Genomic DNA, 288,358 nt, shown 5'->3' with positions numbered 1-288,358 from the left:
GGGCCTCGTCCGGTCTTCATGTCCCCAGTTCTAGAGACATGTTGGAAAATGGGAGAGGGTGCAGTGGAGGCCTACCACAGTGTTTAGCAAGTTGGAAAATCCAATCTAAGGCCCTACTTTGGAGCAAAGATCATATCAGGAAATCTCCAGAAGCTCCTTCCAACCTGGCTCTTCTAGGATGATATAATTTTTAACCCTTTGTTCTTCCTCAGAACACACCTGAGCTCCCTGCAGAGCTGGAGGGAGAGGCGATGCGCTGAGTTTTCAGCTCCTCAGTGCAGCTCTTTCTGCAGCAGTGAACTGGAATTGTACCTGTGAGTCTGTCCATATCATAGAATCATGGAATAGTTTGGTTTGGAAGGGACCTTTAAAGGTCACCTAGTCCAACTCCCCTGCTAGAATCAGGGACATCTCCAACCCGATCAAGTTGCTCAGAGCCCTGTCCAACCTGGCCTTGGATGTTTCCAGGGATGGGACATCCACCACCTCTCTGGGCAACCTGCTCCAGTGTTCCACCACCCTCACTGTAAAAAAAAATTTCCTTATTTGTAGTCTGAATCTACCTCCCTCTGTTTTAAAACCATTACCCCTTGTCCTGTCACAACAGGCCCTGCTAAAGGGTTTGTCCCTGTCTTTCCTGTAGGCCCCCTTGAGGTACTGGGAGTCCAATATAAGGTCTCCCGGAGCCTTCTCGTCTCCAGGCTGAACAGCCCCAACTCCCTCAGTCTGTCCTCATAGGAGAGGTGCTCCAGCACCATTTGGTGTTGTACCATTAAAAACATTGTTGTAAGCACCTTAGCAGATAAAAATCCCTCCTTGCCTCAGAACAACTGGAGTGTAAAGGACCTAGAGAGGGAATCATGGAAAGAGTCCTTCAGAAAGAGTGGAACAAAAACAAAAGAAAGGAAAAGGAAATGAAATCCCATTTTAGATGCAAAATGGTTTCTGGCCTACAGCCATCCAGATATTTTTAACATGTCCATCAATACAGTCTCTATGCACAGCAACTGGCTGATCTGTGACTCTATATTCATATTTCCGTCTCTCCCCCAATGATCAGAGGGTGTGTTTGAAATAATAATTTGGTCAGAGCTAGTTCTATTTTCCTTTATCGTCAGAGGATACTTATTATGTGAAAGCTGAGCTGTGGAGAGGTAGGACTTCTTGGGAGGTGGTTATTTCTGTGATCCTTTTGACCCCACCTTGGGAGGGGGTTTCCACGGCCACAGCAGAGTTGTGCACAGTGGCCAACCTCCTGCACAGGCACCCTCAGCTTCGGCACAGCGAGCTCCAGGGATGCTGGTGATGCTGCCCAACCCTTGCCACCAAGATGGGAGTCAATGATAAGCTATCTGATCTCATCCAGCTGAGCTACATGCCTAGAAGCCAGTGCAGCTGCTCTCCTGCCAGCAGTATAACTACCTATTCCCTCATTCACACAGCGCCTGGCGCAGGGCTAACGAAACCTTTGCAATCCCACAAGGATCTCAAAACCTTCAGGCAGCCAAGAGACACCAAAGATGTCAGGAGACTTCTGTGTACATGTGTGTGTGTGTGTGCGCACAAGTGTGATGGAGGATCCCTGAGCATGGGTGTCAGGAGCTCCCCCAGCTCCCTTGGGTCAGGCTGGACCTCCCTGAACTGGCATCTTGCTGGAAACAAGGTCTCTACTGTAGGAATTGGTCCTTTCTGTGATTATCTGAACAAACAAAGGGATAAGACAGCAGAAGGGACAGTTATTCCCAATTCAAAGGCAAGGTCCTGAGAAGGTTAATGGTAGGACTCATCCTAGCCATCTCAAATTCAGGCACCTAAGCCAAGGCGAGAATGTCTCTTTTAAAATTTTATTTTTACTAAGTTCTTCCAGAGAGCACTTCATCCCATCCCAAAATAGGTGGGACAATTCACCCTCCATCAGCTGTCAGGAAGACCTACACAACCACTTTCAGGGAAGCCCGTGGTATTTGTAGGGCCTGGCCCCAGAGTTCAGGGGATTACTCTGACTCAGGGTTTTCCCCTCTTTCAGGGTTTGCTGTCACTGGGAGTTGGACTTTAACTTGTAAAAGCCTAGAAGGAGAAGTGATGGATACTCCCTTCTTGCTTTCCTCTCCAAGTGACCTGTTCAAGGTCACACAGAGTTGGCAACCAGACCAGGAAATTATGTGCCCCAACCACAAGCCTCTTTTTTTTTTTTTTCTGTTATGCTTTTCTAACCATTTTCAAACCTACCAGGAACAGATCAGCAAAAAAACCCAAATGCCTGAGATTCCAAATGCCTTCTAATCTTCTGCACCATCAATGCTGTAGTCATAAATACCCACTGGAGCCAACCCAAGGCTGGTTTTCCATTTCATCTTTCAAGGTTGGTTTTTTTTTTTTTTTAAAGCCCAGAGAAAAACTAGTTCCTCTACAGACAACAGTTAATCATTAATGGTATGTGCAAAACATTACATACTTGACCCTTTGACGTGGTGGAAGAAGCGTATAAGTGGAGATGACAGGATATATTGGCTTATGCTTCTCCCAGACAAATCTACCTTGCTGTGGGAAAGGAGGAATTGAAATCTTTTTCACCTGGGCTTAGTAAGGATGTTGTATTTGAAAGAGGGTAATTGGGTACTTTAAGGCTGCTAGCTTGTCGCCGGTTCAGTAATTCTGCCTAATAAATGCAAAGTCATTGATGCTTTGTTATTGATGTCCAGCATCTAACGGGGATGTGCTTAGTCAGCCTCATTTTGCTGACTCACTGACTTTTCTTTTGGAGGCACAGCCCGTCTTCCCCGGGCAGCGCTGTGCTCAGGCAGGGCTTGTGCAGCGCAGGGTGAAATGTAGGAGCTGGCAGACAAGAAGGCTGCGATCAGCATCTGGCAGTGTGGTCCTCCGTTACCTCACAGGCACTTGGAGATGCCACGGGAGGGATGTGTTGCTGGGTCCCCTTGAGGCCTGATCCACGGCACCCAGTACCCTCAGCTCCTTGGGTTAGGGGGACGTAAGGATGCTTGGCACGTTGCATGCCCAGCCCTTTATTGTCCAGGAATAAATGGGGCAGCATTCCTTTCTTAGGTCTTGCATTAATAGACCTCTCAGAGAAAATCACATTTTATGAGTTTATTTGGTAAATTTAGCCATGAAACGCTTTGCAGCTCTGGGCTTGAAAGAAAAAAAAAAAAAAAAAAAAAAAGAAAAGGAAAGAAAAAAAATAGAAAAGGAAGGGATTTTGCTTTCCCTGGGCAGGGCCGTGAGAGAGGCGATGCCACCTGCTGGCGACTGAAAGCCCGATCGGGGAGGCCATAATGTGTGTCTGGGTTTGGGGTGGAAAAGGGGGAATACTGGACTGGAAATTCGTGATCCCGGGTCTCCTGCTCGCTCAGCAGCACAGTCAGGCTCCTCTTCTCCCTCCTGTGTCTGGCTGTCTTAGCAGAGGGGAGCGACTTCAATAGCCACACAGTCTCTTTCAGGCTCACTCGCACCTTACAGGACATGTCCAAGCAGATGGAGAATGTGTTTGAGATGCCTCCAAGAGCTGTAAACCCTCTTATTCCTGTGCAGCTGCACCAGCCATGCTGGGAAGGGAAGGTGGGCAGCACATCTGTACAGGGGCCCCTCCTGTCCCATGGGCACAATAGACACATCTTCTCCTCCAGACCCTCAGAGACCACAGGAACCACAAAATGTACCCTCTGGCCACCGGATCATTTTGGTCAGAGGCAGCCTAGGACTTCATGTGCACCCACCTGTGCATGACTTGCCCAAACCCATACGTGGAGTGAGGGTCAGAGCTGGGACTGAACGTACGCTTTGCCTGTTCTCTCATCTTGCCCTCGAAGGGCTTGTTTGCATCTCTCTCCCAAATGCTTTGGACAGATTATGTTGCTAAAAACAGAGAGGAGATGGAAGAGGTGGGCTTGGGGAGTCAAATACAGAATTCTAAAGTTAGGGAAGGTTTTACCCTATTCAGTTTGCAACGCATCTTAGCACCTACAGTCTTCCCAAAAACTATGCGATGCACTGTGAGCTGTAGCTGGTGGGTGAGGCAACCCCTGGCACAGTAAACCTGTTACAGGTTCTTATTCAGAGCAAACAGTTCTGAAAGAAATATGAGATGATAAAGTGCGTCCAGAAAACCTCCTGTAGCCAAACTGATGGCCCTCTGGCAAGACTAGGAACTCTCGAGAAAGTTATACTGAAGCTCTCATCTATGGGGGATTCTAAAAAAGTTCTGGGTCATTCTTCCAGACTTCTTGGAAGCGATCTTCACTGTGAAGGAATGCTTTGGGCTGAACCCCACAGAGCTGAATGAGAAGGAGGGAGATGAATGGGCAGCAGAGCCAGGGGAGGAGATGGCTCCATGCAGCCAGTGGTCGTGGTGCCACCATTCTCTCCCACCGGGTCATAAACCACCCACACGTAATGGCAGGGGTCTGGACCACGAGGCATCACCATGGGACTGCTGCATGGGATGGATGGCAGGCGCCCACCCAGTAACTCCCATGTGCTGTGCTGGGTGCCTGGACACTCATGGCAGGGTAGTGGGTGCCCTTGCCCACCACCTCGCTACTTTTCACAAGGGTGTTGGGAGAGCTGAGTATCCTGAGCTCCTGCAGCCTTGGGAGCTTACCAGCACCCTTCTGGGACCAGGGTGGCACAGGGGAAAGGGAAGAGAAAAGAGGTGCTTTGTGCCTGGGCAGAGACTGACTGATCTCAAGAGGAAGAATAAAAAATAGTCTCTGGTTTAAAATATCCTGAAACAATTTCTTACTGCACTTTCTCATGAGCACAGCTTTGATTAATGACAACAGGCTCCTGCCTGGCAGCTGGAATAGCTGCTCAAAACAGCGAGACAGCTTCCTCCAGGGCAGCTGGGCCATGGCCTGGGCTCTCAGTGAAGGCAACCACTGCAGTTTTCCATGAAACATCAGCATCTTGGCTGTGACTTCTGCGAAGAGCTGTGTTGAGGACTGGAAGGTGGTGACAGCCAGGCTGCCCCAGCACAGTATATGCAGTGTTGGAGCTAGGAGGGCAGGTCAGCAGCTCCGGAGACCACTATCAATATAGCTGGCTGCTAATTCTCATGGAAAGATACCATGCGTGAAGTCACAAGATAGGAAATGGGGGCAGGAGGGGAGCCATAAATTGTCTAATTGCTTGCATAACTCAGCCGAGGAAGCTGCAAAGAAGAACTTGACATCTTGGCCGTTTGCCCCAGGGCTGTGTGTGCAGCTGGGGAAAGAAGAAGTGAAAGGAAGAACCTCCCGCTTGGGTACCAGAGGGAAGCATGGCATTGCTAGAAGAAGTCAAAGCTTAAGTCTGCAGTAACCAGGCCAAAAAGGTACACAGAATGTAAAAGCCCTAAAACAGCCCTAACTAACTACATGCAACAAGAACATGCAGTGCCGAGGAGATCTGAGCTAATTGCCCATGTTCCCCTCTAACCTGGGCTCTGACCCTGGGCAAGTCCCTTCACCTCTGTCTGCCTGTGCTCTGTGTCAGTCTGCTCAGATTTCAAAACCTCCAGGCTCTCCCCATGCATTTGACACGGTGCCTAGGACTGCTGTAGACCCACTACAGTCTTTTGCAATGTTTGTCAGCCCTGACTGAGCAAGACAAACCCCTTACAAGCTCACTCTCCTTGAAATGCTTTGTTTTGTACAGCTCTTTCTGTCAAGTAACTCCTTGTCGTGGCATCAGAGACCTGGAAAATCTGACTCTGGATTCAGGAGCTCTAGAAACATAATCCCTCAAATCCTTGTGACCTACTTCATCGTGTCTTGGAGGCCAGGCCATGTTTCTTTGCTACAGGAAAGCTGGCTATTGAAAAAAAAAAAAAATCAGATCTTGGTTATTATTTAGTTCCCACTAATTTAATTCCTCAGTGTTTTATCAGTTACTCTCTCCGTCATCCTCCCCTTAGTTTGTCTAAACGAATGTCTGAAAGGACTCTTACTTCCTTTTGATTAATGTTAGTTCTCTCTGCTTATTAGCTGCCCTCATCTCTCCCATTTTCTGAACAGCTCTGAGTTCATTTAAAAGAAAAAACAGTATTTTGCTCAGTTTCTAAGTATACTAGTGGTACTCTATATAATCACTCTGGATGCAAATAATGACTTTTACCTCACTTTTTTTAACATGTGCTCAATCCCCATTCAGAACTCTGACTGTGATTGAAGAAGTGATCCTATCTCTGTCACTCTTGGGCTGTACAATACTTATGTGAGTGTACATGGACAAAAAATGCATTGGACACTTTGTGGACTGGGGAAGCATCTCTACTGGTGCCCTGTAGAGGATATTACTCAGCCTAACCCACTCCCTGGTGTACAGCACACTGTGCATGGAGGAGGCACTGGCTGTCCTGGGACGTGGAGGCTCCTTCCACCTGGGCAGAGCCTGGTGGGCTCCAGCAGATTAGCTCCCGCAGCTCTGGTGGGGTCTTTCCCAGCATAGCCCTGCCTATCTCCCCACAGGTGCTGCCATGCTCCCTGCAGAAAAGAGCAGCCATCAAAGGCCCAAGCAAACCCCAGCACTGCCATACAGTCAAAAAAAAACCCCAAATCCTCTCATACAAACCGGGTGGAGGATGTCAAAAACCCTCATGTGGCCAGCCTCCCTGGGACTCTTTTCTTTCTAACCCAGCAATCACTCCATGGATGTCAGTGAGACTATCCCAGCTCTGAGCAACCCTTCAGGAGTGGGAAGGGAAAACGAATGTTCAGATTCCCCCAGAGAGAAAAATAATCAGTGGGGATGGATATAGCTGTATTGACATGGACATACCATTCTTGCTACTGCTGACCAGGGAACAAATGGGGTCACTGCAATCTCCTCCGACAGCTGTATCTAGGGCACCAGAAATCCTAGGGCCAGGATTTGACTGCAGGCTACCAGACCTCTTTATACCAGTTGTCAGGACAAAACTAGATTTGAACTGAGGAGAATTAGTGGAAAGATCCTGTGGGTAGTGGTGTAGTTTAGCCCTGCTCAGGACCAAGCTCTCTCTCACTCTCCCTACCCTCCGAGGGAACAGGGAGAGATTATATAACAAAAAGGCTCAAGGTCTGAGATAAGCACAAGTTCCCATTGAAGTTACCATTACAGGCAAAACAGACTCAACTTGGGGTTAACTATTTGTTTATTATTAAAACCAAAGGAGGATAATGTGGAAGAGAACAAAACAACTTCACGCCACCCCTCCCTCTTCCTGGGCTTAACTTAATTTCAATTATCTCTATCTCCTTCCCCCTCCACGAGCAGCACAGGGGAGAAGAGGGAATGGGAGTTATGGTCAGTTGATTATATGTCGCTTTATGTTGCTCCTTCCTCCTGAGAGGAAGAACTCCTCATATTCCTCCCCTGCTCCAGCGTGGGGTCCCTCCCACGGGCCACAGTCCTTCATGAAACTGCTCCGACGTGGGTCATCTCATCCATGGGTTGCAGTCCCTCCAGAACAGCTGTCCCAGCAGGCCCTCCACAGGCCACAGCCTCCTTCAGGCATCCACCTGCTCCGGCATGGGGTCCTCCACAGGCTGCAGTTGAATTTCTGCTCCTCCGTGGACTTCCATGGGCTGCAGGGCGACAACCTGCTCCACCATGGTCATCACCACAGGCTGCAGAGGAATCTCTGTGGGGAGCTGCATTACTCCTCCCCCTCCTTCTTCACTGACCTTGCAGTGAAGAACGGTCTGCAGCCGTTCCTCTCACAAGACATTCTTCACAACCAGCAGGCAGACGCCTCTCAGGTTCTCTTCACATCTCATTCACATCTCATCTCCTTTGCACTTCTTGCAGCCGGGCCGGGCCGAGTTGGGCCCAGTTGGCTGCCCGGCGGGAGGCCAGAGGGTGAGGGCTGCAAGGCCCACAAGGTTCATGCCTCCCCCTCTCTGCCCCTGCTTCAGCTTCTACACATTTTCTTCTTCTTTTTTTTTTTTTTTACTTTTTTTTTTTCCCCTTCTTAAATACGTTATCGCAGAGGCATTATCACAGAACATTCTGCTACCAGTTGGCTTGGCCTTGGCCAGCAGCAAGTCCACCCTAGGCCCGGCCGAGTCTACTGGACAAAGGAGAAACTTCTAGCAGCTTCTTCCAGAAGCTGCCACCATAGCCCCCCCCCCACTAAACAAAACCAACACAGATGGGCAGGAGGCTCCTCTCCCTGGGAGGCTGCTGGCTAGGAGGTGGCCACCAGCCCCAGCTGGGGCTCCAGGCTGCCCCAGGGTGTGGGGTGGGCTCTGGGGGTAACCCTTGCTGCATCACCTGCTGTGTCTCTACCCACCCCCTCAACACCTTCAGGGGCTGCGCAACTCACTGGGGTTTGCCAGGTGCAATGTCTCTGGTCACTGCTTCTTCTGGGCTTTGTCCTCACTTTGCTCCTCCCCATTAATGAGACCAGTATGGCTTCCAGTGTCACAGACTGACCAGCTCTGGCTGTGCTACATTATTTTCACCCACAAGACTAACATCTGTCTTGAAGTAGAAATGTTACTGGAGTGCAATTCCCAGGCCTTATCCTTCTGGGTTTTTTCCCCTGCATGATAAGTAGATCAATTGATTTTATTGTCTGATGGAGGTTGGAGGCATCATCAGTGTCCAGGATCTGGTTTCAGCCAGCAGCTTATCTCAGGGATCCCTGTGGGCTGCCAGCCCCATGACAATGACTGGTTGTTTCATGCCGTAAGCAGACGTCGGTCTGCTCCACAATTCCCTCATTGGAGGGAGTAATGTGATAATTCACTAACCCCTGCCCGGCAACAACTGTCACATACTGGCAGCTCCAGGCTGAAGCTCACCGATGGATTCCCAGCCTCCACAACTGCCCTGGGGAGCTCAGGGTCTTCACAGGACATCACACTGTGATGGTGAGAGATCTTCCATCTGCAGCCGGAGTTGTTGTGGAGACAGGTTATAATTTTTTTTTCTGATGCCAACGTTTATCTTAAATAGCTTTTCTTCCTCTCAGGCATTTGCAGAGGGCAGTGACAGCTCCTCTTGGCTTTCCTTTGGGTACACCACAAACTTCAAGTTTCTCCTTACAACACTCTTCATTTTCTTGGTCAGCTGGTTCACCCAGTACTGATTCTTTGTGGGGCATTTAGCTTTTATAACTAACAACAATGTTGTGCAGTACTAGAGCACTGTCTGGATCTGCACAGGCATTCAGTAAGATGCTGTACAGTATTGCCTTCCTTGCTTGGTTTTCTCATGGGCAGGGACTCCTAATCCCACAACTTGATCATTATTATTATCAAATGTGCCCCTGTGCAGTCTTTCAGGTGAGGTGCTGACAACCAGAGCCACTAACCCTAAAATATTTCTCTTTCTAGGACAAGCAATTAAGTCCTTTCCTCATTTCAAAAGTCTTTCCCTACACGTCTCCTAAAAATATGTAAAAATATATTTTATTGGCCTGCTTTGTCTCCTCTTGGAAATATACCCAGCAAATTGTTTTACATCTTCTCCAGGATAAGCTCTGTTCATTATTCCAAATATTTATTTTGGTATAAATGTGGGCATGCTTGTCTCCAGAGCTGGTGCCCTTTTCTCCCCCTAGTTCAGTTCAATCTGCTTTGTATGTTGTGATCATTTGGAGAAAGTGTTGAGGCACAACTTAGGTTTCTGGTGAGTCTCTTAAATTGCTGCATCCCTGGTGTCCCATGAGGAACCAGATCAGCCTTGGACCGACATAAGAGGTCTCTGGCTCCTGCAACCCAGCCTGCTGGGAAGAAGCTACAGGACCAACACAAGCTGTTGTTGACTTTAGCTCTGACTATGGTATGAAGGAGAATGCATCTAATGGAGACACACTTCAACAACCTTATCTACTGGGAAGGAGGCAAAATAACCTCCCTTCTGTACTACAGGGATTTTTTTTTCTTTTTTTTTGATTAATAGAAAAAAACATGATTGCAGGTGAGAAGTGTCTCAGGTTGAGTGGAAAAGCATCAGATGGGGATGGGAAATCCTGATTTTTTGAGACAATTATCCCAGTACAGGCTCATGAGAAGAGAGGAAAGGGAGGTTTGAAAGAATCAGTGGCTCTGTTTTCTTTTCTTCTTTTTATTTCTTTTTTTTTTTTTTTTTTTTTTTTTTACAGGTAAGATCTGCATCTCATCCCAGTAGCTAAATTCAGAGGGCACTGTGAGAGATGCTCTGCAGTTTCTGCTTCTCACACCTTTCATGATGGGAGCCTTCGGGAGGGTTTCACTTAGTGCCAGGTGAGTCGAGGACCATCAGTGATCACTGAGACGAGGGCAGGGGGTTTTCTCGGGTTGAAGATGGAACAGACAGAAACCTTTTGCCCAGGACATGCCCAGCAGGCCAAAGAAAGCAACTCCAGAGTAATTTTGCAGACCAAGATGTTTGTGGGACTGTGGATCGTATATTTAGGCACTCAAATTTAGTAAGATAAGGAGACAGTCTCTTATATTCAGCCAAAGTACCTCTTTCAGGACACAATGGAAGAATATGGTTTTGTTTTGGGGGTAATAGTCAAGAACTGGTTTTGTTGTGATTCTTCTGGAATAGCTGCATGCGTAAATTTTCACATGTGGGCAAGCCCTGCACTGCTCTAAATCTGTATCACCCCCTTGAGCAGAGGAGAATAAAACTAAATTTCCACTATAAATTTAATCAGGATGAGGGCCTGGCCTGATCATGAGTGTCCTTGCTCAACTCAACACACGTTAAGGGCATCAGTTTTGGTGCTTAGCTCTCCTGCAAAGGCCAAGCACCTTGATCCCTCTCAACTTGAGCAACTGAAAACTGAGCAACCTCAGCTGGGAGTCACCTCATGCAGCATAATCCCTCCTCCATAAACCATGCATCTGTCCACAGTCAGCACACAAAAATGGGCATGGGGAGTGCTGACCAGGCACTGATCCTGGCTGCATGAGAAACCCTGATGTTCGGCTGAGGTTGAAGTCAGCTATCACATGATGCAAGCTAAAGGAACCCAATCCCAACCTTTGAAAATCGTGACTGTGGATTTTAACCCAGGTGCCATCTCTGTTGCCTCTGGTGGCTCTTTGGGACACATATGGACTATTGGACAACGGACGTGAAACCTAAGGAAAAGTAAATGTGAAGAAAAACTGAACTCAACTGGCCTTTTCTTAGTTAGGTGGTCACCCCGATTACTGCAGCATGGCGCTGTTGGCCTTCCAGTATTTTAATCAGAGGGTCCCACGAGCACGCTGCACTTAATGTATATTAAACACCCCAGCCAGGAATGCGGGCAGCGTAGACAGGAACACTCAAGGACAAAGTGCCTCTCAATGTGTTTTCCTGTTTAAACAAAACCATATACTCGCTAAACACAGCTAAGGAAAGAGGCAACAGACCTTGGCAAGCAAGCCTATCTGCAGCGCGCTCTCGGCACATGTTTACTCAGTGGGTTTGAAAAGTGTGCTGAGTATATTGACATTGCAATGCTGTGTTCATCGTGTGTTGTGTGAAGCAAGATGGAGGGCTGGCGATCTGATCGCTGGCCCAGAGTTACTCTAACCCAAGACATCATTATTTCTTTGCAAATAGCTGGTGCCCAGACGAACTGGATTGATTTCCAGACAAATTTAGAATGAAATTAAGTTCTGCCACAAATCAAAGATCCAATCACAAAGCAAACCCAGGCAAAAGTACTTAGGAGGGAGAGGAAGGACCTTGTGTGACAGCTCACAAGCCCTGCCTGTGTGCGGAGAGACATCACAGGCACTACACTGGAGAGGCACTGTCATTGATACGCAGCCCCCAAAACAGCATCTGGATGCCAGTGCAAACACAAAGATCTGCCCGAGGCAGGACAGACACCCTACTCCTTCCCTTCTCTCACAGAGGCAAAACGTTGTCCCCAGGCTTAAGAGTCCTCTCCAGCACATGCATGTCATTCTACTTTTGCGACACACCTAGGTAAAGGCAGGGTTGCCAACTGCCAGCATTCGGCCATCTCCTTCCCATCATGAAGTTGACTTAAAATCCTACTATTTGAAAAAAAACATATACATGGCACTTTCTTTATTTTGCTTTTTGGTTACAGTGCATGATCTCACCCTTTTCCTGAAACTATGAGAGCCACAAGTTGGAGTGAAACAGAGGTGCTCAGTTGGCCTCCGGGCAAGGGATCTGTGTCGGAGCACAGCAAAACTCAGAGCCGGAGCAGGCTCACCAAGAGGCACAGCCTGAGCTCCTGCTCCTTGTGTGGCCACCCTGTGCCTCCTCCATGCTAAGGGGGAATGAAGATGCTTCACCTCTCCCAGATGCTGCTTCGTTTCTCATACTGACCAGCCTCAGGTGCTTGCTTGGTCCTCCCCAAAATCTTCATCCTGCTTGTAAACACTGAGGCTTTAAAACCGCAGCAGTTGAACACCTTTCACAAACTCTTTGGAGTCTGATCTTCAGGACTTGGGGATTCAAGTTTTCTTCCCCTACATCTAGGAAAGAAAGAAGCTGGAACTAAAAGTTGCAGTGCTGCTAAAGCTGCATCTCAGTCCCTAACAAAAGCTCCAGATGCTGAGATTCAAGATGAAATAATCCAGATTGACAACATTGTATTAAAAGCACTAAATACCTTTTCACTCTTATTATTCTATTATTCTCTGTGTGACCATACTTACGATGACCAATCCTGCTGCTTAGATAAGGAACCAGGCTTTGAAGCTGCGACTTGAATTAGGTTTTGGTGGTTTTTCCTTTGGAGGTAACTCCGCTTGTTTGGTTTGCCTCTTCCTACATTAAAAAGAAATATTCTCAAACCAGGAAAGCTACGCTTTTCCCTCAGTTCTCTTTCAATTCCAGCTTGTTTTGGCTCAGTTCCTCTTTATGCCATCCAAAGTATCGCCTGCAATTCAAAGAACAGAAAAAGAGAAATCCATTCAATTAAAAAATGTCATAAAATAAAAAGCGCTTTGGAGGGCAGATGTCAGAACTGGGCAACGTTCTCACCCTCTGGCTCTTAGAAGTTTGTTAACCTTAAGGATTATTAACAGAAAATTCATTTCCTGTTCTTACATGATTTCATCTGCTATTTGTTGAGGATTTTTTTTTCTGTTCTGTTTTCTCTTGTCTGTGTGCGCTGAGAAAATTCCCATTATATCTCTCGAGAAAAAGTAATATCTCTATTAAAAGATAAGCCATGGTGCTTGTGGAGTCCCCACCATGCACCAGGGCTGAGGGACCCCTCCTCTGGATGCTGCTCTCTATCCAGCACAAGGACTCCCTGGTTGCTCTGGAGTACATAATTTTTGCTAAACCTAGTAAAACATCTATTTGAGGGATCAGTATGCATATGGGCATTTCTCCAAAGCTGCCTCCTTTGGCACAGAGCAAATTAAATTCAGTGTCAGCCCCGGGTCTCCTTCCCTTAGGGCCCTTTGAAAACCCCAGCTTTTATGTCATGCCTGAGACTTGCAGTGGTTTACTGTAAAACTTAACAAGCTTAATTTGGTTGATTTTCTTTCTTTTTTTTTTTCCCCAGACTTAATTTATCTCAGAGCACATAGTCTTCGCCATATCCCAGAAGAATCTGTTTTGAGCAAAAATGTGGCAATATAATATATATACACAAACAAACGCCTCAAGTTTCTTTTGAATAAATTCTCCAAAAATCATGCATGTTCAGCAAAGGAAGGTAGGGAAAGTTTCATCATGAGTTGGCCTGGTAAAGATCTCTGTGAGATTTAAGCAGGGGTGGTGGATAATAAAAGTTTAGGTGTGGGGTCATGTTTTTGGTGGTGTTAGGGCAACCATTAAGAGGTGGGAGAAGAGGAATCTGCATATCTCCAGCCAGAAAGGTGAGCATCATTTGGTGAGCAAAGGGAGGATGAATAGGTGTAAACCCTAGGCGCTGACGTGGCCACCGCAGCAGAAGTGGGAACTAGCAGGGACTTGGGGATGAGCATCACCTCACACTGAGCTTGTGGCTTGATTTGTAATGCAACGCATGAGGAGTTTATAGTTTATGAATATAATTCCAGGGAGGATCCGTCTGAAGTGTCATCGCAGGCAATTTCTCTAATTAGGGGAAGTTCATTTAAGTATGGAGATGTGCCAGATCTAACCTCTGCATCCGGTTACTGCTCTGCCTAGGAAATGCCAGTGTCTCTGGGCTTGAGTGCTGTTGCAAACTGAGCAGACATCTGTCATGGACCCACACTGGCCAGACACAAAGGATCGGAGAGGAGGGGAGGGGTAACACTTTCCCCTCCTTTGGCTCTGAGCACACAGATAGTGATACAGAAACACCCACCCACTTCCTCAGAAAAATAAAAATATAAGGGGAAGATCAACTGTTTTCCTGGTTCTAAAGCACCATTGAAATGAGAGAAATACAGAGCTGCAGCATCGCTCCAGCTCCTCGAGCTGGAGGAGCACAAGGAGGAATTGAAGCAGCCTCCCATGTGCTGGGTGAGGGGGAGGAGGGCTGGGGCTGAGGGGAGAGGTGGATGGCCTCATCACTGAAGACTTTTTCCAGCTGAAAATCTTGACCTCTGATGGAAATACTGAATTGTTTTGGGATGATGAAAAAATGCTGGTTAGTAAAGGAAGAAAGGAACTCAGGTGAGGGGCTGATGAAGAAGAATCTTTCATGTTGGATGGCTGAAAGGCCTCCTGGAGAAAGCCCAAGATGCAGTACAGAGGAAACTAGAAACAATTACTGAGACAAGGGCTGCAGATAAAGGGATGAGATACCACCAGCTCTCAGATGTGGCAGCCACAGAACTCTCTCCTCTTGTAGATCAATAAAAAAGATGTAGAGAAGAAGAAAAGAAGAGAGGAGAAAATCCATATTCCCTGGTGAATACTCCCTGAGCTACCAGCTCGTAGGTGCATTACCAGATACCAGCTCTCTGAACATGCTCCCCTTCCATTCGGTTCCAATCAGTAGCTATTGACCCAAGCTTCATTTTCTGTTGTTTCATGTTATTTTTATTACAATAGTGTGAAGTGACAGGATTGCCGCTGTGCTGTGTACAGGCAGCCTGTGAGCCACGAAGATGATCAGAGGGCTGGAGCACCTTTCCTGTGAGGACAGGCTGAGAGAGCTGGGGCTGTTCAGCCTGGAGAAGAGGAGGCTCCGGGGAGACCTTATAGCGGTCTTCCAGTAACTAAAGGGGGCCTACAGGGAAGATGGGGAGAGATGGTTCAGTAGGGCCTGTTGTGACAGGATGAGGGGTAATGGTTTCAAAACAGAGGGAGATAGATTTAGATAAGATATTAGGAAGAAATTTTTTTACACCGAGGGTGGTAGAACACAGGAACAGGTTGCCCAGAGAGGTGGTGGATGCCCCATCCCTGCATTCAAGGCCAGGTTGGATGAGGCTCTGAGCAACCTGATCTAGTCGAAGATGTCCTTGATTCTAGCAGGGAGGTTGGACTAGGTTACCCTTGAGGGTCCCTTCCAACCCTAACCATCCTATGATTCTATGACATTCAGGACCACAGCAATGAAGATGCTGAGTGCTCCCATTTCACAGACACTGACTCTGATTTGTGTGCAGACAAAAAGTCTGGGAAAGGGCAAGAAGTTGACACCAGGCCTCCCCACAACGGCCCTTTTGCATTTTTGCTTTCCCAGCCAGGGCAAACCTTTATTTTCTCTCTTCTTTCACATCAGCATCATTGCTAGTAGGGGTCTTTAAATCCTTTAAGGCTTTTAAAAGGTTTTGCACTTCAACTTTGGATTTGAGATCTCTATATTATACGTATATATATAAGTATGTGTGGGTGTAGGCACGTACCTTAAGGAACTCCTTAACTAAAAGGTCCACCAAGATTACATCCCTTGCCAGGGGGTGATCCTGCACCTGGCATAGTGATGCACAGAGCCTTGTGCAGGCTGCTGACCCCTGCAGCGCAGCCCAGGACTGATCACACATTTCTACTGTGCACATCTTGCAGCTAGGACTCAGTTATTTCAGAGATATTGGTGTCCTAATGATGCTCGGGGGAAAAAAAACAGCAGCCACAGGCTCACAGATCTGCATGGATAAAGGAAGCCCCAACTCTGGGCCGGAGAAGCCATGGGGGACCTCTGTGTGACCTGGAGCAGCCAGTTGCAGCAGGAAGCTGCAATGTCCACTCCCTCACTGATCCACCAGCTCTGAGACTCTTCACTCTTCAACACCTCACCCTAGGCATCATGCATCCTGCCCTGCTGCAGCTAGTCTAAGGGAAACCCTCACCCGAAAAGTCCTGGCCGTACACCTGGCCGTACACCTCTGTGGCTTCACCAAGGGCAAATCGTACCTGCCTAATTTAGTGGCCTTCTGTGATGGAGTGACTGCATCAGTGGTCAAGGGAAGAGCTACTGATCCCATCTACCTGTAAGGTCTTTGACACAGTCCCCCACAACATTCTTGCTACTAAATTGGAGAGATATGGGTTTGATGGATGGACTGATAGATGGATAATAAATTGGATGGATGGCCACATCCAAAGAGTTATAGTCAGTGGTTGAATGTCCAAATGGTAACCAGTAACAAGTGGTGTCCCTCAAGGATCTGTGCTGGGACCAATACTATTTGATATCTTCATCAATGAGATTAAGTGCACACTCGGCAAGTTTGCAGATAACACCAAGCTACCTGGTGTGGTCGATACACTGGAGGGAAGGGATGCCATTTGAACCTTGTCAAGTTCAACATGACCAAGTGCAAGGTTCTGCACCTAGGCTGGGGCAATCCTCAGTATCAATACAGACTAGGGGTTTAAGAGATTGAAAGCAGCCCTGCAGAGAAGGACTTGGGGGTACTGGTGGAAGAAAAATTGAATATGAGTCAGCAGATTACTCTCGTAGCCCAGAAAGCCAACTGCATCCTGGGCTGCATCAAAAGGAGCATGTCCAGCAGGTCAAGGGAGGGGATTCTGCCCCTCTACTCCACTCTTGTGAAACCCTACCTGGAGTACTGTGTCCATCTGTGGAGCCCCAAACTTAAGAAGGACGTGGACCTGTTGGAGAGGGTCCAGAGGAGGCCAGGAAGATGATGAGAGGGCTGGAGCACCTCTCCTATGAGGACAGGCTGAGAGAGTTGGGGCTGTTCAGCTGGGAGAAGCAAAGGCTCCAGGGACACCTTGTAACTGCCTTCCAATACCTACAGGGGGCTTATAGGAAAGATGGGGAGAAACTTTTAACAGAGCCTGTAGTGACAGGACAAGGGGCAATGGTTTTAAACTGAAAGAGTGTAGATTTATATTGGACATAAAGAAGAAATTCTTTACAATGAGGGTGGTGAGACAGTGGCACAACCTGCCCAGAGAAGCTGTAGACGCACACACCTGGTAAGGGCAAGGGCTGTGGCACAAGGACCTTGAGAAGCTTGCCCTTAGCACAAAGAGCCGTTCCTACAGCACTGTGGAGCCTGAGCTGTGTCACACAAACAAGGCTGCTCTCACCCCTACAGCTTCAGAAAGTGGCTCCTGCTTTGAGCTTTATTAGGGGTATTTTGCTAATTTTATGGGCTGTAAAGATTGACGTTTCTCTGACCATTTGTCAGAAGTGCCACAGCAAAAATAGTACCATTAAAAATGGATCATACTTGTGACTTGAATCTTCAATGTCTCTGAAATTTGTACCTTAATATTGTGAGATGGGTTTCTAAAGGAGCTCCTTTTTAGATTCCCATTTTAATCTCTTCATGCAGCCAAGCTGAATGATTACAAGCGCTTTTCTGACAAGGCTCTTTGTTTACACCCTCTCTCCTCTCACTCATCCCTAAAAATCACCAAGTGAGTTTTACAAAATCCCATTAGTCACCTAAGGAGAAAATTCACGCTGAAATTCATTATTTTCAGTTTAAGGAAGATCTGTGGTGCATGGTAATTATAGCTTGATTAAAAATCCTTTATTTCCCAAGAAACATTTAATCCTCCTAATAATATTTATTAACAATCCTTAAACCTCACCCAAAAAATTATTTTCATCAGCTGAGCACGCTCAGCATACTCAGGGTCAGGTCACACACGCGCACAACGTGCATGGCAGCAGCTGTACTTTCCAAAGGCTCTGCATACATACCCAGCAAAAATCAGAGGCTTTTATTCCCAAAGACGTGCTCATCGGTATGCATCATGCTTCCAGGCCCTGCAGAGAGGGAGAACTGTCCGTCAGCTCTGTTGGCAGGGAAAGCCAGGCAGGGAGAGCCCTTTGCCCTCCCCATGTGCCCCTCTCCTGCCTTGGGCTGTGCTCACCTCAAAAGCCCCGTGACTGCTTCAGCGCCTGCATTTGACTATTCTTACATTTGACTGTTTCTAAATTATTAACGTGCCTAGCACCCGGTGCTGTGGCTTTGTCTGAAGCCTTTTTCCTTTGATCTCCATTGCCTTTGAAATTCTGCCCAGATGCACAAGCAATCCACGCTGCTTTTCCTGCAAACCGCCACCCCACTGAAACCAGTGCAAAAGGTCCCGTGTATTCCATGAAACTCAGGCCACAGACTGATGCTTTTTTTTTAATGCTTGAGTTGGTCTTTTTTAAGATCCTGGCCAGCTGCCTATGTCTCACAAGGTGTGGAGCATCTCCTGAAGTCACCAGCAGCAGGTGAGGGCATCAGCACGTCCTCAGAGGCCCACAGCATCTCACAGGATCAGATCCATCTGTTACTGCCATAGGTTTATATCCTTCAAGTACCGTGCAAGAAACCTCGAGCATGCAGACATTTCGGTGTATTGCAAAAATCACCACACTGTGCCAGATCAGCAGCTGGGTTGCCCAGAAAGCTGTCAGGAAAGCAATGTCTCCTACCAGAGGAGTGTCAGAAAAAGAACGTGCCAGAGCAATCTCACCCATGAGAACCCTCCAACCCAAAGTCATTTCAAGATATTATGAGGCTGGAGTTTGAAGCCAGGCTTTGGCATGCAGGATGGACTGCTCATTGCTCCTCACCTTGACCTTAAATTTTGGAACATGTCAAAGCACAAAACACAGGCACAGGAAAGCATCAGCTATGACTCTTAGCAAATGATGTGGACCAGCTGATTACCTGTTGATGAGCAATTTAATTTGAGCTCAATTATACACTCTGGAAGCCTGGCTCTCTGGGAGGTAATTACCCGAATTTCCGCCCTCTAATGAGGCCCTACCTCCCCAGCACGCTGGGGATACATGAGATGGGTAGAAGCTCTGGTGGCCCACAAGCATCCCACCAGCCAGCAGACAGACCACTACACAGGGAGGAAGACAGCGCTGCCTGCGATACACAAGGAGGAGCCACGCTGCTCATCATCTTACGCCATGGCAGTTTTGAAAGACCAATTAATAGGGGCTATCTTAAGAATGCTTTTAATTAAAAAAAAAACCCTCAGTTTTCAGCCATGACCTGAATTTCAAGGATGATGCTGTTTCATTTGAGGGGAAGCCAGGAGATGGCCGGGGAACCAACACCCCCTGACATTAACACAAGCTGGCTGAGCCCCTGAGCTATTGCAATTATATTTACTGGAGACTTTATCTTTCATGGCCGGTTTATATTTAGGCCTGGTTGTGCAAGGCTTTCCCATGCTGCTGGGCATGTACTCATTTCCTCTGACATTAATGGCAGCATTCACATGAGGGAGGACTCGCTAAGGTGAGAAGAGGGCAGCTTCTGGGCTTGTGTGAGAAAAAGCAAAGTTTTCAGAAAGGCAAAGGTCTTCCTTGTCTGCGATGCTTCAGCTGCAGCTCACATCGCAGCAAACACCAGTTTTGGTCAGGGCTCCATTTTGGGAGGACATAATGCAAGCAAAGGAGAAGATAATAACATTTCAACACTTTCTTAAACACTTCTGTTATGGTCTTTGGTAAAGTGTTTGAACAGTTATTTCTTTGCTGTATATTTATTTGTGCCCTAATTTCACTGTTTCATAGCAAAAGTAGCAGGCATGTTATAAACACAACTGCAGTGCGAGTAATACTAGCATGATTGCTTAAAAATCTGTAGCACTTGGGCATGTACCATGAGCCAAGCAGCTGGTATTTCTGAAGGTGAATGAGGCTTTATATTGCTTTTATCCAGGATCTACAGGAGGAAATCAAATTTATATAGTTAAAGATCTTATCATGCATATCATAGCATGCTGTAAAGTGCAAACAGTATTTATTGTGAAATATCTGGCAGAAGTTTGTGGACACAAAGATGGATCATTAATTAGGAAAGAATATTTCTGCTGTTACAAGACCAGGTATTTTGGGTGTGGAGAGATGGCACATAGCAAAACCAGGGTCTGATCTCTCTTTCGCCTTGTGTCGCCAGCAACAGTGTAAAGTGGAAGCCTTTTCCAGCTTCTGCCCATCACCCATTCTGTTCCCTGAGCGTTACTCTGGTCTATCAGCCCACACATGGCTACTTGCGGCATCAACATCTGAAACCACCACTTGATAGCCGAGATTTCCCACTGCAGCTCCTCAGAAAAGCAGGACTATCTCTGCAGTTACCTTTACTTAATGCAAAAAGAAAGGAAGGCTGGGAAAAAGGTGATTATCAGTCAGATTTACGTGTCCTGGATTTCTGTGGCAACTATATGCAGCTCAGCAATGACACCGGTACACCCAGGCATCCTCTTAACAGCATCCACCTCAAACCAGCAGCCTGCAAACTGGGTTGGAAATCTGCCCGGCTGCTCCAAGAGCCAGGCACGGGAATTAGGCGGCTAGCACAGAACCCCCGCCCGGGGCACTCTGATGCCTGTACTAGAGGGCAGTCAGGCATGAGTCACAATGTGCAGTGCACAGCACATGACAGCCAGGCAGCCACATCCCCCATTAGGTGAACGAACACATGTTGTCAGAAGGCTTTCAAGTGACTTAGCGGGCAGCGCTGGGGCACATGCACCAGCTTTGGGGTGATGTGAGGGATGCAGCAAGTAATGGTGATATGAGGTGCAGGCTTTGCTGTACTCCTGCTTTCATGTACGAGGCACCTTCTCTGCCTCCCTCTCCACAGTTTTGGTCCAATCTGTGATGGGAGAGGAGTGTGCATGGGGGATCAGCCATTAGCAAGAAGCCATGTCAGCCGGCATGGGCTTGTTGTAGCTTGAGGAAGAAGCCAAGGACAGAAAGGATGTATATTTGTGAACTGGCTGGTCAGGATAGCCACTAACTGCTTGTAAAGGCTATGTCTCCTCGACCAGCACAAGCCATGGCTACTCTAGCCCAGCTAGGTTTCTAGCAGTGTCAGAGCAGTGAAGGTGGTGGCAATGGAGTAGTCTGAAGCAAGAGGAGGGACTCCTTCAAAGACGCTCTGCACAACAGGGCTTTTAGCTCCCAGAATGAGTGGTTAAGCATGGGGGAACTCTCCAAGAAACTACTGTTCCCAGCAACACCATGTCCTCCTGGGCAGAGAGTGCCCTCCATCTCCTCCCATGTCTGTCCCTCTCAGGATGCTGGAGGTCATACATGGGCTGACAGCCTAGCTGGTTTGGAGCATAGATTAAAACTGAGAGACAGCACAAGGAAGAGAGCTGTTTTTGCAGGGAGAAGTTGTTGGGAAGATGGATTCAGCCCAAGATTTTGTGCCACAAGCACTGGTAGGCAGTGATGGGAATGCAAAAGCGTGGGAGTCAGGTGGAGGTTTCCTGCATGTGCTGAGATGTTTGGGGGTTTGGTGAGCCTGCAGAAAGGGAGGATGACCCTGCTTTCTGTGGCAGGGTCACAGAATGGGAATGCTCTGAGGGGCAGGAGGGGAAGGGAAGGCACGTGAGCTTCACCATTTCCCAGACTGGCTCCTCTGGTGCTTCAGGAGGCAGCAGCCTGGACTTTGGGGCAAAAGCATACAAGTCTAACACTGCCCATCTTGATGGCTGGATGAGATTTTTCCACTTAAGCCTTAGGAGATCCTTGACTTGAATGGGTACTAAACTTGTTTAATACCTCCAATCAATATTTGTCCATACCTTTCACTGAGGCTGAATATCTTTACTAGATTATGTCTCCTTCCTTCTTTCTCATTTCTCAAGTCATCCTCTTAGTCTTATTCTAAGCAAATACAGATTTTAGGCTTCTTGAGAAGTCAAATATTTAAGGAACTTTATCAGTGATGGCATTTTCCCTCCAAATTCTCTGACTAACACATCATTGTTTGTTTAGAGCTCTGCTAAGGAGGGGGTGAGGGCTGGCCACTCGTGGGGCCACGTCAGTAAGAACATACCCAGCACGTAGAGGGAAATGATAATTCCCCGCTACTCAGTACCCATGAGGCTGCATCTGGGGTGCTGTGTCCAGTCTTGGGCTCCCCAGTACGAGAGAGATGTGGACATACTGGGAGGATGGAGGAGGTCTGAGGGAGGGCTCCTAATGCTGTTTATGGAGGGATCTAGTGCTGTCTTCCATTGCCTAGAGGGGATTACAGGATGGATGGAGGCAGGCTCTTCCCAGAGATGCACACTGAAATGACACAGGCCATGGTCACAAGTTGTAACGAGGGAAATTCTGGTTCAATATAAAGAAAATATTTCATGATGAGGGTGGTCAAACACTGGCACAGGTTGGCCAGATAGGAGGTGGGATCTCTATCCCTGGAGAAACTCAGAAATGAAGACCTGAGCAACCTGGTCTAGCTTTGGAGCCAGCCCTGCCTTGAGTTCCTTCTCATTGAAACTATTCTGTGACTCTGCAATTCTATTATTCATATTACAAAATATGAGAAAAGTAAAAAGAAGAGTAAATGTGTTGTTTCTGTTTAAATTCTAATGGCAATAAAAAATAAAGCAGTAGTCTTCAACACAGCTCTGAAATGATTCAGTCTGATGAGTCTGCTGCTGGTTGTGACTGAGAATAACACAAACTGCAAAATATAGCTAAACATTGTTTATTCTAAACCTAACACAAGATTTTCCCTTTTTTTTTTTCCCTCATGAGTTTTCAAGTTCACACAAGAAACTTCTGGCTCCCTAGACACACACATAGCAAGCAGGGGTTTTGCTTTGCTGTGTGACAGCGGAGAGCCAGAGCTGCCTGGTTTAAGGCTGATAATCCTCGCTCATTATGGCAGGATGGCCATTTTATTTTCTTCTGCCCTGGAACTGAAATAAACCTTTCTTTTGATTTTCACACTTGATCTTGGGTATTCTCAAGAGCCATAGCCTTATCACTACAAAGGTACGTGCAGATAAAAGCCCCAGCACCCAGTCTCCGTGAGGTCTTTTTGCTAAGTGAGCGGAGGGCACCTGCAAAGAAGCTGTTTTATGCCCACTGCTCTCCTACAAACTCCCCTGGTGCTTTTGCGTGCCTCAGGCCCTCAGGCTGCCTTTGCAGGGTGGAAACTCCACTCACAGAAGCCTTTATACTTTTTTTTTCTTGAAATTTCCCAGGGATGCATTTCAGATTCAAGTATCCCTCTCTCCCAAAAGGTTATTGACTCCTAAGTTCTCCAGGAGGTGGTGTTTCTGGCTGCTCTCATCTCTTTGGAAACCCAAGGCTTTCTCTTCTCGAGCAGAGCATATGTATCTTGCAGGGATAAGATGCTCTCCCTCCAGGTGGGCAATACCAGCCTGCTGCTCTGTCATCACTAAATTCAGCAAAATCTGACCCAGGTTAGACACGGGCACACACCTGGGTGCATTTCTGCCAAAGTAGCCAAGGAGGTGTAACAGGTGTAACACCAGCTGCAGGGAGACAGACCGTCCCCGGTGTGACACAGAGTTAACCCATGAGATTTTGAAAACCAGGTTCCCACTGGCAGAGTATGTTTATTCTAGATAAGATTTTTGCATCAGGGGTCTATGACATTTCTGGTGTGTTGGAAGAAGTCCCAGTGTCCCACTCAGCCTCCTGCCAAGCACAAACCCTGGGAGTTCTTTCTGTCCCACTGATCAGTGGTCCTCCTAACACCGCACGCCCCAGCAGCCCCACCGAAGATGTAGGCCTAGGCATGGCACGATGGCCCGCGGCTCCTTGCTGCCTTACTGTGAATGAGGATCGGCTGTCTAACATGGTGAGGAGCCTGGGGGACTGAACCCTAGCGCTGTCCCCCAACAGATTCCACAACATGGACCTCTACAAATATTGCAGACGATGAGATGGCATGGTGACCTTGGCTGCGCTGTTCCACAGGCACTTCACACAAAGCCTCTGGGTTGGCAATCATGGCCAGACAGCCCAGAGGCCACCTGAGGTAGCATCTGAAGCCATCGACGCTCAGATACACTCTTCTTGGCTCCTACAGCTGCGATGAAAGCCTTAACAGTGCTCGTGGTGGTTCCCGCTGCCAGGAACTTTCCCCCCTTCTCCAAAGCAGTGCTCAGCTTCTGCAAACTCCAGTGTGATTTAGGGCACCAAACCTCCTGAAAAGTACCAGAGAAAGCTAAAGAAGAGCCTGGAAGTCTCTTCTGAGTGACACTGGAGCACTGAAACAGCAGGTTTAAGGGCCGGAGTGTAACAGGGAGCAACTCACAGCTACCAGGATGCATCTCCCATGGCTTGCCTGAAACTAATCCTGTAGGTATGTCATTTCTTGGTGACAGGAAAGGAGTCACTCTCTTGTGTGTGACCATTAATGGTGACAAGAGATTAGGAAGGAAGAGAGCTATCACGGTGACAAACTGTGTTAATATGATGTACTGCAGCACAGATCCAGTTGAGGCAAAAATAGTATCGTGATTGTCTGGACAGGTCAGAGGATGATAATGAATTTGGAGGGGTAGTTTCCAGGGCAATTAGAGAGGTATCTCTGCAACACCCGTGCCCTGTTTCTGTGCCGTACAGGTGGTGCCTGCTCCCATAGCTGGTCACAGAGCATCCCCATGGAGCTCGGGGACAAGGGCTGGCACAGGGCATGAGGAGGAGGAACCGCTGTTCCACATGGGGCAAGGCACTCTGCAAGGGACGCTAAAGCACCAGGGACCTGCTGAGGGGACACCCGCCCGAGGAACGGGTTGGACAACAGTGTGTGTTGAAACGGTTGTAGCAGCTCAGGCAGAGCAGGTGCCCCATGAGTCACGGTGGGGCGGGGAGCGAAGGGTTTCTGCTCCTCACCTGACAGCCCTGGCTGGGTACAGGTGGACAGGAGGCATGCAGGGCACTGCTGCCTCCAGCTCTGAGGCCCTGGCAGCTCCTCCATGCCGGCATCCCATTGCAAAGGAGTCACCTCAGAGGTGACCCCTGGTCCTGGGCTCTTCAGACTGGTGGGGGTTTGCCTCCAGCCTCTGTGCTGAGAGGGATGCGCCATGAAAAGGAAACCATTCCCACACACTCCCTTTCTTTCTCTTTTACTATTTTTACCCCTGTCAAATTGAGAACAAAGTCAGCACCAAGGGAACACAACCCACATCTCTCTGAAATGATGCGCTGGGGAGAAACCTGAGAGGGATCCACGCATCGCATGGGATATATATATATACATAGAGAGAGAGAGACCCAACCCTGGGAGGTTTCTCTACTGGCAGCTGGCAGCCCTCAGGACTAGGTGACCATCTCAGATGGTTCTTCTCTCACCAGCTGCAGCCTGGGCTGCTGGCATGGCTCATGGCCAGGCTGCTGGGGCAGGGCCAGGAGAGTTGGTTTCACAAGGCCTTGGCTCCATGCTCAGCCCTGCCATCATCAGGCCTTCACCCAAATCCTCTGGGAGGCTGCGTCCTTTATAATCAAGAGGTCGGAGCAAGCCCCCGCCCCTGGGTCTCACCTGCATGTTACAGGAGGGTTATTGAGCCCAGATGGCCGGCTGCTCTCCAAAATCCTATTGCACAGAAAAGCCACTCAGCCCATCTGCTTGGGACTTTTGAGCATTGCCTCAGCATCTTAGGAGATTTTATTGATCATTAGGCGGGTAATGAGGAGTGAATCTGCCCACCTCTGCCCCCTGCCTGCACCTGACTTGCACACAATATGCTCAGGGAACCAATGTTATATTTCCATTTTTTACCTGCTTGTCTTGGATGCGTACACCTCGCAATTACAGCACATGGGAAAACAGCACTCAGAAGTATATATAGCAAACCTGCCATCTACTTTTTTTTAACTGCAGAGTTGTCTTTTAAGCTGGCTATTACAAGGCTTACTCACCACTTTATTTTGAAAAGGTAAAGAGAGTGGAAGAGCCCAAATGACTCATCTCACCGGCCAGCAGAAAGCTGTGCCACCGCTCCTCCCTCCTTGGCTCCAGCTGCTGGCTCTGGGTCCCTTCGGGCAGGATGCCGCTGGCAAGGCCATTTGAGCTCAGCGAAATACCGGCATTTAAGGAAAAATCCAAAGTGCCAGCAGAGAAGGACTGCATGCAAGAGGTGTGTTTCTGCGCACACAGTCACATGTGTGCAACAATCAGGGACCTGGTTCTGTGGCAAAACAGGGAATGACCTGGGTATCCAGCTCCGCTCCAGAGATCAGCTTGCTGAGCACACACAGCTTTCACAGAATCGCTCTCTCCCCACTCAGCAAAAGGCAGAGACTGGGAAAATGGCAAACCCCTATTTGCAAGGCCACACCTGCCCTTGTCCCCGAATCACAAGGTGGTGCTGGGCCAAGGGGCTTGCCTGGGTTCACACCAGAGCCGGCGGCAGGAATGGTTCAGATTCACAGAGCCCAGCTTTGTGCTTTGTGCTAAGAGGGTTTAAAGCTGAAATCTTCCTTTGCCAGCTCTCATACATAGATCAAAGGGCAGGATACCATGCAAGCTTTTTTGGATCAAAGATGCTTTAAAAAGGCAAGAAGCTTCTATTTCTGACCCCTTCCCTCCCCACTTCAAGATGAAGGATCATGCCGGGCTCACTGTTAGCCAGCCTGGGAAGGAGGCTTCCGCCGGAGGGATGTTTTACCACATGACGTGTCTGCGGGCATGGGAGGAACAAGTGATAGCATCAGCTGAGATAGGAGGAGAGAAGCCGTTATCCTGGCAGCCTGGAGGTCAGGAGAAGAGGCAGCTGAGCAAACCTCAGCTCCAAGGGCCTAAAGCAACACAACTGGCATGTCGTGGATTATTTTGGAATAAACATGCACATGCCGCTCCCAGCGCCGAATTGCTTTCCAACATCCTTTCCAGAGCAATGCCAGGGTGGCTCCGATCCTCCATGGCAGTGGGGCTGTGCCGGGGCTGCTCCATGTGCATCCGTGGGTCAAACACATGCCACAAATCCCTCGTGGAGACGGGCACAGCCCAGTCTCTGTGGTATGCAGAATGATCTCCTCCAACAAATAAACCCGCACAGCCTCCTGCAGGAAGAGTCGCTCTATCTCTGCCTTGTCCCAAACGAGCAGGAATAAAGGTGACCCAAGGTAGCTGGATTTTAGAGGCCTGAAAAGGCTCTGTGCTCGGGTAAGCAGGCTGGGAGCAGTGCTACGAGCTGCTGCTGCGCAGCTGAGAGGGTTGCGGAAAGGAAGGTAAATTTAGGTCCATGTCAAGTACCTCCGTCTGAAAGATTTATTGCTCTGCCTGGCAGCTGTGCCCACAGAGAGAAATGAGACACTATCACCGGAGAGATGACTGCCCACTTGAAGCACAAACTGCGCCCAGCTCATATTTTCTGGGTTTTTCCAGATTTGCCTGAGGAACCTGTCAGAGAAAAAAAAAACATATTTTGCTGTCAAATGCACCTGCTGAGGCAATTTTTTCCCACCTGATTTGGCTGCGCAATCCTGGATGCAAAACCAGGTGGGAAGAGCTCTCTGCCTGTGACCTTGGTGGCTGCTGCTGCCAGATCCCCCTGGCCTGGTGCCCCCCTGCACCAGCAGATGCACCCCAGCACCCTGGCACCCCGGCACCCCTGCACCCTGGCACTCCAGCACCCCAGCACTGCACTCTGTGCTTCCAGCCTGCTTTTGTGTGAGTATGCACACACATGAGCATCTGTTGCTGCCTCTCTGCTCCTCTCCAGAGGAATTTTTTACCTTACTGACCAATTTCAACTCATTGTGGCAGCAGGGCAAAGGCCACCCAGGTAACCAGGTTTGTAAATTCAGTAAAAGCAGCCCCCCAGGTAAGACGAAATGCCCTCTGCGCTGGGCAAAGCTACACAAAAAGCTGGTGTCAATGGGACATTGGGAAACCCAAGTGAGTGTTATCCCTAATGCGGGCATAATATGGTGGGGGAGGCTGTGTGGTGACCCAAACATTCATGGAAAAGGCCTCATTTTCCGTGATAAATGTGCTGAGAACTGCAAGTCCCTGTGCATGCCATGCTCCCAGCCTGTTTCAAGGCCAGAAATTAAGCCAGCTTTGCAGGCAAAGCCACGAGGACACCGGAGAGCTGTCAGCCCAGCCAATGATTTAAGAAACCAGTAACACCACAAGAAAGGCCACGGCCAGGCTGGGGCAGTCTGGCCACTCTCGCGAAAGCACAGCATGCCCCCAGCTTTGCACTAACCCCGGACCACCATGGCCCATATGCAGCCATATGCCTGAACCGCAGCGGCAGACGGAGCATCTGCCACCACGCTGGCCGGCTTGCCAGGGGCCAGGGGGCACGAGTCCAACAGGAGCAGTTTTATTTCCCAGTCTGGAGAGGTTTTTCTCCATTTGGAAGAGGACTATCAGCCTTTTCTGACCTTCTTCCAAGGGACAGATGTTTTTGCTCTATCGCTCATTCACTGCTAAGGCTTCGGGCAATAGCTACCACTACTTCTTTTAGGTTTTGGATTCAATTCCACAGCAGCGGTCCCTGGCTGAATTAGCCTGTTTAATTAGTTATTAAAATGGAAGTACTTTTTTTTTTCATCACATCTCCTACCACTCTGGAACAGGTCCACTAATAGTAGACACAACTCAGACAAGCATCTATTACGCTGCCTTGAATAGACTAAATAATTTTGGCAACTCAACCTTTCTCCTTTGGATTTGCCAGCCGTCTGACTCCCGCTCGTGTTCACTTTCGGGAGGGTACAGCTGCCAAAGGCAGAGCAGCTGGGCCAGGCACAGTCCTCCATTACCCCGGCGGCAGTGTTCACGCCCAGCATTACAAGCGGATATAGGGCTGCTCCGTCTTTTTGGGATGATGGGCTCTGAAAGCCTGATTAAGTGCCGGAGGTATCTCATCAGGATTTCCTGTTTACGTTGCCCTGTGCCTTGTTATTAGCATCACACCTCTGCTCAACGTACATCCTCGCACTGCAGCTCTGCAGGAGGTGGTGGGAGGGGGTGGTTTGGGCAGGTGAGTCAGGAAAGCGCTGGGGGCGATGGCTCCAGGCTGGATGGGGAAAGAGGAGGAATTGAGTGGGAGCAGACACACCATGCTGTATGGGGACAGCCCTCAGCATGCCTCCTCTCCCCCAGTAAACCCACTATTTGCTTCCCAGAAACATCCCAGGTGGAGGCAAGAGCCCACCATGCATTAACACAGGGTTTGTTTTGGCACAGGGTGCCCGGGAGCCAGGCATCAGCCAGGCAGGACAGGGGAGACCACATCTGAGCTCCAGCTCTGCTGTCAGCTCTATCAGCTTGCTCTGCTTGGTAAGAATAATTTTAACTCTTGCTATCTTAACAGAGTGATGCCAGGGGCACAGACAGAAACCGAAGGGTCTCAGGTGGCTTTCCTCATCTGCTTTTTGTCCTTTCGTGTATTTTACCCTTCCAACGTGCTCTTCTCCCCAGGAGGAAGGTGCTGCAGGCTCTGCCCCATGTACACAGCCTCAGCAGGGCCGGGTCGCCCTGGTCCCAACTTGCACTACTCCACTGTGTCACACACCAAATGAAACAGTGACTTGTGAGTCAGCTTGGCACGGAGGAACAAGGTCCAGGTGCCTGACAGAAAGAAATCAGCATTTCAGTGGGGGATGCAAGTGTTGCAGATGCTCCAAGGCAGCATGAGGGAAGCCACAACAGATAACAGGGTGAATATTTTGGTTTCTTGGCTTTGTGGCAGGCTGGTAATTAGCCCGGCTTTTGCATTGGACTAGTGAAATGTCTCTGCATGAAGTGACCCACAGTCCTGTGTCCCCCTCTCAGGATGCATGGGGCAGCGCATCACCCAGGCACAGCTTTAAGCCCCGCTCCTTTAGAGGAAGACTGATGATCTCTGAGTCCTCAGCACCTATGTAACACTGTTCCTTTCCCTGGAAAGAGGTGTTTCCCAGGCCTGGGCTTTTCTCCTGACAGATAAAAAGTGGAAGGACAAGGGTATGTGCCACCCCCAACTATGCAGCATCCCCACCACTGACACACTTGGTGGGTGGCAATTGAAACCGGGGATGTTAGGATTAGCTTTTCTGAGGCCCTTGGAAAAGTTGAAAGTTTGCTGCTAAAAAAGGGAAAACTATCAAAAGAGAGATTTTCTTGTCAGACATGAGCATTCGCTACTGCAAAGCAAATAAAAAATGCCTCGGGGCTACACCGAGCACTCATAATCACCCAGTTTTAAATATTCGCATGTGCAGCCAAGGGGAGGGATGATCACATCAGCTCTGCCACTGTGCTACCTGCCACACCTCCCTGGAAGCCAAATTTGCCGCTTATCTGATCTGAAGTAAGACTGTGTCCCCGCTAAATGGCTTAACTAACGCCTCTGTGAGAGGGGCAGAAGGCAGGGCATGTCGCCCCACCATTGCCACAACCATTACCCATTGGAAGTGGCATCATTTCATCAGGTGTGGACTATGTTAAGGAGATGGCGGGGCTCAGTACCAACAGAAATTAAAATTTTGGGTATGACTGTCATGCACACACCCAAAGCTGCAAAGGCAGCTTGGGAAAAGGGGGCATCAGCCCCTCACTCCTTAAAATGCCCATGGCCACGGTGCTGGTGGGTGCACACCTCTGGGTGCTGCGACGAATCCCCCTGCCCGGCATGGAGCCAGGACATGGCTGGGGCAGGCAGCTGGTCCTGGAAGGTGGGAAGTTTTACTGGGCCCAGCACCAGCCCACACTGACACCAGCACCGCCGCCACCGTCCGCACTGGCTCTGGCCTGGCTGAGGTTGAAGGTGTCTAACCCTGATGGGTTTGAAGGATGCCCCTCCCTTGAGGTCTGCTTTTGGTCCTTGGGTCCCCTTCTCAGGCTATGTCAGCAAAAACCACCCCCAGCCCAAACTCTGGGGCTGGAGCTGCTATCATGGGTGGGCAGGATGTGCAGGGGACACCCTAATGAGCCTTGGGGTGGCTGCAGCAAGGCAGGCAGGGACTCTCCACCCCCAGACCTGAGCAAGGCACCCAGATTTACTACAGCACGTGGGGCACGTGCTTGCTCAGCCGCTTTGGCATCATGCAGGGATGGGGTCCGGGCCCTGTGCCGGGTTGCACACCCTGGCACGTGGCACGGCAAGTCCCACAAGCCGAGACAGGAGGCTGATTCCTCACCCACCATGAGCTTCCAGCTCAGACAAGGCCTCCAGTCCTTCCCATGACCTGGGAGCTCGGCTGGAGCCAGTGCCAGAGGCCTCCCATGCTGGAGGCGGCTGCAGGCAGCTCCACGGATGGACAGACGGATGGCTGCTGAGCCGCAGACCCAACCCCAAGGTGCTCCCAGTCCAGCAGCCCTGCAGCCCTGAGTAACACCCATTTTGTTTGCACTGCACATAGTGCAGGGCAGTCACGCCCTGCAAAACCATAGAAATAAAAGAAGGAAAAAAATGATCCTGCTGTTTTACCATTTACCCTCTAGTTGTGCTGTCAGAAACGGGGTGTTTAGGGTAACAGTGAGGTCCCTGGGCAGCTCAGCGCTGTGGCAGCAGGAAGAGAGACAGCAGAGACCCATGGCTGTGCCGTATGGGGCACCAGGCTCTGGTCTCCCTGCCCTCTGCAAGCCCAGAGCTGCCCCACAGCTGCCTGCTAAGGAGAGCTCTGCTGAACCTGCAACCAGCCATGGTGCCTCTGGTTCCTGCGCCAGACGGGCAGCCTCAGCTCATCCGCAGTGCTGATCCCTGTCGCAGGAAGCCGCAAGGAAAGCTGCTTAGTGGAGGTGATGCTTGGGTGTCTCTGAAGCTGGGCCCCAGCACTGGTCCTGGCCAACCTCACGTGACGGGACAACAGCAAAGGCTCTCTGTTGCTCTGCTTCTGGGCTTGCCACCACACTGTGTTTAAGGGATTAGGTCCATCTCCTTACACCGAAGCCCTGGCAGGATGAAGTGGGCTCCTATTGGCATCCTTCACCACTGAGGAAGAGGAGCTGTATCCACCACGAGTGGTGGACCACCAAGTCACTGCGCTCCAGGCATGGCAGTGCATCTGTGGGTTTCCACCACAGCAGAAAAAGCTATTTTAAAGCTTTTAATTTCAAGAAAGACAATGTGTATGTGGATGATACTGTCTCCCTGTTACATCCTTGCCATGGCTTTTGCTGCATGGCAAGGAGATGCCACGGCTGGGAACCACAGCCTTACACCTCTGCCCTCACTAACCTCTCCAGGGAAAGGTTTCCCACTGCCAGGAGGACGGTCGGGCTGCAACTGCTTTTGGGGATGGGTTTCAGGGGTGCTTTGTGTGGGGATCGCTCACGCTGCTCCCAGGAGAGCGGTGGCAGCAGCAGCAGCAGCAGCAGCGAGCCTCAGCTGCTTCCACTTTCAGCCACTGCTCGGATCCAGGGCAGGAAAATCCCCCCAGATTTCATTTCTCTTGTTGATGCTCATTTTCTTCATATTGAAATGTTTAAGATGTACCTGCTCAGAGCAACAACAAATACAAATCAACCCAGGCCAAGGCTGCAGCTGTAGAACGTGCAGGTACAAGGCACCCTGCCGCCATGGCTGTGGGTGTGCAGCCAGCTGGGCCACTTTGCACATGCATTGCACACTTGCGTGCCCAAGGCAGGACTTGCAGTGACCTGGGATCGCCTCCCACCGTCACCGGTCCAATGTCGCTCTGCCATGTGGCCTCACAGATTAGCTGAAGCAAAGATCATGGGAGATAAATTTATAAAACACTACAGGTGCCGATGTGTCCAGCATTCAGAGCACCCACAAACTGCTCATAACACCTGAATGTGTCTTTCGTACATCTCAGGCTAGATGAGGTGGATTCCCATAGCTCCCACTTCCCCGTCAGGTGCGTTGGCATCCCTTGGACCCCGGGGTTGGAGGTCAGTCATGCTGATACCTCTCTCATCCTAACTTGGGCAATTACTGTCATGATTGGGCTCAGTCCAGACCCAGCGATGTCTCAATGTTTGCAAATAAAGAAAGGCTGCCAGTTCACTCGTTCATCCAAAAGCTGAATTTACAGAGAGGCTCCACAGTCCACTGCTGTTAATGCCAGGTCAGCACAGTGCAGGGTCACTCAAAGGGACTGGAGCAGGCGAGAATGCCCGCAAAAATTAATATTTTGCATCAGAGTGACTCATCATGAGGATCCCTCACACTGGATTAAGGTACTGTTGCACTGAAGCTTTGAATATTGATATGTTAAGAGGACAGAGTAATTTGCAGGAGATGTTTATGCCTTAGTTAAGCACTGAAGAAGTTGCTAAGGGTACTGCTTACTGTCAGGTCAGGGAATAACTGAGTGCACTCTCCCTCCCTGAGGGATATCAATGTTGCCAAAAAGATGTTGCAGGAATATAAAAAACTGCTCCCTGCATAAGCTGAGAATCAATAACACTTAGAGAAGGGAAGGAGAGGGGATTTTCTCCTAAAAAAAAAGGGGGTTGTTTTTTTTTTTTTTCTAGGGGGAATGTGAAGCTCCAAGCCACCTTTCATTCGTGACTGCAGAGCCAGGTCTGCAGGAGAGGTTGGCTGGACCACCAGAAGATGGTCAGCTGGAGCACTCTGAGTGACAGGGGCTCCCTGGGTCTGATCCAAGGATAGGCAGATGTCAACATGATTCTCCTTTAAATTTTACTCGCCTGTATCCACTACAAAGCAATTTCGTATTTATCCTGTATATATTTGTACTCACAGTGTCCGTCTCCACTCAAGCGCATACCAGGGTCCCCATCCAGGCATCCACTAATAGAGTGGCCTAAGGCTCTGGTGAACAAGGTCTGCTGTCTTTCAGCAGGAGTTTACCCATTAGCTTTCAAAAAACTACATCCTGATGACCTGTCTGTGGCTTTTATACCACTATAGGAAAGCGCAGAAGGGCTCCTGTCACCAGACTGGAAGGTGTCATTACACAGCCGATAGTTCTCCTGATAAATTGATGGTTTGCCGAGGTGTACCAAGAAATCACCACCATGGAAGAGCTGGAGATAAGGAAGATGCCACAGTGTTTCTCCTTGCTTTGGGAGGACTGAAGAAGGTCAGCGTCATTGCTTGGACAGTGAGACCTCCAGTCTTTCCTCCACAGCAGCCATACTTTTGAAGAAAATTTTGAAGGGCTGAGTGGGGCTCGTTTGCAGTTTTTGCAGTTTAGGACCTCAGGGAAAGCTAGATGTAGATGGTGTTGTGCAAACAGAAAATAAAAAGTAATCAAGGTGCCCAAAAAAAAAAATAAGTCAGCATTCTAAACCACTAGTTTCATCCTTCAGAACATGTTTCTACCTTCATGGTATGCGATATAACAAATACCTGGTCTGAGGTCCACAAATGCAATGTAATATAGCTCGTGCTTAGCTGTACTTCAGCAGCATCCGGGTAAAGCTGCTTGTGCAGCTTTCACTTAACCTGTGCATTAGGAAAATTAATTACATGGTCACATACTGGAGATCAGCTGTGACCCTTGCTCCCGTCCGTAACAGGAGAGATGATGCTCTGGGAATGTGTCTGGGCTGTGCACAGGAAAGGCTCCTGCCTGCAGGGTCCCTGCCTGCGTGATGCAGTTGGGAAGGAAACAAGGGGACTGAAAGGGGAAGAAAGACAGTCACTTGCTAAAGTAACCGGTTAAAGAAGCTGATGGCCCTGCCAAAGAACGAGGCTCTGCCCTTACGGAATTTGTGATGTTTCTAAGACATGCCACCAGCCCAACAACCCAAAGGTGACCTGACCTCCCCATTTCCTGGACACCCAGCAAGCAGCAAGAGAGATGCATGATTCTGAGGAGAGCTAGGCACACAGAGCTCCACTGGAACATGCTCTGCACATTGAAAATATCCTGTCCTGAGTGTCCCAGGTGAGATGGGCAGGCTGACCCCATCTCCCCCACTGCAAAACCGAGAGGGAGGCTTGCCTGCCTCTGCGGGGGGACAAAGGAGACAGCATCATTAGTGGCTGCAGATTGCTGCCACGATGACAGCATCGCAGAGGCACCTGTGAGGAAATTAATCATTCTAAAGCCTCTGCAGGGATTACCTGGGTGCACACAACCAAGCCACACACTGGAGGTGGATGGTAAAGGCAGAAAGGGGGTAAGCAAAGGAGGTGAAGGTCCCAGACACAGACCTGTGTCTTCTGGTGTAGGAGAAGATGCCAGGCTGGAGCTGGGACAGGGGGTGACTGTCACCGCCGGCCGTGCTCGGCAGTGCCACACCAGGAAGCTTGCTTCTCCTTTCCTGCCCCCTCCCTCCTCCTGAAAACCCTCACCCCAGTCCTGCAAAGAAACTGGCGTGTCACAGTGCAATTACAGACTGTCAACCCATGTCAACTTGAGGTGGGTGGGAATTAAGGCTTCACTGACATCTAGCATTTTTCTCATTTTTGACAGTCTGACTAATTTCAGGCTAATTTGGTGTCTTCTTGTGTTCTGTCATTTGGGTTTGATTTTTATCATTATTACTATAATTACATTTATGCATGTTTCTGTTTGATTAAACATCAAATAGTAAATACCCACATGCAGTAGTCACAGCAAGAAGAAATCCAGGGATTTTCTCTCCTGTCTCTAGCTAGCCCCGGAGCAAACAGGACCCAACTCAGGACCTTCACCTCAGAGGAACGCATGAAACCTGGAAATGAAAATCAGAGTATTGCCTCTGGGCAAAGGCAGAAAAAACAGTTTACTCCTCAAATCCACTGTCCTTTAGGTCCCTACAGCAATCAAGCATCTTCCTCTCTTTACTCACCTGTTGTATATTGCTTAATAGTTGTGTTAACATATAAGGCATGAATATTGTCTAGACTATTTATTTATGCAACCTCTCAGGCATTTTAGGATGCTTAAAATTATCTTCAGATGCAGTAAGATATGTGAGCACCACCATCAGCAATGTTAACTAAGGCACCTACAGCATCACTTGACCATGGCCAAGATTTCTCTTTTGGGGCAAGATGTAATTCTTCATCCTGGGTAACAGATCCAGCACGTTTCAGATGGTGGCACCTCAATTGAGGAAATTATTTATACCTGTGAGCAGTGCTGCAACAACTCACCATGGTCATGTTAGCCAGTTCAGTTTAAATGGAAATATTTTCTGGTGCAAGCAGGCAAGCCAAGGGCACACGTGTAGATTAGTGCCACCGCATTTAAGATCGTGGCGATGGCACGGCTTTTAGTGGTGAGTGCCCACATCTGAGTTATCAACTGGCAGCAGGGAGAGGAGGAGGAAGGGCACAAGAGTGGAAACGCTGAAGCCCCCTCCATGCTGCAAATGAGCAAAAGCCCCTGGCCTGGGGGAGCGCATCCACACACCCCTGCAGCCACCTCCGTGTTGGTGGATGTTGTGAGTGGGGTAACGAGGGAGGGCACGATGTAAGGAAGTAATTAAAGATGGAGGAAGTGCCTCATCATGATTGCTGCAGGGGCAGAAGACATTCTGAGAAATGGTGCAAGCCCATGAGCTGTCCCGGTCTCAGCAGCTGGGGCTCTTACCACCGCTTCATTTTTTGGTTGGTTCACGTTTCTTCAAACCATTGGGATGTCAGAACCAGACCTGAAGACCTCAGTTCACCTCTTTAAGCACCCACAAGTAGGGTCTCCCATGTGGGGCACCCCCCAGACCAGGGCAGGGAGTGGCTGTCACCATCAGTAGGCACCGCAAGAGCAGGAGGGTTTGGGCAGACCTGTTTGCTTGTGAAAGCATGGGGCAGGTCTGAGGTCTGGCTGATGAGAGCAAACTGGCTTTGCCAGGAGGGGACAGCTCTGGCTTGGCACAATTTCATCTATTCCAGAACCACTCCCCAGAGGAAAGATGTCTTGCTCTGCTCCGTGACTGGAGACGTGACTTCCCACCTCTCTAAGAGCAGAGGCTTCGCAAGGGAAGGGTCTCCAGACCTGCGATACAAGGGAGCTGTTTTGGTCAGTTAAACAGGGGCCGCAGTACGCCCTCATCCTGGAGCAGATTTCTCCCTTGGTTGCTGCCCCAGCACATCCCACAGCTGTCTCCCAGGACCTCAGGGTTTGACCCCACCAAGCACTTAACACACGTGCTAAATCTGAAGCACATCAACGGGCTTACTCAAATCCCGAAATGCCTGGATTGGGGCCTGTTTGCATACAACAAGTGCAGCCTTCTTCCGTGGCTGTCACAGGAAGGGTATAATTTCTCATCACTTCTTATTCGAACGTCAATTTGTACGCTAGCAGGAAGAGCCAAAGAGGGACATCTCATGCCAGCTGCTCCCAGGGGGAATTTGAACCCAACGTGCCCATTTGGGACTGATGTGATGGCTCAGGGGCGATGTGAAGCTTCTTCGCTCTGTCTTGCAGTGTGCAGCTGCCGTTTGCGGGGCTCGGAGAGGACCACGCATGACCATCTGGGCACACGCACAGGCGGCAAACACAGGAACTTGCCTATGAGAAAATATGCAGAGACATTAAACCCGGGAGCTTTTCATCACCCTGGTCGGACCAGTCACAGCCTGACTAACAGGAGGCCAAGCCTATATTTACTGCAATTTATATAAATCAAGAGAGATCCCATGAAAGACAACCAACCAACCTAATTGCTCTAGGGACAAATTCCTTCTGACACATACATCTGATAACATCAATTACCTCCCAAACACACTGATTCAAATGCTGTGGGTGTTTTCAGAGGTGATAAACGTTATGGGAGGAGGCTGGGGCTAAGGCTGAAAACACACTGGCAAAGACATGGACCTGTAAGGGACAACATCTGTCACAGACCGTTCACTCATGGGCAACAGAGGCCTCAGGATGGCCCATTCACATCTCCCTGCACACCACAGACCAAAAAAAAGCTTCCAGTATCTTGTAAGAAACTTCAGACCTCTAGTAAGAAAAAAGTGCAAAGCTAGACTGTCCTAAGCTCACCGCCATGTCAAAACCTCCTGCAACAGCAAGGAATATGTTGAATAAAAAATGCTTAATGCTATGTGGAGCCCTCTCCTTGACAGCCCTCTTCAACAGATCCATCTCGCTCTCTGGCCAGGTGCTCAACACTCTGGTGACGGCAGGCTCCCTTTGGTGAGCAAGTCGGCAGAAGGCCACGCGTGGATGACACTACAGCCATTACGATTCATCACCATTTACAGAGCAAACGTCCATGCTTGCTACGTCATCCAACCGGCCCCCTCTGCACCCCCACATGCCCCTGAGAAGCGGTGGCTACCTGTGGGGAGCTCTGCAAACTTCAGGAGAAGCTGGTCCAGGTGAGCTCAGCCAACTAGAGCAGCAGGTCTTAGCACCCTCTTGTCTCAGGAGACTTTGTGCTCCTGCTGCTCCAGCCCGCACACCTGGTGTTGCTGAGGAGGACGGAGCTCTCATGACTGTGTGATGCAGTCACCTCTCCATCTCATGGCAGCCGCTTAATCTCCTCCCTGTGTCAGGGAGAGCATCCCCATCCCCACGGGCACGCGGTGGCTTGTGCCCAGCCCGTGGGGAGGTGGCCTGGCCTCTCAGAGCTGGCCCAGGCTTGGGGCCCGGCACTGGAATAATTGTTGTTTTTCTGTGGTTTTCCAGTTCAAAGGGTCTGAAATAATAAGACGGCTGCATTGCAGCCTTCCAGAGTGGTGCCTTCTCACACCAACGGGTGCTCAGGGTGTGTTCTGCGGGGGCTGGGGGGGGGTGCGCATTTGAGGGTGGAAGGGCTGCGGGAATACAGCACTGGAGAACCATCAGGCTTGACATGGTACAGCTACGTGTGGGCTGTTTGGAGCAGGCTCAGGAGGCAGATTTCCCATCAGCTGGATGAAACTGGGGCCACAATGATGTTAGCCCTCATTTAAGGTTGCATTTTAAGGCTCAGAGCAACTTCCAGTCTCTGTGGACCTTTGCAGCAGCTGGCCTACCCCAGTAAGTGTCTCACTCCTGGGAGGAAAAAGGTGCAAAAGGAGAAGAGGAGGAGCCAAGCAAGAGTTCAGAGAAATTACCTGCAAAATAAGAAAGAATGAGGCAGGACAAAAGTGAAAAGTAAATAAAGTCACTGGAAAGCAGTAACTGCGGGAGTCTTAAAGGAATCTTGTAAATCTTGGAGAGAAAGAGGACAGAGTTGCTTTTATAACAGAAAGGAAGCCCGAGTCCTACAAAAGCTCTTCTGCATCTGTGAGAAGTCGATGCCAAAGCGAATACATCACCGCCTCTACTCCTACACTCGGAAACACTGCAGAAAAACCACCTCACCGTGAGGAAAAACTGTGACTGAGGACAAACAGACTTGAGCTGGGAAGGACCTACGGTCTCCAGCTGAAGATCCTACGACCAGCCGCTGCTGAAACACGGGAACAGAGGGAGAGGCATATGGAGCTAATTGGTCCTGATTCAAAAGAACTAAAAATAAATCCTGGGGGAAGACCTCAGCAAGCGGCACATCTCCAGGGGACGCTGACTCAGGCAGAAGCGGCATGATGCAGACGAACAGGGAGGCAAGACCATCCTCAGCAGAAATCTCATTACAGCTACTTAGCTATTCCTGCTAACCTGCCTATTTACTGCCCCGAGGGATTAAGCAAAGAACATTAAGAATGAAATTAAGAAAGTGGAAATGTAGGCTGAATGTCTGAAAAAATCTCCCTGACACAGCAGGATGAACCAAGCGTGTCCGCAGAGATCTTTGCCTGCACCATCAGCCAGCTGAGACGGAGCCGGAGCAGTCCTGCAGCAGCGGCTCCTCCAGCTCCAAACGAAACGCCCCGGGGATGCTTCCCTCCCTGCCAGGGACCTCCGGGCTCCTGGAGCCCAGCGGATGGAAGAGCGGGGATGCACAGCCCCCCCAGAGCATCCTATGGGCAAGGATGCTCCACCAGCTGGGTTATCCCCCAGGCTAGGCCAGTTCACAGCTTGATGCTCGCCCCTGCCATGGGTGAGGAGCAGCCCGCACATCTCAGGGCTGGAGGTGGGATTTCCACGGGAAGGAGGGAACACCCCTCTGCCCTGTGTCCTGCTGCCTGGCAGAGGATGCTGGATGGCTTCACCCCTGAGCAAAGAGGTGAACCTGGGGACCAAAGCCTTCCTCGCTCTCCTGTCCCCACTGCTGTCCTGTCCAGCAGCAAGACCTGCACCGAGGGCAGGAAACCCTCCGTGCTGGTGCCCAGGCTGGGAGTGCAATTAGAGGCTGTCATTTGCTATCTGTCTTGTAATTTGCTACATTGGCACAGGCATCTGTGTCGGTAATTATGCACGTGGTGGGATCCACAGCGCTACATATAGCCGCTAGCACCAGCACAGAGCCAAAAGAGCGAGGCTTTGCAGGCGCGCAGCTGAGTGAGGAATTTGGCACGCGTAGAAAACGTCACACAATGCGTATCGGTGCCTCCCTATGGAGGGCTGGTGGGAAACGACTACAAATATCCACTTTTATAAACAGGAGTTGGATAACAAAGGCATAAATAATAGCATCTTTGTTCAGTTTTCCCATCACTTCCGCTATTGCAGTGCTGCCGTCCGGGCAGAAATGGTGTCAGAGAGTTACGGTCATCTCTGGGATGGGAAGTGCAGCTAGGAGGAGGGCTCTTCTCTGAAGTCCATGCTCACAGAGCAGCAGCCACTGCCAGGTTTAGATCGATATACAGTCCCATGCAGTGTTAATTTCTGGATAACTCTTGGCCAGAGAAGGCTGAGTCTCTGTGAGGTCTAAAATGGGGAGCAAATCTCCAGCTCTCATGCAAATAGCCTTGTGTTCAAGCTTTTAAGAAGATGCTCAATTTCAGTCATGGGCTCAGGTTCCAGCAACAGCAAAAACACGGGACCTGTGGTTTACAATCACGGCAAGGCCCGGTGCAGGCTGCCACCAGCCAGTAACCCTATCAGGAGTTAATGGAGGTTCACCAGGCAGGAGACAGCAGTAATTTTTTCTTCTCAAAAGGATCTTGTCCCGAAGACCTGTTTTCAGCAGTGAAGGATGCTGATACAGACCGGCCTTGGGGGCCAGGTCTCCCCTGCCAGGGGTCTCCTGTAGCTGCTCCTTCTAACACACAAGGGCAAAATGATTGCAAAGTGCCAAGGCCGTGGAGATCCTGGTTCTGACACATCTCACAGAATTGCCAGGCTGGGACACCCTGGCCTCCAAGCCTAGGAGCTGGAGGTGGGACATTCTTCTCGTCCAGGCTCTGTGCTCACTTTCTCCCTGCTCTTGGGCAAAACAATAATCCCATATATGGCTTTTTGCCATTGTAGACCCAGGACAGTACTTAAATTCTTCAGACAAAAGACCATCCCTTAACAACATCCTGCTAACACAATGTAACACAGTGATTTACAAAAGGATGAGAACCTCATTTTTATATCCTGCTTGAATTGTTAAAATAATTAATTACTTCTGGGCACTTCTAATTAAAACACTGCTGTATTGCTAGTTGTGTTCAAAACACTTAACATTTAATCCCTCCATCTACAATTTCCTAAAAGCAGCAACCTCTTTCACCTTTAATATTCCAATCCCAAACTGTCCTGGAAGTGTTATTTTTATTTGTACACTTCAGTGGCCACTGGTAGTTCTGCAGCTCAAATCAACATAATGCTTTTTCCGTTTCCTAAAATGACACCAAGGTGTTTGTGAGAATTGCAGCTGTCCGACCAAATTATCATCAATCACATGAAATTAGAAAGCATGAGGGGGATGGTTCAGTTTTAAATAATGATCTTTGTTCCAAGTTGAGCAAGAGTAATAAAGTTTCTATTTTTCCCTGCTAGCACCCACAGACTGCACCCCCAGTTCCCTCCATTCCTACTGTTGATGTTCTGTAGGTGCCTCCAGGTTTGGAGACTTTCCTTTGAGGATGACAAAAGTTTGGAGGAAAAGTCATAGTGTTGCCTACCCAGCACCCAGTGGGGCAGACTGGGGCACCTGGGAAGCATCAGTGGAAGCTGAGCCCGCTGGGGACTGCCATGGAGAGAAAACAGAGGGAAAGCGAAGCTCAGCAGAAGAAAGTTGCCCATACAGAGACACTATCGCATGCCATCGTGTACCCGAGATCTCCATGGGACGCTGTGGTTGAACACCTCACCCAGGCAGCCCCACACTCCCTGGCTCAGCCATGCTCCTGCCCCTCCGCTCCTCCACAGCCCACAGGCACTGATGGCAGGGGCTGCCTTTTTCTGTGCCTGGCCTTCCTGGCTTGACTCGTAATTTTATGATAAGTGAAAAACCACATTTGTAGAGCTCTCCCTGCATAGCTATCTCCTGGCATTGTGCATAGCTGGAGATCATACCCACCTGGACATTAAAAAGTCAGGTATTTTCTCACCTGGCATCTCATTTCAGCCTCTCTCTGACGTTTGTATGGAAAGAGGCTTCACGGAAAACCTGGGGTAGCACTTGTGTCAGGTGAAGCTAAAAAGCAATGCAACTTCAAAACTCAGCTTATAATCACAGCTGTCCCCTCTGTTCCCCATCTGTGTTCATGCCTTGGCATGGATAGATTGAGCATCTCTCACAGCATCTTTGAGAAATCCTTTGAGAAGACCTAGTAGTCTCAGGAAGCCAGGAAAAAAACAGATGGAGCTTGGACTTGGTCCTACTGCTTATTGGTCATAGGGAAGAAGTAAACCCAAGTTCTGGAGACCCACTGCCACCACCCAAGCAGGACCAGCTCTGCCAACTCAGCCAACTGTTTTGAATGCAGACCACAGGAGCCAACAGCATTGTCATCTGTGTGGTGACACCGGGGCTGGACGCTTTGCTGGCCACATGCCCATAGTTGATGTTGTTCTGCTGCACTGAGCCTCCAGACTCCAAAATGCTAACAGTGAGGCAGGGTAAGTGTAAGGGAATTAATCCCTTCTGCTTTCTGCGGTGTTCACCTGCAACGAAACAGACTGCCGAATGCACCAGCACGACACCACCAGTTCTCCTCTGTGACAAAAGAGATTTGCTTTAAAAAGTAGCGTTTAAATGTGCTTTTTAAATTCTATTCAAGGGACTTGGGATTTATATCCAGCTAAACCAGTTCTCCAACTGATCTCCTCTGCTGGGAGCAGAAATGGTTGGGGATGACATAGGAACATCAGAAAACCCAGAAGCGTAAGTAGCAACCAGGGACACTGAAGTATCTGAGAAACAGCACTAAGCACCTCCATCCTCTCACCTTCTCCATGCAACACAGGTGCCCCAGCTTTTGCGACTCCGATTTCACTTTGTCTTTCACTTTCTCTTTCATCGTACAATGGATGACTGAGCCTAGGGAAGTTGCCAGGGGGCAGAAATACCATTTCCAAACACTGCCAGGAGCAGATGTGGCATCGCAGGGAAGCCTGGATCCCCCTCAAGGAGCCCGGTTCGCTGCAGAGCAGCATATCCAGGCTGGCCCTTATATTTCTAACTAATAACCGAGTGGGCAGTTATATGGAAGGAAGACAGTAGAGGGCAGCTCCACCCTGCTTAACGCAGGAAATATTGTTTGCAAGTAGCGAGCATTTACCCGCTGCATGAAAAGGTGAGGCAGACAGTCTTGCACACCAGCATCATGAAAGGAACATTTCTGTTCAGCCTGGAGAAGAGAAGGCTCCAGGGAGACCTTACAGCGGCCTTCCAGTACCTAAAGCGGCCCTACAGGAAAGATGGGGAGAAACTCTTTAGCAGGGCCTGTTGTGATAGCACAAGGGGTAAGGGTTCTAAAATAGAGGAAGGTAGATTCAGACTAGATATAAGGAATTTTTTTTTTTTTTTAAATTAGGGTGGTGGAACCCGGGAACAGGTTGCCCAGAGAGGTGGTGGATGCCCCACCCCTGGAAACATTCAAGGCCAGGTTGGATGGGGCTCTGAGCAACCTGATCTGGTTGGAGATGTCCCTGCTCCTTGCAGGGGGATTGGACTGGATGACCTTTAAAAGTCCCTTCTAACTCAAACCATTCTAGGATTCTATGAGCAGGGAAGATGGTGGCAGACACTGTCTTCTGCTCTTGCCCTTCACCCTCAGTGCTGCTGTGCAGCGCAGAGCCTGCTTGCCCTCTCTGCAGGGTAACTTGTGATCTGAGTGACAGAAATGCTGGGGTCCTCTATGTCTTCTGGGGTTGCTGGAGACTCAACACAGTCCAGCTACCTGGTGAGAGCTCGATTTGGCCCTTGGGATGCCCCTGCTGAAGTTACTGCCTTTCTGCAGGGAAGGATGGGGTGGGCAGAGGTCACCCCTCATGCCCATGTGAGGTCCCAGACCCAAGGGTGGGTGACAGAGCAGCAGGGATGCTGGCCTTGTCCTGGCCCTGATGGGGATGGTTTGAACTCTTATTGGAAAAAGTCCATGCAAACCATGCTAAAAATCAGGTTAACACCTTTCACCTTACTTCGTGTGGTGGGTCCAACCCCCTGGGCAGGGGAGGCTCTCTGTCCACCCCGTGACCCCCTGCCCAAACACCCGCTGCCAAGTTGAAGTGAAGTGGTGAGCTGGGGCAGGAGCATCACAGAGCCACAAGAAAGGGCACAACCTTGTTAGAGATATATTTTCTGCAAATCATTTTTCAGCAAATAGATCAGAGGAGCCCTGGCTCTTACAGAAGCATCAGTGGAGAGGGTCAGTGGCAGAAATTTTAGCCCAGAAATTATTTACAGCCTTTCTTTCCCAATACCCAGGACTTGGACAATTTGGTAGGTGATCAGCAGCTGTGTGTGGCAAACAAACTCCAACTGGAAGCTCCTGCTGGCTTCAGCAGTAATTTTGTTATCTTCCCACAGGCAAAGGTGGGCACATACCATCGGGATGCATCTTCTGCTGCAGGTGTTTTCTTTCTCCTCTCTCCTGAGGTCCACTTTATCTGTGACCACAACCACCATGTTTCCATTTGCACAGACAGTCCACATTTCCAGTCTGAAAAGTCAGCAGGGAAAAGGTCCCTTGAAGCATGAATAAACTGAGAAAAAATAATTAACTATGACCATTAATTTGCCAATCTCTGTTGCTATTTTGCACCTCCAGGATAGAAAAACACCTGCAGCTAATTCCATTGGTTCTCCACTGTGTTTGTAAGAAAACATGGGGTAAGGAGACATTGCTCGTCCCACAGGTGTCACGCACACCAGTGAGACCAGAGGCACGTTGCGCACATGCTCCTGGTCCGGGTTGCGGCAGAGCAGCGTGGCCACGAGCAAACCCAGGTGCAGCACGGCACAAGGAACTCACTCATCTGCAGCACCGCTGGGTCCCCTGAGGTGACACAGGCACCCGGCAGATGCAACACGGCTTTTCCTAACAGAGACCGGCACGATGTTTAAAATCCAGGACATGTATTTCTGCAGCAATACACATCCAACAATATTTGGGAAATGCTGAAAACTGAGGCCCTTCATTTTGCTGTTGCAGGAGATCTCTGCAGACCTCCAGCGCACGGTGTTGCCCAGCCTGCTGGAGGGGATCGCCGACCTTCTGCACCCTGCTGCTGTCTGCCTGGTGCTGACAGATCACCTAAAAATGTGAAGGCTTCTGCTTCAGGGCTGCATCTGTTAGCATAAGGTAATGACGGGCTCCTACCTGGTTCACAGCAAGGTGGGACAAGGGTGCTGTGGCAGCACAACGGTAGGCAGCCCTTCCATGGTGACGGTAGAGCTGAGGATGGGCAATGCCAGCCCAGTGTTCCCCTGGGGCACCCCAGTTTCCAATAAACTCAAGGCAGTATATCTCAAAGGCACAGAGGGGTTGAGGTGGGAAGGGACCTCTGGAGGTCACCTGGTCCAACCCTCTTGCTCAAGCAGGGTCACCCACAGCCGGTTGCCCAGGACCGTGTCCAGACAGCTTGTGAGTATCTCCAAGGTTGGAAACTCTACAGCCTCTCAGGACAATCTACGCCAGTGCCCAGTCACCTTCATAGTGCAAAAGTGTTTCCTGACATTCAGATGGAGCCTCCTGTCTCCATTTGTGTCCATCATCTCCTGTTCTGGGGATGGTAACATGGACCAATTTCTGCTGAGCAGTGCTGTCAGGATGTCTGACGTTATCGTGCATATTGTAGTTACTCAGAAGGTAAAGCAGAGAGGGAACTGGCAGCCCTCCTTGGCAGATGGGCCCACCGAAGATGTCCTTTCCTCTTGGCTAGTGAGAAGACATGCCCCGTCCCTAAGGGGTTGCTGTGCCAGTCTCCATTTCCAACAGTTGCGTCCCCAAGTCCATTAATAGAGGTTTGTGCAGCTCAGGTTTACCCAAGGGGACACACTCAACCCAGGTCACCCCCAGCCCAGGGAGTCTGCTCATGAATGCTGCAGGGCAGGCCCTGCCCCACTGGAGTGACGGCCATGGGGCAGCTGGGGCAATCAGATATCCCAAACGTCGGCATATTTTTGAAGAAGGACCAAAAACCATCACCAAGCCCTGGGAGGGGGGAGATGTGGAGGTCAGCTCAAACATTATAATCCCATTCCTGAGATCGGGGGAGGTCTGGAGCCTCTCGGAGGCTCCTTACACATCCTTGAACACAAATCAATGTTCCCACTGATGCCCCCTGGCCACGGCGCACCCACCAACTGCCTCGTCCACGTGCTCGCCCACTGCTGCTGTCTGACACACTTCTTTAGTTCACTGTCCTTGAGCTTTCTGCTCATGCAAATGCCATAAGGCCCAGAGTCAGAGACCTTTGCGGTTTCAGGGGGGGCTTTACTCCTCAAGAACCAAGCTGCTTCTGCATAGACGTCACAGCCCACAGGCTGAGTGGAGCAAATCTCCATGAGTCATTAAGCTCCTCTCCCCGGAGAAGCAGCTCGCTCTCGGTTACACACTGGAGGTGTTTGTGTCTCCAACAGAAGGTGGGAAAATGAAGTTTTTAGCTCTCGAGTATAAAAACCATGTTCAATAAATAGAATTGTTTGTCAGCCATGAAGAAGCCGTGTTCAAGTCACCAGCGCCCCGGAGTTATTTACTGGGCTACACAACTGGTGGCATGTGGAACACAGCAACTCTTGAGCTTTGTCATGCACGCTGCGGGTTTTTGCTTAAGCACTGCTGCTGCCTGTCTGGTTTGCTTTTAAATAAGCACGAGGCGCAGGCCGATGCTGCGGGGACACCTCAAACGGGGCAGCCCGAGCTCAGCCCTTCCCAGGCACTCAGAGAAGATCAGCTGGGGAGGTAGGGTGGAGTGATGAGTAAAGTTTGTTGGCACTGTCGCTTGCCCCTTGCAGTCTCTCTCTTTTCACTAATTAATTTACTATAAATTAATTGACCCGCTTGAAGACTCAGCCCTTGCCAGTGCCCTTCCCCTGCCATCCTCCGAATCAGCGTCTTCCTGGGGAGGCAGCAGTGAGAAGTGCTTTCCAAGAAAAAAATTGCATGTGGAATGAAGGTCCCAGGCCAGTAGGTGCGATGTCTTTGGATTCAGGCACCATTTCCTTGATGGCATGGGCTGACTTGGCTGCCTTCAAGGTTACAGTCAGGCTGACGTGCTGCACAGGACAATGGGTGGTTGTCCTGGTTTCAGCAGGGATGGAGTTAATTTTCCTCTCAGTAGTTGATGGGTTTTGGATTTTGTATGTGAAGAATGTTGATAAACACTCTGATGATACGAGTTCTTGCTAATGAGACCAAGGACACTACCCGGCTTTCCAGGTCTCACTAACGTGCAGGTGCAGGAAGCTAGGAGGGATATAACCAAAAGAGTTGACCCAAACTGGCCAAAGAGAGTATTCCATGCCATAAATGTCATGCTCAGTATATAAGGAGCGGTTGCCCGGGGAGGGGCACCCTGCTTTCTCTCTCTTTCGCTCCTTTGCTTACTGCTCAGTTTCGTTTCCATGATCGCTGCTTGAGATAGGCCGTATCGCTCATTGGGACATCAAGTGGTAAGAAATCGTGCACTGTTCATCTTGTATATTTTAATATCTTTATATTCTGTTATTATTGTAATTTTCCTCTGCTATTCTAGTAAACTGTCTTCATCTCAACCCATGAGTTTTCCTTTCTTCCCAATACTCTCCCCCATCCTGATGGGAAGAGGGAGGCGGATGGTGAGTGAGAAATTGTGTGGTGACCAGGGCTAAACCACAACAGTGATTTGCTCAGATGGCCAGTTTCCTGTCATGTAATGATGACAGTCTGATTCTGCCCAGTTTAAGGCAAAGCGGAGCTTCTCATGTAGCATATGGCCAGAGCTCTGCTCCTTCTAGGAGCCTCTCTCATCATCTGTGGTGCCAGGGGAAATCCAGCAACCAGCTCTCTCCTTTGCACCTCATCTGCACATACACATCAGTGTTCATCATGGTTTTCACAAAAACAACTAAAAGTCCACCTACATTGGACAGAAATTTGGAATACTCCTTCAAATATCCTGTCAACCGGGTACTTGTTAGCTTCATCTGGAGCGTTCCTCAGGCAGCAGCCGTGACATAGCAAGCATCCAATGCACAGCCAGCTGCGAGTTTCGGCTCCGTGCCCCAGCACTTCCCCTCTGTGGTTGATGTCAGCTCCCGGCCCAGAGAAGCACAGATGTGTGTTTGGGTGGCATTTTCCCACAGGTGACCTCCCGTCCCCTCCTAGGGAGTTCCCCACTTACTTTCAGGTCGCCCTAGGGTCTCTGACCCAAGACAGTGGGGCATCCACAAACTTTCCCGTGCAATCAAGCCAGCGCAGGAGCTTTGGGGTGAACACCATGTGGGGGACTTGGACTTTATTTAATGTGTAACTGTGGTGTGTTTGTGCAGCTGTTTTGTACGCACCCCTCTCCACCACTGAGCATGGCCAATGGGTCACACTTTCTTCTTCCTCCCGTTCGCTCCATGCCATGACAGCTATTTCTATTTTGAAACCTTGTTCGCTTCATTTAAGAGGTCATTTTGTGAGGAAGACTCACCCATGCCAAAGCTAACACAGGAAAAGAACTGTCATCTGTTTCCTTTCTATGAAGTGCTGTTGCTATGCCGAAAACATGCCCCAAACCCCTAAAGTTTGATCCAACACAAAGACACCGTCCAGCAACAATAAAACCACTTACGGTTATGCTCCTAGCCCAGTCCAGCCAGAAGACAGGGTCTCCCAAGCATCTAATATTTGTGAGGCACTGTCTTGGGAGACCCTTCTTGGGAGACCCCATGTATGTGAAAAAATTGTCGTGCAAAAATGAACTTTCCAGAGGAGACCATTCCGTAGTGCCAGCATCATTACTCAGTAGAATGCAAGTGTATCCAGTATCTTCATGGAAAACTAGACCAAAATAACCAACACCAGAGAAACCATTCCAGGGCAGCTGGCTGAAGAGGTAGAATAAAAACAATTTTAGTCCAAAACACTTTATCCAGAATGAAATCCTTTTGCTTCGGAATAGAGAGTCTGCATGGGATTTGCTCTGGAGCAGGTTTTTCTGTTACAAGTATGCCCAACCTTCTGTGGACAAGTGCCAACAAGTTCAACATGAGATTAAAATGCACATTAAGATGAAGGAAGACGAAAAAAAAAAGAAAAAAAAATAAAGTAAAAAATACCCCAAACCCAAAAACTCCAGGAGCAGGGCCAGGAGCTGTGATACCAAACCAGGGTATCACGGCTGAGCCCCCCAGCAACTGCTGCAGCAGGGATGCTGCCCAAATTGCTGTGACAACCCAGGGAGGGAAGGGGGCGAGGATGATGGCTACGTGCAGAGGCACTCGTGGGGTTTGCTGCTTCTGCCCAGTTCTTGCAAGGAGGCAAGGAGAGACTTGCAAGGGGGAAGGGTGACACGTACAGTAAATAGTGACTCCGTCGAAGGGGCCCTGTGCGCGCAGATAATCCTCACCCGCCTGGGCTGTGGCACCCAAAACAGCCCCGCTCTGGTTTACAGCCTTTCGCCTTTGGCAAAAAGACAGGACTTGCACACAGTGATGCCACTGTGTTGGCAGGATGCAGCCAGCCGAGCAAGTAGGACAACTTCTTCAGCCACATAAGTGATGCTGAATAGCCTCTGGGTCTGGCCCCTTCCCTCCTGGCTGGGCTCACTCGGGGCATGGGTGGGTGAATCCAGCTGGGGCTAACAGGAAAACTAAAAGGGACAAATGGGGATGCCCAGAGCTCTGCCCGTATTGAGCAGAGCTGTGGCCTCCAGATTGCTCTGCAGGCTGTCATCAGTGTGCTGAGCTGTCACAGTGCTCAGCGATGCTGCCCACTGGAGGGATTGTGCATCCCACTGGCGTCAGCAGGGCACAGCGGGAAGGTTTGTTCCTGGAGGCTTTGCTCAGGAGGCACCGGAGCACCATCCCTGGCTACCAGAAAAATATGTCGGGAGGAAAGAGATTGGCTCTGACCAGCCTGTGCCATGCGGTTGCAAAATATTGCGAAGATGTCAGGGCTTGCGAATAATATCTGGCTTTTTGAGCCTTACAATTCAATGCTGAGCTCCTCATCTAATTTACTACCACTTTAAACATATAAACCAACAACTTGCTGCTTTATAATCTCTCCCAGGGGAAGTTAAACTTGCAGCATCCTGCAAGAGCTGCAGTGAATGCTGGAGCTTAGTCCAGCACTGCCAGCCATCACACTGTGAGAGCTCTTCCAGCCAAAAAAACAGTGGCACCCACAATCCACAAACATCAGGCTTGTGCCAGCACCATGGCAGCCGCATCTGCCCTTCTCCAAGCCATCCAGTGTGACAGGGACTCGCTCAGACCATGCTGGCAGGCAGCCTCCCCCCAGCACGCGGTCCCTGCTGAGCCCCGGGACCCCCAGCAGCACGCTGAGGCAACCACCGGTGCTGTGCAGTGTTGACTCCAAGTGCCTTGAGACTTTCTTCCGAAAAGCTTGGGGATCCCCAAGGCCCTGAGCCACCCCTGCTGATCCCTGCTCCTCAAAGCATCCAGTGCAAAGGCTGGAAGGAGGGGGATGTGATTACACCAACCTCACTGGTAGGCAACGGTGGCTTGCGGGTGCGTGGCATGTCACTGGTAAACCAGGACGTGTCCCTGCTTCCTGTTGTCCATCACAGAGCTCAGCCCCTAGCAGTGTGTTGGCTGGATCACAGGAGCTCCTGCCAGGAAGCTGCAGATTCCACCACCGCAGCAAGGAACTGTCACCGCCCCTGGTACGGCTTGCTCGAGAAGTTGCCGGTGGCTCTCTGTCCATGCACGAGATCTCCTCACTGATAAAACCCAAATGCCTGTGACTTGCCATATGGGAGGCGTCTGATATCCAGGAGGGATGCTCCTCGCTTGTGCTCCGTGCCCTTGAAGCTAGCAAGGCCAACACTAGCAGAATTTGGCTGGAAAAGTTTTGATGCTAAAAAAGTCACCTGGTTTCTCTGAAGTGAAGGAAATGCCATATTTTCCAGGATGGTTGACAATAAGGGCATTGAAGTGCTGTCCTTCCTTCTGGCATTGGAGACTTCACCTCCTCACCTCTCCTCGACTCCCTGACTTCTTCAGCTTTTCACTGGGAAGCTGGATCGTGAAACCACCATGGCAGCAGCTTTCGCCATGGCTGTGAGAGCATGGCACAAAGGATGCCTGCGTTCACAGGTTTTCAGGACAAGTTCAGCAACCCCCGACACGCCAGCCCCTAAGTGACAGTCACCTATGCATCTGTTTGATGGGAGAAGGAAATGCTTCGGACACGAGCTTCATCTGACATTGCTTGCGATTGGCTTGTGCTGCGTGGTACAACTCCGGCGTTGCCATGGTTTTCTAGGTTTCAAGGAGTGCTTTTACGCCGTACTGCTAGTTTTTCACAATCTGCTTGTTTTTACTCTTTACACAGGTTGATCAAAGCTCGTTAAAATGGGGGACATGTTTGTAAAAATGCTCTAAAACTATTTCCTGTGATAGACAGAGTGGTAGATGCTCTCAGGGAGATGCCAGGAGCAGCAAAAAGCATCTGAACAGCATCGATAGGGCTGTGTCTTTATGTCACACGGGGTTGTTCTGCACAATGGCTGTATCTTCAAGAATTAAATTGCTGCGAGGCTGCTCTCCCTGCCTGCGGAGCGAGGAGCCTGGCAGAGCCTGTTCCTGCTGTCTGCGTCTCGGTGAATTTATAAAACTTGCTCTAGTCCCTGGCCACTCTGAGACTCTGCAGATCCTTTGTAGGTCTCAGAACTTTAAAAGAAACAGCAGACAGGTTTTTGTTGTATTGGGCGCTTTGCTAATAGGCAAAAATCATTAAAACTCAAAATTAATACATAGATTTTTATTTTTTTTTTTCTGAAAGCATAAGCAGCAGAGGGTTGAGCTGAATAACAAAGGACATTTCAGCTCACAAAGCCCCTGACTCGCTGCAAAAGCTCTCCCTCACTGTGGCTGGCCTAATCTTTTCACAGGTGATGGGAATGGTGCGGCTGGCTGGGGCGAGGCGGACCAAGGACCTCAGCTCCCATAGGCTCTTCATGAGATGGGATTCCAGCAACAACCAGTGCTCCCCAGGGAATGCAGCTTCACACTGGTGTGACTATCAGAAAGAAATGGAGTACTGGATGGACAATGCTGTCCAGGAGCAACGTACCCATGAAGCCTACAGCTCTGGTGACAGCAAAGCACAGAACCATGCTGCTGGGTTTCTTCCATGTCCATAGTGAACTCCCCTTGGCTGGCAATCTCTTCTTGGCCTCTCTGTTCCCTTGCTTCTTACCCCAGAGAAATGCCTCCACTTTCAGCAGCCTCTCCTTTGCCCAGCAGCTTTCACAAGAGCTTTGGAGGTTTCCTTTTCTTTTTTTTTTTTTTCCTTCAATCTCATTTCGCCAGCTATCAGGTGCTACTTAATGCAAATATCTTCACAGGTCAAGTCACTTCAGATGCTGAGCTGTTGGAGATGAGAGGAGTCACAAGTCGTCGTTAAGTCTGTTCAGTTTCTATGGCAGCAAGAAGAGAGGTTTTTCATTAGGCTCCACTTTCGAGATGCCGCTTCCAGAGCAGTTTCCAGGCTTTGTCAATCAATGGTCCCCAAGCGACCTGTGGCTTCAGGACCTGCCAGACCCATAGACATACGGCTGACGGAGCTGGCTGGCAGTTTCCTGTCTGGAGCATGATACGTGCAGTTCTCCAGTCTTGCATCTCCGTTAGGAGATCGATATGGAGCAGAAACCCTAGGGCTGAAGTGCTATTGAGCAGCAATTTGGGGGGGCATGGGGGAAGAACAGGAAATCTTGGTGAAGACAGGCTAGTAGCTAAACCAAAGGAGCTAACATCTATCCTCCTGCAAGCAATCTCATGGACAGAGGGCACTGGCTCCATCCCTATGACCTAAAAACAAAGAACTGCCTTTTTACAAAGATGAGAGAAACTGATCAAGAGATGAAATGCTGTCATTTTTCAGACATTACGCAGGATTGAAAGTGCATGATCATAAATTTAAAAACCAGGAAGAGCTATGCAATGGTGGAACAATTTCTGTTGTAACATTTCATTTCATGTACCCTGCAAACAAGCTCATGTCTGCTTTTCCATCAATGCCATTTTAAAACAAATTAAAGCATGTTGGAGCATCAGTGTCCAGGTGTGACTACAGGGCCTTGCTGCAGCTGCTGCCTCTACAAGAGCTCCCAGCAGTGCTTGTAGGGCATCTGGGGCATCTCTGGGTGAAGAGTCATCAACAGCACAGCTCCCCCTTCAGCTTCTTTGTGCATTGACCTTCTCCAACGTGAAATACTGTTTGATGGGCTCAGCTCACACTGCTTTCTTTAAAAAAAAAAAAGTGGTGCTGCAGGAGAATGGGATTTTATCCTATTTCCATGCCAATAAGCCGTCTTCATAGCCTGGATTTCAAGAGATCATGGCTGTTGCCACGCCCTACAGGTTACTTCAAATGTGTCAGAGAATGACAGAATAACTGAGGTTGGAAGGGAACTTCTGGAGGTCATCTGGTACCACCCCTAAGTAGGTCCAGTTACAGCAAGCTGATCAGGGCCATGATGAGTTTGAATGCCTCCAGGACAAACACTACCACCTCTCTGGGCAACCTATGCCATTGTTTGACCACTCTCATGGTGTCAACAGAGTTTCCTGCACTGTCTCTCACCTTTTCACCTCTGCATCTCCCAGAAAGAGATCTGGCTTCGTATTCCCTATTACCTCCCATAGGGCAGCTGTAGGCAAAAATTAAATCTCTCCTTTGCCTTCTCCTCCTATGACTCTCACCATCTCCTGGTACTTCACGTGCTCCAGCCATCTTGGTGATCCTCCACCAGACCTCTCCAGTCCATCAGCCCCCCAACACTTGTCTCTCTATACCAGTGCTCCTCTCCCTGGCTTTCATTCTTCCTCTGAGGGAAGGACACCCTTCCACACGGGTCCAGCAAGAAGCACAGGCAGCAAGCACAGGGCTGAGAGTGCCCTGGGTATTCAGGTTCCTGGAGCGCCCAAGCACCAGGGGTCAAAAGCCAGGGTTGCACCAGCAGTTTAGCAGGGAGGGAGGAGACACCTCGTCACCTTGTTGTGAGAGCAGAAGCAGTGCAACAGGGTTTGCAACAGCATAAACTGCCGTCTAGACAAGAAAACTCAGGATGGGGTCTGAGCAGCAGATCCCCAAACTGTTAAGCCTATTTTACAGATACAGAAATGAGGAAGAGGGAGACTAAGGAATTATCTCACAGAAAGCCTTCAAAGACCAGGAGACTTGACCGCTGGGCACAGGGCATGATACCCTTAAGCTGCCTCAGGGAATCCCTCAGGGATTTTAGAGCAATCAGGGTCAGGTCATTGTCTCTAATATAGGAAGATGAGGGTTATGCTGAGGACGTGTACTGAAAATGTATCTGCAAATGACACAGTGACTGCGTTCAGCAAGCATGACCAGGCATGGGAATTGGGGAATTTAAGAGAAACCCTCTTGCCTATGAAAGATTTTGCAAGCAGAAATTTTTTACAGTGAGCGTGGTGGAACACTGGCACAGGTTGCCCAGAGAGGTTGTGGACGCCCCATCCCTGGAAACATTCAAGGCCAGGTTGGACAGGGCTCTGAGTTGGAGATGTCCCTGCTTCTTGCAGGGGGGTTGGACTAGATGACCTTTAAAGGTCCATTCCAACCCAAATCATTCTATGATTCTAAAACAGAGACCATAAAGGACTGGGGCTGCCTTCATGTGTGCAGAGCCCTGATGGCACCACACAGTTTGCAGGGCTGACCCATCAGCACCCAGCTGTGGGCTGACGCCGGGAAAGACCAGAGGTTGCCTCACGCCTCCGCAGAGCCTGGTGGCACCATTTAGCAAGGGTCTCCCAAGCACAGCCGTGCAATACAGGAGTAACTCACTCTCCTCACCATGCTCCCCTTGGCCACCCCAGCACATTGACAGCCTGCCCGCCACAGAGGAGCCATCACCCCGAAACCTCTGAAGGCTCCGAAGTGGAAGAAACTGTTTTCTCAGCATTTTATTTCAACTAATGTGTTCAGGCTAGTATCACACTGTGCTATTAATGCTGCCCTGGTTTGTAATTCTGCTTTCATGTTGGCTCCATTTTTCTCTTTTTAATACCACCATCCAGCTTTCTGGTTCTTAAATGTGGGACCTATTTTTCTGTCCGCTGTAGCAGAAAGAGCTAATTTGGTCCTTCTGTGTATAAGCAACAGAACTGTGAAGTGGAATAGAAGGCGATTTTATCTCTGTCTATGTCCTTGGTCAGATTGACACTAGAATACTGCATCCTGCTGAGGTGCCATATTTTAAAGAGGACATCAAAAAATTGGAGCGGGTAAAGAAAAGAGCCATAAAAAATGGTTTGAGAGCTGAAGAAAACCACTTACAGGGAGAGACTTCTAGAGGTCAGCTTCTGTAACTTGTCAGAAAGAAAACTGAGAAGTGATTTGATGATGTGGATAAGTACACGTGTGGAGAGAAAATATGGGATGCTAAGGGGGTACTAAAAACTTAGTTGGAGAGAGGCACACAGATAGGCAGTGATGGGCACCGGAGAACACACTGAGCTGAATTAGATAACAGGCATACTTTTTAACCATAAGGATCTTAACCCTCAGAAGAAAACTGCAAAGTAAGTGCTATGTAAATCTTTTGTGGCCAGTGCCAGATTAGCGCTTCAGGATCTCTCACGAGAGAGGCATTGCTGCCCGAGGAGCTTAGTCTACACAAGAAAGATCTGGAAGGGAATAGACAAGAATGCCAGTAACTTACCCTGTTCAGCTGCCCAGGAGCAGTGCTGGGATTCAGCAGCTGCTGCTTAGAAAGGTCTAAGTACCAGTTTTCTCAGTTTCATATTGCAAGCAGCAATCGGTGTCAGGATAGAGGCAGGTTTTCCTGGGGGATGGAAATCAAGGAGAGTTTGCCTGAATAGAACGTAGAGGGTGACAGAATCCAGCTTCACAGAAACAAAATTCCACATTTCATTTCATATGTCCTTTTTTTTCTGGTTGCCCAACAGGTCTTGGACAAAATCCCTGGGGAAACAACTCAGTCTCCTATTGTATTAATTGTATTAATAAACTAAGCTAAGTGGTCATGTTTATGGCTGGAGAGGGAGAACTTGGGCTTTCAGACATACAGGGGTATGAGGATGGATGCTGTGAGGCTGCTCCCATGTGAACACCTTCAAGACTCTGAAGCCAGGGAGTGAATGCCAGCGCCCTGGCCAGACGCAGCACCTCCACCCAGCAATGCTCTGGTCGGCATGGTTGTACCCAGAAATGCTCATCTCACCTGGTGAGAAAAATGTCATCGGGCTCCTGAAACTGAACTTTTGCCACTGCTTCTGCTCCATAAAACAGCTCATAAACTCACATCTTCAGTGCACAGGAGAAGGGGTTAAAGGTCGTAAAGCCCAAATAGTGGCAGAACTCATCAGGACCAGGTCTGGAAGATCACTTAGTCCACTCCTCTGCTCACAGGCAGAACGGATCCTCCAGTGCCGTTCACGGCGGACAGTTTGTAGCTCAGACACACCTCGCTGGGATGGGGCCTCCACAACACTTAGAGTTTTTCCTGTGGGGATGTTTGTATTCTGTCCCTTAACAAATATATTTCCCATGTTAATTGGAGCCTGTTTCCCTCTGCCTTACCCACAGGGGACACCAAGAAGAGTATACTCTCTCCCTCTTTACAAATTTTTAGTGTATTTTCCTTTTCAGATTTTTGAAATTTTTAAAGAAAGATTTTAAAAAAGAGATGTAAAAAAAAAAACCCTACCCTCTTAAAGTTTTCTTCTTTAAAATGTAGCGACCCTCATTCTGAGCACCTGGCCCTCACTCTGAGCATCTTCCTCCACGGATCACATTTCTCTGCACCTCTTTGACTCCTTACTGCCTTTCTGTGAGGGCCCTCAGATCTCCGTGTTCTCTTAACGACAGTGCCAGAACTGGGGACAGATGCCCAAGGGATGAGGACAAGAGGCCTTTTCTTCCACCAGGAGAGCAGGAGTCCGGTCCCCCATGCCCAGCTGGTGATGCCCTGAGATACCCGGACCCTTTCCTACACTGCGGCTGCTGCTCCAGTCACTTCCCTGCCCTGCACACGTACACCTAATAAATATATACCAAATTATGCAACTCCTCATTTGTAAACACGGACCTTTTAAACGGCTCCTACACATCTGCATCAGAAAAATAACATGTCAGAAAGCTGCAAAAAGAAACTTCCAATTAAGCTCCCTTTGTAAATCATCCTCTTGGTTTTTCTCCTGGTGGGTGTTTGCAGTCAGCACTTTGCACACAAACTTTTTCCAGCTGCTTTAAAGCTGAAGCTGCTCAGAGTGAGAGCCGCGTGCCCTGAGCCCTGCCCCAAGGCCAGGAACTGCATCCAGCCCCCAGCTACAGCTGTTCAACGCACAAACTGAAAGCTGCTGGGCACGTAACCCAACTCTTAAGCTACTTCTAGCTCTTAAAACTTCCTCAAGTGCTTATGACTCTCGAAAGCAGTTCAAACCCTTTCTTTGCCTCATCATTTCTTGCTCTCTTAAGGACATATTTCTGCAGATGGTTGCATTTGGCAGGTTCCTGTTGGCTCTAGGAGTCAAGTGGTCTTCAAGAATTCAGAGCTCAGCAGGACTTTGAATCCCTTCCAGCATCTAAATTCCCAGGATCTAGAGAGGGAGGCTGAACCGCCAGAACCACGTGTGTGCTGCTGGCAGCCCCGCCAGTGCAGCAGCCGGCTGCCTGCCCCACTCTCCCCAAGCTGAGGTGTGCGGATCCATCACGCAGCGGAGGAGCGCGTGAACCACGCTGTTCAGCATCTTGGCCAGAGGGAAGGAGCCCAGTCCCCCAGCATCATGGTAGAGATGTCTAATGAGATACAACAGAGGGAGAGATATGCATACTCAGGGACCTTTCTACACAGGCATAAATTAAGGAAAGCCAAATATTTATTTTACATGGCTGTGCCATATGCTGATGAAATGCTAATCTGCGCAGAAAAAAACACACTGTAAATACACTCCCCAGAAGCACCTCACATTCACTGAGCTTCATCTTTCTGAGCAAACTAACAAGAAGAAAATAAAATCAACAGCATCTATTATAGACTCTCTTCCATAAGAAATTCAGGGAAGCTTAGGATGACATGGGCTAGTGCCTTCCAGACTATCATCTGCAGCCCCCAGGAGCACCGCAGGCTATTTGTTAAGGGCCTGCAGAAGGCATTAAAGAAAAACAAACTTGCTGTGTTTAATTCACAATACAGAGATCTTTGGCCTCAGTAGAAAAAATGCTAGAGGGCTGCAAATCAAAAACAACTGAAAAACACTACTGTATGCTTTAGGATCAGGAATTGTGAGTCAGAGGGACAGTTTTGTCTCCTCCACTGATCCCAGGACCTTGGGTGAGTGACTTCACTTCTACCTCTCTCCTCATCCTTCCACCACCTCAACTCCCCATAAGCATTTGCAGCCCCTCTTCTTGTGCACCCAAACGGGACCCAGCAGAACCAAGCCCCAGGACCCTACAGAAACCCAGCGCTATTAACAACCCCTTCTTCTTCCAGCCCTCCATAACCACTTTGGCCCTAGCAGAACCCAAAGTTTGAAGACATTTCAAGATCGGAAGCAAGCTATTAGGAAGTAAAATTTGATTCCCTAAAAGCAGGTTTTGTAGTGGCCGTAACAAACAGGCCCTGGAGACTGGCATGTTTTTAAGCAGCAAGGCTGGGCGATGAAACCTGTTGGCAGTGCCTGCCATTGGCTTCTTTTGTTCACTGAGCCACTTCCACCCTCCTACACACGCTCTCCTCACTGGCAAAGATGCAGAGACCACCATTCTTATCAACATGCATATTGCAGTGTTGTCAGCTCCTTAAGGTTATTCCCTTTTTCTCCTCCGTTATATTTATAAACCCTGTGCAGAGTTGCTATGGTTTCTGTTACTGCCAGTCCAATTGGTATTCCGTGCAGTTCCTCTCACCTTCACCATTTGGGTGACCTTTACTTCACAAGGAAGATCTCATGCCATCAGCCCGCTCAATTAGATGTCACACAACACGCTGTGGAAGAATACCAACCGCTAAGCAAAAGAGGGCTCTGTGGAACCAATTCATCTGCAAAGGCTGTCTGAGAGATGGATAAACAATGGTAATTATTTCAAAACAAATTGGAACCAGAAAGCGCAACCCAGCAGTGTAACTGCTAGACAAAAAGAAAAGCCACAAAAAGAAGAAATTTCATCTCTCAGCATCTTGGGTACTCCAGTATCTTCCTCTAGGCAAATATTTTTCTACCTTTCTTGCTCTCCAAAGTCAAGTTCAAAAAACTCTTACTTCCAAGACAGTTTCTTTTCCATCAGTTGAACAACTTATGCAAGGGACTGGTCATGAATGGGAGCAACACAGCTGTAAACTGGCAGTATGAATTTCTCTCTTTGCCAAACCAGTATTCTAAATATTGTATTTAAGCAACTTTGCACAAAGCTACACTGCCTACTGCACAGCCAGACAGCCAAGCGGGACGCATGATGCTTTCCTCCAAAAGTAAGCATTGTGGGAATGGGCTCAGCAGCTCCATGTACTGACCAGATCACGGGATCCCCAAAACCCTAGCCCAGACGCTGAACAAAAAACCCATGGCTTCCCCATAACTCCAGGAAAAATCTTGCTACTACAACAAAGAAGTCACAAATACACAAAAGCCAGAAAACAGAGCTTGGACACAATACCACTCTAACTCTGCCTGCCCAGTAGGAACGGGAATATTCCGCACGCTTTGCTTCTTCATAACAAAGCCAGAACTTTCCTTGTGGCACCTCCTTGACTGTTGAGGTAAAAGTACCTGCTTTGGGCAACCAGGCTAGCCAAGACATCTCATCCCTTATGCTTTTAATGCTAGCTGGGGCCTGCTAAAGAAGAGGAAAATTGCCTGGATCTTTCCAAGACACCTAGGTGCAGGTATGCACAGGAACATGGCACTTTAGCTGATCAAAAGACAGCTCTGTACTGCACAAAAGGAGCTCCTCTATTAGAGGTACTGAACAACTGTGCCTGCAGTAAGTGGGTCAGAAGAACAGGTCACAACCAGCACACAAAACCAGGCTGGCTTAGAAAACGGAGACGGTCAAATGCCCCCACGCTGTGGGAGGTGGGAACATCACTTGCTGCTGCAGCTCTGTTAGCTAAGGTGTGTGTGGACGTTGGGCTGTGACACCCGGGTGAGTGAAGCACCCGCAGCCACGGCCAAGCTTTCGCACAGCGCTCTCATGAAACACTTCACGTGAGCAGGGAAACAGACGGTGTGCCACATTCTCTGAACTGCAGCACCTCTCTGCCTTTGCTATCACCAACATGGGTGGCTTTATGCAGTCTGCTTTATCCTATCAAAGGGCTACTGAGACTACTCCTGCCTGGCTTGGTGCCGACACCATTCTTGGGTGGGTGGCTCACACAGAGTCATGGTGCTGACATCCACTTTACACCAGCACGTTGCTCTGGCACTCCCAGGCTCCCCGCTCACTGGCAGCACGGTGTCACCTACACATTCATCGTGTACTTATCTGTCACTGCAGATCCGAAAAAAAATCTCAATCCACAATCTGATTCAGGGTGGCTTATTCCAAAAACAGACAAAAAATTTTTCATTATTTCCTCTGCTGCTTTCCACCTCCTCGTGATACAGGGAATTAACAGTCTGCTTGGATTGTACAGGTAAGCCTTTGCTCGCTTGATGGAGGATTTCCTTTACAGCACACAAGTTCTTTCATCTTTAGCATGATCAGAAGAAGCCAGTGCACCTTTGCTGTTTCACAGTCTCTTTTAAACTGGGGTGAGCTGAACTTTCTATGCAAAGATTTGACCTCTCCTGAAATCCCTTGATCAGCAATTTCCCTTGCTCACTTATCCATGTTTGAGGCATTATGAAACACTGGAAACTACACATTCTTTCATAAGGAGCTAGTGAGCAAAATCAAGTAATCAACTCAGGACAAAGAGACTTAGGGTCTCTTTCCAAGTTTGAAAGCTCTTTCCTAACAGAAGTTTTGCTCTTGAAAGTCTTCTGGTTAGCAGGCAGCTGATGATATAGCTTCTCTGGAGCCTGATTACACTTCCAGCCCAGGGGCAAGTAATAAAAAAGCCTGCCCGGCTCTGTGAGGTCCGAATCAGGTGCTAACACTGAACATCTGCTGGGGCCCCCTCTCTCCTCTTCCCCACCCTCCCTCCATGCGCTGGGCATTGGAGCGTTCCTCATTTTACAGCCTGTGGCAACAAAAGGCCAATTTAAGAGGGAAAGCATTGCTGACAGCGTTATCCAAAAAACCCCAGACTCTGCTTTAACTGCTCTCCGTCCACGATTTTGGTGAGTCCATCACCACTGTGACACGCTGAAAAGATCTGCATTGTATGACAGCCTTTGGAAACGGTTACCAGCAAAGCATTCACAGCCCAACTCAGGTGAGACAAACAGACTCTACACGCGTGTTTATTACTTCATGCAACCAGATAGCTTATTGTACAAAAATGAACAGTGCCACCCAAGAGGGCCTTCACAGATGCTTAGGGAGAGACATGTAAACACAGCTTTAAAACATGTTTTTTATGTAATTTAGGTACGAACTACCGAAGCACCACATATTGTGTGTGTATATATACACATACACACATGTGCGCATGTATCTTCACACACATACAGACACAAACGTAACAAATTGTCGCAGCAGGCTGTGATATGCTCGTACATGGCGCTCTAAGGAATCCAGCGTGCCCAACACAAGGGTTTCCATCAGCAGGACACGAACTGGACTTATGCTGAGCTGTAAGCTCATCCTTAGGGCCTTGAGTTGCTGCCACTGTTGGCTTGGCCTTCCTTCCCTGGTTGCTCCTTGCTGCTCCCCGCTGCTGGCTCCCCTCTCAAGTTAATAACTCAGTCTCCAAGCCCACCACGGGTGTAATGCTTGGACACAACCATTGTGCATATAAACATCTATGGCCTGGAAACTTTCACTTTTCTGTTCTGCAGCAGTTAAGGATGAAAGGACCTGTACAGGCAAACCATATTTGGGGTAGAAATCATGACCTTTAGAGAAAAAGACCACAGCACCTGCATAATTCCTACTAGAAGGAATGCCCAGTACAGTGAATTTTAGTTAACATCCAAGAGGGAAGCTTAACGCCTTAAGGCAGAAGGTTCATCAAAGAGCCAAGGAACGACATTTTTGCTAAACATTGTGCTTTCATCAGCAGGAACAGCACTGCTGCTTGCAATATGAAACTGAGAAAACTGGTACTTAGACCTCTCTAAGCAGCAACTGCTGAATCCCAGCACTGCTGAACAGGGTAAGTTACTGGCATTCATGTTTATTCCCTTCCAGACCTTTCTTGTGTAGACTAAGCTCCTCAGGCAGCAATGCCTCTCTCGTGAGAGATCCTGAAGCGCTAATCTGGCACTGGCCACAAAAGATTTGCATAGCTTTATTAATTTCTACTGCAGTAAAACAAACAAACAAACAAAAGAGTAACAGCTGCAGCATACAGCTTTCATAAGGAAGAAATTACAGACTGCAGCAATGTTTTCAAAGCTTTCCCTCTATAAAGGTCCAGTTATTCCCTGGGAGAAGCAGACTAGCCTTGGTAGGAATTTATCCAAAAATTATAAAGAGTCAACGTGACTTCTGCTTGCTCATCTTCCAGTGCAGAGAGAACTGTTCCTTTTAGTCTGATAGCCGCAGGTACGGTGAATCCCAAGGGCTCTACTGTGTAGTTAGTGCAAACTGGTCAGGAAAGAAACAACTGGACCTTTTTTTTTCCTCGCTGTAGGTAAAGAGAGTAAAAGCTGATGTTCTTGCTGTACTAACCTCCCTGTCCAGAAGCATAACTTGGAAAGATATGAACAGCAGCTGTGTCTCAACCAGTCTGGGGGCCCCAGAAGGTATTTTTCTGGAGTCCCACAGGGAAACACACTTCTAAAGCCCCGACTGAGTTGTAAGATTGACAGAATCTCCATGAGGTTTCTCCACGCAAATTGGGGCAGCCCTTTAAAATGACAGAATCAATCTGAGACATGGTCTTCACATAACAAAGAAAGAAAAAGGAATACTGATAGACAACGTAGCAATGTTAAAATAACTTCAGAAGTTGCTCGTGTAATCAGATAGATGCTGCAGAGCTGTCATGGATGTATCCTGACAGTCCTTGCTATTGAACAGCAGACACATCTGAGCAGTATTTGCCTTAGTGGTTCACATGCCATGGCCCAAGAGACCAGTGTGCTGAATTACTGACATTATTTGGAATTTCCAAGAACTAGCAAAAAGGAGCAAGTAAGGATATACTCCCATTCAAGAGGAGGTGTTATCTGTTTCTTAGTCTAGTTTACCACATCTGGCTATGCCCCTAGGAGTCTCAGCAGAGTTGAAGCACAGAATACCTACTGAACCGCATAGCAACTCGCATCCACCAAGATACTTCAGGTCTAGCTGACAAAATCACAAAAAATGTGAAAGCTTGCATATTCCTCTGTAAATTCGACCTCTCCTTCTCACTCCTATCAAGGGAAACCTTCCTATGTCAGACTTGCAGCCCAAGTCTGTGAAAAGCTCATACAGTCACCGTGACAGTTAGAGAAAGGATTTCTCATGCTAGAGTTTATAAACCAACCCTTCTCATCCCTGTACTTGTGCGCAGGAAGGGAAGAAACAGATAATAACATAAATGAGATAGATTGTACAGATTACTTTCCCCTAAATCAATAACATTTATGCATTTTTAAGAAATTGTCATTAAAAAAAATTAGGAAGCATGTACAGTTCTACAACACAAACAGGTGCAAATTAATTGCCTAGTAAAGCTAGGAAAGAGTTCATGTCTCATCAGAAGTGGACATCCACAGCCATGTGTTTTAAGGACAGCGTTGTGTTTTAAAGACAACTTTAATATTAGTGTCTTTATTGTATTAAACTCTTTGTACTTAAATAACAATAATAACATTAATATCTAGACAGCACGGACAAAGTATAGGATGATACATAAGCATAAAAGTGCAAGACATAACGTAAGTCAAAGTGCCTACTGGTCAAACTATGTTCCGAGATCAAGCATAAACTGGACTGAAAGCAATCAAGGTCTTTTTCTTTTCCTTTCATTTCCATCAGAAGTCGTCACAGGTACCACAATTCCAGTCTGAAGTGACATCAACTGCAAATGGGTGTACACAAGAGGAGAGTTGAGCCCGTGTCTTGATGGAAAACTGATCCTCATTTCCTTTGTGTAACGCCAATTAATCCACAGGCTTTCCTCTGAATTTCCAAGCAGGGAGAGAGAGAACAGTAACTTTGATGCCACATTCAAGGGAGGCAGAGTCAGCAGCTCAGCAAAAATGTAGCACTTAAGAGCAGGGGGTACAGCAAGCCCTTGTTAGCTCCTCTGGAGTCACATCCCCCAGCTGATTTATTGATTCCAGCCATGAGAGATGACTACGAGGAGGTTAAGTAACACTGCTCTTCATTGAAAAAATAAAAATATCATCCTCACAAGTATAATTTTTCCCTTCCTGTTTGTCTTATTTCACTATTTCAGAGATGAAATATCTTTTACAATATCAGCTCATTATTGTGTTCATTCCCTTTAAAGGCAAATGGAGTTTAAAAGATCTTGTCATCAGAAGGGGGTGGGTCGGGGGCAGAGGCAGACCTTTTATTAAACCTTTAAAAAGATTTCTAACTCATTTTGCAAGTGAAAACAACAAAAGCCATAAAACTCTAGCAAAGGAGAGCTGTCACTGAGATTAAGCAGATCCAAACTCCGCCATCCATTTTTCATACTTCTCCAGGTCTGCAGTGGAAACAGATTTGGAGATTTTCTTCAGAGCCAGCTCAAAGTCCCCCTTGGTAACCGGCATCTGTAGCTCCTCTTTAGAAAGTGCACGAATCTCTTCTGGAGTTAAGCCGTTAATACGCCGTCTCATTGCCATTAAAGAGGCATCCCTGGAAATACAGGACAATATATGGGAGCTAATTGCTAGCAGCATGTGCTGTAAGCCTATGAATTTTGATTGAATTCTCCTGCTAGAAACCACTGGCAGGAACACTTAAGAGAGCATTTATTTACCATAGAAGATGCGGTTCACATCTTTCTTAGCTTCCATGTTCCCAGATCACTACATTAATTCAACATAAAGAATACATTGGCACCAAAATCCATTTAAGCATATGGTAAATGTGCAGAGATAATTAAAACTATAAAACTGAAAACCTTTTACAATGATTCATAGACATGAAATTTTACAACTTCAGTGCAGAAAAGGGCAGGGTGGGAAAGGAACTGCACTCAAAGACTTTTTTTTTTTAAAGTAGCCTGGATTTTGCATTCCCATCCCCTTAGATTTCAACCCTCTCCCCACCATATAGCCAAAAGGACAGCCAGCAAGTGTTCAGAGTGCAGCCCAGCTGTGTTGCCTGCTCACACATAGCACCTGAATCTGTAAAGGGCAGAGCAGGAGACACCAGTGCAGGGCTGAGGACATCGGTGCCTGTGGCTCCTCATGCTCTACCTGCTCTGTGACTCCTTCCAGGCTCGCGTTCTGTCAGTATGGCCCACTGGCACGCAGAACACTGCTCATTTCTCACACCACGGCCCACATGCAGTCTGAAATTACATTTTCTCTTTCCCCAGGTTTTTCCCAGCATGGGATAACATAGGCCTTAGGGAGAACAGGTAATTTAACTATTGCACTGCGTGACACACATCAAGTTTTCAAAACCATGGAGTCATTTCACAATTTCAGCAAAGCAGCAGGGGAAGAAAAAAAACTCCCAAGCCATGTTCTTGAAAGGATCAGTTTCTCTTGGCAAGGATCCTAACATTATAAGGGGCATAGACTTCCTTCCAGCAAGTTTTTTTCAAATACTCATCTTCCACCAGAAAAGACTCATTTGTCAAAACATGAAACAAATTGTGGGAATAGGATGGAAATAAATTCAATACTAATGCTATAAACTATCTGTATCACCTTTGCACCTAGAAGATTCAGGCAGAATCCAAGATTGTGCTGCACTGAAGGCTGACCTAACGTGTGATTCTAGTAAACGGATTTGAGCCTCAAACATAGTCACAGTTAGCATGGCTTCCGCTGTAGTAGGTACTGCCTTTTATCACATAATACAAACGATGACTTTTCATGCAGTTTTATTTGCAAATTAAGGGGGATGAGATACCTGCAAACATTAGTGATGTCAGCCCCAGAATAACCTTCAATCTTCTCAGCAATTTCTTCAAGGCTGATATCAGGATCCAGTTCTACTTCCCGAAGATTAATCTTAAGTAGTTCTGCTCTGCCTTTTGCTACAACACAAAAATACTTGTTTGAAGGCTCACAAGAGTAACATTAAAAAAAAAAAAGATATAAACACAGCTTAGATTTTTCAGTGAAAAGTACAAACAAATGGTTTAGTATAAGAAAAGAAAAGAGACAGAGCAAATCATAGTAAAGTGTGCAATCAAATACAGTAAAATAAATGGTTAAAAGCAGCATATTAAAACAGCATGCTCTAGAGACATTTTCCAAAGTCGTACGTCATTAAAAATGTCTGTTATGTCTCAGGTGACAAAGCATTTGGTCACATACTACCCAAGGGCACAAAAGTACAATCCTACAAATGTCTGCTTCTTCTCACATCCCTTTGGATTCATTCGCTGTTCAAGTGTTTGATTGCATATTATTCACACAGTTTCGTTAGAACCACAATGAGGATTCTATTAACAGCGCTTCAGACAGCAGAAACCCCTTAACAATAGGCTGAACTTTAAGCATACGTTTAAGCACTTTACTCAGTTGTGACCCAAGAAAGCTACTGAAGCCTGGTAGAAAACAGATACATTAATACAGTAAACATATATTAACATATTTACAATACAAAGGCCCTGGTATCCCACTTTCAGACCTAGATGCAGTGTGCACCATGATAACCAGCTGGGCAAATGATTATCTATGCAGCCAATTAACCATTTTTCTTGTAGAGAGCATGTGCACGTGTGCATTTGGGTACATATGTTAAGCAGCCTAGGCTTATAAGAAGGAATCCACATTTGACAGCTTAGGCCTCAGAGTTACTCTGCTCAAGGGTGGTAAAGAAGAGGACGAATGCTTTCCTGGCTTCTATACTGCACAGAAAAACACACCAGCTCAGCATCTTTATTTCCACAGTGACCAGTTTTTATGACCTAGAAAAGAGGATAAGCACAGCAGAAGAAATAGCAGTAGGAAAGGCTAAAAGTCTTAAGGAAATGTCCACACTTATATTTTATTTATTTATGTCTCTAATAATATTTTTTTTTAATTTTGAGGGGAGGGGAAATATAAAAGAAATTAGAAAGCTCAGCTAAAGGTTTTGTGTGCTTTGCGGAAGTGTCAAGAACATGGTTATCAATCACAGACAACTGGCACTAGCTATAAAATGGGGATTTATTATTTGCAGAGCACAATGTACATATGGCATACCTGCAGAGAGTGTCCTGTATCAGAGAATATTCTTCTAATCTTTGCTAGGGGGCTAAGCAAGTCCTTGCAGTGTTTTGAAAATTAAACACAGTAGAATATATACTTACATCAAACTCCACACAGGTCTATATATGACATATCACATCATTTTTTCAATTAAAATGCCTGACCACATAAAATCATACAGTACAGTTACAAATGCATGGTTTAGACTCATCCAGAATAGCTCAACATTCTCATTTACAGAATAGATGCAAGAGAACAGAAGACTGGAAATAAAACTGGAGCACATCTCGTATGTTGTCCAGGGTGTAATACAGTGTGTCAAAAAACAATCTGGTTTAATTAGAAACAAGAGAAAGAGCTGATAGAATTTTAAACTAATTGGTCATAAAGACAGGCATCCTGTTCGGAGCTGTTACTGCCTGTAAGCTGCAGAGACAAGCTGTAAAACTATCAAGTGTCCTTATACCTGCTAAACTCAATCACAACTGCTGTCACCATGAACACACATCTTGTTACCGTGAGTGCTCATGCAGGGAGATGAGGCATCCACTGTACCAAGAAGAAACGAAGCTATGCAAACTTCAAGTGATAGGAATCTCAGAATTAATAGGACAGGTGAATGACAGCTAGGAAAGACAATACAAGCCGAGACGTCTTAGGGCAGGAAAGCAATCAGCCTGCTGCATTCTGAGTGACTCGAAGCACAGTCATAAAGGCAAGCAAGCAGTGACTTACAATGAACTAAGCCTGTAAATGAAAATTCATGGATCCACTTCTTTGCATTTGTCTGCAAGGGCACGGAGTGCATTTGCAATATTTCTAAACATGTCCAAAGGCTGCCTTTGATGATCACTCAAGGACTGACTGTTAAACATTTAAAATAATTCCAGTCTCATTAAAACTAACTCTCTTTCAGAATGTAAGAACCCATCAATGGGCTTGCAATGAAATGCCACAGCTCTTTGTTTTTAAGCCCCCAAGCAAGTAGTTTTTTTTTTTATTTTCTCTCACTCTCTTTAAAAACGAAGCAAACCAGTCAAACGATTAACCCCCGAATTTCACTGCTCATCACAAAAACATCAAGATTCCTCCCAAAACCCAACAGTCCTGCAGTAATCCTAAACTTATCTTGCAAAGACCATTTTAAAGGAAAACGCTCATAGGAAACATACCCGTGGGCAAAGGTATATAAATCCTCTTCTCCAGTCTCCGTCGGAGAGCTTCATCGATATCCCAGGGAAAATTTGTAGCTGCTAATACCATAACCATCTTGGAAGGGTCATCATTTTCCAGAGCACCACCTACCCCTGCAAGCACAACAGTTTAGAGCAATTTCACTCCACATCTCTTATTGATCGAGATGCTTACTAAGAAACACTGCACTGACAAACACTGCAAAAGCCTGGACAAAGCTAAGCAACAGCTCCATATAGTCCTCGTGCCCCTTTCCAAAAGTCCTAGAGCTTAGGTGTGACAAGACCATCATTGTCACAGAGAGGGGGACACTTCATTCTTTTGCTGAGTCAAGAAAGGGCTTTCTTTGACAGGGCTAATAACACAGTCATAGGTGAGTGCAGCCCCACTAGTCCCACTAGTGCTCTCTCTGTCCAATCTGGCCATAGAAGAAACAGGAATCACTCCTTGGCCTCCCAAATGAGGACTGCAAAGAAATTACCATTTGGGGGCAAAAACCTGCCTACCCTGAGATCATCACAATGAACCTGCGCATTTGAGGACACTATAAATAGTAGTCAAACAACTGCGATACAGAGGTGGTTATCAAACCACTGCACTATACAATATTCCTCACATGGTCATCCTCGTTATGTACACATAATAGGTACTGAATCTGACTAAAAGGGTAATATTCGCCGCCACCACAGAATACAGCGAAATCAGATCTCACAATGGGGTCTCTGAGCTGGAGACTCTAGCAAAGGGGGGAAATTTGTTTAAAATGCATCAAAATTAAAGACCTGTATTAAACTGCACAAATTTCCATTATCTGCTTCTCCTAGAATCTGTGTCTCTTAAATATGAGTTTTCAATTTACCATCAAAATGGTCATTTTATAAAAAATAAAGCAGTACACCCTACTCAGTTATCTGCCTTCAAACACTCCAAAAATACACTACTTTCAAGTTCTGCCTTATTTCTCCCCTATCCATAAAGCCAGGTTTCCCAGACTGCTCAAGTTCTTATGTTCCCACCTGTAAAGAAACAGCACCCCAGCCCCAAACTTGTATCTAAACGCTTGTTACCGTCCATTTGCACAAGCAGCTCTGACTTGACTCTGCGACTCGCCTCGTGTTCATCAGACGTGCCTCTGCGGCTGCAGATTGAATCTATCTCATCAATGAAGATTGTTGCTGGAGCGTAAAATCTCGCCTTTATTCAAATGAAAATGTCACTATTAAGGCTGCAGCAGCAAGCACAGGCCCTGATCAAACCACGACCCAGTACCCACTAGACGACCTACATACATCCCATTCCCTGCCCATCACAAGAAAATAATTCAAGATCTTGATTCACAAACTGCTGGCACATGCTGAATTTTATACACTTTAAATTGTACTCCTTGAATCAGAAGTCTTTCAGTGTCGGTTGCAAAGGGGAAAAGGAACACAATCAAAATACAGGAAGTTTTCATATTCAGGTTTTTGCGCTGGTGAGGGGTAAGCATAGGGGACAGAAGGAAGCTCAGTCTGTCTCAACAGAGACAGGTTTTAACTGAGCGTATGGCAGAAGTGCAATGAGAATCCTAAAGAGGTGAATGAGTCTTCAGTATAGGCCCAGATGGGCACGTCCTTCAGATACACCGTATGATGGACCACACCCGCAACTCCACTGAGAGGCTTGTGTCCATCATTCAGAACAGAAACAGAACTAAAACATGTATTGCTACTAGAATAGCCAAATCCCTTCCAATTTCAAATCTACTTCCTCTGGGCTTGTTATCCCGTAACGGAATAAGAACTGAATCTCTGTCAAGGTCACAACTCTACGTTTAGTCTGGAAAATGCTATCCTAAACATGGGTGATGAACCATTTCCTTCTTAATCCTCAACAACACACCAGAAAAGGATGGAAACACAGAAATTGTGTTTTTCTAACTGGTTGAGGGGGTGTCAGTTCAATGAACTCCATGCTTGCAACATGCAACTGGAGGGGCAGGAAGCCAAGACAGAGGTCCTTTCTCCCCAGATCACATAATTGAGGACATACCATTTCAAACAAGAGGCGGACCAGCTTCTCGGACTCGCCCCTGTATTTAGATGTCAGAGTGGAGGAAGACACATTGAAGAATGTCGTTCCACATTCCGTAGCAACAGCTTTGGCTAGCATTGTTTTGCCAGTGCCAGGAGGGCCAACCATCAGCACGCCCTGAAAGGTGAAAACAAAGGTAATGAACAACAAATAAAGAAACTTTGCAATTGGTACTGCACACTACATCTCAATATGATTCAAGATCTGTACTTAAATTGTTCAATAACTAATGGGCATCAATGGAAAACAAAAGATGAGAATACTGCTTTCGAGAACAGCATGGAAGTGTTTTGTGATTTCTTCTTTACCACTCCACTGGAGTCTGAATCACAAAAGCTAGTAACTGTTGCTGCACCTACCACCTGGGACACGAACAAGATTTACAGCCTTGCTCTGAATCAGACAAAGCCTGTCTGAATAAGGCCTTTTCTCAAGTCAGGAGGGGCTGCAAAGGCAGATGAAGACAGTGAATTCTTCTTTTTGGCACAAAGGCCCCTTCGTGAAGAAAGCTTCACAGAAACCAAAATACTTTTGCAGAAAGTTGCGTTCCCCCAGTAGCAAATTTTTCTTTAGAAAAACATTTTGCCAAAAAATCCTGACAATGTGTATGTATGAATCTGGTTGATTTTTACGTTTCAGTATGCATAACTCATGCATTCATTCATTCAATGAATACAACGGTTTGTCACACTGTTTAATCTCTCCATCTTAGTACTCCTATGGCCATACTACTGCATCTTAGCAGTTCCTAGATGAAACATCATCCTTACCAACACTGTTGGATGGCAGAAGAGCATGGCTATTTCTGTTTTACAGATAAGCAACTCTGGCTCATGTGGACTACCCCACAAAAGCCCCACATGAACCTCAGTGATTATTCAAAATGCTTTAAAACAAAAAATTCAACCACAATTTTTAAGTTCCAGGTTGGCATCCACATCATCAGACTGTCTTTGCATCCGTGGTCTATCAGAAAGAGAGAGTAAGGAGCATACATCTCAGCAGCTCAGCACCATTACCCATCATTACACAAGCAGGTTTGTAGGCAGGCACACAGTGCTCTCAGAACCCATGTTAAGATTGTAGCACTGAGACTGGTTAATCACTCTTGATCACATTTCTGAATACAGTTATCCTTACGGATAGTCTTTCCAACACTTTCAGCAGCAGTGCTGGAGAGGGACAACACAGTGTTCCACCCCTGTACAGCACTAGAATAAGGCACGGTGATCTTGAGCATGGCGCTATGAAAATGTGCAAGGAGCTTGCAATTTTTTTCCCTCTCAATGGCAAGATCTTATTACATACTAACAAGAGTTTCCTGAAGTCAAGTTGTACTGTGTTGCAAGGGTAATCAAATTAGCTAGAATTAGAATTGCACATCATAATGTGCTTTGCAATTAATAACTTACATAAAATGCCACAGCAATAAAATATCTGGTAAATGCAAGCCACATAGCAAATTAGATTTCATCTGTTCCTCACAAAAATTTACTTCAAAAAGCATGAAGGATGACATGGAAAAGATCTATAAAAACAAATCAACCAGGAACGCAATTATTCAAAAATGTACTATTCAAAAGCAATAGCCTCTCTGTACTCCATTTTCCATTAACTCTTAATACCTTTATTGCCATTTAACACTTAGCTAATGCAAGCTCAACATACACTCATTGGTAAATTAATTTAGAAACATTCATATGCCATCCATACCGCTAACAGCCCAATGTCACTCCTTAGGCTGCCCAAGGTTTCCTAAGCTCCAGAGCAGCAAGCATAAAAAGTAAATGGACTCTTTTTCTCCCCATGAACATTCAGATGTATACAGTGATTTGGGTTGCTTCATAATCATACTGATATGATAATAATATACAAGTACAACCCTGGAGTAACTGGGTGAAAATTACTCAGCCTGTGATACGCAGGTCAGAGATACTCTCTCCAAGTTTCAAATGTGCTTATTTAATATTTTAAAAGAAGCTTCACCTCAATTCAAACCACACTCGACCCCTGTGTTTGACGAGCTGTTTTTACTGCAGGACGTGGTGATACAAGGGACTAACGTCATTTTTTGGATATTGCTTTGGTCCTCCACTATTATGGAAGGTCAAATTCTGGCTTCAGCTGCACATCCCACTCACTGCCAAAATTGAAGTCCATCGTTTTGCACCTCCTGGGTAACTATTAGGGCGAGCGTTACCTAGCACATCATACTGGTGGCATTATATATGTGCATAACACAGGTGCAAAGCAGCCACACCAGGTGTAAAGCCAGGGGAAAACCAAGCTCTCTGAGGATAAAGACGATAGACGTATCAGATAAATAAAAAGAAAAAAAAAAAAGAACTTGAGTTCTCAGCAAAACAAAATGTGCATGGTTTCAAACAGAAACACATAGGATCAAATTGCTCTTTCTCTCTGCAAACTAGGAGGCTGCCACTTACTCACTAGTTAAAACCGTTGACAAACACAGAGACTTCTTTATTCTTCTTCTAAGGCTCTGTTAATCCAAAGTATTCCAATAAGAAGCTGAAATGCACTGCAGGGAGTGAGTGTTTTGATGAAATCACTGCAGGGTCACTTCTTGTTGTTGTAACAATCACTAGCAGAGCAGTGGGAAGCACAGCGAGCAACGAGGCCTTCTCGGCACAAAACAGTTCGGAGAAAAAGAAAGAGCAAGCCCGTGAACACTCAGAAACCCGTGGCTGCAACTACACAGCACCTGTGTTGAAGCAGGGAAGACAGCTGGCTCCTTCATAAGAGGCACCATCCTCTGAATACAGGCACAAACTGTGAGGGCTGTCTTGGGAATTGTTCTCGGGAGAGTCTGAAAATCCAAAAACAGATTGGGCTGCCTTTTCCCTGAATTATTGTCCTGAATGCCTAGGCTCAACAAATGCCTGCTGCTACACTGATTACTGCAAGAAACAGTCTTCCCTTCAAAACTTCTCATCCTTGTAGCACAGTCAGAGGTCAACAGTAGGGAAAATACATGCTGTTCTGTGTGAAAAATAAATTCAGGAGAGTTACAGCTTCACAAGTCACCAGGGAAAAGGCTAACAATGACGACTCTTCATGGACTCATCAGAAATCAATTTGCATTTCAGACTGACGAGAGGAAATAATCTTAAAATTTTTTCCATGTCTACAACCACCTAGTTTTCAGAGGCAACACTGCTCAGGAGGAGGAGATAATCTCATGCAAAGGGATGCAGATTGAAACTCTTTAAAAGATCACAGAATCATAGAATGGTTAGGGTTGGAAGGGACCTTCAAAAGTCATCTAGTCCAACCCCCCTGCAAGGAGCAGGGACATCCCCGACTAGATCAGGTTGCTCAGAGCCTCATCCAGCCTGGCCTTGAATGCTTTCAGGGAGATCAGGCTGTTGTTTCTTTATCCACTGACACAATACTGGGAGACAGGGCCAGGGGCACTCTTCACTCTTTGCTGCAGTCTGCTGCGATATCTGCCTTAAAGACAGATGGCTACTACATCCTCTAGGCATAGGTGAAAAAAAAAAACAAACCATGGCAGCTCTTCACTGCCTTAAAAGTTCTTGAAGATAGAGCCCTCATAGTGTATAAGGGTATGGATTAACTTCCTCTATACTAAGAGGAGAAGAGAGAGATTCAGCTGTTTAAAAGACACTAAAATCTCACCCTACAATTATAACCCACAATATCTAGGCTCTGTCCAAGCTGACAGATCTGTTGACCTTAAGGTTAACCTGTAGCCTGCTGGTACTGACCACAAGCCCTCTAGGGGCTGGGGCTAGGTTTGGGTTGACTCTAGGTTTGGGCTGCCCCTCTGCAACTCACTAAAATAAAACCTTCACAAACAGTCCTCAAGCAGCAATTTCCCAGCTCCCGCCATCAGCTCACACTCTTCCTGACTTCCCCTCTTTACTGTCTGTAGATAAAATCCCCAAGAATGACACGTCATCCACTCATCAGTTCCCGAACGGCTTTGTTTTGTTAACAAGCAGAATAACAGGGATCTAGGACTGGTTCAGGCTGGAAGAGGAGAGCTTTGAGGGTCAGACCAAAGTATAAGCCAGAGAAGTACAAGGAGCAAGCAGGAAGAGACAGTGTTAGTAACACAAGATCTGAAATATGCTGCTGAATCAGCATACTAAACCACAGAAACTACTCATGTGCACAGCATTCCCCACACATGCAATTGCCATTGCCATTGCCTTGCAGTCAGAATAAAAGACAATACGCAACAGATTCTTTTCCCCAGTAAGCCTTCTCAGTAACTAGAAAGCCCTTGTGTTGCAGCTTGTTGTTCCCAGAACAAGGGTCAATCCACAACAAAAGCAGGATCACGTTATTTTCTGTTTACAGAAATACTCAGCAACCTCCTCCCTCCTTTTTCCTTTGGAGCTCCAAGCAAGGCTCATCTTGGGCTCATCTCTAGTCCATCAGCCAGGCTAGCTCCGTCTTGCATCCTTCCTGTTGCCCCACTGCCAGCTCATCCTCCCACTCTGAATTTCTCCCACTGCAGCAGTAACTGTGCCCCAGTGAAAGTGTGGCTGCAAAGCAAAATCATCACTCAGATCAGCCCCCTCTCTCCTTGCTTCCTTGTACCATCCAGCCTTGCAGTCTGAATGAGAGACAGTTGGCACATGTAGAATAAAACAGCCTAAGGACGACTTTCCTCGGTGAAGTGTTGAAGAGTAGCCACCATAACCTTAAGCAGAGCCGTCTATTAAGCATTTCTGCTTCTGTCAATATATCTTATATGCTTGCTCACATGCACAGGCTGACATATTAGAAAGTATTACAACGTCAATAAGCAACGATTGAGTAAATACAAAAGAATTATTATTTACTGGAAAGCCCACATACACTTCCAGCTGTTTCTTTCAGTGCATTTTACATGAATCATTATGAGAAGACTTAATGAACAAATTCCTGATCTTTCCCATTTGCCTTTTTAGCCTTCTGCTACAGGCATCCACACACATTACAGCAGCAGACATACACAAATACAGCTTGCCATTTACTAAAGCACCAAATAAATCTCACCTTCCAAGGTCTTCTGATTCCTTTGAAAAAATCAGGCATCCACATTGGAAGAACAACCGCTTCTCTTAATAATTTCTTGGCTTCTTCCAAATCCGCTATGTCATCCCTGTGCAAGATAAGAAACTTGTATAAGATTCCCGTACAACTGTTAAAGCCTATGGCCTTTTTGTTGCTGCTCACTGAGTTTGGAACACTCAGGTTCTCAGCTATGTCCCCTGCATAGCCCTTCCCAAGGCGGTCACAAGACTGATCAAAGCTAATCAGTCGATGAATAGATAGACAATAGTTGATAAATTAACCTTTACAGGTGTGTTTGCAGTGTTAATGAACAGGAAATCAATCAACTGATTTTTGCTTGAGTAAGTGTATTATAGGCTTTCTAGACCACAAGCCTTCAAAGAGGAAGATCATGAAAAGTGACGACCTGAAGAGAACTTATTTGAAGCAGAGCAGGAGCAAGACAGAAGAAGTTGTGCTAAAGATGTGAAATTCTGTGGACATTAAGACTGATGAGTTCTAAGAACTGAAAAGGCCATGTGGAAACTTCTGTGAATTTTTAAACCTTATGTAATCATATAGAAATAGTATATAAGAAGATTGTGTATGTAGCAGAGTTTGCCACTCACCTTGGTGGTAGCCCAACTCTGAGCTGTGATTAAAGAGCACACCTAGTGTTACCCTGCGTGTGAGATTTCCTTCTACACAACCATATTTCTTCTATTTTTACACAAGAAAAAATAGTGAAGCTTTTCACTTAGTACCATCTATTTTAGCATATCAGTATATGCCTCATGAGAACACTCCTTTAATCCTGTGACCTAAAACTGAATCCACTCTTGGAAGGTAGGGAAAAAATTATTTTCAACTCAAGTTACCCAGAGCTGCTTAATTAAAAATTGTTTTGGACAATGTGAACACCAAAGTGGTATCTTTAAAGTTCTCTGGAGTATACTTTCATTTCAGCAGTACCTGTAACGGAGGTACTGCACATAGCAACAGAAGCCTAACTGCAATCAAATTAATAAACTGTTAAAACCAAAAGACCTTGTTTTTCTTATCTGGAGAAGATCACGATGGCTCCTTGTTCTAAGAGTTAGAAGAAGGATAATTTCTCTCCTTCTAGACAGTAGCAAAAACACTTGAATTGAGAAAATCCTCATACCAATGAATGCTTGGATTCCTTGATACAATGTCCCTTTCAAGAGCTTCGACCAAGTCTTTGTCGTAACCCACTCCATCAAATTTTGGTATTTCCGCATCACCAACTTCCTGGGGTATTTTCTTTCCCTAGAAGCGAAAGTCACAGACTCATCAGGACATCTTTCTTTTGGCATACCCTTCACTAGCAATATATTGCAATATTGTCTGGTTCATCTCTGTAGAAGCCACAAGAAGGCATCAAGCTTTAACACAGCTATCTCAGCACCACAATGGCCAGCAAAACTCATGTGTTCACACCCTGCACTCCACAAGGAATCTCCAAACACCTGTGGTTGCTTCCACCACAACAACACCATGCTTCCTTCATAGATGCAGCTCAGTAACAAAACCCCATCAGACTTCATCATGGTGGGTGAGCTGGTTGGTTTTGAAGCAGCAAACCAGACTCTCTTAACAGTGCTAAAACAGTCTTTAGACAACTGACACACTTCCTGGCCAGCCAAAGGCACAAACGCAGAAATAGCCTCACAAACCAGGCCATGTCACAACTTAATGCTACAGTAACTCCCAGCTGAAGACCAGAGCGTCCGAGGCATATTTTGAAGACGCTACACCTGCTGCATTACCTGCCAGACCTAAACAACTGCCACGCCAACTGGCACCCCATCATCACTAAAAAGGAACACAAAAGCTGTTGGTTTTGATAGAAGAAAACCAAGAAGATTCTCTCCCCTTGTTTAATTAAGGCCTTCCTGCCCAGAACTTTCCTCAACTGCAAACTATCTATTTCCCTCCCATTCACAGGCCAGCTCTATAAACAGTTAAATTGCTTTTAGAGGCTCACATTTATTTAAAGGTTGCACCGAAAGCCCTGAAGAAGCTCCCAAGTCACCAAGGCTTCTTTGAACTTCAATAATTTCTTGCAGCATGCCAATACTCATTCAGTGACTGAGCCACATGCTGCCTCTGCCCCAAACGGCCCGGAGTTTCCACTTAATACTTTCATGGTGCCCTGAAGCGTACAGGGCTGAAGTCAGATTTTCCCTTTGAAACATCAGGGTTCGCACTCCTCCTCTCCCGCTTCAGAAGGAAACGGCTTCTTTCCCCTCCCAGCTCGACGGCGGTTTTCAGCGGTACCCGCAAAGCAGCTGCGTGGTTTTACCGAAGGAGGCTGAGTAGGGAGCCGCTTTAGGACTCTTTAACTCAGCTTCTAAACACTGTCAGCAGCAAGTTAAAGAATCCCAGCTGGCTGGACAAAAGCCGCCCAGGCGAAGGCGGGCCGAGAGGCAGCTGGAGGCACACAAATAACCTCGCAGCGGAAAAAGAAAAAAGGTAGTGATTACACCCCTCCCCGTTGCCGCTCGCCCATGAGGCCTGCGAGGGAGCAGTTAATCTTCCCGCTATTTTTATTGCTCGCCTCCAAGTGAACTGCTGTTGTTTAGCACTCCCAGGTCAGTTGTTTTTTTTTTTTTGCAATGGAAATGGAGGTGAAAGTTGTGTTTAGAAACAAAAAAAAAGCTGGTGTCAAAAATGTAATGGCCTGGCATAAAAAGGAAACGGAAAGAAAAGCCCTGTAGAATTGGAAGATTTCAGGACAGAAAATGGAGTCCAAATGTAACCATAGAAAAAGAAGAAGGGCGGAAAAAAAAGGACAATTAAATGAAAGGTATTTGCTGTCTTTGTTACACGCCTCTCTCCTATCCTCTGCAATGGACTGGGTTTCTTAGTGGAAGAATTGTTCTGCACATCTCGAAACAAATCGGATGTTTTGGGGTTTTTTTTGGGTGGCTGAGAGCTGCGTTCGGCTTCACAGCGCGGGAGAGGGCAGGGCGGCTGCAGCGCAGCGGGGGAGGCCGGGCCGGCGGCGCGGCACACAGCCCGTCTGCTGCGCCAGAAAGGAGGCGGCTGCGCAAATCCGGCAACGCAGGCGACACAGGGCACGGCTGGGAGCCAGCTCAAAGAACCGAAAAAAAAAAAAACCAAACCAAACGTAATCCTGTGAAATGAAAGGGGAAAGAAAGAGCCGCGCGCTCCGGCGGGGCGGGACGCCCTCGGCTCCTCCGCCCCGGGGCGGTGGCGCCTCCCCGCGCCCGGCCGCCTCCCCGCTGAGCCCCGACGCCGCCATATTGGCTTCTCCTAGGAGGGCTGGTGATTTTTGTCGGAGAGCTGTTTCTCCTGCTCCCCGCGGCACGGCTCGCTAACAGAGGGAGAAGGGTGGCCAACTGGGAGAGGTGCTTTCAGCATCACATTAGTGACATTAAATATTTCCTTTTTTTTTTTTTTCAGTTCTGGAATTAAACCAATATTCAAAATATTTACCGTTTTCACAGGTAATAATATTATTAACGTTGGCCCCAAATTGGTCCAATATGCAGTCCTCAGTCAGCAGGTGAGACTAGAAAATATAATTTTAAAATTGTAACCTGATTCCAGGCAGCAGGCGTGAGCATAATTTGTTCAGTCCCATCCTCATCTCTTCTTGTGAAATTACATTCCCAAGACAGCTTTAAAGCTGCTGCAGTGGCTTCCCTCTAAGAACGTATGCCAGCATACAGGACTGCAAGATACTGCTCCCACCAAGTCCGCTTGGGAATCCCATCATGGAACCTTCACCTCAGCCAACCAAATTCTGACTTAGAAATTTTCAAACTTTTCTAGGCTTTCTATTAGGAAGAGCTGTCAGATCTGTACTAACCCGCTGGAACAAAAACCTTATTTCCAAAATGAATGTATTTCTACTCCTGTACTGTTTGTGCATTAGTTTCAGCAGTCACCTCACTGATGATGATGACGATGCCACCCCAACGTACTTGCAGCATGCATGTACTCTGCCTTCATTCACCAAGCAAGTAAGTCTCCTCTTGGAACACAAGCTGAACACAATTACCTGTTCACTGTGGCAACCCTTTTTTTTCTCCCTCCCTTCTTCTAATATTAACACATCTTTCTTGAGCACAGTTGTAGAAATGTATACAAAATACTCCAGCTACTGTCTCATCAGGGCCTCCTATAACGGCATGGGCATTTGTTCTCTCTGCTGGTAACAGCTCAACAAAGTGGGCCTAGGATTTCATTTACATTAATTTCCATGGCTATACCGTACTGCCACCTTACACTGAATCTCAAACAGATCAATCACGCAGGATAACTCTGGCAGCTGCAACGACCAGAGCTGGGTCCTGAAGACATCTTGCTTTCCTGCAGGCTCTTTTTTCCTGCAGGCTCTCCACTACACACAAACACCAAACACCAACTGCCAGATGCACTCTCCACCCCTTGCTGCCAAAGGTGACACTTGGCTGTGCCTCACTGTGGCAGCCAGCACTTCCCATCCATATGTCCAAATCTTTCTTCTCCTCTACTGCTGATCTCCCAGCTTCTAGCAGAAATTCTTCTTGTAGTCTCCTAGAACATAGCCTGCAGCTCTGCACTGCTGAACATTATCCCATTTCTGTGACTCCAGCAGAGTCATCCAGTTCCTCCTGTACAAAAGCCTCATTCGCCTCTTCTGGTGATGGTGCTTCCCAACTCTGTGTCATCAGCAAATTGAACTAGCAAATGCCTCTTTTTTTGTGCCAGGGTCATTAATTTGAGTGCAAAACAAAAGTCAACCTCTACTCTGGAGGAAATCCATAAATGATTTGCCAGTTGACTGATACTTTTTCTTTCTGTACCACTTGTTTACATTCCCCTTGCTGCCTAATTCCTCCCCTCCTTAAAATTCTTATACACCACATACTCACTAGATTAACTAATTACTTATCGTGTGGCATCCAGGGAGATAAATTTGTTTCTAAGAATTTAACTAGAACTCTAAAGAAAGCGCTGGCAAAGGCAACACCTTTGCTTAAGAAATTCTATTTCACTTAATTCCACTTTCCAGTTAGTCCCAAGGCTTTCACATTTTGTCCATTCTAAATTTGTTGAAAAAATTTGCACACCGTTTAGGTAAAATTAACAACTCCAATTACCTGGACCACTTTTCCTTTCCCCTTCTAAATACAGGCACGTCAACACAAGTCACCATTCATATGAGACAATAGTAGACCAAATAAATTTTACTGGAAATCTGCTTGCTCCCAATCCTGCAATTTCACCTATCGGTTCTTTCGGTGTTCTGGGATGGAGATTATGCAGCCTTCTAGTCCCAAAGCGTGGAGGTCTGTGCCTCCACCTAAATGTGACTACCTCATCTCACATCCATATTCCTGTAATCTACCTGGCTTTTGCTTTTGATGACACCTATCAGAATAATCAAGCAAAAAAAAAAGTCAACTTTAAGTCATATCTTCATAAATTTTAATTTTCACTTCACTGATACAGCAGCACAACCCTTGGCTGTTTCATATCCTTCGCAATATCTACCGTCCTTGTCCACTGGCAGTCTAAAATAATGTAAAGAATACCCTTAAAAGTACTCTAGTGCTTATAAACGGTATTGTGCAATTTCTAAAAGACAGACAGGTAGCGTTCATGCTGCCTCTTTAAGCTGAACTACTGAACAGGAGCTAAAATTCTTGGCAATGGTCCAGCAGAAGGTAACCTTGAGAATAAGGCTAATAATTTCCAGTGGAACTAAAAAGGAAGAAGCACTTGAAAGCAGTATTTGAGAAAAAGCAACATGTAAATATAAGGGTTTTGTGGATAAACACCATTGAGTGGGTTGCAGTTCAAAATTGTTTTATGTAGTGCTACAAAAGGTCATTTTGCAGGCACAGTAAGGTTAAAACTCCTTATCCCAAGATAATTACAGTCAGAATGAAAAGATTATATTGTCTGGGGAGGAGAAACAGTGAAAGAAGGCATCACAACTACCATGAGATAAAACATTTCTAAAACATACACATTATAGTTATACTCATCTTGAAAAATACTACAAGTAAATATGCATATTGCATTGTTGATACTATAGCCAGGACACTGCAACCAGCATCTTAGGAAATGGATATGGCATCCAAGTTCATTACATATTCTAAGTAGTTCTAGCTAAACGCCCAAACCCAAGAACTACAGAGCTGAAACATTTATTATGAGAAAAGAGGTATCTGGTTGCGTAGTTTGAAGCTTCAGTTTTGCCCTGTTATTTTTAACTGAACATGAAGAGTTACCAAACCTTTTTGATTCAACATCCTAGGCTACAGAGGCAAGCTCCACATAGCTTTAGTTCAGAAACAGAAGAACACAGACTCTTGCAAACTAAGAAATGGTAAAGTTGAAAGGGAAGTTAAACCTATTTTCATGCCTGTGTGTAAAATATGGAAAGTTGCATTAACTTCTCTCACTTCCCACACCTGGCTGCTTCCTCTTTCATTCAAAATTTTCTTCAAAAGAAAATCATGGATCCCATACAAAATCATCATACAATTTGTAACCTGGTGTGATTTCTGCATATATACCCCAGACAAAGAAAGTAAAATAAACACCAAGTAATTAGACAAAGAGGGAAACAAGAGCACATGTTGGTACTTTTTTGAAGGGTAGACACATTTTCCTTCTGCCATCTAGTGACCAATTTATTCAGATAAGAGTAGCATTTAAAATGTACCACATTAAATGGAACACCTTCATGCCTCTTCCTCTGCCTGACAGCAGCAGTGTTGCTCATCGCATTATTCCCAGAGACAAGTATTGTACAAGTCATGTTGTGTTGGTGGGAGCTCCTTACTGTAAAGCCCTGAAATGCTCATCACCGGGAAGCTCTGAGAGCAGAGTTCACCCTCATTAGAGCTGAGACTTTGAAGGCTGCCTTACACAAGCACATCTGGTGAACCTGTCACACACCACAACTCCAATTCCCCATATAGCTGGCAGAACTGTAAATAATTTCAGAGGTCTTCACAAGCTTTTTACAGCTTGCAGAATGCACACTTGTTATTTTAAATCTTACTCATCCAGGGTAGAGAGATTTCTAAAATTACTAAACTTGATCTGTGCAGTCACTCAGTGGTACTGCTGAAAATGTGCCTGGCCCTACCTACTGATGGTAATAAGGGCTGGGATTACTTAATACTTTTCCTTTGTATCAGAAGAGCAATTCATGATGGAAAAAGCGTATCTTTGCGTTCTTTCTGCGCTGTGAAGAAGCAACCTGTAATAGAAAGGTCACGAAGGGACTAACCGAATTCATCTGGAGGAAAACTGGCCTAAATACTTTCTTACTCATCTATCAAGATCTGTACAATACTGTGTGCCCCCATAGGAAGAGGCTTCTCCTATCTCTGTCTGTCAGGAAAGTAAAGCCACTTGAGTACACTTTCGACTTGTATCATTTAAACCACAGATTTCTTGGGTTCCTGGCACTGCCTCCACAGTTAAATTTAAAAATGCAAGTGTCTCAGAAACAGCAATTTGCACACAGGCATTTTTTTAAGCCACAAAACAGTCCTGCCTTTGACATCACTACTTGATAGTGAATCACCATTTCTCCTTTTCTTTCACTTCAGCACTGCTTCTTTTTTGTGTGTCTTCAGAGGAAAGAATCTCTGACTTACTTCAAATTATTTCATTGGTTTTATTTTTAAAACAATGCATTTCAAAGAAGCATCTTCCTATATACTATAACAAATACAAAACTAAAGAAAATGAAAGTTGATAAGAGTTTGCTTTTACTACATGTCCCTTACATAATTTTCAAATATATAACTTCAGATAATTTCACGCAGATTTACCTAGCATCAGTGAATTTACAGAACTGTCCTGGACTTCCAGGCACACCTAAATTTTACAATGGTATGGCAGAGGCAATCGTACTGTGGAACTCCATTCATAATGCTTAAAGTTTAGAGAAGGGCAGTGGTCCCACTTTTGCACCTTTTACATGGAAATCTTTACAAAATATTTGTATTCTTTTTTTTTTTTTTTAAAAGGGTGGGGGAGAAGGAGAAGTGACTTTATGCCTGACTGACATTGACAGATTACAGTCAAGCCTATGGTCTAACTGAGATGATAAGAAACCCCCAGCAACAGGCCACCACGCTTCCCCCCCATCAAAAAATCTTCTAAAATCAAGACAGAGCAAACATGACAGAACTTTCCTTAATTTGGTGTCGTTATTACTAAATATCTCCATGATACATGCTTCCGCCATGAGGCAAGAGGAAAGCACCAAGTTTTCTTGCACGGTATTCTTGTGGGTTTTCATTATTACCTGTATTAACTGAAACTAAGAATGCTTCCCTTTGCCACCTGCTGCATCATAACTCCTTCCCCCCACGTTCTTTCTCACTTCTTACCTTGTCGTCTCTTCCTCTAGCTCTAGACTCCCTTTCACGGCTGCCTGCAGACTTCTCACCCTTGGATACTGCATGTGCTCTGCCCACAGGCCCACGGGGCTGCAGTCCTGGTGATTCTTTCCTCAAAGGTTTTCCTTCTCGATTGGGACGTTTTATCTGAGGTGGAGCCCTATCAACAAGCAACCACAACAGAAACATGTTAAAAACAGTGAAAAAAGAGCAACATTAAGAAGGAAGGAGTCGAATATTTCATTAATTCTCTTAGTGCATTATTACTGAAGCTGACAAGCCCCTAGGTCTTATCTCCCTAAATCTGAAAATTCCGCAACATATTTCTGATTCTGTCTGACACTCAAAGTAAGGAAAAAATATGTTTTGAAAAATTCAATAATGGAAAAAAAGAAAATTATCAATTCTACTAGATCAGTACACCAGAAAATCTTAGAACAAATCAGCACACATATAACAAAAGATTAAATTATTTAGTAAAAGTCTTAAAATTGTTGTTTCCTCTGATTCCAAATTGGGAGACCATACTAGGCTACATTTGTCTGCACAATTTCTACACAACCAGAAGACATCCCTGGCAAAAAAAAAAACCAAAAAAAAAAAACTAGCTAATAGCTTTGACAGGCCCAAAAACAAAGGAGAGAGAGAGAATTTTGAAACAATTCTCCTACCTCTGACTTCATTCCCCTGTGTGAAAATGTCAAAATGTAAAAATTGCCTAGAAAGCAAAAGCAAACAGAGCAGAACTGCAACCACCTGTACTTGTGTGCATCGCTCACGAGGAGGCAGAATTTGTTTTTAAGATGAGGTGTCACAGTCATTCTGCTCTAGGGATCAGACTTGAAATATAGAACTAAAATACATGGCCAGGAATGTCACCCAACTTTAATCAGTGTCCCCTATTAATTCATAGAATCATAGAATCGTAGAATGGTTAGGGTTGGAAGGGACTTTCAAAGGTCATCTAGTCCAACCCCCCTGCAAGGAGCAGGGACATCCCCGACTAGATCAGGTTGCTCAGAGCCTCATCCAGCCTGGCCTTGAACATTTCCAGGGATGGGAGATTTAATTCTACAGATTCTTCTTCTGAGTAACTCAAAATTTGCTAACTTCAAAATCAGCTTCCTGGAACATCACTTTAAAAGAGTACATACTTCTGGATACAACTGCTACATTTTGCTTTTGTATACATTTTCATCAAACGTAACAGCATAAAAGAGTGGCTAATTTTTCTTACTTATTTGGCAAAGATTTAAATTTCCGCTTAAAAGTGTGGATGAACTATTGGGCCTTTACCTCTAAGAAAGATACACGAATAAATACATCTTGCACTTCACATAGCAGTACCATCAAAATTCTGATAATAATTTCTACCACTCACAAAGGTAATCAACATTAATACTATTTTACACCTATGTTCTTAGGGTTTTTTGAAAAATGAAGATCTGTTTGTTTGATAATCATAAAGCACACAAATTTTCAAATAAACTTGGCATTTCTTTGTGTTAACCAAGATCTCACATTTTACTTTCTTCCTTTGCTTATGTGGTATACACACATTAAAATTCTTTGCTATTATAATGTTAGAAAAATGTTGGTATGATAAATTTTATTCTTGTTTTTAAATTGGATTTTTTCCACAAAAATCTGTGTCAAGCTCTATTAGGGTTAAAATAGAGATTTCACAAAATGCACAAGCAATCTATTTAAAAAAACCTATTAGCTAACTAAAGTTAGTAAAGGCGGTTACAGAAGAGAGACACCGTGTATAACAGAACGTGTTTAGCAATAAAACTAACCAATGGATTAACCACATCGCATTATCTATGGCTAAGGAGCAGTTTCTAACCACCGTGTCCTTCAAGATCCTTCAGTTCCAGCTCCTTACCAAGTCCTCAGCCATCAATGAATTCAACTGCTTAAATAAACTGAAATGGAAAAGTTTTCTCCCTGTGCATGACAAAGGCAAGTGTCACCAAAACCTCATTTATCTCTCCAGCAGACTCTAGTTCCAGGCACTTAGTCACTCCTACCAGAATAAAGGACTTTCTTTAGAACTTTAGCAATAAATCCAACTGCAGTTTAATTAAATTTTTTTCCAATAAATTATATTTATGCTTTATTGCAAATGACCTAGGTGGAAATGAAATGTGATTTTCACATTACAAATGCATTCAAAAAAGAACATGAAATTATGGCAGCCCGGCTTTATTCCCCCCACCCTGCTTGAGCCTCTCATTACCTGTGTTCAGCTGGAACAGGAGGGGGCCAAACAGCAGGATCTGGAAAAGGCTCATCTTGACAGGATACAGGGATATCTGCAGGTCTGTCCATTTTAAAACTCTCTAAAGTGTTGACAATGCTCTTAACTTGCTCATATTCTTCAACTAATTCTTGGCGGACCTTGAGAAATACATACATTATTAAAAATTGTTATAATTCAAACTTTTTTTTAAACTGTAGAAAGTAGCTCAAAACATACGCTACCCTCGAAAGCAGGGACTCCCAAGCCTTTCCATTCACAAACCCCAGACCTATCAGGCTGACAACAGATCTTTAACAACAACATAAACAATTGAATCTCTGTTGAGTTCATCTTCCTGCTTCTCAGTGTCATGAGCAGACATTAGTGCTAATCCAGGGAACGCTGCTCCATAAGATGTGCTGGTGCTCAGATTTATGTGTGCATGTTGACAGGTGTGCACACATACGCACACTTTTGTTCTAGTAAAGGTGCTGATGGCAGATCTTGAACATATTTGCTACCATTCTAGCATAAAAGAACTTCCCTGATGAACTGTCTCCAAGGTCCTAGCTATAAAAATGGCTACATCTGTAAAATATAATATTATAAAATTAACTTTCTGAGGGGCACAACATCACCATACAGTCAAAGCACAAGACAATTTTTGGTGGATTGCAAAGATTAGAACAGAAAATGGGAATCTTCTAGCAGAAGTTCAAACGATAAATAAAGTAAATGAAATAACAATGAGAGGAAAGTATGTCTCAGAAATAAATCAGGTTGCAGAATTATGCAAATGAATTTTAGACTTGAGGTTTCCATTGCCACTAGTCCAGGAATTAGAACTACTGCAATAATTTCAAGATTATTTACTTGCTATTTGTTAATTTCAATTTTCTTCCATGAAGCCTAGGAAAAACAAAATCTGTGTAGAAATTTCTTAAGTTGTAAGTGATATGGCTTGTTACAAGCTCACGTTTTGTATATTAAGGTCACCAGTTCTTAGTACACAGCAGCAGCCAAAAACTGCATTGTACATTCTTGCTCAGAAGCGTAAGCTTCCAGTGCATTAGCTTCAGATGTGCTAGGATTCACCTGAGTGCACTTGTACTGCATCTTGCCAGTCTTCCACCTGTCACTCAGTGATGCTTTCCATCCTGTGGGATCAACCTCCATGCTTACTTTATTCTTTACCTGCTCGAGGGTCATAACACCCAGATGCCACCTCTTCACTGAAGTGCTGGTGCACAGCTAAAATGAATTCCTGCATTGCTGTGCATGCCTGGAAATCAGTACTGGAACTCTGCAGCTAGGATTGCCGTATGCCAGTGTGAATCTTCCCTGTTACAGGCTCGCAGCTGGAGCTACAGAGATGTCCTGAACCTTTCCATCCACTGGAAAGGCACGTGGGCTCTAAAAGCTCTCATGAAGAAACACTACGGTGAGGATATTTGCAGGCTACGGAGTGAGGCTACAACTACCTTACACTGCAAGGCTGAATCAAAAGCCAGGATCTGACATCAGCTTACAGGAAAGCCAAGGAAAGATACTAGGCACCCAGCTGTGCTCGTGTCATCCATCCACATAAAAAAGAGCTGGGAAAAATAGTGCCTGGGAATGCTGCGACCAGGCTTCACTTTGTGGCAAACAGAAGGCAGCAACTGAGGACAGTATCAGCAGATGTCCACAATGTTGCCTGAAATCCAGAATCGCTTTGCTGTGCAGATTCTGAGTAATTGGGAGGATCCAGAAAATGGAGGTCTGCAAATCCAGTCTGTCTGCTAAGGTTATACTTATAACAGCAGCTACTCAGGGAACTAGTACTAAACAGCATTGCATCTTATGACTGTTCTTCCTAATGGTGCTTACTGGTGAAAAGATGTGGCCACTAGCCTGAGATCATAGAATCACAGAATTGCAGCATATTTTGGGTTGGATGGGACCTTTGAAGGTCATCTAGTCCAAGCCCTGTGCAAGGACCAGGGACATCTTCAACCAGATCAGGTTGCTCAGAGCCCCATCCAACCTGACTTTGAATGTTTCCAGGGATGGGGCATCAACCACCTCTCTGGGCAACCTATTCCAGTGTTCTACAAGGCTGATTGTGAATTTTTTTTCCTTATATCTAGTCTGAATCTAATTCCTTCTAGTTTAAAACCAGTACCCCTTGTCCTATCACAACAGGCCCTGCTGAAGAGTTTCTCCCTGTCTTTCCTGTAGGCCCCCTTTAGGTACTGGAAGGCCGCTATAAGGTCTCCCTGGAGCCTTCTCTTCTCCAGGCTGAACAGCCCCAACTCTCTCAGCCTGTGCTCATAGGAGAGGTGCTCCAGCCCTCTGATCATCTTCGTGGCCCTTCTCTGGGCTCTCTCCCACAGGTCCATGTCCTTCTTATGTTGGGGGCTCCAGAGCTGGATGCAGTACTGCAGGTGGGGTCTTCACCAGAGTGGAGTACCTCAGCCTCCCTTGACCTGCTAGCCACGCTTCTTTTGATGCAGCCCAGGATGTGGTTGGCTTTCTGGGCTGCAAGCACACATTGCCAGCTCATGCTGAGCATCTCATCCTCTAGTATCCCCCAATTCCTTCTCCTCAGGGCTGCTCTCAATCCATCCTCCACTCAGCCTGTATTTGTGCTTGGGCTTGCTCCGACCCATGTGCAGGACCTTGCACTTGGCCTTTTTGAACTTGATGAGGTTTGCATGGGCCCACCTCTCCAGCCTGTCAAGATCCCTCTGGATGGCATCCCTTCCCTCCAGCATGCCAATACACCACACAGTTTGGTGTCGTCGGTGAACTTGCTAAGGGTGCACTCTATCCCACTGTCCATGTCACCGACAAAAATGTTAAACAGTGCCAATCCCAATACCGATCCCTGAGGAACATCACTCATCACCAGTCTGCACCTGGACATCAAGCCATTGACCACAATTGTTTGAGTGCGGCCATCCAGTCAATTCCTTATCCACTGAGTGGTCTATCCATCAAATCCATGTCTCTTCATTTTAGAGAGAAGGATTTCATGTGGGATGGTGTCAAATGCTTTGCACAAGTCCAGATAGATGGTGTCTGTTGCTCTTCCCTTATCCACCAGTGCTGTAACCTGGTTGTAGAAGGCCACCAAATTTGTCAAGCATGATTTGCCCTTAGTGAAGCTGTGTTGGCTGTCACCAATCACCTCCTTATTTTCCATGTGCCTTAGCATAGTTTCCAGGAGAATCTGCTCCATGATTTTGCCAGGCAGAGAGGTGAGACTGACTGGTCTGTAGCTCCCTGAGTCTTCCTTGTTTCCCTTTTTAAAAATGGGGGTTATGTTTACCCTTTTCCAGTCAGTGGGGACCTCACTAGACTGCCACGGCTTCTCAAATATGATGGACAGCAGCCTGACAACTTCACCTGCCAGTTCCCTCAGGACCGGTGGATGCATCTCATCAGGTCCTATGGACTTGTGCACCTTCAGGTTCCTTAGATGGCCTCAAACCTGCTCTTCTGCTAAAGTGGGTAGTTCTTCATTCTCCCTGTCCCTGCTTTTTTCTTCTGCAACTTGGGCAATGTGACTAGAGGCCTCGCTGGTGAAGACTGAGGCAAAAGAGTTGTTGAGTACCTCAGCCTTCTCCGTGTTCTGGGTAACCAAGTCTGCTGTTTCCTTTCAGAGAATATTAACCAACTTTCCTGGGCCCCTTTTCCTTCCAAAGCTTTATCCCATAGTACTCTGCAGAGCAGGTTGCTGAAGAGGCCAAATTCTGCTTTCCTGAAGTCCAGGGTAGAGAGCTTGCTGCGCATCTTCCTCATTGCCCTAAGGATCTTGAACTCCACTGTCTCATGGTCACTGCAGCCAAAGCTGCCCTTGAGCTCCACATTCCCCACCAGCCTCTCCTAGTTGGTGAGAACAAGATCCAGCATAGCACCTTTCCTCATTGGCTCCTCTGTCACTTGCAGAAGGAAGTTATCAGCATTGCATTCCAGGAACCTCCTAGATTCCTTGTGTTCTGCTGTGTTCTCTTGCAACAGATTTCAAGATTGTTTAAGTCCTCCATGAGGACCAGGGGTTGTGACTGTGAGGCTGCTCCTATCTGCTCTCCTATCTGGAGAGCCTAGTCCACTCGATCTTCCTGGTCAGGTGGCCTGTAGCAGACCCCCACTACAGTGTCACTTGTCCCTGCCTTCCCTTTAATCCTGAACCATAAGCTCTCTGTCAGCTCCTCCTCCATCCCCAGGCGGAGCTCCACGCACTCCAGCTGGTTGTTGACATAAAGGGTGACACCCTTGCCTTCTCTCCCCTGCCTGTCCTTCCTAAAGAGCCTGTATTCCTCCATTCCAGCTCCCCAGTCACAGGCGCCATCCCACCACATGTCCATGATGCCAATAAGGTCATAGCCCTGCAGCCGTGCACACATCTTTAACTCTTATTGTTTATTCCCCATGCTACGTGTGTTAGCATAGAGGCACTTAAGCTGGGACTCTGATGAAACCAACTTGCTGCCTGGAGCAGCTGGAATTCCTTTGAGCTGCACTTCAGGTGCTCTCCTACTTACCTGCCATCCTTCCCCGGCTTCTGGGCACCTGTTGGTGGCACTGGCACCATACTGACCGTAGTGGGATGGATTGTGGTTCTTCCTGTCTCCCTGTGTGCTTGGGAAGGAATCACGCTGGGCACATGCAGGTGCTGTGTCTTGTCAGCAGACCTTTAGAAGCATGCCTCTTCCAGCCTCATTTTCACCTGCTCATCCCATTTCTCCCTCACGCTCTCATTTCCCCTCTCTGAATGGCGTCTTTTGTCACTCGCCCCACTCTACGTATTCAAAACAGCAGCAGCAGCCTCCCATTTATGGTGGGGCAACTTCAAGACAGAAAGCGCTATCTGACATAACTGTTTGGTGGGTAAGGTGTATAAAAGAATGGATGATTAAATCAACAGCACTCAGTTACAAACACACATCACCTCTTTCTGGAGGCTGCAGTTCTCCTGAAATACTACAAGGTACATCCCACAGCAATGTATCGTTCTGTTCTGTAATATTTTCCAGGAATTTTCCCACAAGGACAAATTAGGAGATTTCAGCAGCACAAAGAAATTCTTCTCTTGTTTAAAACACTGTTTAAGAAGAAGAACATATGTGACTGTCGTCAGCAAGATACAAGCAAGGACAGAGACAAAGTGAAGGGTAAATCCCCAAGGCCCTACACAGTTCTTGTAACACTGCAGTTACTTCCCCAGAAGCTCTACGTGCATCTGTACAAAAGGAGCCTTAGGTATGGGAAGAACTTGATCATTTCATGGGGCAAAGCAGCCTTCTTGCACGTTCCAGATGGGGTAGCTCTGTCTTTCCAAAGACACAAGACATCCAGCTCAGGCAGGATCGTTCCTGCCCTGCTTTGCTCTCTTTGCTTTCTCATCAATCAGCAGACACATCCGTCAGTGCAAGAACTTCCAGCTGAGTTACAAATGTGATTGATTACTAACTCGGTTCCTTCATACTGTCTAACATGCATCCCCCCTGTCCAAAAATAAATCCAGCCAAACAGCTGCTGTGACGTACAAAGGAAGGATACAGCGTAAATCCCAGGGGCACTGCTCCACGAGAGACAGCTGCTTCCCACTCCAGTGCTCCAGAATACAGACAGGATTCAGCCTACCTATCAGCCTTCCAGCACATGCGGAAAAGTTGGTGGAAACCAACTTGCTAGCACTGGAGGGCTGGAGTGCTGTCATTCGCCTCTCTGGTTGAGCAAGGAGGATGGTATGTGAAAATCGAGAGAAAGTGAGCCCTTGATGCATTTGAAGCTGAAAACAGTCTAACAACTGCTGGACATCTCTTAGCCAGACCTGAGCAGAGCAAACTCTGACATACACACCCTTACCGCCCAGTCAGTACCGGGCAAACCAACCAAGAAAAAACTCTCAATGTACTTAAACAACGGGACCACAAAGCAAAACCAGCTGATAAATTCCCAGAGGCCTTAAAGAAACCAAGTCAGATGAAACAGGTGCAGGAGGAGTTTCTTGCAGTTGAGAAACAACCCAGATGTGAGCCAAGAAGGGCTGTGCCGTAATTACGGAGGTTTTTGAGTGATCAGTGCTACTCTGAAGCAACCTCGGAAGGCTGCAAATAGGAAAATCACTGGTCTAGACTCACCCAGTCTCTTTTCCTCCCATCACACCCTTCCCTCGGGTGCCAGAACCCTCAGGGGTCTCCCTTGCAGGTTGTAGAAAGCCTGAAAAAAGCTTTTAGGTTATTCATGTTTACGCGTTTTCAGGAGATAGTGTGGGCCAAGTTAGCAGCTCACCGCTGCCAAATGGGAAGATCTCGCTTCTCCTCATTTTTTCTTCCCAACCACATTCTGCCATTGCTCTTCTGGATTCAATTCTGGCATCTCAATACCGTAACTCACTGTCGTGGTTTTGTTAGTGAGGGGGGGCCTAAGGTGGTAGCTTCTGTAGGAAACTGCTAGAAGTTGCTCCCCTTTGTTCAGTGGACTCGGCCGGGCCTAGGGCAGACCCGCGGCTGGCCAAGGCCGAGCCGATTGGTAGCACAATGTCCCGTGATAACGCCTCTGCGATAATGTATTTAAGAAAGGGAAAACAGAAAAAAAAAAGAGAGAAGAGAAGATGTGAAGAAGCTGAGCGGGGGCAGAGGCACAGAGGGGGAGGCGCAGGCCTCATGGGCCTTGCAGGCCTCACCCTCTGGCCTCTCGCCAGTAGCCGACTGGGCCCGACTCGGTCCAGCCTGGCTACAAGAAGTGGAAAGGAGATGAGAAGTGAATAAGATGTAAAAAAAGATCCTGAGAGACATCTACCAGCCTGTTGTGAGGAACGGCTGCAGACGCCAAGGTCAGTTCAGAAGGAGGGGGAGGAGTAATGCGGCTCCTGGCCAAGATTCCCCTGCAGCCTGTGGTGACGACCATGGTGGAGCAGGTTGACCCCCTGCAGCCCATGGAGGTCCACGGAGGAGCAGAGATCCACTTGGAGCCCGTGAAGGACCCCGTACCGGGGGAGGTGGATGCCTGAAGGCAGCTGTGGCCCGTGGAGGGCCCGCTGGGACAGCTGTTCTAGAGGGACTGCACCCATGGAAGAGATGACCCACGCCGGAGCAGTTCCACGAAGGACTGTGGCCCGTGGGAGGGACCCCACGCTGGAGCAGGGGAGGAATGCGAGGAGTTCTTCCCCCGACCATGAAGCAGCGGCGTAAAACAACGTATGATGAACTGACTGCAACCCCCATTCCCTCTTGCCCCCTGTGCCGCTCGGGGGGGGAAGGTAGTAGAGATAATGTTAAGCTTGGGAAGAGGGAGGGGTGGATGGAGGTTATCTTGTTCTCTGTCTCATTATCCTGCTATTTGTAGTAATAAATGAATAGTTTTCCCCAAGTCGAGTCTGTTTTGCCCGTGACGGTAACTTTAAGGATTTCTCCCTGTCCTTATCTCAAACCTCGAGCCGTTTTTCTTATATTTTCTCTCCCTGTTCTCTCGGAGGGTGGGGGGAGTGAGAGAGAGACTGCGTAGTCTGGTCCTGATCGGGGCTGAACTACGACACTCACCTTGGTAAAATGGTGAAAAAAAATTAACCTAGAGGGTAAAAATTAGCCTAGGAGCATAAAAAGAAAATAAAGGACAATTTTACTTGAATTAGCAAGCTGCACTGGCTCGCTACTCTGTGATCAGGTAAATCCCAGGACAAAGAATGACAGGGTGCAGAGGAGGGAGAGAAGCTGGTGCAGCTGGAGGGAAGACTAGGTGGGGAAGAGCTTGGCCTCTCTGGACACAGCAGGATGTTAACTGGGTACAGCTACCACATGAAACTGCCCGCTCCCCAGAGCCACGTTCTCGTACACCAGTTGCCCCTCCAATCACATCACCTCCTCCACAGAAGCAGCATCGTGGGCATTGGGTGATGTTGGAAAGCCCAATAAAAAGCCTTTCAGCTCAGGGGGTGGCCCCACAGCTTTGTTTTGTCATTCTGGCCCTAAGGATTTACAGTAACCGAGCAGAAAACACATCCTAACATATGGGTATAAAACAAAATGACCAAGAGTTGAGTTCATTCTTTCTTAGTCATAGTTCCAAAAAACATTTCAGGGAGTTCCTCTGTATCTCACAATCTGGCAACTGTTGTACCTTTGGCACCATCAGTTTTTATTCGCTGTGCTAGAGCTTGTATTTCTACACAGCTTCCCATAGCAATAAGCATGGGTATTTGTATCTTAGTAAATACAAATAATGTGTGGGGTTGTTTTTTTTTCTTTTAATTATATCATGCTGGAACAAAACCAACCAAGTTTCTATAAAAGTGTTTTTCCAAACCTGAAATTACTGCCTACAACTAGTGTTATGCAAGCTCCATTTTAAAAAAGTGAAAATAACAATTCCATAGACTATACCCAAAATGGATGCGCTGTAACTCAGTCTGACCCCATGGAGTCAACGTACAGCTCCTGTGAGCACAGTTCTTCATGAGTTACTTGCAGAATATTCCTTAATTACTCAGGACGCAACCCATGAAATGTTAATAAAACAGGCATGAAGCAAAACCAACATAAGCACGGATTGACTGAGATGTGTTTAAAATTTAAAAAAAAGAAGTAAAAAATCATCCTTTATTCTTTAAGCAAGAATACAATGTACCTAATCACCTGCTCCAGAGATCATGGTCAGTAAGGGTGCCTTGCTGGCTGCTCCGAGCGCTCTGAGAATTGTTGAACTCCTGCCTGAGCTCCGGCTGAGGCTCCTGTGCTCTCAGATATTGTGCAACACAGAGCACACAGTTAGAACATGCAGCAGGTTTTGCTCGACAGCCGCTGGCCTTGTCATAAGGCAGTGCTATCTCCCGGGGGCACGCTCTGCTGTCATTCTGCAGCTGCTGAACTGTCACTGGAGCAGCTCTTTCCTACGAGCCAGCTGTCTAGTAAAACGACTGCAACAGCCAAGAAACTCTCTCAGAATAAACAGGGGGAATGTCAACACAAGTAAAGTTCACAGTAGCGGTCATGAGAGGAAACCTACCTTTTATTCTTGTTAAGTAGAAAAAGAGATGAATTGCTTCTGATTTTGAATCTTTCTAGTCCCAGCCTGCACTTACATGAATGAATATGCCTACATGTCAGCCAAACCTCAAAGCGCAACAAAGAAGTAACTTGTTCTTTTTCAAATGAGCTCGGAAGCCTAAGAGTGAGGATAAGAATGGAGCCACCCAAGAGCAAGCTGGGAACTCCCTGGATGCAAAACAAATAAGAGTCTCAAAAGGACATCACTCTTGATATCCCCAAGCTAAGCTAGTTATCAGACGATCAATGACAATGAATTTTCCAAAGGGTGGGAGGAATTCTTATATTGTCGCACCACTGCTTTGGTGGACCCTCCAGGATGCATCTTTTGCCCTTTTGAAGTTCTGCAGCTTGTGTCAGACTATTAGCAGAATCCTTCTCCCCTAGTCAGTGCTGAATTTGAAGTCCCAGAAGCAGTACTGGATCAAGTGAGGAAAACTCACCTGGTTAACATGTGGCTCAGGGGCTGGTGCTGTCAGTGGAATTTTGCTTTTTTTGTATCATGGGGAAGTTTACACAGCACCAGGCCTGCTGGTAACAGATGGAGTTCAGCTACCTCAAAGGGGGAAAAGGATTGTAGCTCATGAGTTGGCGGGGCTCATCGAGAGGGCTTTAAATGAGGTTTGAAGGGGAAAGGGGACATAACAGACTCACTAGAGATGAACCTAGGGGTGATATGCCAAGGTTGGGGGTGAAATCAGTAGCCCAGCTCAAGTGCATCTACACCAATGCACACAGCATGGGCAACAAACAGGAGGAGCTGGAAGCCACTGTGCAGCAGGATAGCTATGACTTAGTCACTATCACAGAAACGTGGTGGCATGACTCTCATGACTGGAGTGCTGCAGTGGATGGCTATAAGTTCTTCAGAAGGGATAGGCAAGGAAGGAGAGGCGGTGGGGTGAGTCTGTATGTGTTAGGGAGTGTTTCTATTGTACAGAGCTCAACAACTGTGATTATAAGGTCGAGTGCTTACGGGTAAGGATGAGTGGGAAAGCCAACAAAATATCCGGCTGGGAGTCTGTTACAGACCACCCAACCAGGATGAAGAGGTGGATGAAGTGTTCTACAAGTGGCTGGCAGAAGTCTCATAATCACTAGCCCTTGTTCTCATGGGGGAACTTACTTGACATCTGCTGAAAATACAACAGAGCAGAGAGGAAACAGTCTAGGAGGTTCGTGAAGTATGTGGAAGAGAACTTCCTGACACAGCTGGTGAGTAAGCCTACCAGGGGAGCCGCTTCACTTGACCTGCTGTTTACAGAGAAGGACTGGTGATAGATGTGGTGGTTGGAGGCCGTCTTGGGCATAGCGACCATAGCATAGAGTTCTTGATTCTTGGTAAAGTAAGGAGGGGGGTCAGCAAAACCACTAGCATGGACTTCCAGAGGGCAGACTTTGGCCTCTTCAGGACACTGGTTGAGAGAGTCCCTTTGGACACAATCCTGAAGGGCAAAGGGGTCAAGGAAGGCTGGACATTTCTCAAGAATGTTTAGTAGGCATGGTGGTATTAGGTTGATGGTTGGACTTGATGATCTTAAAAGTCTTTTCCAATTGTAATGATTCTATAATGCTATAAGTGGAACTGAGCCAGTCAGTTGTTCCCAGGGGAGCAGATCATACATGTTCACATTCCTCCTCCTCCTAACTATCAGCACCAAGCACAAGGAACCCTTGAAATCAGGGTGCCCAGTTGCAAAGCTGAAGCTGTCTGATTGTGTGACATGAAATACAAGAATCAAATACTTGCACTGAATATCATTCTGTCCAGACCAACCTGTAGAAATTTGAAAACAATGACACCTAAGCCAAGAGAGGTAGATCAAGTGTGTTTGGGAGTCCAATCCAAAATCCCAGGTACTTCTGGTTCACCTCTGCTCTACATTGCTCAATAAACTGCTGGAAAGATCCCATGTAGTACACAGCGCAACAAAACAGATCCACCTAGCATGAGGCACCTATTCAGGATGGCGCACCCACTGTAGAGAAGTGACTAGATGGGGAGAACAGTGGTTCTTATAACAAGTATGAGTTGGTCAGCTGCAGAGCCACAGCTGTAACTATTCTTTGAGATGTTACTCATATGAACATTCCTATTTTATGAGGGAACATGTACACAAAGACATGAAACCGAGTTCACTGCCTCAGAAGTACCAGTTGGACAAACACACTGTTTATGCGCTGCACACAAATGTACAGAAAGGACATACTTCATACTGCCAGATCCCCTCAGCGTCGGTGTCCCAGGAAGATTTCAGGAGGTTCAAGACTGTGAATGTGCATGCAGACAGTACATGTCAGAGAAGAACAGGTTTAAGTAACAATCTTCTCCTTCAAGCACTTACCTACATGGACATTCACACTGTGGACTGGTCCCAACAGTAAAAGCCCTGTCTACCCAGTGTCTGCTAGAGATTGCTAAACTCCACCTCCAGAAGGTACCAGTGGCATTATCCTCCTCAGATTCCTCAGTGGATGGAGAAACTGAAGAACCTAAAGAACAGCCTAGTTCCATATGCCAAAGCAGACAGAATTTCTGGTAAAAAATCAATTGCATTCATCCCCTTAACCATGACCTAATGGTTGCTTTGCTTCTCGTGCCACTTGCAAGAAGCATACCAGTATGGAAAGTTTTTGCTTCTGCACATTACTGGTACCAAGTGGGTTAGACCTGAATTTTGCTAAACTTAGGTAATGTGCATGGCATAACTCTTTCATGAGAACGATCTAAAAATAATATCTAAGTATTATTTGAATATTGTGCGTGAGTGTTTCTTGTGATTCAACTTTTGGTTTAATTTTTTTCAGAACAGGCTGTCTGTCAGACAGCTACTCAATGTGACAGTTTGGATGTAGCTGTTGTTGGAGCTGGAAAGCAGTGCTAACATCCAGATCATCAGACTCCCTCTTAGTCTGTCTCAAGGAGTGAGAAAGCACAACAATTATTTATCAAGAGCGAGTAAGAAAGCGGGTCTACTTCTGTAGGTCTCACCAAACCATTCAGAAACCATTCAGGTACAGGTGTGGAAAAGCTGGTGGCTCCAGGGCTGCATCATTTGCTCTCAGGGCTATATCATTTTGTTCCCAGGGCTGTGAGTAGTCCCATAAATGAATGAGAAGGCAAACAGCCTGGGGATGAAGCACTTCCTTTTTTTTTTTTTTTAAATCATGCTTTCATGCTTCTTACTTTTTGGTGTTTGTCTCTGAGCCAAGCCTGGCACCAGTAACGGCAAAGCAATATTCTGACAAAGTTCATCAGCCACCACTGTGTTGGGAAGTTTCAAAATTAACATGAGCAGACAGCATGACAGACACTACTCCACCTGCTGTTGATCTTTCTGGGGACAGTTCTCTAAAGCAGTTATGGGACACTTTCAAGGGCCGTTCTGTTTTTATCTAAAAGGGATAATTTCTGAGAAGGTGCCAACTTCAGATCCTCTGCTAAGGCGCCAGCTGCCTTCCCCAGGGAATAATCCTTGGAACTGTGTTAATGGTCCTTTTTTCACTTGAGGCTTGTCTCCAATGTACAGCATGCATTCCATGATGCACAAGCTTCTCTGAAGCAGTTCAAAGAACACATAACACCATGAGACTTGAAGTAACCTTCACAAGATAAGAGCTGTTGAAAGTTTAATGGAAGAATCAGTATCCTCACAGGGAAAACTAAACACTAGAAGTGAAGGTAATGCAGTGATGCAGCTGCAGAACAAGGAAAGCCTCATGCTCTACCTTCACGTCAGCTACAAGTTTGGCAGGAACTAAAGACATGCATGGGGCATGAACACCTTGTATCAGCATGCCTTGGGGTGGGGAAGAGCTTGAATACAAATATTTGAATGTGACTATCTCCTGTACGACATTCAGCTTATTACCCCACCAGGAAAGCTAGGCACTATCACTGTTGCTTGTACGCACACATGCTTTTCAGACAAGTTCTTAATAAGCAGACAGACTTTTACAGTTCTATGATAAACACCTATGAAGAGTACTGTCATTAAAAAATTACTCCTGACAGCATTGTAGCTATCAGTACACAAAATACTCTGTGTTAGTGTCAGATGTTTCAAGCGCAAAACCATAACCAAAGCACCTGCTGCAATAAAAAAGAAAAATTTGCTTCTGTTTTTATGTGACATCATTTAAATACATGATATTTAGAAAAAAGCTCTTATTGAAATACTTTCTTCAGCTACTTACTGCAAAACTGTATCCTTTATAGGAGCTACGTTCTTCTTTAAAAAAATAATATTTATGCAACATTAATTCTTTATTCTAGAGTACACCTTTATATGTTTATCTTCCGGGTTTGTTTTTTTTTTCCCGTGGAACACATTTTATACAATGAAAAATGGAACCACCAAATGTAAGGAAGACTTAAATACTCAGAGTGCTCAATGAGGGTTCTTACGTTATTTCCTTGACTTCAGCAGTTCTCTGCTTAGCACAGTGATGCACGTGTGCAAGAACCAGGCTAAGAGTATTAGTTGGAGTTTTAGAAACCTGATCCAAATTTGCACATTGTAGCATTATAGTGCTACTCAGACAATCATTCTAGTGATGCTAACTCATCCACTTACACTCAGTTTACTGGACTGGTCAAAAGATAAAACAGCAAAAGGAAGTCCTCAGCAAACCAGTTTTTCCAAAGTATGCAATCACACACAAACAGACAAGTGATTAACCAGACATCCTAAGTGAAAACAACAAAGTATTGATTCAATTAGAAGAAAATAATTCATTTTAAATATGCCACAACAATTATTTCCCTATAAATATCAACAAATTAATGTGAAAGAAATGTGGATTTAGCTGCAATATACATCCTCTGTATCTTAAAAGGTTTGGGAAGTATAGTATAGTGTATTTTTCAAATATCAAGTAATAGAATAAAGGTAACCTTCTTTCACTCTACCTGTTGCCATTTGCCCTTAATTGCTGGATCTCTGATCGACTGGCAATGTCTCTGGATTTGTTGGATGACACCCTGGTAATACACCATAGAAGAGTCGTAATTCCCAAGGAGGGCATATTCTCTTCCTTTTTTGGCATTATCACAAATCTCTGCTAAATTCATCTTCACTCAGAAATCTAAAAGAGAACATATTCATCAGAAAAACAAATTCTGTAGAATAATGCTGTAGAATAATTCAGACTGTGACACTCCAGTTTTGTTTTTTCTCTCATAGCTGAATTGCGTCTTTCCACCTCCCATCTCCCCCACTTTTTCAACCATTTAGCTCTGGAGCATCTCTTTACTAGGCTAAGGTTTGAGATCATGAATCATAACTCTCTCATAGTGATAAAAAATGCCACTTCTTTGCTGCCTTTGGCTCCAATCCTGTGAAATTAACGCAGGAAAATTAAATGCCCTGCCCACACTGAGCCTAACAAGCCAAACTTTAATTTGTAGATCACCACAATATATTAGCAGCCATCAACCCGTGAATCACAAATCACATGAGGCATTAAATTGCTTTTTATACTGTTGTATTACATACGTGCCTAAATGTGCCAGCCAGCATCACGGAAGTCTGCACTTAGCACTTTCAAGAGCCCTCACCCTAATGAGATTACGATACGGTTGAATGACAGCTCTACTATAGACAAAGTTGAGAGCCTCATTCTGTTTAAATATTCTCTCAAAGTACTCCAACATCCACGTGCTGACTTGGATTTTTTCATTAAATTTAACATGTCACTTTGGGATTTATGGTAGAGTTAACAATCCAAATTTAAGATTTCTTAAAACAGTGATTCCCAAAGTACAACATTCCCCCAGTCCCCAAAAGAATTTACAATTTACAGATTTTACTTTTTTATACAGGTAGTAAATTGCAGCAGGACTTTAAGGCAAACCAAATTTTTCCCAGTAACCATTCAAGAAAGCAATATTAAACCACACATTCAAAAGTAAGCTATGTTGTACACCTAGATTTTTATTTAAGGTTCAAGATCGAAGCAGTGCCTGCCGCTTTATCTGAATCCCACATGACCCAAAGTCTAGGTCCTCACCACACAAAAAGAGCATCAGTCCCTTTCCCTTGTCCTTTGACTCAGGATGAGTAGGGTCCCTGACATTCACCCAGCCAGAAACCTCTGGAGATCAAAAATTAAAAATTATAGTTCATAGCTAAAAAATGCAGAGAGCTGCATTGACCAAGGGGTAGGAGGCCAGCTCAGGAAGCTCTCTGGAGGGTTTGGCAAGACCAAGGTGGTGGAGAAGAAACAGAAAAAGACAAGGGAATACAGCCAAACGGGGAAAAAGCAGGGACACAGGTTCTGGTGTAGCACACAGTTCAGGCTGCACAGCTGAAGACAGGGGAGCAGGTGTTGGCAGAGAGAAGCCAGAACAGGGAGCAACAACCTTTTACATCCTAGCAGGTTATAAAGATGTTCATCTTTTTTATAGAACAGACAAGACAAGATCAAGACGGCATTAAGGTGGATGTATCTTATGCCTTTGTATTCCCTTGTGCTTAGCAAAATTCAGACCTCTGACAATAAGCTAAACATGTCCACGTGACCTTCATTCTGCCCTCACTGAATGCTGCCTATAGCAAACACCCGCTCTGCCTCTCGGCAGTGCCAAACTGATGGTCCTTACTGCTGCCTGCAGATGCACACCAGGTCTCACTCCTGCTCCCTGCGGCTAAGCTGTGGAAATCTGCTGCCCTCCTGTAAACCTACAGGCCACACCATTTCCATGTGGCTGAACACTTCGATGGCAAGAACATGCTGCTGCCCCACGGCTGGCACTCCACCGAGCACAGAGATGCGTTGGGGCTTCCTTGTCCTTGTGCTGTGCCACACATTTCAGCTTGCGGATCATTCCCACAGCCTCTTAGAAAATTCTAGGCAGGAGCAGAACTAAGGTCAAAGGGGCAACAACTCTAATTTTGTTTTAACATTGTTGGTGAGCTCTAGCTCTGTGGCGATTAAGACCATTGAATTTTAAAATACAGATGATGATAACTGATAGGAAAACGTGATGTCACTTGCATTGCACTGGAAAGGGATAAAAAGATAGGAATGGAATATAGGTTACAACCCATCTGATGAGTCAACTTATAAATGAACAAAACACCACCTGAGACAGAATCCATTGCCCTCTCTTCAAACACATCCAGGTTAGGATCTGCTGCATAGCCAGCTTGTCCCTGGAAGGAAAATGGTCCTCAAACCTCTGGAGGTTTTCCCCACATGTAGCAAAAAAGAGAGTAAATAAAACATTTCTAAGGAACTGCTGCATCCAATTCCTAAAAAATCCATTAAACAGAACACGTACTTAATTTAGCAATCTCTTGTATCTGTTTATTACAGCTAGTTCCCTGCAGGCACGTGTTCAACTCCCTTTTGCCTTAAGAGGGCTGACACTCACATCCAGCTCCTCTCAATCCTCAGTGGTGACACTAAAGCTTAAGCGAGAGCTTGGTGCCTGGTGTGTCACACTGCAGAGCTTCTAAACATCAACGGACACTGAAATCTGGAGCATACAGGGAAGCTGGTGGATGTACACATATGTACCTACTGAGCGGTCGATGCCTCCAGAGCTAGGCTGACAAAGGCTCTGGATCTTTCTCTTGGATTCAGTAACTTCAATTTTTACTTATCACTTACTCTAGGCGCCAAAGCAGGTGACATAGCTTCAGAAGGTGAATGTAACATCACCCATATATCTGAGACGTGTCTGAAACAGCAACTGTAGACCTCCATCCTAAATCAGTGCTCCCCCTGACACCCAGGTCCTATTGCAATAGCCAAGACTGGCTATTTTAAACTAATGGCTAAAAATTGTTTAAACAAATGACAAACCTTTTACGCACATCAGCAATGGTATTGTTAGTTCTGAACAGCCAAAGCAAGTCAAAATGAATACATCCAAAATTAAGGAAAAATTATTTTTAAGAAGGAATTTCTTCCTGGATTGTTTCCTGGACAAACCCACTCTTCAGTGCCAGGAGTGGGAAGCAAGAGATGTCTAGAACTAGGTGGGGGTTTCTTCATGTTACATACTTATTTTTTAGTTCTACATTATATTATAGAGTTCATACAACATTGCAAACATCCAAGGAACCAGAAATACAGAAGACATAAATAGTGCTGTTGTTATTTGGGGTCTTGTTTAAATATTTGTTTTTCCTACCGTTGACAGCCACATCTTTTAAGTAAAAGGACAACTGTTGTCAGGGACATTTAGAACAACTTACACATTACTTGTGACACCAGCTTTTCATCCTATCGTTGCGTGCTGCACTAGACCATAACAGCTCCACGGCACGTCAAGATATCCTTGGAGATTCCTTCGTTCACAGATCATTGACAAGAAGAGACATTACAGACATTCATGTCGATGTAGCTGCCACACATGGGGTCCTAAGCCCACTTGTTAAAAACCCTGCAGCAGCTAGGCTAAAAGGTCACAGGGGATATTAATCTCTATTCTTTGGAGCATAAGCTGAGCTGATCCCTATCTGGGGTCAGAAAAGAATTTTTCTCCCAGAACTAAAGCAATGCACAATTGAGCAAGATCCAAATGACAGTCTCTGCTTTAACCTTAAAGCATTATGCACACACAAACATATCCACGGGCAGATACGGTCACCGTGTGAGCAGTGGGCAAAGGGGGACAGCTTGTTTAGCACACAACTCCAAACTTGTGCACAATACCAGAGGGAATGCAGGACAACTGTCCTTCTTCAGCTCGTCTCCCACTTAACCCAGCGCTACCAGAGGCAGTAAGTTCCCTCCCCTATAGATGGGGTCTGTAGCAGGGGTGCTTTTCCTATTGCTTAATATTGAACATTCAACTCTGCAAGCGCCAAATCTCTGCTATCTTTACATGTCCCTTTTATGCCTGTGTGTTTGGACAAAATCAGTTACACAACTGCGTCCCATTTTCTCCACAGGCACTTGCCTCTTGCACAGGATGGATGACACTCATTAAACGAGCAGTTACTCATTTTTGCTTTACTCTCATTGCTTCAATAGTCACATCAAGCTTTATTTACTGCCCACTAATCAGACTTCTCTCCAAATCAGTTGTTAATTCCTCACTGACAGGGCTATAATATACCTGGGGTTTTTTTCTGGACATGTGTCTTTCCCTGACCAAAATTTTACCCAGCCCAACCAAAAATTTTCCACAGCTCCCTGAGATTGCTGGACATATGGTCTCACGTCATAGCAGCTGTGCAGTATTGCTGACTGGGCAGCTGAACATCTGGAAAGGCCTGGACACACACAGATGAAGACTCGTTACTAATTCTGTTTCTCATTTTCTGTAAATCAGCCGTGCAGCATGATGTCGAGCATCCCGAAATGCAGTGTAAGAGACCCAACAAACATCACAAGACAGAGAGCCACGCTGTCAGGCACCATCTTCTGAAATCCAGTGCCAAGGTACGACTATGTACTTTCCACTTCTGCAAAATAGAGCCAGGATGGTCCTCTGCCGCTGCACAACCCCAGAACAGGTCGATTGCCATGCAAAGCAAAGCAAGGAGGAGAATTCCAGTGTTAAGAGGTTTTGATTTTTCAATTTATCCATTGACATATGCACTCATTTCTATTACCAGAATCTAAGCAATGAACTGAAGTTGTTCCTTTCTCAAGTTCTTACTGCTTTGGAGCTTTTCCTTACAATTAATTTAAACTTGCCCTTCTTAGTTCAAGGCCATATTGTTTTGGTAAGCCAGCTTTGACCAGTTTTGAACAGCTTCCTCTCCCTCGATTATGTTTTCACTTTAAATAGCATAACGATCCTATTCTAGCTTCAAAGTTAGAACTTGTTAAAATAGACACATATAACAATATAGCAACAGGACCTTACCTGGAAAAACACAAATTGCAACAGTAACTGGAATGTTCTCAGAGGAAGAAAAAAGCTTTTTTTTTTCCCCTGCATGACATGGAGAAGCCAACAGAAGCCCATTTCTGACTGAAATAAAGGTAGTGTTTCTTCTTCATGTGCTTCATACATTTTACTTGATTTTTAAGAATAAGTTATTCAGAGATGCAATTATTTAAAAAAAAAAATCAATAAGTCTTGTCTGCTTCATCAGAAAGATTATCCCTTTTATTTTGGACTTGGGCGCAGAACAACCGGTCTTCATTTCTGATAATTAACTGTCCCTGTTCAGAAGCAATCACTGATGCTGCAGACAATTATCAGGCATTACGTTCGCATGACAAAAACAGCATTTTGACTGATCATTGTCAGATTAAATACAAACAAACAAAAGGCTTGCCAAGTTCCACAGCCAAATCTGTCTTTCCCTGCTAAGTTGGCTTTGTTTAAACTTGCAGCTGCAGTCCCATGGACTGGTGTGGAAGCTAACGATCATTACCTCACAGGATCACAACTCCTGTTAAAAATACATATATAAATAAGGATATGGCTCGGTTCCAGCAGATCTGGATTTAAACTGCATTTAAATGGCTTCTTGAATCAAAGACAAGAAGTGTGCTAAGCCCGTGCTCTATTTCCCCCCCACCCCTTTTGTTGCATGCATCAGCAGCAACAAGAGCCGCTACGGTGGCGGCAGCAGCGGCACTGGGGGTTGCAGCCGGTAATGTCATTGGAGTGTTCGCTCCCCATTCAACATGTCGCTTCAGAGCGGCACACGCACCAGACAGAGTGCACGCACGCACCGTGGTCCAGGAAACCCAGCTCCGAGGGATCTTTTAATTCAGTGAACTGCTTTCTGTTAACTGGGTTTTGGCTTCTTGGCAGGGAAAACTCTGTTTTGAAATAGCAGACATGGAGTTAATGGGGAAATGTGTGTGGAAGTGGGAAGGAAAAGAAGCATGCACACAGGCCTCAAGACTGTTTTTGCATGGAATCTTCTGAGAGCTAACTTGAAGCAGAGAGTTGAATGTTATTTTAAATGCAAGTGAAAAAAATAAATCTTCAAATGAAGTCAAGGCATTCACCAAAATTTAACAGTGAACACAAACACACAAGAAACCAGCAGAACACAAATACACAAGAAAGCAGTTGGCCAGTGTTTTAATAAGAGATAACATGCTATTGCACTGAACAGGAACACCCTGGAGAATGAAATGGCCATTTGTAAAGCCTTTAAACTACAATTTTCTAAAGAACTGAAAGAGGAAGATCAGAAATTGCTATGCTATTCCTAAGACTGACTATGGAAATGTATTCTTCTCCAGAGCACCTCATGTAGCTTCAGGCATGTCCATACAATTACATCTCCATCATTTAGAGTAACAGGGTGTTCACCAGCTGGGCTGGATAAGAAATTAAAACAGCTAACACAAACACTATGGGGCACTCCAGGGAGTGTAGCTCCATACACATGCAGTTCAGGAAGCGGGAGGCTTGCTAGCTTCTTCTCCATCTTCGCGCTGCTGGACCCAGTCTGGCTCCACAGATCTCTCTTCTGTCCAGCATGGCGTCCAGGGCTTCTGGCATTAGTACCACACTAAACCCAAGCCAGTGTTCAGGTGGCACCAGCCCAGAGGTGACCATTCCCTCCTCTGACAGGACACAGACCTCAGGTATCTGAAGGATTCTGCAGGGCTTATCCAGAACTCAACAAAGTGGAACTTGGCCCAAATGAAAAATCCCTCTGGCCCTTTCTGGAGGCACTTTCTTCTCTGCACATCACTTGTGTAAGCACTTCTGGCAGAGTGAATGTGCCATGAAAGGCTCCCAAGATTGGCCTGTGCCGGGCCAGCTTGGGTTCAAAGTGTTTATTAGGTCGGGCTCTGCGCCAAGGAAGGCAGTTAAACTGCTTCTGCACCTGGCCCTGGATACAGCATATCCACGTTCCCACAGCTCACCAGCCCTGCCAGACCATTGTCAGCTCCACAAAGGTTCAGTTCTGGTGCTGCTACATTCCCAGTGCAGCCAATCTGCAACTCAGATAAACTTTCCATGAATAATTGGAGGTTTAATGGACTCACACATGTGTTTTAACCCTGACTCATAAGGTCAGAATTTAGGCCTGGATACTTTTCCATCTTTTGAATTCCCCTCTGAATTTCAAAGAATTGGCTCTTTAGGACTATGAATGTGTATTTTTTAACTAGAATTTTGCTTTTTTAAGCTTTGCTTTTAAGCAAATAACAGTTCTGAAGAATAGTATATATTCTTTAAAATATATGTTTATATGCATATTGCTGTTAGTGCTACAAGCATCAAATCTTCAGATTTCTCAGCTCATCCTCAGAAGAACTAGCTTGCTTTTTCTTTTTCTTTTTTTTTTTTTTTTTGCAATTATGTACACAGCAAGCCAGATAAAGACCTATTGTTGTTTCCTTGTCTTCCATTTACTTTTCTAACTATCTTGAGATTGTGATTAGCTCAGGGCAGGATCCATTCCTCTCCATTACCTGCTCAAAAGCCCATCTCTGAGAGCAAAGCGTCCTGCAAGCACGCTGCAGCAGTGATGTTCACTTCTGCAGTCTGGTGAGTACCAGGAGCTGCGAGAAGCCTAACCCTTCCTAGGATGTATCTGACATGGAGGTAGGAGGAACGGAAAAAAAAGAAACAGCCCCAAAATCTTCAACTGCAATGAAAACCAAACATCCATTGGAAAGAAACCCATCTCTGTGACATTTGTAACTGTATTAGGAATAGACAATCACTACTGATATACAAGGGAGTACTAATGCACTGATGCTTTTAAGATTTTTGGGAAGAAAAAAAAGAACTCCCTCTGATCATCAATATGTATATTTAAAATATTATATGGAACAGGAACTGTAATTTTATCCACCCCCCCCCATGCCTGTTGGAGAATACAAGATAAAGGACAGCACTAGGACTGTCATCAGAGGAAACGGAGGGGGAAAAGAAACAAATGCAAACCTGACATCACCACAGAAATGTGGGCACGATAGAAATGAAGCAAAATTCTTTTTCAAAGTAACACGTAAAGATCACCTAGTGCAACAAGGTCAAGGGAGCCTAAGTGTGGTAGGACACATGAAGCTGCAGACCATGAAATGAACCGGTTGGAGAGGATTCCCAGGGCCCCTGGCTCTTTTTGGCCGGTGCCTGCTACGTGTCCCGTTCCCAGCCTCCCATCCGCTCTGCATTCAGCACAGCCCGCTCCTCGCCCCTGCCCCGCCGCCCCTCCTCCATCAGGTCTCTCCCCTTCCATCCATGCATCCATCCATCCATCCACCTCTGTCCCCATTTTCCCTGCCATTCCTTCTTTCCTCAGCCCCCGGTAGAGTCCTCCATTTGTGTCCCCCCCATCCTCCCCCCTAAACGCACCTCCTGACCACATCCCCCCACTCGGGTTTCTCCCGTAGACCCCTGCCGCATACCCCTCCCATCGCATCCTGCCCCTCCTCCATCCTCATCCCCATCCTCATCCCCCACCCACCGTCCCACCCTTCGGTGCGACCTGCACCCCCATGCAGGGGCAAACCCTCAGCACCCATCTCCCCCCCGCCAAGCTGAGCGCGCTGGGGTTTGTAGTTCCCACCCGCCGCCTCGCCCCTCAGCGCCCAGCGCCCGGTAGGGGGGCGCGGACTACATTTCCCAGCACGCTCCGCGGGGGGCCGCCACCACCCGCTTCTCCCTCCGCTACCCCCCTCCGCCCCCGCCGCCCTCCGCCTTCTCCCCTCCGCCGCCTCCCTCAGCGCGGCGGGACGGCGGCCGTGGGGCCGAGTGCGAGCGCCGTGAGGGGCCACCCGGTAGCCGAGCCCTGCCGTTACCTGGGAGAGCCGGGGTGCGTGTCCGCGGATGGGAGCGGCGCGGGGCGGCCGGGGGGGAGGGGGGGTGCGCAGCCCTTCTGCTCTGTCAGACTGGGGACGATGGAGGAGGGGGGCGGAGGGGCGAGTGGGTGGGGGGGAGCGCCATGGGGGGAAGGGGGGGGCGACGGGCGGGGGAGCGGGTGCGCGCGCGCGCACGCGGCGGCGACGGGTGGTTGCCATGGCGGCGGCGGCGGCGGCGGAGCGCGGGGAGGGGACGGCGCGGCTTCCCGCTACCCCGCCCCCGCCGGGGCCCTCGGGCGGGGCGGTGGGGGCAGCGCCCCCGGCCTTGCCCGGGCAGGGGGAAAGGGTGGGGTTTTCCCCGCCAGCTTGACACAAAGGCAAATCCCCTCGCATCGCCGGGGGTGGCGGCGGGTGCGTTTTGGCTGAGCTGTGGCTTCAGTGTCCCAGCTGGACGCAGGCAGGGCCGCTCCCTTTTCTGGCCGGAACGAGCAGGAGCCGCAATGGCGCAGGCCCTGGGGAGGGAGGACGATGTGCGGGGGCCTCGGCGTTTCATTTTGTGTTGAGGGTTCAGGGGATGGACACACACCCTCGGCGTACAGGCATCATCTACTTCCACTTCAGCTAGGATAGGGAAAATGCACAGTTGTCTTGCGTGGACACGCAGGAGGGGACTCCACACTGTCTTTGTTGGAGGGTTTCATCGCTTTTCTATAGCAGTAAAGGAACACATTTGGGGATTTGCCTGTTCCTTCGACCAAAGCGGTACTTGATATCAGCCTCAGGGGATGGCACCACCCGGTTTGTATCGTCCGCTGAGGGTGAACGTTCCCCAGCATTAATGAAGCCTGCATCTCAGTTAATAAGAACAGCCTGGCCCCTGCGAGGGGAGCAATGCGGTTATAAACCTCTCAGGATGTTGTTCCATGGGTAATGGCAGCCAGCCTATGTCCGTATTGCCACCAAAAGGGACAGTCCTGCCTTCCTCTATGATCACGGCTCTGCTTTCCTGTTTGTTATTTACACAGCAATAATGCTTATGTTGCCATCTGGCAAGGCAAGCCTGGGATCTGATCCGGTGGAAAGCTAGTTGTGCCCCTCCAAAAAATTACCAGAGTTCAGCTGGATCACGTTCCTGTGCTAGCTGACCCTGCAGAGCTGCTGCAGGCACAAGGAAAGCAGAGGAGACACGGAGGCAGGAGCAGCCCATTCAGATCCCAGCGGATCTGAGCTGCGTTTTTGTGTGCGGCTGCACCACTGCAGTGAGTCCTTACTGCAGGAACTGCCTTGTGACAGCTCTGAGAGTGGCCCACTGATGATGATCTTGTGATCGCTCCCGATAATGACACGTGATTTCTCCAGAAGATGTCAATTGTAGTTACCTTAAGGTAGCAGCATGGGGTTGTGTCTCACAATAAGGTTCTCACAAATGTTAACTGACACAAGTGAGAGAGTGGGGATTGAAACGAAAAGCTCGGTATGCTCCTTAAACAATACAGCATGTGTGAATGTGTCACTCGTATATCTACAGATCTTCCTTCCCTCAAAAGCATGTGGAGATTCTTATGCCTTTGTGAGTATTTTAGAACTGGGGCCAAAATCGTGATGAATTCATAACAGCTGCAACTCTGGCTTCCCCGTTTTCCAGATTTCTTCAAACTTGCCTGCCCATGACATCAATTTCTGCTGGTTTTTCACATACCCAAAAGCATAGATGCTCTGCAGACCTGACAGAGCTCAGTGCTTCTTGGGGAGAGCAGATCATAAGCAGCCTGCTCCCAGCGCTGCCATAATATCCCTTCCCACAAGACAATATACTTCTTATCACATTAGGCAACATATTAACTCCTTTGTCTGAGGGTCATATCCCCCAGCTAGGAATCTGTGACACAGAGAAGGTTGGTTATTTAGTCATAATCTCTGATTTGTTTGGTTTGGGATTTTTTTTCCCCATCTCTTTTTTTTAGTAACGCTTCAGTCGAATGGGGCTGCTTCCTAGTGGCAAAGGGTACTCATACTACCGCTGACCTCCCTTTGAAAAGTAGTTGTTCAACACCAGAGCAATACCAGTGTCACCCTAGTTGTAACCCTTAGAGGGAAAGTTTGGTAAGCATTGGTCTATGCAGTTTTCAAGGTCTGCTAAGTGACTGAGTCAGCAGGAAGTGAACCACATCTCCAGGTTCCTAGCCCTGCAGGCTAGGTATATGTAAGGATCATAGGGTAATTCAGCTTGAAAGGGACCTCAGGAGGTCATCTAGTCCAGCCAGACAATCAGAAGCTCATAGACTTGTTAGTAAGGCAAAAGAATGGTAGCCGTGAGTGGGAAATTTCATAGCCTTTCCTATCACCGCAGTCAGACAAGCTCCAGCAAATCTGTCTGGAGTGATGCAAAAAATACTGCTTCCCTGACCATCTATTCTGCCTGCTTACCGAAGGTTCCTGCAACACAACAGTCCCTGGACTGGAAAACACTAATGTTTCTAATCCGTTTTAATACAAAAGATGACATCAGGGTCATCTTTAGTAGGAGTTTAAGCTAATTTGTTGGACCTTGTATTGAAGCGGCTGGGGCTAGCACATGTGTTTCATTTCCCCAACTCTGCTGTGAGGCAGTAATCTCAGGCAAAGAGAAGGTAAGAAATTGCTGGGAAGGGGTGTGACGTTTTAAGCCACTGAAACTTGTTCTACTATGGGTATATTCTCACGGCTTAAATCTTTTTTCTTTTTTTTTTGATAGAGGCTATAAACCTAGCAGTTCTGGGTAAGACATGATGTTGGCGGGTGTCAGCGGCTGTGGTTAGGCGGGCTCCAGCTGTGCTGGTGGAGGAGAGCATTACTCACAGCCAAGCCCCAGAGACTTATGCCCCTTTCCAGCGATCTGCAAATCTGCCAGCAGAGCTGATTGCGTGCCCTCTCTCTCTGATTTATTTTAGTCAGTTCAATCAGAAGCTGATATAAATTAATGTAACTCTTTTGCCATGAACATTTGATTTGGTTCAAAAGTGTCTCTTCAGCTAGAGTAATTGCAGACACTGTCAGATAAGTTTAAAGCTATCCACTCTTAGGGCCTGTGTCAGATTAACAAAACTGGTTTCTGAATTGATTTGGCTATCATTCTATAAATTCCATAGACAGTGTCTAACTCAGATGGCTGGCACAGACTTTTAGCACAAAGGAGCACAGAGCCTCATTTGTAACCTCTTCCCACACACAAAGTCCTGCAGGAGAAGGCTGAAAACATACGAGATCTCTATGAATTATGAACTGCCCTTTGCTTTTGTCTTCCCTTCCCCTTGCAATTATATTTAACTAGACTACAGGAATTATCTTGCCTTCATAATAATCTTTAACGCTCACATGCAAACATAATTCTTTACCAAAGGTCTTACAGGCTACGTTCAGAAATGTGGTAATAATGGAAGGAGAAAAACAATAGGGAAGCAATAGGGAAAAGAAGATACATGTTACCTATTCATGAGCATTAACCTTCCAAGGGAAGTTATGCACAACTCAGTAAAGGCATCAGTAGACACACAATGTTAATTTTCATACACACATAGTAATTGTTCTTCTGAGTATGATCTTTATCAGTGTGACACATCCATGATTTCTCTCCTAGGAATGAACCTCAGAGTCTGAATCTTGAGAAATTGTGATGGAGTGGTGACACAGAAGGATTTAGTCAACATCTTTGACACAAGGTATATCTCAAAATGCTGTGAATTGTTGCTAGAGAACAGTTCAAGGGAAAGCAGTTCATTTACAAATGAGTTTTCAGTTAAGCCAGACACTGGGAGCAGGAATGGACACGGATGTGTTTATTTATCTGGTCAAATGTAGACATCTGTCTTGTAGACCTTTGCCTCTGATGAGCATTCCTATAAGTTTTTTTTCATGGTAGAGAAAGAGAGCTAGGTACTTCAGGGATACAATTTCCACTTTGACCGAGTTGGACCGTGCCCTGAATGTGTTTAATTTTTTCCAGTGCTCATAGGAGACTTAGATGATCATAGAATCATAGAATAGTATGGGTTGGAAGGGACCTTTAAAGGTCATCTAGTCCAACCCCCCTGCAAGCAGCAGGGACATCTCCAAGCAGATGAGGTTGCTCAGAGTCCTGTCCAACCTGGCCTTGAATGTTTGCAGGGATGGGGTATCCACCACCTCTCTGGGCAACCTGTTCCAGTATTCTACAACCCTCACAGTAAAAAGTGTCTTCCTTATGTCTAATCTAAATCTACACTTTTTTAGTTTAAAACCATTACCCCTTGTCCTATCACAACAGGTCCTGCTAAAGAGTTTCTCCCCGTTTTTCCTATAAGCCCCCTTTAGGTACTGGAAGACCGCTATAAGGTCTCCCTGGAGTCTTCTCTTCTCCAGGCTGAACAGCCCGAACTCTCTCAGCCTGTGCTCACAGGAGAGGTGCTCCAGCCCTCTCATCATCTTTGTGGCCCTCATCTGGATTCTCTCCAATGGGCCACATCCTTCTTCTGTTGGGGGCTGCAGAGCTGGACACAGTACTGCAGGTGGGGTCTCACCAGGGCAGAGTAGAGGGGGAGAATCCCATCCCTCACCCTACTGACCACGCTTCTTTTGATGTAGCCCAGGATGCGGTTGGCTTTCTGTGTTGCAAGCACACGTTGCTGGCTCATGTTGAGCTTATCGTTCCCCAGCAGCCCCAAATCCTTCTCCTCAGGGCTGCTCTCAATCCATTCTCCGCCCAGCCTGTATTTGTGCTTGGGATTGCCATGACCCATATGTAGGACCTTGTACTTGGCTTTGTTGAACCTCATGAGGTTTGCATTGGTCTATGTCTCCAGCCTGTCAAGGTCCCTCTGGATCGCATCCCTTCCCTCCAGCGTATTGACTGCACCACACAGCTTGGCGTCGTCAGCAAACTTGCTGAGGGTGCACTCTATCCCACTGTCCACATCACTGACAAAGATGTTAAACAGTGCTGGTCCCAATAGTGACCCCTGGAGAATGCCACTCATCTCCAGTCTGCACCTGGACAATGAGCCATTGACTGCAACTGTTTGAGTGCGACCATCCAGCCAATTCCTTACTCACCAAGTGGTCCGTCCATTAAATCCATGTCTTTCCAGTTTAGAGACAAGGATGTCATGTGGGACAGTGTCAAATGCTTTGCACAAGTCCAGACAGATGATGTCTGTTGCTCATCCCTTATCTACCAATGCTGTAACCCTATTGTAGAAGGCCACCAAAATTGTCACGCATGATTTGCCCTTAGTGAAGCCATCTTGGCTGTCACCAATCACCTCCTTATTTTCCATGGGCCTTAGTATATTTTCCAGGAGGATCTGTTCCATGATCTTGCCAGGCACAGAGGTGAGAGTGACTGGCCTGTAATGCCCTGGGTCTTCCTTGTTTCCCTTTTTAGAAATGGGAGTTATGTTTACCCTTTTCCAGCCAGTGGGGACTTCACCAGACTGCTACGACTTCTCAGATATGATGATCAGTATCTTGGCAACTTCATCCGCCAGTTCCCTCAGGACTCACGGATGCATCTCATCAGGTCCCATGGACTTGTGCACCTTCAGAAACCTTAGACAGTCTTGAACCTGATCTTCTGCTAAAGTGAGCAGTTCTTCATTCTCCCTGTCCCTGCCTTTGCCTTCTGTGACTTGGGCGACGTGGCTAGAGCCCTCGCCGGTGAAGACTGAGGCAAAGAAGTAATTGAGTACCTCAGCCTTCTCCATGTCCTGCATAACCAGGTCTCCTGTCTCCTTCCAGAGAGGGTCCACATTTTCCCTGGTCTTCCTTTTATCCCTGACATACCTATAGAAGCTTTTCTTGTTGTCCTTGATGTCCCTGGCCAGATTTAATTCTGTCAGGGATTTGGCTTTCCTAACCTGACTCCTGGCTGCTCAGACAATTTCTCTTTGTTCCTCTCAGGCTGCCTGCCCTTGTTTCCACCCTCTGTAGGCCTCCTTTTTGTTTTTGAGTTGGTCCAGGAGCTCCTTGTCCATCCATGCAGGCCTCCTGGATCTTGATGAACCTGCACGATCAGCATAAATATAAGTGTTTGCACCATAAATGCCTAAAGGTAGGTGAGAGGAGCCACACCTAATATGTTTGTTGCATTGTTAGAGCCATAGAGAGAGAAAGCTGTCATGGCAGTTGTGATTAGGTTGATTAAAATGATGAAGAACAAGCCAATGCCAGATTAATGGAAAATACAGGTAGAAGAGAAGACAGATCTTTGAGATGGGTACAAGCAAGCCCACAGTAGGTTGAAAAAAACAGTTCTGCTTTGAGTCTGTGGACAGGAATTAGAAGAATTAACAACAACTAGGATATTGTGTTTGCCTTCTGTGTATACTTAACATGCAGAAGCATTTTGCATATGTTGGAGGATTACTTTTTGGAGAAGGAATAAGAAGATAACTTGCAGCAGTCAAAACAGAGAGAGGAAGACTTGAGCAGAAACCCCCAAGAAAGTAGAGACAAGCCTGGGGAGCTGTGTGTTAGCAACTGCTAAGTGAAAGCCAGGACAGGGAAAGAAAAGTTTATTCACATCATCTCAGTCGTGTGGGAGACCACTAGAGAGTATCAAGTGGCAAAGTTCCCTTAGTCTGTCTGCTGGGGTTGACAAATGAGAGGAAATCTCCTGTGACACACAATTAAGCAAAAAAAACATTTGGTGGTATAACTCTTTCGTGGTAGTGTGAATTTTAGTCTGCTTTGCTAAGATGTGACACTTCTGGAGTTGCACGCTGTCTGTCCCACTGCAGTAATTTTGAACCTCATTTGCCAATTTCCACTGCTTTTGCAAAAGGGTGGGGGTCTTAACGGTACTCGAGTTCTTTTTAGTTTCATAGTAAGTAGCATGGCAGAAAAGATGGGCTCAGCTGGTGCTCTGCTGAGCACAAGGTACACAGAACTTAGCTGTTAAGTATTTCACCTGGTGACAAGTTGCCCAGTCTGCAGGCATGAAGTGACTGACAGCTCCACACTTAGTGCTGCTTGCAGCACCTACTTCTGTGCGTGGTTGCAATACCATGAATAACCCAGAGGCAGCAGCTTTATTGAAGTGATGAGGGCTAAGTGGAAATGGATACAAAACCATAGCATACTAGGCTGTGATAGTTTGAACCAAACAATTACATCAATTGAGCCTGTTAACTCAGGCACAGACATTAATTTTAAGTCATGCTGGTGTCTATTATTCTCATTCCCCTGTAGATATTTCTCTGACTTAAAAGTTGCCGTTTCAAATAAGGGAGCTGTTGGGCAGCTCTCTGCACACACTGTTTAGATGCCCAAACCACTAGAATAAACAAAGCACAGTCAAATACATATTAATGGCTTGCCCAGCGTTTTTGATTTCTTAGGCATGTTAGTTCCAGTTCTGCAGTGTGAGATATTAGAAGATGAATTGCCTTTCACAGTCCGCTCCTGTAAACACATTCATCCAGAACAGAAGATGGCTGTATTTAAAGAATGTTCTTTAACGTATCAGTAATCCTTTCCAAGACTGTCTCGAACAGTCCTTGGCATAGTGCTGTGATCAATGGCGACGAAGGTGGCTGTGCTGGAGAAAGATGGACTGAAAATTGGTGTTCCAGTGTGTGCCTAAATATCAAGATTCTGCAGGGCAGGAGGGCAGGAGGTAAGCACACTGGAGGCCATGCATCTGCACTGAAAGAACAACTTCTGTCATTTATCGATAACTTTGTAAACCCCCATCACTGAATGTGTAAGAAGTTCCGAGTAGGTGGGAGCAGTGTAGTAAATGGCAAGATGTAATTACAGATGAACATTTAGCCAAAGTTCCTAATTGAAAACTTTAAAAAAATGTTTAAGGAGAGCAAGAAAGTTAAATAAGATACGCTGGTGATCCTTACAAAGAATCTCTTTTCCATTTCTGGTCCCCTAATGTGATTACTATAGGGAACATGCAGTTGTTTCCACGTGAACAACTTAATCCGGTTCATATTTTGAGGGTCAAATTGGGAATCTTTTTTTAACGTCACAATTTGGACTGCATTTGGATGATGTGCATTTTGTTAATGTTGTTCATTTATCTAATAAATGAGAAACATTGTGTCAGTCAAGGGTCAGTGGAACAAAGAACAGTATCTCATAAAATAACAGACATTGGTATCACAGCTTTGGTTAAACATATTTTAAATTATTGTAATATCCCATTCACATTCTTGGGGAGAATATTCACTGCCTACATTTAAACATCTAACTTAGATGCCTAAATTAGGAGACTTGTCTCCCTAGATGCCTTGCATAGTTGAGAGGCTCCTCCAGGGAGCAATTCAGACTATGTTAGTTAGGCTTCTCCTCTGAATTATCATCTGCAGGAGCCTCTTCAACTTCGAATGCTGTTGTGTGCTATTCTTTGCATCTTTTCCTTGGCAACAAAACTGACTTAACTGCTCTGCACCCCTCAGTGCTCGTTCTTGCCCTCTGCTTTTGAGTATCACTCTGTCGTTTCTGCTAGTACAGCTGTTGATGTGGTGGCACTGTCAACTAGGTTGGTGAAATAATCTGGGTTAGAAGGAAGCCTGAGCAAGAAGGTGTTACTTTTAACCTAGATCATTGCTGTTCTGGTTTATCACGTGACCTTGTAAACGGTTAAGCCTGCGTACCTGAGGAAGTTATGAGCTTTAGCAAGAGATAGAAATGAGTTGTTGAACTCAGCGACCTGTTTGCCAAGTGTGCCACCAACAGAAAGATAGATTCAGCTTTGGGATGTGAGTTGAGGAGATTAGTCTTGTGTCTAAGCATCATTCTGTTCGAGTATGTGATATTTATACCATTACAGTTCCACAGATACCAGGGTAGTTTATCATGATTTGCATCACTGTAAGAAAGAGATAATCTAGCTTTATACCGCTGTTATCCATGTAAAAATGGTCATAATTTAAACAAAATAACTCACAGGGTTTAAAAATGTACCATGAAAAGGTAAGCTAAACTTTTTAAATAAACCTAAAAGCATGGTGTTGACACTAACATGCAATCAAGTTTGCATAGCATTCCCCACCAAGAGCTGCTAATGTTTCAACAGACACACTGGATGCAATTTATTCAACTTGAATGGTTTACAGTGCGGACATCTGCACATGAGCTAATTGCCTTAGATTCTTTTCAAAATCATTGAAAAATCTGGTCTTTTGGATGGTGCTTCATATGAACTGTATGAGATATTCATATTAGATGTGAAATATCTGCATTTGGCCAGCTGAATCCCACCTACAGGCTACGCGGCTGCTCCTTGTACACAGAGGAATGCAGACTGCAGCAAGCTAGGTTCAGTTGCCATGAGTACTAACCTGGAAAACCACTCACAGTCAGCTGCACACATGATGGACTAAAACTTCATTTTCTGATCATTAAAAGCCATTCCTGTTCAGAGAGATTTGGTGCCACTAGTGAGCACCACTAGGAGACTTTGCAGGTCTCTGGCAGTTAAGATATTTCATGTTTTTATAGAATTAACTATCCTATTTTAAAACAGTATTCTTTTAGAATAAGCATGTATTAGGAATGCTGGCCACAAACCCAATGAGGTGAGAGAACTGTTAATAGTCTTTAATAGTTATTAATTTTTACACGGCATCTTGTGCTGCTTTTCAAAGTTCGGTAGTCATCAGGTAGGCTTCTTAATAACCTGTGAAAAGATTGGTTCATGGTATTTACCTGTGACCTTCCATACCTCGACCTGGCTCGACCTACTTCTTTTAGATGAATTACTCACCTCCTTCTGGTCCTTCTCCGTGAAGAAGGAAGCATAACTGAAGCTAAACTTCATATGCTGACCTGGAGCTAAACATGTATGTGCTATCGTCTTCTTGTGTGCATTTCCTCATTCAAACAATTTTTCTTACCACCTTAAAAGGAAAAAAAAAGGAGAGGGGAGGGAAAGTGTTGTGTTTAGTTTTCATGCTCAATGCACTTTTAAATGTAGTGAAGTTACAAAATTAGTCTGTCGTGGTTTAACCCCGGTAAGCAGCTCAGCCCCCAACTGCTGCTCTCTCACTCCCCACCCAGTGGGATGGAGGGGAGAATTGGGAGAGTAGAAGTGCAAAAACTCATGGGTTGAGATAAAGACAGTTTAATTGGTAAAGCAAAAGCCGCACATGCAAGCAAAAAACAAGGAATTCATTCACTACTTCCTGTCAGCAGACCGGTGTTCAGCCATCTCCAGGAAAGCAGGGCTCCATCACGCAGAACAGTTACTTGGGAAGACAAATGCCATCACTCCAAACATCTCCGCCTTCTTCTTCTTCCCCCAGTTTCTATGCTGAGCATGGCATCATATGGTGCGGAATATCCCTTTGGTCATCTAGGGTCAGCTGTCCCAGCTGTGTGCCCTTCCAGCTTCTTGTGCACCCCCAGCCCACTCGCTGGTGGGGTGCAGTGAGAGGCAGAAGAGGCCTTGACGCTGCATAAGCACTGCTTAGCAGTCACTGAAACATCCCTGTGTTATCAGTGCTGTTTTCAGCACAAATCCAAAACATAACCCCGTACTAGCTGCTATGAAGAAAATTCACTCTATCGCAGCCCAAACCAGTATAGAGCCTTAATTCTTCCCATCCTTTTACAGTGGAGAAATACATGTAGATGACAGTGCTTGTGCGTAAGAAGATGTAAGATTGGGGTTCCCATGATTACAGGTTACAAAAGAAAAAAAAAAGGTTATTAAAAAAAACAGTTCCAAAAAGCATAGTAGAATAATATTCTACAGTTTTTAGAGATCACAGAATCATAGAATGATCCTATGATTGGAAAGCATGATTGGAAGGGACCTTTAAAGGTCCAAGTCCAAGTCCCCCTGCAAGGAGCAGGGGCATCTTCAACCAGATCAGGTTGCTCAGAGCCCCGTCCAGGATGACCTTGAATGTTTCCAGAGATGGGGCATCCACCACCTCTCTGGGCAATCTGTTCCAGTGTTCCACCACCCTCATTGTAAAAAATTTCTTCCTTATGTCCAGTCTAAATCTACACTCTTTTAGCTTAGAACCATTACCCCTTGTCCTATCACCACAGGCCCTGCTGAAAAGTTTGTCCCCATCTTTCTTATAGGCTGCCTTTAAAAACTGAAAGGCCACAATAAGGTCTTCCCGGAGCCTCCTGTGGTGTTTCTCCTGGTCACCTTTGCCTTTTGTATTATGGGTTTCTGTTTTGCTGAAATACCCCAAAATCCCTCTCCTACTGGGACACTCCTTGCGATCTTTCTACATTATGAAAGCAGCCTCCAGCACCACTGTTCAGTGCAGTGCTGGCTGATATGGGCAGACTCCCTGTGCCATTATTTGCAAGTGGCTCCAAAGAGTGTATCCACAAAAAGGGGACCAGTTTTCCATGCCAAGGCTCAGTGGAGCATCCTGTCTCACACCCAAGCTGCTTAGGGCTATGACAGACTGCTTTGTCCATGTCACCTAGCCCTATACCCTGGTTCTCTTATGTGCGTCTTGTGCTGTCCCCTCTCTGCACTTGCAAGACTGCAGAACCTATGGGAGTAGTGTTGAAAGCCTAATGTGGGTCTGAAGGAGCCAAATATAATGTTCTTGGCCTTATTGCCATTAGGGAGGGAAACCCAAGAGTGAACTACCCAGGATCCATGCCATGTCTTAAATGCATGGGATGTACATAAGCAGGTCCCTAAGGAGAGAGCTAACAATTAAGCAGAGGGGACAACTAGGTGCTCAGGCTTGACCCCAGTGTAGAACATAATGTAGACATGTCTTAAGTGCCTAGTTTTAGTCCTGTGGTGGAATGAGTACAATATAAACACATAAGTGCATACAGATTATTTGAGGACCTATGTTAATTGTATACAGACTTTGCAAACAGAAGCGGTTGATATCAGATATCAGAAGCACCTTAGTGTTTCATACACACTGCTGAAATAAAGCCTCTTACATTCCCAGTTAGCAGGTCTACCTGCAACTCAGCAGGGCTTTGGCTGGCTCTCAGATCTAAAAATAAAATTCTCCTTCCTGAGACACCACACACTGCAGTGATATTCTTAGTAGGAATGGCATGCAAAAGTGGAATAGATTCTATTAATTGTCTTGTAGAAGCTTTCCATCTATTGCATAGGAAAATTTAATTACATTCTTCATTGCACCATATGGCATCTAAGTATAATGTGATAACATTACTAATACAGGACCATAAATAACATTATGATTACGTGTTATGGGTGCCACCTTATACGTGCACAAGTAATTATAGTTGGAATGAATAATGGAGAGTTGAGGATTTAGGATTATATTAGAAAGGACACGATTTGTCATTAAGGATGGGAATTGTCTCATCTGACTTTACGGATTCCGTAAGTAGGTGTCCACACCAAGCCAGTCATCTGTGACTGCATCTGTGATCAGTGGAGAGGAATGGGCACTTCAGAAGATAAATGGCTCCCCCAGTCTTAGACAAATATTTTCAGAGGCATGCATCTCAAAATCTCACACAAACAGAAAATCTTCAACAACATCTTCCAGGGGGACAAAAAAAAGAATACATTTGGGAAAACCTGGTCACACATTGCAACCTTTCTCAGACCAATCTCCAATTCTATTCTCCGCTTCAGTGGACAATCGTCACTAGTAAAACTTTTGGTGTTGCTTATTTAAACCATTTTGACACGTACCAGTGGTGAAAGTTTCTCTGTTTCTGTAGGCAGTCTATACCAATGCTTAATTTTTCTTAATCCTGGACAGTTGTCTAGTGGTTTAATGTAAATCTCCTTTGCTGCAATTTATCCCCATTGCTTGTTGTTCTAATAGACATAAACAACAGTTTATTTCATCCTTCTTTGCAACTATTTTTTACATATTTAAAGATCCTCCCCAGTTTTCTCTGGTTTTGACATCAGTTGTGCCTTGACACTGAACTACAGTACTAGTAAAGTGATACTAGTAGGATGTATGTACAATTAAACCATTTGAACAAAGTGTAAGTGGAGTTACAATCTTGGGACTGGAAGAGGGGAGGAGGAGTGTCTTTCTTACCCCCAGAGAGACACCCCTCCAGCCCCTGACCTGTGGCTGACTTGGCCTGTTCCTGGATAGTGCATCCATCACGCTGCAATGGACGTTGTAAGACAAGGTGACCCTGGAGCCCTGAGACTTCCTCTTCCTTCATCACTGCTGGCATTTAGAAAGTAACCAGACCAACACCTTCCCTCACCTACCCCTCATGGCCCCCAGTAAGTTTGGTGGCCCCCTGCCTCCATGATGGCACTGGTACTTCTTCCTGCACTCTCAGCGGCAATACCATAATGCTGTTGGTCTGTCACTCCTGGCTAACTTTGAGTGAGCACTCCCAGTTCGTCCTGTCCTTCCTGATTAAGTCGGGGAAAGGAGGAGGTTAAGAGTTTGGTTGTTTCTGTCACTCTTTTGTGGACACTAACTGGTTCACAGCTTTCGAAGGCATGATGCCCTCACGTGATAGTGAAAATCTGGGGACTTGTTAAGTGGTGTTTACAAGTGTAATGTAGTTTTTGACTCATAGCTGCCTTTTTTTTTTCACTAGCTGTTTTCACAGAGCTTCCATGCTTTCTAATTTCTTTACAGTGATATCTTCATAATTTCCACAAAGCATTAAACAGAAATCCAGCTCTTTTGTTTGTGTGTACTGAAATATGCCTAAGGCTCTTGTGAGTTACCCTTAACACAGAACATTTCACAAAACTATACATTATACCACAAAATTATTCTTAACATATTAATTTAAATCATATTTTTCTTTAGATTAGTTCATAAAGAGAGAGGAAGGAAGATATTTAGCTCCAGACAGCACTTGCAATAGAAATCAGTTATTTCTGTACACCATCTTTCCTTTGAAATATCACTAAATGATTTCCAGAGAGAGGAAGAATGTAATTTAATGATCCCTTGCACAGCTCAAACACCTTTCATCAGAGCATCTCAAAGCATTTCAGACAAGCCTGAAAGCTTGTCTGTTTTTCCCCAACTATACCAGTTGGCCTAATAAAAGATATTATGTCTTCCTACACACCTTGTATTGTTTAGCACTCAAAGCATTATCATACTTGTTTTACAGATAACTAAAAAGGGCACAAAGAATCCACGGAGTTTTATTTCAAACAACGAATCTAAGATGAGCTCTGTGGGGTCCCATTTTCATTCAGTCTCCAGGACTTGCAGAATACATGTTCTCAGATTACAGGCAGACATGTGGAGTGAAGTCTTCGTCCCACTGACATCAGTGGCAAAGTTCCCATTGATCTGAATAAGGCTGAAACTGCATCCTAGCTTTTCTAAGTGCTGCCTGACAAAATCGACTTCAGACCTGTGCATCCTTCCTGTCTTATGCGTCACCATTAGTAATGAAGGTTCTGCGGTCCACGCCGTGTCTGCCATTACATACTCAAGAAGTGATCAAGACAAATCTAAATGAGGAATGAGAGACCCCAACCACAGGAGAGATCTCTGCACAGTGAGTGTACCGTGTGTAGTTAACCGTCTCCTTGCAGTTCCTGCAGATGGATCCATCTGCCTGTTGTGCACGCACTCTGTGCTGATGACAGAAGCCGTACGAAGAGCCATTTGAATCGGCTCACCCTGACGTGGATGTGTGCTGTCCTCACTCACGAGTGTCCCAGGTTGCACGTGTGCTGCCAACACCACCGCAAAGATTGTGGTAGATCTCTGCTATCATGTCTGACCTTTTCCAATTAAAGGACAGTCTAACCATTTTGAGAACATCTAGGCCTCTTCCAGCTTCTTTTTTGCCTAATTAAGACTGTGGATTTGGGCACACAGCACCAAACGCAGCCAAAGGAAGTGTTGTCTTAAGGAATTAGTCTCAAAAAATGATGAATAAGTCTTTATACTCTATTGTCTGTGGAGTATGCACTATCATTGGAAGCCATATTTTACAACAGAAATGTAAGCAGTTTAAAAGAAGTAAGAAGGACATGGACCAGTTGGAGAGGGTCCAGAGGAGGGCCACAAAGATGATCAGAGGGCTGGAGCACCTCTCCTTTTAGGACAGGCTGGGAGAGTTGGGGCTGTTCAGCCTGGAGAAGAGGAGGCTCCGGGGAGACCTTATAGCGGTCTTTCAGTAACTAAAGGGGGCCTACAAGAAAGATGGGGAGAGACTGTTCAATAGGGCCTGTTGCAACAGGACTAGGGGTAATGGTTTTAAAATAGAGGGAGGTAGATTTAGATTAGATATTAGGAAAAAATTTTTTACACTGAGGGTGGTGGAACACAGGTTCAGGTTGCCCGGAGAGGTGGTGGATGCCCCATCCCTGGAAATGTTCAAGGCCAGGTTGGACAGGGCTCTGAGCAACCTGATCTAGTCAGGGATTTCCCTGCTGCTTGCAGGGGGGTTGGACTAAATGGCCTTTGAAGGTCCCTTCCAACCCTAACCATTCTATGATTCTACGATTCTAAAATACAGGTTAAAAAAGGGAACATGAAGGGAGAAAATGACTGTGTATGCAGTGTACTTCTGCTTCTGGTGTCTTCTTCTGCTATTGAGGATGGCTGAATATGATCCTGGTGAGAAAAAGAGGATTTGTTAATTCTCACTCCCTGTATTGTCCATTTGTACCTTGTTGCAGAGGTCTTCTCAAGCTTGATAGAGGTGCGGCCACCCAGCTTTATTATATTCTTGATTATTTTCTAGCAAAATGCTCACTGAATCCTCTGGCTGTTGTGCTGAACTGAGAACAGAAAACTCTTCCTCATCTGGCATTTGTTATCTACAGCTGCCTTTCCTCTTTCATAGGTATTTTAAGTTATGGATAAGCTAGAGGGGAAAAAAAAAAAAAGGCATTTTTCATACTGCCAGTTTCAATTTGAAGCTAAAGAACACCAAACAGCCAAGGTCTGAGAGTAACTCCTAGGCTCACGGAAACATTCTCATGTCTTTTTGGCTGAATTAAATGTTCGTCTTTCTATTCCATCTTGTATTACGAGTTGCTTGCAAATCTTTATATCTGGTCATTCTCTCATCGTGCTGGAGAACAATATGTGGGAGTTTCTTTCCATACTAGATCTTTGTGGGTTACTTGGTAGTAAACTAATTTTACATGACTCAGATTTAAATAATAAAAAGGCTTAACTCCAGTCTGAGAAGAGTTTATTGTCCACAACTGTAGCCTAGAGACAAACTCCAGCACCTTTGGGACTCAGCTGAGGCAGCAATTAGGCAGCATTTTATTGTGATGCAGTGAGTGCGCAAAAGATGAAGCTGGACTACTCTCAAGAGCTTAGAAACAAAATTGGCTTCCTGGAGAGAGAACATAAGAAAGCTGGCAACCTAAAAATATTTAAAGAGCTTAGGGCTCCCAGGGGAGAATTTCAAGCTATTGAAGTGGAAAAGACTGAGCATTTGCTAAGATTGAAAAAAAAAAAAAAAGGAGGGGAGGGGGTTACATGAAAAACGACAAAGTGTACAGATTTTTTTTTTTTTACTGTAGCATGTTTCAAAGGGGAAAATATAATAAACCTGAATTCAATCAGTAGCACAGACTTCAATGCAGTGTTCCAAATCAAACAGCCTTGGCTTGAAAACAGGAGTCAAAAGAGATTTTTTTTTTTTCATTTCAGAATTATAAGGGATTGAGGCCAAGAAACCATTAAATGAGGTGAAAGGTCTAGGTTAGAGGGCATCTTGAGCAAGTCTAATGAAGTCATGGTTGCTTCAGCAGCCACGTTCCCGAAGGGTTTTGCTGTGTCTGTTACTGTGTCTCTCTGTTCCTCCTCTGAATCTGACTCCCTGGCCTCTGCATTATGTGCCAGAGCGTGCCCCACCAGGCACCCTGTGAAGCCCTGCTCCCAGCAGCCCCGTAGCGTGTGGCATCCCTGTGTCAAAACAAAGCTATACGAAATGTGATTTATCTTGCCCATCATTTGTCGTGTGCCGTACAGACATTTATTTGCCTCTGAGCTAGTTGTGCCCGACTCCCCGTATTGTCAGCGGGCAGCAGCAGGAGCTCACAAGGCACAATTTAGCTCAACTGAGTGTAAATTTCTATCATATGCCAAAAGTGCCTATTTCTTGCTGACTTAAAACGGCATCCCAAGGTGACTAACTCACAAATGGACACCTACAGTTTAAACATCTACATTTGCTCAATGAACTCTACCCACTCCACTAACATTGCACCAGTGCAGACTAGGTATTAGAGGTTTCTCTGCTGCGTTCAGGCTATCCCTTCATGCACCTTGTACCTCGGACTAAGACGAATTAGCTGAAAGAGTTTACTTTATAGCCCGACAGGAGTAACAAGAGGGCTAGAGGGTGCAGAGTATTTACTTCATTGTAACATCTTCCCTTTCTTGCCACTGTTCTTCTGCATTGCCCTGACTGCCCTGTCCACGTCACAACTCCACTTGATCTGCCCCAGTGAGGGGTGGCTGTCTCTAAGGAGGGAGGGATGGGGGATACTACAGAATGGGAGTGGAGGAGGATGGTGGAGGGAAGGAGGGCCAGGATGCTTCACATGCTGTGGTAAGTAACAGCAGCCCGGTCTGTATGCTGAGCATCCGCAGTGCGGATCTGTGTGTCTAATGCAACTGAGGGATAGATCACCCGAGTTCTCCCCCTGGGTCCTGGAAGATGAGCACCTGGGGCTGCACTGCAGGTAGGGAGCACGCTGCGTGTTATGGAACTGGCATGAAATAAACCCTGCCACACACGTCCTGACTGTGCCTAGTATTGCTTCCTTGCCTCAGTCATACAGCTCCACTCACATCATTTCATACGTCAGAGGCAAGCCCATCAAATCACAAAAGAAACCCCAAAAGATCTCTGAAAAATTTCTGTGCCAAGAGGCAGAGCCAGAGCCAGACGACTGATGAAAGTGGAAAGTCTTGCCCTGCTCTTCTGCACCTGAGAAAACTTCATCTGCACAAACTTTTATGTCTGTTGACTTTGACAGAGCTATGCTGGTAGGCAAAACTAGTCAATGTTTTTTAAATAGTCCCTTGAGCAGCACCTGTTCAATTCCTTCTTAAAGTCCTAAGGCTTCCCTTTCATGTATTTAATGCCATAGGCTTCCAGTTCGGTTGTTCTGTTGTTAGTTCGGAGGTTTCTGCGCTCTCTGACTGCGATGTGCAAGGCAGACAGGTTTGTTGCTGTTATCTCTAATGCAGCAGTAAGGGCCCGGTGTCAGCAAGCTGCCCACTGTTGCAGCCCTTTGTTGAGCCCTACACACAGCGCTGTGCATATTGTAAAGCCATCCTGCTCATCCTGCTCTTGATTATTGCTAAATTGCCCGGAATCCATCTCTTTTGTTTGTCAGAAATTAGGCACCTCTGGTAAACAATAAACAGCAGGGAAAAGGACGGCATTATCCTCTCTGAAGCATACCAGCATAGCAGCCAATTTCTGGATGCACCATTCATAGACCAGAAAGCAAAGCGCTGGCTGGTGTGCAAATGTAACAGCAAACACAGCTTTCCCTGGAGAGGCTGAGCTGTAATGTGCACAGACAACGTGGAGCAGTTCTGGATGAGCAGAGGACATGCGTATCTCAGCGTGCTGCAGACGGCCGTGGCTCTGGTATTGTGTGGTGCAAGGCCAGATAGATATTTCAGGCATTTCCTGCTTCAGCAGTGTCTGCTAGGAACGTGATAGACATTTTCTATATGTCCAAAAGACCTAGTGTAGATGCAGTCACGTCTGCAGTAGCGGAGGAATCAGACCTTATGCCCAGGATTGGCATGAAAACGCTCCCCGGCCACTGCTGTGTCAGTGATGAGGAGCACTGCACGCTGCACAGCACCTCGCGGTGCTGAGAACCTGCTCAGATACACCCATCCTGGACTGGTTAACCTGCTCTGTGCTAGAGATCCTGACACTTTGCTAAACGGACGCAGAAGAGAACGCACGGTGGAGGTTGGGTTCAGCGGTACGTGGGAATGCACAGCCAGGGCTGTGAAGGGAAGTGGATATACCTCAAAGGAGTTGTGCTGCTGACAGTGGCAATCTGCCCCCTCAGAGTCGGGACCTCACGGTAGGAATCCCGAGCCACGTGCCCTTCTACAGTACACACTTTGTTGCTGGAAGAGCATCCACAGATAAAGCATGTTTTGCAGCAAGACTTGAAAGAAGTAGGTATAAATCCATTGTCATATTGCTAGGTGACAAGAAAATGTTTTTATGCCTACCAAGATGTGACTAGCTTGTCAGTTATGTAACCCGCTCGTTCATGCTGTTGTCATGATCTACGAGCGGTTTTTCTGACAGTTTCTTGGCCTTTGGAAGCACTAAGGATCTGGGCTATATTGCATTAAACATGATGCGTACCTATAGAAAGGTCAGAGCCTTCCATGAACTCTGCTTGTGGCTACACCTTTGATGTTCTCAGATTAGCCCAAATCTGCAATATGCAGCGACGTAAAAACAAGCTGAAAACGCAGTGAATGTCCCAGGGCCCTGTGACAGTCCTGAGCAGCAGATGCAATAAGCCTAGGCAAGGAGATGGCAGAGGCAAGGGGACTTGACTCAAGACGCAGAAATGAGATGGCACCACATGAAACATAAACCAAGTCTTTGGATCTCCAGACACCATCTGTCTCTCTGCAGACATCTACATGGACAGACTCGCTTTCAGAATTACAGTTGCCAAGGCACAGAGCAGGGGGAGAAGCAACCAAGTAAGATCCCTTCCTGGGTGGAGAGGAGCCCAGGCGAAGTCCTTTGAGTGCCATTCTGGTGAGGAGTGCTTTTTTAGCTTCTGGCATGTGATCCTCTTGCAGGAGGAACTTCCTTGGAGAGTCCCCGTCAGCTTCCTCTCTGCTGGTCTCCTCATCCTCTGCTCTCCCCACTCCTGGGCAGAGGCCGATGCCATCTGGCCATGCCTTGTGGAAATGAGCTACTTTCTGGGACAGAGGACTACACTCTCCCTTTGGAGAAAAAGAGAGCCGTGATTATTGCTCCCACCAGAACTTGAATAGCTATTTACCCCCAGCAATAGAACGTTATTTTGGGGCAAAAGGGAGCTGTAATGTTTTCCTGTTACAGTAGTTGGCAGCATTTCTCTATAGCCCAGACAGTTCTTTCTTAATGGGATCTTTACTCATTGCTGTAAGTTTACTAGAGGGAGAGAAGTATAGGAACAATTTTGGAATTCAAACAAAATAATACTGACAGTAAGACAGGTTTAAACCCTGGGAGCCCAATAATGACCAAGCAAAAGAACAGCAGAACAGGACCTGGAACCAGGAGCCTGGGCTGAGAGGAAACTGGTGGCTAGGTGCAGAGGAGTGTTGTATGTACAGTGATTTTCAAAGCATAGGGTATTTGGAATAGATACAGTAAGGACATAACTTGCAGCTTTTTCTGGGTTTGTCCAGATGTTTCAACTTACTAAATCTGAGTGATGCTATGGGGAAATGGGAACCAAATGAGTTTGCTGAGACAACTGCACTTGGAGGCCAAGGTAGCTAAGTGAGCTGATCAAAGACACGGAGGTACATTTCAGGGAAATACATAAGAAGAAAGTTAGGTAGCAACCTGCCTTTCCTACAGAGCCGATTATAAGTCATCCTATGACCTTGATTTTCCTCTGCCAAGTTAACATCTTGTCTCCTCCTTTGCTTCAGGGGAAGGTTCGTGGAGAAGCTGCTGTGGGTTAACCCTGGCAGAACTTGTCTTACTGTGTCTTACTTGTCTTACTTACAGTGGCTGCACAAACCTGATACACAAGAGAGGAATGAGATGTCACTTCAGGGAATGCCGAGGGGCCTCTTCTTCAGCCAGGTGCCAGTGTTTGCCCCTGTTTTCCCGTTTCACAGCGTGAGCACTAGGTCCTCTTCTCCACAACTCCCCATGCAACTGCAGCACTGGCACTTCACCAGATGCCCTTCTCCAAGCCAGGCACCTACCACAAATACACTCTCCCATCAGGAATAGCCATCAGCCGTAAGCAACAAGGGAAGCCACTACATTTTGGACATCATCTTGTTCCCTAGAGAGAGCGTTGCCCATGTTGTGGCACTGATGGCCGGTAGCCAGGGTATAAGCTGCTGTTGCGGCTATAACCATGGTGCAGCAGGTGTTAAATCTACTGCATGTGTTGCACTGAACACATTTGAAGGTTGGATGCATAGCTGGATAGTAAAATAGTAAACACCTTAGGCCTAAATACCACAGGAAAACCCCTCACTTGCATGTGTATCAGTTGTGTTTTCCTCATGGCACCATTCTTCAACAGATGGTTGTTAAACCTCTTTTCGCTCTGTTCAAAGGAGCAGAGGAATGTTTGCATCCCATCCCAAGGTGGCTACCTGCCCTGAACCCCCATGGTATTTGGGGAGGTTTATGGCAGAAGCCCACTGTGGGTGCACAGCCCTCATTGACCCCTGCCAGCTGAATCCACACTGCTGTCAGAAAGGCCAGTCTGGCATTTCCATCTCAGCACCCCTCCACCATCTCCTCCTGCCAGCCCCAGCATCCACCCAGCCTCTCAGCCAGCCAGTGCAGCAAACTGAGTCGACTGAAAATTAACCTTACCAAAAAGGGAAAAAAAAAAAAAAAGAAGGAGAGGAGAGGAGGATTGTACTGAGACCAATCAGCCCGCGGCTCTGCTGACCCTCCAGCCAAAGGAGCACAAGTGTCAGCAGAGGGGAGAGAGCTGCCTTTTGGCAGGAGCCCAGCTGTAGGTCAGCTTAGGCTGGTTGTGAAACTGCGCATTCACTCGGCCCCCGAGCTGCGGAGGGAGCTGGCGTGCTCGCCGCCAGCCAGCCGCCCAAACCCCTTCCAAACCTCCGTGTGGCCAGCTCCGCTGTTGGTGTGCCTGCTAGGGAACCAGTACCATCTCTCATGGATCCAGGTACTTCTGCAATTCATGGCTGAGACCTTCAAGAGTTAATGCTCATTTTCCCAAGCAAGAAAGGAGCAGATTCTTACTGCACCTGCACTGCGAACGCCAAGCAAAGGTGATTTAATGTTATCCCATGAGAGTAAATGCCTCAGGGCAGAGCTGGGTCTTGTTCTCCTCCAAAGCGGGAAGCATAAATAGTTAATAGAAGAACAAAAGAGGACATCTATGCTGTGGTTTACACCAGGGAAAGTGAGAACACAAATTAACCTTACAGCTTGCCTTTTGAAGAGCAACACAAAGTTTTGGATGTCGTTGCAGTAGTGTTGCAGCCGTGATGGTGTCAGGCTATGAGCAAGGCAGAATTTATAGGAAGAGATAAGGCCTTTTACTAGAGCAGCTGACTGTGTTGTAGAAAGCAGACACCCTTGCAGACACAAGCCCTTCTTCAGGCATGTTTCAGATTTGAAGAACTTGTGTCTCTGAAAGCATGTTTTCTCCAGGAAATAGGTTGGTCTAATAAACCTCTTTTCCACCAGTCTTGCCCCACTGCTGGTTTAAGGGTACTCTTCAGGCAAAACTTTCCTCTTTTAGAAAATGAAACTGTTTTCAGCTGGGCATCCTATCCCTGATCCTGGAAATTCAGTTCTTACCCTTGAAACGTTCACTCATAGATCCACATTATTAAAGGCACATCAGAGGCGGAGCGCAGCGCAGCCAGTTACACGCTTAATTAATTTTTTTCCCTTCTCTCCCCCATACCAGGCCCGGCCACGCGCCATCTAGTGAAGTAACAAAGAACGCTGCCTGACATCTCCTGCACACATAGGTTACATTTATCGTATTAAGCCATGAAACAATGCCTACGGGAGAGCAGGCTAATTTTTTTCAACCTCCAGTTGTTAAGGTAGCTATCCTCAGGAAAGGGTCTTTCCAAGCCTTTGTTGTGATGTAAACTGGGGCACTTACTGACCACTACTATGATGAGATAGATACAAGCAAAAGACAAAGTTTACAGAAAAAATTGCTTAATACACGTTCAATAAGCTTCAAGGAGCCTGTAAGGTAGCTGTTGCTTAAAATACTTCCTGCTAAAGGTAGTTGCTGTTACAAAAGAAACTTTATCACTGTGTAACTGTGGCGCAGAAGTGAACTGGACTCCTTCCACTCGAAAGCCAGATTCCTCCCAGTGGTAAGGCTGCAGCCTGAGCCAGGGAGCTGAGGAATCCCTCCGAGTCCTTCCTGCTTCGGGCCGTCGCACAGTAGCTGCAGGCAGTGCTACAGGAAGCAATGCTGAGCACACACCCTCCCTTTGTGCTTTATGAACCTTACAAAGGCAGCAAACACTTGTCTTTTGTCAGCGAATAAAGCAGAGAGCGTAAGACACAGAAGATTTATAGGTGTAACGTCCCAGCACTGCGCACTTGGATTTACCCTCACTCAAATCCCATTTAATAGGAATATTGCTGCTAAAACCCTGCATGATGTGTAGAATATTTACCCCATAGGGAGGAGATAATCTGGGAAGTAACAAGGTGCCATTTCCTACCGAATGTGTTCTCTGACTATAACCATATGTTAATGGTACAATTTAGGGCCACGCTAGGGCAAGGCATCTATTCACCACTTACCAGTACAGTTAAGCTGTGCTGCCACGTGAACTGGGAAGGTTCTGTTTGCTGTCATGCTGGTATTTGTCAGATAGAAAAAAAAAAAAAAAAAGAAAATTAAGATACCAAAGCTAGAACACCAGGCTTGCTCATGTGGCTTTCTTTTTTTTAGTTTTTTTTTTTAATCCTCAGAACAAAAAAAAAATTTATTTTGGATTCCAGCTCCAAAGTTTATGAGATGTCTGTGAGCACTGCAGCAGTGCTTCTCACAGGTCACCAACACAAATGCCATGGTGGCTCTAGAGACCATGTTAAGCATGGCTGAGGATGCTTCATGTCAGAAATTCTGTCTTCCCTTCTGAGAATGGCAAAATGCCTAGCCCTTCATTTTGCCAGGATTTTGCCATTCTATGATTCTATGATTTTGCCCATTCTGGTATGGACTTCAGCGGATTTTCTTCTGTCCTTTGCAAAGACAGGAGCTGTGTTCTCTCACCACGTCACCTGCCTTGCTCAGCTCTGTACAAAGGCACGTCAGCAGTTTAAAACCTGCAAAGAAGCCGTAACGCCCCATGAAGCCCATCTCAGTAGACTGTAGCTCCTCTCTTCCCCAGGCTAAGGCTGTACTTGACTGACTCTCCTTGTCAGTGGACACGGAGATGCATTTTGGATGTATTAATGAGTGTGTTGGGAGGGATTAACCACAGTCCTTCACCTCCAAATGGCTTCAGTTTGATTTCTTATGGAAATTAGGGTCTGTGATCGCAGAGGCAGCTGTATACATGTCTCAGTCTGTGCTTTTCTGCGTATCTGCCCTTCTCCCAGTAACTTCTGAATTCACTGACCAGTTTCAGCAATCTGTAACAGAGCAGTAGCAGTCTTAAAGATAATTAAGTTGCTAAATATTCATTAAAGTCAGCAGTGCACTACAGGAGAAATAACTTCTTGTCATTTGAAATAACAATGTGGCTCAGCACTTAACTTGCTCCAGAGAATCCCCACTGGGGAGGATATCATGCAAACCCCTTTTTCCTCCCAACACGTGTGTTTTAGCAGAGCAGGATCCAGCCCTAAAAACTGCAGATTGTTCAGAAGATGGGGATCCCAGATATGTTACTCTGTAGGTAATCAACCAATAAACACTAATGAATTCCCAGTGCAAGGCCACAGCATCCAGCCGAAGGAAGCAGTTCATTCAGAACTGTAATGGGATCACAAGCAGCGTTACCCAAACCGCTAGAAATAATCTAGTGGGATTAGAAAAGTTCATTTTGATGTGGGGTATGTGGTAGCATCCAAACCATTTTCATCAGGTCTCTGCATCGAGCTTAGTGTATCTGTTGTCGTTCACCCATTTTGTACTCTTTCTCCCATCCATTTCGTGCGTGCTGGTGCGGCAGCAACAGCACCTCTGTCTACAGTGGCGGAGGAGCAGCCGCGTTACCCAGTTGCCGGTTTGTGGGGAGGAGTCGTCTCACTTTGCAGCTCTCCCCTACAGATACGAGAGAGCGGAATCCCGAAGCACCGCTTGAGCAAGTGGGTGACACCGCTTCTTCAGGATCCCAAAACCCCTTGTGTCATGACACAGAGAAGGGATGGGGGTGACCGGCGTTCCCTGCTCATCCCCAAGCCCAGAGCTACCACTTAAAACAGTTGTCTGTGTAAAAAAGGCCCCACACCTGCCAAACCACCAGCCTCAAGCTTCCTTCCTCCTTTCTTCAGGCCTCAGAATAACAAGAGCGTTTGTGCAATGTGCAGTGCGCACTGTGGTTTTTCTCTTCTCCCTGAAGACATGCTATCTAATCTCCCCGGAGCAAAAATCAGACAGCGACCCTTACAAGACAGGAGAAAAGAGGTGAACGGTGAAGCAATGTGCACTTTGCTCAGCTGACTTCACTTTTCAACACCAAAAAAAAAAAAAAGGAGGAAAAGCGTGGGTCAGTGTTGCAGACCTCACCGGAGCGGCATTTGAATCTGATAAAAAGTACCAGTGCTTCATTTGCACATAACACGCTAAACTAGAGAAAAATCCGTTAACTGAAAAGTCATCTTGAATCGGAAACTCTCAAGGGTTCAGTTTTAAACTACGGCGAGAATTTAGTGTTTTATTGCTGCTTTGCTTTTGGTTCCTGTTTTTGCTAGCGTTGAGAACGAGGTGCCTTCGGAAGCCGCGTGGTGTGTAACACGCAGCATCAGCCTGTATACAAAGGAAGGAAGATGATGTGGCAGAACATTGTTGAGGAAAGATCCTGTTTGTACAGGGAGCTGGAGAATAGTAAACCAGAACAGAGAGGGGTGCAGAATGGCCAGAAATGAAAGGAAATCAATCCAAAATGCTTGTGAATCCTGTTTGTGTGCAAGAGCTTGCTAGAGCCACTGAAATAATTTAATAATCTGGTTTATTTTCTTTTCTCTGATTTCCTGCCACTGAAACAATTTTAAAATCTGGCTTATTTGTCTTTTCTCAGATTTCTTATCCTGTAGTGGAGGAGAGAGGAGAGAGGGGAGACACACTCGGTTGCCTTCCCCTGCCGGTCTTTCCCGTGGCAGTCCTGCAGCAGCTGCGTGTGTGACTCCAGCAGCAGCAAGGTTGCATCAAAACTGCCTGAGCAGAGCAGAAGTTTCTTTTCACTAATCCCTAGCTATGGTTTATCCCAGGGAGGCTTGGTTTCAGGTCCCATCTGCCTCTGTGCTTTTTTGGAGATGTATAAAAAGCCTTCTCTTAGTTTATTTCCGTGAAGTAATTAACTGATTCGATGAGCTGCGGTTCCTGATAAACCTTTGCCTGTTGTGCAGATGCTCTATGTGCGACAGAGGGAAATGACTTCTCTGCGATATATGCTTGTTTCAGATGATGTACTCTTTTGTTAGCCTGTTTAAAGCACAGCCACTTACCGTCATTACACCCTCCAAATAAGTCTCTAATAGGATTTTCAATAAACCCATCTTTTCAAAGTCATATCAAACATCTTGATAGCGGAGTATCTCGTCTCTGCAACAGGAGGATTAGCCTGTGAGTAATCTGAGTGGTGCTGCAGCAAGTGGGTTTTTTTTTCTGAATTGATTCAAGCGGTTTATGGTCAAATTTAGAGACCAATATGTGCACAACGGCAAAACCCTGCATCAAAATACAAGCATTTGTAGTTCCTTTTTGCTTGTATATAACCTTCCTGCGTCGGTGTGAGCAACTTTGATCTTTGATACAGTGGCCGGCTTCCTGCGGTAGGCGGAAGGCACATTCTTAACTGTGTCTGCAAGCTGCCTCAAGAATTTATCAAAGTTGCTGACTCCTAAAATTCAGGCGAGCAATGCCACGGCGCATATTATAAATGACCCTTTTCTCCTGGCCTGCTGGCTGTAAACAAGCTTGATGCAAATTTAGGCAAGGAAAGCACCATGCCAAGGTATTTATTGATTTCTTCGTGCTGTGACTCCTGTGGTTTGGGTGGACCTCATTAAAGCTCTCTAGAAAAAGGTAATACCTCCCCCATGAAATTAGCAATAATTTTAATTGTAACAAGCCAGAAACATTCCAACACACATCAGAGCCTTCCTGGACCCGAGCAAAGATTAACGTGATTTTTATCCCAAGGGACACGAAATGCGGCTTGCCAGTGCTGAGTGGGGAGTGAATCACAGGGCTGGGAGAGAACTAATCAGTCAGGGATGTTCTTCTAAGCATTGAGACAAGCCTGTTTCCTCCGGTGATTTCCACAGGGAACTTGCCTGGTTTGAGCTTTTCTATGACTGATGAGTGACATCACTGGATAATTTTGGTCATTCTAATGGCAGGTGCAATATGGGGGTGCAAGGGGGAAGCAAAGGGGGTTTAAATACCTCTTTTGTTTTAGATACCTCATCTCCTGCTCCTCTGCAATGTGATTGGCACCACTCACTCTTTGTGCTAGTGGGGTGGAGTGAGAGGAGCTACTGGAGACAACTAAACTCTTGTGCACAGCTGCAGCAAGGTGGGACCGTGCCGTGGGCTCCACCAGCTCTCTGCCAGGTACAGTTGGGTGCCACAGGGCTAGGAGGTCCCCAGACACAGTCAGATGCCATATGGCTATGAGGTTTCAGGACTGTCAGGCTTGTGGGCAGATACAGGTTCCAGGCAGCAAGTCCCGCCTTCCCACATGCCCACATTAGAAGTGGGAGTAGGCCTGGTTGTATCAGGGATGTGTTTCATGTATATCCACGTGATGTCTCCTAGAGGTCTCATCCTGTGCTGGGGACACAGATGTATGCCAGCTCAATACGCACGCAGTCCCTTTCACCATTGGCAGTAAATGACCCAACTCTCTATGACGCAGCAGCAGTGCTGCAAATTTTAAAATAAAAAAATGCCCCAGTATGCTTCCCAGCCCCTAAGTGCTGATGTATTGAGTACGCTGAGTGACATTCCAGGAGAAACAGGAGCTCTGGACCTGACGTTCACACAGCCATCAGCACCAAGTTTCTTATCTGCATGGTGTGGGTGCAGGCACCTGACAGGATATCAGGGAGTGCTTGGCCCAGGTCTGCCTTTGCTGCCTCAGTGGTGATTAGGTACATGGATAGCTTCGTTGTAAGTAAGGAATGTCCTCTCTTGTCACCATTCTGGTAAATTTGTGCAGCCTCTCTGGGTCTGTATGATATGAAGCATGTCTGAAAAGGAAACAGGAAGGAACTACAAATGGAAATTCAGAGCTGTCAGCAATGAAGCAAACCCCAACCAACTTCCCATAGCATGGGCAGAAAACCCAGGCCATGCACTTCAGCTTCAAGGGCCAGGAGATGCTGAACTTTACATGGAGTCTTTTGAAATCTGCAAGTGCTGGAGATACTGTAAAAGAAGTTACTTTGTCCTGACTGTATCTGCCCCAGGAGGGCGGACAAGCTTGGGCCTGGGTTTGAGCGTCCCCAGGCACGGGTCTGTCCTTTCTTTGCCTCTGAGCCCTCCCTGAGACACTGTTCCTCCAGGCTGGCCACCCTTTTTGCTCTGGGGGGTTGCGGCAGGAGAGGAGTTTTCCATATGTAAGAGCTCTGCTGTGCCCCTTGCTGACAGGCAAGAGAACACGCCCTGGTCTGTTTTGTTCACAGCTTAAGTCACAGTGTCACATTTGTCCTTAGCTTCACTAGAGATCTATGAGAGAGAGTTTTGGCCCGTAACAGCATTACACATGTCCAGCTGCCATGAAAACACGTGAATAGAGCAGGGAAAAAGATCTACGATATGAGAGCATAATATCTGTATCGTCATAATTTTTCTGTACACCATCACTCCAATCGAGAAATGGTCACCATGAGCAGATAGTGCGTGGAGGAGTATTGTTACAGAACCTACACTCGTCTCCAGTTAATTAGTTTCTCGCCCAAGGACTGCTGAGTGTGTTATCTCATCCCAGGAAAGAGCCACTCCCACCAGCAGTATAATTTAACAAAGCCACGAACCAAACGAGTTGCCAGCCTGCAAAACCCTGGTACCGATGGGATTCTCATTCTTAAAAAGATGTGGTTTTCAGGTGGGTACTTTCGGACCCTCGGATTAGTTTGCTAGGTTGAAGAAGCTTGTGCAACAAGTGTATCTGTAATTGATACAAAACCACGTGAGATTTGCCCAGATAAGAAGTTCAGCACGGAAAGTGTGCAAGTTTTGCAGACTTGCAGTGTTGCATGCAGGAGGTTGTGGTGCTGGACTGCATGGGTACAAGTAAAGGCCTCCTGTGCACGTGTGAAGAGGAGTGAAAATGTGATTATGTCAGATGGTTGTGGGTTTGTAAATATAATTTTCTAAAGCTGTGAACTTTAACACTAGACTTGATGGAAAGGACGGAGAGATGATAATTCCCCTTGGAAAGGCTGGACAGCTGAATAGGTGTTCACGTGAATATATGGAAGGTAAGAGAGCAAGGGATGCTGATTGTCAGAGCACTTCACAGTTGGAAAAAAGAGAGCAAGCGTTTTCAGTCCACAGGGAGACGGATGGAGCGAGATGGCAAGTCCAGAATATGTGAAGGTAGGAGCTCCGTACAGCCTTGCTGCCAGGCTTGTTTTCTGTGCTAGTGGCCCAGGGAACTGGTAAAACTGGACTGGGACAGTAAAAGCTGTAATCCCAATTCATCATTTATAGCCTGCTCGTGTCCAGGCAGACACATCTATCCCAGCCTTCTCAGATACAGCGGGCTGCTGCATTTCACAACCATGGGAAGGGCTTCCCAACTGCACGATCCAAACGTTTTGAAGTGAAACATGGTGCATTATATTGACTTGGTTCAGACAATCAGATTTAAACATCTGAATCTCATTTCTTGATGCTAATTCCTCTTGCTCAATCTTTATTTCAGCTGTGTGGAATTCTCAGACCTTTCTGACTCCAGCTTATCGTTTCCTGATGCTTTATTGCTAAGTCATTGAGGTTTCAGGGAGGCTGATGTTTCCAAAATGTGCGCACCTTTGATTGTACGCATGGCTGGCATGTCAGACCACACTTTTCATATGCTCTGCATATATCACTGTCTCCACTGCTGCGTCCTCTGCAGTTTCACCGTTCGGCATGCTTATCTGCCTGCCTCATTGGTGCAGTCCTCCTTAAAATGTGGTTATTATTTAAGGCTTTTCAAAAGCTCAGCCTCTGCATACTACAAAACTCGATCTGAGCCTACGTCCGCTCTTGTCACTCATGTACAGGTTCCATCTGTTCCCCTTTTCCTCTCCCGTTGCTGCTTGCCACATCCAGACCACATGCTGCTTATACATTGTACAATAGACATTTCTGCACACACACTTTTGAAAATGTGGCTTTTAGTGCTTTATTGTTCACATGTGTCTTGTTGCTTAAGGCAAGTTTTATCAGTAATGATTTTGTTGTTTATTGACACGTAGAATAAAATAGAGTACTGTTAAAATGTGACTGGAGGAGAGGAGAAAGGCCTTTGATACGCCAATTACACAATTTCTGCCAGCTTTCTGATCATTCCCCCCCTGCCACCACTTCCTCAAATTCTGTAGTTGCCCGAGGATAAAGCCAGATCCTAACATCACTTACAGCAATGTAAGGGCTGCTCCTCTCCGCTCCGCATGAGGCTGCTCCATGTTAGTAAGGATTCACCAGCACCTCCTACGCTCCCGTGTCTGGTCAAGAGAGGGGATGGCACCTTCTAGTACTCCTTTCCAGCAAGGCAGCCCTAGCTTCTGCTTTAGATCTCCTTAAGAGGTCCCCAATGGCACCTTTGCCTAATGGCTATATTATTCTATTTGGGGGGAAAAAAATCCCCACAGAAACTAGTTCTGAAAGTGAAATCAGTGCTGGAAAGATCTATGAAGACACTTCTCTTGCAGGAGTTGAACTGACCTCTAGCAGCTAGCCCAGTGCGCGGACTGGAGCAGATCCGGAGGTGTGCAATGACAAGGGAATTAACGCAGGCAGATCCCCTGGGAGCTGTCTCAGCTCTTTCCCATCACACCTTGCTCCATACCTGTGGTGAGACTGGAGTATCTGCAAACGGATCACACTGGGTGCAACTCCCAGTAATGTTCCTGGGTGTCTGCAGCAGGGATGGCACAGAGCCCATTACACTGGATCATTGCCACCTGGGGATTTCCTGCACCAGGAAAATCCCCAGCTGCCCAAAACCTCTGGTTTCCCACCTGGAGAAGCCCAAGACCTGCCTATGGCGCTGATAATTTCTGCTACTGGTGAGAGCAAAGGCTACAGAAACCCACATGTGGTAGGAATAGATCCAGTTTCTATCAGAGAATTGTTCTGATTAAAGCTTTCCCTACCAAAGGCGATGTCCACTTCTGATGTGGAGTGAGTCCGCTACTCCCTTCACAAGAAGAGAAGGCAGTGGCTCAGCTTGCATCCCCCATGTGCAACCAGGCGCTGCCTGCTTGGCACTCATTCTCCTGGGCACAGCAGAGGGCACGCCCTGAAGTGCTAGAGAGCTGATGGTGAAAGACTCATTTGGGAGAGCTGCTGACAAGAAGCCATGAGCACAGGACCATAAAGATCCTTCCACTTCTGTCTATGGACTATAACCATGGCTCATAGGGTGTCTCATGATTCTTGTTCCACCCTACAGCTCCCATCCCACCCAGCCCCTCTGCAGGTCAGCAAAAGTGGCACGGATACCCAAGGTCTCTTTCCCCTGAGAAGAGGCAAGAGCCAACTTTTGTTTGCACCAAAATACTCATAATTTTCAGATACAATACGCTGAATATTTTGTGTGCTGCCCTGTATCGAACTTTGAAGCCATTCATCATCCAGACGGGAGCCGTGAAGGATACAAAAGGGTAGAATGGAGCAGAGCTCTTGGCAAGCTGTTGTAGACTAGAAAGGAGGCAGGTAGGAACAGAGATGAAGCAAGTGCTTAAAAGAGTTATTCAGGAGAAACAAGGGCTTTAAGTGACATTTAAGTATGGGAAAGAAATCAGTATCTGTGGTTTCCATTGGTGTTTGGAGTGCTAAAAGCAGAAATGGTTACTGGATTTTGAACTGGAATCTGAGGCTGAGCTCCCAGCTTCCTCCCACATTGGATGAGAAGCTATTCACTTGATTTACAGGCTCACTGGCAGAAAAAGTCTTGTTTTATAGAATGTCAGGGTTTTTTGAAACAAGTTCCTTTGTAAGCAGTGGAACTAATGTCTCCATTTCTTATGGATCTGTGACCCTTGCTTCATAGTCGCCTCCCTTCTCCCCCATCCTCCTAAAATAAAATAGCAGCAAGCCCAACACTCCCCTCCCTGTATGCTCTAAGACTCCTGACTGGGCAGCGGTATATATTGGAATGTATATATTGGCTGACCAGCTAATGCAGACGCGGCCAGCCAGCGTGCACACCCTCGCTAGCCAGTTGGCTGCTGACCGCATTTCTCTAATTAAGGGTCTCTGTCCCTCACCCAGCCATCAATTTTCACAAAATTTAGAAAGGAAGTCGATAGCTTTTGAAACTTCTACCTTGCTGTCCTGTGTGAAATCAGGTAAAAATCATTGATGGAGCCAGCCAGCCAGATTGAGTCTGAGCTAAAAAGGTTCTCTTGTATTGGTTTTGGATGTACATGTAGGATGTCAGCCCAGGTTCTGGAATTCATTTCTCTCTCTCATTTCCAGCTATTTTTAACCTGGATGTGTTCTGCGATTTGTTTCCCACACAGCATTGAAACTGGCACAGCTGAGGGGTGAGTGAGTGGTGGGAGAGGGGAAGGGGAAATCAGGGGATGCTTATGTTGGTGCTGCTGCTGAAAGAAGTGCTTATCGAATGATAGCCTGTCAGATCTGTATAACGTGGAGTCCCACACCACCCCACGGAAAAGTTGTGAAGATAAATATATTCACAGTCCTAAAGTTCTTAAATTCCCAGGCTTAAAGTGCTCAGATACAAAGCAAAAAGACCTAGAGAAACCAAGGCATCCTGTAAAAAAAAAAAAAAAACCAAACAGAAACAGTGGCCAGTTTTGAAATGTACCATTTTCTGTCATAGTTCAGCATCTCAATACTGCCCACATTCCTGTGTGTACATCTCAAGACATCCCTCTGTCTAGGGTCTCCTAAGAAAAATCCCTTTTGTGGCAGCCCAGTCACTGTATGAAGTGCAGACCAAGTCACAGGATCAATTCTAGAAACCCTTTATCCGAGTTACTATCCATACAAACCTAGGGCTTGGAAGAACAGAGGTTTTATCTGGAAGATACATAGGAAAAAGCTTCTTGAGTGTTAATTTACAAAATGAGGCTTCTAATTGCAGAGCATTTCTTTTCTTCAGTTAATGACAGATTATTATAATGTGTGAGATCTGCCTTTTCCCCCTGCGTTCTGTTTGACACTGTTTGTTAGACATGAAAGGAAAAGAGGATTAAAAGAGAGAGATGGTATCGTAAACAGCCCTTCAGAGTAGGTGGGAAAACAACAGTAACTCTCTCAAACAGAACACAGGGATGCCCTTAGGAAAAGGTTTTGAAAGTGTCCTGCATTTGAAAGTTAATGAGTAAATAGATCTCAAACATTACTTTAAAGACTGACAATGCCAGCTTTAACATCTCAAGCATGCACCACAACTGAGAAGAGACAAAGGGAATTTTTAATGGGCAATAAATGGACTAATATTTTTGGATGCAAAGCTAAAAGCAAGTTAGTTCTGATGGGATGTGGGTTTGTTCTGTACTTCCTGACACAGCAGCTTTACTGCATTTGGTTTGTTTGCCTTATGCTATCTTTTGATGAGGCACCACTTTTTCCTTTAAAAAGGAAAAGAAAGGTGGTCTTAGTAAATAATCCTCCTTTAAGCTACAGTAAATCCATTTGGTGGACAGTTTGCTGGCTTAGGGGGTTGTGTAGGCATGTGCCAGATCATCTCACCGGTATCCTGTGATGCCTTACTTCACACCTAGCTCAGGTTGCTTGGTCATCTCTGCCCCTGCAGTGTTGCAAGATCATCTTGCATAGACATCACCGCCCTGGTGAGAGGCTGGCGGGCCAGCAGCAACACCCCATTCCACGCACAGACACTACTAGCTCTGCCACAAGCATGCTCTCCTCGTGCTCAGTAGGTCCCAGCCAAGGTTCCGGACTTGACGCCTCTCTATGGAGCAATCCCATACTGTCCCATACTGTTGCACTTCAAATGAACAAACTCTCTGTTACCATGTTCCTGGATGTCCAGCATTTTGGAGGAAAGCTGGTCTTATCTAGAGGTTTCGTGTCACGGCCTCCTGACCCTCAGGGTCCTCTGCACATGGCTGTCATTAGCATTCAGTAGCAACAGTGGCTTCCACAAGCATGACTGTGCCTTTGTGGCCACAGGAGGAGCCCCAGCAGAAACTCCCAAAAGGAGATCTCCCTTGCCTTCACCCAGAGCTGGCTCAAGGCATAGAAGTCACTTCCTGAGAAGGCAGACTTCCTATTTTGCATATGCCCAGAGAGACAAAAATCAATGTTTCCGATGTAAATAACTCATCTGTGCCCACTGCCCTTGACTGAAGGGAAGACACTTGGCCCCTTGCCTATTCCCAGCAGCCCATGGAGGGCAGGAAGAGCCACTACATGGGGAGGAGGGTAGGGAAAAGGAGTGATCTTGCTGGGGAAGAAGGATGGGAAGGATGTGTTGATTGGAATGGAAATCTTGTGTTAAGGGAATGGACATCGAGCAAGGGTTAGGAGAGGCAAGGAAGGAGAGAAACAGACAGAGAATCCCTATTTCCAGCCAAATGCCAAGGCTATCAAAATCTTTGTACATCTGGGTATGCCTTTACCTGCCTGGAATCATTCAAAACCCCATTGATGTCCTCCAGACCCTTTATCCACCCAGGGCCCCAAAACCATATCACCTGTTCCTAGCTGACTCTCGCTTATCCTCACAAATGCATGGGCTGCTTCACAGACCTTCTTCCCACCCCTCATTTCTCCCAAAACTCCTCTGCCATTACCACATTAAGATAGGCCTGCCCACAAGTTGCCAGCTTAAGAAAAGGAAAGAGAATCAGCTCCCTAAGCCTTAGATACCCAGATACAAGGGAAGATGTGCCAGGCCTCCACAGAACACATTTGTAGGACCTCCACCCCCTTATCACAGCTGCTTTCTGGCTCACTTACTCTATTCCTGAGGGTCAACCACCACATTCCAGTGCTTTCTCAGTTGATAAAAAACACTTAGTTTAACTTTTCTGCTCAATCATTATGTCCTACCTCTTACAGAGCAACTAAAATCCCAGTCTGCTCACACCTTCATGTCAGACCCAGCCTCCCAGAGCTAAGGGTTGTACTGCTCCTTGGAAACCTCCCATCCTTCTCCCTACGCTCAGCCTCTCACCATGCCCCATCCCAACCTAGTGCAGCATCTGCCCTCTCTGCAGGAGACGTACCTCAACACTTGGACAAGGGGACAAGCTTGGCTCCTCTGTGTCCTCTTCCTCCCTTCTCAGGGCATTTTTCAGTACATTCCCAGTCTCATCCTTCTCGTTAGCTTCTGAGTTAGTCTTCCTTTAGCTTATCCTTGTCTAAGTGACAGGCTGCCAAACAGGCACATAACCTTTCACTTGACTTCCACCAGGGAATGCAGCTTTTTGCTGAGAGGAGTATGGCTGAGGCCAGTTCTCCTGCCCCATCAGTGATGGCACCACGTGGGGTCAGCTCTGCTGTGCCTTCTCTTTACCCTGTGGAAGTTGCCACCAACCAGCAAAAATGCTCGCTTTATACTATCCAAAAGCAAGAGCTGTGTTTAGCCCACTTTTCACACACAGATACATTCCTACCTATGTACATAAACAGACATATATATATATATTTATAGAAGCTGTACTGAATCCTGTCCAATTTCTGCCATCCTTCTGAGCAACTGGAGCATGAAAGTACAGAAGGAAGAGGACACTCAGCTGCTCTGTGTGTTTATGAGTGAGAGAGACTGCTTGCACCTGTGGTCCGGTTCTTCGGTGCAGTCCCAGCCCCAGGCACTCAGAGGACACAGCCAACTGGTGCAAGGCTCTAGCCAAGCTTGTTGTGACCCTCTTTGGAAGAACTCAAAGAGTTCAGCTTTCTCCTGACTGAAAAAGTCGGTGTTGTGAAGAAACCAGAAATACTAGTCCTGCTCAAGAGCTGTGCTGCGCCCCGGGCAAGAATATGAACACAGGCTTCTTCCTCCAGATAAAAACGAAACAATCAGGTATTCTCAGTGCAGCCCCAGGTGGAAGGCCCTGCTCGCTGCAGGGACATAAAATGTGTGGCTCCAAGGGAGATGATGTGAGACTGGGGACAGGCAGAGCAAGGGAACATAAACCCATCCAGATGAAGGGTTTGGTCATGGTGCAGAACCAAAGAAACCAAAGTTTCTGCACCTTGCCTTCCTTATAGGTGAAAGTTAGGTCACCTCGATACCTCGTTGGATTTGACTCACCAAGAACAGCATCACATTCAGCACAAGGTGAAACACAGGGGAGGGGAACTGCATGGGCAGGTGTATGCAGACAGACAGAAAAGGTGAGTGCAAGCACTGAAGAAAGAGGGAGAGTTTGAAGAGGGCTAGAAAAAAAACCTCAAAATTCTCCTTACCATGCATGAGATCAAATATAGAGCAAGGGTAGGTCTGGGACTTTTCAGTGGGAGGAAGAAGCCCCTCAAGCTAAAAACTGTGCTTCCATTTCGCGTCCTCATCCACTGCCCAAAGACTCATGACAAGCAGCAATATCAAGTGTGATATCACTTAGTGGATATCAATTTAGCAATCCCCAAATTCAAGCAAATGCCAAATCCCATCACAGCCCAGGGGATGGCATTTCCCAGGTTGTTTCCTGCTCCTTCTGTGCCTTGCGTCATGCTAAACATGGATTTATTCTTCAGAAAAAAAGATACTTGGACTAAACAAAGCAGTCCTGTTACCACCCCTGAAAAAACCACACCCCGACATCCCTTCCCTTCAGTCCCCTTACTGCCGTGTGGTGGGGGCATAAATCATCTGTCCGAGTGCGGGTGTCACATTCAGAAATAAAGCTCCTGGGACTCCATTAAGTGTGTTGACTGGATCTCCATCGTCTGTAATGGGCAACCTGCACTCCAGGACTCACCAACACCTCCTCAAAACCCCGTGGATGTACAGTCAAAAGCCAGACCTATAATATGCTACAGAAAAATAAGAGGAGTTGCGAGTGTCTCATGTCGTGCCATAGCAGGGACTGTTTGGCAGGTATTTTAGAGTGAACACATCTAGACCCCTAACTCTATTCCTGTCCAAAACTGGTGTGTATTTTTCCTTGGACAGTGCCCAATCTGCAGAGTTAGTGTTTTCCACACAAAAATGCCTGGTTGGTAAACTTCCAAGAAGTTCTATTTTTGATTCAATGAAGAATGGCAGCTTTCCATGGAACTTACTTCTCTTCCCTTCTTTCCTCTTTTCTTCTTTTCCCCCCCTTAAAATAAGATTGCTAAAAAATTCATAAATTTTCATTTGGAAATGTGACCCGGGGGCCCCATGGATGTCAGAGTTCAATTGTCCTGTTCTGCAGGAGATTGAATGGTTCCTTTAGTCATCCTTTTTTACCTTGAAAAATAATGGGAGGGTCCCCATCTTTACTTTTTCATTGAACTATTTTTCCCTTCTCTTGAAGAGAATGCAACAGAGGCACTGCTGTAGACTTCTGAAAACTCTCACGTTTTTTAACACTCCTACTCCTGAGGCCCTGTGGTCACTCATGACCATGAAGGATGAGAAGCAGAGCCACAACTGTGGAGAAGCCACTGGAATCCACCTCTCCACATTCAGAATAAAGATCCTCTGATGTGTGATCACCTCAGAGTGCAAGATACATGCAGATCTTGCAGGAAGCCTCTCAGACTCCTGCATCCAGGTTCACCTACTTCTGCATACGAGTTGTCCCACAGCCTACAGACCAAATAACTGAAATTTGCAGGAGCGTGCCATCTTCTTACCGGCTCCCACGTTCTGATACATTTCTGTACCTTTTTTTTTGTCCCATTCAGTGTCTCCAAAGTTCTCAGTGAGCAAGAACTGATCTTCTTCCAAGTTGTAATGATCTTCCCTTGTTCACTTTCTCACAAACAGAATCGCTTGGCCCACAGCCAGGACTGAATAAGGGCCAGGCACACACACGGGCAGCTTGAAAGCACCTCAGCTTTGGGAAATCCTGCTGGGCTGTAAAAGCTGCCCACAAACCCAAATCATATCAAGCAAGGCCTGTCTGATAATTCTTTGGCACAATCCCCAAACTCGCTGAACTGCTTTTCCATACAAAGTATTTCCAGGTGGGTTATTAGGTCCTGTATCCCCTCCATCTTGTATCCTCTTGCGGTTGAAAAGGCATTCCTTAGAACAAGCTATTTTTAAAAGGAAAATGAATATTCTCCTTTACATTTCTGGTTCCTCTAAATCAGAAGGATACTTTGCAAGACACAACCTTTTCCTGCGGAGTAACACAGAGGTCTTATCTCTCCACAGTGGTGCCCGTGCCTGTACAGGTCTTTCATCTGGGGAGATAATTTATATTTTAAGAAGGAGATTGATGCTGGTATGACTACCAGTGTGAGCAGTTATGCTAGTACTCTGTTAAATCTGGTTTCCCTTCCTGTATTTTTATAGCAGCATCACTGCAGCCACATTTGAGCCTGTGCTGCTTTAATTGTACCAGAGGAGTTAAGAGGAAAGAGCTAAGCCAAGCGTGTCCCGCAGCCGGCTGCTGGCCAAGCTGGCTGGGTTGGGGTGTGAGGAGGCAGGAGCCTGGCCCCATGCAGCTCTTCCAGCTTTGGGTATGCACACTTACGCTGTCTTACATGTGTGCACACGAGAGTCATCAGTAAAGCTTAGCTTTGCCAGGAAAAACTGCATCTACATGAGGACCTCGTGGTGTAAGAGACCAAAGCTTTGATTTATTTCTGTCTGGGAAGGCTGGTTTTCTGCACTCCCTGCAATAAAAGAGGCAGGTGGACCATTCACTGACATGTTATTTTGGCCAATTGCAATAATCAATGTCTAATTGCAATAATCTATGTCTAATGTGAATGGGATCATTGAAATTGGACCCCAAGTGTAAGACCTGCAGGTCTAGAATTAGATATTGCATGAGAGAAGTGGGTAAAGAAAAGAAAGGGTTTTCATCTGAAAATTGTCAAGACAACAAAGTGGTTTGTTGGTTGATTTGAGTCTTGGAGTCTCTACTACCTCAGAAAATGAAGAGAGGTGGAGACAGAACAGTACAAACCCCTGAGGTTTCTGTGAGTTAAAACAAACTTTGAGACACTGTCAGACAAGATGATTTTGACATGTGTCTTTGGAAAAAAAATAACCAACTGTGACCTGTAAAATCTGACCAGGTGGTGAGTGATCTGGTTTTGATGCAGACCTGCTGGTGAGACCTCCCTCTCCAGGGAGGCCTGCCTCACCACTGCCCAAAGGACGCATGCCAGGATTTCTTTCATCCCACTGCTGGGAAGAGGTGGGTGTTGATGGGAGCGCTGTCAGCTGCATGCCATCTCAGCAGGTCAGTGCTCCTGGCTACAATGAGGTTATGAGGAGCAGCTGAGGGAACTGGGATTGTTTAGTCTGGAGAAGAGGAGACTGAGGGGAGACCTCATTGCTCTCTACAACTACCTGAAAGGTTGTAGGGAGGCAGGTGCTGGTCTCTTCTCCCAAGTAACTAGTGATAGGATGAGAGGAAACAGCTTCAAGTTGCAGCAGGAGAGGTGTAGATTGGATATTAGGAAACACTTCTTTACTGAAAGAGTGGTCAGGCACTGGAACAGGCTGCCCAGGGAAGTGGTGGAGTCACCATCCCTGGAAGTGTTCAAAGAACATGTAGACATAACCCTTCAGGACGTGGTTTAGTGGACATGGTGGTTTCAGGTTGACAGTTGGACTTGATGATCTTGGAGGTCTTTTCCAGCCTTAAAGATTCTATGATTCTATAAAGAGGCTGCACCACTGCACAGGCGCGGTGCATTGGCATGACTCAGGTTCCTGGTTGTGCAGCCACCCTGCACAGCCTTCCTCCCAGCGTCCCTCCCCAGGCCACGATCTTAACACCTCCCACTCCTAATACCTTCATGTTTTTCCCAAAGACAGCCCAGCCAAGTGCTGCTGCCTGCCACTCACAGTTGTGCCAGGCACTGAGCCAAACCTCCTGCCCTCATTCCTCTCCAAATCAGCTCAGTCCATGAGACTGGGTGAGACGGTATCAAAGCCAGCCTGGGCTGCAGAACAACCTGGGGTCTGTGAGTCCTGGAAAAAACATGGCGTTACCAGCCCTGACGGAGCCCGGAGAGCCCTGTGTTCTTGAGGGAGAGCAAAAACAAGGCAGGAGCTGTTGCAAAGATGTTATTTTTCCTCCCAGTGAGTAGTAGAAAGCCTCACCCAAGTTTCTCTCCTAACTCCCACTTTATATTAAAAAACAAACAAAACCCCCCAAAAATCACCATTTGCTACGGCGTGTTGCCCTTGCTGCCATGTGACCTAGGCATGTAATTAAGTTGTTGATACTTGTGGTTTTTATAGGATCGAATTCATAGCTGCTGTAGGAGCCTGCGTAACTTGTCAGAGCAATTCTCTACCCTGGCAAGTTACACAAGCTGGAGAGCTTCTCCCTGCCCCAGGGTATCCTGCCTATCTCTGCCTTTGCCCTTCGTGCATGGCTCCTCCTCCTCCTTTTGCAAAGCCATCAGCTGTACATGTTTTTAGGAAAACCGGCAGAATTCCTCTTAGCTGCACTGTGGAGCTTGGCGAGAGGCCCCTGTGATGAGGCAGTAGTTTCTTCCAGCCTTTCTTCTCATTGGAAGTGTTGCTTAAATAAAAGGGAAGGATGAGCCTCCATTTGAAAGAAAAAAAAAAGAAAAAAAAGACTGGGTTTGCCAACCTGTAGCGTGCTCTGTGTTTGATTTCCTCTCACAGCCTGCACGGCTCTGCCTGTGTGGATCTGTTTAGTCATGTTGTACGGCTGGACTGGATGGGGCTGTTTGCTTCAGAACTGGTGTTTGTTCCCAGCTCTCCTGAATGATCAAATGTTACCCGTGCTGAGGAGCCGCCGTGTTGTCATGGGACCCCTTCTCTCTGTGGCAGCCAGGTGCTCCAGAGGATGAAGGGGACCATTCAGAGCCTTTGTAGGACAGCAGGTTGAAGCAAGAGGACACCCTTTAACTGAAGGAGTAGGAATAACCATGGCCTTACTTATGGTGGCCTTGTGTGACCAATGTGGACTGCAGTGGGCCAAGTCCCAGTCTGCTTCTTGGGTCTCAATAGTTCTTGTGAATAACGAGGGGAGCCCGTTTCCAGTGACTGCCTTTGGTACAAGAGAAGGGGCAAGCCTTTGAGATACCTTCACCATCCTCTGCTGCTAGAGTTGGCCTAGAACCAGGCCAGCACCTGATCTCAGATGAAGCATTTACTATCCTGGAGGATAAAACCAATACCACAGATCCATGGTGACACAGGCGTGAATGGGAACCAGTGCTGCACTGTTTGTCCTCAGCACCCCAGCAAGGAAGCACAGGAGGTGTGAAAGGCCCATTTTTACCTTGGTGGTAAGCATTGATTACCACCTCTGTGGCTTCTGGAGGCAGAAGAGGAAAGATACAGTGTCAACACTACTGATCTCCCCACTTTGCCCTACTTGTGCTTCCAAGTGATGCAACACATACCCTTCCTGGGATTCAACTTTAATTACAAACGGACTTTTTGTTCACAGTAGTAGGTGCCAACCTTTCTTCTGGGCTATAACTGCTCACACAGTTGTTCCTAGCAGCCGGGAGTGGCCCCTTTACTCTTTCTCCACGGCTCACTGCTGTCAACTTGCTGGTGGTACTGGTACCCACAGACACCACCACACTATGGAGACAACACATGGTTTTTTTGAAGCAGAGGTCGGGTGTAACAGCCATACAGTTATTTCGATCTGTATCTGCCCTGTACAGAAAATGTTATCTCTGCCCATCCAAGGCCACTCTGCAGCAAGCAAGTGCTCACCTTGGCCATACGACAAGGACACGAACTGTTGCACTCTCCCACTGCTGTGTGGCTTTAGCTGGGATGTTAAGCTGTGTATTTCTCACTGGAAATAAACCTACTATTTTCCTAAAGGTGATTTGTTTTGGTTTTGTCAGACAAAGCCTGGAGGCAACAGTGGACAAAGTGCTTGCTTTTCCTCTCCCCCTGTGTTTCCCCTCTTCTCTACTTTGCCATTCTATCTTCTCTCTTCTTAGAAAGGTGTATCTTTGATCATAACAATTTATCATCACCTCTTTTCATACTGCGTGGATTTTAGCTTTTCTGCTAAAAAAAAATAATCAGATATTATGTTTGGAAAAGCCACATTGCTTTTAATGGTAGTTCAAACTGTCAGAACCAGCAGATCCAGGCTTCTTATTTCAATGCTTAATTGGGAAATCAGAGAATCATAGAATAGTTTGGGTTGGAAGAAACCTTCAGAGATCATCTAGTCCAAACCCCCTGCTGTGGGGCAGATCATCTTTCTCTGGATCATCCAACCTATCTTTGAACATTTCCAATGATGGGGCATCCACAGCTTCTCTGGGCAATCTGCTTCAGTGTTGAGGTTCCAGTCAGCATACATCACACCCCCAAAATGTGTTTATTTCTAGCTTTCTAGCTTATTTAGTTTTGCTGTATTCTGAGTTTTTTGCTCATGGCCTATGTGACGACCCAGTTGCTTCTCTCTGCTCTAGAGCTCTCTTCTATGGCAGGTTTGTCTGAAATTCCTTAATCCCTCCTGACGATCTCAGTCAGCTCATGTCTGGTTTGCATCTGAGCTGTTGTGTCTCTGACGCAGGTAAAGCTCTCCATGCTCCATTGGTTTATTTTTGCTGAGCGGGAGCCTGCGGTTTTTTAAAAATCTTATTCCCATGGTTGGAGAAGGTTCTGTTTTGCCAGATCACAAAACCATCAGCATAGAGATGCCAATTATCCATATGTCCCTAAGTAATTAGCTGGATAGGGTTCAGTGTGTGGTATTCAAGAGCAGTCAGTATCATTCCTTGGTTTTGTCGGATCAGTGTAGCTTCTTGTTGCTTGTTGAAAATCATTTTCTGCTCTTAACAACCATCTCTCTTCTCAAAACTGTTCTTTTTCCTTTGTTTCCTTACCATCAGGAAACAGATTTATGTTGGCAGATACGAATAACAGACCTTCAGTTTTCCAAATTTCAACTTAAATGTTGTCTACTTTTTACATTTCAACAACAACAAAAAATCCTAAGTATTGTGAGAAGGCCTGTCATTTTCTTAGAAACTCTGTTGAAAAATAATTTTCAGTTCCTCCCTTTTCTCCTTGCCAGTGTTCTCTGGCAGGCCAGGGTTTTTTTTTTCTGGTGTGGGGAGCAGAGAGATGTCCATTTTCTTTTTAGCCTGCAAGGCCTATGGGCCAGAGATTGCACAGACTTTTAAGCTAGCAAAGGGAGAGGCATCAAAGATGCTCCTCAGTCATTGTCATGCTTAACCTGAAGCTGGTAGCCAGAGCTGCAATTCATGAGCTCAGAGCCTTGCCGTGCAGGAGGCTTTAGCTGCAGTGAGGGCTGCTGCTTTAGAGACAAGCTTCCTGACTCTGAACAGCAAGTCTGTTGCAATAACTCTGTTGATCAAATAAAATTTCTGTTCACGGTGCAGAGCCAAAAACAGTTTTTGATTGCAGCCTTGAGGAGTATTTCTTGGCTCGTGGTCATCGTTTTAAGCAATGTGCAGCTCTACAAGTCGTTACCAATGTTTGAAATCTCTTCCTTCTTCTTATTATCCTCAGAGATGTGGAATGAGCACTATTTACCTTCTCCTCATAGTTCATTATGATTATTAAGCCATAGGAATGAGGACATGTGCATGAGAGTTGGATATAGCAGGCCTGTTCTGGCTGTGTCAACATTATTTCCCGAAGAAGAGAGTATATTCAGAAATATGGCCAAGTTTTCCTTTTTTCTTCTCCTAACTGTATTTGTGTACAAAGATTTCAAGATTTCACAATGCCATGCTACATACACACTGTTTGCTGAAGCCGTAATATGAGGTGTCTCATTGCCAGATTACTAGGACACTTAAACAAGTCTCTCCATTAATAATCTGTTGCCTTATACCTTCAGATTCCAGTGTCTGGTTAACTCTGCTCGCTATCTCAGCTGCCTTCCCCTCCTCACTGGATTTAGAGTGAATTTAGTTTTCCCACCTGCCCCCCTGGGCCCTGCTAGCTCCTTTAAAGTGGATCCTCAGGCCGTCTCTGTGAAGTGAGGAGCAACTAGCATGGATGGACTGGTGTAAGGCACGTCCACCCTGCGCCCTGTGGCAGCCGTTTCTGACGGGGCACGGCCACGAGCTGCTGTGGCCACATGCTGCTGTGCAGTGCCGTGCAGGGGTGCTCGTGAGGGTAGGAAGGTGTGTATATTTGCATTAACTCTGGGTTACGTAGAAGAAGAAACGTCTTTCACAGAAGAGCGAAGCTTGTTGAGCCAACCTGGCTATGCTGATCACGGCACTGGGGGCAGCTTGGGCTCTGCAGGCCACTTTTGCTTGGTGCGGTGTAGGGACATCCTGAAGTCCTTCATGGCTTTCTAGCTACATGGTTGGGCCCCGTTTCCAAAACAGACTTGTTTACTTGAGACTTCCACACACTTACAGTGACATTCAGGCTCCTCCGTGTCTAAGTCTCTTCGAAAAATGCAGATCACCGGCAGCAGTGGAGGGGGTTTATTGTCACGTCTGAGGTTTGCAAGCGTTAATTCTTTCAGCCTTGTTTTTGGAGAATGGGGAGATCATAGAGGTAAAGCCACTGCTGTTGATGGGAGTGGGAACAGACAGCTCAAGCTGGAATGGGTGCAGAGCCTGAACTGTCCTCTCCTTCCCAGATCCTTTTAAATTTGGGCTTGGCAGGTCACTGCAGGGGAACATGGCCACCTGATACATTTGTTGTCTAGATGGAGAGGATTGAAAATTCTTAGGCTATTTATCTGTCTTGTTTCATAAGTACCACATCCACCTTTAAATCTAAAATGGATGTCTGCATAGCGCTTTCATGCTGCACAATTTTTCTCCTGAAAAGCAAGATTTTGCCTACTCTGAAGAATGTCCTATTTTGCGGACATATCAATTTGCACCGTTTCCCCATTGTACATATCCTTTATCCTCTCCTTCTTGGTTGCTGTGACACTACACTGGAGTCTCTAGGAGCAGGGACCGTCTCATGACTTGTTCACGAAGCACCTACAAAATGAGGTTTTAATCTAAACACACATCCCTAGTACATAATATGCAATAAATTAGCATAATGAAAATGGATAAACTGGGAATGCAGCTCATTGTGGAAATAGTACCTAATATGGGAATAATTCCTGACTCCTCAGGATTCCAGTGCTCCTTTCTGCATTGCTCTGAGCACTCTAAAACATGCTCACCCCAAGATGGTTTGTGTTAGGAATGATGGCATTTGCTTAATTAAATTTCAGAAATATCTAAGTGGCAGCCCTACTGGGCCAGAGTCAAGAACTTTTATTTTCCATGTTTTCTGGTGCTCACACAGTGTTGTTGGTTGGCAGCTAGTGAGTTTTCAGGTCATACCTTTAACATCACATTGCTGACAGCAAATACAATTTAACTCTTCACTCTGGAAGCCTTATCAATACGAATCTACCGTTATATCCTAGTTACACTACACTAGCGAAAGAGAAAGCAGCATTAAAAAATAAGTCTGTTGAAATATGGATGGCTTTTATTAATAATATAACCAGGTATTTTGTCATAGGGGTTCTACTAACTTGGTTAATACTAACTTGGTCCCTGCTACAGTCCCCAAGAGCCAACCCTCATAACCCGAATCATGCTGCACTGGACAAGGGACAATACACACATACACCACAGGAGCTGACTGTAGGAAATAACGGACAGATATGGGCAGGATAGTGGCACCAGGAGCAGGGAGAGCCAATGTAACATATACATGCTCACTTGGGCTTTTTCCTAGTAGCACTTGAATTCCGACTTATCCACTGCTTTAGAAAACAATACTCAGGATCTACTCCGTAGGTAGGTCAGGACTGAGTTGTCTTTAGAGCGGTAGCAGATGTTGAGATACCAGTAAGACCATGTAAAGCTGTGTACGTATAAAATGTTGTCAGTTCCCAGCAGTGGGTACTCCTCCGGCCCCAGAGCATGCGTACAGCCCAGCACGTGTAGCAGCTCCCCCCAGCCTTCGTTCCATGGTGCATGCAGGTGGGCTTTCTCATTGCAGCGCCTTCCAGCAAGGTGCAATATTTGGCGGTAGTGCAGCCCTGAGGGAACTGTAGTTGTTCCATGTCATCTTTCCATGATGCTGTCTTTGCCACCGCCTTGTCTCCGTTCAGTCTGTTTTAATTAGGACCATCATAGCTACCACAACACCACCACTTGCAAAGGGCTCCCCAGAATGACTGGCCCTCTCAGTGCACCTGGGACAGTGAGCAGTGGTTGTGGGGCTGCTATCTGCCAGGTGAGGAGAACCAATGCAGCTGCCAGGAATAAGTCATCCTGGCCTGAATATAGTCTGGAGTGAGAAGGCTAGCACGGGCACCTGGGCTGCTCTTGGGTGGAAAGAAGCCCTGAGGCAGCACTTTTGTGCCAAGGCTTCACTTGGAGACTTGGATCTGGCCTTGGGGGCATCTCAAAGCCCCAGGAGACATTGAGGGCAGTACTTGGGGTTGTGTATGTGTGTGCTGTCAGTTCAATATGGAATTCAGAAAGCAAAAGTAAAGCTTTTGGTCAAGGAAATGGCAATTTGTGGGGAAGTGCTTAAAGGCACTTTCCAAAAGAAAGAGAAAATACAAAAGAGAGGACACAGGTGCTAGTTCTTTATCCCTTCCACCCGTGTTGAGCAGCTTGCTGCGGGTGGTGACATGGTCTGTGCCTGTGGTGCTTTGGGGTGTGAGGCTCTCCATATTCTACAAACACTTCCATTAATCATCTAGCCATGTCTGGAGTCTCTGCCAGATGCATCAGCAGAAGCATAACCAAACACAGGCACCCACTCATTTGACTTTATTTCTCTTCCACTCTTTTCCCTGTATCAAGAGCACCAAACCCTCCACTGGCCTGGAGCAATCAGTCATTAACAACAACCTTGCTACTGCCAGGGTGCTTCTCAAGCCATTGCAGTCAAGGATAATTCTGGGAAAGACAGAAAACAAATTCGATTTTCAACTACTGCAAAAAGGGATGAATAACCATTTAAAAACCCTCGGTTTTATTTTTACCCACTACCCACCCAGGGCAGCACTGTAGGGCCACAGCACTGCAGAAGGATGGCTTGGGAGAAGCTGTAACTGCTGCTGTCATGATGAGTTTACTCTGCAAATAGGTCCCCTTTTCCCAAGAGAGGGGAACTTGGCAGGGGACATCCAGAAGATGCAAGGGGCTAGCGAACACTACGAAGTTTGGAGTGTGGAGTTGCTGATCTCTGGCTAGAGAAGGGAATTGCTTCAGACAGGCAGAGGATGCTTTGTGGTCTCTCTGTTAGCAGAACAGGAGCCTGCTGAAGTGCCTGTGGAGTGGTGTGCATGGGTGGAAGCAGTAATAAAGTCACTATAGCCAGGAGCCTCAAGTGAACAGACGCCACTGCAAGGAGGCATGGTCTGGGTTAGTTGACAACAAACAGAAATCCCTGCAAGCAATTGCCTCCTGCCCTGGGATATCTCTTCTTCTACTGTTTACCTCTGGGTGAAGCAACCAGACTGTCAACACCCATGGCTAGATCACATTCACGGGACCACAAGCCATGTTTCCCAGGTGGAGGGGGAGCTGAAGGAGAGCAGAACGTGCTGCTGCTGGCTGTGGGAGGGGGAGGCAACGTGGAGGAGGGGCTGGCATTTCTTAACCTTTACTTTTAGTTTCTTGAAAGCCATCAGCTTATTAAACCAGCAGAGGAAACCTTGCTTGTTTTTTTTTTCCCTCTGTGCATGGATAATGATACCCGTTTTAAATTACCCTCCTTAGAAAGGTAGGGGAGTATGCCAAGAAAAGAAAAACATGGTGGAAGAGTGGGAAACATAGCATGCAGCACTCGGTAGAGCTGCTTTGCCTTTCCTTGCTGTCCCTGATTCACTAGAGCCAGCCTCAGCTTTGGTTTCCCAGCTTTTTTGAGCTCCCTGGTTTCCCAAGGCAGATGTAGGGCCAGCAGAATCTTCTTTGTACTTCTCACTTGTGTCCCAGTATCCTCATCAGTGTGGAGCTCAGAAACACTGTTTTGGGGATCCCGTGACATACCTTCCAAGGAGTCCATAATTAGGATGGGGTGAGTGGTTGTCTCCACCTCTGATAGCACATTCCATCCTACAGGAGGAACAGAAGATATTGGAGACTATTTGTGCCATTGGACAATGTAGTGATACAAGTATCAGAGGTCCTTTGCTTGACTCTGTGCTGCTTTTTGCCCAGCTTGTCCACTTTAGCTTTTGTTACAACCTGATCCTCGCAGTCAGGTGTTCAAAGAACATGTAGACATGGCACTTCAGGACATGGTTTAGTGGACATGGTGGTGTTAGGTTGATGGTTGGACTTGATGATCTTGGAGGTCTCTTCCAACCTTAAAGATTTTATGATTCTATGATTCAGTTCTCCCCTTGAGGTTAAGAGATTGTCTTGCGTGGGACTTTGGCTTGTGCATGTGCACATCTCCTCTGTAACTACCTTTGTCTTCCTGGAGCCCAGACTGCCCTGGTGGAGCTCAAAATTGTGGCCTCCAGAGAACAACAATTTCCCTCTCCCTGCCAACTATGTGCCCCTTCCTGCAGCCCATCAGGCACTTGGACCAACTGGTGATGCCAGCACACGCTGTGCTCAAACAAGGTGTAACCTGTAATTTGCAGCAACATAAGCAGGAGCAGAGGCTTCATTCTCTGCACTGGAGATAGTACAGTGAGCAAGCAGTTTCAAAATCCAATTTCATAGACATAAAGATTACATTAATCTCTTTTAATAGCTAAACAATTCATTTTTCAAGATATGACAAAGCATGGGATATTCTTGACAAAACTGGTGCTTCAAAGCTCCCTACATCAGATTTAAAATCCTAACTCCTAAGCTCCTAACGATAAAACCGATTATATCAGACAGAAGCACAGCAAAACTTGCATTTAATCTCCTCTTTTTATAACACGCTGCAGCTGCCTGGGCTTGCCTGTTGGGAAGCAAATGTAGATTGACTTTGCCTTCAAATACCATATGAGGAAACTCACTCAGCCCTCACCAACGGATCTGGAGGGCCTGTGGAATGATAAAAGCTCAAGTTATCAAAGTATCTGTAAACTGCCTTCTGATTTCTAGCTGGATCACCTCCCTGAATCCGGACCCTTTGATTTAAGGAGGATGCTTTCTTTCACCATGTCTCAACAGGTAGAAAAGGGCATAGCTTTAATTCCTGTTGGCTCAGCTGCATTAGCTCAACATGACTGAAAAGGCCTCTTCACCTCCAGAAACGCAGAACTGAATGCCGAGCTACATTAGAAACTTCTGCCCATGTAGTAAGTACCTTGTAATATACAGGGATGTTTCCATACGACCAAAAATATCAATGTAAAAGTGCTTTTCTTGTTGACACAGTTTCGCTTGGAGAACCAAAATGAGCTCTCTTGGGGAAGGCACTATTTATTGGGCTAGACTGCATGTTTTCAGAGAATTTGCAGGTTTTGTGGTCTAGACATACTCATTTTGGGCTGATTTTTAGTGTTTGTGTTGTGATTTAGGGCTCTGACGAATGAGCTCTAGCAAATGATGGTGAGGTGACTGAAGAGGTGACCCACCCAGCTGTTTATCACTGCTCCACTGGCAAAGATTACTGTCCCTGCAGCAGAGCTGGCAGAAGACAACGTATGTCCAGGGCAGAGCTGCTCCAAATGGCATTTTAGTTGAAATCTCCAAGGAGGTGGGATTAGACTAGACAGAAGACTGTGAACTAAAGATACTGAGATGTTGTCCATAATGGTTTATGCCCGTCAAGACCAGCACTGCTGCCATGCCTCATGTCCTTATGTCTTCTGCCTCATGTTTCTGTCCCCTTTTTGCCCCAGAACTGGTAATTGTCTCATCCCAATAGGAGATGATTCAGGGACTTCACCCAGCGAAATGATCTCCTTGTTTGCCTAGAAGGAGTGTGGGGGACTAAAACACCACCAACTTCTCTCAGCTTAATCGTGATACCTCTCTCTCGGGCAATGGTGCAAGTGTCCTTCTGGTGTCTCAGCTCCACTCTAGCTTTTGGTGGTAGAGTGCTATCAAGCAACAGCAGGTGATAATGTGGTCGTCTGCTTGTCTCTTGTCCAACCAAATGGTCATCTGAGGCCAGAGACTCCCCCAGTGCTCCTGTCTGGCCAACTAGCAAGGCCTCTGCTGCCAGGGAAGTTACTCCTTACCCTTCAGCTGTAATCCCTGTCCTGCTGTAGGAGTAACCTGCTGTAATAGGTGGCACTGCTGCCAGAGCTGCCGTTAGCGGTTGTCTCCTGCTCCCAACGCGGAGGGTGGCTGGCTGGAGACGGCCCTTGCACCCTGGTGCCACAGCAAGCAGAAGCCACTGCTCCTTTTGCCAGGCTAAAACGCACAAGAGCTTTCCTCTCCCTGGCCCGTTACTGACACGGGAAAAATCAGTGGGAAAAAGGCTGGGCCTTAAATATACAACAAGCCTTTCCCCACCCATTACCACCTAACCGATAAGCCACTCCGGGCTATCTTGTTTATGTTTATGAGTGTTTAATACCTCTTAGCATTTGCATTTGCCTTGAAGCTACAAGCAGCTATATGCTGTAGTGTGCTAAATATTTGAGCCATAAGTACAAACAGATGTTTGAAGATCTGCTTTGAAGCAAATATTTACCCTCTAGATTCTCTCCCAAGACTCTTCAGGAACAGGATGCATCAGTATGTTCAGAGCAAAGCCTTCAAGGGCAGGGAAAGAGGAGACACACAGGAACACTCAGTAGTGCAGCAGGAACACAGACTCATATCTCTGTTGCATGAATCCTTCACAGCAGCACTTTGGGCATCAGAGTTTTCATAAACAATTCATTTGCAGGACCTCATTCCTATAAAGGACTCTGCTACGTGCAGATCTTTTAGGCTCACTAGCCTAAGCACAGACTCACTAGCCAGACTCTTGTCACCCCCAAGAGCTCTTGCCTGCAACCAAAATAATCTCCCTAACATCAAAAATCTCAGAGTGAGCAGAGATAGTAAAACCTCAGTGGTGCGCACAGATTGCTCTTGCTGACTCGTATTGCTTCTGTCAGCTGCTTGGAGAGATGGAAAGGCTTCACAAGGCAGATGCAAGTGGCATTAAATAATTTGACTCTCAGAGTCAAAAAAACTCAATTCAGAGTCAAAAACTGCAAGATATCCCATTATACTGCTTGCCACATGCAAAGAAATGGAGAAGGTGAAACAGCTTCTGCCTCAGGCAGAATTGGGATTCCTGTCAGGATGCAACAGAAAACCTGAGAGGGGAAAGGTAAGATGGTAGTGGTGAAACCAGCCAGGATTGTGCGGTGATTGCGATGTGGGAGGTTGCAGCCAGGACTCTCAAACGACTTAAACCACTGCTGTATGGCTTTGGTTATGTTTCTTCTTTGCTCACGTTTTGGGGAAGAAGAGGGCATGTCTGGAAGTTCAGGTGCTAGCTTGGGACTTGGATGATCTACAGCCAGTTTTCTGCCTTGCCAGTGGCTCCCTTTGGTAAGCTGCTCCCATCCCCTCTGCCTTTTGCCCCTCATTCTCCTAGAAAGAGCAGCACTTCCACAGCCCTGCGTTGAATGAGACGAATACTTCAAAGCCTGTGAGGCATTCAGGTATGGCCCTGAAGAGATTAACTTTTGACTGTACACCTTGGACAGCAAAGGGAATCCTTCAGAGCACTCAGCGTAGCTGGCTTTCAAATGCAAAGCAGTGTTTGACCCAGGCTACACAGGGAACTGGTGTTCTGCTGTAGATCTCTCTGGTACACTCCGCAGAACGCTTTCCCTCCACTCTGCCTCATTTCACCTGTCTCTTGCATTTCTTGCTTTAAACATGAAAGCTATTCATATCTATTTCTACATCATTCATTTTCTTTTCCCGATAGCCACTCTGTTGTCTTGCCTAATTCCACTTCATCTGAAACTGTTGTTCCTCCCTTCCTCCTCCTCCTCCCCATCCATGAGCTCAGACAGGAGCCACCCATCACTGGGATGCCTGCTAGGACCATGTAAGCAGGTAAATCCCAGGATTTACAGATCCTTTGCAGTGAGGAGTGGCTGGCTGGGGCTGGTCGCAGGGTATATTGTGATGTTTTCTTCCCTTGTAGGGATGAAGCTTGGGACAATGAAAGAGTCTAGGAAGGACTGTAGCAATGATTACAAAAGCAGCTAGGAGCTTGCAGATGCTTTCTGTATCCCACTTTACTCACCACCCCACCAGAGTGACCTGAGTGGGAGAAAAGATGCCATTTCGAGGGACGGCTGACTGCTGTGCCTTCTGGTGAGGAATACGCTGCTTACATCAGTGCTGTGGGCAGCAAATCTTGTCAGAGGTGCTAGAGCCTGCAAGTTGTTTACAGCAGATTTCCTTGAGCTAGCGATGAAACCCGCGGTGGTTTTGTTTGTCATCTGCAACCCCAGTGGAAAGAAAATAGTGTGACTCTTGCCTTGCATTTGCAGCTGAAGCCTTATCAAGGACAGAGAAGAAGATTCACCTCTATCTTTTTTTTCTCTTCTGCAGGTACAAATGGTGTTTTTCTGGTGTAAATTGAGAGGCATAGAGCTCTGTGGGAATGGCCTGCTTCTAGGAATTTGTTTCACATGGCTGTGAGTGGCTCAGCAAGATAGGATGGGTAAAAAGAAACAGGACCAAACCTTCGAATAACTCTGGAAGACTGAAAGAGCCCAGCAAATGGGACCTCATGTCTCCTGCTTCCCCAAGAGAATGGAAACCTTTCCAAGGGAGCTGATATATCTACTGCCAGTGTTAAGAGTTTTGTATTTTGTTTTCTAAAGAAAAGCTAAGTTACACTAGGAAATACCACCTACCCAATTTTAAGTTGAAACAAATACTTTTGGGTTTTACCTTTAATTTCCTGTCCAACGCCAGTTTTCCTGGGCCAAACAAGGGTGTTTTGTGAAATGTTCTGAGAACTTTGGGGCTGGGAAGGCAGCTCATTGCCTCTGTCACCTCCACGGCAGCTGATGAAACACAGAAGATCTCCAGCAATCAATGAGCCCCCATCCCAACTGGTGGACTCTCCTTTTTTGTCCTCGCCAACTGCTCTCGGTGCAGGATTCCCTGCTCAGGCTCACCTTTCATGAAGGGACTATGTCCAGCTCCCTTTTAGAAAAGGTAATTTCTCAAATTGTCTTTGTTTGAAATAAAATACTGTGTTCGGCATTAGTGAAAACAAGAGGGCTAAGTGCTCTCTGACATGTGCTGCGCTGATGTGATGAGGCTGGGCCATGAGTCCAGCAAGTTTTGCTCAGCCAGTAATTCAATCCTGCTTTGATTATCCATCACGTAGACATGACATGGAGCTGTAGTCTTAATGACCTCTGTTAATTAAAAATCAAATGACACTTTCTCAGGACACTTCAGTTCCAGTGTTTTCCTAAGATAATGATACCAAGGCAGCCTATTCCCCTCCTCTGTAGTTTAGTTTATTGTTCACTATGTCTAAACTCCCACATGCCATTGCACTGCATTATTTTGTCAGGTTCCACCCCATCATTTCCAAATAGGTTGCCTGTTTGTTTAACAGTACAGCAAAAGCTTTAAAGTCTTGAGGAGAGAGATGCCATGTCTTTACTGTGATGATGTACAGTCTGCCAGTTCGATTTCACTGCCTTGTAGTACCAAATTGAGAAACTCTTTAACTCTTCATCTCCCCTGGCTTCTAAAATAGCAAAAGATAAACAGGAAAAAGGGGAGACACCTTCTGTTTAATATTGTTTGGCTCTCCAGTCAGTTCGGGCTCTGATTTAATAACTTCCTGTTTTGCTGTAAGTCCCCTGACAAGTGAGGAGCCTCCATGTACGTTGGCGTTTCAGCCTGAACTTGGGCAACTGCATCACTAGCCTATTCCTGGGCTCTGGGCTACAAAATCCAGTTTTCTGCTTGCCTTCAGGCCAAAATTTTAGAACTGGAAGTCAAATCACTAAAAATCAGGTGCTTAAAACCGCAGTTAGTTGCCAAAATAAAAATGACCTGACTTGTCACAACAGTTGAACACCTGCAGACCCTACAAGTATCATGGGATTTGAGAGGGCAGAATGTTTACAAATCAGACTAATTTTATGTAGGAGCTCAAATAACGATCCGAATTTGAAATTCTGGACTTCTGTTCATTGCTAAGGATGAGCTCAGTAGCTATAAACAGAAAAGAAGATCTGGAAAAATGTGGAGAAATGTACATTTGTGTAATATCCCTTCTTCAAGATGCTTGTGAAATGTGGTGCATGTTATAGAATCATAGGATGGTTTGGGTTGGCAGGGACCTTTAAAGGCCATCTAGTCCAACCCCCCTGCAAGGAGCAGGGACATCTCCAACCAGATCAGGTTTCTCAGAGCCCCGTCCAACCTGGCCTTGCACTGCATCATTTTTCAAATACGCTTAAATTAGTAAGGCTCTTTGTTTTCCAGCTGTCCAAATAACTTTCCCTGTGAAATGAACTATTTCCTCTGGATAATATGCTGGTTTTCTACATACTGTGGAGGTGGTGTCGCCTCAAATCCTTAATGCCTGTGTACTGCCCATGGCTGCTGCTCTGTGTAGCTAGGAACCATCTCCCCTTCACGGTGTGCGACAGGACAGCTTGGACTCAGAAATTTAAAAATCAAACCAGTTAATCAAGATTTACAATAGCATTGGATTGAAAAGACTAGCAAGTGGTCCAGCCGTGAGCTAATTCCATAGTTGCAGTAAATATCACTGGGAGAGCTTGTCAAAAGGAAATGTAAATCAGCTGAAAATAAACGTCCTTAACAGGAATGTCAAAGCTTTTGCTGCTGTCATCCAGTGGACTGGAAGACTCCAGGCTTTGGACGGAAAATGAGGGTGAAAGAAATAAAAATTTGAGTACAAAGGATAAAGTACTAATTCCCACTGAGTGATGATAAAGGAAACAATCTTACCACTACAGGGACCTAATTAGAGACTGAATTTCAAAGCTGTCTAACATGTCCTCCAGGACACTGAGAAACCCAAACTAGCTGAAGCAGTCGGTTCAGACCAGAAGCATTAGGAGACTCTGCTGCTTCAGGGGCATGCTGAAATGCCAGGTTCATCCAGCCATAGTAGTTTCCAGTGTTCCTGAATCCTCTATTCTCTTCAGCACTCAATTAGGACCAGGAGAGCAGCTCCATTTTCTTCCCTGGCCAGCACAGCATCACCATGGGCCTACAGAAGACAACAACAGGCTCCCACTGCAGTGGCAGGAGAGGCACCAGCACCCATTTTCCCAGGCAAACATAAAGTTAATTGTCAACATTAGCAAGAGAGAATTTCACATTTCCGTGACTGATCTGCTAATTCGCTGCTTTCGCTGGTCTCTTCAACTTGTGGAGATGAGGTGTGAGTCCCCAGGCCTTCCTGGAGACACCAGCGCTGCCAGGCAGTGGATGGGTGCATTGGTTTGCTTAAGCCTTGGGGCAGGGCTCAGCTCTCCCACCTTGCTCCAGCTATTGTCCATCTGATACACTGTCACCCTTCTCTCCCTCCTTTTGGAAACGTGGAAACGTTGGCCATAGTTTGAGGCCAGCCTTTGGCAGCGATGCCCATCCCTGCTCTAGCTGCTCCCTCCTATCTCTGAGCTGCAGTGTGTCACCTCTTCATCAGTGTGCAAAGCAGGGAACTCCCCAAGTTAGGTTTTTTTCTTTGATTGGTGGGGTTTTTTTTCTAAGCAGCAACAAGTTTTTGCTGGATTTTATTTAAGACTGGGCAGTTCTGGGCCCTGCTCCTCAGCACTCCACTTCTCAGCTGGGAAGGGCTGTGCCGGCGGGAGCCATGCAAGCAGTGGGGTCAGCAGGAAGGAATTGTTTTCACTGGTATTGCCATTAAAGGCACTTTTTATGTAACCCTGTCTCCACAGAGTGATTCTGTGCAGGTGAGACTTCAGTTTTTCTGTAGCAGGATTTTCCAGGCATAGGGAGGGTTGTGCCTACTGACCCTGCTTGGGAGGTCAGCACTCCAGGGAAGAGCGAGGATGACTGCTTGGAATGGGTAGATGCATCGTGTATTGGGGTGCAGTGGTTTACAGGTCTCTTCTGGAGCTGGGAGGAGATAAAGGAGCTGCCCAGAGAGAGCTCAGCACTGCTAACATCTGACAAGGACATTTTCATAACCGAGATAAATAAACAGATGCCTTTTTTGCTCTAGGGAGATAATTTCTTCTGTGCTACTTGCCTGAGATCGCTTGCTTGGCTTAGCCTGTATTTTTACCATATGTAACAAGCCTTAACCACTTCATTTGAGGCTGTTATTCATTTGGGGGCAATATGAAACTTTTCTGGCATTTCTTTTCCATTTTTCTGGCCCTTATGTGTTGCTAATGTCTCTACTTCTGTATATATGCTTTCTTCCCTCACATTTAGTTCTCCTCTCTTGTAATATTTTAAATCCTTAATTGCCTGATGCTGCAGATGGAGAGTATTAGTTACCTTCCGTCACCACTCTGGCCACGATGACTTCCTTTGCTTGACAGGTTGATTACTTTGTCAAGGTGAACGTTAAGTCTGTCTGGAGTATCTCTGTGCGTCTTGTGGCAGACTGCAATTGCAAGCTGGTTTCTTATCAGACATGCTGATTCTCCAGACACAGAATACCAGGAGTAAAACTGGGATTTTAAGGGGCTTTTTTCCCCACTTCCCTACAGAGATTGATGTTGCTCCAGTTTATACAAAGTAGATGTCCCATCCCTGGAAACGTTCAAGGCCAGGTTGGATGAGGCTCTGAGCAACCTGATCTCGTTGGAGATGTCCCTGCTTCTTGCAGGGAGATTGGACTGGATGGCCTTTAAAGGTCCCTTCCAGCCCAAACCATTCTATGATTCTATGAATAGCATTTAGATGGCTGTATCTCTAAATGCAACAAACTAATGCACGGCAAGCAAACCCAACTGGTGAAATTCTATTGATAAAGAAAATTCCCATCCTGGCAACCACTCAGCAAAGTCTGCAAGTAGCAATTAGGAGTTAATAATAACTGCACCAGGTCTGCCAAAGCTGCTGGAGATGTGACCAACAGACACTTCCATGGAGCCAAAGAGATTTTGCAGTGCCTGCTCCCTGCTATGCTGCATCAGCACGTCCAAAAAGGCTGCATCCCGGCTGAGCAGCGGGGATGACAGGCTCCCCAAAGTGACAATTATGGGCCATAGGGACCAGAAAGGAGCCTTTGTGAAAGCATTGCAGAAATGGCTTAGCACTATGTAGGCTCATTAAGGTGGGGAAAAAAACTTCCACGCCATTGCAACTCCGCTGGAGTTGGTGTCTCAGATCTTGCCATCAACATGTGAGTCCATGGCTCCCCTTTACAGATCCAATGCACAGTGTGGGATCCAGTTATGTCTCTGTGGGATCCAGTTATGTCTCCGCTTTGCCAAAGTGGCTGTATGGGACACCAAACCATGCCTCTGGAGACCTTCAAATGGTTGTATTCTTGACGACCCCTAAAAGAGGGTAGGCAGCAGTTGCAGCATGGAAGCTATAGCATTAACAGTGCTTTCAGATTGTCCGGTGGACATCATCAGGGAAAACTAGCAAAAGCCAAGTAAATTAAATGCATTTCTTACAAGTTCCCAAGGGAGAACAGGTCACATCATTTGTGAGCTGCAAGCCTGGTCCAGAGGGCTGGATCTTCCATGGACCCAAAATGTCATTGTTAAGATAAGAGAAACATCCAAATCTCTCTTAATTTTTCCTAGTTGGTACATTATAGGAAGTAGCATCCAGACCACTATAGGTGGCATACCAGCTCTGGGTGCAGTGTGAGCACTGAGGGCAGATGTTTGGCTGCTCTTCTCCCTGGCAGACATGGTCCTGGGGTTGCTCTCCTCACAGAATCCCACAGTGAGACCTCAGTGAAAGAGGGATGGAGCTTTCTTGTGTCCTACCATATCTGGCAAGGTATGGATGCGTTGAGGTGCCTGTATATTGACCTACCTCAGGCCAGCTTCATGCAAGAACGGAAGAGCAATATGCAACTATCTGGTTTCATTTGGTTGGTTTTTTTTTTCCCCTGGTGTTTGTAGGAAAGAAGAAAAGCACCTTTTACTGCTTGGGTTTATGACATTCCTGCTCCCCCTTGGGTGGAAAGCAAAGGGACCTCTTCTCTCTGTCTCTCTGTGAGGGAAACACTGACTGTTGATGTGAGTGATGGCCGAGAAGCTCTCTCAAGGCAGATCTTGTTCTCCCCAGGGACCTGCACCCTTGCCACCCCCAGCCCTGGGTGAGTGTGCTGGGACCCCCTGTCCTGTCCCTTCCTGGGCTCCCCTCTCTCTTGTAGCTCAGAGCCTTGCCACTTTCTGTCCTTGGAAAGGCAGAGGTAGGGGAGCAGGCTCCCAGGGAGTCTGGAGAAGCAAAGAGTCTCCATCAGGGATATCTCCGTGCAGGGGACACAGGCAGGAGCAGTCACACACTTCCCTCTGCAGCCACCAGTGCTCTGCTTTTTCCCGTCATTTTTTATCTGATGATTGTTTTTGTGTTTCCCTGCAGTCCAGGAGCCAGGAGGGCTGGCGCTTGGGACACCTCCTCCTGGGGTGCTGCCAAGGACGGTAGCAGTGTCCTCCCGCCGAGGGCGGTGGCCCCCGGGCATGCAGCATCCGTCCCCACCACTCGCCTGACCCTCCCCTCAGACCTACTTTTGCTGGGAGAGGCAAGGTAACTGCGCCACTGAAAATAGCTGGGATGGCAGCCAACGGAGATTAATGGCATTATTAACGTCCCCAGTTTATTTATAGGCTTAAAAATGCCTCAGACACTCAAACTGAGCAGAGTTACTCTGTGTAATGCAGGGACTCCCAGGTCTCCTCCTTCTGCCTTTCCCCTTCCTGCTATTTTGTCCTAATCGCTGGGACCATAAAACCTCTGGAGCAGGTGCTGTCTGTCATTGTAAACCTACTTTGTAAACCTCCCTAACTAGGGGGATACACACGGATATTTTTCTTTCCATGAATGCCGTATTTGTCTGGTCTCCTTCCTCCACCCAACTCTTGCTGTGCACGGTGTGTCCTGTGGCCCTGCTTTGGGAAAATCTTCTTTTTGATGAATTCCTGAGGCACAGTCTGAGCAGTCGTCACAGGAATTAGTGATTTTCCACCTCAGATTTTAAATTGTGAGTTCTGCGGGAGTACGACTGGAAATCTCATAGCTGTGGAGAGCACCTAGGACATGTGTGGCCCTAGTGAGACATGCAGATGTAATTAATGTCCGTGGAGCTCTTCCTACAGAAGCCGGCAGAGCCAACCTAGCTCCCAGGTCCTCGTGGGACTGGCAAGAAAAGAAAAAACCACCCCGAGTGTGTTGGCCTCAGAAGAGGAGTTTTCGGCATATGACCTGTGGCCGCAGTGCTTGGCCTGTTTCCCAGAGCTCAGTGAAAGGTAAGTGAGAAAGGAAGCTTGTTGTCAGTAGGCACAAATCCAAGGGATCGGCTGTGTGACGGGGAGAATGCTCCATGGGTGGCAGAAAAAAAAAGTAAAAATGCCAGTAGGGACCCCTCCCACTCAGAAACACGGATAGCCAGCGTGGTACCTCCTGGAGGTGAGGTTGCTTCAGAGGGCAACCACCATTCACTTTGCTGCTGTTGTTTTTTGTTGTATCAACCTGTGTCAGTCTCTCCTTGGCCCTGTGTTTTCTAGGGGCTGAAATAAAGAATTGGCAGAGAACTGCTTAAACTGGTGTTGTCTTCTTTTCTCTGGGCAACAAGACTACTTCAGGACAGAGTCAAGGAGCCCAAAATGCTAGAAATGGCTACAGAAGGATTTCCTTGCCACTGTCATTACAGGTGAAACAACAACCCTGGGATCCCCTCACCCCAAAATGTCTGGTGGGTTCGAGGCATCTCAGTGCCTTGCTTTACCCTTCCCCTCTTTCCCACTTGGGTTCTGGGCTCCGGGTCCCCTCCATCCCCTCCTGGCCAGGACCCAGCTCTCCACTGCGATGGGGAGGACAATGCACATCATTTTCTGTGTCTCTTAAATGGGACCATGACACTTAACCAGCTTTATATCCTATTTTGAAGGACAAAAGCAATTGCAAATAAGTGCAATTATTCAGTCATTCAAATCTCATAACTGGGAGAGTATGTATGTGTTGCGTGGTCTGATATACGTGAGATCCTGTATAATTTAAAAAGCTTCAAGGAAAAGACAGGTCATATGCAGCATCTGAGATAAAGGAGGAGAAAAGGTAATGTTTTAACTGTACTTCACTTGTCCTAGGAGAGGCACCTCCTAAATAGTTGTTTCATCTAAATTCCTAAACATCTAACCAGAAAAGCCAGCACAACGTTTTCTCTAGACTTATGTCAGACTAGAGGAGTGAGTCTTATGACAAAAGAAGCCATCTACATCTCAAACTGATTCCCTGCTCTGAAAAGTGAATATAAAAGGGGGAAGATTTTTTTTTTTTAAGACGACGACTAAGCTGCATTTCGGCTGTGGGACAGCTGTCTCCTGGATGTCGATGCTGCACAGCTTCTGTGGAATTACTCACCCCTGATACAGAAAGCAAGAGCAGGGATTTTTTTCCTGTTTCACTAGGCTACACCCAATTGTAACCATATTTAACCTTCCTCTTTCTAGCTACCAACACTGGGTGGCACTAGGTAACTCCTTCTGACATTTTACAAAATTGACTCTAAAAACTTGAATCACACTGATTTGGTTCCACTCTGTCCTGACAGCAAATGGTTTTCTTTGAGAAACTTTTGACCATAGGGTTGTTGCAGTAGAAACATCTGACTTGCATGGCATGTTTTGTACTTCCTTGGTTTGTCAGGTTGTTAAAGTGCTCCTGAAACTCTGACCTCACGGGTTTGGTAAAGGTTTAATGTGCTGTTGGGCTTTAAAGCCAAATTTCCTGTACTGAGGTAAGGATTGATGGAATACTTGAAAATAACTGTGGAATACTTGACAATAACTGTGATATATGCTGGAGGTTTAAGCAAATCTCACAGACTCACAGCGTGGTTGAGGTTGAAAGGAAGATCTGGAGGTTGCCTAGGCCAAGCTCCCTGTTCAAGAAGGGTCAGCCAAAGCAGCTTCACCAGGACCATGTCTAGTTAGGTTTTGAAACTCTCCAAGGACAGAGACTTCACAAACTCTCCGGGCAACCTCTTCTATTGTTCAATCACCCTCACAGTAAAGAAGTTTGTGCTCATTGCCTCTTGTCATGTCATTGGGCACCACTGAGAAGAGCCTGGCTCCATCTTCTTTATTCTCTCAGCATCAGGTAAATACACTGATGAGATCCTCCCTGAGCCTTTTCTTCCTCAGAGTCAACAACCCCAGCACTCTCAGCCTCTTCTCCTGTGTCGATGGCCCCAATCCAGTAGTCATCTTCACGGCCCTATGAGGAACTCAGTCCAGTAGGTCCATGTCTCTCTTATTCTGGGAGCCCAAAACTGAACACAGCATCCCAGGTGTATCACCAGTGCTGAGCGGACAGGAAGGATCACATCCCTTGACTTGCTAGGGACACTCTTCCTAATGTAGTCCAGGAAGCTGTTGGCCACCTTTATCACAAGAGCGCATTGCTGGCTCATGGTCAGCTTGTCTACCAGGACCCCTAGGTCCTCCTCTAAAACTGCTTGTCAGCCCAGTCAGCTCTCAGTGTGTACTGGTGCATGGGGTTATTCATCCCAAGGGCAGGACTTTTGCTTTCATTGAACTTGATGAGATCCTTGTCATCCCATTTCTCCATCCAGCTGAGGTCCCCCTGAATGACAGCACAGGCAGTTGGTGCATCAAGCCCTCCTGCCTGTTTTGTGTCCTCTGCAAACTTGCTGTGGGTGCACTCTGTCCCATCATCCAGGTCATTAACAGCAGTGTGAGATCCACTGTTGACCCCAGGGTACTCCACTGGTGCCTGGCCTCCAGCTGGACTTTGTGCCACTGATCACCACTCTTTGGGCCTGGCAGCTCAGCCAGTTTCCATCCATCTCACTGTCCACATATCTAGCCTAGACTTCCTCCATTTGTTTATGCAGATGTCATGGGAGACAGTGTCAAAAGCCTTCCTAAAGTTGAGATAAACTATATCCACTGCTATTCGCTCACCCACCAAGCCACTCATCACAGAAGCCTATCGAGTTGGTTAAGCATGGATTTTCCCTCATAAAAACATAATTACTTCTCCCAGTCACCTTCTTGTCCTAACTGTCTTCCTTCTGTCTTTGCTTGATATCCTGCATCTGTGTGTAGACCATTCTTGAGCTTGCAGGAGGTGACCCCTGAAAATCAACCAGCTCTCCTGGACCCCTCTTATTTCCAGGTCTGTATCCCATGGGATTCTTCCAAGCAGCAATCGGAACAGGATAAAGTCTGCTCTCCTGAAATCCAGGATTGTGGTCCTGCTCTTTGCCATGCTCCCTCCTCTCAGAATCCTGCACTTTACAATCCCATGGTCACTGCAGCCAAGGCTGCCTCAGCCTTCACATCCCTGATCATTTCTTCCTTATTTGTCATTCTGAGGTCCAGCAGATCATCTCCCCTTGTCATCTCTTCAATCACTTGTGTCAGGAGGTTATCATCAGTGTACTCCAGAGAACTCCTGGATTGCTTGTGCCCTGGTGTATTGCCCTTCCAGCAGATACCGGTGTGGCTGAAGTCTCCCATGTCCTCATGGGCCTGTAAACATGAGGCTTTTTCTACTTGCCTCAAGAAGGTCTCAACTACTTCTTCCTGACCAAGTGGTCCATAGCAAATATTCACAACAATGTCACCTCTCTCTGTCTGTCCTCTAATCCTAACCCATAAGCTCTCAGCTGGCTCATCATCCATCCTAGGTAGAGCTCCATGCATTCCCACTTTTCCCTTGAATCAGTGGAATTCCCCCCTTCACCTTCCCAGCCTATCTTTCCTGTAGCCTGTATCCATCCCTGGCAGCATCCATAGCGGTAAGATACCCCACCAATGAGATTATAGCACTACAATGGCACACAGACCTCTTATTTCTCCTGTTTGTTCATCATGCTGTGTGTATTGGTGTACAGGCACTTTGGAGAGGCACCCAGTCCTGTTGACTTCCCAGGAGAGCTTCTGCCACAAAGCTCTCCCATAGGAAATTCCTTATCTGTGTGCGTACCCTTGAGATTGTCCCACTTCGGCCCTCTTTTGTTGATAGAGATGTCTCTCTTGTCTACATCACACTGAACCCTTTCCTTGCCAACCCAGTCCACCACTTCCTCACTTGATGGTGGGTCGCCAGCTCCCTCCCACATTGTTCCTATGTTGAAGGTCTCCCCACTGAGCTGACCCGCCTGCTGGCCCACTTTTGTCCCATTAGGTGAGGTGGATTCCTCTTCCCAGCAGTCCTTGATCCTCAAAGAGGCTCCCACAGTCATAAAAATCAAATCCCTGTTGTCAACAGTAGCTGCACAACCAGTAGTTGCACTGCAGGATCAGTCCACTCGTTCTGAGGCCCTTCCCCATTGACAACAGGATTGAGGAGAAAAACAGCTGGAATTTCGTGCTCTTGGCCCTATCCCCAGAGATGTGTAGCCATGCTTGATGTGTTCCACGTCTCCCCATCGTCCCCAGAGGCTTCCTGAAGATCTCAAAATGGAGCCTGGACACTGCCATGTCTGCTGGCCGCCACTGCCAGCAGCACACCATGAAATTCCTGTTCAGATAAATCAGCACAACCACAATTCCTGTTCACATAAATCAGCACAACCACAAACAGCTGGCTTTCACTCCCTGCAGGCAGTGCTTGCCCTACAAGTGCCAAGGCTGCCATTTTAACAGCCTGCAATGACTCCGACGGGCTTTGTGGGGACCCTGCTGACTGGTTGGTTTTCTTTTTATCCCAGCTCAAAATGCCCAGTATAATGAAGATGATGCTGTAGCTCACCAGTGTTGTGTTTCCATAAAACAGTCAGGGTGTATTCATAGAATTATTGAATAGTTTGGGTTGGAAGGGACCTTTACAGGTCGTCTAGTCCAACCCCACCCTGTGTTGCATGCCCTGGGCTGAGCCATGAAAGCATTCAGCAGAGCTGGAGGTTGGAAAGGCTAGTGAGACCATGTTGGAGGAGCATCATGAGGGAAGGGAGACAGAGCTTGCCCATGCTGCTCTTGAAAGTTGTCCCAGGAGTAGTTGTGCCCAGAGCAGTGCTGCTTGGCGATTGGAGGGGGCTGCTTGTCCAAGTCCAGAGGAGAGCATAGGCATGTGCCAACCAACACAATGGGGACAATGCAGGATGAGGACCCATGAGTCAGCTGGAGAGTTGTTTCTGATGGCATAGGAACATCTGACAGGCATGTCTACGTCGCCAGCAAAGAGGGGATGGACTCCAGCCCTGGACAGACTAGGCATTATGAAAAATTTTTTACAATGAGGGTGCTAGAACACTGGAACAGGTTGCCCAGAGAGGTGGTGGATGCCCCATCCCTGGAAACATCCAAGGCCAGGTTGCAGGGGGCTCTGAGCAACCTGATCTGATTGGAGATGTCCCTTTTCCTTGCAGGGGGGTTGGACTGGATGACCTTTAAAGGTCCCTTCCAATCCTAATGATTCTATGATTCTATGACTTCTGCTCATTCTCCGCTAGACTCTGCTAACTCTGAGGCTCAGGTTTGGATCACTGCAAGACAAATTTCCTCCTCAGGGAGCAAGCTCTATGTGCGATGCCTGTGAGCCCAGCAGTGTCACTCTGCCCTGGCTGTTTTTATTGAGCAGCGCAGGCACAGACAGGCTAAGCCAGCCTCCTGCCTTGCTGTGCTCCAGCTCCAACGTGCCTTCGGTGCTGTCTGGCATGCTGGGTGTGATGCTGCTTCCAGGAAACCTTTTCTAAAATCTTTTTTTTCTGTATGAGAAACAGAAAGGTTTTGAATTTGCATCTTACTTGCTTTGAGCCTATGTCGTAGGCAGTGGATTTCAGTGGACGGTAGCTTTTCTTCATAAGCCTTGTGATTGAAGACAAGGTCTTGGGAATTCACCCTTCCATTCCTGTGAGGGCTTTGGCATTGACCTGTATCATGTTTGTTGAGCTTTTAGTTTAACTACTGAACAGAAAAATCAACTATTGGCAGATCTGCCTTGTCAAATAGACAAAGACCCAGGAGAGGAAGAAGCTCTTTGGAGAGAGATCCTGGCTTTGCAGGGATCACGGGGCTTTGGGCAGAATTCAGGCAGAGGATAGACCCCGCTCTCCAAGAGGATGACCTGGGGAAAGGGAGCTGCACAGGACTTTTCCGTTGCTGTAGGAACCTTTACTGTAATTCAGCTCATGTTGATTAACCCTGAATGCTGGATTCTTAAAAAGTGATTAGTGAGATCATACTGGAAACAGAAACAGATGTACCATCTGTTAGGCAGTGTATGGGGTTTAGAGGGAGGTTTTGCTGAAACAGAGTTATTCATGACACTGACGTAAGGCTTCACTGCTGTCACCTTCCCATCACCTCCTCAGAAGCTGAACAGCCCTTTGAACACGCAAAATGAACTGCTGGGATTTGCTGTCGGTGGACTGGCGGTGTGATTCCGGCCAGTGATGGGGTTGAGAGCTGAGCTGTGGCGGCACCTCAGCCTTTAGGGTAAGCCATGGTACAGGACTTTGCCTCAGAGGTGCTTTCCAAGTGTCTGAAATCCCAAAGCAGGGAAATCTGGGCTTCAGTCTGAACTTGTGCTTGTGCCTCAGAGCATCCTTTCCTTCTGTGAAATGTAAACACCAAAAGGTTAGAAGTGGGTTTTTTTTTTTTCCCAGTCCTTCTGCAGAGTTGTTCATATACTGTATCCCTGCCCCAAAATACTCTCCGTTTGTACTGTAGCCGCTCACAGGTCTTAAAGATCATCAGAAGCACTAAGCAGCTCTCAGACAGGAATTGCAATTACACTTCTGCAGCTGTGATTGTCCACAGCCGCCCTTTCTGTCTTCATCCAGAGCAACAGAGGATTTTAAGGACCGGTGCAAGGCCAGAGAAGGCAACGCATCCATATGTACTCTCCTAAATCTAATCTGGCATCCTTCTGGCTTTCACAGCATCTGAAGAGCAAAGTGCACATTTGTGCTGTCCGTAGCGTCGCTGCTTGATAACTCGTATCTGATCTAACAGGCGAAGCATCGTGGCACCTGGGGAGAACAGGAGCCGGTTCCCTTTGATCCGCGAGGCACCTTTTCCAGCGCAGCTGCGCAGCCAGGTAGAAAGCTGTCAAGATTCTTGTTTTCTTCTTCCTTTTCAGCGTAAACCTCACGTCTCAAAGTCTCTGGCAGGCCTCCACTTACAAATACAACTGCTATTATTTATAGAGAACCGGAGAAGGGCCATTGCTTTATGACCGTGTAATAAAACGAGTCACTGCTCCACGTGTGCTTTGAAGCCCAGGACCTGATCCTACGGAGGTAGAAAATGGGACTCCAGGCACGGGAAGGGGATTGCTGTAGTGCATCTCTTTGCAAAGACGAGACTTAAACCCCCAGCACACCTACAAAGTGCGGGTATGGGTTCCCCTCATAAAAGGGGGAAGGAGCCAAGCAGCTGGCTGGCCCCCCTCAAACAGCAGCATTAGAGGGGAAGCTGAGCACCATGCTCCAGCAATATCACTGGGGATCTTCTGAATGTGAGACCTGCTGGCATTGCACTGCTTTATCTGGGTAAAGCCAGCTGCCTCTTGAAAGAAATTACTTATCTGCTCTGCCTGTCGCTCCTCTTTCCCCACCATGACCTCCCAATAGCTGTCCTTGTCCCTAGGATCTCCACCAGGACCACAGGAAGGAGCAGAAGGTGATGTGCCATGAGGAGGAGGATGATTGGAGATGGATTCAGCACACGGTTGTGCTTTACATTTCCAGAATGTTATCTCAACCCCTGCTGCCAACCCCAGCTCCAGCCTTTTGTGGCCATCCCCACAGCCTGTTCCCCAGGAGCTCACTTCAGGGCACCGAAGGGGAGACGGGACAGCCTGGAGAAGGCCACCTGTTAACTCACCTCCTGGAGGCCAGAGCACATCCAGGGGCAGGAAGAGTCTTCAACAGCTGAGCCACCATCTCCTCCCAACATCAGCTGTGGGGTGAGAGACCTGGGTGCACCCCACCAGCTCCATCCACTCCAAATGGGAAGTGGGGACCTAAGCATGTGAGCAAGGAGGGCTCAGCTTTGTGCCTAGAGATATTTTGAGGCCTTATAGAGAGATGAGGGGACAGGCAAGCACAGGGCAGAGGGAAAGCAAGGCATCAGTGAAGCTCGTGGAGCAGCCAGCAGCCCCACCATCGACATCTCGCTCCCCCAGCAACAGCCACAGCCCTCTGTCCCCCATCCCACATGGAGCTGCCTGTCAGTGAGCCCAGCTCTCCCGCAAGGATGACACAGCTCTCCTGGGCTCCCTCTTGTTCACGCAGGGCTGATTCAAAAAATATGTTGGCAGAAGATGTTACGGACCTTTCAGAAATCTCTCTTCATACTCCGACACTTCCTTCTCTCCGTCCTTGGGCAGGAATCGCACAGGTCTGGACTGCATCCCCCGGCCCCAGAGCCCCAGAAAACAGGAGCCAGTGCCTAGCAGAAAGTCTTCCCAATTACTGCCTTTAAAAATGCTTTCACTAAATAGTTGATTAATCATACAAAGTGTGTTGTGTGCTGTGCACAAGGACCCCGCACCCACCGCCCAGAAAGAGAACGGGGTCTGGGCTCCTCGCACAAGCCCTAATGGCGGAGGGGAGAAGGGATGATCTCAGCAAGGGCACGTGCAATGGTTACCCTGGGAAAAAAGTCACATAATACAAATTTTCTTCCCTCCAGATTCCACATATGTAAGCCACAGAAACAAAAATACATCCTTAATCTCTTTTTTTCCAGGGGATTTTCAACAGAAAAATGGAAAGCATGTTAAAAACAAACAGAAGGATGTGGGGAATCTTACCAAAGTTGTCGGAAATCTCTGAGCGTGCCTACCCAGCTGTGTTAGCGCTACTGGGCTGCCTGGGCTCAGCCCTTGGGGACTCCGTGCCCTAGAGCTCAGGGATGCTCAGGGGACAAGGTGGCTGCACCCAGGAGGGCTTTTCCTCCGGTCAGTGCTCACACAGCTCAAGAAGGACACAAGAGAAAGTACTGGTAGTCCTAAATGCTTTGCCTGGGCAGCTGACAGGAGAGATGTTTTCTGCCACAGCTTTTTGAGAAAAGCATCAGAGCAGTGTGGCTGCCAGCACAGCTGCAATGTCCCTGCTTGGTGACAAAGGTCTGCACCCGATGGCACAATGGAACATGCTCTGACATGGCAGCCCAGCCTCCTCGGGGACAGAAACCACTCCATGCTGGACCTACAACAACCGTGGCTCTGCCTCTAGGGCCTGCCTGCAGAAATAATTTGGTATTAACTTACCCCCCCCCCACCCCGTGTACCACCCAATTATAACCACGTACTCTTCACAAGTGTTTAGCAAATGTAACCTCTGTGTTTTATACCTTTCAGTCATTGATCAAGCTGACGTGTTTCTCCCTGGGACAAATAGTCATTACATCTGAAAGTTTACGGCGGGGCTTTGAAGTTAATGTTCTCTGAGATGAAGGAGAAAGTTCACACTTCTTCTATTGCTTCCAGCCCCTCTGGCTGCAGACCAGATAGGACAGCGGTGCCTTCGGTTTACAAGTGATGACTATTTTTGCAGGCAGAAAAGCTAGAAATCTTCTTAAAATAATAATGGCTTGAATCTTGTAGTGCTCAGCAAAATGCTGGGAAAGGAGGGAAATGAATCCAGGAAATCTACGGAGGTCTCAGAATGGTTATTTCTCTGTTTATTGTCTCAGCTTCATCTGAGGCCGCATCTCTCTTCCTCTGCTTTTGCTGCTGTTACAGCAGAACAGCCACTGCAGACAGAAAAGTTTTTCCCCTGGTATTAGCAGGTCCCTCCCTCTAATTCTCCTTGAATAGACATAGGAAATGCTGAATTTACAGCAAACTGTTAACAGCCAAGCCTGAGTGTTTAAGCTGGAGGGCGTTAAGGCACCCAGTTACTTCACAGTGGTTGGGAAATTGCAGCCTCGGCATGACCTTTTCAAGCCCTCCTTTCTACCCTCCTTCCTACCACGGCATCAGCTAAGCCGGGGTGAGCCAGCTCCTCCGGGCTTTGCTGGGAGAAGGCTTTTAGCATCTCTGCCCAAGGGGGTTTTGAGGGGCATCCCGTATCTGGAGCACTGGGATGCTTGGACACAGGTCGTCGCTGCCCGCAAGCTCCTTGGGCAATAACTGAGGCTGAAAGGGCTTTGGAGAAGGATGTGGTTATCAGGGCCTCATCCAGTGAACTCTGGGAACTCTCCAAAGATGGCAGATCCTCCACCACCTGGGCAGTGGTGCCTGTGCTCGCCCATATCCCGCTCCCCTCTAAGCCTCTTTGCTCAGAAGTGGCTTTTCCACTTGACCGCACCGGCCATAGGACTGGCTGTAAAAAAGAGATGCCAGGAAGACCCATGTGTACCCCCCAGCTGGGGTTATCTGAACCCGTGTTAGGGAGAGACGACATTTCATGATATCAGGAACTCCTGCAGCGCGTGCGCAGGTACCATTCGCATTTTGATACAGCTAATGAGCGGATGCTTGTGTAAATAAAATACCTTCTGAAACGTGATTTACACAACGGCAAGCTTTCCAATATACTTTGTGTAATTTAAAACTGATTACATCCCTGTTGTATTGCGTTGAAGGAAGGATCAGTGTAGCGCAGCTCACAGCTGGGCAGCGTGTCAGTTAAACCCCCTCCTCCCTTTCCATCTACTGTCTTCAACTTGTTTCTCCTAAATATTCCACTAAAATGCAGCCAACTTCAGACCAGTAAGGTGTCATTGGATGAACGCTGGTGCTCCTTGTAAAGTGAAATTTGGCACCCAACTGGACAGGGGATGCCCAGGTGCTGCTGCAGCACAAGGGGGCAAGGCTCCCTTCCAGGAAATCCCAGTTCCCTCCCTATCGCGGGGGACAAGCGCCATCGGGAACCGATGGCCAAGCCGCATGAGGGTCTCTAGCTGCCCTGGCGTGACTGCAAGGACCGCTCAGAAAATCCTTCCTGGGAGGTGACGGCAAACCCCAGGGTGCCACCAGCATCCCCTGCACCAGCCGGGAGGGTCCCTCCATCACCACGGACCTGCCGCCTCCTTTGCCAAAAGCAGCCGTTCCCTTTCACTCACACCTACGCTGCTAACGTGACTCCGTTACTGGGACCAAGTGACTGAACGGGCATGGATGAATTTCCACTGATTCTCCTCTACGTCTTGGCAATGGGATCTGCCTCGCTGAACACTTGGGAAACTTCCCCCTCCTTTATTTTACTGCATTTAATCTTTTGCTGTAATGCTAAATAAAAATCTCCTTATTTTTACCCCCCTCCTAATGGTACTGGTTATGTTTGCTGCTGGTTTATCTTCCAAGTAATTTAAATAAACAACTGAACCGTAAGGAGAAACTGTTAAACATCCTCTTCCACTGGACATCAAGATGCGCCAGGCCGTTAATATTTCTTTATCACCCCAAATTTCAATGCCTAAAATCCACTCCTCAGTTTGTGAAATTGGATAATTCTTAAATGTTTTCAATTATCCAGCTAATTAGCACTAAACTCTGCATTGTGGTGAATGCTACGTTACATGGTGTTTCTCTCACTGATTTCTCCAGAAGTTTGGGCCCATAACTTGGTGCAGCCCTCACAGCGGGGAGGTATTTTGTTTTCTAGGGCAACATCACCCATTTTTACCCCACCTTTAAAAGGCAGCCAGTATCCCTTCCAGCTTTCCCGGGCAATCAGCAGCCAGGGAATCGGTGTTGCGCTTGGGAGCACCAGCATAAGGAGGTGTGAAGGTGGTTGTTCTGCTGCTGCTGTCAAGGGGGACCTTTTGGGAACAAGCCCCACTGTAATACCCCCTTAATTTGGAAAATGCCTGGTCTTTCCATCAGGAGCACCTACAAGCGCTTGGCAGCGTGTTGCCACGCTGGGGACACAATGGATGCATCTTCCTCCCCAGGCACTTGGGGCTTGGAAGCCATTTTAGGTGCTTTGATGCTTTTCTCCCCATTCCCCTGGGAAAGGCAGGGCTGGCAGGAGGGTGGGCTCTGGGTGCTGGTGGCACTGGGACATCCCTTGGGGAACTGGTGGCACCAGCACATCCCTCGCTGCAGCTTTTGCTCTGCTTTTCCCATGCTGCCTGCTCACTCCCATTTTCAGAGGATGGCACAGTGGAAAGGGAAGCTCTGTAGCCCTAGGAGACCATGCTCTGGGAAACACCAGCCCGTTCCCCAACTCCATCACAGAGTAATTGTGTTACACCAAAAAACTATCTTTCTGCCCGACATGGCACAGGTCTGGAGCAGCCTCCGAGCAGTGCAGGGCTCTGCATCCCATTAGGGCTCCCTGGAGGAAGCCGGACAGAGTTTTTATTAAATCAAGCTCAGAGTCAATGCTTAAAGAAGGGCTTTTTTGAACTAGGAGCTGAACCTCATGTTTGGTGCCCTGCCAAGCTCAGGATAGTGCGAGGAGGAAGAGGAGATGTATTTTTGGACTGCGTGTCTGCGAACAGGCTGTTAGATAAAATTGAAGAGGCTGTTTATAAAGAATTCTCTGGTGGTGAAGCAGATGTGGAGGCCCGAGTTTATGGCAAGATATATTTCTGGTGTTCGCATGAACAATCATTTTCATTCAGGATTTTCCTCGTGCTGTAATAATTTGTTGGTTTGTTTTTTTTTTTATTATTCTATTATTTTAACTGAAACTGGCACAATGCCCTTGTTGCTTGTGATGAACTTGTTTGTTTACTTACGTTGTGGTAACTGGAGAGCGGGACTTGGGCTCTGCTTCCTTGGATGCTGGTCGTTTCCTACAAGAGTACTCGGGGCCTCTGACACAGGTAGCAAAGCAGAAAAAGAGCGTTTCATTGTTTTCTTGCCATGTTGCTTGGGGATGATGAACGCTTCAGCTTTTGCAGGCCACTGAGCAGGTGCCCGTAAGACCTTCTCATACTCAAACCCCATGGCACAAGGACCTCCAGCCCTGCTCAGCCCTGGCCTGATGCAAAGCCAAGATAACTTTGCGGGAAGCAATGGAGTTACTTCATCGAATCACAGAAGGCTTTGGGTTGGAAGGGACCTTTAAAGGTCATCTAGTCCAACCCCCCTGCAAGAAGCAGGGACATCTCCAACCAGATCAGGTTGCTCAGAGCCCCATCCAACCTGGCCTTGAATGTTTCCAGGGATGGGGCATCCACCACCTCTCTGGGCAGATTCCCTGGAGCAAACTGTGGGTACAAAAGAAGAGCTGAGTTTTCTTCTGAACCGATATTACTCTTTCCTGAGCTATGTTTAGCATCCAAGAAAATACTTTGGTTTATCCTTAATGTTATATAAATACATGGAATGTATTTAATAGCTACTCCTGCAGCTCTAAATGTGTTTTTAAGACATGCTGCTTTCCTGAGCGTTGTAGGCAGCAAAGGCATCGCTGTGCTGTTACAAGGAAAATTGAGAGCGTGAGCACACATTTGTAAGTGAAGACACATTATCATTAATTATGCATGGCTTGCCTTTGTGCTGACTTGCCGTTCTTCCTTGGATCCTGCGCCGAGTCCTGCCTCTCTTGTGGCACAGATAATGACTTGAAAGAAGGAAGCCCAACACGATTGCCGTGATCTATGTCTGCAGCGGGGCATCGCATATGGAAGAGATAATATTTCATAGTAAATTTTTGCTTTGACATCATAGTAGAAGTTAAGCGAAAAGGTGTCGGCCTTGGCCTAGAGTTTCACGAGTGCCACAGGCGGAACAGGCTTCGTCGGGCTCTTTTAAACCTTCTCCTCCTCCTCCTCTTCCAAAAGAAGAAACTCGCAATCTGGACTCAATTGTACCTTGAAGACATAAAATTCCAGGTTCCAATAAATCTTTGTTTTATAAAAAGACATCCAGCATATATCAAAACAGAGACCATAAAAGAAATTAAACATGTGTGGGTCACATACCAGAGTATGTGGATGCTCCTTAATAGTGTTGCAAAATGAGTGGAATAACAAGGCGCAGTTTTGCTATGAAGCTTTGGTACCTCCCCGTAGCACCCTTGGGCTGCCCGGGGCACCCACCCAGAAGACGAGCAAACACACAGGGAGGGGGCTGGTGGCTCTGCTCCCACTGACCCTGCCGTGCGGGCAAGCCGGGGTCCAGCCACCATCCCCGTGGGCCCGATGCCTGCGCGGGGTCGGCGGCTTTGGGTGCTGGGGTGCACCAGCCGCAGGACGCACCCCAGGGGCACCCCACACATCTTCCCTGCCGCAGGGGCCCAGCAAAGCGGGGACTCGCTCCTCCAGCCCCAGCGAGTGCCGAGGCCACGGCGAGCAAAAGCGCTGTAAATCAAAGGGAGAGAAAAGAAAAGCGATATTCGGGGGGAGGATTTGCTTGCCTGTTCCCGTAAAGTTGAAATGCGAAGCAAAACCGAAAGCAGCTGGGATCACGCTGCAGAGAAACAGGATTTAACAAGCTCTTTTTCAGGGCTTTAAAAAAATTCTGCCTGTGATGTGATCTTGACATTTCCTGGCTTACTGGCGATTTCCTCGGATCAAACACCTGGAATGGTGGGGAGTCATCACCATGCGCAGCTCGTATTACTCGTGACATCCCAGCGGATGTGGGAGAAGAGAGGCGCAGGGTGCTGGGTGGTTGGGGTGGGGGGGAGCAACCTGCACCCCTCTCCCCGTGCTCCTCCTCAGCCTGGCTGGGTGAGACACTGAGCACACATCTTCCCTTCTAGAGAGGCTTCTTCATCCTGGGCAGTGAGGTTTAAGGCTCTGGACTGGGGGTCCTGCATGCCAGCAGCCTTGCCAGAGACACGTAAGCCTGAGCGGGACCCAGCAGGGACAGATCCTCAGACTTCACAACAAGATATAATCTGTGTTTTAAAATCTATTGCATTATGGTGCTTAGATGAACTTCCAGGTGGAAGTTGCTGGAGAAGCAACGATCAAGTCCAAAGCAGACAAAGCCCTGCAAAAGACTTCAGGAATGTTCATGAAGATTCATCAAGTTTCTGCTAAAAATTTTCTGAAACTAAAAAACTTGAGCGGGGGGAAAAAAAGGCCAAAAAAATTTCAAGCATACCTTTGTTATTACCATTTTATAGGAGTATTTTAGTTCATATTCTGTGCTCATTTAACATCTCTTGGATTGAATTGGAGAATGGATTGCAGAATGGAGAATCCATTGGAAAATGGAATCCATTGGAAAATGGATTCTGAGCAGCCCTGAGGAGAAGGATTTGGAAGTGCTGGTTGATAGGAAGCTCAACATGAGCTGGCAATGTGCACTTGCAGCCCAGAAGGCCAACTGCATCCTGGGCTGCATCAAAAGAAGCGTGGCCAGCAGGTCAAGAGACGCGATGCTGCCCCTCTACTCTGCTCTTGTGAGACCCCACCTGCAGTACTGTGTCCAGTTCTGGAGCCCCCAACATAAGAAGGACATGGACCTTTTGGAGCGAGTCCAGAAGAGGGCCACAAAGATGATCAGAGGGCTGGAGCACCTCTCCTGTGAGGACAGGCTGAGAGAGTTGGGGCTGTTCAGCGTGGAGAAGAGGAGGCTCCAGGGAGGCCTTATAGCAGCCTTCTGGTACCTAAAGGGGGCCTACAGGAAAGACAGGGAAAAACTCTTCAGCAGGGCCTGTTGTGATAGGACAAGGGGTAATGGTTTTAAAATGGAGGTAGACAGACTGGACATAAGGAAAAAATCTTTTACAAGGGTGGTGATGGAACACTGGCACATTTTGCCCAGAGAGGTGGTAGATGCCCCATCCCTGGAGACATTCAAGGCCAGGCTGGACAGGGCTCTAAGCAACCTGATCTGGTTAGACAAGTCCCTGCTCACTGCAGGGGGGTTGAACTAGATGACCTTTAAAGGTCCCTTCCAACCCAAACCATTCTACAATTCTGTGATTCTCATGGATTTGAGTGGACCCAGTGGAAATGCCTGTGTCAGAGCCCTGGGATGTTTGTCTGGGAGGTCAAAAACAGTCAGACCCAGCAGCATTTGCAGCAGTGGAACATGCCAGGTCTGCCGTGAAATCATAATGCCACGACAAGCAGCAGGTGGAGAGGTGGCATATCCTGAGTTTCCAAAAGGAGCCCTGTGGATGCCAAGAGCCCCCATCCCTACCTGCCCCCCATGGGCCAGTGGTGACGATGGGGCCAGCAGGGACACGGGAGCCAAGGTGTAGGGGCTGGGTCATCTCATACAGTTGTCTCTTTGCAGTTCCCTTGGTATCCAACACCACGAACATCCCTGCAGTTTCCATCAACGCCTGTGGAAGGAATACTCTACATCTGGTAGTTCGGTTAGAGCAACAAAATATAAACCCAAGGGATTTTAATCACACTTTTAGTGCAGAACTCCTTACTTGCACCCCACTCCAACCCCCCGGCCCAGTGTCACTGGCTTGGGTAACGTTTTCCAGCTCTCGATCCCAGAGCATCTGCTTCCAGTTGGCTCCATCACAATCACGGCTCGTCCCAAACACAGCAATTCACCAGCACGTGATGAAAATAATTTTTCTGGGCTGCAAGTCTTCTTGAAGGAGTGGAGGCTTTTGATTTTCATAGAGATGAACTATTCAGTCAACCTAAGTATTGCACTGCCTTGAGGAACTGCAGCTTTCGGATGAAACATCCTTTTAACAGCACTGTGATCAGCCAGTGCCACACCGCGCCCATGACCTCCTGGAGCCGTCAACGTGTGCGTCCCCGTGGGATAATGCTGGGACAGGATCAGTCTCCCTAGCTCAGGGGATGCCACAGCAGTGAGGCTGGAGAAGGGACCCAGCAGGGCACCGTGGCAAACCCCAATCCTGACCTGAGATCCTCCAACGTCTGCTCCAGTGGGCAGAAGTAGAAAAAGCCCAGAGTCTTCCCAAATTTTGTTATCTGGATCTCCAAAGACTGGTCAAACGTGGGTTGCTCAGAAGCTCTCTGTTGCTAATTAGAAGTAGTATTAAAAAAAAAATTCTAATATTAAAAACAATATATTATTTTTCATTATTTCCATGCAAACAGTGTAAACAATCGATGGACATAGCCACAACTCCACCCTGCGCAGCAGAAAGAGAAAGCGAAACGAATCCAGCCGTGCAGCTACAACATCTCCCCGGCCAGGCAGGGAGAGGGCCAGGCCAGGAGGAGCCTTCAGCAGGGCCGCGGCTGTGCCGGGGTCCCAGGCTCGGGCAAAGGCTCCGAAACAGGGACTCATTAAGCAGCACCACAGCTTTGGCTATCTAGACTTTTATTCCTATAAATCCTCCAAGCCTTGCAGTAGCACAGATTGGTTGGGTTTGGTTTTTACCTTAATTATATCGCGTGCTCCAGCTTTCTTTTTATGTTCACTTACGAGCGTATTGTGGCATTTTCAGACTTGGGTCACTTCAGTTTTATTATTGCAGGTAGCCCAAATAAATTTTCACTAGCTTTTTCATGTCTGTTTTCCAAAAAGACCTGTAAAAGGAACAGTTTAGAGTTTTGTTTGAGTTTTTGAATAAGGATTAGGAGCAACTTCCCTATCAGTTTTACACGATGTTCTCCATTTTGCCTCAACCCTCACATTCCAAGCAGCATCCAAAGGCCAGAAAAATTGTCCATTCTTACCTGACAGGCGCGGATATTCAGATACACCAACTGCATTTTTATTAAACACATTTCAGGCAATGAGAATTTTCCCTGTTTTCCCAAGAAGGACTTGGGAGTGATGGTGGACAAGAAGCTCAATGTGAACCAGCAATGTGCACTTGCAGCCCAGAAGGCCCGCCGCGTCCTGGGCTGCATAAAGAGGAGCGTGGCCAACAGGTCGAGGGAGGTGATTCTGCCCCTCTACTCTGCTCTGGTGAGACCCCACCTGGAGTACTGAGTCCAGTTCTGGAGCCCCTGACATAAGAAGGACATGCATCAGTTGGAGAGGGTCCAGAGGAGGGCACAAAGATGATCAGAGGGCTGGAGCACCTCTCCTGTGAGGACAGGCTGAGAGAGCTGGGGCTGTTCAGCCTGGAGAAAAGGAGGCTCCGGGGAGACGTTATAGCAGCCTTCAGTAACTAAAGGAGGCTTGATCTGGTTGGAGATGTCCCTGCTCCTTGCAGGGGGGTTGGACTAGATGACCTTTAAAGGTCCCTTCTAACCCAAACCATTCTATGATTCTGTGATTTCTTTTATACATTTTGCTTCACGGAAGACCATCGCAATGCTGTATCCGCACGGTCTGCCTTGCACGAGCAGCCCGCTCAAAGCCATGGCTCTGCCACCGCTTCTCCCAGGTTTAATTTATTGCCAATTAACTTGAAGTACTCAACATCTTTGCAAAGGTTAGTGTGAATACTCTGAATCTACAGCTGGAAATCAAATATGGGTAAATGTCTAATAAAAAAAATAAATAAACAAGGAACAAAATTGGTAATCTCTCGGTGCTTGGATACCAAACCAAAAGCAACAGAAAAAGGGCGTGAGCCTAATACCCACAACCTTTTTTAGGAGCAAAGCTACACACTGAGCAGGGCAGTAGTTTCTCTCTGAAGCATTTTTTTAAAAAGTCTTTTGTGGAACGGTGGAGTTGTCTTGAATTTTCATTGTTTTCAAATTAATGCAGAAAAATGGGAAAAGAGGGAGTTTACTCTGCAAAAGTCACGGGCCGATGATCAAGGGCTGGGGAGATCAACTTTGAGAGTGCTGAACAGACAAAGTCCACGTAAAGTTCACATTTTGCACAGTTGCCTTTGGAAAAAAAACCCATTTGTTGAGTCTTCCCTGCCTTTTGCCTGTTCTGATTAAACCCAAGATGTCCCGGTGCCGTGAGGTTTCTGCACACCACGGGTACGAGCCACCACTCGGAGCGGTGCTCTGGGACTGGCAGTCTCCGTGTTTATATTTCAGCGCTACGCATGATTAATCCTTCATTTCATTCATTGTCTTTTTACTTCTCTGCTACTGGGAACAGTAAGTAAGAGCGAAGTTGTAACAAGAGCCTCCCTTTTATTCAGAGACCTTCTGTTTCCTGCAAGCTGGCGGCTTCGAAAAAAATCACAGCTCCATTGTGCTCCGAAGTCGTGTTAAATGATTCAGATGGAAAGAAAAACCCACGTCAGTAGGAACAGGGGACTCAAAGAGGAGTGTCAAGGCCGGCAGAGCAGGGACACCAATCCTGGGCAGGAGCACATCCTGGGTATGCTGCACCCCATTGCAGGTTTTTAGGGTTTTTCCCCTCATTTTTGTGGGCCTGTGGAAGGCAGGAGCTGCTCCTGTTGTTCAGGGTACTTTGGTGGGTGTCCCTGAGCACCCTGCTGCCCTCAGCCTCCCTGGTACTGAAGGAATTATATCAGCTGCCTAGGGGCGGCGGGGCAGCCTGTCCAAACTGGGGAGCACTGGGAGGGGGAGGCAGACTTGCTCCGGTGTGCTGGGCAGGGTAGGAGGAAGGGGCAAGGGCATCACTGGGTGACCCCCGGGCACAGGCACGGGGACAGACCCCAGGTGTCCCTGTGCAGAAGCAGAGCATGCAGCGCTCAAAACGGCATCGACTTCACTGAACATCTGGTACAAATGCTCCTCAAAACCAGATCATTTCCTTCTTCCACCTCAAAGGAAACGGTGTTGAAAGGAGGCTCAGTGGCAGCCAGGCTGGTGCAAGGAGGGGTCCCTACTGCAGGCGGGTTCACTGGCAGCCTCCTACTGGGAGCTGGTTACACATCCCGGAGCGCGACTCTGGGACAAGGTGTCAGCCCCAGGCACGACTCAAGGGGTCAGTCCTGCGAAAATACCCAAATGCCTGGGCGAGTGCTGCGCCTGTCAGCCCCCATGAGCAGAAGCCCACCAGCACTTTGCCATCGGTGGCTGGTATAGCAAACCAGAACCCCCCTGTCCCCAAAACCTGCCCCTAAAGCAGCTCCCATGCCAAGCGGCTCAGGCTGTGACCAATCCTCACCTGCATTTTCTAGTATCGCTTTTACAAATGCAACGCTTGTTCATGGCATCTTCCTTACTGGAAGGTATCAGTAGAAACGTGTCAGTGTCAACAGAACTAAAACGAGCGTAAGCGCTGCTACAGTCAAGTCTGATAACAAAACATGAGTCACTGTTATTCAATCATTTACTAATGCACATTTAAAAAGAAAGTTATCTCTTCTAGGAATCATCATCACACAAACTTGAGCGGGTTTTTTTTTATAAAAAGAGTGCCACAAACCTGGGCAGGCTGAGGAAGACTACGGTTAACCCCAGCGCTTCAGCGAGGGAGACTTTATTCCAGAAGGACTTTATTCACATTGCTTTCTTGTGGTTCGGTTTGTGAAGGAGCTGGGGGGGGGGGCGGGGATGTGTCAGGGATGTTGCACCTCGACTCTAATTTCTTCCCAGACATTTCTTCAAAACCTGTTGTTTTTAGTCTCGAAAACAAACGCACTCGCCAAACATCGCAGCACATGTCCTTGGTTTCCCCTCAGTAAGTCTGATTTTTCGCATGGCGTCTTGCAAAGAGCGTTTGCATGGTGACCTCTTGCTGCTGTAAGGTGTGCAGGGAGCTGGGTCCTTTCCAGGCATTCAAGCTGTAGCGTTTGGTCTTTCCTGTTTTTATTGAAGAACGCTTGGGAGGTCAGAAATGTGTGATTTGAGCCTTTGCCACCTTAATAGATGAAAGGCTGCTGGAAGCATGAGGATGAACTTCCTTTGTGCCAAATGCTGGTCATTTAAGTCAAACACATTTTAACAATATAAGCAAGATTTTAAAAGGTGTAGCTAAAAAACCCGCACTTGCCCATCTGGCTCACTCCTCGCTGCTCCGCTGTCTCGTGGCTTAGCTTGATCTCGAGGACTGCTGCTGCAGGCAAGGCTTGAGCTTCTGATGTAGCAAACAGGTAGACTAAGCTAATTTATAGCTTAAGTCTTTTATTCCATCATAAAGCAGCGAAAGGGAAGGCTTGACTCTCTTGCAGGTCACCCCTAATAGCAATGGCTTCAGCAAGATGGATTTCAAAATTAGGTGCTCTCGAAGTAGAAGCCACGCTGTATTTTTCAGTAGCACAAAGCAGCCGTAAGAGCAATCTGACCTTCATTCTTGATAATAAATTCATTGGGGGGGAAAAAAAATCCATCTTTGTTTTTCTGCTTGAAGTACTGTCAAAAGAAAAGCCAAGGCACAACGTACACAAAATAAAAATAGAAGACAACTTCTTCAAAACGAGACAAAACTCTCAGAGATTTACTTTACCTCTTTTTTTTTACGCAAACATTGGAAGAAAGTCTGACAGTTTGTCTACAAGTACCTTATTTTAGAAGAAAGGCTGGTGAACCCATTCCAGACTAAATTAATACCATCTCAAAAGTGTTTTTCAGATGCAAGGGGCAATCCAGTAGCAAAGTCTGGGGAAAAGTTTATTGATAAACACCCACACTTAGGCCATTGGACCAGCTCATTTGTAAAACGTCCCTTAATATAATTCAAGGGCTAAAATAACATCTGTCACAGTCTGCCAAAGGAAAATGTCACACACTCTTATTTTCTTCTAAATTAGCCCCAGAAATATGTGATCTGGAGTCTGCAGTCAAGTACAGTGTGATGGTAAGCTAAAGAATATAACGAAAGGATGTTGTTTGAAAATACTGTTATTAATACAACAGTCGGTACATTTCTGTCCTAAAAGCCTGTAGCTGGTCAGCTACTACTGGCAGAGCCTGGAAATGGTGAGAATTAATCACCTCTTGTATTAAATACTATCTTTGTAATTTGCCACGTCTCTGTTCCAGACTCAGTCTTGAGTAACGTATTAGAACTCAGCGCAGTACATCAGCTTTATTCCTTTAATCTTCTGTCAGGCGTAGCTGGGAAGGAGGAATGGGAATGCTTATTCTAACTAGCAGGTTTAACCCTTAGGTTAGCAAGAATTAGGAAGTTTGTTTAAAGCTCAACTTATCACCCACCTAGAGAACCTAAGGCCTCGGCTACAGTCCACCAGGATCCTCTTCTGGTGGAGTTTTTCAAACACATCTTCTCACTTTCTAGCAAGCCTAAACCCAGGTATTACTCAGCCTTTTCTCCTTCAGGATGGACTTGTTAGACCGAAAAAAGGAGCTGTAAAGGGGCTCAGCGCCAGCAGTGCCAGCATCACCCTCATTAAGCTGCAGAAATCTTTTCAGCCACTTGATATCTGTTACTTCAGGTTTCTAGGTCTGCCTGGGTGGAAACATTTTGTTAAATAAGCTCAACTTTTTGCTAGAGCTGGTGTGGATCACTGAAAGCATGGCAGAAGGGATGAACGCTGCCTGTACATTTAGTTAAACCAGTTTAAAATTACAGAGCAAACCCAGAAAGCAGGTGGCTGCAACTGCAGCTCCTTTCAGGACCAACTTGAAATAAACTGTAAAATGGGTATGGCTTCATTTGGCACTCAAGGTATTGTAACTACCACTTACTAAGATTTAAGTTCTCTTCAATCCAATCTCTGTGTTTTTTGTTTATGACAGGAAAAGCCTTTTTTCCCCCTCTACACCAAGCATTTATGTGAAGGTTAAAGCCCTTAGGAAATGCTTTTAGTTTTCACAGCGATGCAACTGCTGTCCAGTTCTCTTGTAGAGAACCACTGCCGAAACGGTTGCAATTTCTCTGCTCATTATCCCTTAGCAAGCACCGACTTTTAAAGATCACAGGGAGGCAGATTCAAGCAGAAGTGTCAGCAATAACTGACCTAAGATCAAGTAATCTTGTAGCAGTCAAGTAAGACCTATTGGTGCAGAGATTCAGGTGGAGTTTTGACCAAGAGGATTATTTTAACTGCTGGAGCTCGCAGGGGACTGCAGCCAAGGAACAGGAAGGTCCTTTCCAGAAACACTCAGAAGCTCTCATTTTAAAAGGAGAATTAATCTACCTATGGTATTCCCCTCCAGAAAGTGGTTTCATTCTTTCAAAACAGAGAGGCCACAAGTGAAGACTTCAGTCCAATATACGCATGCAAGCTCAGCTGACTTCCAGGCACATACCAACTGCTCAGGAGAAAAACCATGGCCATCCCAGAGCTTTGGAAGCTTTGATACACTTCCCGACCATCACCATCACCAGCCTCTGCAGTGTAGTACCGGGGGTTCCTTTCCTCAGACAGTACCATTTATAATTATTATATTACCTACCCTCTTCAGCCTCGAGCATGCTCTGTTGGTTACCAATGTGCTAACCCCAAAGATAAAGGCAAATGCCAGGCCTGGCTGCTGGGTAAGCGCTTGCTACTCATCTCTTCAGAGTAGTTGAGTCCTCTAGGTTACTTCTGTCAACATCAAGCACCGAGAACAAAGGCACAAGATTACAGGGGTCTCATTAAGTATGTTTGTTCCAAGAACAAGAAATGTGTCTACTTCCCTCTGAAGACCTGGGGAAACAAAAAAGCCCTTCAGCACAGAAAATTTATTGGTAATCGGTTACGAGCATTTGAATGGGTAATATCCAGTTTAAGAAGAGAAAAAAAAAAAAAAAAAAAAAAAAGAAAAAATCTGTCTGTCCTAAACTTTCTATATCAAGACCTTGTGCACAGCATTGTTCTGTTTGAAACAGAAAGCAGGGATGTACATACCTGAAAACGCCAACACGCAAACGGAAAAAAACCCTTAGGATATTAAGTGAGCCATTTAACTAAGTATTTAAAACCTCTGCAATTATTAGTTTATTAGTATCATCCAGGATTCAGATGTTCAATATTTCTCCTGAAGTTATACATAAATGCAAATTGAAATAAGAATCTGAAAGTCAAAATTGTATAACAAAACAATACTCCATCACAAAAGCGTGTAAAATTACAAGAATGCTTTTTTTTTTTTTTTTTTCCTTTTAAACACTGGCACTTAAGAGAACCATAATTTTTTAACCACAAAATTGCCAAATTGTCCCCCAAACTGGTAAGCAGGTATATGTGAAAATAGTTACAGTTGCCAGCACTTGAAGTTTTACTAAATATGCAAAAAACCCCTTAGCTTTGGTTTTGGAAGAGAACTATATTTGACCAAATTAGACATTGTTGGTATACCATAAACATTTCACTTTTTAATGCAAAATTTAATAAAATGTACTTTTCCATACAGCTATATTTAACTTAAAAATGGGCAAACATCAAGAGTGCGGTATAAAACCTAACAGGAAAAATACATCTTATCTCATTTTCAATTTGAGACAATATACAACTTTGTTAAAGGGCTAAAACTAGAATTTCAAGAATACAAATATGAATTTACATAGATTTAACAAATAATAATGGTACCATTTATAGAAATCTTAGAAAGAAAAATCATTTCTCATGGGCCATTTGCTACCAGGAGAGTTTCATGGTATAAAGCCCGTGGCCATCACCAGACCTGTCACCAAAAAATAATATGGTAATTTCATGCTTTTAACTTTACATATTTTAGGTACGCTCATCCCTCGCCAAGTGTCCAGAGATTTACAGATACAACTTCCATTACATGGTAACAGAGTCACACATGTAAATTTCTCTACACCGGATGGACATACACTCTTCCTATGGGTCCTTCTAGGACAAAATTTAACATTCCCTCCCTCCCTCCCCCAAAGTATTTAATTTCTGTAAAACTGAACTCTATACTTCTCGACTCTCCAAGACTGGTAAACTCATGCAACTCAACAGAATATTACATTTCACAAAAATCTGAACAAGTATCAGTTTGTTGAGATTGAATTTTTTGTTTTGTTTCCAGTTACGGAAGAATATTCTTTCATCATATGCCTATATACTTCTTTTCTTACCCTATCATGATTATGCAGGGTATGTAGATCAAAGCTTTGTTTATCAGCTGGTTATATGAAAGATGAAAACTGTAATATTCCCGTGATCCCATACGGGCATTCAATAAAGCAAAAGATGAGTTCCCCTCAAAAAAAAAAAAAAGAAAAAAAAAAAAGAGAGAGAGAAAAGAAAAAGTATGATTTTTCAAGGGCACCTATTAAAAGGACAACAATACTAATAAAAAAAATTGTATTTACTTAGAAGCATTCAGAATGTCAACAAAACAGCTGCAACTTTTTTTTTCCTTTTTGCAATTACAGAGTGGTATTCAGTTAACAGAACAACAATTATTTTGATGATGCATCAGAGACAACTGAAGATGAAAAATGAACTACATCCCCAAATATAACTAATTTGTGCTGTGCACCAACAGGAACCTGCTTTAAAACTCCCATGCCAATTTACAACCCCCACACTGTACCAGGCAAGGTTAGTGGCCACTGAAATACCACTAAGGACAGGGCTATCTAAAGACACATTCGGTAGTGTGTTAACTATACAAAAAAAGAGACACTGTACAGTTTAAAAACAAATCTTACACAGCCTTACATTTCAATTTTTTTTTCTTTAAAAGGAGTGAGTTGTGTACAGGGGGGTTAAATGCTTTATAGACAAGAAAGAAATTGCTCTAAAAGAGACTTATTCATCATCATCATCATCTTCATCCTCCTCCTCTTCCTCTTCTTCATCCTCTTCATCCTCTTCATCTTCATCCTCATCCTCCTCCTCCTCCTTCTTCTTCTTGCTCTTCTCAGCCTTGGCAACTACTTTTTTGCCTGCATCAACCTTCCCTTTGGCCCGGTATGCAGCGATATCCTTGGAGGAGAAAAGCAGGAAGAATCTCTCAAAGATCTAACCAGCCAAGAGCTCTGAGCAACTTCCACCCGGTACTCGTGAAACCAGAGCCACCCAGGTATGTGCCCCTTCAGTTACACAGCGAACTGAGGCCCAATGCCAAAGAAAGGGAACCCTCTAACACAGAAATGCCACCAGCACACTGAAACACGCTGCTTACAGCTGTTGAGGAATCTCCACTCTGGGCTTCTGGGAACAGGCTGGAAAAGCTGCTGCCTTGGATAGCAAAGGCACAGCTGAGCCCACTATCCCATAAGGAAATGAAGTAGGGAGACCTCTTAAGGTCCCTTTCTAGCCCTACCTGCTACAATGCCTGAAGAAACGCACATGAAAATCCTTGTTTGAGGCACAAAATTGTAATTAGCCATCCGAAACACATTAGAACGATACGGCCCAATATTTGCAATGTTATGCCTCAGGGAAGAGCAATTATACAGAATTCTGCCTAACCAAAGTTTACAAAATAAAAAGTATAAGAACTTGATTAAAGGGTAGACAGTGCCACCTTCTGCATGCAATAAATTTATTCTAGTGGTTTATAACACACAAAATTCAGTTCCTGTTATAGAGAAGTCAAAACTGTACCTGAAAGACCAAGCCAGGAAAACAGTTAACTGACTTCCCAACTTTGTCCCAAACCAATAAAAACAATTTTGTAATAGAATTGATCTACAAGACTTAAACACATCAGCTACAGAAAAACACCAACGCCTTTACGCAGATGGTCGAAATCTTCAAATATTCCCCACCCAGTAACCATTACACCACTAATCTTACAGTTCCCTCAGACTCCTTTAAATCTTAGCACGAAATTTTTGAAAATACAATATCCACCGAGCCAAAGGCCAAGCAGTGAAATACTGATAGCACTGCACCTTAAAACCCCATTTTTAAGTGTAAGAAATAAAGACAATACAAATGAAGATTCAAATACCTGTAAATAAAGATTAGCAATTCTACCATTTAAAAAGTCTTATGAGTTGTCTTGGCTGTATGTACAAACAATTACCATGCTGAAGAGTTTACGCTGCACAGGAAGGACAATATGAGAAAGCTTCTAGACCTGCAGTTCCTCTCCAGCACTAACTAGGACTCAAAGGGGCCACCTTGCTCACTACAATGCTACAATTTAAAAGTGGTTTTGTTTGCCAGTAAGAGAAATACCCAGAGGAAGGTCATGGCTCACAAATGGATATACGTGCTATACATTAGCTATAGGCGGTTGCTGACCCATTGTAAAGCATCATCAGGGGATGTCAACACGCACCCCCTCCTCCCTTGGTTTCCTTGTATTGGGATGGGAATCTGCCTCTGGAAATAAAAACACATGGAGCACCACCCTGTGTGCATGCGTAACACATTTGTACAGCTCCAATAAAGATGACGGGATTTAGCTTTAATAATTCAAGAAATTGTATGACAAGCTGCTTCATATGTATTATTAACTACGTTAATTACTAGAAAGGAGACGGACACAAAACAGGTACAGGGAAAACACATGTCTAAAACCAGCGTTAGTGTTCCAACATTATCTCAAGAATAAATTTTAAAAAAGCATCTATGCATATCAATTATCCTAATATTCAGGGATGCTCATCAATGCTTCCAAAATTAGGGAGAACCAATTTATTCTTTACTGCTATTACTCAATACTACCACCTTAACTCCCATGCTGCTGTGACCTATGATTTTAACAACACCACAGACATCACGGTGTCTCTTAAACCATCACTGATGATCCTGCACTACAGATGAATGCAAACAGTTCAACACAAAGGACTGCAATTTAGTCTTACAGTAATAAACTGTATGCTCCCTTATGTGGTATTTTCCAACAAATACCACCACATTTGTCATTAGCACAGTCACAACATCAGGTATCAGAATACACAAAAAGGAAAAAAAGTCTAAATTAAGGCTTGACCTCCCCAAACCATCTCCATAAATGTCGATGTTACCTTTTCATACTTCTCCTTCAGTTTAGCAGCCTTTTTTTCATAGGGCTGTTTATCATCTGCAGCAGTGTTGTTCCACATCTCTCCCAGTTTCTTTGCAACGTCCCCAATGGACAGACCAGGATGTTCTCCTTTGATTTTTGGACGAAACTCAGAGCAAAACAAGAAAAAAGCCGAACTACAGAGAGAAAAAAAAAGATATTATTTTAATTTCAGACTACAACAGAAAGTTTTGCGACTTTTCTTACTGTTTCTTAAGAGTGTTTTGGAAAATCACCTGAAAGTGAGACAAATCTGAAGCACAATGGAAGGCACTAGAACTGAATAAACTACTTTGAAAACGTAACACACCCCTGTCTCTTAAGTAAAGCCGCATATCTGGTCCCATTTTTGATAGGACCCCTAAAAGGGCAAATTTCGTATATCATATGCAGAGAAAAATCTTTAAGAAGGAGAATGAGTGAATGATACCAGGGGAGCAAACACTATGTCAGAACTGTTCAAGGCAGAGAAGCTTCAATATTTGTTATGAAAATTAGGATTTCCAGATGACAGCATCAGCCCAAATAAGACCATTCCCTTGTACAGGAACTTGCCCGCTCCTTTCAGCGGTAGCTCCATTTAAAACACAAAAATGCACTGCTATGAAGTACCAGGGCCAGGAGAACCTGATGTCAGTAGTCTTGATGTAGTGGCTGAAGTTTAAATTCGCCAAGCTGGTTTTTTTTTGTGCAAGACCATCCCTCTAACCTGTTCCGTGCAAAAGTCTCTTAAGTTTAAATGGACTGCCAATCGAAAATTCTGCTCAAGCCAACAGGTGGGGAGAGCAGAACCCTCTTAAGAGAAATTGGAAACATGAGTCAGGACTGCATGTCACCAATTTTTGCATCCACTTTTAAATGCTGATGTTATCTCAACTTAGATAAAGACAGTCAACCTGAAACCACAAACCTGTAATTTGTAACTAAGATTTCAACCTATCTTTACGCCACTGGCCAGTAAAATAATATAATCTTCCATTTCTGAAGCTCCTAAACTTGGATAAAATGATTATTTTACAGATGCACTCCAGCGTGATGGCCCCAAACAAGATAAAAGTTACTAGAAATCTACTTACGGAGGCCTCTTCGGTGCATTTGGATCCTTGAACTTCTTTTTTGTTTCCCCCTTGGGTGGTACATAGTTTTTCATTTCTTTTTCATAACGAAGCTTGTCAGCCTTTGCCATATCTTCAAACTTCCCTTTCTCCTTTGAAGACATAGTCTGGAAGGCAATTAGAATCACAGAATATCTCAGGTTGGAAGGAACTCGTAAGGATCAAGACAGTACTAAGAGTAAAAGCATATTCAAGCCCATTCCAGAATTTCAGCTGGGGGAGCAAAATGTAAGGCAATGCATAGTTACTACTAATCTTACAACTGCACTTCATACTTAGCTAAAACCTGAACTTTTCAAGAAATAATTCAGAGTCTCAAACAGTATTTCACACAAAGTAATCATTTAAGGTTTTATGGGTTTTTTTAAGCAGTTATTCCTACCTTCCACCGTTCTGAGCATTTTTTTGAGAACTCTGAGAAGTTCACTGAAGCATCTGGATGTTTCTTCTTGTGCTCCTCCCGGCAGGTTTGCACAAAGAAGGCGTACGAAGACATTTTACCTCTCGGCTTCTTAGGATCGCCTTTGCCCATTTTTGATGATTTTCTGTAACCAAGCAGAAAAAACACCTTGAAAATTTTTACTTTTTACAATCCAATGCGGAAAGCCACGACAAAGGATCACACCAAACAAGACCTGACAGAGCAGTATTCCAAAATCATGCAACAGGAAGAAGTTTCACTTCTGGAAATTTTACTGAAAATTTCTGCCATCGCTACTTGAGCTGACCTGGACGCAAGCAGCCTGACACCTCAAAGGGCCTTCAAAACATGCAGTTCCAGACTCCTGCAAACAAAAATGTCCCTTCCAAGCAATGGGAAAGCAAGTACAGTGGAGACTGCACTCCTTGACTACTGCTGGTGTATCAACCTATGCTTGAAAGGAATAAATCTTACTGAAAGGAGGAAAAAAGTACCTGAGTATTCTGTCTCAGTTGGCTTTACGGGTTACTAATTTTTTTCTTCCTAAAGCCTGTATTTCTGTCCCTCTCCCCTGTAGGCCTTTGGTGCTCATGTGGAAAATATACCGTTTTTTATTATTTATCATCACTCTTCTTGTACTGTACTGCAAAAACCTAAGCTCTCTTTACATGTGTACCTAGAAATACAGGAATGAAACACCGCACTCTGTCAAACATGTTATAATCAAGCCAGGGACGCAAAAAGTATGACATTTACATATGACTAGCAGTGCTGTGCTCAGTGCGAGGACTATCTGACTCTTTCAGGGACTGAAAAATACCTTCCTGGAACTTTCACACCCAAGTCAGACATTCAGAGTATTTCTTCATCGCTCCCTGGAAAAAGCCACTTGCACCCCGACAAACTCTGCTCTTCAGCAGGAATTAAAAGAAGAAGAAAAAAAAAAGCGCATGCACTGCCTGCCTGTATTGCCACAGAAGCAGTATTTCCTATCGGTTTGGCGGATAGACAGAAACAGATTTCTGCTCTGTGACTAAACACGTCCGGTTTGAAGTTTCTATCAAGTAAACAAGAGGGCTGAAGAACCAGGAGCGGCTCCTGCCTGCCATGAAGACGTTTCCAGAGCCAGCCAGCACCCGGGGCTCGGCGAGCCACTGGGGCTCTTCCCACTGGCTGTGAGGGGAAAGCAGTGAGAGCTGAGGGAGGACGGGGCAGAGGTGGCTCAGAGGCGTGGAGTGACTGTGGGAAGGGTTAGGCACCGCGACCCAAGCGCTGCGACAGTGAGCTGGCGTTTAAAAGCCTCCTTCCCGCCATTTTGGACGTTTCCCCTGTGAGGGGGCAGAGGAAAACTTCAGAAGTCCCCTAACAGACCTGCTGGGGGAGGGGAAGAAGAAAGAGGGAAAGAAAAAAAAAAAAAAAAAAGTCCCGTTATTAGGGAAAAAGCTATGGAAGTTTTATTTCACGTTCACGAGAAGGCTCACAGCCAGCGGTCGGCCAGCACATGCCCAGGAGCCGACCACCGGGGCTGCGGCTTCCCGCGGGCGGCGACCCCCGCTCGCAGCCCCGGGACAAAGCTCCCTCCCGGCCGCCGCTCCCGTCCCCCCGCGGCGGGACGGGCCGTCCCCCAGGCCTCCCCCGCTTCCCGCCGCCATGAGGCCTGGCCGCAGAGGCGAGGCCTGCCCTGCCCGGCCTGCGCCGCCGCAGCTGCGGGAGCGGCCGCCATGGCGCAGGCTCCTGGCGGAGGAGGTCACCCGCCGCCGAGGCTCCTTCCATTTTGTGCGCCGAAGAGAGCGAACCGCCCCCCCCGCACCACCACACCCCCCCCCCCGCGGCCCAGCGGGCGGGGCGGGAAGGGCCAGGCCGCGGGGACCCCCGCCGAGGGGCCGCGGCAGGGCCGGGCGGCGACCCCCGAGCCCGCGGCGGCGGTAGCAGCTGGGCGGCGCGGAATGGCCGCTGCTGGCGTCGCCCGCGCCCGCCGCCGCGCAGAGAACATGGCTCCTTCCTCCCTTCCCTTCCCTTTGTGTGAGCGCGCCCGCTACCCTGGCGCACACGCTCAGCCATTGCAGCCGGGGGAGGGCGGGCGGGAGGGAGACGGGGGGGAGGTGGGTGGGAGCGGGGGGCTGGGGCTGGGGGCCGGCGCGCTTCCAGCGCCTACCCGAGCCCCAGCGGAGCGGGCAGAGCCTCGGCGGGGACCCCCGCTCGCTCCCGCGCTCAGCCGAGCTGCACAGCCCCTGGGCCGCCAGCCCCGCGCCCAGGCGAGCGGCTGAAGGGGGGAGTAAAAGGAAAAAAAAAAAAAAAAAAGTTCCCCCGAACTGCGCCCCCGCCCGCCCGAGCGCCTCTCTGCTGCTCCGCCGCCGCTCGCCTTGTTTTCTCGCTCACGGCTCCCGTCAGCCATGTTACAGCCGGGCGGCCGCGGGGCCAGCGGCTCCCCGGCCCGCGCCCCGTTGCCCCCGCGCTCCTCGCGGCCCCGGCTGCGACCGGCAGCGCGGCGCGGCCCGCCCCGAGCCCCCGCCGCCTCGCCGCGTCTCTGCCCGCCGGCTGCCCCGCCGCCGCAGCGATGGCTACGGCGAGGCACCCGTAAGCGGCTTACGGCGGGGCACGGCGCGGCCCGCGCCCCCCGCGGCCGACGACCCCCGACCGCTCGCCTCTCGCCCGGGCGGCTTCCTTCTACCGTCTCCCTCCCGCCTCCCCGTTCCCGAAGTCGCCCGCCGCCCGCGCCCCCGCCCCACCCCGGCCGGGGCGGGCGGGAATGGGGGGGGGTAGTGGAGGGGCTGGGGGGGCTCGCCGCCCCAGAAGGGTCTCCCGGGCGCAGCCCCGGTCGCCTTTGTGTGCTGGCGCCCGAGCCGGCGCTGCCCCGTGTTCCGCGGCCAGGCAGCGGCGGCGGCACGGCGGGCAGCGCCGGCTCAGCGCCCGGCTGCGAGCGAAGGAGCAGGCGAACGAGCGCGCCCGGCCGGCCCGGCGGCCCCCGGCGCGTACTCACCCGTGTCAGAGTCAGCACGCAGCCCTCGCTCGGCCCCGAGCCCCAGAGACGCTACCCCGGCCGCCCGCCCGGCCCCAGCGCTGCCTGGGTCCCTGTGTAGCCCGGTGCACCGCAATGGCTGTGAGAGCGGGATCGATACGCAGCCTCCTCACACTCTCAGCGCTGGTAACATTACTCTCAACACAGCCCCATCCCCATTGGCTGCCGCCAAGCCAGCCGCCTCGCGGATTGGCCGAGGCGCTTCCATTGTCCTGACCAGAGAGCTCCGACGATTGGGCGCGGCGCGGGACACGTCACTGAGGATTGAAAGGGCGCGCAAATATAAAAGTGCAGCGGAGGGAGCCGGGCGGCGGCGGGATAGCAGTTCCGAGGCAGCAACTTGGAGTCGCGTTGCCGCTTGCCGGGAGCGCGGGCTGCTGCCATCCCGCCCGCCGCTGCGGCGGATCCCTCGCCCCCGGGACCCCCCCCACGCCCGGTCCCCGACACGCCTGGGAGGAAAGCAGGGCGCTGGTGCCGCGGGCGCTCCCGGCAGCGCCACCGCCCCCGCCCCCCGCGGCCCCTCCCCGCGGGCCGCGCCGCACCGCCCCATTTCACAGACGCGGAAACTGAGGCGCGGGGTTCGGAGCAGGCGAGCCCGCGTTTTACCGGCTCCTCTCGCCCGGCCCCAGCCCTCGCACGGCGCTGGCCGCTACCGGGGCTCTGCCTTCTGACCCTGCGGCGGCGTGCGTGGCTCTGCCCGCGCATATGGCGTTACGCGCTAGTTTGCGGTGGGTTTTTTGGTTTTTACTTGGGGTTTTTTGTTTTGTTCTGTTTTTCCCACAAACAGGTAAATTATTTGCAAGAACAAGAACCGGAGGTCTTTGCTCTCTTCACAGCCCCTTGGGTGGCCAGGTGCCCCAGCGCAGAGGTGGGCTGAGCTGGTGGCAAGCTGGCCGTCTGGGCCACGTACCCCTGCCCTCTGTTGCCATTTCTCTCCCTGCTTTTTCTTACAGCTGCTTGCACTGTACGAATCCTCTCTGGAGGACTATCGCGTAGAAAGAAATGCCTCTTTACATCTCCTTTGCTGCTTACACCCATTTTACTGGGGCAAACAACCCCGGGAGGAGCACTGTTGTGGTAAATCCAAAACCGCCAACCTTCCCCAAAAGGTGTTATCCGTGCACCTACTGAGGTAACAGAAACCTGCGTGAAGAGAGCTATGCACAGGTACATGTATTAAAAACCGTCCTTACCTTCTAACTGCTACGCTGGCGAAACGAGTGGCAGGTAACATTAAAAGATGGTCTGCCTGACCTTTAAAAGTTTTGCAGGCCACCTAAAGATGAAAACAGGACAAATCCTTACGGGCCACACCAGAAGCCTTTCTGAAACTTCATGGATAGAGAAGATTTTAAGAGAACAAGATAATTACACTGTCAAAATCAACTGTTTATAGATGAACATTTGTGACCAACAATAAAATCCAAAATACTATCACCTGACAACATAAAATTGACAAAGTGTATCCTTTCTTTGGTGGGACCATGGATAACAGCATTCAGCAGCTGGCATTAACCACAGGGAAAAGTGAATCCTAGGAAGTCGTGCTTAAGGGCCCAAGCAAAACCAGCCTTTAATCCAAGAACAATAATTCCATGTACCTTTTCATTTAGTCCAACACCGCTTGCTTAGTTCTTAGTACAAGACAAACTTAGAGCATAATAGTCTATTAACTTTATGCCTATGCAAATGAAAAGCTGTACAAATACCGAGAATTTTTAAAAAGCCCCAAAATTACATCTTAAAGTCATAATTGTACCAATTTCCAGTGCAGCCAGGCCTAGGTTCAATAAACTAGCTTCCTCTTTCTTTAGATACAAATGTGATTAAAAAGAAACCAATATAATTAGACCAGTGCTATCTCACTGCGAACACTTTGATGCTGGGATGGCTCAATTCTCTACTTGCTTGCGTCCATGTTAGGTGGACTGAATCATTTCAGTTGTATCAGTAGAAGAGTCATGATAAAATCCTGTGAAGATGCACCCAAGCAGTCACTCTGCACGGTTCGTCTCTAGGAATTAAGCCACAGAAGAGGCTGCAAGAGATTGGTTTTGCCATGGACTTACTGTTTGATAATCCTCGGACAAATCTTTGTGCTCATTCTTCCTTCTTGAAGCGGAGTGGTACTTCTAAAATGTTTATAAGACACTGTTACAACCAAAGTCAGTCTCAAACGAGCAGATCCCCTGTCAGAGGCCATGGGTGCTGATCTGCAAGGAGGAGTTACCACAGCGGATGGCGTGCAACGACACTCTTTACGCTAAGTCTCAGTCTGGAGCATTACACATTGATGACTGGTCTCAGTGTCACGTCGAGGTTTGTGCCATATTGGATGATGTGAAACAAAAATTGCTTATTCCCCCCCCCCTCCCCCCCACTGGCTTACTTCTTTCGAAACGCTTTTGCACAGAGCACCATTAGGTCTCGTGGAAGTAATATATAGGTTCTATATAGGATATAATAGGTTCCTTTTTAGCAAGCTGGCAGCACATGTTAAGATACATTAGGCTGAGAACTGTTCAGCCTCACATGATGTAAACCACCTCCCAGTAAGCATCTGAACATGCAGCAGGGCAACTTTATCATTCAAGAAGTTTATACCAGGGCTGCTTCAGAGTGTCGTCCACACTTGCAACCCTTGTCTTCCGGCGATTCTCCCATCCAAGAAAAGACCAATCTCTCCTCAAAGTCTTCCTAAGTTAACTGGGCCCCTCACGTTTGAGGAACAGGCCCCACAAATCATACACATTTTTACACATCTGCTGACAGAATATTTGTATTGGCATTCATCTGATCCCCTTAGTTAATCCGGGGTTCAGTAATTTCTGTTCCAGATCCAATGCCTGAGCCAGTTGCTGCTGCTTGGTTATGATTGTTGCCTCCTAACATTTCTCCTCCTCGAGCTGGTGCTTCTTTCAAGACATTGCTGGTGAGAAGGCAAACAAATTCCAAATTGTCTATCGCAATTACCAATTGTTTGGCAAGGCGGGGTGCTTTATGGAAATCAAAGATCCATCTAAGTAATGACTCTAATTCTAAAACTGCCTCATTTGTGAAGAATTGCTGACAGACACATGAAGACAGCAGTTCTGCTACCTGAAATCATGTGAAAAGACATGAATAGTAAAGGAACACTAATGTTTCTACCTCAAGGAAAGTAATCTTTTTTTTTGGCTGGTTCGTGTCCTAAAGTTTAAACGTTTACACAGAATATGGAGCACAGGAAAACTGTAAAAAGCACAAGCATGCATGTGGCCTAGCGTGCAGGAGCTGATAGCTTTGCACATACTGAACTTCTTTAAAGTTTCTTCTGTGAAAAGCAGACCTGAAAGGAAGGAAAAGGTGGGCATTTATTCCCAGCTGTTGTCTAGAAGCAACAATTTAGCAGAAGGTGAGCGATGAGGAGCTGCTCATTACATGACATGTAAAGGTTTGCCTTTGTCTCTGACAGTTATATGCTAAGGCCTGTACAGGTTTCCATATTCCAGTGGGTTTCTTCTGCAGCCCTTGATGACAGAAATAAAAATAATTTTCTCCTCAGTTGCAGACAGTATCATTTTTTACAGAACTAGTATATGTTTCTTCTCTTGTTCATGCTGTGCCACATCCCTTCTGATACTTTACAAACATGCCTTCTTCTGCAAGCCTTACTGAAGTCCAAATCTGTTTTAAATTACACTCCACATGACAGGTGCAATCACGGAGATCACTCGGATAACACGAGCCACCTTTGACTTCAGGCACAGAGGCTTTGCTCACAGAATACTCAGGTCCTAACAGCCCAATAGGAGTGCTCCGGAAAAAAAGCTGCACAGGAAGTTTCAAAACCTCTATTTAGTAATTTTGGTGTTTTGCAAACTAGAGTATACTTTGGGAAAAGTCACATGGACTGGATGTTATATTGCAAAGCAAGAGTAAGACTATGATTTCTATTATATATGTGTTTTCAAATACGTCCATTTTTACAATATCCTTTGTAGCTACTTACCTGAAAACTAGTAGAAATGTTTGTAAGGAGCCTTTTGGTTCAACTCCTTTTCCATGCAAGGCAAGCCAAACTAGGATGGAAACATCAGCTATATACTCTCCACCTTTTTTTAAAGCACCCTTTTGTTTCCATTTTCTTCAGAGATAACAGAGAGAGGCCTCTCCAAAGACAGAAACTGTTCTTCTAAACAATGTACTGCTGAGTAGGAACAGAGAAGTTCCAAGAGAATGATGAAAACAGAGTTTTATTTAAAATTATCCTCTCACTTCAGATCATCTCCTGCACAGCTCACTACTGAAGACCTCCAGCAAAGACAAACAAGGATGGAGAATCCCAGACAGTAGAGACCACCTGGTTGGCAGTGAAGCCTGATCAAGAGAGATGCAGAGCAGGGATCTCATTCTCCCCAGCTCCCAAAATAACTTTGTGAAACACCTTGGTGAGACTCCTCCAGCAGAACTTTTGACGAAGACCTTGGAAAGTCTCTGCCCACTTGAGTGCTGTGGTTGCCAACAGAGGTGAGAAAAGGAGATGCATCAATTCCAGGAGACGCAGGATGCAGGGCAGCACACATCCCTCGGGGCAAGAAGGTTGCTGTTCCATGCCACCACCTTTTCTCACAAGTTTTGCTTTCTGTGAAGGACACTGCATATTCCCCAGTGGTTTGGCTGCAAGGCAGATGATTTCATAGCTCACTTTGACAATGAAGAGATTCAGTATCGTCACTGGACCTCCAGATTTTGTCACTCTGTCCTCCCTCCTAAGGGGTGAGATCATTGTTTCTTCGGGTTAGGATTAAGAAAATATTACAGTGAAAGTGGCACAATAAAAACTAGCTTGTCAGTTAAATCCAAAGCTCTATTAGGCTATTTTTAATGAGATATGAAAACCTTTCTCAACAAAAATGTTACATTTTCATCTCAAAACAAGAGCAAAACATCTGCAGAGACAGGGCACCTGGGCAAATGTACTTACGATGGAGCTGCTGGCAATTCAGATTGCCACTGTTGCTTTTGAATACTTCCAGCTGTACAGCAGGTAGGTTGTTCGCAGTGCACTCGGGAAAAGCACTGGCTAGATTTGCCCTTTTCCTGAGGTTGCAGTGCCAGCCTGCGTGTAGTTCAGATAAACACAATTCTCAGTTGCTTATTAGATGCAGGCTTATGACCAATTTTTTCATCTAGTGTCTTATTTGAAATTTTCAGGAGTGTGCTAGTTTTGGCTGGGATAGAGTTAATTTTCTTCATAGCAGCTAGAATGGGGCTGTGCTTTGGATTTGTGCTGAAAACAGCACTGATAACACAGGGATGTTTCAGTGACTGCTGAGCAGTGCTTACGCAGCGTCAAGGCCTCTTCTGCCTCTCACTGCACCCCACCAGCGAGTGGGCTGGGGGTGCACAAGAAGCTGGGAGGGCACACAGCTGGGACAGCTGACCCTAGATGACCAAAGGGATATTCCGCACCGTGTGATGTCATGCTCAGCATAGAAACTGGGGGAAGAAGGAGGAAGGTGGGGACGTTCAGAGTGATGGCGTTTGTCTTCCCAAGTAACTGTTCTGCGGGATGGAGCTCTGCTTTCCTAGAAATGGCTGAACACCGGTCTGCTGATGGGAAGCAGTCAATGAATTCCTTGTTTTGCTTTGCTTGCATGCGCAGCTTTTGCTTTACCTATTAAACTGTCTTTATCTCAACCTACAAGTTTTCTCACTTTTACTCTCCCGATTCCCTCTCCCATCCCACTGGGGGACCACGAGCGAGCAGCTGCGAGGGGCTTAGTTGCCGGCTAGGGTTAAATCTCGACAAGAAGATGCTTCAAATATTTCCTTAAAATCATTTCTGGAAGAGAAAGATTCCATTCAAATAAATGAGACTTAGCATGGCTGCAAAGAGTAAAAATGCATGGAATGTGCTTTCCTTTACCTTTCCCGCTGGATTTGCTCCCATTGCATCAAGTAATCTGCATATATTGCTGGCTCTCTTCTAATTGTGAGCATTATCTAGAGAACAGCGTTTCAGAAGGCCATTTGTCCCTTCGGTGAGGCTGGCTACTCTAGATGTGCGAGTAAGCGGCAACCGAGGAGAAGCAGCAGCCAGACAAGGTAACCTCAGCTGACTAAAGGAAGTGGTCTGGGAGAAGCATGCAGGGAGCAGGGATGGCACTGGTGCCGCGGCAGTAATTTCCTTGCCAGGCTTCATGTGCAAACCAGCTGATTTCTGTCGACATGCAAGCCCTGCAAACAATTCCATTGTTTCTAGAGCAGATACGTTCTTAAATCAGGGTCAGTACTTACATAGTGTGAACAAAATGGATAACATTAAAATTTGTAGACTTTTTGAGCAATTAACAGATACACTGTAAAGCATCCAAGAAAACATATTTCATGGCAAAAGCATATAGCCACACTGTTCAGCTCATGAAGTGGGCAAAACTGATGGAGATACATCAGGACGGACTCTTCTGATGATGATCCGTATGCCATGAACGTTTTTTCACGTGAACATTTTTTCAAGTGAAAATGAGTATAGAGAGCAACCATTTCATGGTAACAGTAATGGAAATTATTTACTGTTACAACGTATTCATACCTTTAGCATCTTACTCCTTATGTATAAGTACATGACTTCTTTAAATGCCTCTGTGAAGCTCTCAATGCAGAGTTTCAGACAGATGGGAACTGTGTTCAGCTTCAACAGCAAAACAGAGTATAAGAAATGTTCTTCTAGAACTGCACTATTTCTGAAATCACTGACCTGTTGAGATGTTTGCTTCGCTGAGAGCACAACATGCAGTGCAACATCCACTTATCTCTTCAGCTTTCTGGAAACATTGCATCAAATATTCAATTCTCAAAAATCTGCAGACCATTTACGTGATCGTACACTCAAGTCCACCACCAAGATAAGAGTTATCAGTTGTTTCTAATAAACCCCAAATGCTGCTGTCCACCTTCACAGACACTCTCCTCTAAAGGTACTAGTACTCAGCCTCCCTCACTCCAGTCTAGAGGCAGGTAAGCCTCTGATGCTGACACTGCTATTAAACTTCTACACCTGAACAAGCAGAATCCAACTGGGCTTAAGGTGATGAAAAATATCTGTGATTCCTTTCCTTCCTATCTTATCCAGCCTAGAAGATTCAACAAGATGCACTCCTTTACAGCCAGGACTCCTTTAGATAGCCCTGAATGCTACATGTTAAATTGGAAAGATTCATTGAGCCAGGTGTAGTGCTGGGACAGAGCTACTATTCCCTTATCTATATGTTTTTTGAAAATATACAATACACAAACATCACTCTGACCTGTACTCTGATCCTTTATATAGGACTCTCTCCATATCTGCAACACAGGCTAACCCATCTGTTTCTGAATATGGAGAAGACACCTTAACACTGACATAGTTATTAGAAATTAAACTAAATAACTAAAATATTAGTTATTAGTAATCCTAGCACAGTATTATCTCCACAGAACAGGAAAATTTATGGGATGCTGACAGCCGAAGAAATAGGGGATGCAGCACACATCGCTATCTGGTAACTACACAGGATCTACCGTGATGTCTATACTACAGTTACAGGAACTGCTGGAGGAAATAACAATTAGCTTGCAGCTTCAAAAAGGAACTTGCATAGTTCAACAGAACAGTCTTGCTGTTTCACTGAATACAGCCAAGTGTGTAAGGCTGTCACTGAGCAGTGTCCCTCTCATCCCTGACAACACAGTGCTAGACAGTGGAGCGTTTCTCATTCATTCGAGGAATTGTCCACATATTCAGAAACTTCATTAAGCTGCTAACTTCCCAACGAGATATGGGGCTCAAGGAAGATTACAAGTACTACAAGTTATCAGAGTGAATCACTTAAGGAGGGAAAGAACATAAGAAGCCTCAAAAAGCTGTTATCCTTTCTCCATCTCTCTCTTTTCTGTCCCCTTTCTCTCCTTTTCCTCATACTCCTGTGCAAAGATAAGCTTGAAAACGCACTGTGGCAGCTGTACCTACTCACCAAATACTCATCAGTAGCATTATTTAATGAGAAAGCAATTTTCTAGCCACCTCTCTGAGGGATAACCCCCAGAACGATTACCCAGTATATATTATACTCCAGTGGGTACTGCATTGGTCAAAAACCTACCATTATATGCAGCTATCCCAATTTATTACTGGTTCAGGAAGGAGGATCACCTCTTAAATGGCCGCTCAGAGAAATGAAGTCATGCTAGTATTCTTATGGAGCCTGTCTCCAGCTTCTATTATAACCATCCTGTTTCTTCCGCCATCATCTTTCCCAGTGCCACCATCTCCCTTTATTTTAAGGTTTCTATTCCAGGATGTGGGAGACTCAGAAGAAAGGGAAGCATCCTAGGATGTGAGAAATTACATACTTTACATCTACTAAGCCTGTGATACCAAAAGGCATTCAAGAGAATGCCCATTTCTCTCGTCTCTTTCCAACAACAGACAGTTGTTCTGAGAAGGGCTCTGTGAGCTCATCATCACAGGGGGACAACTTTTATCCCAGGTCACCTTGGGCTACCAAAATCTTAGTATTAACTTTTCCATTAACACACACTTGTAGACGAAACCTATTTAGATTAGTACTTTCTTAACTAGAGGCCATTTGGCTTTCTATTGTATCCTTATTCACCCTTACTCCTTTTTCAGGAGTTTTAGAGGATTTTAAGTCTTTTACATTATTTTAATTCTCCTTTTTTCCTCATTTACTATGTTTCCATGAACTTTAATTTTGCTGAAACAAATTAAGTCTTTTACCGAATACACTCCAAGTTTCACTGAGGCAATGTTCCTACAAAGGAAAGGCATACTCTTTTCTAAGTCAAAAAGCAAGACAGTTCGGACAGAAAGTCAATGACTTTCAAATTTGTGTAAGACACAAGGTTAGACAAACGTGCATTAAACTGATCTGCAGAACTGGGAGTTTAAACAGTTTGTAGTTCAATTTAATGGAAATCTGATGGTTTCCGTGAGGGCTAAGTGTGGATCTGGGAGCATGGATTCAATTCAGATGCTGATATGCATTATACGCATAAAAGTAGGGATAGGCTTGGGTAGGCCAAGAAGCTTTGACCAGAAAGGCATCTGATTAGCCTCCTTAGGGAGGCTCAACTTAACTCAACCTTGTCCTAAAACATGGATAAAAATAAAAATAAATAGCCACTCCTTTGAGAAGAAATACTGAAGCAGTAAAACTTTCAAGAGCCTCTTTGAAGCTGTGGATTTTGATTGTTTGAACTCCTATATGACTTAATGGTGACAGCTTTTATAACAAAAGAAGTTCTTGATACTATGTTACTTTTTTCTATTATAGCATAACAGATGACACAACTGTTCTAGGGTTTCCAAATATAAGCAAGTGGCTACTTACGGGATGTAAGGGATGCAAATATTCACATCCATTCAGTCTGTTAGTAACAAAGGTTTCGCATTCAATCCTACAAAATTTTAGCAAGCACGTATTACTGTATTATCCATAGCACTCAAGATTTTGCTGTGTTATTGCTGCTTTACAATTATTATTTTTATTTCACTTCTATCTCCTTAAAAACCTCAACACAAACACAAATACTTTTGCACCCCTCCTGCACACCCATTTTTACTGATTTGATAGCCCTTTTGAAGTTATGAAGCATTTAAATGTTTTTAAAATGATCCATCCTTTTCTGTCGTCTAATAATTTCATACTCAGATATGTTTAAGTCATATTAAATAGTTGTTTATTTTATCTGACCTTGCAAAAACATCAATTTCTGACCATACTAACATAGAAATAACTAGTGAAGTAATTTTACTTCTCTGTATGTGACCAGAAAAATACAGTTTTAGGTCTGTTTTTTAATAGAAAAATTAGAGAAGGGACAGAAGAGAGCCACAAAAATAATCCAGAATGTGAAAAAATAATGAGACCCATAAAAATCTTGATCTGTTTAGCTTTAAAAAAAATTTGAGAAGTAACTTGATTACAGGGTAAAAGCACCTTCCTGGGGAGAAAATAGTGAGTACTAAAGAGCTCTTTAAACCATCAGAGAAAGGCATAAGAAGAATCAATGACTGGAAGCTGAAGGCAAACAAATGCAAATGGAAATCAGGTAGAAAATTTTTAGCAGCAGGCATGATTACTACTTGTATTATCCTAGTACCTAGTTATGGATCAGGGCTCCCTCACACTAGGTGCTAGTGAAAAAACCAACCAAACAAACAAAAAAAAACCCAACAAACCAACCCAACTCCCCCCCCCCCAAAACCCAAAACAAAAAAACCAAACCAAACCAAAAAACACCAGAAAAGAAAAACAGCCCCTGCCAAAATGTTACAAACACCACATAAGACGAAGTAACGTAATAAATCAATTATAATATTATCTGACATAACAGGCAGCAGTTTCAGGCCATGGTTTCACAATACAAAGTGTTGAGATACTGGCTCAAGGTGGTTTTACCCTATCAAGACTGATTCTTCCTGCTCCCACAATTTCTCTATAGCCGTGAAACTTTGAAAACTGATCCTTTTTTTTTTTTTAAAAAAAAAAGTGTTAGAAGCAGAGTTTTCATTATTTTCTTTACAACATAATGCCAGTGGAACTGATGTACTTCTGCAAGCATTTTGATTTTTATGAATTTCAATGAATGGCTTGACCAAGATTTTCCTAACTACCCTTATATCCCAGTATCATCTCCACTGCTGTTCACAGGACATCTGGATTTGCTGCATTACTTGTGGGAAAATACTGCATAACCCAGAGAAAAGCACACAAAAGCAAAGCATGATGTTGCTTTGTTTTCCTCATAGCAAATCACTAGCCTGGTCACCAAATCTGAAGCGTCACCCATGGATAAGGGAGAACATTAACAAAAACTGAAACCTAGCTCAGAGCCTGGCAAGATTTCTCTGGAAAAAACCTATCATCCTAATCCAGTCTAATGTAAAAGATAAAGACACGAGCTTGTGATTCCCAACACCATTGCTCTGGTACTGGAGTCTACACACCATCCTCAGTAGCTTACAAATACAACAAGCCGCTACAGTTTGACCAAGAAGATGACTAAAGGGGGAGGTTGAGAGCAATATTTTTCTATATAAAAGTTTTTGTAACATATTTTTGAGATCAAGAATCATATGGATTGCCCCTGAAATTCATCTGTGAGAAAACTAGGAGACGTGAGGAGTGCTTCCTTTTATTTTCCAACAGAAAAACATGGATAAGATAAAACTCCACCTTTGATTTCCATTTCTTTATTTACACTATTAGCAGACTATAGCAACACACTGCACACCCCCAGCATCTATTGCACTGAGAAACTTCAGAGTAGCTAATTTCTTGGGCTGGGAATGCTGAAGAGAAAACAAAGGCCAGAGTACACTCTCCACAAATAGCCCCTGAGGCTGAAGGCAAATGAATATACCCATGGCATTTACTACTCAGCCTTCTTCCTTCCCTTCCTCCCGGAGGTGGCCAGCGTCCTCTTACCAGTTGATGTTCTGTATTGCACAGAGCTGAACAGTCATGTTCAGGTGCTAGACAGTGAAACGGTTCCAGCCAGATCTAAAAGCATTCATTTTTTCTTGTTTCTTGTTAAAAATACTCCAAGGTAAAGCTATAATAAGTTACATTAAAGTAAAGTTACTTCATTGCAAAGTTTAAATACTTAATAACCTAAATATTTGGCCTCATCCACTTTGCTAAACTTTTCCAAAGGACCACGGCCGCCCTGTGTGTGCAGGACACACACTGCTCAGGAAATGAATCAGGGTAGTGTATCGAATTAGATTATTTATAGGTTGGTATATGTGTTTGCTCTAGAAGTTGTGCAGGGAACAAGACAGACAACTACAGGAAGAGTGCGATGGGCTTGTGGTTAAGGCAGTTGAACGCCACACAGGAACACTCCGTTCTGCCTCTGCCCTCGCCACCGGCTTCTGTGAATGAAGAGCGAGTCAGACCAAGCACCTTGGCAGAGGGCCACCAACCTTGTCTTCCTCCTCTTCTGGGAGTCCAAACCGAAATACCTTTGATGTTGAAATGCAAAGCAGCTGATTAAAATGGAAGCTTTGGCTTTTGAGGGAGAAATGGAGCTGGAGGCACAAGGTTAAAAGGCAGGAGAACCCAATTAATAACATTGACTTTACTACTAACTGAACGAGTACCTCGGTTTTCTCGTTGGTCAAACGGGACAACAGTGCTTTTCTGCTGTTCTGGGAATATGCAAAAATTCATCAAATACTGTGAAGCTCTTAGGTATCACTGTAACAAGCCTACAAAAGAAAAAATGAAGGTATTTCTGATTCTCTATATACAGAGAAAGTTTTTGAATCTTTTCATCTGTTAATTATTCTACATTGCTACATACTTGCTTTAAAAAGTCTATACAATATGAATACTAACATGCACAGAGATGGAGTATATCCATTTTTCCCCCTCAAACTCTATTTTTAATATGATTTTGCAAAGTCTTTCCAGCTTCTATCAGAGCTATTTAACTTCAGTACTCAGTGAAACTGCAATAGTCATATGGAATAGGACAGAGAATAGCACTTAGTGTAAACAAAAGATATTATCTGGTTCACAAAAATAAAATATCCTCACAGTCAGCTGTAGAGTACGTCATGTAACCACAGCCACAGAAATAGAAAAGCAACAAGAGAGCTAGTATAAGTTAATGCCTTTTCCTACTTATTTTATCGGTCTACATCACAGCGTATCATCATATTGAAAGCTTTTAGTAATAGTAGGCTACTAAGAAAACAGCATATTGAGAAATAAAATAAAATAGATGTACTTTGTGTCCAATGAATAAAAAACAAACCTACCAACATCTTTAAAAATGACTTGAATAGAGTTCCCACACTTACTCTGATTTCAAAATCTGAGTTAAGAGAAATACCACAATAACTGAAAATACAGGTGATCTCCTCCATTTTAGATAGGAAGCCATTGAATTTAAAAATATACCATAACAACCACGGCAATCTTGAGTTTCTGGCACACGACAACAGAAATATTTTAACAATGTCTAACAACATCCCAAGCACATGGTGTCCGAACGCTACTAAAGTAGATGTGCATGGCACTCAAAGACAATACCATTTTGTGGGATAATTTTCATTAATTAGAAGCAAATAGACAACGGAATAAAATAGAAATTTAGGTTCAGGCCTACAATCAGATCTTCAGAGTAGAAACTTGCAGTCAGCCAGAGTCCCATCAACTCAGTCAGGCCCCATGGCTATCGAGGTCCATTTGAACAAATCCAGTGGCAGGATTAGGGCCTAAATATGTAAACAGAAAAAGGATGAAATCAGGTAACACAGAGCACAGCTCTAATTAAAGAGACACCAAACTAGTCCCAGAAAAATAATCTGAGTGTTTAGACCATTACAAGATCTACATTTTGACCACAAAATGCTGCGGCTGCAGGAAAGGCTACAGCGATATCTTACATCAAGAGGTTTATAGAGCATTAATTGATCCCAGCATATTCCCCTTCAGGCAAACATGAGTACCTGCAGTGTGTTTGCTCACCTCCTGTGTGCTGCTGCTTTTTCATCTTTATACATAATTTGTTTTATTATTTTAAATAAAAGTGGTCTAAAATCAATAAAGGTGATATTTTTATCTTCATAAACTCTTCATTTCTAGACATGCAGGTTTTTAGCCCCTTAGTAACATGGTGGCAAAACCTAAAAGGAGATAATCTTACTATATTTTAAAACACTGTAAAACTGACAGAAAGTTATATTATTTCTACAAAAACATTCACTGTTACACTTATCTGAAGGTTGTGAGAAGTTCTAGCTTGGCAGCGTGTTAGATGAAGTAACTTCTTATGCTGACGTTTCTCTCAAGCATACTAATAAAAGCTCACGTTACCATACACCTAGTATCATACACAACTGCCAATGAGAAAATCTACTGTTTCAAAAAAAATGTCTACTTTGTAAGGAGGTTTGCCTACTGAAATACAAGCTTTAATACAATAGGAATGTGCAACAGCTGCAGTGAAGATACCACAAGAATATCAGGTTTATGGCGGAAAAAGCACACAGAGCATTGGGCTACACCGTGGAATATCGTGTCATCTGAACTTCAGCAGCAGCACTTATCTTCCACCCCAGGAAGGGGCTCCTGCCTTCTGGTGCGCCTTGCACCTTCACCAGTACCACCTCTTTGCGACAGCCAGATCAAAGACAGTATGAGGTTGTCCAGAAATATGATACCATTCTTCCCTTTACTATATTTAATAGAGTTATGTGTTCAGAGATCAGCATGTAACCAGATAAATCAATCAATATAACACACTTTCTGTCAAAAAAAAAACCAAAACCCAAACATTCAGGAGAATCAGCTATCTCTGATTACTTTTACTTCTCCTACTTGATGGCTTAAGACGCAACAAGATCCTTCATACAAAATAAATTAATGAGTTTTAACATTATTGCAAGAGAGGACATGAACATCTGAAATTCATCTGAAATTCTCCAGCACTGATGGAGAGGCAAGGACTCAAACTGTTATTATTTCTAGGTGGAAAAAAAAATACTATATACAATGTTTTCTGCTCACTATGCACACAGACATTAAGACGCACTTTTCGCCGAGATGTGATACTGACTTAACTTAGACTACTTATATATGAGGAAACTCAGATACGAAAGACAGATGTGATTTCCAGAATCTGTGAAAGAAGGTAATGTTTTTGTCTTCTTAGTGTTGGTGCTAGCTCACGATAGATAGGAAATTCTTTATTTCCATTTTTATGCTGAATTCCCACTTCTATACTGCATGCATGTCAGAAACTGGTACAGGATAAAGAACCTGCAACACCACACTTGGAACACAGTGTCGTATTTGGTTATTTTCCCTCAAGAAGTTACAGACTCAAACCTGGCTACCACTCAGTAAGCACTCTGGGGTGGGGGAGCTCACTGATTTTGAGCATCCAGCCACCAGGATCCCACAGACACAGCGTGCTTTTTTGCCCGCAATGTCTGGCATGCCATGAAGTGCATTCGCTCACGAATTTATAAATTCACAAATTTTTAGCAAGCAAAAGGTCATTTACTGCCTTAGCTGGCCATCACTGCTCTTTCTCTGAATAACCTGGAAGTATTGAAGGTCTATTAATATCAAATTCCTTTCCAAAGAGTTACATTTCTGAGGAAAGGCAATTTTAAAATTTCTCTTCCCCGAGCATACTACATACTTTTAACACTTTAATCTGGACACCTAAGACAATCTTTCTTCTTGCGCTTGCAAAAATGCATTAACAGTTTATGTTTCCACACCTAGTAGAAAGGTATCTATTGTAAAAATAGTAATAAAGAAAATAAAAAGCTGTTCAGTTTTTTTTTTTATTCAGGTTATGCCTCACTGATCTGAAACTTGACTCATCTCTGGTTTAAGTGAGAAAAGCCTAGAAACAACTCAAATTCACACCTGTTTGCTCCCATGCCCATGCGACTATATGCCAGTGCAAAACCAGCCAAGAGCAGATATTACTTCCTCTCTCCTTTCTCTGGTCCCCCTTCTCAACCTGTGAACTCTGGGATGTGCTGAAGGGGGAAGGAAAGAAAGAGACTGCGGCTGGTGTGGGACCCGGCTATAAAAGCCTCAAACAAACAGAAAGTTTCCTCCTGGGGAGAATTCTTACATCATCAGGCAGGACCAGAATGAGGAAGCGCATCAGTTAATTATATTGCTGAAGTACTATGGAGTATAGTTATTAGAAGACTTGACTTCATAATTTAATTGTAAAGAAATTACTGTACCGGTGTTCACTATTACTATAAACCAGATAAAAAGATCAGTGCCTTCCCAGCAAATGCAAAATGCAGCTTTTCATGCTCACCACCCCACTGCGACATTGCAGATCAAACTTAACAATTAATGTCCAGTCCTTGCTGGCAGGTGAGGAAATATTCTAAGCAACATTATGTGGAAAGCAATTGCAGGAGTCAAGAACTCTAATAAACAATACGTTTATATTTGAGAACAGATCTTTAAGGTTTTTATATGAATGACTTAATTGCTGGTGACGCACACAAAGCTGTGCGGCTACACCATCATCCTGCCTACTGCTCAGACACATAACTCTAGCATGACCTTAGATCCCAAATTTACTCCAAATCCTAAGATTCGTATTCATAATTTGCAGATACATTCAGTGCAAATTCCCAATATAGTATTTTTCTTAATTCTTCCAATCAGCTGAAGCATTCAATCAGGTCGTCATCATCATCGCATTTTGATTCAGCAACATTTTTCTCTGTGCTTTTGAGAAATGCAGTCTAATCTCACTCACATTCATTCAGAAAACTGCTGCAAAGACCTTCTTCCTAGTCGATCACTTGAAGAACGTGTCACTGTCTCCACAGCTCTCCCTGACTTCTCCTCTAATATCTGTTACTTGTCTTCACTTTCAAGGCCCCTCCTCACTTATCACCACTGCACCTACTGTTCCTTCATCACCGTCAGGAAGCCAGTTGTGGTTTGCTCGCATTTGAAGCCAGGCCAATTTTCATGAAACATAAGCTGAAAAGACTGTTAGACCATACTGTCCAATTTTTTTTATTATTTTGTGTTTGGCTAAAACACTTTCCAAAACCCCCACTTTTTACTGGGAAAAATAAAAAAAAACACCCAAAACCAAACCAACCCATTTGGAGACACTTCTTGAATCTCTTCCCTGCATATCTCACACCTGTTATTCAGTGTCAGTAGTCTAGCTTCCAGCTCCTCTCTCACTCACGTTATTTTTTCAAACAAATCTCTTACACCTTTTCCTGATTTACACCTTACACTTAAGGAAACTTCCTTAAATATCTGAAAACATTCATCACTGCTCTTTTTCAAAGCCTTCTCTGAAATTCAGCTTACTAAGATGCCCCTAGAGTCCCTGTGAGCAAAATACTGGTATGAAGGTACACACACGCCACCTAATTTTAAGTATCTAAAGTAGGCAAGTGTGCGATGTAAGAGACAGATCCACCTATACAGTAAATGGAGAGAGCCTCCTGTTGAGTACAATTTTGATGAAAGAACTCCTGAAGTATTCCAAACTGTCCTCTAGATAAGCTGTGGAAATGGCCTAGGGAGATCAGTCTTCTGATCTAGATACATTAATTGGATGCCTGAAGTATGACTGCTACCCCTCAACTCCTAGTATTTCCCTTCTCATCTGCATATATTTTCTGCTTTCAACTGTATTATATTTACATTGCAAACATTTAGGGTTGCAGGTGATCTTTTCAGCCCATGTTTGTGTGGTGCATAGCATCACAGGAACTTCAATGCCCAAATAACACTATTTTACAATAATACAAAACCAGTCTTACAATGCTATACAGTATTTTATTAAACAGCACCTGATCACGTAATTATCATAGAATTATGTACACATGCCAGGTAGAAGATGCACAGCTATACATCAACTTTAACTTTGCTATTTTCTAAATTCCTTAATGCTATAACAAAGAGCTTAAATGTGTTCATGGCTGGCACCAGCTGGTTTTCTCCCCAGAACGAATGACAAGCAAATCCTCAAGACAATTCAATACAACCTAAGAGGAGGGAGAGTAAGAGTGACGGGAAGGTGTACGTGGAGCCAGGATGCATACAGAAGAAGCAGGGTGGGGGAAACAAACCATGGAAACCCTTGTCATGTGTGTGACAGATGTCATAAGCTATTTTCTGAAACAATCAATAAGAAAATGGTAAAACATAGGATCGTTAAGGGAAAAGCAAGAAATAAGGAGCTCTTTCATATATGCAAAGAGTTCATGCCCCACAATGCACGCTTCTCCCTGTTAAACTCATTGAACTTTAAACATACCCTATTAAAAAGGAGATTTCAGTAATGTGAAGAGCATCCCTACAGCCCAAAATAAGGAAGCAAAACCTCTAGGTATATCTTACTTGTTAAGAAAATCTCTGAGTCTCCAAAAGCATGTTTATTGCTGGGAAAAAGATAATAAGATATTATGAAGAAACAATGAGCTTCAAGAAGTTATTTGAATTAAATACAAATTTGGAAATCTAATCCTAGTACAAACAATAAGCAGAAGTCATACCAGGCATTATGTACAAAAGGAATAGAATAGAACAACTACTACTGATTATGATCTAGTTCTTGCTCTGGATCTATTCATCCAGATAACAGAAAATAAGTTATTTCAAAGCTCAAAGTAAGAGAATTCCTCCTGAAGCAAACAAACAAAAAGACCTAAGACAGACAGCCATAGATCAAAACCTGATGAGAATAAACAAGGCAAAATATTGGATTAAAGTATCGATTTCATTACAATAAATTTCATTAATGACAAAGAGTTAAATGCAAAGTGTTTCAAAAGAATGGTTTGGTCCTATGTTACGGTATGGTTGTTAATCATCCAGACACTGGGGTGAGTGAGTACCATGGAATAAAACCTGCAGTTATTTGGGTTACTCGTAATAATGGAAAACTATTAATCTAACTAAAATGAATGTGGGCCCAAAAACGCCAAATCCAGTTTAAATGATGATAGATAACAAACACATACTAAAATGAACCCAAGAGAAAATAGTCTGTGTTTTATGAGGTTTCAAATTAAAGGCACAACTGTAGGGAACTTAGTGTAATAAAACTCAGTATGTTAGGCAAGGGGAACATAACAACATTTCCAGATAAGTTAATGTTACCCACTGACATTTATTCTCCCATAGATTTAATTCACTCACACTCTTACGCTCACTTACTCACAAGCACCAAGACTTAATCTGCCCAAATGGCCTGGCCAGGATAACTTATGTGCGAAACAGAGGACAATGGCCGTCAGCTGTGAACTCCTCACCCCATTTCAGGAGTTGTTCTTAATTAGCAATAAAAAACTAGGGTTTTGAGTGGATCCTTTAGGATATCCTTCAGGAACCATCAACTGTGACAAGACAGTCTTTTGCCTCAGGATCTTGCTTACCTCACCTTCCATAAATCTTAGGCCATATTGCTGCCCACTGTCTGGTTTTCCTCGCTTGGAATATAGGTCTGACATGTACGCCTGCAGTCTCTCCTCCTGTTTGGCTAACAGGAAAAAGGACGGTGTATGTGATATACTACAACCTTGCTGCCATCCTCCTGCTGTTAGGATGCAAGATCTTCAGCTGGCAAGTCATCTGTGCTGTGGCACACAGATACTGCTGGGAATGGTGTCCTGGAAACAGTGCCCTTCGTTATCAGGACAGGCCGTTTCTGTAACCTTTTGTTTTGCTCTTTCACCTTATGCTTACACACACATTTCCATCTATCCTACATTTATACCAATCTTAACACTTCCATTACAACTCTGCATAGTTTTACGCTAGTTAAACTGATTTGATCCAGACCACTGCAGAAAGGACATGCTCCGTACTTCCACCTCCTCCTTCCTTTGCCATGTGCTCCTTTATTGTCCTTACAACAACAGCAGTAGCCATCACTGGTAAGCCTGCTCAGGGAGCAAAATCAAGAGAAAAATCAACCCTTTATAGGTAAGACTAGGATATACTAGATACAAAGTAGAGTTTCATGGATTGGATCACTGGGGCAGACAAACGCCAGCATCAGGTGCAAGGGAAGTGGTAGGACTGCCACTGTTTAATGGAAGGCGTTCATTAGATCAGTGATGTCGTAATGGGAAAGGACACCAAATGCCTGGGCCTCAGGAAGGAACTAGGGCACCACTTCAGCAGTTTAGTGAAAATCTCTGCTCAACACGCCGCTACACTCAAAATAAAAATAATGAAACAGGCTGCTTAAACAATAGAAGAGAATTAGAAGAAAGCCAGTGTAATAGGATTATAAAAATCAATGCTGTGACCTCACCAGAAAAACCACATGTGGTATAGGTCACCTCTTTTCCAAAAGGATACTGAAGAACTGGAAAGGTTCAAATGTGAACAATGATAAGCATCGAAAATATCATACAAAGGGAAACTGGCAAGTTTAAAATCAAGAGTGTTATGAGTGGACATAAAAAAAATAATAAATGTTCCAGAGAGATCTGATCAGATGTTTCTATCTTTGCTACCTTATAACACAGGAAAAAAAAATACTGAGAAACATTCAAAGTGTGGAAAATTCAAAACTGATCAGAAGAAAGGTTTTTCACATCAGATGTAATTTATTCATATTGATTATCCAGGAAATTCAGTTATTAAAGTTAATACAATGCCCCTATCAACAGTAGTATAGATCAAACCAGTCACTACAAATAGAAATCAGGAAGAAACTTATTTGGAATTTACATCAGCTGAAGCATTAGTATATATTTACTAGTGAAACAAGAAACTGCAGTATGCTTTAAGCCAGTACGATAACTCCTGTGTAAAAATATGAATTAAAAAAAAAAAAGGAATAGCAACTTGATTTCCTTATTGAACTTTTATTCACAATCTCACACTAACTTTTCCTACAGTTTGCACGAAATGCTATTAATAGCTCACTATTGACACTACAGTCAAAGCTAGAAAATTTTGGAACAACTGAAGTTTGGACACATTAAGCTCTTATGTAAGCAATAAAGGCAAATACATGAAAGATGAAAATCAGCGTGATTACAAACTCAATTTCTACACCACTGTAGGCCCTACCTAAAATGTCTTTTGCTTGATTTCCAATCACAGCCAATTTCTTAGAAGTTTGTCTGTTTTTCAAAGACCTGAAATTGAACATTTTTCCTTTTAGGAAAATAATTTTTTTTAAAAAGAAAAAAATAGTTTTAACAAGGATTCCCATCACAAATCTTGCTAAAAAGCACAAAAAAAAAAGTGACTACTTACTGATCATCCACAAACAGAGGAGCTTAAGAGCGCCAATTCCTCAGTGTGCCACCACTATACCGCTTGGTTATCTTGATTAGATCATTCTGGTTTAGTTTAAAATGTACATTGTCACAGTACACACTAGAAAACACATTACCCCATCGTATTAGTCATGACAAAGACATACAGAAAATTGTAATTCTTTCCCAGAGAGTCTTAATTTTCTTGATAATTTATTGACACAACAGGAAAAAAAAAAAAAAAAGAAAAAAAGCACAAGGATGGGACAGTGGGGGAACGGGAAGGAGAGGCTGCCAGCACTGCCAATGCAAGGATGGAACTTTACGGTTTAGCAAGTGGCTGGGTCAGGTAAACAGGGCAGGAAAAAACAGCTAAACCATCATGCAGGACAAATGAAGACTCAAAAGGTCAAAAATACAGACAGCACAAAGGACCTGAATGATCGCCTGGGAACTCTTCTACAGAAAGAATGCAGCTGGTACCAGGATGAGAGAAACTGAGAAATTTAAATAGCTACATAAACTTTCAGCAGTGGCACTTGAATGTGGGCAGGGGTACTGGTCTTCTTAGAGAAGGGAATTTCAGACAACATACAGCTGTAGGTCGGAGAAGACCGTACTGTCGGCAGTGACAGAAAAGCTGTCTGGCATAAAAGCCAGCCAACCGGCTGCAGAAAGGCAATATACAGTGTCTGAATCCAAAAGGCAACAGACCTTTCATCTCTGTTGTGAAAGCAGCAGACCATTCACCACCAGGAAATCAGAACATAAAATTTACTCCCTTGTTTAGCTTGTTCAGTTTTGTACACGACACAGGCTGTGAATTTGTGAGTAAAAGAATTGTTGCCTACCAGATTTACGTTTGAGTTTTACCACTTTTGCCTGTGATTGGTTTAATACACACCACTGACAAATAGTGATCACTTTCTAAAGTAAAAGGGACATTTTGCTTTCCTAAAGCTATTTTATTATATGCTTGAAAATATGTACCAAATATACATAACTTGAAATATTCTATTTTGCACATTTACCTGCAAAGTTGTCGCACCTCCTGTTTTCCTTTTAAGGAGACTATGGGGAAGCGCAGTAAAATAAACACATAGGGGAAGACGTGTAAACTAACTTATTTTGGAGCTGAAGGAATTTCTCATTAAAGATGTTTCTTTCCTCATTCTAATGGTATGAAAGCTACTTATTTGATAATAAAAGTTTTTGGACTGAAACAGACATTTCTGAACTTCTTGTTGAAGATTAATGTACAGTTTAAGAGAGCCATTACTTTGTGGCAGGCACTCTAGAAGCCAAGTGTCAGATAATATATCAGCTTCTGCTCCACTTTAATTCTCATTTAATGATCAGAGGTCTTTTATTCTTAACAGCTTGTTTTAAATATTAAACTGCAACGAGTCCATCAGGATACACGGTGGTTACCGTAAGAGTAGAACACCTCTCTTGTAGTGTGGATGCCATGTAGGCCTTAAGCGTAAGATATTTCATTATTAGCCAAAGCATATTTTTGAACATTTGCCACAATCCACTGTATGTTCATTAAAGGAAGATCTAAGTTTACGCTATATATGCACAAAAGTAACATTAAGAAAGCAAATAAAATTACTTCAACTTACAGGGTGAACTTTCAGATGTACTTATCATTTGATCTGCTTGTTGTGCAAATTATTTTTCTGAAACGAAAGAAATTCTTCTTGCCATTTTACACGCTTTCAGCTGTAATTGTTTGCACATCTTTTTCCAAGGCACACAGAAGCTCTAGGCAGGGCCGGGTCTCCACTCTCGTAGACGTCACAGAATTACGCACGAAGGCGTGTTCCCCGCACCAAACAACTCACAGTTCGCTCTCACCCGCGTTACAAAAAAAAAAAATGTACTTTTCTACGGTATCACTGGAAACACTACAGCAACGCAGGGGCGCCCCAAACACAGGCCTCGACCAGACCCGCAGACAGAGACAGCTCTAGGTCTGTAAAGCCTACAGCTACGCCAGACTGCACCGGGGGCGGGGGGGCGGAGAGGCGCTAACCTAGCCCTAGGCAGCGCGGAGAGCCGGCCGGCGCGGGCACGGGGGGACACGGCCGCACACGGGGAGGGTGAACGCGGCGGGGGCCGCGAGCTCGAGCGCGCGAGGGCTCGCTGGGCGGGAAGCAGCCGGCAGCCTGCCGCGGGCGCGCGGCGCGGGCAGCCAATGGGGAGCGGGCGCGCGGCCCGCCCCGCGGGCAGCAGCTGGCGCGGCGGGCAAAGGTCCGCGCGCCGCCGCCACCGCCGCGGCCTCGGCTGGATCCGGGCGGCCGCGGCCCCGAGGGTGGGCGGGGCGGGGCGGGGCGAGGAGGAGCCAACCGGGTCCTAATGCCGCCGAACCGCAGGGCCAAGGGACTGAGGGACTGGACGGGGAAAGGAAAAGGTCGGTACTTATATCGAACCTGTCCGCTCTTATAGGAATCCCTGACTAGGTCATCAAAACTCAGCCCCGAAACGTAACACCATGGAGCTGTGCGCCTCCATCACGGAGTACAGGAAAGGGAAGAACGCTCTGAAACGGGGGGGTGAACTAAAACTGTGCGCGCTGTGGTGCGTGGCACGTAGCGGTAAGGCTCCAGGATCTCTCCCGGCAAACGAAGGAAGAACTTCGACAAGCCAAAGACTCCGAAACAGAGAAAACTGCAGGACGGGGAGCCTGGGTGAGGCACCTTTTACACCTGTAGATGTGGAATCTACCAGCATGGCCAGTTTCTGGCCTTCTCTTGCTACTTACATTTACCAAAAGTGAACGCAGCTAGCCGTCCAGGAAGGCAGAGACACTGCCCTCGGCATCTACACCCCCTTCTCTCAAACACATCAGCCTGGCCAGAGCGGCCATTTCTGATGTGTTTTCACTTTGCTACCTCCTTCCTCTCCTTGCCTATACTTCAACACCATTTGGAGATGAAACAGTAGCATTCTGGGGTATTTTTATACTTTTTATACTCTTCTAGTGAGACATCCTTAAGTGGCCCAAAATGACTCGGTCTGGGGTGCTGGAATTAGAAACAGGGTTGAAATGGCTACTTTTATTGCCTTCCAGTGTTGCCTATGGAAATTGGGATCAATTTTGTTAATAGTCACGCATAATTTTAATTAACGTGCCTACAGTCTTGCAGCCAAAACCACACAAGGGATGGACAGACAAGCCCCAGATCGGTGGAAGTTGAGTTAAGTGAACATCAACAACCTCTTCCTGAAAATGAACAGAGACACAGACAGAAAAACTAGTACAGTGTACAGCCATGAGTAGTGTTAAGTGAAAAGTTTACGGGAAGACCACTCTAATATAAATGCATCTGTTCACTTTGGCATAAACTCCTCCACGACATAATACGCATGGTAGAACAGGGCCATTATTTAAAAGCCAAAGTACCTGACTCATGATATGTTCCATCTATTCTATTCGCAGCAATCTGTCTTACTCCTATCAAAACCACATCTAGAGAACAAAATTTCTGGAGCTGTATACCTATTTTCAGTATACAAACCAATGCAGGCTTAGGGCTAACATCTCTATGTCGTACATGAAAAAAAACCAAACATCCTAAATATTCAAAACAATATCTGAAAAATTTTACTCTATATACTTTTAAAAACCCTTCCTCTTATCTTGCTGCTGTGAATACACATCTGTCTCCATATTACAGATACTAAAGAAATGTAGAACTGGAACACCGGGCCAGTTTTAGACCTGCTTCTTGACTGTTCCAGTATGAAGCTTCTGTAATGTCAGTGATAATTTGTGTGACATGTTGTCAGTAGGTAAATCTGTTTTATCTTTCACATCTTTATTAAACAAGGAAAAATTAAATTGGTAAGAAAGCCAAAATTCAAGGAGAGCTAAGATAACCAGAGGCCAACTGGTTCACTCTAATTAGTGTTTTCACTATATGGGGAGCATTAGATCTGTGCTATCAGCTTTCCAAACAGAAGCATTTCTGAATCTGTCTAAATCATTAAAAAATACACAGGTGGCAATGCAAAGGAGACATTTCTGTAGTCTCTCATCAAATAATGCAGAAATGAATACACTGAAACCGTCACACTTCATTACAAAAAAAAAAAAAAAAAAAAAAGACCGTTACTCAATTCCAACTTATGCTTAGCAGACAGATGTAGCCTACAAACTCAGCAAATCAACAGTGTGAAAAAGAGCAATCAGACATGGTAAAACACAGCTTTTTTTGAAAGAAAGCACATTGAGTAAGTAATTGATAGCACACATGTCCAATGTGCACAAAACCTCTCAAGGATTCAAACGGGTAATAGCATCAAGTTTCACTGTGGGCTCCAATATTGAGGGCATGCCTTTAGGCTGGCATGTTCATTTAACATATGAGTCATTCAGAGTGGAAACAGCATAACAGAAACATCCACAAACTAATGAATTGTGAAAGAACTATAACATTTTTCCCCTCAGGCTTCCACCTACTAAAGTGTCACAAATAAAGTTAATATCACAAAAATGATTTAGCAAAAGAGGAATTAAACACTAAATGACAGTCAACTCTTTTACAAGTCAATCACTCGTTTTAACTGTTTTTATTTGAAACAATATCAGTCAGTATAGTCATCTTAGCAAAGATCAACAGAAAAAGACACTCCAGCTTTGATTTTTATAACTACTGCAACTACAGATAAGATACCTCTACAACATGAAAATTACAAACTAGGTTTTCCTTGATTGATATCATCCTTCAGAATTTGAGGAGGTTTAAGAAGAGCTCACCCTTCCTTCCCCCCCCCAAAAAGCTAGTTTAAAATATAAACAGATCAAATAAATAACTGAACCCTTGCCATGCAATGAACTAAAGTGAAAGTTTAGCCTGGCAAAAAAAAAAATAATTGTGAGCAGCCAAACTTCCTCATCCCAAGTTACTACGATAGCCCACAAAATCACAGCAGTTTAAAAAAAACCTACTTATATCTAAGCAGATATCTAAGCTTATATTCATATATCTAGCATGCATACTTGTCCAGTGCAGCTAGAGGAACATAGTATGTCCTTACATTACAGTTGCTGATTTGTGTTTTGGCACTAGAGTGAGTGCGTAGCACTTTGAGGGCCAGATTTTATCTTGCATCCCCCTAGAAAGTAAAAATGAAAAGCTGAGTGTTGCAGAAAAGGCTATTAAATAGAAGTCACTATTCGTCACTTCCATAGCAATCTGATTTCACATGAGGAGACTGCTTACATTAACCTTTTCAGGTCTAACTTGTGCACGTGTATCAGGCCTCTCAGAAGTTAATCTACCAGGCATCCTCCGTACTTCCTCTCCCTGTATCTTAATGAGGATACTCTGTTTTAATTAATGCTGCCTTATATATCTATGAAGTTATTGCCTTAGGTACCTGTTAAGTTACGGTTCCACTATACTGTGGAACTGAGTGCAGTGCAACTGGATTTTGTCAGCCAGGCTGGTACTCCTCTCTCCCCAGGACACTGCATTTTTCCTGCTCTCATCAGGTGCCCATAGGAAGTATCTGTATTAGCACAACGATATATTTGAGCTCCTTATCCTTGCTAAGGCCTCTGACAGGCACACAGTGGACTGAATGCTCTTGCCACTCTCAGACATTAACCATCACCCTTCTGACCAACACTGTCCATCTGATTAATGCCTAATCTGCTTGTGAATCAGCTCCCGAGCCACCACAGCTTTCAGGATGGCATGAGAAAATTCAGACTTCTCGTGGTCGGTCAAAACCCTAATGTCAGTGGAAGTAGCATGCTGCTGCAACAGCTACCTCAGCTATGAAACCAGTTCATCAGAAGAATGCTCAGTCTCTGTGCTGCTCTTTACTACATAGTGCATACATGCCCAGGACCTCAAAATACCCTTAAGAAGAACTTTAAGAACTGCCAGCTGTTACCAGAACAGTTCCACTGCAGTACCAACCACCAGTGGGATTCAAAGAGTAGGGATTAAAACAGAGGCACAAATTCTTGGTGAATTTCAAGAAGTCAGTATATATACAGATAACATAATTGGTTTTAGTGAAAAGAAAAAAAAATTGTTTAAGGAATTGTTGGCCTAAGCTATTTCAAAGACTAAATTAAAAGGAACCACTTCTATGGCACTGTGGTTACAGTAAAACTTCCACTGGTGTTTCTACTTGCATTTTCTAATTGTGTACATTATTTAAATAGTGTGCCACTTTCAACAAAGTAATACCTGTATAGTAACTTAGCATGCTGCTGTTATACTTTTTTTTAACCTATACAAGGATTAAAAGTTTCCAGCTATTATTAATTTGTCAATAATTACATAAATGTTTCATATCTCTTGCGAAGTTGGATGCAATGCCTGTTAGAACAGCTACATGTGCCATGGTGAAATATGCCACCAGAGGTTAGTTATAATATAATCTGAGTATACTCTGAGTGCAAAAAAAAAGCTGATTTTTTAAATGACAGTTCAAAAATACACAGTTTTAAATATTCAGAGAAAGACGATCACAAACAGTGAGCTATAAATGGCCACTAACTACTTCTCTAAAATAACTTACTTTTCTAAAAAGACACCTCAACTGTTTTTATATGCAAGAAATCACTGCTAAGTAAACTAAAGTTGTTGTACACTGTTTCAGAATTTCAAATACTGCAGCTGTAGAGCAATCCTCCTACTTTTCACAGTTTAGAATAAATTTTCATTAAACAATCAGACAAATCTTGAGAGATTCAGACACAAACACCTTTTACTGACAACTACCACATACTGTTTAATAAATTACATGCAAATTCTTACCAGAATGTCACTGCTTTTGAAGATGCCATATCCACGGTTATCCATAAGATCTCTCTTCATATCCATCATTAGCACCCCACTCGCTTTGCACACAAGCTTTTTAACAGATTTCTGACAAGCAACCCGCACCTACCAAAATGGTTTCTAGAAAGCAAATTTAAAAGCTGGAAAACATGGAAAACAAACAACAGTTTGCAAAACACTGCAAGTGAAATGCAAATACAGTCAATATAAAACTCATTCTGAAATGTTCATCACATTATGCTGGACTGTAATATAAGAACAGTTATAACATTATACTTTTAAATCACTAGTTCACCTCCAGAAAAACTGCAAGAGAAAAGTTCCTCTTATCCTGTTAAATCTCATATACCTCATCTCATTAAGGGTAGTTATTTGCCAAAAAGTGATTTGTTATAAAGAAGCAGGATAAAGGAATATCATTCTTGATCATATTTAAGGTCTTCTAAGGACTAATGAAAATTGAAGTTCTATTATGCTGGACAGCTCACAAACACAGAACAGTAAAAGGTCCCCGATGATACAAAAAACAACAGTCTAAACATATAAGACAGCATGGGGGGAAAGTTCACAAACAGCATGATTGTAGTAAATGTAACAGTAGTTCCATTTTGGGGGTGGCTTTTGCTTGCAAGTAAAATGGAAGGAGATACAGAGTAAGGAGGACAGATGATGGGGGGGAGCACATGAAGGAAGCAGGATTGAAGCAGAAGTAAAAAGGTAGAATGGACAGAAAGAGCAGAACAAACAGTCAATGAGCACAGGACAGAGAACAGCTAATTAAAGCTAGTGAATGTTCTCGGAATGGTCAAAGGTCCCTGGGCTTTTGGCTCTTTCTATTCCTGCCAGTTACTCTCTGACTAGGTCTTTTTTTTCCTGCTCCCAGGCTTAAAGCAGAAGGGTTATACTGATTTTCAGCCTTTTTCCCCATCACAACCCCCTCCCCACCTTTTAATATGGGATCAAGATCTCTCCATCACCTATTGCTTTAAAAGCAGGAATCACATCTGAATCTGCTCAACATTGTCTTTATAGAATGAGCACATGCTGATCATCCTTATTTGCAAGTGATAAAAGTTCTGATATTCTGACTTCAACTTTTAAAATTCTTTCTTAGGTAATACATACTAGACAAGATTCATTTACACAGCAGAAAAGCAAGGAAAGACACTGATACATAAAACAGCAACTGCAAGTTTTGTTGGTGTACGTAAAACATTATGTTCCATACTGAACAACAGAGAGTTAAGCTAAAATTCAGGGTGGAGATAGCTGCTCTGTAGGCTCTGGTGCATGCAGCCAGATGGAAATACTCTAACTGCTCACAGTAAACTGTACTTGTTCTAGTATTAACTGCATGTATTAGGCTTATTTCAGAAAGGAAGATGCACTTTTATTGTCAAAACACTCATCTCCATCTATGCTCTGCATATAAACAATAAGTCCGTGTAAAGGGCAAGTTTGCCCACAAAGGCAAATTGAACGTACGAAACTGAAGTCGTGTAACTTTTTATGGGGCTCTATGGATAAGGGCAAAAAAACTACAATGCAGTCACTTTCATCTGGTATAAGGTCTCCAATACAAATAGTTTACACAGGCATAGCAACTGCACTATAATTAAAAACAATTTCTGGAATCAGGCCAGCTCTCCTAGATTGTTTCCTTCAATGCGGAAATAACCTACCAATAGATACAGTTCTGTACTGACACAGCTTTATTCATGCCATGGGGAAAGATGGCTGATACTTTAATTATGCCAGTACAGATAAAGTAGCAAAATGTCTGATAGAGAACTTAGTGTCTCAGATATAGTCCATGTATCTATTGCAAGATAGCTGCAATATTCCTAGTGCAGGCAAGGCTTTAGGGTACTAATTCTTAACTTAAAAAATAATCCCTCCTGTGTAATTCCTAGAACATCATCAACATTTGATATGTTAATGGAATTACTAGAGACAAAACAGACTTTGAATTTCTGCCAGGAGTTCAGCTGATGAGTCTTCTGTGTGACACTCAGGTGTCACTATTCTTTTCATAATACCTTTTCTTTTAAAAGTAACATTTTTCAGCAACAATGTTGTGGTAATTTTGAATCTTGGTAAAAAAAAACACATAAAAACAAAGTGTGTGTTTTGGCTTGAAAAATAACACATAAAAGCAATTACTCCTCCTCAGCCAGACTACAGCTTTGGGAGTTATCTCTGACTTGCCAATGACAGTAACAGGCAAGCAGTTATCCAGCAAAATCCCTTTAGTTCAGCTGCTCAGTAGTACTTCCACCGCTATCTATACTTTATTCGGTTGTTTTAAACAGCATCTGCAAATTCCAGCTGCACTGTTAAAAAAAAAAAAAAAAACAACTTTTTTTTTGCTTCTAAAGGAACAAACTTTAGTTACTTCCCCAAGTATTCCTTAAAGGAGAAAAGAGGTAAAAAAAAAAAAAAGTTTTTACTAGTATCTTCCCCTTAGGACACTATGAATGGTATCTCCCAAACAACTGAATTGAGACATCAGAATCACCTGATAAAACAAGAATGCATTTTCCTCCTTCCTTATGGCTTGTTTTACAACAGCTTCCAAAACAGAGTCAAGATAAATGCACATGTGCAGGACAGAAACTCAGTAATTAATTTAAATTTAAGTTACAACATGCAACTCTAGAAAATGTACCAATTATATTTTAGTAAACTAGGAAAATGATATGAAGCATGAAGGCACACTTTTGTCTCCCTATCTCCCTCTCCTCCAAAAATAAGACCTCTACTCCCAGAAATCTTTGGACAAAGGGAAATATCTACAGTAGTAACTTGCTTATCAAAGGTGAACTGTATGTGCTTCATTAAGAATAAGAACTATATCAACCATGACCTAACTAGCACATAGAAAGTACAGATAGGTATATCAGTTATATATAAAGAAAAAGTAAAAATTTTTTTTTAATAACTTAAATTTGTCCTAATCTTAGGGATGGATCTGTGTGGCAAATTGAGGTACTTAAAAGTTGGTTGTTTTGTTTGCTAGTCGGTCAGCCTCAGCAAGAACAAAAAAATTGAAAATAAAAGTCAACAATACAATCCTTCCAATAGTAGTATCCTGTCACAAATAAATGTGAAGGGAATACTTACACAGAGAATCTCATTAAACAATCATTACAATCAATCTCATTACAAATAGTTAACAGAGCACTTTAAGGACCTGTCAGTAAACCTAGTCTGTAGTCTGTAGGAATTGTAATTTCTCAATGCAATTAAATTCTGTAACAAAGTAACTTCATCTAAAATATTTGTTACTTACAGAAAGCATCTTGAAGGATGCAATACTGTAAGTTACTACTTTTAAATCAACTTCACTGCTCATTTTGACACATGCAGAATTTTTTAACAATGGGCTAATTTTTCCAATAGAGTCAAGAGGAAAACTGAGGAAAATCATTCCTTTTCCTGTAGATTCCAAAGCTTTTTTCCCCAAGTCCTTCAGCCAAAATTCTGTTTCCAATCCTCAGAAGTCCTCCTTTCTTTACTACTAAGGTGAGATTAATCTTGGAGATATATCTATATCTATATATATATAAGCAATATATATATCTCTATATATATTGCTAAGTAAAACATGGCTGGGAAGTTCACTCCACATAGAACTTGCCTTTGGCCCTATGTTGTGCCCCTAGAGATACAAGAGTCTATTCACAAGCCTTTGTTGTGTGAAGGGTAGTTAGATAAACAGGGTTGGAAGGTGAGAACATACATGACTGATGACTCCAGGATTCAGTGGTCCAGTAGGAAGTTAGTCCACAGCAAGCTGCAATGAAAGACACTGTCTAAAAATAGAGGAGAGAAAAAGCAGTAACAGAAACAGGTCAGACCCTAAAGTAAACACCCTCACCTAGTGTTTAGAAGCAGAAGGCTGTACCAAGACAGATACTGCTTGAAGAATCACGATCATATTCATCAACGAGCTAGAGAATAAAACAATTCCAGAAGCAGTAGTGAAAACAACTGGTAGAACTTAGCAAAAAAATACATCTCCAACCATGGTCTTTACCTAAACCAAAGCAGAGGGCACTTCATCCATCTACAAACTGAAATACTTTGCCCTATAATTTGAGAGTGCCTTCAACTGAACCACTTATCCTTTCGAAGTATCTGGAGTCCCAAAGTCAGGCCTCTAAATCACTGCTGTATTCACAGTGGTGCGTAAAATTAAATTCAAGTCGCTGACTGTCCCTCTCTGATGTGCTGATTGGAGTCCTCATTTGATACCAAGTAGAGTATTTGTATCCTGTCAGATGGTATTCCATAACTTGGACTGTAAGCCCAGAAAAATTTATCCTCTTCCTGACCCAGAAAATACTCCTCTTTAGTTCTTTCCTTCTGCAGTGCTGCAGCCTCTATCATCTTTGGAAGAGACGTGGTGCTTCAGACCAGTATCTATTCTGGCCATTGGGTACAGCTTCCTGGCTGGAAGCTGTACCACCTAACATAGACAACTACCCATTCCACAGGAGGATAATGAAGTTAATCTTCAAGGCAGTACACAGGGTTCATCACCTCTTCTTGGCAAGCACATCAGGGATGAGATACTGTGTCTTGGAAGACCCTGAAACTCCCATAACCGGATTGCATATAAGGCAGAAGAGTATCTTCCTTTAAAAATGTAACCAACCAGCTCAATATGACAACACTGAAATGGTGAGATCCAAGAGGAGAGTATTTAAGCTGGATGTTGATGATCAGGACAACAAATTTCTGGGCCTGCACTCAAAAGAATGTCATGATGCTTGAGACAAAAACCAGCATAGTTTGTTAGGTGGTATCCAGTCCTGCTATCATCATAAAGCTTACCTTAGGGCTTAACATCAGCTCTCACAGCCAATGAGCACTCTCTCAGACATTCTTGGATCACAAACCCCAAGAACAAGGGAAGATATGTCTCAGATAGGGGAGAGGAAGCTAATTGTGTTCCAAAGAGAAATGGAACAAAGATATTCCATAATGCTAATACATCAGTGTGCTAGCTTATATATTGCTGAGAAACCATGCTTCTAATTTACAGTGCTAACAGCACTTACATACCTACAGTGATATGGACTGTCTCTTAAAAGATGTCACTTTGTCACTTTTCTAAGATTGAATGTGTTATCTGCTGTGTGATTTTTTTTTTTTAAATTATCAAGAACACTTAGCAACTGTTGCTCAGATTTTATATAACTTTACAAATTCAAGAGGTACAGAAATTTGCCCTCAATTGTTTAGGATACCTGTGACAAGAGTTACAAGGGTTACTAAAACTTCTAGGGCAAAAAAAAAAATTCTCTATTTTTCATTATCCCTGAAGAAATATGCAACTTATTACAAGCACATGATATTTCTTCCACTTACTTAAACTAATTAAAGAACTACTATGAAAACACTTGTATTTTAATAGTTTTGTTTAAGCAATTATTTATGAGGAACACTTGCTTACTTTCTTAAACCACGTGATCTGCTTCAGATGCACCTCTTTCTCTCACAGTCTATACAGCCTACAGAACTGAACATAGAAACCCCTAAATATCTCATTGATATTAATTGTTCACTGAAGTGAAACATTTTTTAAAAGTCATACATGTACTTCTTTGATTTGTTGTAATCTTTTTTTTCCTTAAAATACTTTGCATTTTTATTCTTGATCTCAGAATACTGATCTTCTACAGCATCTTTCTGGTTTTGAAAAAGGCAAGGACATAAGTCTATAATTGAAATTGGGTGAGTCTTAAAATAATCCCTAAAGTTTTAATGTTTTCTCTATAAAACACTATAATGCAGAAGAAAAACTTTTTGCTTTTTAAATAGAATTCTCTTGCTACTTTCCTACCAATTACAGAACTATTTTCCACCTTCTCCCTTGCCTCTCCCCCTCAAAACAGAGAGAGAAAGAGGACCTCGGGTGATAAACTAGGACAGATTCCTGGAGATGGCCATAACAGTTCCTGTTGCAATCACACACCCTGTTCCTCTCCAAGTTTCCTTCCTCCATTACTGAGGCAGCAATACCTGCTGCACCACTGTACTTTCCAAGAGCAGAAATAAAAGCAAAGCAGCACCAGTTCCGAGTGACTTTAAGGCTCTAGGTTACAAACCGCATTGGGCTGTTGCAACACAAACAGCTACCCTTTCCCTGGAGGAAGCGGGGACCAGGTGGAGCAGGAAAAAAAACAAGTTAATCCCAAACCAAGAGCCCCTAACACTTACTCCAGTATAGAAGCTGTTACTTCTAAATTATGCATGCACTACCAAAAGACACCTCTGTCTTTGCAAATGGAAATTGCAGTAGCTGAACTAGCTACATACTCATAGCTACGTGTTGGAAAACAAGATAAAAAATGTGGCTGGGAATAGAAGTAGACATTCATATTCTATGCCAGTTTCTCTACAGAAACAGTACTGCTGAAATGTTAGATAACTATATAATGCTCAAATTGTAACTAACAAATCCTCTCACAAATACAGGCATATCTATTTTAAATGTAAGTGGAAAATATTTATAGTTTGAGTTGCACCCTTTGCCACTTAATTATCATAATTTAAAAAAGAAGAAACCTTTAGGTTCCTCCTCCAAAGAAGTTATTTACTTGAACTGTAGCTTGGGGGTTCCCAGTAGTCAGTCTGTTCTGAGACTCTCATCCCACTGAATGTCAAAGACCTAGTATTTCAAGGATGGGACTTCAAAATCACTTAGTGATGACTTAACTTGTCTCACTAAGGATAAACCAACCTTTATTCCCACTCAGGTCATCTCATTGATTTCAAGGAAAACACATTTAGAAAGCAGAGCTGAATACTTTCAGAAATTCTACCCATGTGATAAAAAGGAAAAACAACAAACAAACTGATATAATTCATCTGAGACTTCTTGATGTATGATAAATCAAGTATTTTTGTATGCATTTGTGTGTATTAAAAGTCATTTAAATTACTTTTAACTGCTTACTCAAATAATGTAATCTAAAATACCTTACCTTCTTACTCTTCAGATACAGGACTCTGTTTATGCTTTGAGGAAAACCCAATTTCGTCCATGTACAGGATGTTGTGCTAGTAACAATAATAGTACTGCTGAAAGATTCAGAAGAAAAATACACTCACTGCTCTCAGTGTCCATATGATAGACATCATAAGCATTATTATCAAATAATATTGAACTTGCTTTATGTTTTACACTTGTCCCACCCTGGCTTCTGTGGAACTGTGTTTAATAATAACAGTTTGACTTCATGTACTACCAGAAGCCATTCTCTCCACCAAGAAAACCTATTAAGCTTCAGTTTACACTAAAGAAGTACTGTTCTTTCTATGTCACTGAAGTTCTTCAGCATCAGTACTGCACAAGGATGACATTGATATAAAGTTAAGCGTATGCACAAAAACTTGCAGAACAGGAGCCTCTCTTTCTGGACCCAAAAGATATGATAGTCTTAAGTTTTTTAAATCTAGTACTTTTCATTCCGTAGGATTTTTAGCAAGACAAGTGGCATTGCTAAGGCTTCTCAGATCATATATGCCTCTATAAAGACATATTTTGACATATGCAAGTGATCTAGTAATTTAGCAAGAAAGCAGACAGGTGTCATAAAAAGGTTCTAGTTTTGTGTGCACCACTGAAAAGGCTGACAAACTACTCAGCCTTTCTGATAAGAAGCAATTTAGTTGGGTTTTTTTATTTGTTTTGTTTTTCCAAATTACCAGTTGTTCCAACCAGCAGTGAAACACCAAGCCCACAGCCAGTGAGAGAACCCCTGCAGTTTGCAATGAGAACATAGGAAAAGAAATTGAAGTTCCTGTTGAAATATTTGTAATTATTTTATTATTCTACTGTTAACACTCCGTATTGAATATACATTGCTTACAATTCCTACGCAGAATATGACTATAAGCCAAATTCTGAAGTCATTATTATGTTATAAAATAATTGGATGTCTAGAAAAAAATAAACACAACATACAGTAACCATTCATTCAAAATTAAATCCTCATCCAGAGTTACTATGCCAAGATTTAGGGATCCATTTTAGAAAATAATTCTGACTGGCAAAAAAATTCAAAAGCTGGGGTTTTTTTACATAGAAAATTTGAAGATATTCCAACTTGTGAAAATCTGACTATGACTTCCTTTTTATTTCCTCTGAATGATTTAAGATTTAGTTATTAACACTAAAATCCAAACCAACAACTCTGGCTTAGCAAAATATTGAATTCAGAAAATAAAGAAACATGTAAGAAAACTCTGAAAGAGAACTCGTAGCAAAAGGGAATTGTGTCGTTACAATCATCATAATCTCCATCCTCAACAGGTTCTCCAGAGAAAATAAATTATGCTAAAATAATTTTCCAGACAACAATTTCCCTCCACACATCATGTAAGTATGAGTGCTACTGCCTGTGCCTTTTCATTTTGGGATACTTTACGTGTCAAATGACCAACAGAAAGGCTGACAGGCTCTGATGTGACACTGCATGTGTGCTAATTTAAACAAAATGCCAGCCTACCAAAAACCAAATAAGTAAAATTAAAAAAAATAACAAAGAAAAAGTTCTTACCTGAACTTGACAAAGCACCTCTTAGCTGCATCAGTCCTATTTCCCAAATGAAGACTCTTCCTTGCAAATAAGTGAGCTTTCTTCAGATCATTATTCTGTGGCACAGGCTCCTCCAAATGGCAGAATGAAAGTACTGCCATTACTGAAAGCGTACAGATAATCTGAAGAAATTGAACTGAAAGCAAGAAATACAGAGGCTTTATTTTGTGTAAATTTAGTGAGTTTACTTAGTTTTCAAGAACTTTTTATCAATAGCATTAAAAAAACCACATGGAGGATACGTATATGCACTGATTGATACAGTAAGTATAAATGACTCTTGCAATTAAACCAGACAGACAGTTCTTCTGAGCAGAAATTCCCACGTAAGGAAGTTCCATTTAATGTTACTGTGGAGCATCATTTATGTAAATTTTAGGGCTGTTTCTTTTACGGTGGGCACACTGCAAAGAAGTTTTCACTAGGGCATCTATAACAATACATGTCTTTTTGCAGAACATTTACATCTAATTTAGAAAGATCTTCAAGTAAAGTTATTCCTTCCACTGTGAATTATTTTGTAACTGCAAATACCAAACGACATTATGCTAATATATCCAGCCTTAGAAAACTGCCCTCAAGTTCTTCATAACTTTCTCTGATTTTACAGAATGTATGTAGTATTTTACTTCAGGTGCTTATTTGAGGACAAGATTAATTACTTCCAAGGTAGATTCTAGAGGCATAATTTTATGAACATGTATTTTTGGTAAGAAGTGAGAATTCAAGCAGAGATGACCCTTCTGCTGCTTGTTCTCGTCCTTGTGCCACAGCCTCATTTGTGCAGATGTATCCACTGGTGGGGCCACTTGCTGTACCGTACTGAGGAAATAACTTGGGTTAAAAATTGCTGCTTGTCATAGACTCCTCTCAAAGTCAGGATTAATTTTCTGATCCAAGTCACTGCATGACGACACAAATGACTGTGCTAACACAACAGGAGGGGAAATAAGGAATCAAGAGCACATAGGTAATTGCAGCTACAAATGTCATCACTTCAGAAACTACTGTTGTCACTGAAGTGTAAATTAGAAGATCAACTTTGCCACTGAAAGTAGTATAGGGTGTTCTTTAACTACTTTAACTTTCATTTCCATCTCTGCATCACAGTTTGCCATCTCCTCAATTGCACCAAAAGTCAATGCCTGTAGGGCCACACCAAAATTGCCTGGGTTACAGAGACAGTTTCCTGCCAGAGGCCATACGCTGTGAATTTAAGAAGGTGAGATGAACTACACGTGGCACATGAGTATATGAATATATATATGTGGGTGTGTGTCTCTGTTCCACTAACAACAGAGGCAACTTAGACCATTGTTTAGACAACTAAAGACAGAAGATATTAATGCTGTTTATTATGTCTCCCTAGCTTATTGCCTGGCCCTTTCTAACTTTTGAACCTGCTACCTGATTTCAAACAGTTCTGTCAAAGAGGAAAATTCAAAAGTAATTTACAGGTTAATAAGAACTCAGAGATTTCAGAATCCCAAGTGGGAAGGTGGACAGAAAAGACCATCCCCAAAACTGCCTAAACTAAAATAAAGGCTGCAGCATATGCCCAACTTATTAGAGAACAAACACACACCCAGAAGAGACACGTCTTATACATACCCCAGCTGCAGCTGGTACTCTTCATTACCTCTAAGAATCAACTGCATCGGAAACCAGGCAGTTAGATCTTGTTCTCAGAGAACTACTTGACTAACCATTTAGTATTCAAATCTACTTACTTGGCATTAAAGTATGAGTCCTTGGTCTGCAAATTCCAGATCTGTTCCTCGTGTTCAGTTTAAAAGTATGGTACATACAACACTCGATAGCTTCCGGTTTTCTGGCACAGCGTCTCATCCTAACGAGAGGCATTCTTCTTAGCATATCAGCCACTTCATCCTTTAGAACTGCTGAATGAATGAATTGCATCAAGTTCTTATAACTTAGGGGCCTTTAGCACTTCATTCTAGCATTCAAGCTTTTGATTCTCTAATCCAATAATCAGATAATGTCCTATCAACTTTATTTGAAAAGAATAAATGTCCACAATCTCCTTTGTGGTAGAGAGTAGCATAAAGAAATTACTCCACTTCTCCTTACTCCTTTTAGATACTTTCTGTACTCCCTAAAAGTCCAGAAGACCTGTCAAGTCCTTAACACTTTACTTACTATGTTACAATCCTTGTTTTCTTTTTAAATAAGAGCGTACGAGTAACCGAGTATTTCCCTGAAATACACTGCTAGCAGTAAGACACAACAACAACTGTATTCTGTTACTGTGGTCAATTCACATATTTGGAAGGGCTAAAATATTACATAAAAACATTTCTGGTCACATGCATATGAAAGTGATTGGCCTTTTACAGCCACTAATTTTGACATTTCCTCCCTCAACACCAAATTCTTGCTTAAAAGTAAATAATTAACAATGCTAAATGAGAGCAGTTAAAGAGGTATCAGTAAGTACAATTTTTATCCAAACACAGGAAGGAAATCCATATGAATTCCTCGCATATCTTAATGAGAAGGATCATACTACTGTTAATCAAAAATACTGTTCATCTTAATATTCACTTAACCTATGTTGTGTATTAAACTCAATCAGTTCTGTCTCAACATCTACATAAATTCAGAATTTACATAGTATATTCTAAGTGGTGTGGTTTGGGGGTTTTTCGAGGGTGGTGGGTTTGGGTGTGGTTTTTGTTTGTTTGTTTTTTTAAATATAAGAATGCCCTTTCATATTCTGAGTCCTTGCTTTGGAAAGTTTTTAGGACCTCAAGCCTTTCATAGGCTAACATCAATGCTGTCCTGCAGTGGTGGCTTTGTTACTGTAGTCTCAGTGCTAGCGGTACCCGAAATAGGCAGAGCAAGCTTAAGTCCACTCACACAGCTCAACTGCACATAAAACATCAAATATTCAGGCACTCTACTCTGGACTAGTTCCAGAATTGGAACCGAGTCAACTGTAATGCTAGGAAGGAATTCCTGTACAAGGAATTCAATCTGATATAAAACTGTATAGAAGGAATTTGATGCAATAGACAAAAACACACGGGTGTATTTCTGCGACTGTTTTAAATCTTAAACTTAGGTCAAATTTGCAGCTCCATGCTACATGATGCAACAGATAAAATAATTGCAATGATTTGCTAGAGCTTAGTTTATTCAATTCATATGGTTTTTATAAATGAAATATCTATTTGCATAATACAAGTGTGATAATAATAAAATCATTCTAGTTGGAACAGACCTCAGAGGTCATCTAGTTCAACCTTCTGCTCAAAGCAGCATTAAAATGTGAATACTAACTAATGATACAGGTCGTACTTTTAACCTTGCAGACCACTAATTGCATGTAATCCTTGATCAAATGCACTCAACCACCTTTGATAGGATTAGTTATCTGCAGAAGGGTTTGTGGGACCAGTTACTTGCCATACATTATACCCAAGTCTGGCACATTATAGTACTTTCCAGCTACACCTGTAATCAGTTTCACACTTTAATTTCACTTTGAACCTCTTTTAAGCAGTACTGTTTTGAGAGCAATTTTGAAGTGGGCCTGCTATACGTGAGTAGATTTTGATATATGAGAATAGGATGGAGTGAAGCAGGGGGGTGATAAACCAGTAAGTGAGGCAGGAAGCACAGAGCTGGTGTTGGTTTCAGGTGTGTTTCACAGGTTGATGAATGTAGGATAGAGATCCTGCTCTGAGAGACACCTATAAAATCAGAGAAATTAACACCATTGGCACCAACAGTTTTAATCATCAATGTCAGTGACTGAACTTCAGCAGAGTAAGTTTGGGAACCTCTGCTTTAGTACCGCAGTTTTGTTTTGTTCCTCTAATTCTGCTCTAATAAGGATCTCCATTTTGGGTTTGTATTCAAGTTTACAGCTTTCTTTCATGCATGAAGAAGTGATGTAATATGGTACAGTATTGCTAATTAAAAAAAAAAAAAAAAATCACTTAAACAACCCAAACCTTAAAAGAAAAAAAAAAGTTGAAATGTTTTATAAAACCATGATTACCCAACAACTCAAGCTGAATTACAAAAGAAGTTTGCCTTATATTAATTCAAAAATGTCCCTCTGTTCCGAAGCATGAAATACAGTAACAGTTTCTCTGTGCTGTGTGGCAATATATGAACTCTGCCACATTAAGTAAATAGAGAAGAAAAATTCATCTTCTAAATAATGATTTTATTTAAACATTTATTACCTGCCATTGTAAATAACTTCAGGTATTAATACAACATAATTAAAATTAAGGTTTTTTAACACAACTGAAAGAGAAAATAATATTTTTATTTACTTTGTTAATTTATCAGGATTTCATTATCATTTTTGTCTACTGTGGACACTTTACTGTAAACCATGAAAGTGTTACTTAAGTGGTAAGAGCATCAACAAGAAGTAAACAGCAGCAGGATATATAGAAAGAAATACATTGACTTTAGCAGCTTTGATAACCTTGCTCTTAGGCCTATCTGAAAGGCATTTTTAAACACCAGTATTAAAAAAAAAAATACACTGAAAACCTTTGAATTCTACAGTTCAAGACATTATTTACATGCCTTCCCCAAGCATTTCTCAATAGCCACTGATGATGCCAGGTTGCATGGAGGGCCTGTCCCTATTTGACCTGAGGTACTAGCTCTTTAAGTGTAGGGTACTCCAGGAATTTTACTCTTAATTAGCCACAGAAAAAGTTACATTTAGACCTCTCAGCAAACTTTCCCGCCAGTGTCTAAGTGGCAGAAGTTAGGTCACATGATGGTGCATATGCATCAGCCACATATCATGAAAGGGACATGGCTGAAAGATGCAGGCAGGAAGCAGCAAGAGAGATGAATCAAGCAAGCAATTGTAAAGCCAAAAATTAGAGATAAGGTAGATCTACAAACTGACAGAATATCTTCACCTTGAAAATTTTCACCTTCAATGTCTTTATTTTATAGTTTTGTCAATAAATATGGAATATTTTTCTGATTAAGAAAGCTGAATAATTTATTCTACTTAAGTTCCTTTTTAATACCAAACTATATTGCTTTCGTGTTTTAGAAAGTAAAATTTTACTAAAGAATACTTGTTTGCAACAAAACTAACTGTATTTCCATGTTTGTGGAACCTTGTACAGTATTTGGCATTCTAGTTAAGACAGGAAGCTCAATACCTGACTACTGAGTAACAAGTCACTGTCCTGAGACCTTGCCTGAGGGAAGAGTGAGCAAAGTGCAAGGAGATGCTCTCGTGATATCTTACAAAGAGAGATACACCCAAACCTTGCTAGGTACTGCTTCCATATAAAAAGCAGATGGTTGGTTTTAAGTTTTGGCCAAGGTGCAAAACTACTTTCTTAACAACTTTGACTAGAAAACAAACCAAAGAAAAAAAAAAGAAGAAAGAAAAAAGGAAAAAAAAAGTTGCAAATGTGAATTATACTGTATTGTATACCGAGAACAACATTAGTATACAGATGACATGACATCAGCACACCTCAAAAACTTTGACATTAAAACACTACAGCTTATATGAAAATTACCAGTGTGGCTAGTTAATAACATTTCTGATATAAGGAAAAAGCACTATCAGACTGAAAAGGACAATTACAGCCATTCCCTTCTGTTCTAAAGGCAAAAGTAGAAATTATGCTTTATGCAGAACAATTACTGAACATTATCACAGCTTTGGAACATATTATCTCTAATTTTAAAGTATAAAGAAAGGTTGAGAGATTGACAGAGAAGAGTACATATAATTAGATGCATTTAAAAGGCCAGTAGGTTGCAACACATGAGAATGAGAGGGGTGATAAATTTACATCAGCAAACAAGAAGGCGGTAATATTTTGGTTTCAGCTAGAAGTTGAACTACTGATATTTTAGTCTCCAAGGAAAAAAAAGATGTCATTTTTTTGTCACTGCTGCCATCCCTCCCATCCACCCCCCCACATCCCCTGCCAACATAGGACCTAAGAATTATAGAAAAGTGCTCTACAAACAGTTCAGGGATTTTTTTAAAGAACATGTATTTATTTTTTAGAGAAGGATAATGGTCTCTGGGCTCACAATGTTTGGGTTTTGGGGGTGAAGAACCACATGTATTCTTAGAGCAACCAGTGTAACAAAACTCAATCATGATGTGGCCTTTCAGCATCACCACAAAATAAAAACTGACATATAAAAATATCTATGTCCTACACTCCATAAAGACAAATTATTTTCTTTGATTAACCCTACCTAAGGCATGAATTCATACCATCAGATTTACTAGCTGTTTCACAAATACACATTAAGTCCCAGCCTGATACTACGTTTTCAGACATTAAAAAAACACCAAAGGATAATTCAAAAACAGGAAAGATTTTGCAAGGCTTAGAGGCATATTTAAGTTCACACAGAATCAGTTCCATCAAGTTTAACAAACAATCTAGACTCATGCAATTCTATGAAAAATCAGGGAAGCATGCAATATGTTGGCAATTAAAGAAAGATGAGAAGGGACAGGTATTTTTAAACTCTTCAAAATAACCCTAAGTCTTTCTTTGCATTTGTACAGCACTTAGTAGAAAGAGAAGCCAGCGACTGAAGCCTCTGCGCATGCATAGCGTCAGTGGCTATAATGGTGCTAGCATCTGTATACAGAATTTTTTTTCTAAATGGGATTGTGGAGTACAAAAAAAATCCAAGACTAAATATGAAAGGGACCACAAGATAATGGTAGTAAAATTTATCTCAAGTGTCTATAAGTACCAGAAGGAAAAGTCTCTAATTAATAGGCAACAATATATTAGTATAACTAGATAAGTAAGAATGGATGATCTGTCACTTTCAAACTTCTCAGGAAATATATTGTTACTCCTCCTTTTTGTCAGCATGGACTGCCATCTTACCAACACAGCATCAGTTTACTTGAAGAGACGACTTCTATTTGAAAGCACCAGAAACTGGAATACATGAAAAATATCTTGAGGCATGTTATAGATTGTAAAAAGAACTGGTTCATTTCCTGGACAGCAAGTGTGTTACTTAATATTCTTCATTCTGCTAACATCTGAAGCAAGTTCTGCAGGCAAGATGTTTAGACACTTTTTCCAAAAGTCACAAGGGTTCAACTTTAATTAATATGTTTGATTACTGCTTATTTTCAAGAAAACAAAACAGCTGGCCTTTAAAATTACTTTGAAAACAGAATGAAACAATTAGATCCTTTTTTAAAGAGTTATATGTTACATCAAATATTGTATACCTGCATAGATGTAATTTGGAGTTGATTTCCCTTAATAAATACACACAAAAGAGAAACAGCACATTTTACATCATCCCAATTTTCCTAAGTCCTGTAAAACACTGCCTTCAGCTGCTATGGCTGGAAATCAAATCTAATGAATCACTTTACTGATAAAATGTCTTTGAATTCTGCCATAAGTCAATAACTTAAAACTATAATGACAACTAAGAAAAAAGAACTGCTTAGAAATCTCAGACTTTTATGCATAAAAGCAGCAAGTTAGTCTAGAAGCCAAAGAAAAAGGAGAGTCAAATCTAAACAGCCTTTAAAGACCAATTAAAAAAAAACCCAAAACAACAGTATGAGACCATAAACCAACAAATCATATTTAAGCATCAAATATTATCCATTATTTGTTCACTTAATTTCAAAAACACGTTGCTTGCTCTAAGCCTTTTTATTTTTCATGTCTCTTAACCAATATATCTCCAAACTTCCACATTTAAAATCCTTACCTTTATAATCAAGCTAGCCAAGATCTTTACCTTCACAGAGTCATGAATTTTGTTTGATTGTTGTTATATTATCTCATACTGGGTCCAATTCAATTTCTTCCATCAACATTCAAATGTATCTTCTATTTACGCTGAATTGCACTAGGAGTAGCAGTGCAACCCCATGATGCCACAGAAAGGTAACCTATTGGAGGAATCCGAAGGGCAGAAGTGAACAACGCAGCGACCATGATCATACTAACATCAGCCATTTTTACATGGGTTTCTGAAGCTACATTTCATCATTGATACTTTCTCACTAGAAATATTGCTGAAAATAATTCATTTCTGAAAACCCAAAAGCTACTAAGTTTTGACTATTGTTCCCTACTGGAATGGACTCAGAAGCCTACAGGCTGTAGGATAGGGAGGTAAAATAACTCAAATAATACAATGGAAATTAAGAAACAGTCTTTTGAAGGCCAACTGCAATTCCCAAATGGAAATCTTTGCAATGATTTCTGAGAACACTGCATCAGGCCTAAAGTGTTCAGTTTCTCTTTGCTACAGAGCAAAGAATATGCTCCTGTTAAGGATAACAGAATAAGAGCCACTCTTAAGAAACAAGGTAAAAAAAAAAAAAAAAAAAGTCTAACCTTAGCTCAGAGCAGTGAATAGATTTCTCCTGCTCTGCCAAGGCTATAGACACAATAGTAAGGAAAGAATGTAGCATTTATTTTCAAAAGAGTGGCAGGAGGAAGTCATAAAAGTCTCTTACAAGAGGTTTTTACTCCATAAAAAGGGTTTAAACAGATAGCAGTTGACAAAAAAAGAACTTGGCCTCATGTTTTAACTACTGATTTTATAACCTCTGTCTCAAAAACCATCTTCTCCTCTTTGGTTAAAATACTGTGATGCAACAGCCAAAGGACACTACATGTATACATTACAATCTGTAATGTTTGTAGTTTGTGGACTTGAAATTACTTATAAAATGCAAGAAAATTTACAATTACAGTAATCTTGACTTTATATACACAAAAATTATCAAAATTGAGATTACTGTGACTAAGCTTTCTTGTGGTATATATTTAACCACAGAACATTAATAACATGTTTAAGCATTAAACAGAGAAAGACATATACATGTAATTAGTTACTGTATTCTTCCTACATATCCAAAATGGCACTTTGCAAATTTACATTTTGATGTTCTTCTCTTAGTTTTTAGAAAAAGGAAGGCCAAGCAAACATAAAACCTGAGAAACAAAACCTTCAGAGCAAAAGTTTTCAGTTGGTACCTCCTACTCCACATTCAGTTTCTCAGGGACCATCATGCAGCAACAATCTGGTTAGAAGCAAGCAGCCAATGGGTGTGTAATTTGCATGTGAAAATATTTTTAGAAGACACACATGAATAGCATATGTTCTCAGCCTGAGTATAATCTTCTAAATATATGCCCTGAACATTATTTCCCCAACATTTGTAATTTATTTTCCAGATAATGATTCCTGGTATAGATATGTTACTCTAAAAACAATGTATATCTCAAGCCTTAAATAACACTCATTTTAGAGTTCACTTTGGGGGCTAGGGGGAGCCTTTATATGATTAATTTTTCTCCTCTGTATTGAACATATTAACAGAAAAAAAAAGGTGGGTTTTTTTTTCCTGTTACACTACATGCTCAAAGAGACTTCAGTCACAGAAAGTGCCTTTTAGAAATATTGTAGTAAATTAAAATTAAGTAATACTTAAACTGTTTTAAAGTCTTTACTGCAGATGTAATCACCAAGTTAGCACATTATGCTTGAAAACAGAGTTCAACAAGAGGATATCCTGATTCAAAAAGATAAAGCAGATGTCTATGTTCACTTGCCTCAACCAAAGCAGCTTCAAAAACTGTATCAGAAAACCCTTCCACTCTTCCTGTGGTGAGAAAATACAGTTTAAAAGGGTAAAGATGGAAGTCAATAACACCAGAAGTAAGCCATGTGCTCATACATTGTTAGTTACATGTGAACCAAATCTAGTCAAACTGACACAACATGCTGGAGAAACAATGTTTGAGCAAATAGCCTAACTGAATCCCAAAGTCATTACCAGTCCACATCTGGAACACCTAAACCAATTCCTGGTGACTCTGGAGTTTGCATCATGCAGTAATTATTACTTTAGGACTGTTTTGTTCAGGCCAAATGAAGTTCTATTGTATTGTGGGATGAAAAACGTCAGTTTCTTTTCTTTGCCAGCATGCAAACTCTCTTCTTCAAGCACCTGGAAAAACTCAGGTCTGGATTCTTTCTTTGACCCAAGCTTTCCTTTCATAGAATCATAGAATGGTTAGGGTTGGAAAGGACCTTCAAAGATCATCTAGTCCAACCCCCCTGCAAGCAGCAGGGAAATCCCTGACTAGATCAGGTTGCTCAGAGCCTCATCCAGCCTGGCCTTGAACATTTCCAGGGATGGGGCATCTACCACCTTTCTGGGCAACCTGTTCCAGTGTTCTACAACTCGCATTGTAAAAATTTTTTTCCTAATTTCTAATCTAAATCTACCCCCCTCTATTTTAAAACCATTACTCCTTGTCCTATTGCAACAGGCCCTACTGAACAGCCTCTCCCCATCTTTCTTGTAGGACCCCTTGAGGTAGGCTCTATCAGGTCTCCCCGGAGCCTTCTCTTCTCCAGGCTGAACAGCCCCAATTCTCTCAGCCTGTCCTCATAGGAGAGGTGCTCCAGCCCTTTTATCATCTTTTGTGGCCCTCCTCTGGACCTTCTCCAACTGGTCCATGTCCTTCTTGGACCTTTATTCAACCTGAATGTCAGGGATGAGAGAAGGAGGAATACCAGTAAGTTATACCACATTACTTAACACTATATAGAATATACCTGAAATCCTAGAATGGTTAGGGTTGGAAGGGACCTTCAAAGGTCATCCAGTCCAACCCCCCTGCAAGGAGCAGCGACATCTCCAACCAGATCAGATTGCTCAGAGCCCTGTCCAGCTTGGCCTTGAATGCTTCCAGGGAAAAGGCATCTACCACCTCTCTTGGCAACCTGTTCCAGTGTTTCACCACCCTCACTGTAAAGAATGTCTTCCTTATATCAAGTCTGAATCTACCTCCTTCTATTTTAAAACCTTTACCTCTTGTCCCATTGCTACAGGCCCTACTAAAAAGTCTGTCCTGAAATATAAGTTAACTTACTGTTACAAAAAACCTAGGGAGGAGGATGGGGGAGACAAAACAGAAAATGGAGGCATTAGGTAGCTTTAAAAATCTTAACAGCAGAGTAATGAATTCTAACTGATCAGAGTCAGTTCTTCAAAGTCAGCTCATGCTAACAAGCAGGAAAAATGTCTACTTAATCATTCTAGAGCACAAACATACAGACACACACAAACATCTTTTACCACATCATCTGTTAGACAATATACACTCGTAACAAAAGCTTATGCTTGGAGGAAGCCCAAAACAAAACAATGGACCCTAGTCAGCCCCAGGAAAAGTAAAACTTAAACTACAATGAAAACTAGCTAAAATTTTATTATTGAAGATAATAAACAGAACATATGTTATTTTTCATACATCCAAACACTGTATTTTAAACATAAGTGAGTATTACTAGAGCTAAAAACACAATACTCAGAGACTCCTAAAACGTCATGAGAAAAATCATTGTAAGCATACAACTACTTAATGAAACTACTTCACTTTACTCAGTGGATTGCATTATTCAACCACTTTTAACAGTCAAAAAGAGCAACTGGGAAAGATATTAAATACACACACTGCATTTGATGTGTATGTAGTCTCAATGGCTGTAGAGCCAGTCAGTTCCTTCTCCTACACAACATATCCAAAAGCACTTTACACTCCTGATGAAAGTACACAGAAAACATACATTCTCCACAATGACAGCACTAATGAATCAAAACCCAAGATCAATCTAAAAAAAAGTACTCCTCACAAAATTATGACCAAGTTTCATCACAATCTTTCTCCAGTCAGGCACACAACTTCCTCCAGTAGATCAAAATACAGTCACATATTCATCCACATTTCAAAATATTGTTGTACAAATTAAAGTAATAACTCCAGCAAAAAGCCAGATTACGGATGTTACAACGGAGCCATCATACTAACAGATTATTTCATGATGTAAATCATACAATGCTAAGCGCTTTTGAAAAACGCAACCAAGAGTAAGGTGTTAGCAAAGCAGAGGCAGGCAGCAAGAGAAGGCATTTTCCATGCTATCACTAAAACAATTTCCTGACTCATTCCACCCTCCAGCCCCGGGGACCGGGCTGGCTTGCTCCGTGCTGACAGCCTTCTTGACGTAACTGAAGCAGAGCACTGACCTAAATGCCGCTGATGTTGAGCTCCTCGCAGCTCACGCTCGAGGAAAAGAGGCCAACATGGATTCAAAAGCTACCATCAAACACTCCAGCTATTTCGGCCTGAGACAGAAATGCTCGTTGAGACCGAGAGCTCCATATGACCTCGGTCTCTGGAAACTGAAACCTCCAAAACCGACTGCAAAACAAACTCTAGGCTGCTTAAGAGAAGAGATTTTCGATAGGGAGCCTGCACATCACCACAGCACTTCGGCAGAACCGGCAGAACCAGCATCCCGCTGCTAGGGGAGAAAAGGCAAGACCCGAGGTACTGAACCTCGGACAAGGTTAAACCACACCCTGGGCGTGATTTTAAGCAGGTGCTCCACGAATCGCAGATTAATCCTCCACTCCCTGCCCCGAGGGAGCCGCAAGGGCATCGCCGGCAGCGACGCGGCTGCGGGGCGGCAGCGTGGTCCCTGCCGTTACCGGGGCGGGCACCGCGGGGCAGGGGGGCAGCCGCCTCCCCTCTGTGAGCTGCAACGGGCCCGGCTGCCGCGCTTCGCCCCTCCAGCGTCGCGGGGAAGGAGTAGGTGTAACCCCCTTCTTCCTCGGGCGCCCGGGGCGGGGCGAGCGGTGCGCCTCTAGCTCCTCGCAGGGCCAGCCCCCACGGAGGCGGGCGGGGCACGGCCTGCACCGTCCCCTCCCCGTGAGGGAGCGAGGAGGAAGGGTAAGCGGGAGGGAGAATACGCGCAGGCCGGCTCCGCCTCCGCTGCCTGCCGGGAGCGGGGCGGGCCAGCATGGCGGCGGGGAGGCGCCGGAAGCTGCGCAGCGGTGGCGGCGGCAGCAGCAGCCGGGCGGGCGGCGACGCGGGCCTCGTTTGACGCTGCCGGCCGCCCCGAGGTAACGGCCGGTGAGTAACTGGTCGGTGAGTAACGGCCGCGCCGTGCGGGGAGGGCGGGCCGCGCCGGTGCCCGCCGCGCGCACGTGCGGCGGGGGCGGGCCGCGCGGGAAGGCCGCTGCCGAGTCGGGGGAGGGGGCGGCCGGTTCGGGGAGGGGGCTCGGGTCTAGCGCTGCGTGTATCCCGCAGGGCGCCGGGGAGCCCCACGCCGAGGGCCGGGAGCGGCGGTGCGGGGAGCCGGGACGCGACGGCGGCAGCAGCCAAGAGGTGAGAGCGGGGCTCGGGTGGCTGCAGCGGGGGGCGGTCCGGGCGTGCGCGGCGCCGAGGCCTCGGGCGGGCTGCGGGGGTGCCGGTTCCGCGGTGGAGCGGTTATCTCGGGGGTCTCTGAATGCCGACTGAGTATTTCATGTCAGTAGCTGTGCGGTGAAGGCGTGCGTTCCCTCTGCTCGGGCTGAAAGCGCTACTGCGTAAAGGATGCGCTTGGCGAGGCGCTGGTGTGCGTGGAGACGTGTTCCCCTTGCACGCTTTTCTCATGTTCAAACAATTAACCATACAAGCACATTTTATTTGTTTTTCTCCTACAGTCTTTCCATAGTATATGGATTGCTCTGGATGTGGATTAAAAACCAGCCAGCACACAGGGCCAGTGCAGCCCTGTCAACTGGTTAACTGGCATCCCGCTGCTGCGCCCCTCATTTCCACTGCGGGGGTCACAGACTGAGGCTCTGCCTCTGCTAAGTCTCCTCCTGAAAACCTTTAGCTGCAGCTGTAATGGGTTGCACCAGTTTAGGCTATATCTTTCCCACACCAACTCACATTTTCTTCAGCACGACTGAATGGTTTGTCAGGAAAACGTGTAGTCCCTGTCCCTTGTCATACACCCATAAAAGCCTCTAATATGAGGAGGTTTAGGAGGGGTATTACTGTAGGAGGAGCTTCTAGAACAGCAGAGTAATAATGTTGCACACTGGTTTATTTTCCAACTTCATCAGTTTTCTCTCTTTTTCTTTTTTGCCTTGTTCTGTGTTAGACTTCTTGCAGGAAATAAAATTGTATTTGCTTCCAGGTAAGGGACATAGCCGGTTCTGCCCAGCCCTTACAGACTGTGCTGTAGAGAGTGTTACCTTGACAGCAACACTGTCTTCTTAGTGTTGCACTTAATGGAATACATTTTGTGGCCAAAATTGGGGGGGTTTTTGGCTGTGATTTGAATATCTATAGTTATGACCTCAGGTAGGGAAAAACTTGATACTCTGATTTATTCCTGTATAAGTGGAGAGGTAACTAATAACAGTGGAAACTTCCCCCTCCCCCCCCCTCAGACTCTTATTTGTTTCTTTTCATCTTTTCAATATCCTCTTGATGGAAGAAATGTGATTGTAAGGTGATTTAAGAGAAGGCCATTTTTAAGTGTCCCGTTAGCCTTTAAACAAAGAGATGTTCTCTTCACTGTAATGTAATCAGCGTGCTGTCACCTGCTTACTGCAGTTTTAAACTGATTTTTATTTATAAGGTGCTGTTTCACAAGGTACAGCTCACTGTTACCAAAAGGTCCATGTCCCTTTTACCATAGAATCATGCAATGGTTTGGGTTGGAAGGGACCTTTAAAGGTCATCTAGTCCAACCCCTCTGCAAGGAGCAGGGACATCTCCAACCAGATCAGGTTGCTCAGAGCCCTGTCCAACCTGGCCTTGAACGTTTCCAGAGAGGGGGCATCTACTGCCTCTCTTGGCAACCTGTTCCAGTGTTCCACCATCCTCACAGTGAAGAGTTTCTTCCTTATGTCTAATCTAAATCTACCCTCTTTAAATTTAAAACTGTTGCACTTTGTCCTGTCTCCACAGGCCCTGTTAAAAGTTTCTCCCCATCTTTCCTATAAGCTTCCTTTAGGTACTGGAAGGCTGCTATAAGCTCTCTCCAGAGCCTTCTGTTCTCCAAGTTGAATAGCCCCAGCTCTCTCAGCCTGTCCTCATAGGAGAGGTGCTCCAGCCCTCTTATCATCTTCGTGGCCCTTCTCTGGACTCACTCCAGCAGGTCCATGTCCTTCTTATATTGGGAGCTCCAGAACTAGACACAGTACTCCAAGTGGGGTCTCACGGGAGCGGAGTAGAGCTGCAGAATCACCTCCCTTGACCTGCTGGCCGCACTTCTTTTGATGCAGCCCAGGATGTGGTTGCCTTTGTGGGCTGTAAGTGCACATTGCTGGCTCATGTTGACCTTCTTGTCCACCAGCACACCCAAGTCCTTCTCCTCAGGGCTGCTCTTGATCCATTTTCCACTCAGCCTGTAGTGATAATGGGGGTTGCTCTGACCCATGTGCAGGACCTTGCACTTGGTCTGGTGGAATTTCATGAGGTTTGCACAGGCCGACTTCTCCAACCTGTCAAGGTTCCTCTGGATGGCATCCCTTCCCTCCAGCATGTCAACCATACCACACAGCTTGGTGTTGTCCACAAATTTGCTGAGGGTGGCCTCGATCACACTATGTGTTGATTAAGATATTAAATAGTATTGGTCCCAATACAGACCCGTGAGGGACACCACCCATTACTGGTTTCTACCTGAGACATTGAGCGGTTGATCGCAACTCTTTGGATGCGGCCATCCAGCCAATTCTGTAGCCAGCTAACAGTCAGTCCATCCATCAAACCCGTATCTCTCCAACCTTTCACCTTTTCCTTGTTTTCTGTCTTCTGCCCTGTCAACTCTGTAGCTCATCAGACCTTTTCATAGGCCAATTTAACTCAGTAGAATAGCAGAAAAACTTGTGCTTTTCTGAGTTGTCTGCAATTTAGTGAGTTCAATTAGCTTTGTGGAAAGTCTGACGAAGATGTGAATTGTCAGGGAAGGTGGAGGGAAAGAGAAAAAAAAGAGAAGATAGACCTCCCTGTTCTGCGGCAGCAAGCCGTTAGCAAATCATCTGCTCAAGGAAGCATAAGCATAGTAATTAGATCAGAGCCATAGCATATTTTGCACTACATTTTTCACGTATCCAAGATAAAAGAAGAAAAGTAGCATAAATGGTTTAAAACATGACCCCGTAAACTTAAAAGCGCATTTCTGTGTGCTCTCCCATCTGTAATGTAGATCTTACACGTTGCTACAATGGGTTGTTTCACTACTTCATACAGCAGTCTTTTAGCTGGCTATTTTCCTTGGCAACCGTTGATCAGATGCACAATTTTTGTGCATTGTGCAAAGATCACTAATAACTTGCTGTAATGTTACAAATACGGAAAATTACAGGCAGGCCACTTGGTACCACTCTGCATATCTAGTACTGGCAGGCCTGTTTTATTTGCTTGTGTTTATGCCTTTGAAATAAAAAGACACTTAATAATTTTTTAAAATGTTTGTAATAGTCATTAGTGTAATAAAACTCTTGGACTCCAGTAGTATAGTACTATTGCTGGGTCATTATAGTTGGGGGACATATTGTACATCTCAGAACAGTATTTAAGCTTTAAAAAGAAGAGCAGAAGTAACAGAGCATAACTGAAAAAAATACTTGCTTTCCTTTTGAGAGGGATGACAGGCCAAACAGGGACTTGCAAAGAAAAAAAAATATGTTTTGCAAAACCAAAGCATGCCGAAAAAGGAATAACCTGCAGGTCGTTAGTGTTACTAACCGTTTTGAGTGTGTGCTGCACCTTTGCAGAGAGAAATTGCTTAGAGCTCCAGACATGTGATCTATTTTATTTACTCCAGAGAGCTGAGACTGCTTCAGGCCAAGGAATTGAAAAGGTCTCCTGAACAAGTTAGAGATATTTTCTTACTAGCTATAGCACAGAGAGTAAAGTTGTTAGGTGTTTTAGTGTGGTTGATATCTGCACAACTTGTAACTGTATTAAAAAGTCAAGTTCCTGGCTAGACTAAATATATGATAATAGAGTTGAGTCGCAATGTGACAGTGCTATTGCCACTGTGTGAAAAGTTGGAGAGCTTGCCTTTTCCTTTGTAGTCAAATAAGCTTGTACACTTTGAGCTAATTCATTAATTTTTACCTTGTGTGAGCCTGGGACCATGCTGTTTCTTGTACATCTTCCAAGTCTACTTTGGAAACTAAACACGTGCACTAACGCACATGGGTTTATATTTTTGTTCCTACCTTCCATACAACCGTTGGTTTTATAAGTCAGAGTATACTGTCTTTACATGCTGCAGCCCAGTATTTCTGAGAAGTGCTGCTGGACACATTGAAAGCATCAGTAGGACACACTGTCATCTCATTTTGCCCCTCTCTTAAGTTGCCATTGGGAAGTGATTTGAAATGAGTTGTTACATTTTCCTACTGTGCTTTTTTTTTATTCATGCTCTATTGTTTTTTGGCATTCCGTCCAGTTCTGTAGGTCTTTCCTTGCCCAGTGTTATAAATGGTTTTGGGTTGAACTGGTATTTACACAGGTCTCCAAGAATGCCTTGGGAAATTTTTTTTTTTAATGAACTGAGATCTGAGTTGGTGCTGTAGTGTAAGAAAGGGTTGAAAGGACATCATGGTGTGGAAGAGGATGTTTTTCAGTGGAAGTAATGAAAAGGGAGCAGTCGTGGCTGAAGAAAAAATATTACATTGATGACTTTGCAATTCAACTTACCTTAACTTCCTCCTGCATCTTAGATTTGTATTTGTTCTAGTTAGTTCCATTTGAAGTCAACATTTCTGCAAAGTACAGTGCACTTGGAAAATATGTGAGACCTTGTAGAGTGCAAAGAATAGATAAGTTTGCAAATTCAGGGCCTAAAGCTGTTAAGTAACATAAATCTATTACATCACTTAATTTAAAGTTTTGAGTTCATAGAAAATACGTGCACTATAAAATGAGTATTTTCAGTTAAGAAAATACTTTTCTGAATTCATTCTCACAGAAAATACAGGCTGCATTATTGTTGACATATTTTTTCCCCCAGTATTAATCTAATTTTTCTTTAATTGTTTTATTTACTTCTTATTTTTCAGGAGTCTTTGAAAAATCCTTAGTGGTCATGACATTGTTACAAGTGACATAAATTAGCCAGTGGCTCAGAATGATGGATACCCAGAAGACTACAAATGGTTTGCAAGTGATTGGAGAAGGGACTGGTATAGGGAAATCGACACTCCCCATGGTGGGGTATTTGGGAAAAGTCAGTTGAAACTTGTTTTACATATGTGCAAAGTTCATATTTTTCTCTGCTTTGAGAGATTTTTAATTGGTCTTAATTTTACAAAAAAAAAAAATCTCAAAATTATTTTCCACGGAAATCTATAACAATGGCGAAAGATTATTCTAAGTAAATCTGTGCCTAAGATTTTTTTTTTTTTTTTTTTTTTTTTTTTTTACTGGCACTATTTTTACAGCTATTTGCATTCCTATGAAAATTGATTTGTCTGTCAAAGATCTGAGCTTGTGTTTCCTGGCAATAAGTGTCCTGTGGTTTAGTTCAAGTAGAACTAAATGTTATATAATTGTATTGTTAAAAATACCTTATTAAATATTTGAGTATTTAAATCAAAAGATAAATTTATTTAGAAAATTCTAACATATTAATATATATTTTGTAAATAGTTTTTTTTAAAAAAATCTAGTTTACTTTTTTATATTGTATTAGGTGTTATATTTACAGTGGCACATTGGTTTTCTATCTTGATATGTATGTATGTCTTACCGTGGGATAATATATGAAATATATAAGTTTATGCTGCTTTTTCTTTCTTTTTTATTTTAGAACTGCAATCCTGTGGAAGCAACTGCACGTGAGTATTGTCCAGTCTGCAAAGAGAAGGGCCAGATCCAAGTTCTACGGACTTACCGCATTAATTTTCAAGAGTCCATTTTTCTTTGTGAAAATCCTCAGGTATTACACTAATTAACAGTTTTGTTTGTTTGTGCAGAGGCCTTTACCTGCAGCAGTTACACCTCTTTAAGTTCAAGATTTTTTTTTTGTGGTAAGCAGACTGTTGAAGTAGGATCCTTTTGAGTCCATGTGCTGGATGCCTGTATATAGACAAAAACATAATTCACTTGTGTACATGCAGTGTTTGGGCATAACTAGCTACCCTAGAGAATTAAAAGGAGTAGATTAAAATGAATAAAGGAGAGTTTCACTTATATAACAATAGAACACAAGTGGTGCTAAATAAATCTTTGTACAAATCAGAACACAAGGTGAAAATTTGATGATCCATGTAACTAATACATTACTTTTGCAGATGTGAGTCTCCTATTTTCCCTTCTTTAAGTCTGGGTAATGCAAATAGGTTTGTAATTATAATTAGAATGTTTTTCTTTTTTTTTTTTTTTCCATTTAAGTTTAACCTTAGCTGGATTTCTGTGCTGCTTAATATTTGAGTCATGATTTTGCTGCCTCTCCCTTCTCCACTGCTCCGTGTATGTGGGGATGGTATAGCAATCCCATATGGACTTGTGCCCTTAAATTAGTAGAGAATAGACTAGATATGGGTCTCTGAGTTGCCTTTCCCATCCCTCCCTGCTTTTAAATTTTCATAGTATCTTTCTGGAGATTGGTATTAGCAATTTGACTGTATTCTGGTTGCAGAATAGCTGTATATGTAAGACCCTGCCAACATCTGGTCTAATGCATTGGGCTAGTCTGAAAGATACCCTGTGGGTTTTGGCACCAGTAGTCTCTCAGGCACGAGATTATAATGCCATACCGTAAAGGAATGGATTTAGCGGAATAAGAGAAGAGACTCTCCTTAGCAAAATTAGGTTGTTTTCAGAAGTTGGAAGCATCTACTGGAAAAGTAGTGTTGGTTGTCACTAGTGATATATTTACTTCACAATTGCTTATAAGAGAGTGGTTGGATGAAACACCCTTCCTGTCATACGTATGTTGAATTTATGTATTGATTTCATTAAAATATGCCTTTACTGAAGTCCTGCATTCCATTTTAAGAGTATGGTTTGTACTTTTTTTAGCTCTTGTTCACCTGAAATGACTTTGTAGATTTCATTGTAACTTTCTCTCTTTCCTTTAGTGTATCTACCCGCTTGGTTATAAATCATTAAGCAGCATAATTACTTCTGCTGATTCAGAAAATCATCAGGTTCCACCTACTCATAAGAAAAGGAAGTTGTGTGGTATCAGTGACTTTTCTGTTGAATCACATCCGAAAAAAGCAAGAACTAATAACGTGCTAAATGTTGAGCACACTGTTAATACAGACCCTGTTGTCAAATGCTATCAGAATAGCTTGTGTATTCCCAAGTCAAGCCTACATGATGTGTTACAAAATGACCAGCAAAAACCTAGCAACAATGTGGAGTCCTGCGTGCAGAAGGTGGATTTTGAAACAACCAACAACTATCAAGAAAGTCCCGCTAAGACTTCTAGTCCCAGAACACAACTCTTGCCAAATTCTGAACTTTGCTCAAAAACATCTGAAATTTTGCTCAAAGATGATAAAGGTTCCACTAATAACACAGATTTATGTCTTCAGTGGAGAAACACACATAATCTTTGTTGGTTAGATTGTATTTTGTCAGCACTGGTACACTTAGAGACATTAAAATTTGCTCTAGCAGAAGAATATAATGATGGAAAATGTTTACTCCAGAAACTCTTAACAAAATATAATCAAGCAACTGTGCTTCTGAATACCTGTAAGAGGAGTAAAGTAAAAGGTGAGTAAATTTAGCTGCTGTTTCTTCATATTCAGACTGATCTGATCTGCTACAAATATGTGGAATTTAGTACAGTGCGCTTAAATATGCCTCCATTCTGTGTCAAGATCATAAAAGAATGAGTTACAATTCATTACCGTGAATTTGCAGAGTAATGTGCTTTATCTACCAGAATGCCAGTAACCTCTGAAATTGTTTTTCTTTGGGCAAACATGCACACTTGGAAAGTATCAAGCACTAAGCATCTCTTGAATTTTTTTTTGTCATATTTCACATAAAGAATTTGTGAATTGTTTATGTAATTGAGCCTTACTTTGTTTCCTTTCCCCTCTGTTGGTTAGCATATTAGGATGCTTTTCTAATCTTAATCTTCGAAATAATTTCTGTTGTGGTTTATATCCTTGTATAAACGGGCAGTTGCTTTGTCACACTGGAAAAGCCAGGAACATACGTTCTCTTTTGGCTCCGGCTGCTCTCACTGAAGGAATGCTTTCTCTGAGGTCTGCAAGCTGTGTTGTGTATGGTAGTGCTTCCTAACCTGTTTCAGTCAAAATTAGTCAAACACATCAACCTGGTTTGTATTGCCTGGAAAGGGTTAGTGAGTACCCACATGTGCAGCGTAACAGGTTGGAGGACTGTCGAGGACTGTCACTTCCAAGCGCAGGGGCAGTGATGAACAGCTGGGGGCAACCTTCCAGGCAGCACAGCTGGAGTCAGAGGAGGATGTGTCACTGTAATCTACTGGTGTGACCTTTGGTCATTTTCTGTACTGTGGATTCAGTTTAAGACTCTTAAACCAAGATCTGTTTTTCTTAGTACTCTTGAACGGACCCATTGGTGTTATAAGTCTGAACTTTTAAGAGATCATCTGGCAGAGAATTAATAAAGTTCTCTGGTTAACCAGTGCCTTTCATTTTTTTTTTTCTTTTTCTTTTTTTTTTTTTTTTTCCCAATAGACATTCAGGAAAAGTGTGTATTTGAATATATAGACTATAATCCCAGAACAGCATTAGACAACATGAAGAATATTGTATCTTTTCTGGGAAAAAGAATAGGTCTATCAAAAATGGTTTAATCCACCTTGTTGCAGAGAAAGTGTACTATTTTATAGAGGGAGGGGAAAAAAAATTATTCTGAAGTAGTTAATATACTCTGCTTGCCAGAAAGTCAGGCTGCTTGCTTTTAGGTTTTTGGCCATTACCTGGAAGCCCTCTACCATGACAGAACCTGTTGGAGATGTTTTTCTTTCCCCTCTGTTGGACCACGTTTGCAAAGGAGCTCTGGTGTGCAGGAGCCCTTAAATAAGGATGTTGTGTTGGAATATAGTGTCGTTTGAGATAATTTAAACCTTCTAATTTCCAGGAATTGCTGCAAAACAAAATAGTTTACTTAGGCAACAGTAAAGAGGGGCCTGACTGGAGAGTGTTGTTGTAGAGAATAGGTGTAGTATTTACTCTGCCCTTCTGTGAAATTTTTCAGCATCTTTTACTTATGGTTGTTTTTAAAAAACAATCAAAAGCAATAGAGCTGCAAGAAACTTCTTTTTATCTTTTTTATGTCATAGGTTTGATAAGTAAGGAATAGTTTCCACAGCTATTCTAAATCCTTCCTTTTATTTGTGCAGGTTGCGATCATGATCGTGTAGTAGAAGTTCTGTTCTTGCTTGTACTTAAGGAATGTGTTTGTGTATGAACAATGTAACTTGTAAATTGAAAATACATAGTAAGATATATAATGTACGCTTTTAAAAAATAATTGTAACTATTTTAAAGGCTGACTTAGGAAATTACTATTTAATCTGGAAGAACATGTTTAAATTTTTTATTATGAATTCTGTGACACCATTACAAAGCATGTAAGCAAATTTTTGCACTTTTGATTTTAATGTTTACGGTTTAAAATCTACTCTTAATTTCTGAATTTCGAGTGTTCTTAGTGTCTGGTTACATTGTCTTTAAATGTCATTACTATCTAGCTATTGGTATAGACTCTTAGCCATAATTTAAGTCAGGTAAACTAATTTCTGCTTAACAGACTGCAGTAAAATGTATATAACTTCTGTAGACTCTTCTCTAATTTTCAAATCAATTAATACCAAGCATTGGCTATTTTAACAACAGTTTTAGGCAAATAGGTCAATATGAAAGGCATCAGTCTGCAGAAAATGAGCACATGTTAGGGGTAATTATGTGTGTGAAAGGGTGGAGGTGTTTCACATAAATACATGAAAGCATATGTATTTTTTTTTCCTTCAGATGTTCTTCCAAAAGCAGAATCGCATCTCAATGAAATCAGAAATGGATTTTTTACATGGCTTCAGCCTCAGCTTAAGTGTGAATTGGGTAAGTAATTAGTGCAGCATCTCAGTATTTACTTCCAGGAAACTCTACACATAAAGCCTTGTAATATGTCAGTACATAAAAATACCTTTGTAGGTATGCATCCAAGACAGCTTACAAATACTTTTTTTTTTTTTTTTTTTTTATTGGTAACATACACATACTTTACAGTGTGATCGATGTTTTGTTCCTTGACTGTTTTTGACTTTTAGAGAACATATTCTGGTCTTTGTAACTGCTGTGGTGATGAAATTGTCATTGATAATAACCTAACAACATGAATTAATCCCTGTGCTGTGAGGATTAAAAATACTGCCTTGAAGGGATAACTGGAATTAAAATTATAGCAATAAGCTTATCTTCTTCCTTTTTAAAGTACTGAAAGCTGATTTGAAATATTCAGTGACTGTTTTTTCTACCTTGTCTTTGAAGGTAAGGAGGAGAGTCCAGTGTTTGCACTCCCTCTACTCTTAAAACTGGATCAACAAGCTGAGGAACTATTCTTGCATTCATTTTCATGGAAGTTTGAATGTGTATGTTGTGGCTACAAATACCAGGACCGGTGAGATTTTTGAAGTAGCTTCTATCTAACTGTTCTACCTTACCTTTTTAAATCTGCGTATAATAGTTGGTTTTCTTCAGATCTCCAGGTATTGTACAGCTTAGGCTTGTTTGTGAAGTTTTAAGTAATCCACTTTTTTAAGCTAGCGTTTGCAAATGATTTCCAGCTATGTCATATCTTAGGAAACCACGTTATCACTTAAATAAGAAAGAAATAATACGTAACTCTGTGAGTCTCTGGCCGTGCTCACTCTGATGTTTTGCTGAGAATATACAAATTGTTGTGATTCTAAAGGATATATGCTTAGTACACTGTTGCTGTTGAAGAATATCTGTAATATTCATATGGATTACAAAGAATCAGAGACTTTCTCACATAATTTATCTATTTTAAAATAGTGTCACAAGGAAGTAATTTCTTGAGACTTGGTTTAGTTCTGTGTAGCTGCAGGTACAAGCTTGTCATTTAGGCTCCTTTTAGAGTTACCGGAAAAAGAGGCACCTTCAGAAGGCACCTCACTTGACTTGAAAAATACCTGTTTCTCTCCACTGTCTTAGGTTTATACAATAAAATTCTAGATCCCCAGGTGAGATGAGATTAATGCTGTCTGTTAAACGCCAGCTAATGTGTAGTTCTGGGTAACAGGATGTGTTCAAGAGCCTTTGTTACATACTGTGTGTTTTTAAGAGCTGAAAATTCTGGATCAGGTTGAATATAAAGGAAGTCCTTTCTGTGGCTAATGAATGAATAAAATACATTATTTCACTGAAATATCCCCTACATTGTATTTTCTTACAATATAACCTCTGCGTAATCTGCTCTCAATGCACTGATTTTTGAAAACAAGACCTTGTGTAACATGGATTCTGAGGTAATTTGTTATGGCTTCCTTCTCTCCTTGAGATTCTCTGTTAGCTAGTAAATTATACGGATGCTGGTACAAGCTCTGTCTTACATTGGAAAGGAAACAGCGATAACATGCTAAGGGAGAAAGAGCAAATAATGTGAAACTGAAGGCCACAGAGCTGATGAAAGCAAACGGTTACTGATACTATTTGGCAGAACTGAATTCAGTGCTGACTTGGATGTGATGCCGTCACAGTGGAATTCACACAAATGGCATGAATATGAATAGAATTTGACTTTGTCAAAACATTTTTAAAACTTTTTTTTCCTCCTCATAAAGTGTGTATATTTATTGTTTTCTGATCAGCAACCCAATTTACTCTTTCCTTTTTGTTTGTGTGTGTGTCCAGATTTAGGAAAACACTAACAACGTTCACAAATATAATCCCAGATTGGCATCCACTTAAGGCTGTTCATGTTGGACCATGTAATAACTGTGGCGATAGATCTCAAAGAAGACAGATGATTTTGGAAAAGTAAGTTTGAATATGTGAACTTGAAAATAAAATACATAAAATTCTAGGACTTCATGTATTTAATGTATCACTTTCAAAACCAAACTATTATTTTGGATTTACAGAGATTCTAAACTTTAAACTTTGATAAATACTCACTTTTTAAGATATTAAATAATTCTTAAATGCTGAAATGGCAAATAGTGTTTAATAAACATGAAATGTAGAGCAATGTTTAACAGGCTGACCAGCGCGTGTGTTTGAGCCAGGTCATAAATACTTACTACCAAGTAGTAAATATAAACAACTGATATCCAGTATCAGCCTTTTCACAACCCCTGCTGTTGGTGGATAAAACTGTTGTTGGAACATCTGTTTTACTAGTTTGACTCAGGAACAATGTCCTTTCCTACTGTGGTTATGGCACAGTTGTCTCCTGTTTTTTCCACCCTTTCCCCACTCCCCAAATCCTTTATGTGGTGGTATGTTTTTTCCCCTAATCTGTAACAAAATGGAATATCCAGTGGGGATATTCTTATCCCTTGACTGCTGTGCAATCTGAAGAGTCCTGTGTGGAAGTAGAATAGTAAGGGCAGAACTACATGCTCTTTGAGATGCCTTACTTTTCCATTAGGAACTTTTGCTGCTATTTTGTTGTAATAAACTGGTTCTTTATTGTTTCTTTATTAGACTACCCTCAATATTAATGTTACATTTCGTAGAAGGCTTGCCACATAACAACCTGAAGAACTATTCATTTCAGTTTGAGGAAGGCACCTACCAAATAACATCTGTTGTTCAGTATCAAACAGATAAGAAGCACTTCATAACCTGGTCTTTGAATCCTGATGGTAAGAACCATAAATTCTGTTATAATACTTCACGAGTCTACATCAAATACTGTTTTATGGGTTACTTCAATAGTCTCAACAGTCCATATAGGACAAGGATTTCTTTTGTCTGTATTCTAAACTTCATATTAAAATTTTGTGAATAATTGTGGAGACATTGTTACTCCGGGTGAAGGTTTCAGTTTGGTTTAACTGGTTTGTTCAGCAGTATTCTGTCCTACACTGTACTCACTGACAACAGTCATTTGGATAGAGTTGTTTCCCTTCGTAAGTTTGTAAAAGTTAAAAAATACAATCTGAGTATGGCTGTGGGACAAATGAGATTGGTTATTTTGAAGCCAGTTATTAATCCATTCTTGTCTGGAAGCAAGGGAACCTATGGAACTACCAGCAATAATGAAGTTTCTTTTCATTTCTCAACTTTACAGCACCTGAGGGGTGGGAGGCACAAATTCATGTTAGAAACATTACTAATGGTATGATGGTTGTGCCATTGATGGGAACCCATAATCAGAGAAGGTGAAAAGTTGATATTTTGATTCTCATGCTTCTGTAGAGAGAATGGAGTGCAGCCTTACCAAGTGTGACAACATGAAAATTGTCTAAATCATGCTGCCAGAGTTTAAGAAGAAATAGGAAGAGGAAGCAGCTGGGAAGTGCCTAGTTAGGAACATCCTATACATCATATATATCTATTTTTAAATTCTTAAAGCTGTGAAATATTTCCTCATAATTTATGAACAATTTTCAGGTGATGAGGCAGATTATTAAAATGAGCAGTTTATCTTGAAGCCCTGTGCTTCCCCACCAGGCAATGTAAAGGTCTACAGAGAAACTTAATTTGAGAGGTGGTTCTTCCCTCAGACCTGTGTGGGTATTTTCAGACAAGATGTTAGCATCATTAGCTCAGACAAAAAAAAAAAAACTTAGTTTTGTTTTTTGGTTGACTTACTCTGACCTGCCAGAATATTGCTGCAAATTCTTCTTGTGTTTGATCATTTTACAGTGGAAATCTCCCATTTTTCTCTGATGTAAGCAAGAACGGAGGAAAAAACCTTTATTTTCTGCTTGTGAGGGCAATGGGTTAATTAAAATGTTTGACAAGTGTCTAAGGATAGTGACTTCCATTTTAAAAGTCTCTGAGTCTCTACACTGCTTGCTCTTTATTTTTCAGGAACTTGGCTTGAATGTGATGATTTAAAAGGTCCATATTGCAAGAGACATAAAAGATTTGAAGTTCCTCCTTCAGAGATTCATATTGTTATCTGGGAAAAGAAAACATCCCTTGTGCCAGAAGAACTGAAATCACAGGTCCAGAGTAAAAATATCGACAGTTTTCCTCTTAATAATGTACAGTCAAATTCCACAGCATTGCATTGTGATTTTGATAATACTGTAGACAAAATACCTGCAGAACATCACAAAGAGGATTCTGTGAGAACTCCAGATAAGAAACAGCAGCAGGTAGCTGAGGACGAAAGTAGTGTTCATCATGGTTTGGAAAATCTGGCACATGATGGTCCTGTAACACTGATGCGCGAAGAAATTCAGGTTGACTCAGAAGGTAAATCGCTGCCAAATGGACTCATAGTGGGAAATAACCTTCTTGTAGAAATGACCACACCGCAACAGCAGGAATCAGCTTTTACAGCTAACACTCCATATACAGGAGAGTTTGCTGGAACTAGTCTAGCTATGAATAATAAATGCATGTTATATGAAAATTCCAGCATTTGCTTGCCATCAGAAGAGTTGAACCCAGGAAATATTATTCCTCCTGTGCCCCAAAAAAATGGCCCTGACCCATCTGACTCATCGCTTGCTCAAAGAGCAGATGACAGAACTAATTTACCTAACAGAAAACATGGATTAAATTCAGAACTACAGCTAAACAAGAAGTTGTCACCAGTAGAGAATATTATACAAAAATCACCTGACTTGAAAGATGCAAGCAAAATTATAGGCAGTTCTGAGGTTGTCAATTCTTCTGCTGCCAATAATTCCTTTCAGCCTTCACACAAAGACCAAAAAAGAGGATTTGTAGGAAGCTGGGTAAAGAAATTATTAAGCAAGAATACTTCTTTTATGCCTTCAAGTGCCTCAACTCTAAGAAATGAGAGAAGTTGCAAAACTCCCTCAATACAAAAAATAAGCGAAGTGCTGTTGCCAGTTAAGGGAGCAAGTAACTTTGGTGGATTTCAAAGCAGAGGTACAAACAAAGCAGCTGAGACCCCAAAGTCAGTGGTTCCTCAGAGTAAAAATACTCATCCTTTGTCAAATTTCAAAGGATTTGCTCAAAGCCCTCGTCTTCCAACAGCAAGTCACACCACTATTGAAGGTCCAACTTGGAATAAGTTGGGAAGTACGCTGGGTGCCTCAGGTAAAGTGACTCAGTTCCATACACCTAGCTGTAACTCTGGGAAGGCAGAAGAGTCAGATAGTGACAAAACAAAAAAACTTCGCCTAAAACTGTTAAAAAAACTTAATGCTAAAAAGAAGAAGTTGGCTTCCCTGGATAGGCTAGCAGTGGAACAGATGAAACATGAAAAACCTGTGAATGGAGATGTAAGCACTCCATTGCAGACCGCACCTCACAATGACAGTGAATTACTGCAGAGCTTTTTAAGGGAACTGCAGCATCAGATTGATGTCGCAGATAATGAATCTGAATTTAATGCGAACTCTGTATCAGGGTACAGTACGCGCAGTAACAGTGATGAAATACTGGCAGAATTACTGTCCCCTACTTCAACTGTTGCTTCCTTAGAGGCTCCAAAAAGTGAAGATGAGTGTATGTACATGGAAATGGTGGACAGCAGTGTTGCGACGACGGCATCCGATGAGAAGACCAGTGTGCCACATGCAGCAATGACAAGCAAGGACCACAACTATTACAGTCCTGTAAAGGACGGTAACACAGAACTTCATACGATAAGCAAACCCAGTGTAAAAAAACTTGCTTTTGAAAGCCCTACGAGGGAAGATATCCTTGAAGACCTGTTCTCCATTTCAGCACCAAGCTCAATGGCAGGTGACATAGATTTACCTCATTTTGATGAAACTCTGTTTGAAACTTGGTGAATATTCGATTTCTCGGTTTTAAATATTTTTCAATATTATGTATATTTTGAAAAAAAGCACTATTAAATTATATTTTCTAACTCGTTTAATTGCACACTGGCTGTACTTGAACAATTTACATTTAAGGTATTTTTTTTCCGAAACTTTTATTGTAGCAGACAAATAAGGTTTTAATGCATTTTATTTTTCTGAGAAACAGTTACTTTAGCTGTCAGATATGTTGATGATTTTTAATTAAAAGCTCATATGAGTCTCAATTTTTGCTGCTTTTAATATGGAAAACTTATCCATGTTCTACTGAGTTTGAGAAATAATAAACTTCAGTAGTCTTGATGAGATAATGGTGTAAGAAATATTGTTCAGGTAGTAGTGATTTATTTTATAGGGTCACTCAACTTCTGAAGTCTTTGTCCAACATTTAGAAAAACAAAACAAAACAAAACCTTCTTTAGTCAGGGATGTTTGCATCCTTTGATACAAAGATCATTTGCAAAACTACACTCAAGGCTGATATTCTGTTAGGAAATCTACGCTTTTCAGAACTGCTGTCCAACAAGCTCACTCTCATGTATACACCCCTTGGGTACTCGGTAGAAATTTTCCTTTTTATTTGAAGTTATGGCACATACTGATTTTTCATCCTGGGTAACTGAAAATATAATTTGGCAGAATATTCTTCTGAGCCACGTTATTTTTAAAGTAAAATTAATAAGACTTGGGCCTCAGTGTCCAGCGCTGAGAAACAATATCAGATATAACTTTTAGTTATTTGTAGCTGCAAATTTACTAATAAAAGAATTAAAGAAGTTAACTGTAAGTTAGCACCCATTTCTGTTGTCATTAAGAGTTTTTCATGGCTGGAGCAGTGTACCCGTATCTGTAGGTGAGAGTGCCAAGGAGAGGCAAGGTCAATAGGAAGAAAGTAATGGAAAAGGGCAAGACAGCAGTGAGTAAGCAGAGGGATTCACATCTTGGTGTTTCTGGATCTCTATAGCTTTCATTTTGCTAGATGGGAGTCTTTTAAAAATTCATAGACACAGAGCTGAGGGTATTATATGCTAAATTAGATTAACTGTACGCTTTTCTAGTACTCGGAAATAACAGTAATTTTATCAGAAAGTCTTTGTTTCAGCCATTCTTAGCGGTATTCTGCATTTTTTTTCATTTTTTAAGACCCCAAGTTCAAAACATAAGTCCTTGGTCTTACCTTTCCAATAGGTGCAGTTAAACGTAATTGTTATTACAAGGCATGGCTACAGATTTAAATGGTCTTAGATTGCTCAAACGAGGGTCAAAAACTGTTTGAAAAATTGTCAGTGGCACTGAACTCAACTTGCCAAATTATTTCTGTTGCAATTAGGAACATGTTTATCAAACTGGCACTTCAGACAATGAATTCTTCTTGAAATATATGAATGAAGTCATTCTTGAAATATAAGTCTTTACAAAGAACTTGAGCTCCTCCTTTGTTTTAAATGTTGTAACTGGTAATGCTACCATAGAAAACAGATCACTTGATTCTGAATGTAAAGTGCTGGTGTACTGCTGGTGAAATGTTTGCCTGTTTGTGAATTCCCTTATTAAAACAAAAATTCCTGACCGAAGTTGGAGTTTGATTTATCAGTGAATAAAATAGGTGCCTCAGCAAGACCTGGGGGGCTGGGGAGGTGATAGGGTTTTCCTGTGACATCTTCCAGCCAGTGGTTTCTATAGATGCAAACGGCTAAAAAGCGGGGTGTCTCACTGCCCCCCATAACTTGTTGCAGAGGTTTCCCCAAGCAGCAGGAAGCTGCCTGCAGTCCTGGCTCTGCAGCTGTGTGGCATACAGTGTGGGTACACAAGTGCATAGAGGTTCCACGAGCAAATAAATAGCACTTGAGATTAAAGTATGAAACTAAATCTGTTAGTGCTGCAAGTTCTTTGCTGCCTTTTTTTCCGAAATACTTCACTAGAGGTGATGCTGTAGAGATTTGTCTCTCTCTTGCTGTGTTTTACTGCCTCTGGTCCCGCGCAAGTGAGAATTCAGCTGAGACTGAATGAAAGCCCCATGACCAAAATAAACCATTTGGAATTTGGTGGTTACTGGACTTTTTGTTTTGAGACTAGTTTTAAAGTGCAGACTGGATGATCAGCTTTTTGCTTGCTATGAAGAGAATACAAAGTTTTAGTTTTCTGTCAATTGGAAGTACACTAGGAGGGCATATAGCAAATACGATCAGTGAGCAGAAGTTAGTGACTGTGTTGGAGAGTTATCAATGCTATAGGGTAAATTTCTAAAAGTGTAATGGCTTTGTGCACTTTGAAGGGATTATCTTTCACACCTCTTGCATCACATGATTTTGTCAGTCTGTGTCCTCTGTTTTGGGAAAAGCACAGTTGTGCCACTTACAGATTTACACCTTTGGAGTTCGGAGTCAGCTCTGTGGTGGAAGTAGCACTCTGATTCACATCTTACTACATCATGACATATTCAAACACTTTTATTGAAAAGAAAGGGCCACCTTCTCACATCCTGCCTGCAGTAAAGCAGCCCATCTGCCTGGATAGATTTTTAGCTGCATACCTGCTAGAGCCCTGCTCTAGAAATGCATTGTGGCCTTGGTTAGAAATATGATTTTGGTCTTGATGTTTTTCATGGCTGGCTTGTTGCCATTTGTTCTTCCAGCACTTTTTGCTTTTGATAATTGTTCCCTTCCTGACAATGTATCAATGAGAGTGATTGTGTCTCATCTGTGTTCCTTTTGCAAAGCTAAACAGCTGCTGTTCTCCATGTGAGCCCCTTTGTGCTCAGAGCAAAGCATGTTACTTTCTGGGCAGATTGTGCAGCTCTAAAGTGTGTGCTGTGCTTTAAAGTCCACCAGGATTCAGTCTTGGAGTGGAAGAGCTTATGGTCTGAGTATAGATCGAAGAGAGGGTGCAGGCAGCAAGAGAGAGAATGATGTTAACAGGATAATAAGGCTGATGAAGTTTGCAGCATGCTTAGTTTTGCACTGCTATATGCACAAACACAGTGTAATTGTTCATGAGGGAGATGCTGAAGCTGCACAGTGCCGTAGAACATGGTGGAGCCGTGGAGCACATGAAGGAGAGCAAATGGTGCGAAAAGAGCGTAAAGAAGTAGGCATGGCCTTTTTAAATATAGGGTCTGGAAGTGTAATCTGTTGGGGGCTGGGTGCCTCTAGCTTACTTTTTCTGGAGAGAGGCTGAAGAAACCCTCAGGAGATGTTTCTCCCTGGACATAGATCTATATTACTCTTTTATGTAAATGACTATCGAAAGGGGCTTCTATAATGCCCAAGACAGGATTTGGGCTAGCTGTAATCCTGTCCAATTTAGAAACAGGGCAAGTAGGCAGCATGTTAAAATAAACAATGAGCTGTAAGGGTTGGCAATACGCTGGGAAACCCACCACAGAAGTACCTAGAGAGGAGGCATCTCTCCTTTCCTCTGAACTTTGGTCCTGGTGACTGGTCCTGTTGCAGAACCTTTCAATGCAAATGCCAGAGATGGAGAGCTGACAAGTAGGGAAGACCCAAACTATTTTATATTGCTCCGTTAGTGGACTGTGTGTTCAACCTCTTTGGCTTAGGGAGAGGGTGGCCCATAATTTTTGTGCATTAAATACATACTGCCCTTAAGCAGTGTTTTACAGTTCTTCCATACTGTAACTACACTTTTTGTGTAGGTGGTTTTATTTTTCTATATCCGTATTTTCCCTGGCTTGCTCTTTCTTTTGGTGCAGCAGAGCAAGAAATTTAAGTAACAGGGAAAGCTGTGTGAAGAAGTTGTGCATTTGAATTTTCTAAGATAGCACTTAAAACTATTTCAGTGAGTATTCATCTCTCTTCTTTCTTCCCTCTGCCTTCAAGCCTCGCTTTGCCATGGGAAGATGAGATTTTAAAATGCTTTGTGCCACAGCATCATAAATAGCAGCTTTCCAGTACCTAAGGGGGGCCTACCAGAAATCTGGAGAGGGGCTTTTGACAAGCCATAAGACAAGCGGTAATGGTTTTAAACTGGAAGAGGGTAGATTTAGATTAGGTATAAGGAAGAAATTATTTACTGTGATGGTGGTGAGCCGCTGGAACAGGTTTCCCAGAGAAGCTGTGGGTGCCTCATCCCTGGGACAGGTTGGATGGGGCTTTGAGCGAGCTGATCTAGTGGAAAGTGTCCATGACAATGGCAGGGTGGTTGGACTAGATGACCTTTAAAGGTCCCTTCCAACCCAAATCGTTCTGGTTCTGTGAAATGTTACCATAAACTGGCATTATCTCAGCTCCAGCCAAAACTTTAGCAGTCCTTGGGCTAACTAACCAAGTATCTACAACTACAGCTGTTCAGGGGCAAGTACTGCAATGCTATCATTTCGTGGTGGAAGTTTTTGTCCAGAGATTTCTGCTGATGTTCAAGCCATTTCAGCTGAGGTTCATTTCTCCTCCTTGAGGTCATCCTTCCGAGCAGAGGAGGGGAAAAGTGTTTGCAAAGGGCAAGTTTGTGCAGGAGGACGAACCAAATCTTCAAAATAACGCCCTCAGCCCCGCTCGCTGCTGTGCAAAGGCCAAGCCTGGGAGGGGCTCGCCTGCTCCCACTCGCGAGCGAGGAGGCGGCTGTGCCTCACCGTGACGGACGTCGTGCGACCCTGTACCGCCTCATGAGCGCAAGCGGGTTTAAAGGAGGAATCGGGAAAACTGACGTCAGTGATGACACGGGAAAGGAAAAATTTGACGAGGGGAAAGAAAATTCGTGTTTCCGCCCGGTTTCGAACCGGGGACCTTTCGCGTGTTAGGCGAACGTGATAACCACTACACTACGGAAACTCCCGCTGAAAGGCGCTCTCCTGCCGCCGCCCTTGAGCGGGCACGCGAGCAAGGCGGCGCAGCCACCTGCCGTGACTCTGCAGAAGCTGCTCTCGGCGGCTGGCGAGGCCCCGGGGCTTACAGCGGCTCTCCGGCCGCTCCCTCCGGCATAAAGGCAACACAGGCCGGAACCATCCGCCGCCACACCTGCCGCGCAGGGGCGGAAAAACACCCCGGCGCCGCAAAACGTAACACCCCGTCCCTGGGTGGGCTCGAACCACCAACCTTTCGGTTAACAGCCGAACGCGCTAACCGATTGCGCCACAGAGACGCGCTGAGAAAAGCACTCCTCCCGCCGCTGCTGGTCCCCGTGCCCCGCGTGGGCTGCCCGGGTGCGTGCGGTGGCTGCGCGTCCCCGCGGGACCCCCGGGGTCCCATGGTCACCCACACTGTAAGGCTCCTGACACTGTCTCCTGCAAGATCCTCACAGAGAAACGGTTGATGCATGGCTTGGATAAGCAGATGCTGAGGTGGATTGAAAACTGGCTGAACAGTTGGGCCCAGAGGGTGGTCACCAGTGGCACCATCTAGTTGGGGGCCAGTAACCAGTGGTGTACCCCAGGGATCAATATCGCTCAACATCTCCATTAATAGTCTAGATGATGGGGCAAAGCGTAGCCTCAGCAAGTGTGCAGATGACACCAAACTCAGAGGACTGGCTGATACACCAGAAGGTGATGCTGCTATCCAGAGGGACCTCGACAGGCTGGAGAAATGGGCCAAGAGGTACCTTATGAAGTTCAACAAGAAGTGCAAAGTCCTGCAGCTGAGGACAAACAACCTAATGCGCCAGTACATGCTAGGGACACCCCACTAGAAAGAAGCTTGGCAGAAAGGAATTTGGAGGTCCTGCTGGACACCAATTGAATATGAGGCAGCAACGGGCCTTTGTGGCATGTTATCCTGGGCTGCACTAGACAAAGCATTGCCAGCAGGTCAGGGGAGATGATCCTTCCTCTCTACTCAGTACTGGTGAGTCCACAGCTGGTGTCATGTATCCAGTGCTGGGCTCCCCAGTACAAGAGAGACGTGGACATACTGGAGAGAGTCCAGCAAAGGGCCATGAAGATGATGAAGGGACTGGACCAGCGCTCCTGTGAGGAAAGGCTGAGAGAGCCAGGGCTGTTCAGCCTGGAGAAGAGAAGGCTCAGGGGAATGTCATCCACGTACAGAAATACCTCAAGGGACTGTGCAAAGAGTACGGAGCCAGGCTCCTCTGAGTGGTGCCCAGTGATAGGACCAGATGCAGTGGGCACAAACTGAAACAGAGGAGGTTCCCTCTGAACAAAAGGAAACAGTTTTTCACTGTGAGGGTGGCCAAGCACTGGCACAGGTTATCCAGACAGGTTGTGGAGTCGCTCTCCTTGGAGATATTCAAAAGCCATCTGGACATGATCTCGAGCATCCTGCTCTAGGCAGCCCCACTTGAGCAGGGGGGTTGGACCAGATGACCTCCTGTCATAGCTTAGCGCCACTCGGGACCAGACTACGCAGTCTCTCTCACTCCCCCCACCCTCTGACGGAAGAGGGAGAGATAATATAAGAAAAAAAGGCTCGAGGTTTGAGATAAGGACAGGGAGAAATCCTTAAAGTTGCCATTATGGGCAAAACAGACTCGACTTGGGGAAGACAATTCATTTATTACAAAAACCAAAGCAGGATAATGAGACAGAGAACAAGATAACCTCCCCCCACCCCTCCCTCTTCCTGGGCTTAACATTATCTCTACCTCCTTCCACCCAGAGCAACACAGGGTGGAAGAGGAACAGGGGTTACGGTCAGTTCATCACACGTCGCTTTACACCGCTCCTTCCTCCTGAGGGGAAGAACTCCTCACATTCCTCCCCTGCTCCAGTGTGGGGTCCCTCCCATGGGCCACAGTCCTTCGTGAAACTGCTCTAGCGTGGGTCATCTCTTCCACAGGGTGCAGTCCCTCCAGAATGGCTGCCCCAGTGGGCCCTCCACGGGCCACAGCCTCCTTCAGGCCTCCACTTGCCCCAACGTGGGGTCCTCCACGGGCTGCAGGTGGATCTCTGCTCCGCCGTGGACCTCCATGGGCTGCAGGGGGACAACCTGCTCCACCATGGTCATCACCACAGGCTGCAGGGGAATCTTGGCCAGGAGCCACATTACTCCTCCCCCTCCTTCTTCACTGACCTTGGCGTCTGCAGCCGTTCCTCTCACAAGAAATTCTTCACAACAGGCTGGCAGACACCTCTCAGGTTGTCTTTACATCTCATTCACATCTCATCTCCTCTGCACTTCTTGCAGCCGGGCAGGACCAAGTTGGGCCCAGGCGGCCGCCCATCGGGAGGCCAGAGTGTGAGGCCTGCGAGGCCCATGAGGCTCGCACCTCCCCCTATTTGCCCCCGCTCAATGTCTTCACATCTTCTCCTCTTTTTTTCTGTTTTCCCCTTCTTAAATACATTATCACGGAACATTCTGCTACCAATTGGATTTGCCTTGGCCAGCAGCAGGTCAGCCCTAGGCCCAGCCGAGTCCACTGGACAAAGGAGAGACAACTTCTAGAAGCTTCTTACAGAAGCTGCCACTGTATCCTCCACCACTAAATATAACCAGAGCACCTCCAGAGGTCCTTTCCAACCTCAACTTTTCTGTGATTCTGTGAATTTCCTCCTGTGACAGGGTGGCTGGTTGCTGGGGCTGTCTGGGGGCCACCACAGTAGCACCACGTGGTATCACAATGACTGCTGAGAAGCTGCTTCTTGGGAGCAAGGGAGGCAAAGACGACAGAGAGGAAATCCCCGTGAGGTGGCTCTGCCACTCATTGGGCACTGCTCAAACCCTACTAATCAACAACTTCCTGGGAAATCAAGGGGCTTTGCCAAAAAGGCCTGAGAAGGGGCTGTCCAAATTTGCGGTGCTTGTACAAAGAGGCAGATTTTACTTGGGAGAGAATCATAGAATCATAGAATGGTTAGGGTTGGAAGGGACCTTCAAAGGTCATCTAGTCCAACCCCCCTGCAAGGAGCAGGGACATCCCTGACTAGATCAGGTTGCTCAGAGCCTCATCCAGCCTGGCCTTGAACGTTTCCAGGGATGGGGCCTCCACCACCTTTCTGGGCAACCTGTTCCAGTGTTCTATAACTTGCATTGTAAAAATTTTTTTCCTAATTTCCAATCTAAATCTACCCCCCTCTATTTTAAAACCATTACCTCTCGTCCTATCGCAACAGGCCCTACTAAACAGCCTCTCCCCATCTTTCTTGTAGGACCCCTTGAGGTAGGCTCTATAAGGTCTCCCCGGAGCCTCCTCTTCTCCAGGCTGAACAGCCCCAATTCTCTCAGCCTGTCCTCATAAGAGAGGTGCTCCAGCCCTCTGATCATCTTCGTGGCCCTCCTTTGGACCTTCTCCAACTGGTCCATGTCCTTCTTGTGTTGGGGGCTCCAGAACTGGACACAGTACTGCAGGTGGGGTCTCACCAGGGCAGAGTAGAGGGGGAGAATCACCTCCCTCGACCTGCTGGCCACGCTCCTCTTGATGCAGCCCAGGATGCGGTTGGCCTTCTGGGCCGCAAGGGCGCATTGCTGGCTCATGTTGAGCTTCTCATCCACCAGCACTCCCAGGTCCTTCTCCTCAGAGCTGCTCTCAATCCATTCTCCACTCAGCCTGTATTTGTGCCTGGGATTGCCATGACCCAGGTGCAGGTCCTTGCACTTGGCCTGGTTGAACTTCATGAGGTTGGCACGGGCCCACCTCTCCAGCCTGTCAAGGTCCCTCTGGATGGCATCCCTCCCTTCCAGCATGTCGACGGCACCACACAACTTGGTGTCGTCAGCAAAATTACTGAGGGTGCACTCTATCCCACTGTCCACGTCGCCGACAAAGATGTTGAACAGGGCCGGGCCCAGCACAGACCCCTGAGGGACGCCACTCGTGACTGGTCTCCACATGGACATTGAGCCGTTGACCACCACTCTCTGTGTGTGGCCATCCAGCCAACTCCTTATCCACCGAGTGGTCCGTCCATCAAACCCATGTCTCTCTAGTTTAGAGAGAAGGATGTCATGCGGGACAGTGTCAAAAGCTTTGCACAAGTCCAGGTAGATGATGTCAGTTGCTCGTCCCTTGTCCACCGATGCCGTCACCGTGTCATAGAAGGCCACCAAATTGGTCAGGCACGATCTGCCCTTGGTGAAGCCATGTTGGCTGTCACCAACCACCTCCTTGCTCTCCACGTGCCTTGGCATGGTTTCCAGGAGAATCTGCTCCATGACCTTGCCAGGCACAGAGGTGAGGCTGACCGGCCTATAGTTACCTGGGTCTTCCTTATTCCCCTTTTTAAAAATTGGTATTATGAAGTGGATGAGATGTGGAGGGTGTGCCGGGGGTCTGCAGAGACTACAGGCTCTGTCTGCAAGCACTGCATTTTGAGTTGAATTTGTACAAATAGAGTATGGAGACAGCAATGAAAAGGAAGAAGTCTGGGAAATGTAGAAAAGGAGGAGTTTTCAAGGCAATGCTCTGTCTGCTCTCACGATGTCATTCTCCTGGCCATGCAAAATAAAGACAGCATTTAAAAAATTGCAGCACTACCCTTTTCTTCGTGTTGCACTTCGCATTTCCAGCTCTGTTCACTCTCTCCTTTGGGGTGTTGTCAGGCTTCGGAGAGGACGTGATGCTGAAGCAGGCTGTTGTGACAGCAGGTAGTCACGCGCAGGTATGTATATCTACTATATAGCTGGTGGTTCTGTGGCACTTTAAGTTTGCAAAGCACAGTGCTAGTATGAACCAGCCAGTCCAAGGGGCTGGTATCCCACTGCATTTATGATAAAACTTGATGGCTGCGTGTCACCTGGCATTTATATATAGGAACTTCACAGAAACAGCATTTATTTTATTAGCAGACACTTTCATTGGAGTCCTTGCAGCCAAGTGCCGAGTACAGTGCGTGAGAGGTGAGATGAACATCCCAAAAGATATTTATAGATCTCTGTTCCCAGTTCTTCCCTCTTCAGCATGAAAGCAGTTCTATGGAAGGATTTTTTGACCGGCTGCTCGAGATTTCCAGAGGATAAGATCAATGTGCAGGAAGCCTCGCAGCGCAACTGGAAAAGCTTGCTGGCTTTGCACATTTTCATGAGCTTCGTGGCTGACGGTGTCAAGGTTATCTTGCTCAAACAGGAAGATGTGGATGTCAAACAGCAATGCAGCCAGCAGAAGGGCTGGGGTCTGACAGCAGCTGCTGAAGAGCAGAATTGCCTGTGCCTGGAGAGCACTGACCGCTACTGGGGTTACAGCAGGTGCAGACGCTGTTCCTCTAGGAACAGCCCTCTCCTCCTTTTTCTTTTTTTTTTTCCTGCCTTCTTGAGAAAATCTCATATTTCAAATGGCCAGCTGGGATATGATGGAGGTATTTTGCACAGATCTTTCTCCCAGGAGGGCAGGGTTTTCAGATGGTGCCAACTTTGCCTGTCCTAAACAGTGATCCTGTGTGTATCCCGCAAAAGGGGAGGCAAGAGCTGCCCAGATGGTTGCATCTCAGGGAGAGGGAACAGTTTAATGTGTAAGTATGGCAGAAGCTGTTTGCAGAGTCACTTTGTCTCCACCTTAGCCCTCCCTTGCCAGGGCCATTCCCCAAGTTGCAAAAAAAATTGCCAGAACCTCCTCCCATCCTGCAGCTATTCCAGCACCAAGGGGTAAGAAAAGATAATATTCCCTCCCCAAGGCATTTCTGCTCCATCTGACCATATTTACAACAGTGTTGCTCTGCCTTGGTAAAGGTACAGGTCACCTTCTTCAGTGTCCATCATATCCTCTTGATTTCCCTCACTTTTTTTAAGCACAACCCTTAGAGTGATGTTGCACTTTAAAAAACCCCAAATTCTTGCTGGCAAAGCTTTTTTTTTCCTCCCTGCACACCCAGAAATCAGCTTAAGAAACCCTGGAGTTTACGTGATGTTTGAGTTTCTTTGTTTTGGTTTTGTTTTTTTTTTTTCCAGGAAGGAGTGTGAAGCCCTGTTTTCCTCCACATATACGTGAGGGATGAATTTGGAGTGAGTCCAGCGAAGTGCCGATGCCTCCAGTGGTGCCGAGTGATGCCAGGGGACAAGTGTGAATTGGAAGGGGCAGAGCAGAAGAGCAAAGTGGGGATGAGGATGTGGTGAGAGGTGCTGAGTGGTAGGAAAGCAAAGAAGTGGAAAAAAGAGGAGCAGGACAAGGAGGAAGCGAAGGCATCAGCAGCTCAGCCCTCATGACCTGACAGGCAAACAAGGCAGGAGCTTGGGTCAGCCAGCTCGAGAACCCGCTGGCGTAAACTCCTGGTATAGGGATTTTTTTGCATTATGCAAAATGTATTATTTTGCAACTTCAAACTTTAGCAGCCTGATTCCTGCCCCCCTTAGTAAGGGACTCCTACCAAATTGAAGCCACTTTTTGGGAGGTCTTTGAAAGCAGGGAAGCATGTGCGTTTTCATAGCAAGTTGGAGCGAAACTCAGAGCAGGCTCATCTCCTTTTACTGCACCTTGTAAATCAAAGCTGCCTGGTAGGTTTACAGGAAGAAGAAAGAGAAGAGTCAGTGCCTGCTGTAGGAGGACGACTGGGAGTCGTCCTGCTGCGGATGCCCTGAAGACCAGTGCTGTCTCCTTTACCCTCTCCTATCAGCAGCTCCCTCCTGCTGCCCCTGTCCATGCACAGGTTCTTTCTGCACAGTCATGGCACTCGTCTCCGCTTGCACAATATTCTTCTTTTCACTTAATTCTGTAACTGCTTTTAGGTGATGAGTTTTCCTCCTCAGAAAATCAGTAGAAGCTTAGCATTAAATACCATCCTTCAATACCAGCTATGATCCCGTGCTCAGTAGACCACAAAACATAAACTTTAATGCTCAAGCAAGAAAATACTGTTTTGTGGGGAAAAAGAGAACTTCGGTCCAAATAAAACCATTCTCTAAGTGCTATTGTTCTTCTCTTCATGTTCTTGGGTTTGGTTTTCTTTTTCCCTAAAGCAAATTTGCCAGGAGTTAAAAATCTGCAGAAAATATCACAGGCCAAATCTAAAGCTAGACACTATTTATGGCCTCACATCTCACACAGTTGTGCCTACGTGAGCTGTAGGCAAGGTTTCCCAGAAAGACAGCCTTTTCCTGTTAAGTTAACAGTGGATCACAATGCACAATATTAATTACCAATCTCTCAGCCAACGTGTTTCCATATATTTGCTTGTACCCAAAGTACCTGAGAGTTTTCCATATCTAATAGTATAGCTAGTAATCATTTGCGTGATAGGGAGACCGGATAAAAACACCATTGTAGGTAAATGTGTCCCCATTGAACAAGATGGATTTTGCAGCTTGGCTCCTGCTGGGAACTCCTACCAGGCTGTGTCCCATCCAGAGAGAGGTAACCAGTTACCCAGTCGTTGTTTGGATGCTAGGTGGCACTCAGACCTTCTGGGTTTGTGAAATTTGAGCCTGTAAAATGCTAAATGCTGGCAGCTGTCACTGTCTCCCAGGAAGTTATTTGTAGGGGGAAGGATGCAGGACCCATCCCTGATAATGAAAGATGTATTTCTGTGCCCACCTGCGTTGCTCACAGCTTTTGCATACTGCCCATTCAGATACTCCAGATGGATCAGGAGCTTTTGCTTGTGACCCGGAGACCTGGAGTCTCCTCACTGGCGAAGCTGATGAAGATGTGAACAGGGCACACATCTGAGAGTAGCAGCATTATTGAGATTCACCAACGTTATTTCTCCTCGCAGCTACTTGTGGGGTGGTTGGGCACTTGCAGGCAGTGACACGATAGCCTGGCTAGTCTCTTCCAGCCTTTCTGCTGTTCCAAGCAGCTAGCCAAGGGCTCAGACACACTTTAGAAATCAAGGTTGCTATTTTGCTCCTGTGTAGGAAGGATAATAGGTATCTTTTCACATTACAGATCCTCTTAGATCACAGACAGGTCATCTCTTGTTTCTCTGGCTTCATCTGTATATGATGAGTGAGCGAGTGAGCCTGCGGCCGTGTTGCTCTGACAGGCACCCGAGCGCAGGATGCTGCCACTCTCCTGTGAAGCCATAGGAAGTGCTTCGTGATTCAAGATAAGAACTTCCTCCTTCTGTACTTGCAGGGCTCAGCTGCCGCTGAGGCTGCACTGTCCACCCCAACAGCTTGCTCACAAAATGGACCAGGAAACCCTGGGAAGCATTGTCCTCCTCGCCATTGTCACCTTGATAAGCGTTGTCCAGAACGGTAAGTCAAAACCAAGCATTTATTAGAGGGCTAAAAGGTTGGAGAGAAAAGTTCAGTATGATGTATGCTGTTCTGATCTTTGGAAAGATCATCTCTGGTGGTGTGTGTGTGCTTAGGCATGACTTTGGCTTTAGAAATGATCTTCCAAGCATATGATTTTGCATGTCGTTGTTGCAGTATCTTGGCAGTCGCATGGTCCTACTCTGTGATATTCCGGAGTGAGTTTGTTATACATATGTCAGCTAACGGGATGATTGATACACAGGGGTACCCTGTGATAATATGCATTTCAGTTTGATGAGTGGGACCTCCTTTCCTGGCTAAAGACCCCAATGCGGGCAGCCAGGGTTGCTCTTCAGCCAGAGCCCCGCCACCGTGGGCAGGGGCCAGGGCCCTGGGGGGCTGCTATGGGTCAGACCTTTGCACAGAGCTGGGTGAAGGGAGCAGAACCACACTGACCCATCGGAGGAGCCTGTTCAGGTTGTTTGTGGGCAGGTGGCTCTCCTGCTTTCCTGCATCTCCAGGTCCTACAGTCCAACTGATCTCAATTAACTGCAGTCCCGAAAACAGTGTGCATTTCCTGCAATGGAGAAGTTTCCTTTTTTAGCTCTTATTCAGACCTCTATAATCCCTACTGTTCTTCAGAATTTTTAAAATAAAAGAACAGGTTTCTCTGTTGTGACAATCTGGTTCTAACTTGATCCTCACGTCTTACAAATATTTAATCATTTTAGCAGGAAATTCTGCCCATAATACAGAGGAAGGAGAGAGTTTTCCCACTGCTACAGTGAGATCATCCAGGTTCAAGGGGAGTCAGCAGTGGGATGGGGGCTGGTGTACATGCTAGAAATCTTCTGTGAAGGCTTCTCGGTACAAATGGGAGATTCCCACTGAGCGCAAACCCCATGTTCAGTCCTAGCAAATGGGCTATTTTGGGCTACTGCAGAGAGGGAAGTGGTGGTAGCCTCAGCGTAAGCCTGGCTGCCAGAGAGCGAAGAAAAGAGATGCAGACTAGTTTAGTTTTGACATAGGCGCTAAGCGCCACATTATTTAACCCAGTGCTGTTTTCTGGTAAATGCACAGTGTGTGATGTCACTGGAATGCAGCACACTGAGAACAGAGCACATGCCACAATTTTAAAAATGTGTCAAATATACATTTCTTGCTTTTTAACCAGATGACTTTATATACAATTTTTTCCTCTTACTCTGGAACTCAGGCACTTGCCTTCCAGCTTGGCACACGTTTTCACCTTATTGAAATCTGTCTCTGAGATTATTGACCCAACTGCGTGGCGCTTGGCAGAGGACTTAGTGTGCCAAGCACGAGTGGCACACAGCCCTGAACCATTACTTCAGACCTTGCGTCATCTGATTTCCTCCTCCCAAGCTTTCTGCCTAGAAAGACCCGACAGATACCTAGTCCTGCGACGAACGCAGTACTTAAGGCAGTAGCAATTCCTGTCAAGGGATATCAGTTGTGCTGAGCTCTTGCTATGTCTCTGGCTCAGCAAAGCACTTGAGCATCTGCTTGACTGTCTTTAAATACGCGAAGTCAGTACCATGTCAATTCCGGTTTATATGCTTTTCTGCATCTGGAGCAGGATTAGAAAACAGTCTGGGTGAATGCTGTTATTCCCCCAAAGCTGGAGATGGGCTATGGTGCTGCCCCAGTCTGATGTCTGTTTACTGTCACCCTCTTCGTGTCAGGAATCTCCATGTCCCACAGAACGTCTCACGTGGCCGGATGCCACTGAGTCGCGCATGTAGCTTTAGATTTTATTCTTGCATCAGAGACACGTCACAGTTTAGCAACTTTCAAGGCAAATCAGTGGTCATCACTGAGCAGATCAGGACGGAGGAAGCTAAGTCAGTGGAAAGAAGGTGCAACCTGCATATTTGCCAGCATTCACTAGTTTGGAGCTTCAGTGTGTGGTTTCTGTGGGCATAAACTTGTGAAACGACCAGGCTTGGATTAAATTCTTTATATTAACTTGGTCAGAGTGGGACTGCTGTGGTTTAGGCTCAGGGCAACCTCTGCAGCCCTGGAGCCTCAGGCCATCATCTTCTGGTGCAGCTTTGCTGAATTAAACACCTCAGCTCCAACCCTGCTCTGCTCATTCATGCAAGCTTGTGAAGCCACCCTCTTGCCTTGAGGTTCAGAGTAAAAGAGCAGGAAATCTAACCATGGTGTTGCAAACTGCTTCACGCTGTGGTGTCCCATTTCCCCAGTGCCAGGGTAACAGGAGCCCCAACATTGCTGAGATGAGAGCGCAGACCAACAGTAAGGTCCACCCCTGGATGTGATCTGTCAGCTCTGCTCTGGTCCTTTCCAAAGCCTCAGGCAGCCAGGACCCACCTCTTGAGCTGCCTTCTGGGGGACTTTGGGAGTCTACAGGGCATGTGAGGTTGACAGGTCTAAGGAGCCACAGAACCAGGGAGCCATCTTCAAGGCAAAAAGCTCACCTGAAGCAGGAGAGTCTACCTCTCTGTATGACAGTGAGATGCTGGGTTCCCTTCTGATTCACTCCCCTCACCTTGGAGGTCCACGTTGTCCTGAGGAAATATGGCCACTGCAGTGGGTTGGAGGTGATCAAACCAAGCATTCTCTCTAGCAAAGAGGTGGAGATCTCGTGTGAGGGAGTGGTCTAAGCTCTTTCTTGAGACGACGGAGAAAGAGCAGCACTTCAGTGGGGTGGTTTCTCGCATGCCAGTGGCTCTCTGAGGGATGGCTTGACCTCTGGAGGTGCCTTTCCTCTGTTTCCCAGTCACCCACTGCTTACAGAAGGAATACATCCATCTCCCCCACACTTCTTGATGTCTCTGAAGTGAGGTGAGACAAAGCCTGCTTCTCATCCATGGTGCAGGTGTACATGATAACCCTACCTCTGTCCTTTGCCTTAATTCCCAGTCCATTGACGAAGGATCCATACACCACACTGGAGATGGCAAGAGCTTCCAGGCCAGATGCCTGGACCTCCACAGCCAGATCCTTTCCAGGGGACTCAGCACCCCCATGCCTGTCCAGCCCTGATCCCAGTTCTTGTCCTCATTGACCATCATCACATTGGACTTCTCTGGGTTCAGCCTGACAGCTCTTGGCATTGTGGAGCCTCTCTGCAGCAGCACACTGGCATTTGGGAAGTGGCAGCACCTGTGGCAGCGGGGAGGGAGATGTATGTAACTTACTCTTAGGTTTCTCTGAAGCTGTGGCATCTTCCAGTATTTCACATACGTGCTAAAAGGAAGGGAGGAGGTATGCTACGTATCCCAGTGAGACCATGCAGTCCCAGACCTGCAGGAAGTGGTTTCCCGTCACAGCAGCTTTGCACTTTACCGAAAAATTGCCGTCTAATCTAGTCTTCTTCAACTAGGTCCTCTTAGACTCCGTAGGCAGGTTAATAACCCCCTCCCAAAGGCTGGGGTGGCGTGCAAATGGGGATGCCAGGAGCTCTGTGCTGTCTGCTTTGGGTCCCCCAGGGCCAGGTCCCCCAGGGCCAGGTCCCCCAGGAGCCGGCCAGTGCACTATGCTGCTGGCAGTGGGAGGGTCTGCAGCCTGGCTCAGAGTGGGGACGGTGGCTTACAGCACTGTGGGATTTCCTGGAGAAAGGCTGTGTGTACCCAGGGAATCACGCAGTATCAGAAGGCAAAAAACTCAGTGGCTTTTAAGTGAAGGCAACAGAAGTACAAAAGACCTACTTGGGGATGAAATCCTGCAGCTTATCAAGTTACCCCTCTATTGTTTTAATAATGCCTTTCCTGATGGGTTATCTTTTACATACATCTTCAGCTATTACTGTAAACCAGAGCGATGTGGGTGCATGGAGACGCACGATAGTACTGAGCTCGCACTTGTAGCCTGTCAACTCTGTCTGGTGTATTTAGACACAAGATTGATGGCCTCTGGTTTAGTGTCATCAGATAAAACATGTTTGTCAAGTGCACGACACATTATCTCGAAGTGCTGCATTTCTGCAGCAGCTAGCACCGTGACACAGCGCTGTCGCTTAAGAGGAGGATACGCACAAGATGGTCACATAGAGATCACCCATCAGGACCAGGTTTTCAATGGGCTTTTCTGGAAAATGGAGCAGCCCTGCAGGATAGTGAGAATTGGGGTTTGGCAGCTCTGTCTGAAAAGGTTTTTTCCCACTGGGGTCACAAAGGATGGAGTCTGGGCTGTACTTGTGCAGCAGACAGAGGGGAGGGCTGCCAGAAGCGCAGGATGGGGATGAAGCCGGGCTCAGAGGCGACAGCCTGCTGCCAGTCGCATACAAACGTGTGGGGATGCCTGAGGTCACATCGCACTGCGCCCTGGTGCAGAGGATTTGGTAATAACACCGTGACAGAGCAAGCAGGCTGGCCACATCCTGCACCTCCTCGTACCTGCGTCCTCTCGTGCTGTCCAGCTTGGATGCTTGTGAGAACAGAGCTGAGCTCAGCTCAACAAAGTCCAGCTCCTGCCATATCTCCAAATTACATCTCAGATTGAATGCTTTGTGATTTGTTTTTTTTTTTAACAGCTTTTTTTGCCAGCAAAGTGGAGCAAGAAAGCAAAAACTGCAACAGCAAGGGGTTCCAGCGATCAGGATCCTCTGCCTTCGACCGTGTCTACACTGCCAAGTGAGTAGGCAAGCCCTGAGGACCCGGTGAGGGCAGAGCAGGGTTCATCTCTCTCTTCATTAGAGTTTGATCCAAACCCTTTTGGGGTCCAGATTTTACTCTGCAGTCCCATTGCTGTGTGCATTACAGTGGAATTTAGACCCACGGTTTTCCAGTATGTTTGCTGATGAGGCCAGCTCCTTTCTGGACACCAGGTGCTGTATTTATATCAGACTTGCCGCCCTTATGTCTATTATGTCCCTTCATTTGCAAGCCTCTTCACCCAGCAGTGGCTAATGTTGGAAGCGTGATACAAGCACAGCCAATGTCCCAAGGGCACTGCAGCTCAAAAAGAAAGAGCCAGGGGAGAGATTCTGACTTGCTGAGGAGCAGGTTGGTAGCAGAGCTCATACAAACACCTCGGTCCCCGGGCAGCTCTCTTGGCACATGGCTCCCCACCTTTTCACCACATCGGTACCTCTTGTCTTTGACATCCTTTCAGAGAGAACAGAGGGAAAATTAATTCCAACCCAGAAGAGATAAGAATATAAAATATTTTTAATTACCCGTGAAGTACTGATGAGGTGCTTGGAACTGGATGGGACGTCCAAGTGCTGCCTTTCACCGGTGTGCAACCTCTGCCAAGGGCAGAGCTCTTCCCACTCAGAAAGCGTTCCTGGCCGAAAGAGGCAGCTGGAAATCATTCCTGTGCCTCTGCAAAGACAAACGTTAACTCTATGAGAGACTCCTATTTGTGGTGTGTTTCTCATTTTGCTGGTTTCCTGCAGCTTTCGCTGCCAATAACTTGATTAATATGACTTAATTACAAGAATTTTCCTAGCCAATAACACACACAGCATCTATTATACACATACCATGATCAAACAGGTTAGAGGAGGAAAGTAAGGTGCCAGGCATGTGCGCAGGGTGGTTTGTTTTCCTCATCAGGCAGGACAAAGGCATCCATTATCTGAGTGAGGGAACAGGGAAGCAGACCTGTGGGTGAGGCAGCCACCATGTTTGGGCACAGACACAGATATGGACACGCCAGCCAGCCCCGGCAGCTGCTTGCTCTGGGCAGGTCAAGGGCCTCCCACTGCTCTGGGGTAAAAGCCCACCCACAGCAGCGTTAGTGCAGCCCAGGTTCACACCCCCCCATCCTTTGCTCATGAAACATGTTGATTTTGTTTCTGTTTTCCCTGACTTCTGATTTCTCTCTGACAAATTCCTTTCTAGCCAGAACTGTGGACACACGTACCCTACATTTCTGGCCATGCTTTGGTGCGCTGGCCTTCTCTGCAGCCAAGGTAACACACAAGTTTTTTTTCCCCTCTTCAGCCTTGTGCCACTTTTAGCAAGGGATGGCGAGCGCTTTGGAGGTTACGCTTCCAGAGGCCAAATTCTCCTGCAGTGGGGGGACCAGTCTCATCCAGCTGTCCTGCAGCTACCCAAGCTGTTTAATTAGCAGCACACTCCCTGGCATGGTTTATGCCAACAGACACGTTCCCAGGCACTATTCAGGACAGTTTGGGCCAGGGACATTTCCCATAAAAGCATTATGGATGAGATCCCTCTGTTTTGGATGGAGGGTTTAGTACTGGGATACCAGATGCTGCATGATTCATCCTCAGGACTAGAAATGGGCTCATTTGATTGAATTGCCAGAGCTGCCAGCCCTTCCCGGCGTGAAGAGCAGCCCATGAGTATTTACCTGCATTTCTAAATATGATCCCCTTCAGTGCAATTTGAGTGGCCCTAAAGTTAAGATGAGTACTTTCCTGGGGTCCATGGGTCTTCTTTCTGGATGAGAGGAGTTTCCTGACTGGGAAAAGAAGCCCTGCAGTTGTGGGGAAAGCTAGAATTAGGGAGAAAAGAGGAAAAGCCCCCTTTTTGTGTGCTCAGAAATGAGTATTGGACCATAGTATAGTCCTCCACCTGCTTCTAGAGAAGTGCATCTATCAGCTGTCTTTTATCTCTGGTGAAAGCAGTGCCTGAGCCGGCACCCTCCTTCCTGAGCCCAGCATGACCCAGGCCAGGTTTCTGCAGGTGCAAGCAGGATTGCAGCCACAAAGTCATCAGAAAAGCTGGTGTGAGGGCAAGGCAAGTGCTCTTTTTCCCATGCAAAGGTCTCTGTCCTGCTTCCAGTGCCCATCCCATAGCCCAGGGCTGCAGGTTCCCATTTCCTGGTCCATCCCAGGCAGCAGAAGGGGACAGGACGTACAGTGATACCCAGGCTGGTGTTTGTAAAGCCTTGTTTTACTCTTTACCCAGCTCCCGCTGCTTTTGCCGGGCTGATGTACCTGTTTGTGAGGCAGAAGTACTTTGTGGGCTACCTCGGGGAAAGGACTCAGAGGTAAGGACTTGCAGACCCTCTTTACAAAATCCAGGATGCGGCAGCAGCGCAGCCGGATGCTGCCACTCCCACAGGCACAGCTGCCAGCTCGTGGTGCTGCCATCCTGTGCCGGCTGCTTTCAGGGGGTCATGCAGGAGAGCCCCCCTTTTCTGGGTGCACGGGAGGAGCCATGGGAGACACGGAAGGTGCAGCGGCTCCAGAGTCAGGGGAGCTGCAGGAACAGAGCAGCTGCTTCAGCAGCTCCCACTCGCAGCCTCTGCAAATGCACACATTTGCGTGTTTGTGCCACTATTTGCACCAAATCATCCTTCTATATCAATGACGTTCATTACATGCATGTGGAACAAGGTTGCCCCACAGCCTGTGATGGCCGAGAAGACACGTGTCCCTCTGAGTAGCCACTGTTGTAAGCAGCAGCCTACGCTGAGCACAGGAGGCCAAACCCAGACCCATATGGATTCTGAAAATGTCATTTAAGAGCTCGCAGCTGCCTTACAATGCAAGACAGAGCAGAAATCAGCCCCCTCTGTCTCAGCCCCTGAGGTCTTCCCGCTGGTCTCAATGGCAGAGTTTGAATTCTGAGGATTTCTCACGTGGGGTGATACACGTTAACAAATTGCTCTTTTTCTCTCTCTTCAGCACTCCCGGTTACCTGTTTGGAAAGCGCATAATTTTGTTCCTGTTCCTCATGTCCGTGGCTGGAATACTCAACTACTATCTCATCTGCTTTTTCGGAAGTGACTTTGAAATGCACATAAAAACAATAACCAGTGCGATCTCTCCGTTGCTGCTCATCCCCTAGCTCCCTGCAGCACTGTGGGGGTCAGCATACTCAATATATCGATACCCAGAGCAGCCATAATTCAACTGTTTAAGAAATGAACCCATAACCCTTTTAGATTGCTGTAAATCTCATGCTCGATGGGCTTTGTAGTTTGATTTAACCTTGCTTTTTGCTTCAGGAAAAAGATTTATCATGAGTACTTGGCACGCCCAAGGAATGGTTACAAATTCAAGCTAATTCTTTAGAGTTTTTTTTTCCCTAAACTGCAGCTTGCAAACTGATTACGTGACTGGAAGGGATATTGTATGCTTGCTTTGTAACTACATTGTACTTAGCTCTTGTCCCAAAGCCCAGGAGCCTCTCAGCGTTCTTCCTGACCAAGGGCTCCCGCAGTTATCCTCACGCGTAAGCCCAGCCCTTCGCCAGCATCCTGCATGCCCCTGCGCATGCAAAGCCATGGACCAGCCCCTTCACCTGCCCTTTCCCTCCCACTTGTTGGTGACTGAGCTCCCGCTGCTGCAGGAAGGCGGCAAATTGGCCCGTCTACTCTTCCTTGATAAATATTCATGTGCGTAAGGCTCCCGACACTGATCTCATTTACACTTCAGCCTTTTTGTTCTCCGGGAGCTGTGGAAAGGGGTCTTGTATAAATGAAGAGCTGGTGTATTGATGGTGGCATGGGTTTTGTTTTGCTTGGCTTTGTTTAATAAAGCAGTCTAAAAAGATGAGATCTGTTGGCTCCCAGCTCCTTCGCCTGGTGCGTGATCCCAATGCTCTGCGGCTTGACAGGGTGAGCAGAGCAGCGCCGGGCTCTTTGTGAGAGCTGCTAATCGCCTTGGGCATGGCCTCGCAAGGACGCGCATTTAGCAACTCCCTCTCCATTAGCAAGCTCAATTTTCTGCTTCCATCACTAATAATGTGCCTCTGCAACTCCAGACTGAGGAACTGTTTGATGAGAAAAGTGGACTGAGGAACAGGCCAGCACAATCTTTTTTAAACATTACTGCCCTACAAGTGCTTAAGCTTTTCAGCCTGTCTGATTACGGCATGCAGGATGGATAAAGCTGTATTTTATGATTCCTGTGGGAGGGACAGAGACTCCTTGCTACATTAGAAGAGGGTTTACAGAGCCGTTCGCAAAAGGAGGCGCAGAAAGGTGCCTGCCTTTGTACTACACCAAGGCTTGCGGGTTTTGTTCCTGCCCAATGCGTGGCAGAGGCACTTGTCCATGGCTGCTCTCGTGAACACCCACCTCTGCCATCTCTACACTGGACCATTCCCAGCGCCAAAGTAGCACACACTTTTTTTTTTTTCTTATCTTCTACAGGAGATTTATATTGGAAAGATTAGTAAAAACATACTTATTGCATAGTGATTAGCTAGTAAATGTTCTTACTGGTTCAAATAGGCAGTTAAAAAAAAAAATCCTCTAACCTCCCAACCTATAGCTGCTGAGACCCCTTATTCTCAGGCACAGCGTTTATGTTCCTTCCCTCCTCTCCCTTCTCAAACCACCCTGACACACTCCAAACCTGCTTCACACCGTACTTCTCTGCCACCCTCTCTCTCCATAGCTCATCAGCAGCTGAGACTTGTTTATGGAGACCATCACTGGTGGCTCTCCAAACCCTATGTGTCTACCTTGCAGATCTCCCCATCTGGATGAGTCTCCCCTAGTGCCTTTTTATCCTCTATAGCAAGAAGCAGCTCACTTGACCTCCTTCTGATGTCTCCTGCTAGCAGGAGAAGAGGTGCTCCACCAGCCAGCAACAAAGAGCAAAAGATTAAAATATCTGGTTTGGGTCAGATAATCCATCCCAGCATGCTCAGGCCTCTCTGTTGACTCAATGGTTGGTTTCTACACAGTTGTATTTAGGTGAGATCAGGTCATCTTCTGAGGGAATTAAGGCCCACCT

General features: G+C 45.2%; 4 protein-coding genes, 2 long non-coding RNA genes, 2 other non-coding genes and 1 pseudogene across 11 annotated transcripts; 4 read left to right on the top strand and 5 right to left on the bottom strand.

Moving 5' to 3' along the window:
- Window positions 1-64,157: 64,157 nt before the first annotated feature.
- KATNAL1 (katanin catalytic subunit A1 like 1) lies at window positions 64,158-109,489 on the bottom strand. The gene is made up of 11 exons (XM_086772010.1): window positions 109,421-109,489; window positions 100,641-100,816; window positions 86,691-86,851; window positions 84,440-84,608; window positions 77,209-77,333; window positions 76,047-76,152; window positions 70,974-71,132; window positions 70,010-70,136; window positions 68,921-69,055; window positions 66,460-66,586; window positions 64,158-65,229 (listed from the first exon to the last, which is right to left on the bottom strand). Exons 2-11 carry the CDS (start codon window positions 100,800-100,802, stop codon window positions 65,031-65,033), a joined length of 1,470 nt encoding a protein of 489 aa, XP_086628136.1. The 5' UTR covers window positions 100,803-100,816; window positions 109,421-109,489; the 3' UTR covers window positions 64,158-65,030.
- On the top strand, window positions 109,317-162,837 carry LOC147602369 (uncharacterized). Of its 2 annotated transcripts, XR_015261696.1 has the most exons (5): window positions 109,317-109,434; window positions 113,037-113,118; window positions 141,906-141,973; window positions 158,640-158,767; window positions 161,988-162,837. It is a non-coding gene; the product is annotated as an uncharacterized LOC147602369 (long non-coding RNA). The 2 variants fall into 2 exon arrangements; XR_015261695.1 differs by lacking the exon at window positions 141,906-141,973.
- Window positions 162,838-167,865: 5,028 nt separating this feature from the next.
- On the top strand, window positions 167,866-177,119 carry LOC147602368 (uncharacterized; annotated as a pseudogene).
- A 14,953-nt stretch (window positions 177,120-192,072) lies between these two features.
- On the bottom strand, window positions 192,073-200,750 carry HMGB1 (high mobility group box 1). The gene is made up of 5 exons (XM_086772011.1): window positions 200,598-200,750; window positions 197,579-197,741; window positions 197,158-197,303; window positions 196,044-196,218; window positions 192,073-194,046 (listed from the first exon to the last, which is right to left on the bottom strand). The coding sequence occupies exons 2-5, from the start codon at window positions 197,726-197,728 to the stop codon at window positions 193,870-193,872; spliced, it is 648 nt and encodes a 215-aa protein (XP_086628137.1). The 5' UTR covers window positions 197,729-197,741; window positions 200,598-200,750; the 3' UTR covers window positions 192,073-193,869.
- Window positions 200,751-204,737: 3,987 nt separating this feature from the next.
- LOC147602367 (uncharacterized) lies at window positions 204,738-239,439 on the bottom strand. Of its 2 annotated transcripts, XR_015257833.1 has the most exons (6): window positions 238,588-239,439; window positions 236,819-236,993; window positions 235,241-235,337; window positions 213,804-213,912; window positions 212,791-212,898; window positions 204,738-205,387 (listed from the first exon to the last, which is right to left on the bottom strand). It is a non-coding gene; the product is annotated as an uncharacterized LOC147602367 (long non-coding RNA). The 2 variants fall into 2 exon arrangements; XR_015257834.1 differs by lacking the exons at window positions 235,241-235,337; window positions 236,819-236,993; window positions 238,588-239,439 and adding an exon at window positions 223,062-223,416.
- An 11,828-nt stretch (window positions 239,440-251,267) lies between these two features.
- On the top strand, window positions 251,268-267,243 carry USPL1 (ubiquitin specific peptidase like 1). 2 transcript variants are annotated; one of them, XM_086772004.1, is made up of 8 exons: window positions 251,268-254,873; window positions 255,527-255,655; window positions 256,800-257,445; window positions 259,701-259,787; window positions 260,217-260,346; window positions 261,603-261,728; window positions 262,398-262,558; window positions 263,733-267,243. In XM_086772004.1, the coding sequence occupies exons 1-8, from the start codon at window positions 254,871-254,873 to the stop codon at window positions 265,637-265,639; spliced, it is 3,189 nt and encodes a 1,062-aa protein (XP_086628130.1). In that variant the 5' UTR covers window positions 251,268-254,870; the 3' UTR covers window positions 265,640-267,243. The 2 variants fall into 2 exon arrangements, with proteins under 2 accessions (XP_086628130.1, XP_086628129.1); XM_086772003.1 differs by having other exon boundaries at window positions 251,268-254,944.
- Window positions 267,244-270,383: 3,140 nt separating this feature from the next.
- TRNAV-AAC (transfer RNA valine (anticodon AAC)) lies at window positions 270,384-270,456 on the bottom strand. Its single transcript has one exon. It is a non-coding gene; the product is annotated as a tRNA-Val (tRNA).
- Window positions 270,457-270,692: 236 nt separating this feature from the next.
- TRNAN-GUU (transfer RNA asparagine (anticodon GUU)) lies at window positions 270,693-270,766 on the bottom strand. The gene has a single exon. It is a non-coding gene; the product is annotated as a tRNA-Asn (tRNA).
- A 7,821-nt stretch (window positions 270,767-278,587) lies between these two features.
- Window positions 278,588-287,167, top strand: ALOX5AP (arachidonate 5-lipoxygenase activating protein). Its single transcript, XM_010119859.2, has 5 exons — window positions 278,588-278,703; window positions 283,226-283,325; window positions 284,541-284,611; window positions 285,576-285,657; window positions 286,298-287,167. The coding sequence occupies exons 1-5, from the start codon at window positions 278,634-278,636 to the stop codon at window positions 286,458-286,460; spliced, it is 486 nt and encodes a 161-aa protein (XP_010118161.1). The 5' UTR covers window positions 278,588-278,633; the 3' UTR covers window positions 286,461-287,167.
- The last annotated feature ends 1,191 nt before the right edge of the window (window positions 287,168-288,358 follow it).

This window comes from Chlamydotis macqueenii, chromosome 1, assembly GCF_036417535.1.
Source record: "Chlamydotis macqueenii isolate bChlMac1 chromosome 1, bChlMac1.mat, whole genome shotgun sequence".
Classification (NCBI taxonomy): Eukaryota; Metazoa; Chordata; class Aves; order Otidiformes; family Otididae; genus Chlamydotis; species Chlamydotis macqueenii.
This window is presented reverse-complemented; position numbering and strand designations above follow the sequence as displayed.

Coding starts and splice junctions, on each gene's coding strand:
- KATNAL1 (XM_086772010.1), bottom strand. CDS start 100,802: ATGAATTTAGCAGAGATTTGTGATAATGCCAAAAAAGGAAGAGAATAT. Junction 86,852..100,640: donor TTAAGGGCAAATGGCAACAG/GTAGAGTGAAAG, acceptor GTATTTCTCAAG/GTCCGCCAAGAATTAGTTGA. Junction 70,137..70,973: donor TCCGCCTCTTGTTTGAAATG/GTATGTCCTCAA, acceptor ATTTGAATAAAG/GCGAGATTTTACGCTCCAGC.
- HMGB1 (XM_086772011.1), bottom strand. CDS start 197,728: ATGGGCAAAGGCGATCCTAAGAAGCCGAGAGGTAAAATGTCTTCGTAC. Junction 196,219..197,157: donor AATGCACCGAAGAGGCCTCC/GTAAGTAGATTT, acceptor TTCTCTCTGTAG/TTCGGCTTTTTTCTTGTTTT. Junction 194,047..196,043: donor TGAAGGAGAAGTATGAAAAG/GTAACATCGACA, acceptor TTCTCCTCCAAG/GATATCGCTGCATACCGGGC.
- USPL1 (XM_086772003.1), top strand. CDS start 254,846: ATGATGGATACCCAGAAGACTACAAATGGTTTGCAAGTGATTGGAGAA. Junction 254,945..255,526: donor TGGTGGGGTATTTGGGAAAA/GTCAGTTGAAAC, acceptor TTTTTATTTTAG/AACTGCAATCCTGTGGAAGC. Junction 261,729..262,397: donor AGACAGATGATTTTGGAAAA/GTAAGTTTGAAT, acceptor TTTCTTTATTAG/ACTACCCTCAATATTAATGT.
- ALOX5AP (XM_010119859.2), top strand. CDS start 278,634: ATGGACCAGGAAACCCTGGGAAGCATTGTCCTCCTCGCCATTGTCACC. Junction 283,326..284,540: donor GACCGTGTCTACACTGCCAA/GTGAGTAGGCAA, acceptor ATTCCTTTCTAG/CCAGAACTGTGGACACACGT. Junction 285,658..286,297: donor CTCGGGGAAAGGACTCAGAG/GTAAGGACTTGC, acceptor CTCTCTCTTCAG/CACTCCCGGTTACCTGTTTG.